This window comes from Hemicordylus capensis, chromosome 11 (genome assembly GCF_027244095.1).
Source record: "Hemicordylus capensis ecotype Gifberg chromosome 11, rHemCap1.1.pri, whole genome shotgun sequence".
Lineage (NCBI taxonomy): Eukaryota > Metazoa > Chordata > Lepidosauria > Squamata > Cordylidae > Hemicordylus > Hemicordylus capensis.
Genome location: NC_069667.1, coordinates 7,341,479 through 7,629,836, shown reverse-complemented (window position 1 = coordinate 7,629,836; position 288,358 = coordinate 7,341,479). Strand labels below are relative to the sequence as shown.

Sequence of the window (288,358 nt, the reverse complement as noted above, 5' to 3'; positions counted from 1 at the left end):
TCATTTGGGTGAATGCAGTCCGACAGGTACCCGGGCCCCAAGCCGAGTAAAGCTTTAAAGGTTTATCCCTGTAAACCAGGTTTCTATCTATCTAGCTATCTATCTCTATCTCTATCTCCATATCCCTCTCTCCCCTCCCTCCCTCTCTCTTTCACTAACTGAATAAAGATTCTGATATAGTTTTGGTTTTGATATGGATGTAACCAAGGCAACAAAAGCACTGTGGTGATTGGGTGGTGGGGATTCCATATGCAGATGAGGAGAGGGGTCTGAGACAGTTGAGGACAGTTAGAGGGTTATGTTCCTGGTGGGAAGCTGTGCTTATGGCAGCTCTGTGTAAAGGAGAGAATTGACAAGTTTGTTTTCAAATGAGAATAAAGCCATGGTGACGGTTTGTCCTGAGCGGCAACGTTACTGTCAAGATCCTGTGACGACAGAGCAATGAGGAACAGCAATAGGGTTTGCAGGGAGGAAACCCCAAAGAGCTTATCTCCCTGCAGACAATGTGTTTTCTCCCCTTGGGTGGGCTGCAAGCAGCTGCAGCTGACAGATGATCAGCACAGTGGCAAACCCACCTACAGAGTCTCCCTTCTAAACAGGGTTAGGAGAGCAAGCATTTATTTGATTGTGTGCCAGCCGCTGCTGACAGACTCAGGGAGGGGGCGTAGTGATGTGCAAACAGGTTTGTTGAACTGGTTCAGTCCAACTGTTTGGGGTCGAACTGAATCACCCCCTGTTCGGTCCAAAACCACCACCACCACCACCACTGGTCGGGGGGTTCACATTTTTAAAAAAATCATCATCATCATCATCATCATCATCATCATCATCATCATCATCGTCATCTGCAAAACATCTGCAAAAAATACAAGCTACCTGTAGCCATAAATTGGTGGGACCATAAAATTGAAAAAGTTGAAGAAAATGAAGATGTAAAAATATTATGGGACTTCCGACTACTAACAGACAAACATCTGCCACACAATACACCAGATATAACTGTAGTCGAGAAGAAAGAAAAACAAGTCAAAATAATCAACATAGCAATACCAGGGGATAGCAGAATATAAGAAAAAGAAATAGAAAAAAAATCACAAAATACAAAGATCTACAAATTGAAATTGAAAGGCTGTGGCAGAAAAAGACCCAAATAATCCCAGTGGTAATTGGCGCCCTGGGTGCAGTTCCAAAAGACCTTGAGGAGCACCTCAACACCATAGGGGCCACAGAAATCACCATCAGCCAATTACAAAAAGCAACTTTACTGGGAACAGCCTATATTCTGCGGTGATATCTATAACCATTGACAATAAAATTCTGGCATCCCAGGTCCTTGGGAAAGACTCGATGTCTGGATAAAACAAACCAGTCAATAACACCTGTCTGACTGTGTAAACAAGAAATAATAATAATATATTTATAACTTATCCCCTCCGGGGGACTTGCTCTACATGGTGGTGGGGAGGAGTCTGCAGGGGTCTCCCCTCCCCCCGCCAGCTTTCTTGCCTCCCAAACCAGCCTGTTCGGCCAGCTCCTCGGCCTTCTGGTGTGGCAGCCATTTTGCAGGCTGCCGCACCTGTGCAATCGGCCTCTGCTTGGCCTGGCATGACCCAGGGGTTCGATGGAGTGCCAGAACGAACTGGCTCTGTCCAGTTTGGGTTTGGTTCAGACTCAAACTGAACCAGGCCACCCGGTTCCGTCCACATCCCAAAGTGGGGGGATCCCCATAATGTACTGCACACTCTAACGATGCATTATTGGAGCTCCGGGGGGCAGGGCAAACCACGATGACCTTCTGAGCTTCCGGCTGGGTGGGCAATCCACCCACTCACCCAAGGAAGGGTGACTGCTCATGCTCAGGTAAGCACTGGCTGTGAGAACGAGTTCAGAGTCTAAGACTGTATTTTAATGGCTCATTCCCAGAGATGACAAAAGCAAGATATTGTACTCATACAATAACAAAAGGGATGAATGTCCCCCCCCCCATTCAGAGCACGTAGGGTGGAGTATAAGACCTTCTTGAGTTTGGCTGGAGAACTGCATTTTGTCACAGGCTCCTTAATGCAGCAGTTATAAACCCTATTAGTTTCATAATCCCTCAAGCACCTCTGAAATTTTGGAAAGTTAATATCTTTCCATTCCTCTCCCTCTGTGACCAATAGTTTATTGAAAAATGTAGCCTTTTGAAAAAGGGAAAGCAGTAATAGTGCCCAAGACCTTCAAAATGGACTTCAGCTGCCTGCTTGTGACACCTGAAAAGGACATGGGCAGTGTGTGTGATGGAGAAAAGAGGAGGGACCAAGGGACAGGTGAGGAGAGATGGACCAGTGGGATGCACAGGAGGGGAAGGAGGGTCCACTCCCATGAGGTTTTTAACCCAAAGTATTGAGAGAATTACATGAAAGTAAAGAAAGGTCACAGATTCCTTTAAAGCCTGTTTCTTTCCCAAACAGGCCAATGTAAGCACATAGGCAAGTCTGACACCATGTGGAGGAGATGAGCTGGAGAAGCTGGAGTTAGCAGGTGGTCTCTGGGCAGGGTTCAGTACAGGAGACCATGCAAACCTAAGGCAAGTTCTCTTGCATGGAAGTGGGAAGGTGACTCCATATTGGAAGCCTCTAGTTATCATGGCATGAAGCGGTGGAGGTTGGCTGACAGACCTGGCAGAAGCTGGTGGAGACTCGAGCTACGGAAGCTGGTGGAGGTCCTCATTTGGAAACTGCTGGATTCTGTCACGAGGCAGAACAATGTGGCTGCTGTTTGCGGATGGAAACTGGTGGAAGTTCCCCTTTGGAAGCACATCAAGAGAAGCTAGTGCAGGGGTAAGAAACATGTGGGTCTCCAGATGTTGCTGAAGAACAGCCTCCATCTTCCCTGGCTGCAATAAAATGCAGCTGGGGATGATGGCAGTTGTAGTTCAGAAAATCAGGAAGAGCCACACGCTGCCTACCATGGAGCTAGTGGATATTTGAGGATGGCAACCATGGAGTACATGTGAATGCGGAAAATGGCTCCTGCCAGCGCTGACTAAAGCCAGAAAAAGGGGCTATTCTTACGATCACAAAAATTGGGCTAGGAAAATTTTTGTGATCATAAGAACCACCGGGCTCGCAGCTAACCCGCTCCTGTAGCCCACCCCTTAGCCCGGGTTTGTGGAGCGAGCGCTCCGCAAACCCAGGCTATCTGCTCATGAGCAGCCACGCCGCGGCTCCGTGCCGTGGCTACTCGCGAGTAGACCCCCGGCCTGGAGGCTTAAAGCAGCATACTGGGGATGCGCAGGGCATACTGGGGCTTCCGGGGGTTGTGCGGCCCCCGAGCTCCCCAGACCCCGCCGGCTCCATGTTGGAGCCGGCCATCATGTGGGCGGCCGATCCGGCTGCCCAGGGCTCCCTGCCTGCCCGTGAGCGGGGAGAGCGGGCTTAGCCCGCTCTTCCCGCTCACGGCTAGGAACCGGGTCTCACTGATTGTGAGGCCCAATCCAAAAACTACCAACTGGTATGCCTTAGGCTGCCCCCTAGATGCACCCTGTTCCTGTCCCAGCTAGCTAAACACCCCAAAATCATTCTGCCCAGCCCTGTCCCTGATAGCTAAATACCCAGTAATGGTTGTGCCCATCCCTCTTCAGGCTAGTTAAATGACCGGTAATCATTGCACCACTGCCCTGTCCAGGCTAGCTAATCGCCCGGTAATCATTGCACCCTGAACCATCCTGCCTAGCCAAATTTCCGGTAATCATGGCGCCCAAGTCCCAACCTGACTAGCTAAATGCCCGGTAATCATTGCGCCCAAGTCCCATCCCAGCTAGCTAAATGCCCAGTAATCATTGAGCCCTGGTCCCATCCTGGCTAGCTAAATGCCCAGTAATAGTTGTGTCCCATCCCTTTCTTTACCAGCTAAATGCCCAGTAATCGTTGCACCCTAGCCCCATCCCAGCTAGCTAAATGCCCGGTAATCATTGCGCTCTGGTCCCATCCTGGCTAGCTAATTGCCTGGTAATAGTTGTGCCCGATCCCTTTCTTGACCAGCTAAATGCCCGGTAATCACTGCGCCCTGGCCCCATCCCAGCTAACTAAACACCTGGTAATCATTGAGCCCCAGTTCCATCCTGGCTGGCTAAATGCCCGGTAGTCGTTGTGCCCCAGTCCTGCCCCAGCTAGATAAACGCCCAGTAACTGTTGCACCCCGGCCCCATCCTAGCTCGCTAAATACCCAGTAATCTTTGCACCTGACCCCGTCCTGGCTAGCTAAATGCCCAATAATCTTTATGCCCTGGTCCCATCCTGGCTAGCTAAAAGCTCAGTAATCATTGCGCCCCGGCCCTCTCTTGAGTAGCTAAGTGCCCAGTAATCGTTGCACCCTGGCCCACTCCCAGCTAGCAAAATGCCTGGTAATCATTGTGCCCCAGTCCCATTCTGGCTAGCTAAATGCCCTGTAATCGTTGCACCATGATTCTGTCCTGGCTAGCTAAATGTCCGGTAAGCATTGCGCCCAATCCCGTCCCAGCTAGATAAATGCCCTTTAATCGTTGCGCCCCGGTCTGGTCCTAGCTAGCTAAATAGTTTCACCCTGGCCCTCTACTGGCTAGGTAAAAGCAAGGTAATTGTTGTAGCCCAGGCCCCTCCCATCCAGCTAAATGTCTGGTTATCGTTGCTCCCCAGCCTTCTCCCGGCTAGGTAAACACTTTGTGATCATTGCACACTTTCCCTGTCCACACTAATTAAGAGCCCAGTAAATTTTGGCCACCCTCTCTTGCCCAGCTAGTTCGTTATTAAGGTTGATTTTCAAAAGATATTAATTTTTTTTTGTATTCCTCCCCCCTATTCTCTAGTGTAATATTTTTGTTTTGTGTTACATTTTTTAATTAGTTATTTTTACTCTTGTGGTGTATGCTGCCCAGAGAACCATTTATTATGGAGTGGGTAACAAATAAAGTTCATTATTATCATCATTTATTTAATGCCCATTGCTCCCCAGCTCTTGCTTCCCTTGTTAAATGCCTAGCAATTGTTGCGCCCCAGGACCTTCTAAAAGATCAGATGTTGATGTTGATGTTGATGATTATGATGATAGTACCAATAGTACCAAAAGAACTTGATAATAGTACCAAAAGAACTTGAACACCATCTCGACACCTTGGGCATCAATAAAATTACAGCACATCACTACAGAAGGCCACACTACTCGGGACAGCACTAATACACAATATCTTTAGTTCTTAAGTTATCCTAGACCCTTGGAAAGGACCCAATAATTAAAGTACTAAATCCAGTCAATGACATCTGGTAGACTGTGTGTAAATAGCATCATCATCATCATCATCATCATCATCATCATCATCATCATCATGCTGTGCAAGATGGAAATGAGCAGCCAGATTCAGGATGGCAGAAAGGGATGTTCTCCAAATGGGAGGACAATGATACAGTAAGGATGGTTCCATGCAAATAAGTGTAAAGTGATGCATGTTGGGACAGATCCCATGTGCACTGATGGAATCTGATCAGTTGGTAACGAACCCCAAAGGAGATCTTGGCGATGAGGTGGGTGACTCAATGAAAACAATGAGCCTAGCATGTGGTAGCTGTGCAGAAGGCGAATACCATGCTCAGAAACACATAATTCCACATAACACTGCTAATACAAGCGTCCCCTCATCTAGATCGGCGGTGCGGCCATGCTCGGGACACTGCACAGTTCTGGTTGCCACATCTCAAAAAGGGAATTGTAGGAAAGGCAGAGAAGACGGCAGCGAGGATGAGCAGAAGGCTAGAGCACCTTCTGGGAGGGAAGGCATTTGAGGTTTTCCAGTCTGGAGGAAGAGACTCCCACTGCCAGGGAGCTCTAACCAGGCCATTGCTGCTGCAGAGTGTGGGCAGAGAAGGGATTGCTTTGCTTTCCCACACACGGCTCCAGAGCCCAGGGCCAGCCCATGAAACCAGCTGGAGGGAGCCAAGGAGGGGCTTCTTCCCACCACACGCTCTGTGGAAGGTGCTAACACAGGCTGTGGAGGTGGCCACACGCTTGGTTGAATTAAAAGAAGAGGAGGTGGAGGATGAGGGCAGGGGCCAGGACCAGCTCCCAGGCGGAGAGCAGGGAGTGAGAGGGCCCTCTCCTGCAGGCCACTTGGGGGAAGGAGAGGGAGCACTGGGATGGGCCTGCCTTGGTCTGACCCAGCTGGGGGCTTGATGGAGCCTCCATGTCCAGAGGCAGCCAGCTGATGGGGTGGCACCTGGCCCCGGACCCTGCCCCTCTGTCCAGAGCAGGCCCAAGTGGTCCTTCAAGGGTCATGGAGTACCCCGACCAGGGGAGAAGGAGGTCATTCATCCAGCCTTCCACTTGCCTGCCTGCCTGCCTACCAGCTGCCCTCCCTCCCCACCAGGTCCTCTCACTCTCCGGGCCTCTCTCCTGCTGCCACTGCCATCTCTTCTGGGTTCAAACTGTGGTGCTGCCAAAGCACTGACCAATCTGTGCCATTGGAAACCAGGAAGCTTCCCCCCCTCCGGAGGAAGCCCCGCTCCACTCCACCTCCAGTGCTCCACTTCTGGCATCAGGGAACCCAGAGAGTCTGCCTTCCAGCAAGCACCACAGCGAGGACCATAGAGCTGTGGGAAGCAGAGGCCAGAATGCCAACTGAAAAACCCTGGTTCCTTCCAAAGGGCCATTGTCTATTTGGAAATTCAATGAATGCCATGGCCTTTTGGAAGGAGGAACTTAGGAAGCTGCCATATACTGAGTCAGACCATTGGTCCATCTAGCACAATATTGCCTACACAGACAGGCAGTGGCTTCTCCAAGGCTGCAGGCAGGAGTCTCTCTCTGCCCTATCTTGGAGATGCTGCCAGGGAGGGGACTTGGAACTTTCGGCATGCAAGCAGACAGTTGCTCTTCCTAGAAGAAGGAAGGGGAATACCTTACAGTGCTCACATGTTTTCCCCCATTCCAATGCAAACCAGAGTGGACCCTGCTTAGCAAAGGAGGCAATTCAAGACCAGCTCTCCTCCCATATTTTATTTAGATATTTATCTCAATTTATATATTTCTACTTATAAATGAATATATTTATATTCATCCCAATGTATATACATCCCAATATTACATTACAATATTCATCCCACTTCTCTGGAACTCCCTTCCCCTTCAGATTCGTTTAGATTTCATTTCTTTTTTAATCCTCGGCACAGCCTGCCACATGCTCCACCATTGTGCGCTGCTTTGGACTTGTTCCGTCAATAAAGATCCTAGCTGTTTCTTCTGTCTGACTGACTCTCCCACTTAGAGGTGTCTATCATTTTTTATCTCAATTTATATATATATTTCTACTTATAAATGAATATATTTATATTCATCCCAATGTATATACATCCCAATATTACATTACAATATTCATCCCACTTCTCTGGAACTCCCTTCCCCTTCAGATTCATTTAGCTCCTTCCTTATTGATTTTTAAATCTCTATTGAAGACTTTTCTTTTTTGCCAGGCTTTTACCCTGTAATTTACCTATTTGAGTTTTTTTCCTTTTTGTTAGTTACTTTAGTTTTTAATTTAGAATGTAATTTTAATGCTGTCTTGTTCTGTATGTTTTTGTACACCGCCCAGAGTTTTCGGAGTGGATGGTATATTAAATGTTTCTAGTAAGTAAGTAAGTAAGTAAGTAAGTAAATATTATTCATGCTTGCTGCCCCGAGACCAGCTCTCCTCTCTGCTGAAAGAGTTCCAGACCTCTTGCAGCAAGAAAAGTAAAGAAAGTTTTGGAAAAGGCAATGCATTGTACAATGAAAAAATGATAGACACCTCTAAGTGGGAGAGTCAGTGAGACAGAAGAAACAGCTAGGATCTTTATTGACGGAACAAGTCCAAAGCAGCACACAACGGTGGAGCATGTGGCAGGCTGTGCCGAGGATTAAAAAAGAAATGAAATACTGTTCTTTTAAGCACAGGGGTTTTATGCTCCTTAATAACATTTGTGATAACATTTTGTAGTTGTTAGAATCCCATTTCTTTCATGAGGTGCTGCTGACTTCTCCAAGACACCCCAGTAAATATATAAATCCATGCCCCTGTTTGAAACCGAATCCAGGTCAATAGATCACACTGGCTCCAGTATCCAGCAGTTTCTGATGCACCGCTTCGAATACAGTTCAGGCGAGACTTTGAACCTCCATGTATAATAAAAAATAATCATCCTTTTCTTCCAAGCAGTAGTCAAGGCTGATGAAAACCGTACTCCTCTCAACGTAGGTGGTGAACCACTGCAACTTGGATCGATATTAATCCAAGACTGGTGTGGGCTCAGGAAATTCAGAGGAGTCCATAGGAAGCAATCAGAAAGCTAGTTTGCAACCCAATTTAAAATTGATTAATTATATGAGTTGATTAATTATATGAGCTGTGTGGTGCAGTTAGGAACATAGGAACATAGGAAGCTGCCATTAGGGATGTGCACCGAATTACTTCATCACCATCCCAAGGGTGGTGAGGGGTCCCTTTAAAAGGAGGCAGCCTCCACTGCCCCACCCTGCCCCATTGTGGCACTGTCCTCCGAAAACCAGCCCTGTGAAACAGCAGCCCGTGTCACTGTTTCCTTTAAACCACCCGCCACAGCAACGGGATGCTTCCCCCAACATCCCTGGTACAGAGTCAGCACACAAATGGTATCAGCACATGTGTCAATGCCATTTGTGGGGCCAGCATCCCATTGCATCCCGCGAGGAATGCAACATTTGGCTTGTTTCGGACCTGATATTGAGATGAGTAACCAAGATTTGAAGTTGGCTTGCCAGACCTCTGCACATCATCTCTGTGGTGCGCAGTATCTCTGAACCCATGCCTCATCACAAACCTCTGGTTTGCTCCAGGTAAGCCTCTCCCTTTGTTATCAGGACCAATGGCTGCAAGGCGGTTGATGTAGAAAAGGCTTGCCACTCAACGGGCTTTGCAAGACAGGTCAAGATAGCATCCGGGGTCTTGCTGGGAGGGCTGGTCAGGGGTCGTACCTCTGGCTTAGCTCAGCTATTTCCAGCAAGCCATGATATGTGATCATCAAGTTATGTGATCATCCCCTGCTAACTGGGCAAAGAGGCACCTTTTACCGTGGTGATTCTCTTTATTGAGCAGGGGGAGAGTAACTGGCCCTATCCACCCACAGCACAGTACTTCCAGTGACTGTTGCTGGTGTCTATCTTATGTTTTGGTTTAGAATGTGAGCCCTTTGGGGACAGGGATCCATCTTATTTATTTCTCTGTGTAAACTGCCCTGAGCCATTTTTGGAAGGGTGGTATAGAAATCGAAATCATCATCATCATCATCATCATCAACATCATCATCATCTGCCACACCAACTGCAGGTTCCCTCCATTAGGGATGTGCACGAACCGGTTTGGTGCTCCTTTTCTGGAGTGCTGTACTGGTTCAGAAGTCCGGCGTTTGAGCCAGTTTGGGGGGGGGGGCTTTAAGGGGCAGGGAGGCGGCCCTTACCTGCTCTGCTGCTGTCCACCCACCAGCACTCTCCCCAAAATTGGTGCTGCAGTGCTGCAGTGTTCCTCCCTGCAGCCCCAGTCAGCATTGTACCAGAAGAGGCCAGCACTGACCAGGGCTGCAAGGAGGTACGCTGCAGCCCCTTGGCACCAATTTTGGGGAAAATGCTGGCGGGGGAAAGCGGCAGGGCAGATAAGGACACCCTCCCTGCCCCTTAAGCCCCACCCCACCCCGCCTCCCAGAAGTGCACAAAACAGTTCGTGCACATACCTACCCTCCATATCTTGGGCTAGGAGAACCTTCTTTGTTATGTGTGAACCTGCCTGTTGCGTTTAGCCTGTCAGCTTCATTTATTTCCTTGTCATGGGAACATAGGAAGCTGCCATATACTGAGTCAGACCATTGGCCTAACTAGCTCAGTATTGTCTTCACAGACTGGCAGCGGCTTCTCCAAGGTTGCAGGCAGGAAACTCTCTCAGCCCTATCTTGGAGAAGCCAGGAAGGGAATTTGGAACCTTCTGTTCTTCCCAGAGTGGCTCCATCCTTTAAGGGGAAGATCTCATAGTGCTCACATGGAGTCTCTCATTCAAATGCAACCAGGGAGGACCCTGCTTTGCTAAGGGTACAAGTCATGCTTGCTATCACAAGACCAGCTCTTCTCCCATTTGTCCCCTCTTACCCCTCACTCTGTGTGGGAAATATGAATCATCTCACATTCTCGCATGAACCCCTGTCATCAGATGGACGTGGCCACTTTCCATTCTACAAGGTCCTCTTAATTGCTTTTTGGTACTCTGAGATATCCACAGGTGTCCTGGATATTCAGAGATATTCAGTGTCCTGGGCAACCATTTGGCATACTGCCCAGCAAAAGAACTTTGCCAGTGTTTATGTTCCTTCCTGTTCTATTCATTTGGGCAGGACTTCCATTTTCTGAAGGAAGTCTTCTTCCCTTTTACAGCTTCTCTGACTTTACTTGTTAGCCATGCTGGTGTCCTCCTGAGCTTGGTGGTACCTTTCCTCTTTCTTGGTATTGATTGATTGATTGATTAAGTGCCGTCAAGTCGGTGTCGACTCTTAGCGACAACCACATAGATAGATTCTCTCCAGGATGATCTGTCTTCAACTTGGCCTTTAAGGTATCTCAGCCTTTTAAAGTCTCTCAACTTGGTCTTTAAGGTCTCTCAGCATTCATTGCTGTCATGATCGAGTCCATGCACCTTGCTGCTGGTCATCCTCTTCTTCTCTTTCCTTCAACTTTTCTCAGCATTATGGACTTCTCAGGGGAGCTGGGTCTTCGCATAATGTGTCCCAAGTATGATAGCCAGCACTAGTGACTGCAAATTCACCACAATATGGCTTCACTTCTTCATTGTTGGCTTTTAAAAATGGTGGGGGGAGATAATAACAAATGTGTCAAACACACCAGTTCTGTGGCTTTGCAAAAGCCTGCTCTAGTAAAGAACCAAGTAGATAAACATTTGTCAGACTCACCGGCTGGCAACCAAAGATTGTCAAGCCTTGTTTTTGGTTACACAGCTTAGGGTACAGACAATGAGGGAAAATAAAAATAGAAGAATGTTTGGCACTTGGAGAAGATTATGTGGTTTGATATTGTCACTACTGAGTCAGAAGTCTTATTGTGAAGGTGACAAAGAAACAGGTGAAAAGAAACAAACAATATGTTTTTCCAAAGCGGCATGACTGATAGCATAGTTAGCACTTCTTAGAAGAAACAAAATGTTCACAAAATGAAGTGGAGTTTGTCTGAGAGAGCTCCTTTGCTTCTGTAACAAAAGGAGCGGAGATTCAGACTATGCCTACACCTTCATCTGAATGAAATGGGAACGAGGAGATGGAATGCTAAGCTGGATGGTACCTTTTCAGAGAGAAGATCGGATCTAGTGGTTGCTAAGCAGGGCCCACCTTGGTTTATATTTGGATGATACTGCATGTGAATGCTGTACAGAGGTGCACATAGGTAATTTTGGAGCCTGGACCTAAAGGCCGTTGGACCGTCACCACTCCAACCTCACTGCAAGTTAAACATAACCCCCTACACACACACACACACACACACACACACACACACACACACACACACTGTGACACATGCAGTATTTTTAACACATGGGGTCTTGAGGGTACAAAGAGCAACTGATCTTACAAGAATGTAAGAGTATAAAACAGGTATATTTATGCAAACATGCATAAACAGATTTGCACAGTGGGGGGAAAATGGGACTATTACTAAATGTAAAGACAACTAAACTAATGACAATAGGTACAACAACCAGCCTCAGAATTGACAATGAAGACAGTGAAGTGGTGGATAGCTTCTGCCTTTAGGATCGACCATCAGCAGTAAAGGACCCAGCAGTCAAGAAATATGCCACAGACTAGCACTTGGTAGGGTCGCAATGAAGGCCTTGGAGAGGATATTTAGATGCCGTGACGTGTCTATACCTACAAAGATTAGAATTGTCCACACAATGGTTTTTCCCGTGACACTCCATGGATGTGAAAGCTGGACTTTGAAAAAGAATAGGAAAAGTATTGACGCTTTTGGACTTTGGTGCTGGAGAAGACTTTTGAGGAGACCATGGACAGCCAGGAAAACAAATAAATGGTTCATAAAACAAATCCAGATTTTTCAATTGGGGCACAAATGACCAGGCTCAAACTATCATATTTTGGACACATTATGCGAAGACCCAGCTCCCTCAAGCAGTCCATAATGCTGGGAAAAGATGAAGGAAAGAGAAGAAGAGGACGACCCGCAGCGAGTTGGATGGACTCGATTACAATAGCAATGAATGCACCACTGAGAAACCTTCAAGGCCAAGTTGAAGACAGATCATCCTGGAGAGAATCGCTCTATGTGGTCGCTAAGAGTCGAGACCGACCTGAGAGCACTTAATCAATCAATATTTATGCAAATATGCATTTGCAGAACATTTCAACGCACAACTTAACAGTCAGTGAGACTGTAGAGAGGCAGGGGAGCTGGCTGTGCAGGCTCCCCTTTTTCTTGAAGGGCAGCCCACACAGCCAACCAGAGAGGGAGAGAGGGAGGAGCTTCCTCCCTCGACTCCATTCCAGTGCTGCATTCGGATGGAACGGAGGCTCCCAGGACTCTTAGTTTGGAGCAGTGAAACTCACTACAAACTGAGGCTTTGAATGGGAGTCTTGTCAGTGCGACATTGAGTCATGCAAGGGATGGGAGCAGAGCTGCCAATTTTCAGACGTAACAGTAAGGAAACCACAGGTCCAGTGTTCCCTCTAACAGGAATTCCCAGATGTTGTGGACTACAACTCCCAGAATCCCCAGCTGCACTGGCTTTGGCTTGGGGATTATGGAAGATGTCGTGAACAACACCTGGGAATCCCTGTTAGAGGGAACACTGTGCAGGTCCCTGAAACTCCAGACCCCTCTTACATGTGAATGTGGCCTCTGAATCTCTGAAGGGCCAAACATATTTTACTGACATCTCTGATTCAGAATGCTGTGAATACAGACCACAGTGACCAAGTGCATTTTTTTCTGGGCAATGTTATTTCCTGCTTCTGGATGCAAAGTGTCAAAAATGCCCCTTGCTTTGTCAAGGCTAATGGGAAAGAAAGATTTTGGCAACATATTTGTTACTCCAATGGGCATGCTGAATCTATGATGAGAATGAATTATACTGTTTTAGTTCACTCAGAAGTATGGATTAGGCTTTGATTTAAACTTAAAGGCACACAAATCCTGTTGTCCAAGGACTTAATAGGACACTGTAATGTTTTCCAGATTGACTTACTGCACTTCTGAATAGATTATCTGAAAGCCCATGATACGGCTTTACAGCAGAAGCAATTTCCCACTAACCTCTATACCTGGGTGCGTCTGTCACTCTTGCTCTGTAGATTCATGCTGGAATCGCTTTTCGGATGAGTGGATTTTAGCATTTCTATGTTAGTTTCCGTGCTATTCTGTTATTGGGCTAGAATTAATTATTCACTTCCACATTCATTCGGGGGTATTTGTACTTTGATAGTGCATGAATTGACTCTTACGGAATCACAATGCATACAACATTTTAACAGTTATTCAAGATGAAGAGCCAAAGGCAGATGTGCAATAATTATGGCACAGGGTGCATTTATCTGGCCATGTTAATTAAGAGCACTGATGACTTTTGGGTCTTAACTTGAACCCTGGGCCCTTTTCCATCAGGTTTCAGGCCCAGTCATGTGATCCAGACTCCTTTAATAACCTTGGATGATTTGCTGGGAGACAAACAGAATATAAGGCAGTTCACCTGGTCGTCTTTAGGGTAGGTCAAGTGGGAGTTGGGCATGCTCTCCATATTTGATTGTGCGTTAGAGAAAAGCAAGATCAGAGGAGGGGAGCTTGCTCATCGGAAGCCCCAGCTGGGTAAGATGAGCACACCCTACCCACATCCCGTCCCCAGGTTCAGAACGAGGTAAGAGGGGAAAGCCTCCTACCCAGCTGGAGCTTGGCAGACAATCAAGCCTGCTTTTATCTAACACACGATCCAATGTTGGGAGCCTGCTCAGCTCCCAAATTAGGGTAGGTGACTTCTTTGACCCTAATGATGACCGTGCGAACTGCCCTTATATATGACATTGTGGATTGCCTAGACAGTAAGGCTTTTCTCATGAGCAGCCTAACCTAGGCAAGGGCAACTCAGCCTGGGTTAGGCTGCTCGTGTACAGCACTGGGATCCACGCAGATCTTGACGCTGCCCACCCACCTAACTCCACTTTTAAGCCCAGCCTTTAGCCAAAGTTGTCACGAGTGCACCGTTAACACCACCTCAAGGATTGTCTGTGTGCCAGCCTCCTTGCTTGCACCTGTCTCACAAGGGTATCCCCCAATACGTCACATGCATAGTGCGGTGCATTGTGGGATATCCAGAGGCTGGGATGCATCATCTAGCCTCCAGAGATCCAAACTGCTTGTTCCCAGAAGCATTCCCCACCCCCACCCCAGAAGCAGATCCACGTTCCCAGAAGCATTTTTTGATTGTCTGGCGGGGAAGGTAAGTTGTATTCTGCCTTCCCGCCCAGTTGTGTGAATGGGCTTTGTGTTTAGTATAACTATCTACGGCAGCATAACAAGATAGGAACTTGATTGGCTGACAGCAATGTAGTGACAGGCAAAAACAGCTTAACCGAAGTCACTGTAAACTCAAATGTCTGCTTCTTCAGCCCTGTGGAGCCAACCAATATCTTTCTAAATAAACAAGGAAAGGAAATATATTTTGTAGATGTTGCACTAAAATCCTATTGTGTTCCAGGCAGGTGAGGACTGCGTAAAATAAAAGTCCCAGCAAGTATCAGGGACAACGTTCAGAACCTTGGATAGCTCCAAGCAGGAGAGGTTGAACTAGATTGTCACATCAGGAATGATGTTGCTCCAGCAAAAGTCTGAAGTTTAATATAGGCTTTTCTAGGTTGCTGACAAGGTAGGGTGGTTTTGTCAGCCCTTTAGACTCCTGCAACTGAAAGGGACTTTGCCTGTAGCCCAATGTCCAAAAGCAGCCATTTCTAGTAGCTTATGGTGAAATTTGCATTCTGAGAAGTAGCTTGCATATATAACCCATGCAACAAAGTTGCATTTCCAGTTTATCTCACTATAATTTTTAGCTTTTTGGAAAATCCAGTTATTCTACACATTGCAATAGGATGATAATGAGCTCCATGGAGAGGCCATGTTATTGACTCAAGATTTCAATGTTTCTAATTTAGGGCATTTCACCCCCAGGCCCAAATACAAAATAAACAAGGAAAAACTGCAGTACCTATTTAGATCAAGTTGCCATGCTGCTCAAGTTACTTTCCTGATCACTAATATTCATTGTCATTTTCTCATTATGAATAATGCTCTGTTTAGCAGCCTTAGCAGACACAAGTATAATCTTTGGGGAATCGTATTGTATTCTCCTAGAGACCTTGAAGTGCATGTCATGTCTATTTGAAGTTTCTGTAGCTCAGAGAAAATAAATATTTATATTTCTACTGGAAATTTCTCTTGGCAACGGAAAGGAACTAATGTGGAAGGCAGCAAAGAAATCAGTGGCAAATGTTAGGAAGCAACTCAAGGCTTGCATTAACGGAATGATTTTTGGTGTCACTTGTATTACATGTACAAGAGCCTACAAAACTCGTCTTTCATATTAAAGGACATAGCCATGCACTTTTAACTCACATAATAAGCATTCACACACACACTGTTGATACAGCCAACAGTTCAGGGCACTATTTCTCTCTATATTTTCCTTTGCATAAGAACTTGTCCCCCCAAACAGTTTAGTAAAGATGGAAACGCTCACTTTAGAGCAGGGCTGCTCAACCAGCCCTCCTGCAGATGTTGGCCTACAACTGCCATAATCCTGGGCAATTGGCCATTGTGGCTGGGGATTATGGGAGTTGTAGTCCAAAAACAGCTGGGGGGCCTAAGTTGAGCAGGCTTGCTTTAGACCATTCCCAAAAAGAAAATTACCAGAAGGATAATAATGTAATTTCCAGGGGTTCAGCAGTTCCATGCATAAGGCAGATATCAGTTTAGGTTGCATGGCACAAATAAGTTTTGAGAGAGAGAGATAGAGAGAGAGAGAGAGGGAGGGAGGGAGGGAGCATGAGCACACAGGTGAGCGCTATAGGTACCTGCTGTTCTATAGCATTACTATATCAGCTATCCAAGCATCTAGGTCAGGGGTTTCCAACCTGTGGCACTCCAGATGTTGCTGAACTACAACTCCCATCATCCCCAGCTACAATTCACTTTGTCTGGGGATTAAGGGAGTTGTAGTTCAGCAACATCTGGAGTACCACCAGTAAGGAATCTCTGACCTACGTGGTTTTTATTCCAGAGGTACGTCCAGTGCAATGAAATGTGATTATCTTGGTCGCTGACCATAGACATGACTTTAAAGATACCAATGATGGCAGTGCCCTTCCAGGGCCAAAGAGCAACTGTGTCAGAAAGGGACGAGGACTCCATGGTCATTGTTGGGCCCTCCCCATGGCTGCAATTTGGGGGGGGGGCAGAAAGGCAAAAACACATTTAAAGTGATGTTGCATTGTGCTCCTCAATGGACTGAAATGTCTTGGAAGCACACATAGGAACATAAACAGTTGCCATATACTGAGTCAGACCATTGGTCAATCTAGCTCAGTATTGTCTACCCAGACTGGCAGCAGCTTCTCCAAGGTTGCAGGCAGGAGTCTCGCTTCGCCCTATCTTGGAGACGATAGGGAGGGACCTTGAAACCTTCTCCATACAAGCATGCAGATGCTCTTCCCAGAGCAGCCCCACCCCCTAAGGGGAATATAAGAACATAGGAAGCTGCCTTCTACCGAGCCAGGCCCTTGGTCTACCTAGCTCAGTGTTGTCTACACAGACTGGTAGTGGCTTCTCCAAGGTTGCAGGCAGGAGTATCTCTCAGCCCTATCTTGGAGATGCTGCCAGGGAAGGAACTTGGAAGCTTCTGCATGCAAGCATGCAGGTGCTCTTCCTAGAGTGGCCCCAACCCTTAAGGGGACTATCTTACTGTGCTCACATGTAGTCACCCATCCAAATGCAAACCAGGGAAGACCCTGCTTAGCAAAGGGGACAATCCATTCTTGCTACCACAGGACCAGCTCTCCTGGCCTAGGAGAACACAAGAGGAAGAAGCACCACACCAACAAATAGGAAGGAAGGAAACAGGAACGATACTGTAGCAGTTTATTCAAGAGTCGATCCTGACGTATTTCAAATTGGTCCTGACATATTTCAGGGGATGGCAACATATAAAATATACCAATGAGGATCATAAGGACTAGTCATAAATAGAACTTTATGAAACTAAACCCTATTTTAAAAATAGATAAAAGCATGCCATTATTATAACCGCATAAAGGAGGAAATTAGTTAAACCTCAAGTACAAAGACAAAAGAGGTTATAACAAGCCTGTCACAAACAGAGTAGCATGAAGGACAGCTGTGGCTACCAATTGGGATATGGAGAGGGAGGAGCTTTGTCTTTCATCTTCGGTTTTGGAGAATCCTCTGCATTCGGATGTCCAGCAGCCGGCTACTAACCTCAGGTAGGAGCAGCAAAATCTACTACAGAGTGTTTAAATTGGAGTTTGGGGAGGGAAAACACAGGTCACTTTTCCCACGGGGCAGAGGTCCCGTGCAAATGGGGTAATTCATGCTTGCTACTGAAGGATCAAGTCTCCAAAGGCACAGCATGCTGAAACAGATGGACCTTTAGTCCACTCCTGCAGGACTCGGAACTCTTCTTATGTCTGTAGTGGAGTGACTCTTTCACTAGCAGAGGTGAAGAGAAATTAGATCAGGTCCTATTTGAGCAGTTTATTTTGAACAATCCGTAGATTATAGACAAACAACCCCCTCCTTGTATTGTTGTTGGTTTTTTTATTAAAAAAATTCAATTGTAGCCTAGATTTCACCTGAAGAGAAAGGCAGAGGAAGTCTCAATACAACCTTGACCACTGGTATCCCACGTATTCTTGCTCCTTCCCTCCACACTGTGAAGGATAAGGAGCTGGGAAAGATTCACTGAATGCAAGAACAAAGGAAAGGGTGGCTAAATTTGTGAGTGGCACTGAGCAGAGTATTGTCAACCAGGGGCGTAGCAAGGTTGGAGTCGGCCCAGGGACAAGATTTTAAAATGGCCCCCCCTCACTGAAGCTCAGCTCATGAAGTAAAGAAATCTTAAATGAGGCTGAATAGTGGTTAAAAAAAAAAAAGCATAGTAAAATTGTGTGTGTGTGTGTGTGTGTGTGTGTGTGATCACAATAGAACATCATCCTAAATTATTTTTTTAAAGGTTTTGTAAATTGTGGATGATACAAGTCATTTAGAGCCAGCGTGGTGTAGTGGTTAGAGTGCCGGACTAGGACCGGGGAGACCCGAGTTCAAATCCCCATTCAACCATGAAACTAGCTGGGTGACTCTGGGCCATTCACTTCTCTCTCAGCCTAACCTACTTCACAGGGTTGTTGTGGAAGAGAAACTCAAGTATGGGCTCCTTGGAGGAAGAGCGGCATATAAATGTAATTATTATTATTATTATTATTATTATTATTATTATTATTATTATTTAATGGTACTAGAGAAAGACATGCTGTTCTGGTAGCTCCAGGTCTTAACACTCCCATCAATTTCGGAGGATGAATACAGCTGAAGGAAGCCTGGGCGGGTGCGTGACTGGGGGAGTCAGTCATGTGCCTTGCCTCCGGGGACCCCCAAGGCTCAGTATACTGACTCAGTATAAGGCCCCCCAGACAACTGTCTCCCCTTGCCCTATCCTAGTTACGCCCCTATTGTCAACCCAAACATGGAATGCAATTCTGTCCAGCCGGCCCACCCTCAAGCCCGGCTTAACCCAAGTGACAAGGAAATGGGAAGCCGGACGGAGCCAGCGGCATCCCTGGGAGGAGTGCAGGTGGCGAGATGGCACCCAATGATGACATCAACAAGGCGACTCAGCTGACAGAGGGGGCGGTTGCCTGACAGGACGAGCAGGGGGTGGGAAAGGCGATGGAAGGGAGGGGGCCGAATTGAGGGGCTTAATAAAGAAAATGGAGGTGGAGACAGGAAGGGGTGGGCTGGGGTCTTCGACTTGCAAAGCTGCCTGAAAATTAGCCCAGCTCGTGATGAGGGGCAGACCAGAAACAAGAGCAGGCTGTAGTCCCTGGGTGAGGAGCCAGCCCATGACATGAACATGCTGAAGGAGAAGGACACGGGTGCCACTAACCCCCTCCCCTTTTCCCTGAGGCTTGGCCAGCTGCTGCAACTGACCCCACCCCCATCCAGGAGTCCCGGATAGGTCCGGTCACACAAGTCATTCACCTTTGCAGTTGCTAAGTATCAGATGGAGGAGAGTTGGTCTGGTGGTAGCAAGCATGAATTGTCCCCTTTGCTATGCAGGGTCTGCCCTGGTTTGCACTTGAATGGGAGACTACATGCATGAACACTGGAAGCTGCTCCCCTTAGGGGATGAGGCTGCTTCGGGAAGAGCACTTGCCTGCTTGCATGCCAAAGGTTCCAAGTTCTCTCCCTGGCAGCATCTCCAAGAAAGGGCTGAGACATTCCTGAATGTAACCTTGGGGAAGCTTCTGCCAGTCTGTGTAGACAATATTAAGATAGATGGACCAAGGGTCTGACTCAGTATAAGGCAGCTTCCAATGTTCCTATGTACCTTAACACCCTTCATCACACTAAAACCAAGGAAGTCATTTCAGCATCCAACACTTCCTCCCACACAATGAAGAGCAGACCTCTACAAACTTCCACAAAATGCTGATCGAGTGCCTCTCCTCTTGTCTCTGCTAACACCTTTAATTAGAGACTCTGAGAGAGTGCAAATTAATGCACAAAAATCATAAGACTACAAGAACTTGAGTGTTTTGCCATTTCACCAAATGTGATACATTCACATTTCTCAAGGCCTTCCAAAAGGTTCTGGGGTCACATAAGAAAGCCAGCCCTGAAATGCCTCCCGCCCTGGAGAGGGAAAGTCTAAATGGGGCAGCAGCCTTCTGGAGTCTGGCACGCCTCTGTCTGCTGCTGCAGAGCTTGTTGGCAATGCTGGCGTGCAGATATCAAGCCATGTGATGGTATGGGAGAGAGGCTGGCTCTCGCATGGGCTTGGTTTCTGAGTGTGCTGCCCCAGGAAGCTGGGAAAGACTCCTGCCTGAAACCTTGGAGAGCTGCTGCCAGTCAGAGTTGACAATGCTGAGCTAGAGGAGCAATGGCCTAACTCAGTGTATGGCAGCTTCCTATGTTCCTATGTTCCTCCCCAGTCCCCTGCTGCTGTCCTTCAGCAATGTCCCAAGCAAATAAAGATTCCTGGTGATGACCTACTTTTCAGTGTTTCCATGTTTTATAAACTTTGCCTCTTCTGCACTTATTGAAGCCGTATTTTGTAATCGTGTCAAATTAGCAGAAATCCCGAGGTGTCGCACTTTGACAATGATATAGCTGTCATGATGGTTCTACTTGTACCTTCTCAGGCATAATTAGAATCAAATATCTTCCTCTCAGCATTTCTCTTGGGCTCGTCCTCACAGACCATTAAGGCATATCAATTAGTAATGATTTTTTTTCATCCCTGTTAGCCAGCGATGCATACATTAAAGGTGATATCAGCCAACAAGAAAATTTAATGTGCACTACTTTAAAATCTCCACTTTGATAAAGAGAATGCAATTGGTCAGGTAACTCATTTGCTAAAACTTTAATATTGCATCTGGTGGTTTTTTTTTTAAGAAATCCATGCAACTGAATACATGACCGGGTCCTGTGAATACTTCCCAGAACTGTTGAAGAATATTAATGGCATAAAGACTCACATGATGCACAAATCACCCAACATACCCAGAAGACTATGCAGTAAGCCAGGAAAAGTAATATTATGCTATCACTTGTGTGGCCCCCTTTACCAGCTAAGAAGTGCAGCTATTCTTAACTGTTGGGACCTAAGGAGAATTCCTTCTCTCCTCTCTTACGTGCTTGCATCAGGAGATAAAGCAGATGCCACAGAAGAACAATATTATTGCACATAGAGGCATAGGAACATAGAAACATAGGAAGCTGCCTTATACTGAGTCAGACCATTGGTCCATCCAGCTCAGCATCATCTGCACAGACTGGCAGCGGCTTCTCCAAGGTTGCAGTCAAGAGTCTCTCTCAACCCTATCTTGGAGATGCCCCCAGGGGGGGAACCTAGAACCTAGACACTCTTCCCAGAGCAGCTCCATCCCCTAAGGGGAATATCTTACAGTGCTCACACATCAAGTTTCCCATTCATATGCAACCAGGGTGGACCCTGCTTAGAAACGGTTACAATTCATGCTTGCTACCACAAGACCAGCTCTCCTCCCTGCATAAGAGAGCAGTTCATGCTGCTTTCTCCCTTGCTTCCCCTTATGCCTGGAACTGCCTCCCAGAATCCACATTATCCATAAGCCTTTAGTACAACCCCTTAGTCCCCTGACCCTGCTGTAACTTAGCCTGTGAAAGTAGAACACATGCATATTGCCCTCACACCCCAGACACAAGGAAGACACAAACACAATTCAGGTTGCGGTAAAAGTTCCACAACTTTATTCATGATCAAATTAGCAAACTGAGTGTGGAATAATCTCCACCTCCCAACAGTGTGGGCCTAATAAAGGCTGGGTTCAGACATCAAAGTCCTTCCCCGTGCCTTGCATGGGTGACAAACCCTGACTCAAGGATAGAAGCAGTGCAACCTGCTTTGTCTCCGTCATTGTCAACCCAAAGGGTCAGGGCAACCTCTAGGGCTTCACCCCCCACAAGCCTTGCCATCTTTAAGGTTTGTGAAGCCCAGAAGCAGGTGTCACGGTGAATCAAAATCCCTGAGCCATGAAGCCTCTGAGGACTGATTGACCCATCTCTGCCTATCTCCAGGAAGGAGGTGGAGCCCAGGAGGATAGGCAGAATTCAAAGGTATTTAAGAGTTCCATCTACCTCTGACTGTGTTGGAGCAACTTGTCCCATTGAGCTGTCCATGGTGCTGTAACCTGCCTTTCCTTTCCTTTCCTTCCATATCTCATGGATTCTTGACCGTGAGATGAGGCAGGACATATGATGGCAGGTTGCCATTAATGGTGCCCCAGTAGTGCTAAAGCAGGACAACCATGGGCCAGTAACATTGCCTGATTGGATCACTTGCTAGAATGAAAAATATTCCTAGAGATGTGAAGGGAAAAAATGGGGGGACGACATTTTTTCCAAGAAAAAAAGGGGGATGTATGTGTCCCCCGCCTTGTTCTTTTTTCTCCCTAGATCTTCACATTCTGTTCCTGCCTGCTCCTCACAGTCCTTCTGTCCCATGCTGTCCTCTGCATGGTTCACCAACACGATCACCCCCTTTCTCCTCTGTCCATTCTTCCTTCCTCCCCATCCACCTTAACTGCTTCCTGCACAACTTCCCACACCCTTGGCAACGGTTGCCTAGCACCCGTTGCCTGGGCTTGCCCTCTGACATCCGTGACAAGTTTCTCTAAACCGTCACTATTGAAGCTCATAATTACTGAGCTGATTCAGAACTCAGCCAAGGGAACTTTGGCCATCACTGATCATTTCAAGGATCATTATTTATGAATCACAATCATCTGGGGCTAGCAGTTTTAGGAGCATCATCAATTCAAGACAGTCTTCTTATTTTCTCTTCCCTGCCTGACTTCAGCTTCTCAGAGCAAGTTGTGTGCTCACTTTCCCCAGATAGCTAAACATAAGGGTGAAGTGCAGTGGCAACAATGAAAAATTTAAAGAGAAATATCAGCTGAACCCTGATTCAGCCTTAGGGCACTAATGCTTCTTTGACTCAACAACCTGAATATTCTTGAGTCTCCTACTCCAGACTTTCCTTATCATGAAATGTTTGGCAGACATTTTGCATGGCATGTCATAGACCCATGGCAGTCAGAAGCATTTTGCAAGGACTACATGTTTAAATCTCTTGGCCTGAAGACAGGTGTTATTTTGCTATTCAGGAATGAACTTGTCACCTTGCTCAGCCGTTGGAATGTTTTGTGTTTCTTCTGTAAGTTGACTGTACTGGGTAGATTTATGAAATCTAAAGATGAAAACATATCTTTAAAACATCCCTTCCTTTGCACATGCGCGCGTGCGCACACACACACACACACAAACCAGAATTTGTCTTTATTTTATTCTAAATGCAAAGCCAGAAGAGATGTCAGATCACTTCTGATTTTTTTAAATGATGAAGAAGACAGGGCAGAAGGGAAGAATTAGATCGGGGCTGAGTGTTTGTTTTACTGATCTGAATTGCTCCCTGGAGATGTTTGCTTTGGAAGGGTGAACATATAGGTACCTATGGTGCATGTAAGTTCCTCCCTGAAGGATAAATTCAGCAGGATAGGTTTCCCTGGGGTGGGTGGGGGCTTCCCTGAGGTGGGGGTGGGGTTGTAATTTTGATCAAGAAAACATCAGGTGAACATAGGGATATCAGAAACTGCCTTATGGAGGCATAGGAAGTCAAATCATTGGTCTACCTAGCTCAGTATTGTCTACACAGACTGGCAGAAGCTTCTCCAACATTTCAGGCAGGAGTTTCTCTCAGCCCTATCCTGGAGATGCCAGAGAGGGAACTTGGAGCCTTTTGCATGCAAACATGCAGGTGCTCTTCCACTGAACTATGCCCCAAGACCTGAGGAGAATATCTTACAGTGCTCACAGATTTAGTCTTCCATTCAAATGCAAGCCAGGGCAGACCCTGCTTAGCAAATTCATGCTTGCTACCACAAGAACAGCTTTCCTGGTCTTGGAAAGAGTTAGTCTTGTTTCTCCAGCACTATGGCACCAATCCAATCTCCCTGTGACCACATTAGCACATAACACAGAACCACGGGTCCAATGGACACGCGGTTACACCCCCACCTCACCTCTGCTCTCCTCAGATTGGAGTGGTGAAACTCACAATAACCTGAGGATTCGAACTGGAGTTTAGAGAGCGAAACCTCAAGTCACTCTCTGCACAGAACTGGAGTTTCGCTGGGGTGTCCTGCATTCGAACATACAGGTTTGGAAACCTCTGGCCCCTTCAACTCTGGTTTTGTGTTACGTGCAATGGGGTGTGTGCCTGTTTTTACCTTTTGAAGAACATGTAGGAGATCCATTCTGAACAAGAGTGCAGATGGGTGACCAAGACTGAAAGTGCAATAGTCTGCATAAAACAGTGGGAAGGAAACCCCAGTCACACAGGAATCAATCCAGCCTGCTTCTCCTTTCCATCTCACACTTTGTAACACACAGTTGGATAACCACCAGTTCAGCATTGATTCATTGTTCATCATGGGCCCAATTTTCTAGTATGATAAGAGGATCAGGTCAAATGTGGGGTCAACTGGATATGAGGAAGGGGTGGGAGAAAAACATCAGCACTAAATTTCCTTGAAATTTCCAGCCCACTTCCAGCTTGGATTCTACTAAAGGCAGGAGAACTTATCACGTTGTAGAAGTGCTTTTAAAAAAATCATGATGCCACTACCAAGAGACTTCAAAAGGTAGGCCTATAGATCACCCCAAATTGGGGAGATTTGCCAGACTTTTCCAAATATGCTCAGGTTCCTCACTAACCACACTAAAAATCTATTAAATTTGCATCTCAACGAAATGAATATTTAGGGCGAGTGTGGGACAGTGTTTCCTTTGTCCAAACATTTACTCCACTGTTGAATTTCTCAGCTCATTTGCTGCATTCTCAGTGGTGAAGCGGTTTTTGCAAGGGAAGGCATGACAATACATCTGCAAAAGACTGAATCTCTGTACAGTCAGAGGGAGGGTGCCAGAATAACAAACTGCTCCTGTTCAAAGCCATCAATTCTGAAGAAGCATCTGGAAGACTTGAAAAGCATAGTCAAATGACCCTCCTCTCCCCCGATGTTCTGACAAGAGCAAAAGAGAAAATAATGTGTGTGGTGGCAATAAGGGAAGGTGGCGTTGGAAAGGAGACAATGAAAGTCATATGCTAGATGATGAGAGGCTGGCAGAGACGCAGACGGAGCCCGGCGGTTAGATTCCAAGTCAGGGACAGCCATGATTGCAATGCTCACAAAGCCAATTCCTCAGATCTGGTTTTCAAAAAAGGAAAAACACTTCTGAGGGACCCTTCCCTGCCCTGAACCATCACCCCTGCCTTCGGGGTTGAATTGGCTTGCTTCAGAATGATCTGAAAGCTCCTCCTCTTCCTCAACCTGCAATGTCAGGAAATCTCAAAGAAGGAGATATACAGCTCATCTATGCATCCTATTTATCATGCAGACATGGCTGAAAATGGCCCCTATCTGCTACCTTCTCCTAAAATTGTGCAATACTCAAAAATGTGCAATACTCATCGCCACCTCTCACCTCTTCACATGGTGCCTAACTCTCTCGCTGGTGTGATGGGACTGGTGTGGATCAGGTCCATGGAATTGGCCTGTACAAGAAGTCAGTCTTGCTTTCTCCTATTTCTTCCAGAGTCTACAGTCCAGAAACCAACACAGAGATGAATTCAGAGGCAAATAAGCTGTTAATATTTATAACTGAATTTAAACAAATCAATACACATGTGCACATTTGTCTGTGTATGTGTATAAAACGCATATACACTAGGTCTGTGTATAAATCACATATACACCAGATATGTTTATAAAATGCACATCTGCACCTTGTATGTGTATAAGACACAGACACATCTGGCCACAGTGACACCAAGTTAGCTGAGGCCTGTAATGTGGAAGTTGGACCTGTTGCCTAGACAACAGGGCAGTGAGTGGCCATAGTCAAGCTGATGGCTGATTCTACAGCACTATATTCACTACCTGGGGGCCACTCTTTATCTTTTGCTGAATACTGTTCTCCATCTCTATGCCTAAATCCAGAGGGTGTTAGCATTAAGCTAAGCAGTCAGTATAGTAAACAAAACAAAATAGCCAATTTTACATACACACACACACACACACACGTACGTAACAGAGTTATTTAATCTTGCAATGGATCCAGTTATAGTTATCAAAGAACACATATAGCAACATTCAGTATCAGGTTAGGCAACTATGAGGAGACAGAAGAGAAGCAAGACACTTGATGTCTCTGTGTATGCATTACATGCAAACATGTAATGTACATGTATGCATTACATGCATACATGTATACATGCATACAGAGGTGTAGCTATAATTGAGCAAATGGGTTCAATGAACCCAGGCCCTCTAGCTCCTGAGGGTCCCCAGCTCCACCTTTCCCTATTTTCTTCATTATCTCCCTCACTCCAAGGGGCCTCCGGGGAGAGGGGTGAACATGGTCCCCCTCTCCCCTAGTTATGCCCCTGCATATTAATCTAGAATTAAGAAATCCAAAAAACTTTGGATTTAAGATGAGAAGCTTTACATTTTTACTTGTGCTCTAAAAAGAATGAAAATTTCAAGTTAAGATGCCATCTTAACTTCCGTGCCATATAAGCCGTAAAGACTTTTAACCGTCTGGTACATGATGAAGGCTTTAGAAATGAGGCACCCATATTTTGCCTTAATCAGGGATGTATTAGGTAGAAATTCATCAGGGGCATCTCTAGGAAGTGATTAGGGAAACTGCACCTGTTAAATGTCCCTCCACAGCCCAAAGTTCAACTGAAAGACCAAGGAAAAATTTGGGTGCATGGAGATCTAAAGCCGTCATCATATACCAGAGCCTATGAGCGTTTGGGGAAAAGATTAAAATTTTGTTAAAAGACACCCACTTGCCCATTTCGTTTGTGGGTTGGGTGGTAGTTACCACTCACCATACCCTACCACACAACACATCTTGGGGTCCCTAGGAGCTACCCATGGGCAACAATGTGATGTTTTGAGTTTCCCCATTGTTCCCTATGGCCAGAACAAGCTGCACTCACAAAGTGCAATGCATTTTGCAACCCTGCCTTGAAAAACACTGCAGACATACACAGTAAAAGGGAATCTGTCCCTCCCAACACAGAACACACATTTCAAACACAGTCCAAAAATGGCCATAAAAGAATAACTGACCCAGAATCCATTGCCAGCCATAGTGCCTGTGCTGCAGTAACATCATTGGCACAAGTTGCTCTCAAACACACAATTATGACTCCTTGTGTTCCTAGCACTGCAACAGCTTCCACAGCAACTCCCTTAGCAGCAAGCACAGCCATAAGCTCAGCTAGAACAACTTCAGCCACATTTTGACTGAGTACACCTTGTAATGCAGATTGCAGAGCAGACCAGAGCAGTGAGTGAAGCACAAGCTAGAATCAAAGCCAGGCATGGAGCTCATCACAGCTATCACCAAGAAATATTACAGAGAGAGAGAGAGAGAGAGAGAGAGAGAGAGAGAGAGAGAGAGAGAGAGAGAGAGTTCTTACACTGTCCATTTCTCACCACAACACTATCTTACCAACAAAACAAACCACGACTCAGAGAAGGAAGGAAGGCACCCAAGTTCTGCCTTTGTCAATCTGAGATCCAGCAAAAACAAATAGTTATAGCAGAAATAGCACTGCATATTATAATCAGTGCTGAGAAAAGAAAACCACAAAATCAAACCTACCTTCCTCCTCTCTTGATGTATTCTCTTCAAGAGAGGTATAAGGGCTCTCTCTGCCTTCCAGTTTCTTTTAATACATTTTGAAATTCCCTCCAAAAGGTTTTTCCCCTTCCCCACTTCCTGCCCCCACCCAATGGGGGCACAATTGCTCACAACAACACTTGATTTTTATGATAACAAGCCAACCAAGAACCAAGGAGATCACAAGCCAATCAGAAGCCAGTTCCAGAAAACCAATCTGCAAGGGGGAAACAGGCATCCAAAATGGTGAAATGGCCCATTTCAAGTCGGAACGTTTTGCCTTCAGAATTTTCCACACATCCCTATCATCATCCTTTAAGAACCTCAGAAATTTTACTGCAATTGTTTTTATTTCATCGAATGCAGGGAGCATTCCAGAATCTGAAATTCAGATGAGGCACTTGGGGAGTGAAACCAAGTGCTGGTGTTCAGATATTCCTTCTAGTTACTAAGATCACAGGAAATTGGTGCTTTAACACGAAAGGGGTGAAGATGAATTCAACCTTGAAAGGCAAGAATAAGGATGCCGTAACATGGAGAAGCCAAAATAAATTTGCTCCGGAAAGCAGAGTAAACCCTAGGAGGCAGATGGAGTATCGAAATTTGGAGTATAGGAATCTAAGCAATCAGAGAGACTGCAATCAAGACTGCTCTTTGAACTTTTCTTTCAAGAGGCGTACAAAAAAGTGCAAGCTGTATCTGATTGGCAAAACCATCAGTAAACAAAGGGTGATTTAACAGCATCCTAAACATTCATTCAGGATTCTTTTGGAGAAGAAGATAAAGCAAAGTGCCATGTGATAATTGCCTTGACAGCAGGAAAAATCAATAATGGATACTGAGTGAATGGACAGAAGAAGAAAGAGATCCAGTTCTGGGTTCACCTGAGGGTTTGAATGGACAAAGGATACTTTTGATGAGCAAGGAAGTCAAGGACTTTCCTTGACCATGAGAGCTGGTCTTGTGGTAGCAAGTATGCATTGTCCCCTTTGCTAAGCAGGGCCTGCCCTGGTTTGCATTTGGATGGGAGACTACATGTGTGAGCACAGTAAAATATTCCCCTAAGGGGATGGGGCTGCTTTGGGAAGAGTACCTGCATGCTTGCATGCAGAAGGTTCCAAGTTTCCTCCCTGGCAGCATCTCCAAGATAGGGCTGAGAGAGACTCCTGCCTGCAACCCTGGAGAAGCCACTGCCAGTCTGTGTAGATAATACTGAGCTAGATGGACTAATGGTCTGAGTCAATATAAGGCAGCTTCCTGTGTTCCTATGTTCTATTTTTGGAGGGAAAGGTTGCTTAATAAGTAGTTTCTCAAAATCAAATACGAATTATTGTGCCTGAACACCCAAAGACTCTGAGAGGCCAGGAGTTGTAAAAGCCATCCTCATGCAGATTGGATGGTATGCTTACTGGAAGTACTAGGTGTTTGGGCAGTTCACACAATCAGAATTCGGGTAGGAGATGCCTACCCGAGATTGGGAGCTGGATGTACTCCTATTTTCTGATCATCTGTGAGTTTAAAACAAAGTCAGAAGCAGGGCGAGTGATTGTAAGCTATGCCCCAGCTGGGTAGGACAGTTTTCCCTCCAGTTTTCCCTATTGTTTCCCGAACAATACTTTCCCAAAGTATTGTTCGAAAGCTGGGGATGAACTATGGGTAGGATGTGCTTTTTTTGCCCAGCTGCGGCGAGATCAAGCTCCATGCCTCCTACTTTGCGCCAATCAAGCTCCATGCCTCCTACCTTGCTTTTAACTCACCGATGAGCAGGAAATGGGAACAGTTCCCAAACTTAGGTAGGACTCATCTCCCTTGACCATGTGAAGGTGCAGATGAGGGCAACCAAGATTATCAGGGGCCTGGAGCACCTTCCTTCTGAGGCAAGGCTACTGCATCTGGGGCTCTATAGTTTGGAAAAGAGGCAACTATGGGGAGGCATGGTCTATAAAATTGTGCATGGAGTGGAGAGAGTGGACAGGGAGAAATTTTTCTCCCTCAAAGCACTAGGAGCAGGGGTCATCTCATGAAACTGAAGGTCAGGAAATTTAGAACTGCCAAACGGAAGTACTTTTTCACACAGCACATAATTAATCTATGGAATTCTCTGCCATGGAATGTGGTGATGGCCACCAGCTTGGATGGCTTTAAAAGGGGCTTAGACAGATTCATGGAGGGCAGGTCTATCAATGGCTACTAGTCTGGTGGCTATGGTCCACCTCTATCCTCAGAGGCATGATGCCTCTCAATACCAGTTGCAGGAGAGCAACAGCAAGAGAGAGGACATTCCTTCACCTCTTGCCTGTGCACTCTCCAGAGGTATCTGGTGGGCCACTGTGTGAAAAAGGATGCTGGACTAGATGGGCCTTGTGCCTGATCCAGCAGGGCTATTCTTGTGTTCTATGTCCTTAAATGCCCTCTTCTTTTCTCATAGGCCATGGTAATACATAACACCGCACGACAGGTTCATGCAAGGTCCTACAGCCTCTCAGGTGTAGGTATAGAACCTACTCCCTCCTTCTGGTGTAGGTTTTGATATGTTCATATTGTACAGTGCATATCTTGCCCTTCTTGCTGCAGGGAACGTGATGTCTGTTGCTCACTTAAGATCTAAGTTACAGATCTTGGGCTTCCTATCAACAAGTAGGGCAAGATATGTCGAGATTGGTGGGTTTGCACAACACAACGAATCTCAGCATACCGGAACCGACATCAGAAGCAGGAGTGGCCCATGCTTCCAGGGACACATTACACAAAGTTGAGGTGCCACATTATGTCTGAGCCCGACCATAATTCTATTTATTTATTTATCATATTTAGATACCACATGATGTGTGTATCTCTGGATGGTGTGCACAGTCCAAAACACAATGAATATAAAGCAGAGGTAAAAACAATTAAAATCATTTCACAGAATAACTACAATGACACAGTTTAAAGCTGGTTTCATTTAAAAGCCTGAGAAAACAGGTGTGCCTTGAGGGTCTTCCTAAAAGCAAGCAGAGATGGAGAAGCTCTTATTTTGACAGGGAGTGATCTTCCATGTTGCTTTTCCAAAGGGGCAATGAACCATTGCAACTGTGAAGGTTCTAACATTTGTTAGAGAATATCACTGAAGGTAAGACTGAAAGGTTTTAATAGGAACATAGGAAGCTGCCATATGTATGTATGAATTCGATTTCTATACCACCCTTCCAAAAATGACTCAGAGTGGTTTACACAGAGAAATAATAAATAAATAAATAAATAAGGTGGATCCCTGTCCCCAAAGGGCTCACAATCTAAAAAGAAGCATAAGACAGACACCAGCAACAGTCACTGGAGGTACTGTGCTGGGGGGTGGATAGGGCCAGTTACTCTCCCCCTGCTAAATAAAAGGAAATCACCACATTAAAAGCTGCCTCTTTGCCAAGTGAGCAGGGGTTTATATCGAGTCAGCTCATTGGTCCATTTATCTCAGTATTGTGCACCCAGACTTGCAGCGGCTTCTCCAACGTTACAGGCAGGAGCCTCTCTAAGCCCTGTCTGGAGATGCTGCTAGGGAGGGAACTTAGAGCCTACTGCATGCAAGCAGGTGGTGCTCTTCCCAGAGTGGCCCCATCCCCTAAGGGGAATATCTTACACTGCTCTCTCATATAGTCTCCCATCCACATGCAAACCACATGCAGACCCTGCTTAGCAAAGGGGACAATCCATGCTTGCTACCACAAGACCAGCCCTCCTCCTAATAGTTAGTTTAACTTGCTTTGACTATTTTTTAAGCATAAAGGCAACATAGTATGTCTGAATAAGCAAAACAAAAGAGCAAACTCAATCTGTTTATTATTTAAGACATGCTGCTTATGCACGCATTATGCGGGTATAGCCTGGATTTATTTCTGGACTACACTTAGCCCCTGGGTTGTTGATACCTATTTCCATGTTAAATAAATGTAGGCCACAAGCTATCCCCAGTCCCAAAGAGAGAGCTGGATCTTATTAGTGTAGGTGTTCACTTGGCTGGTGTCAAGGTATAAACTGTGATGAAACAGGTTTTGAGCATTCCTCAGTTGTGTACACACACTATGATTATTCTGACCCACCAACTTGATATTTTTCACATTAACTGCCATGCTGTCTTCATACCTTTTGGCTTAATGCACCCCATTTTTCATTTTGCAGAGAGCCCTTTATGCTTCCTACCAGTCAAGCTTGACTTTGGGGCTTTCCTGGCAATGCTTCAGTTCTTCAGGGCGCAGCAATCGATTTCCCCAGCGTTAGAACAGACCCAACCCTTCTTTAAGCTACTTCAATAAACTGGTGGTCTGAGAAATTGAGCTATTCCATCCTGCTTCTGCTTCTGCAAAGGCCCTAAAGCTTGACTTCTCATGGCTCTCCTGCTTTTCAGCCACAGCACAAGAGTGTTCATTCCAGAACACAGATTCTGCAAAAAGCGTATTTCACCCTGCACAATTGTTGACACTGCGCAAAATGTGCCCAGCGGCATGTTAGAATAAACTAGGGGTTCCCAACCTGTGGTACTCCAGATGTTGCTGAACTACAATTCCCATCAGCCCCAGCTACAATTTATTATGGCTGAGGATGATGGGAATTGTAGTTCAGCAACATCTGGAGTACCACAGGTTGGGAACCCCTGGAATAAACCATGCCTCCCAGGTGGCTTGGCCACACCCCCTGAGTATTCATACCCTGTTTCTCCTCTCTGTGAAATACTGGAGGATATGCAACCCACTTCTGTCCATTCACTCCATACTAATGGGTTATCATTTTATTGTTACTGAATCAGGGTAAGAATGAGCACACCCTGATTCAGGGTATGAGAGGAGATCTGGTCTTGTGGCAGCAAGCATGACTTGTCCCCTTAGCTAAGCAGGGTCTGCCCTGGTTGCATATGAATGGGAGACTAGAAGTGTGAGCACTGTAAGGTCTTCCCCTTAGTAGGGGATGGGGCCGCTCTGGGAAGAGCAGAAGGTTCCAAGTTCCCTCTGTAGTAGCATCTCCACGATAGGGCTGAGAGAGATTCTTGCCTGCTACCTTGGAGAAGCTGCACCTTGGAGAGAGCTAGATGGACCAGTGGTCTGACTCAGTATATGGCAGTGTCCTCTGTTCCTCTGTTCCTACCATTCAAAGAACGGAGGAAAGGATTTCAGTTTCCCCTCCATCCCTCTAAGGGGATGGGACCATAACTCAATGGCAGAACTTCTGCTTTGTAGGGATGTGTATGAAATGCGATTTGGAAACCAAATCGTGGCATATCCCTTTGAAACAGAGGGATTACACATCCCCAACACAGAGGAGATCAGGTCCACACCTGCTCCTCCTCTGCTCGCTGCCACTTCTGTAATCACAGTGCTCCGTCCAGCTATGGAGGGAGTTGCCCCTGCATGACGCTGGCACACACATGGCCTCTGCACGTGCGCTGCAGCCCTTTGTGTGGTCTGCATGGTGGTCAGCATGCACAGTGTCCATGTGCGTGCTGGTGTTGTGCGGGGGCAGCTGGGAGATGCCCCTCTGGCATGCAAGCTTAGCTGGGGGGCGGGAGCTCTGTGATTACGCAAGTGCTGGCAAGTGGAGGAGGAGCAGGTACAGACCTGCTCTCCTCTGTGTCGAACGGATGTGCTGCAATTTGGTTTACGAATCACGCTTCGTGCACTTCCCTTCTCCTTTGTATGCAGAAGGCTCCAGGTCCAATCTCTGGCAGCTTCTTCAAGTGGGCCGGGGAAAACTCCTGCCTGAAACCTTGGAGAGGTGCTGCCAGTCAGTGTGGACAATAATATAGCCAGCGTGGTGTAGTGGTTAGAGTGCTGGACTAGGACCGGGGAGACCCGAGTTCAAATCCCCATTCAGCCATGAAACTAGCTGGGTGACTCTGGGCCCGTCACTTCTCTCTCAGCCTAATCTACTTCACAGGGTTGTTGTGAAAGAGAAACTCAAGTATGTAGTACACCGCTCTGGGCTCCTTGGAGGAAGAGCGGGATATAAATGTTAAATAATAATAATAATAACAAAAAGTAACTTTACTGGGAACAGCCTATATTTTGCGACGATATCTATAACAGCAACAACATTGACAATAAAATTCAGCCATCCCAGGTCCTTGGGAAGGACTCGATGTCTGGATAAAACAAACCAGTCAATAACACCTGTCTGACTGTGTAAATAAATAAATAATATCAAGCTAGATGGACCAATGGTCTGACTCGGCATAAGGGAGATTCCTATGTTCCTAAGAGTCGTGTTGGGGTAGGCCTCTTTGCTTTGTGAGAATATTGCTGAGGAGTAAAGGTGAGGGCAGGGGACTCTTCTGCCATGGGCCATGATGTGATCACTACTCGGAGTGCCTCTTCTGCTCAGAGTGATGGGGAAGTGCTGTGAGCACTGACAGCCGGGGAGGTTCTTTTTTGGTAGGAGGGTGTCTAGTTAAAGAGGCTGCTCCACGAACCTGGAGAAGAAGCTAGGCTGCTGGGTGGAGAATAGGCCCTAACATCTCAGTCATCATGGCACGTCATGCCGTACCCCTGGTTTGAGGTTTTTTTGGTTATGCTGCTCAATAACAAAATGTTATTATGGCCCATTTTGTGTGAGGGTCCATCAACATCCCAGACCAAAACTGTTTCATTAGTCAGTCCTCCTCCCTCAAAGCACCCTGGGAACTGTAGTTAAGGGAGAGAATCCCTATGAGAACATCCCTAGAATTCTCATCAAACCACAGTTCCCATGATTCTTTGGTTCCCGTGATTCTTTGCCACGGCAGACTGGTAGTTTTAGAACGACTAAAAACCCAAGTATGTACTATATATCTGTCCCCATTGTATTGAAAGGGACCTTATATAATGCCATTTAGATTCCTTTTCTCACAAAGAAAAGTTAAATAGAAGCAAAAGTTGAAGAAGAGGAATTTAATGTTTGTAAAAAGCCTTCAGGAAAATGAAACAATCATTTTTAAAAAGCCCTCAACAAAACAGAATAATCCTCTATGTTGTGTCTTACATGGAACCCAACAGTTTTATATGTTTTGTTCCCCATTAGCACCATCTAAGGGAAGAAGAGGGTAAAATGTTCACAGTCTGTTCATAATAGCAGAATCCTTCCACAAAGCTGCTACTTCATTTTACAACAGATGAAGAACATCATGCTTACAGTTCTGCTCTACCTCATGCAAGGCAAAGGACCTTTGGAATAGAAACTGACAAGAATGGCAACACTGATTTCTCTTCAGATTTATCCTTGCAAGGGAAAAGACCACACACACACACACCAGCCTGATCTGGACATTAAAGTTGTTATCACTACCTACAGAGCTACATGGGTTAAACCTCTTCTTCCCTGGTCATCTGCACCAGCAGGAGCCCTTCTGAGCCAGAAGGACCATCCCTGGGAAGCCCAGATCAGTTATCCGGGTTAAATGTGAGGTAAGAGGAGAAGAAACCTCTTCCTACCTACCTCACTTTCTAGTCCACCTTAAGTAGTGCAGCAGGGAAATGCTTGACTAACAAGCAGAAGGTTGCTGGTTCGAATACCCCACTGGTATGTTTCCCAGACACCTATATCAGGCAGCAGCTAGATAGGAAGATGCTGAAAGGCATCATCTCAGACTGCGTGGGAGGAGGCAATCGTAAACCCCTCCTGTATTCTACCAGAGACAACCACAGGGCTCTGTGGGTGCCAGGAGTCAAAATTGAATCGACGGCACACTTTACGTTTACTTTACCACACTTTCTGGTTGTCTGTGCCGCTGCTGCTTTCAGCACTGCTTCTGGGCAGGCGGCCATACTTTTCATAGAGTTGGAGGGGAAGAGGGGTCAGGCAGCACAGAGCTGCTGCAATGCTGAGAGCAACAGTTCTGCTGCTTGCACGTTGCATTGTGGGATCCTGGAGGACCCAGCACAAGTTTTTCCTCTCCCATCAGATCTCTGGAGCTCACTGCTGCACTGTTCATGAGTGGCAGAGCCCAGAGAAGGATTGTGTGTATGGAAGCAGGAAAATAATATCCTTCCTTCCCTTCTGCTCACCACTGTTTGGTCGTGAGAATGACCTTATTATGTTGTGCATGCATGCAAGTGTCTGTACATATGCATATGTCTTTGTGTGAATGCCTGTACAATATGTTCATCTTAAGCGTCAGCCTCTGATGCTTGCTCATCTTAAGCGTTCATGACCCCTTAAATAAAAATAGAGAGTTAAAGTGTACATATGCATGATGCACATGAGTATATAGGAATAACAGTACATTAATAACTGTACATGTGTGCACTGTACACAGATTGTAAATGCATTAAACAGAATGTGTTAATAGGGTTATCATTGAAAGGCAATAGCTTCCTGCCCTCTATGCATCAATCTTTGCTTAGAATAAAACTGGGCCAGTTAGACCAGTTTGGACCTGGACTGTGGAAGATCCCCCAAAAGGGGTGCCTGTCTGAGTTCAAGCAGAACAGTCCTCAGTTCTAATGAAACCAGTTCGGAACCAGTTTGACAGTTCAATGATGATTCCCCTTTACAAGCAAAGGGGGAACCCTTCATGCCTTTTAAAAACTCCTAAGGGAGTGGTGGTGGTGAGAGGGCATCTTGTCATCGTAGGCAGCAGTGGCACGGCTCCTCCGAACTCCAGATCGGCCCCAGCACCCCAGTGCTGGCCTCTGCGCATGCACAGTTCGAGTGAAATTGACTCATAGGCTGGTGGGCCAGTTTGAATTCAGCTCGAATTCTAAATAAACCACCAGAATTGGTTTTGTGCACACCCCTACTACCCAATCCCAGCACAGCATCCCTCCAGTGGCTGTTGTTGGCTTACACCTTATAATTGTTCTTAGATTGGGCACATCTTCTTAATGTATTATTTGTTTTTCTATGTAAACCACTTTGAGAACTCTTATTGACCAGCAGTCTATAAATATTCATAGTAGTAATAGATTTCCATCAAGGAATGTGGCATTTGTGTTTGACTTCCTTTGTTCAGTGCTCATTAAGTGTTTGTCCTTCCATGATTTCCCCCCCCCCCCCCAAGCAAAGGAGGTCTCCCACTTGCACTTCAGGAGAGATAGAATTCCGCTCCCCGTTGAAATATGTGACTTGATGGGGGGCAGGGTTGTGTCCCTGACCCTTGAGATGGACACAGGAGGTGCCATCTTGACTCCCATGCCAAATGTTGTGGGTCAGCCAGATGGTTTGGGATTGGCTGCATAAGCAGCCAGATCCCAATCACTCACCCTCAGTTGCTTCAGACGGAGAACCCCTCCCTCCCATCCTACTTCAGTGAGGGTTGTCCAGTTGCCTTCTGGGGCCAAGTAGGAATTTTGGGGGTCATGCCTAATTGGCCTTGGTGTGGCCTTTTTTCACCTGCTTCTCACTGAAGTTCATTAAAGGATTGTCATTGCATATTCGGCCACTTTGCCAGTGAGTGCGGGTTGGTATAGGTTGTCTTGATTGGTGTCTGACTGGAGGACCATTTAAGTAGGGATGTGCGAACTGGTTCGGGGGTTCGGGGGTTTGGTTCGATGGTTCGGGGGATTGGGGTCAAACTGAACTCCCCCGAATCTATGCAGACTGGGACTGAACCCCACCACCAGTTTGCAATTTTTTAAAAAATTAATAAAGATAATTTTGTACCTCTAGCCCCATCGGGGGGGGGGGCTTCCTAAAGCCTGTGGGGGGAGGGGGTGTCCACGAAGGTTCCCCCTCCCACCGCCGGCCTCGGTAATCACCACCGTGGCCCGATCTAGAAATTATTTAAATGAAATCTCACATGGTGACATCACACCCCAAATCTCCAGACAAGCTCTCCCAGTGTCTTATGTTAAACAGCATGGCAGCAAGATGGAACCCTATGGGATTCCATAGGCCAATAAACAAACAGTCAAACAATACCCCACACCATGTTTTGGAACCTGTTTTTCAAATAAGGAACTGGCACAAAACAGGGCCCTCCATCTTTCCTCCAGCAGTGCCAACCATTACTCAAAATTTGTTCCTATGAGACATTTGGAATATAGGAAGCTGCCTTCCACTGAGTCAGGCCCTGGTCCATCTAGCTCAGCATTCTCTACACTGACTGGCAGCAGCTTCTCCAAGCTTTCAAGCAGGAGTCTCTCCCAGCCCTACATGAATATACTTCCAGGAAGTGAACCTGGGACTTTCTGCATGCAAAGCAGGTGCTCTTCCACTGAGCTACATGTACCTAAGTCGGTACATTGGAACCTGCCTTATACCGAGTCAGACCATTGGTCCAACTAGCTCAGTATTGTCTACACTGACTGGCAGCAACTCTTCAACATTACAGGCAAGTGTCTCTCCCAGCCCTACCTGGGATTGAACCTGGAACCTTAATCATGCAAGCATGCAGGTGCTCTTCCACTGAGTTATGGCCCAATCCACTAAGAGGACATACTGCCACATGTAGGCTCCCATTCAAATCAAATCAGGGTGGACCCTGCTTAGCAATGGGGGAATTCATGTTGGCTACCACCAGACTAGCCCTCCTCCAAAAGGTCAATCATCATGTGCTCTCTTCCAAAGAGTAAGGGGCAAAGATCCCTTCTGGGCCCGATTGTGTATCTTTGCTGTGGTTTAATTGTTGGCATTGATTAATTAGCCCCCTGGCATTTCCCAGCTGTGCCACCTGTGAGAGGCGGCCGCTGAGTGGCAGAACCGTCACGATGATGCATGCAGTCAGCATTCCACAGGCCTGTGATTCATGGCTCTGTCAGTCGTTTGAGATACAGTGTATGAAAATGCCATATAAATGCAAATCCAAACACAAACACTGAATTCCCCTGTTGGATAGTGATAAGGTGCTCTTCCAGATGACATATTATGATTTAAAAGTGGAAAGTAATATCAGGGGGAAAGGGGGGAAGGGGAGGGAGCACCAACAACAATGACTCTTAAAATGATTTAAGTTTTTTTAAAAAATTGTTTCAGGTGTTTATACCTCTAAGCATTTGCCTCTCAACGTCCGCCTCTTCCGCTTTTGGAGAGGAAGCTGTTGTGATTAATTTAATTAAGTAAGGATAAACTCGGAAATAGAATTGGGAAGTGATACAATCTGCTTTCCACAGAAGAGTGCATTTCTTCGGAGTGCTGTGAAGATTTGTAATTTTTGTCTCCTGGAGCAAAAAAATAGCATATTTGTGTTTCCAGGCTTGTGGCTTCAATGAATCCACATGATTTCGAAATATTATGGATCAGTGGGGAAGGGGGATGGGAAAGGGAAGTGGTGGTGAAAAGCTAGACAAGAAAGGTATTTACACGACCGTGTGGACAGGCAGGCGCGCTGGTGGCAGAAAGGCTGTTACAAACTTACCTTTACCCCAGACGACAGTGGAAAAGTTGCTGGAAGATTGGACTTTACTCCCAGAGAGTCCGCATTGTGCCAAGCAGTGTAGATCTCCGGAGGACGGGATGACACATCCCGGCCTTCGGGAATCCCACAATGCATTGGGTTGCATTGGAGAATTTGGTGCATTGGGGAATTCCCCCGTTAGACAGGCACTCTAGGCATCCATCTCCGTGTCTCTGAGGCTATTCCCACAATCACTGGAAAGAGGGCTTCCAGTGGGTTCCAGTGATTGTGGGAACCACCAGACTCGCAGGTGAGCCCAGTGCTCCCAAGGTGGCTAGCCCACCTAATTCCCCCTGCCCTTAAATGAGGTTAACAGAGCTAGTTCTCCTTTAACCTCATTTTTTTTTTTTTGCTCGTGTTTCTCCGTGGCACATGGCAACACAGAAATAGACTCTCAGGCTCGGAGGTCTGTCCAGCATAGGGGGTTCAGGGGTATCTCCAGCTCTCTCCCCCGATCCCCATACCCCCCACAGGCTCAGTGATGGAGCTAGCAGTCATGTGGGCAGCTGATCTAGCCACCCAGGGCTGCACTTTGATCATCTGAGGGGATCATCTGCGAGGAGACCAGCTAAGCCCGCTCTGCCAACAGACCCAACAGAAGCTCATCTCACGGATCATGACAAGAGCATCATTGTGTGCAACCCAAGGAGACACACGATCCCAGTAGCCGAGATAAGTGAGCATTGACTCCCTTTAACCTCGGCTAAGAGCCAGGCTTAGAAGTAGGGCTTGGCCTGGCAAAAGCACCTATGATCCACACGGATTCCGGTGCTCCACACATAGGAACATAGGAAGCTGCCATATATTGAGTCAGACTATTGGTCTATCTAGTTCAGTATTGTCTTCACAGACTGGCAGAGTCTTCTCCAAGGTTGCAGGCAGGAATCTCTCTCAGCCCTATCTTGAGGACGCCAGGGAAGGAACTTGGAACCTTCTGATGCTCTTTGCAGAGCAGCTCCGTTCCCTCACACTTCTAGTCTCCCATTCATTTGTAACCAGGGTGGAACCAGCTTAGCTAAGAGGACAAGTCATGCTTGCTACCACAAGATCAGCTCTCCTCCCATGATAGTGCCAACAGCCTGGCCCAGGCTAGGCGGCTCGTGATAACAGCCTCCAGATCTTTCACAATCTGTGATGCAGAAAGAATAATCATGTATTTATTTTCAGTTGCTGAATGCATATATACTGCTTCATCAAATGGAAATTCTCAAAGCACTGAACAAAAGGGGGGGATGACCCCCAAACCCAAGAGATCATAAAGACAACTTGAAATCATAATGTCACACAGCAGTTAAAGCCAACAATAGGTCAGCAAAGCGGAACATCAAATCACCTGCAGCAGAAGAAAACAGAAAGATTGGACGGGAGGTCTTTTCATGAGGCAAGGTGAAGCCGATTATTGGGCCTCCAGCCTTGGAGTGGCTCTTTGGGACCAGTTGGACCCTTGAAGGGCTTCTCTCCTCACACTCCGTGCGAAATATACAGGGAAATACAAGGAGAGAGGAGAGGGGGCAGCTGGGATTTTCCCTCCTCCCCAGCCCACTTTCAACATTTGCAGTATTGGGTTTTGAAAGGGGGCTGTCTCCCCTTGCCTCAGGTGCAGAGGTGCTCTTACCCCTGGACTTTGGGGCTGAAGTCCAGGGCCTCCACAGCCCCTGGGTGCCCCAAACCCTGTTTGTTTATTTGTTTGTTTGTTTGTTTTATTTAACATATTTAGTCTGTCCTAGGTGGTGTGGTCTCCCAGCCAAGCATGATGATGCTTAATTTGCAGGGGAGGGGGGCCTTCAAAGGCCTTTAGGCCCAGGCTCCAAAATTACCTAGGTGCACCTCTGCTCAGGTGCTGTATTACTTTGAGCCACCTCTGAGAAAGCCCTGAACTTGCCTTCAAAAGGTTAACAGAGAGTGGGTCGTACACATTTCACAGGGATAGGCAACGTGCAGCTATCCTTATGTTCCTAAACTACAACTCGCATCACCCAGTCATAGGAACAGAGGAAGCTGCCATATGCTGAGTCAGACCATAGGTCCATCTCACTCAGTATTGTCTCCACAGACTGGCAGCGGCTTCTCCAAGCTTGCAAGCAGGAGTCTCTCTCAGCCCGATCTTGGAGATGCTGCCAGGGAGGGAACTTGGAACCTTCTGCTCTTCCCAGAGCGGTGGCTCCATCCCCTGAAGGGAATATCTTACAGGGCTCACGTGTGGTCTCCCATTCATATACAACCAGGGTGGACCCTGCTTAGCTAAGGGGAAAAGTCATGCTTGCTACCACAAGATTTTCCAAATCCTTCTGTGAGCATTCCTAGTGAACTCTTACAAACCCTCTTGAGATTTTTTGAGTATTTTCCAGTAATTTCAGCAAAAATCCAACCATTTAAAAATATATACATCCCTGTGCCGGGCACTCAGTTGCATTAAAACCCAACCGGACCAAACGAAAGGCAATTTTGCAGTTATTAAGTACCTATTGAACTCTCACTCCATATGCAGGGCCAGGAGGTTTCTTCATCATGAAAAGGGTACAATGTAATGATGGTTACTGAGATGAATAATTAGCGGCACATTTGGTAAACAGCACACTCACACCAGCCGCCACCTACGGACCTTCCTCGTCACAGGCTGCTCGCTTGGTACCCCTATTAGTGATGCTTGACTAATAATTGGTCCAGCTGTGAGCTCCGTCCAGAACAGCCCTCCAGAATTCGGGGCCTTTCATTCTTCTGACACACAGCATGTTTGAGAGATGCGGGAAGTTCTGTGTGGATTATCCCCCGCCCAAATTAAAGGCAGCTGGAATCAAAACAAACTGACCTGTCAGGTTTAGTCTCTTTGTGCTAATGCTCTTGCATTTCCCACTCTTTCATTTCTGCCAATTAAAATTATTTCTTTTACAGATTCATAGGCAGAAAATCCCAAGTTCCCCAGCATGTCAGCTTGTGGTTCAATTTTGAGACAGAGGCAATTCCTCAAGAAATCCCCACCTGACACAATCCAATAAGCCTTGTCAAAGTCCAGCTAATCAAAAACTCTGGCCTTAATCACATCAGTTGCTTGGGCTTCCGTCAGACAGATAACCATCTGGGGATTTCATGCTAAATTCAATACAACCCGGCATTCAAATGACCCACATCACAGCTGATTCCTGAACAAAATGCTGTTTTTTCCACCCGTCATTAATGCAACATGGTGCTATAATTTGGTACAATAAGTTTCAAAAAGTGTACATATGTTTTGCAATTTGTTTGGATGCGGATCAATGCCGTGAGCAGAAAAAAAGGATGTGGCAGGAACGTGGGCACAAATTCAAGGGCAGTGCCTAGGGCACGCATTCTCTGTCTTCAAGGTTCCAAAAATTTAACTTTAAAAATCTAAATAGATGGGCAGCTGGTAATGGTCCATTCTCATCCCAGTTCAAAGGATAGATGGACTAGGACTGATTTCAGTCTTTTGGAAAACACCTGCTTCCAAATCCTTTGATTGAGGACAACCAGCACAGATATTGGGGGTGCTTTGTGCTTCCTGGGAGTCCCTAGAGTAGTGCGGGAAACATCTCCCTGACTGGTTGGTCTCTTAACAGTGCTACGTCTTCATGTAGTATTGCCATGGAACCAATCAAATTAAGATAATGCTCTCCTTCCTGACTCACTCTAGGGACTATTGAAGCTCTAGATCAGTGGTTCCCAACCTGGGTTCCTCCAGATGTTGCTGAACTACCATCATACCCAGACACAATAAATTGTAGCTGGTGATGGGAGTTGTAGTTCCACAACATCTGGAGGAACCCAGGTTAGGAACCACGGCTCTAGATACATAGCTGCCTTATACTGAGTCAGACCATTGATCCATCTAGACTGACCAGGAAAGGGATCTTGGGGTTGTGGTGGACAGCTTGTTGAAAGTGTCGACTCAATGTGTGACAGCTGTGAATAAGGCCAATTCTATACTAGGGATCATAAGGAAGGGGACTGAAAACAAAAGTGCTAATTTTATAATGCCCTTATACAAAACTATGGTGCGGCCACACTTGGAGTACTGCGTACCATTCTGGTCACCACATCTAAAGAAGGATATTGTTGACCTGGAAAAGGTGCAGAAGAGGGCAACCAAGATGATCAGGGGCCTAGAGCACCTTTCTTATGAGGCAAGGCTACAACACCTGGGACTTTTTAGTTTAGAAAAAAGACGACTGTGGGGAGACATGAAGGAGGTCTATAAAATCATGCATGGTGTGGAGAAAGTGGATAGAGAGAAATTCTTCTCCCTCTCAGACAACACTAGAACCAGGAGTCATCCCATGAAATTGATTGCCAAGAAATTTAGGAATAACAAACGGAAGTACTTTTTCACACAACACATAATCAACTTGTGGAATTCTCTGCCACAAGATGTGGTGGCAGCCAACAACTTGGATGGCTTTAAGAGGGGTTTGGATAATTTCATGAAGGAGTGGTCTATCAATGGCTACTATTCTGAGGGCTATAGGCCAGCCTCAGAGGCAGGAATTTTTTGCCACCCCATTGCCACCCCGAAGCTTTGGAAGATGCTCTCTGCTGAAATAAGAGCCTCCCCATCTCTGATAGCTTTTAAAAGGGCTGTCAAAACACATTTTTTAATCCAGGCTTTCTCTTAGACACATAGAATATATTGCTGTTTTAAATAGTTTTAATGCTTTAACTTTGTTTGAAATCTGTGTTTTATTATAAACCACACAGAGATGTGAGTTTTGGGTGGTATATGGCAAATAAATAAATATTCCACTGAGAACAAGTGTCCCAAGCGGCCATTAAATGTTATTTTGATTATTTTGAAATAAAGATTCCTCACAAGACAAGGATTGTCTGTTCAACTGCTGGACTCCAAATTTCTTTACAAGTCACGTTTACATGTGCCATACCCATGGCTTGTACCTGCATCCTTAAACTCCAAGATTCCTGGACCAAGTGATTGCACAGGAGCCAATATATGATTCCACACATTACATTTAAGTGTTTAAAAGGCCTAACCAGCCACATCAAGGAATGATGATTCCATCAAGAATGAGGGGTTAAAGTAATTCATTTCCTGAGCATGCGCCAACAGCAGCTGTCAGCCCTGAGCACTTGAGCTGATGAATGCCAGCAGTGCAGGTGCAAAACTGGCACATCTGCTCCTAATCACCTCATTTTGAATTTTGAGCACATTTAGAAGATTGGGCACAGAAGCTCTCCTAGAAATTACCGCTGGGCATCGTAAGCGAGACAAATTCATATTCCGAGACGGTGGTCTTGTTTTCAAAATATGGCAGCATCAGTAAACATGGACTTGCTGTCACAGACATTGTATGTGCCTCAGCTAGTCTTGTGGTAGTAAGCATGAATTTGCTAAGCAGGGTCCACTCTGGTATGCATTTGAATGGGAGGCTACTACATGTAAGATATTCCCTTCAGGGGATGCGGCTACTCAGAGCACCTGCCTGCTTGCATGCAGAAGGTTCCAAGGTCCATCCCTGGCATCTCCAAGATAGGGCTGAGAGAGACTCCTGCCCGCAACCTTAGAGAAGCCACTGCCAGTCTGTGTAGACAACACTGAGTTAGATGGGCCAATGGTCCAACTTGGTATGTGGCAGCTTGCTGTGTTGCTAGAATTATACCCCTTGATTTGGCGTTAGAATATTCATTCTTTCATTTCATTTACTTAGTCCATTTATATACCACCCATTCAAAAAAAGAGAGAGAAAAGCTTAGGGCAGTTTACAATGAAAATAAAATAATTTAAAACGTTAGTATAAAACTCATTAAAAACCATGAAAACCATTTCAGAATTACTCAAAGTCAAGCTGAAAACGTAGGTCTCTATGGCTCTTTTGAAAGACTCCAGGGAGGATAGGCATCTTCTTCCCACAGGAGCAACCTAGGGAGCAGCTGCTGAGAAGGCCTGGTCTTGAGATGTTCCCAGATGTTAGTCCTCCACCACTAACAGAGATCTGGTTAGCAGAGACTAAAGACAGGGCCTTTTGGGCTGTGGCCCCTCCCTGAAGAGCTTCACTATGCTCCCTCTCTCAGTGTTTTAAAAAAACAATTAAAAACGCATCTTTTTAAAGAGGCTTTTTAATGTTGCAGCTGTTGCTCATATCTGGTAGGTTTTTTAGTCTTGAGCTTTTATAATTCTTAGTTTTTAGCCTTTTAAATAATTTAAATTTGAATTTTAAAAGCTAATTTTGATTGTGGTTTTAGCTTGGATTTTTAACTTGTTTTATTTTGTTAATGTTGTTGTTGTTGTTGTTGTTGTTGTTGTTATTTAACATTTATATCCCGCTCTTCCTCCAAGGAGCCCAGAGCGGTGTACTACATACTTAAGTTTCTCCTCACAACAACCCTGTGGAGTAGGTTAGGCTGAGAGAGACGTGACTGGCCTAGAGACACCCAGCTAGTATCATGGCTGAATGGGGATTTGAACTTGGGTCTCCCCGGTCCTAGTGCAGCACTCTAACCACTACACCACACTGGCTCTTTTAGTCTGCTTTTATATGGTAACTAATAACTATATTATAAATGTTGTGAGCCACCCAAAGCAGTAATGTACTGGAGGGGCAGGGTATAACAATTTAAATAAATAATTAAATGGACTGGTGATGGACCTCTCCTGATAACCTTAATGATCATCATATCTAGTTCAAAGGGGTCCAGTTGGGTGAGACCCCGACCTGGTCCCTTAAGTGTGCGGAAGAGGAGTGTGGGTGTGCACTTTTCCTCCCCCACCTGAAAAATGAATTTTCTTTTTTGGACTTTTTCACTGAAAAATGAATTTTTCGATGGGGCCAAAGCTCAGTGGAAGAGCACCTGCATGTTTGTATGCAGAAGGTCCCAGGTTTAATTCCTGGCACCTTGGAGAAGACACTGCCAGTCAGTATTGTAGACCACGGTTTCTTAACCTTGGGCCCCCAGATGTTGTTGGACTACAACTCCCAGAATCCCCAGCCACAAAGGCCATGTCTGGGGATTCTGGGAGTTGTAGTCCAACAACATCTGGGGGCCCAAGGTTAAGAAACCCTGACAATACTACTACTACTACTACTACTACTACTACTACTACTACTACTACTGATAGTTATATACCACTTTTCAACAAAAGTTCCCAAAGTGAGTTACATAGAGAAATAAGAATAAATAAATAAAGATGATTTATCAGGAGTCTCTCTCAGCCCTACCTGGAGATGTGAGGGAGGCAACTTGAGACCTTCTGCGTGCAAGCATGCAGATGCTCTTCCCAGAGTGGCCCCATCCCCTGAGGGGAATATTTTACAGTGTTCACATGTAGTCTCCCATTCAAATACAAACCAGAGCAGACCCTGCTTAACAAAGGGGACAATTCATGCTTGTTCACACAATACCAGTTCTCTCCCATAAAGAAGAATTGATTTCATGTTTATATTAAATTGGGGGAAAATAGACCTTCCTCCAGACTTCATATTAACATCAGAACCCATCATATAGGAAATATAAATTAGAAATAATAAAACTACTTCTCCAAATGTAACTTGGTGAGCAATTAAAAAAGAGATGATCTAAAAATACCCAAAGTGTCTGACTGGACCACTCCGGTGATTTAAATAATGAAAATAACTTGTGTGGAACCTGGACCTTTCAATTTATTCTAATCTCTCAGAAGCACAAGAATATCTCAAAGGCAACTTTCTCTTTCCCTTGGAATAGATTATGACTTAAGCAAAACATTATTATTTGACTTGATTTCTTTGTTAATAGCTTTCATTGCTTACTGTTTTTATTATTATATAATACTCATCAGCTCACTTGCAAGGAAAATAAAATCATCACAATCAGTCTAAGAAGATGAACAATCTGACTTTTTAATTAAAAGATTAACACTAGCCAACTGCACGCACTAAGCTTGCTAAGGCAAAAAAATCTTCTGAATATCTTTCCTAAGAATAGGGGAAGAAAGGATATGCTTAAATTAAGAAGTATCAATCAGAGTGCAGGTCATTCCTATGAAAACAATGGCAGAAATGTGAAATGCATATATATGGTTTGAACATTTCATTCTACCAGTCACACACACACACACACTGTGTTAAATATGATTTCCTTAGTCATATTTTTTATTTAATCATATCATAAGCTATTCTAAGGGGGATTTCTTACAATGCTCACATTTCTAGTCTCCCATTTAAACACAACCAAGGCAGACCCTGCTTAGCTAAGGGGACAAGTCATGCTTGCTACCACAAGACCAGCTCTCCTCTAACCCTACCTGTAGATGTGGCCAGGGAGTGAAACTGGGACAGTCAGCCTGCAAGTCCTATGGTTGACCCGTGTCAACACTGGGAAGCACACTGGGTCATGGAACTGGGGATACCTATATCCCAAAATGTGCCTTGGGTGCATATTCCTATTGTCATGCTTTGCTCAGTAAAAGGGCCCAGACGGGTCAGTTCGGAATGCATTGTTTCTGATCATTCTTTCTTGGGTGTAACAATGGGGATGTGCGTTTTGCAAATAAGGCTGTTTGGGATGGAAATCAGAGTATGTCGGTGTGCGAGAGAATATCTGTGTTGGGACAGGCTCTCCAATAATCCTGTCAATAGTTTCAGGTACACTATGCATGGGTATACTATTCTGTACATTATGGCCATTAGAAAGGATCAGTGCATTTCAGTGGGCATTCCCTCTCATTCCTTTTTGTACATATTTATTATTTTATTTGTTATTTGTTTATTCGATTTATATACCGCCCTTCCAAAACTGGTTCAGGGCAGTTTACATCAAAATAAACACCTAGGAGGACCAGAGTCCTCCACCGATTCATTATTGGTGACAATATGAGGACGGAACAGGAATGTGTGACTAGGGGTGTGCTATCGCCCTTCAGCCCATTCAGATTGATTCGAACAAATCTCCACGCTGTTCAAAAGTTCCAAATGGAATGGATTCCATTTCAATTCAAATTTGAATTTATTCTTGGCGACTTTCGTGCACATCCCTAATGGCATCATTGGGGAAACAATCAAGTAGGATAAATAAGCACATAAGATATAAGAAAAGCCCTGCTGGATCAGGCCAAGGCCCATCCAGTCCAACATCCTGCCCCACACATCAGCCAAGCAGGTGCATCTGGGGAAGCCCATAAGTGGGGGATACCCTCCCTTGGAGTTCCCTAGCATCTGGGGCTCATGCCACCTCTGATCCTGATGCAAGTATATAATCCTGCTAACTGAGCAAAGGGACACCTTTTAAAGTGGCGATTCTCTTCTGTTTAGCAGGAGGAGAGCAACTGGCCCTATCCATCCCCAGCACAGCATCCCTCCAGTGGCTGTTGCTTGTAACTACCTTGTGTTTCTTTTTAGATTGTGAGCCCTTTGGGGACAGGGAGCCATGTTTATGTATTATTCATTTGTCTATGTAAACCGCTTTGAGAACTTGGGTTGAAGAGCGGTATATAAATATCAGTAGTAGTAGTAGCAGTACTACTACTACTCATAGTAGTAGTAGTAGTAGTAGTATAGCCATGATAGAACCTCTTGCCATTTCTTACAATGGGAAGTCCAGTGATGGGGGAGTGAATGAAAAGTTGAAGTATAACTATGATAGTAGTTGTAGCAATAGTAATAGTGGTGGTGGTGGTAGTAGTAACTAGAACAGGGTGCTCAGCTTCAGCCCTCCTGCAAATGTTGTTCTACAATACCCATAATCCCTGGCTATTGACTGCTGTGGCTGGGGATTATGGGAGTTGTAGTCCAAAGACAGCTGGAGGGCAGCCCTGAACTATAGAGATGGGAAGGTCTGAGGGGGAAACTAGAAAAAAAGGTTTTTTTGGGGGGAGGGTAAAACTAGCCCTCCCAAAAAGGAAAATAACTCTTCCCCACCCCCCATTTGTATCCAGACCTTCACATCTCTAGTAGTAATCGCCACCACCAACAACACCAGAAAGTGTCTTTGCCTATAAATATTCCCAGTATATACAATATTACAGAATTTAGATGCCACAGCCATGACCTGTAAGCTTATACAGCTGCTATTATACAGAAATTGCATGAAAAAGGAACTATATAAATCCATTTCCCTGTCTGCAGCCTGCCAAACGTGATCTACTGAACTCCGAAGCCAAAGAAAGATTTTCTGTGCACTTTCCCACATTTGCTTCCCTCTCCCAAAGGCCACACAGTCTTGAATGTGAGATAATCTGTAGATCAATGAGGGCAGATGTAAAACTCTTGCTAAGCCATGTTTTCCCAGCTGGGGGTAAATTCACTTGCCTGTATGTAAAACTTCCTAATTAGAAATGTCAAGTCTCAGAAAAAATAGTGAGAAATTGAGGATGAGCTCGGCAAAAATCAAATCACATTTTAAAAAATGATTAACTCTTCCCAAACTTGGCTTTACCTACTTGAAAAGGCTGGTTTTCGGGCAAGGCAGCGGTGACTATGATATCACGGTCAATCTCAAGTTGAAACCATGGCCAGGTTTCCCCCGGGGTACATATTATGTACCCTGCCTAGCAATAAATATGTTCGGCAGTTTACAAGTAAGATAGCTAGCTAGCTAACTAGTTAGATAGATCATCAGATAGATAGGAAGCTGCTGCATACTGAGGCTATTCACACGTGCAGTGGAAACCGGGCTAAGGGAGCAAACCCCGGTTCCCACTGTGTGTGTGACTATGAACCACTGAGAGCCTCATGGCTCCCGCTGGCAAGCCCACAATTCCCCCCTCCCTTAAATAAGGTTAGCGGAGTGAGTGCTCCATTAACCCCCATTGTTTTAATCCTGTGCCACCACCATGCGGCTTTGCACTTCAGCGACTTATGAGGAGACCCCTGACTGGGAGGCTACAACAAGCCTCCCAGGGTCAGGGGGCTTCCGGGGGCTGACGGAGCCGGTAATTGTGTGGGCAGCCAATCTGGCCACCCAGGGTGAGCTGCCTGTTCATCTGTGGGGAGAGCGGGTCACCTCGGACCGACCCCGCCCTGACGGTTCGGGGTGTTCATGATTTTTTAAAAAATATGCGCACACCTCCAGACCAAACCGAACCAGGTGGGGTCCTAAGGGGTGCCGGACTGAACTGGTCCAGTCAGGTTCGAGTCCAGTCCAGACTCGGGAAATGTTCCTTGCACATCCCTAATGGGGGGAGCTTCACAGGCCAAACTTGCACCAAAACAAAACCCGAGAGCAGAGGGGTTTTCAGAAGGGGCTGCTTCCTTCAATGCCGCACTGAGTGTGATTCGAAGTGACTTTGCTCAACAGTTACCCCGCAGTATGAAGCCATGTGTGAATAACTCACAAGAGCAACACAAGCAAGCCTTTTACCCAGGTTTTTGCTTCCCCGGGGAGAGATTACCCTGAATCAACCTCCAAATCTTGCCACCAGGTAATGGGGTGTAGAAATGTGTTTGTGTGTGGGGGGGGGTTTGGCTCATTGGCCTTTCACTCACATCCATGAAAGAAGGAGAAACATTGAGGTCATTCCTCAATGAGACCCCTGCTAACTGAGGAAAGAGGCACCTTTTAAAAGTGGCGATTCTCTTTATTTAGCAGGGGAAGAGCAACTGGCCCTATCCAACCCCAACACAGCATCCCTCCAGTGGCTGTTGTTGGTGTCTTTCTTATGTTTCTTAGACTGTGAGCCCTTTGGGTAGCACCTACCTCCCCCCCCAAAAAAAATGATTGGCATGGTCCCGGGCTGCGTGGCCGGTGCGCCCACACAACCAGTGCTTTTGCAAGCCACGTGGCATTCTGGAGACCGGGAAAATGCATCTCAGCCTCCAGATATCCCACAATGCACCGCACAACTAGCTCGGCGCTCTAGGCATCCAGCTCTGTGTCTGCTGAGGCTGCCCGCAGACCAAGCATTCACACAACCCTGTACTTAAATGGCTGGGTAAAAATCCTGGGTTACCCGGGAGGGCAGTGCCAGAATCTATCTCAATACATGCTTTTCACATAAGTAGCCCAATCCAAGTAGCTCAAACCTAGGTGGGGCTGCTCATATGAATAACCTCATTCTGTTTCATTGTCACATTACAAATTGTTTTGACATAAAACCACAATGCACAATTCCACTACTGACAACAAAAGCAATCTATATGCACTGATGACCAAACATCTAAATGGCTAATTGCACATAATATTAGGGTTATTATAAACAGACTTAGCCACCGCTCCTCTGCTGTTTGTGAGCAAGTTTTAATCCAAAGCAAGTGGAAACTGATATCAAGACAATTATTTCCATTTGGATTAATTCTGCTCCCTAAAAAGTGGTCATTTATATCAAAGGCCAGTAATGGAATGTGGAAGAGAGTAATTTGAAATGGAAACAGATCAAATCAGAGTCGCAAAGGTGACTTTGGGTGTCGTGAGATTTACATGTGAGGAAATATTGCAAAAGCTTAGTTGATTTTATGTACAGAGGAGTTGATTGATGCCGCTTATCGGAAGTGTTTTACATGACAAAGGGTTCTGGAAATCCAGCTAATTCCATTTAGATCCTCTCATCAGGAAAAATAAGAGATGTTTGTGCAGGTAAAATATGAAGCCAGAAACAATGGTCAGCAGAACTGCTTCTTCCCTAGACTACATTAAATGATCCCAACTGTCTTGGGATGGCTTAGCAGAGGGGTGTCCAGGGCTTTGTGGTCCCTGAGGCAAGGCGCCAAAGGCTACTTTACCCTCTGCCCCGGGGGTGGGGGTCAGCCCCATTTCACAAATGAGCCTGGCAATCTTCATCAGTCTAGATCAGGGGTGCATAATTCAAATGGCCCGGCAGGCCAAAGCCAACTGGGACGTGGTGTGCAGGAACTTCTCGGACCCAATCGTGGGCAGGTGGTAAGAGCAGTGGGAAGATGGCACATGACTGTGGGGATGAGGTTGGCTCCACCCATGGCTCACCCAGGGTTCTGAGCCCCTCTGCTTCTATCAGTGCCTCCTGGGAACAAGGGTGCACATGCGCCCCTGTGTCTCCATCAGTGTGCATGTGCACCCGCATTCTCAGGAAGCTCCCAGCCCCGATGGCAGCAGAGGGGCTTGGGAGCCAGGCTGAGTGGCGGGGCAGGCAGCTGGCGATACACAGCAGTGCCCTTGCCCTAGTAGTGCGCCGCCTCATCACCACTCCTGCCACCCGCCCACCACTGCACCCCAGGCCCCTACTTTCCCCTTTTGGCCCAAGCGGGTAGTGGTGCGGTGGCCCCAGAACACCATGTCTCGGAAGCACTACCCCATGCACCCGCTGGCCTGCTCCACCATGGGCCAAGGAAAACGTGTCTGCGGACCAGATCCGGCCCATGGGCTGTGTGTTGCGCAGCCCTGATCCAGATAGTGCACCACTGTTTTCAGGTCACATGGACCTTCCAGGACACATAGATGTCATGATGAACAAGATTAACATCATGTTTTCCTGATGATGATGATGATGATGATGATGATGATGATAGTGATGGTGCCAAACTCTCTGTTAACCTTCCCTCCCATGTGACTGGCAACAGCTCTCCCCTAAGCTCCTCCCATGGTGTTATGCACTGTGGGGCAGAGCTTCCAGAGAGTCTAGGAAAGGCCATCAGTCAGGATAGGACGAGTCTTCAAGCTTGGCTGCAAAAGCACAGTCTCCCCTGCTCCCTGCTCTGGAAGGATCTTTCCAGAGATGTGCCCAATGGGTTGATGAAGGTGCATTGCACCTTGAAACCTTCAAAGTCTAGACTCTGGGAGATTTTGCACAGCTCTGCCGAAGCTGTGAGGGAAGGATACTTCCCAGGCTAGGAAGAAAAGCAGAGACACGTTTTTGATTTTTGTGCAATGCAAGGCAAAGTTCTCCCTCACTGAAGTTTGGCATGAAAATCAAGAAAATTCAGCTTAACTCTGCTTGGAAAGTTTCTCCAATCCTGACTGAGAGCATGCCTGCACTGTCTGACTCATCCATTCCCTCTCCCATGTGGGAGACACTCATATTATCAACATTCACATCGTTCTGATAACAAGTGTATTGATGCATCCAGCAGATGCTGGGCCTTTTTCAGGTCGGTTGGGTTTTGAAAGACTCTTTCCTCAAGCAGGAAAATGTCAGCATGTGCATGCAATGGAGATGGATGCGGAGTGTTTGGAACCATCTGCTTTTCTGACCATTGGTTTGAGGGAGTGCATAGGTCATCCCTTGCAGGAGCCTCTATTAAATATGGACATTGCACTCCTGGGTCTCAGAGTTGGCACGTAGCCTTCCATAATAGAAACTGGAATTGCAATGCACTATCGCGGGGGGGGGGGGGGGGGGGCTTTCATAATTAGCTGCTTAGCAAGCAGCAGGCATGAATACCACTGTGGGAAGCTGTGTAACAAGCCTTATTTTCAGAATATGGTTCTTGAACCAACGGGTAAAAAACCTCTCCCGAATCTGTTATCAAGAAAATGAGTAGAGATGTGTTTGAAAAGTGATACGGCTCCCGAATCGCAGCACAATCCCTTTAAGATCGAGGGCTTAAATGCGGAGTAGAGCAAGTCCATTCCTGCTCCTCCTTTGCTCGCCACCACTTTCATACTGGCGGCTCTCCCAGCATGCCGTTGGCGCTCTCCCCCAGCAGCCTGCACATGACACTGGCATACACATGGTCTCCGCGCATGCACGGTGGCCATGCATGTGCTGACTTCACGCACGGGCTGTTGCAGGAGAGCGCTGCTGGGGCACGCTCTGAAAACTGGGAAGAGTGCCACCAGTATGGAAGTGGTGGTCGGAACTGCACCTCCACCGCATGGGTGGCTTGCTGAAAGAGGCATCATGGTGCATGCTTGGGCTATGTGCTGTGCCAATGGGGCTGAGTGACAAAGCCTGCAGGTTCTGCATTATGTGTGAATCCGCCCAGATAGTCAAAGGTGAATGGGCACCACACTGCAAACAGGTGTGCAGATTACCCAGAAAGAGGTCGCTCTTTCCTTCAATTCATAATCACAGCACAGCACTCAAATCTCCTTGTTAAAGTTCAGACAATCCCTCTAGACTTAAAGCGTGAGTAGAAATAAGAAAGCAAATGTGCTATATAACTTTTGTTTGTTCCTTCCATGGCGAAATGAACAATCATAGCAAGTCATTTCAAACGAAGACTTCTCAGCACAAAGTGGTGGGGTGAATGGGGGGGGAGAGATCCCTTTCCACTCTTTCTTCTTGAAGCAAAATCTTTTCTGTGCTCCATCAGATGTCTGCTGAAATTAGCTGTGACCTACGGAGGAGCCTCATTATAGTAGGCAAGAGAAAGTGCTGTCATGGCGAAAAGAGAGAGAGAGAGAGAAAGGAAGCTCTCAAATATATTTGAAGGAAGTGGCTGAACTTAAGAGAAAATTGCAGTTTGGGGAGATGTTTCACATTTCTCCCAGCCTGCAGTTCCCACAAATTTTAATTAGGTATCTATCATTCTCATTATCGCTGCTGTAATTACAGAGAGTTATGTACTGGTGGATGGGGCTTGTTGTTGTTTGATGTCTAACTTGGGAGAAACAGAGATGGAAATAAAAAAGGGAGGGGTTCTTTTTCTTCTTTTTAGGAAGTACAGGTATTTGCTAAAGCACCGATTGTTCTAGCCCATTGGAGAGCATTATTACCGGATGTAATCCAGAGAAAGTTAAGCGGGTTAAGTCATAGGTTAAGTCTTTTTGCTAACATGGCTCCAGACGGACTCTGCAGTGTGGTTGTAGTATGAGGTTTATCCCTCTTGTGGCTACTCTTCTTTTTGTGAATATTGACTTCCAGTCCATTCGCAGGAATCCATCTCTCTGCTGTTGCTATTATTCTGTTATCCTCTCTTCATATGCCTGCCTGGGTTGTTTTTTCTTTTAGTACTTGTATCATTTTTGTCATTGGGAATGAAATCTAAAGAATGCACAGGCCAGGAAATGAAAAGCCATGGGCAGGTTTGCATCTGCACTCAGGATCTTTTGAAGACTCTGAGAGATCCCCAGTCAGAATTTGAGACACCCCCTGCCTTTGTTCTCTATGGCTGGCATACTATGCAACATAACACACTTGGTAGACAGTGGGGCTATTCTGATGATCTGCAAAAATTGGACTAGGAGAGCCTAGCCTGATTTTTGCAGGTCGTCAGAACCACTGGGCTTGGCTGCAAGCCCGGTGGTTCTAGAGCGGGTAACCTGCTCAAGAACCCCTGCCCCAAAACCAGGTTTGCAGAATGAGCGCTCTGCAAACCTGGTTTCCAAAATCGTTAGTAGCCACGGCGTGGCTTCGCACCACGGTTACTCATGAGGCGAAAAGCCACCTCCCGACTCCGGGGGTCTCCCTAGTATGCCCTACACCAGGCCTGCACAACTCAAATGACCTGGCGGGCCGAAACCAACCATGACTTGGTTCATGGGGGCCGAGGTCAATTCCTAGGGTGCTGATTATTAGAATAACACTTAATATCAATCAATCAACCAATCAACTGAATTAAAGTGAAATGAATTAAAAATTAATTTAAAATGAATTTAATCAATATTTAACTTTTGATGTTCTGGCAGGCCAAGATTGATTTAAATTAATATGAAATAAGTTGAATTAAAATTCATTCTAATAATATAAATATTATACAATCTGTACAAAATACATAATAAAATGCATTGTTCTTCCTTTCCACCTCTGCCAAATCATCACACAAAACATGGAACACTTTTAAGGGGGAAAAATGAGAACCTCTTCTCATAATTTTGGAAAAGAAGGGAGAAGGGGAAAGAAAGATGGAAAGGATGCAGCAGGAGGCTTGGCGAGAGAATGGAGCAGTCTTGGGGAGAGAGAGAGAGAGAGAGAGAGAGAGAATGGAGCAGTCTTGGTGGGAGAGGGAGAGAGAGAGAGAGAGAGAGAAAGAGAATGGAGCAGTCATGGTGGGGGGGAGAGAGAAAATGGAGCAGTCTTGGTGGGTGAGAGAGAGAGAGAATGGAGCAGTCTTGGTGGGTGAGAGAGAGAGAGAATGGAGCAGTCTTGGTGGGTGAGAGAGAGAGAGAATGGAGCAGTCTTGGTGGGAGAGGGAGAGAGAGAGAGAATGGAGCAGTCTTGGTGGGTGAGAGAGAGAGAGAATGGAGCAGTCTTGGTGGGTGAGAGAGAGAGAGAATGGAGCAGTCTTGGTGTGGGGGAGAGAGAGAGAGAATGGAGCAGTCTTGGTGGGTGAGAGAGAGAGAGAATGGAGCAGTCTTGGTGGGAGGGAGAGAGAGAGAGAGAGAGACTTAAGAGACTTAACTGTGCAGGCGCACCTCACAGTTGGGAAGCAACACCGGGCCAAATGGCAGACCCGAGTGTCGCTCTGGTTTCTGCCTCTGTGCGCCACTGCTGCCATGGGGGATGGTAAGGAAGAACACCCGCACCCCTGCAGCCGTCTCCTTGGCCGTGCTGCGGCTGGAATTTTTTTTGAGGAGGTGTTTTTTAAGCAGCGGGGGAGAAAGAGGAAATAGCCCCAGGGGCCAGGAAAAAAGGCCCCATGGGCCGCATCCGGCCCCCGGGCCGCATGTTGTGCAGGCCTGCCCTACACGCTCGCGCAGGGCATACTGGGGGTTCTGGGGGCCATGTGGCCCCCAAGCTCCCCAGCCCCCACCGGCTCCGGCTCAGAACCGGCAATCGTGTGGGTGGCCAATCTGGCTGCCGGGGCTCTCTTCCCGCTCACCGGCCCAAAACATCATGAGACCCAGTCCAGTGCTTTTTTGGTGACAGTATGCACCGGTTAGAGATGTGCACAAAACAAAATTTTCAAATTTGAATCAAATTTGAATCTGATCTGAAAATAAAATTTGTATTCAAATTAAATTCAAATCAATTCGATCTTGTTTTGGCAGCTTTTTAAACCAACCAGGGAGGCTGAATTGTTTTAAAGTGCCAAACGGCTGTCAAATCGAATTTGGATCCAATTTAAAAAATTTGATTTGAATTCAAATCAAATTTCCATTTTAAGAGATGACTCGATTTGGATTGGAATCCATTGAATCACCCCAATTTGAATCGATTTGCACAACCCTAGCACTGATACTAAGTACAAACACCTTTACCCAGTCGGCCCAGGATCACAGCACTTGGCAGGGATCACAGGGGTCAGAAAATGAAGACAAAACCCTGCCAGGTGCTGTGATCCTGGCTGTGAAATGAGATTTGAAATGTGTGCTGGGAGCTTCCAGAGTTTAGCCATGCACTTTTTGTGTGCAGTGGTCCAAGAGCAGGCTAGCCGATGTTGGGGGCCCCAAAAACCAAGATAAGAGTAAAGGTAAAATAAAGTGTGCCGTCGAGTCAGTGTTGACTCCTGGTGCCCACAGAACCCTGTGGTTGTCTTTGGTAGAATACAGCAGAGTTTTACCATTGCCTCCTCCTGCGCAGTATGATGCCTTTCAGCATCTTCCTATATTGAAGCTGCTGCCCTATATAGGTGTTTCTCATACTCTGGGAAACATAGTCTGGAAAACATACCAGCAGGGATTTGAACCAGCAACCTCTGGCTTGCTAGTCAAGTCATTTTCCCGCTGCAGTGGCTTACTGGCACCTTCCCCCCCACACACACTAAAAAGGCACTGGTGGTGGACCATAACATTTGTGCAGCTGTGCAAGTGCTAAAATTGCACAAGCAGAGTTGCACAGCCACAACATAATGGCAAACTCCATTTGTGCAGCAGTTGCGCTTACACAACAGTTCAAATGTTGCATTCCAGCGTAAGCATAACAGTGCACAGTAGGCCAGCCACAGCATCCCGTGTCAATGGAGTAACCCAAAATACTGAAATAACTCTTTATCCTGGGGTTATCTTGGTTCGTTTTACTGCCTTGAATGAAAAGGATCAATCTGATCGTTTCAAATATGGAATCATACTTTGGATCCCGACCTCCACATTTGGGACCCGGGGCAATTCCTCCTTTGCCCCATGGCCACAAAAAGGACATGCATCTAATGTATGAGGCTGCTCTCACATGCAGGCAAAACTGGGCTAGGGAAGCCCAGCCCGGTTTTACCTGCTGTGAGAACTGCTAGGAGCTAGGTGGCTCCCAGTGGTGGCATGGTGGCAAACCCACAAGGGAGCCCCGGCTGTTAGCCCGGGTTAAGGGCACAAACACACCATTTGACTGGGCTAACTGATCGTGTGCCAGTGCCACATGACTACGCACAGCACCCACAGACTCGCAGCCTCCGAGATACTGTCAAATTACTCCCCATAATGCACTGTGAGCACTCGAGCAGTGCATTATGGGAGTTCCGGTCTCCGGAAGCTTGCCGAACCCCGAACCTCCCTGCTGCTGGCAGAAGCAGGCAATCGTCTAGGTGGGTGATCCACCCACCCAGCAACAAGGAAAGGGTCATCTGCAGGGGCTTCCTCCCTTCGCCCCTTCGAGCCCTTCTCACAGATCATGGGAAAGGGCTCGATGTTTCAATTTAATATATTAAGGCAGTAAGCACAATCCTTCTCTGGAGCTGCCCAGGGGCTCTGGAACACACTCCCTGTTGAAATAAGAGCATCTCCTTCTCTGCTTGTTTTTAGGAAGACCCTCAAGAGGTTCCTTTTTCCCCAGGCTCCTAACTGAAGTTTAGATTTTAATGTTTTACTTACTGGGATGGTTTTTATCTATTTTATGAATGCTAACTGTTTTATATTGTTTCTATTTTTGTTATGTTTTTAACTTTGCTCAACACCTAGAGATGTCTATATCAAGCCGTATAGAAATATCATAGATAGATAGATAGATAGATAGATAGATAGATAGATAGATAGAGTAAAAATAAATACTAAACCATTCTTGGATGTCCCCCCTCCACATGTGTGACCCAGAGTGATCACTCTCCCCCTTCCTCCCCCCCTCCCCCACCCCACCTGCCTTCACTCTACAAGAATTACCACCACCAAGACCAACCTACCTTGGCCAATGCACTGGAGAAGAACTAGCTACAGGGAACTTGTTCCTCCCCTCCCTGCCAGAAACCTCTACTTCAACAGCTAGTTGCCTTGGGCCTGAAAACTGAGGGGAAGGACACTCTCCCACCAGCTGGAGAAGCAAGGGCTGCTGGGAAGATATTTCTAAAATCAGTTGACCTTCATGCCCAGGTCCATCAAGGCCACAGCACAATTAAGGAGCTGTTGACCCAGCAAAGGTTGTCTCCAAACAGCCCTGAGCAGAACTACCATCTCCAAATTCCCACATGTCCCCCACAGCTGTTATACGGAATTCCCAGACTGCCCTGAGTCACTCCCTGCCCACCCACCCCCCACCCCCAAGCTCCTGAGAATTGCTGCACTGCCCAGCCATTCCTGTACCAGTGCTGGGTAGACAGTTACCATCACCACCACCATCGCCACTGCCACTGCACTACCCAGGGCATTCAGCCCATGTTCTCCTAGTGTATGGGAGGCCCTGGGATTTCTGACATCAGCAATCCAAATCTATCAATGCGCACAGTCCTAAATTTAACATTGTAGGCCAATACCTGTATGCATTGAAATCCAAAAGCAGCACAGTTACATCTGCAATATTTTGACACTGGACAAGGTGCTTTACCATTTATATTGCATTCTTTGAAGCTCCTCTCCTGATCGGCGAGAAGAGCTAGCAGGCTATCTGCGGGGAAGGAGGGTTTTACTTACCTTCCCCGCAGACAGTCTTCCTTTGGTCCCTGGGTGGGCAGATCGCCTGCCCAGACATGCAGCAGCTCTTCTGCAACTTACCCACAGTTTGCTCGGCAGCTCCAGGGGTTGGGTGCAGGGAAGCACTGCCGTGTGGTGCCCCACCCCCTGGAGCCCAAATAATGCACAGCGCGAGTGCATGGTGCATTACTGGGACCCCCCTCCCCCTGAGTGTTCCCACGGCAGACACCTGATCGAACAAATGTGGTTAAGGGAGCATGAGGTTAAAATCCCTTAACCTCATTTAGCAAGGAGGCTTCATAGGCAGATTTGCCGCTGTGTGGCCACCGGGATTGAGCCTGATCCCAGTGGTTCACATGAGCATGCAAAACCAGGCTGGGCTCCCTTAGCTCAGTTGTGCACGCTTGTGTGCGTGGTCTCTTTCTTTGTTTTAAACACCTATGCCCCAGCTCTTGGCTATCAAATTATCTCCAAGGGAATTTGCAACAAACAATACAAGCACTGTGTTTCTCCTTAAAACATCCCTAGGAAGCAGCTTTAGACAGAACTAGACCTTGGGTCTACGCCGCTGACTGGCAGTCGCTCTCCAAGGTTACAGGCCGATGAAGGTTTTCCCCAGTCCTATTCTCAAACAGAGGTGCCAGGGAATGAACCTAAGGAGTTTGCAGATGCAAAACATGCCTGCTGCCATCACTGCATTGCTAGAGTTTACTACAGGTCTTGAAGAACAATGCCCTTGGAAATCGACCAGTAACTAAACAAACCCAACTTGTGCCACTACCCCATGCTGGGAACAATTAGGAGTTGCCGAACTCCTAAGGGATGTCATTGTCCGTGGCCTTCAAGCTATCTGGGCTTTGGGGGATAAACACTGGGAAACTAACGTGAGTCATGAACAGTGTGTAGGTCAGCCTTGCAAGTTCAGCAGTGACCCTGGAAAGTCCAGTCTCCATGCTGAAAATCTATTATTGTTTGTTTGTGCAAAATAAAGTCATACTTCCCGGTGATCTACACATACCAAATTTTGCATTCACAATCCCACTACTGACATTAACTGAATGCACTACTTTTTTTACAAGAATATGCTTGGAGGGGCAGGGTTGTAGTTTATTTTGAAGAAATTCTGAATATCATGTTTCCTGATGACCTACAGATACCAATTTTTTCATGAACAGCTCATCCACTTCATTTTGCTGAATGCATTGCTTTTTACACTGGAATATGGTGACATTTAAATTAAAACATTTTGGGTAATTTTTAGTAGAAATTCTGAATTCATCATCATATTTTAGCTGTTATTATTCTCAACAGATATTTAACACTCAATAATCAGATCAATAATTCTAAAACAACATCATGCCCAAGAGAAGCTGAAGATCTTTCTCAGATTCAAACTTACTAGTAGTAATAGTACGTTTTATTACGGTCCTTAGACTAGCTTAACATTTAAAATCAAACTTATTATGATTCACATTTGAATCAATTACCATACATGGTCATTATACAATAAAATGAATAATGTTTGTAGTTGAAATCCTACAAATATCAAACTGATATTTTACTTTCCTTTTGCAAGCACATTAATAAACAAGTTTATTAATAAGCCTACTTTCCTTTCACTGTCTCTACATCTATAAATTTGGTGCAAATCGAGATTCACAAGTTAGATCTCTTGCACCTCAAATATTCATATGTCCGCCATCTTGGATTGGGGTGGCTGTCATCATTGCAAACTGCACCATTGATGTGTCCCTGTGTGTCACTCACTACAGCTGTTCCAAATTTGGTTCAAATTGGTTAGACAGTCCACACGTTAGTGCACTTGCACCTCAAAAGTGTATGCATGTATGGGATCAGGGTGGGTGACATCATCACAAGGTACACCATTCGGGGCATCCCTATGTGTCCATTCAGCTGTAGCAAATTTGGTTCAAATTGGGTGGACTGTCCACAAATTAGTGTACTTGTACCTCAAAAGTTTGCATGTCCACCATCTTGAATTGGGGTGGATGACATCATCACAATCTTTGCCATTGTGGTGTCCCTATGGTCCCTACAGTAGCAGCAAATTTGGTTCAGATCGGTCAAGCGGTTCACTAGTTAGCCCACTTGTGCCTCAAAAGTTTACAAATCCACCACCTTCAATCAGTGTGGAATACATCATCACAAACTATGCTGTTGAGGTGTCCCTGTGTGTCACTCACTACCACTTTACATGATTTGGTTTAAATTGGTTAGGCAGTCCACAAATTAGCCCGCCTGAGCCTCAGATGTTCACATGGCTGCCATCTTGAATTGGAGTGGATGACATCATCACTCACTATGCTATTTGGGCATCCCTATGTGTTCCTGCAGCTGCAGCAAATTTGGTTAAACTTGGTTAAGCTGTTCACAAGCTAGCCCACTTGCTCCTCAAAAGTTTAAGCGTCCACCATTTTGAATCAGGTTAGATGGCATCATCACAAATTGTGCTGTTGAGGTGTCCCTATGTGTCCCTACAACTGTTCCAAATTTGGTTCATATTGGTCCAGGCATTGCGAAGTTGATGGGGGGGACACACGGACACACACACAGAATGTTGGGTGATCTCATAAGCCTACTGGAAGCTAAAAATTCTATGCCATACATTTCATTGCTTGAACTTTGCTAAAAGTGTGATCTATGTGAAAGGACTGTGTTGTAGGGTATTGGATTATTGGTTTGTGATGTTATTATATAAGATAATGATGTCATTCACACAATCAAAAAACGGGACCGGGTCTCACGATCAGCGAGACCCGGTTTCCTTGAGCGGGAAGAGCGGGCTAAGCCCACTCTCCCCGCTCACGAGTGGGCAGGGAACCCTGGGCGGCCAGATCAGCCATCCACACGATGGCCAGCTCCGTGACGGAGCTGGCGGGGGTGGGGGGAGCGAGGGCCACGTGGCCCCTGCAAGCCCCAGTATGCCCTGCGTGAATGTGCAGGGCATACTGGGGAGACCCACGGAGCCGGGAGGCTGCTTTTAAGCCTCCTCCCAGTCTACTCGCGAGACTGGGCTACTCGCGATCGTAAAAAGCAGGTTTGCTGGAGCGCTCGCTCTGCAAACCTGCTTTTTACCAGGGGTTCTCGAGTGGGTTACCCGCTCAAGAACCACCAGGCTCAGCTGCGAGCCTGTGGTTCTTACAGTCAACAAAACTGGGCTAGCCTCTGCTAGCCCGATTTTTGTTGATCGTGAGAATCGCCCCACTGTGTTCTACCTGGGTTTGGGAGATGCATTTGCTCCCAATTTTCAGCTGTGTGGAAGTAAGAGGAGGAAAACCTGGGTAGAAGTGATTGTGAGGAAGCAAGGGAGGAGGAAAAGCTACCGAATTTTCCTTCTACCTTGCTTCCACACAATCAATTCTACTTTCAGCTTTCAGTGTGCTCTCATGCTTTGATTGTCCTGACTTTGGGGCTTGCAGCAGTCACATTAGCAATGGTGTTTTAAAAGTTAGCTTTTTAAGTTTTTAAGTTTTAAGAAGCAAAAAAGCTACGATAGAATCTGATTGATGTTGTCAGAGGAATGGAAATGAAAATTGGCAGGAATATCCTCCAAAGATTACTCCATGAAGAGAGTACAACCATTGTTGCCCTAAGCCTGAACCTAACCCTTTCCTCTGTGCACAAATGACTGCAATTGTACCCAGCAGGGATAGATTTCCGGTCACAACGGCAGGTACAGTGCGGAGTTCAACAATTGTGTAGGGCTGGTGTAGCACCTTAGGTGTAAGAAGATCCCCGGTCAGTCCTTAGATGTTTTGCAGCTCAGGGAGGACCCTAGCTGGACTCACTCTATCACTCTATCCTGTCTAAGTATCACCTCCTTAAAAGGCTCTGTGGGTTTTTTGGGTAGTGATGGTGAGGCTTTGGACAAGATGCCTGACCTTAGGCTCGCTAAGAAGGTCAGCCTCTGCCATAGGGCCATGGGCCACCTGGATTCAAGGTGCGTCGCCCATGGTGCTTTAGCACCTCTGGTGGCATGCCTCTAGTTTCTGCACTGTATGGGGGTGGGGCGCCATTCCCTTCTGCTTATAATTTTAATATAGTTTTGGCCCTTTACTACCATAATCCCGTGCCTCGTGCCTTCATTGGGCCAGGTGCAATAACCTATTAGCCATCTCTAGGAAGTAGGCGTTGCCAAATCCACTAAGAACGTTTGTCCCCTGAGATGGTAGCTATGGCCACCATTTGTGGGCCTGGCCTGTGGGCTATTTGGGTTCATTCAGAAATAAAACACCACCCAGGATCAAATCTCAATATGTTTTCATGCCTGATCTGCACTCAAATGGAAGCCTCCTCAGAAATCCTCCCTTTCTCTGCCTTTTCTCCCTCCCTTTCCACAGCATCATTGACTAAATGCACAATAATATTCATAACCTTTAACTTAACACATCTCACACACAAACCCATTCTTGTTGCCATGGCTGTTCTGTCAGCCTGTCAGCTTGTATCTTACTCTCTCAGTTCACACTTGACAAAAAGAAAGAAAGAGAAATATGTTTTGTTAAGAGAAAACAGAAGAGATTGCTCCGTTTTCTGTTTATCTTCGCAATCTATTCAGACCACCTCTGGAAAACAATGCTGCATATATCAATCACATCTGTGATTGATAGACATGCTAAAGTATGTTTCATCAGCAATATAATGACAAATTCGTTGATAGATCTGTTTCTCTGATTGCATCAGCTGTTTGAACGTTGGTTTGTGCTTCCCACAAATCCCCTTCTGTTTCAAGGTCAGAACTAAAAAAAAAAAAAAAACTGGCATGAAAAGGCATGAGTCTCCAGTCCTTCTAAACTGTATTTATATCTGAACACAGTGCACTCTGGAACTTGGAGCCTCTCCCTGATGAGACTATTATTTTTCAGTATCTTGTTAGTCTTGCTTTGCACATAACCTTCTGAACCATTCAACTTCTGGATAACTTTCTCCTTTAGCCCTTAAAGCTGAACTATCACCCACTGATGATTAGAATTGGAAATTTCAATTAATGTCCCTTTCAGAAAGAAACCCTGTGTGTCAAGCAATAGGAGAAGTGTCCCTATGAATTAGGATGGTTAAATAGTTCATCAGCCAAACATGATGCATGCAGAGAGAAACTGAAATCCTTCTTACTGATAAAATAATTCACCTGAGATTGGATAAAAGCTCCTTTTTATACCGTGACTTCTTAGCTAGTGGATAGTGGCAGTGGCACAAAAGACAGGTTGGAAAACATTATAAACTTTCCATTTAGATCAAATACTACTTTGCAAACTAATGCTAAGGCTGATAATATGCTGGAGTTGTCCTCCTCAACCAAATCAAATCTTGCACTTTTGGAAAGCAGAGAGGTGAAAATATTTCTCACCCTCCACTGTTGTGACATCATTGAGAAAATGAATGAGGAGTGAAAGTGAGAAATCTTTCTCCCTCTCTCACAGTAACAGAACTCAAAGACATCCAATGAAATGGATGGAGCATAACTTCAGGACAGACAAAAGGAAGTATTATATGTACCTAAATAAATGACAATTCTGACTTTAAGGCAATCCACTTCAAGTTAGAGGTTAAATATTGGTTTTATTGTGTTTTAATAATTTGATTTTAATTGTTAATTTGTTTTAATTGTTTTTATCATGCTGTAAACTGCCCTGAGCCATTTTGGAAGGGCAGTATATAAATAAAATAAAATAAAATAAAATAAAATAAAATAAAATAAAATAAAATAAAATAAAATAAAAACAGGTTATAGTTATAAATACAGGCTATACCTGTATTTACCCAAAAGAAACTGAGGCTATTCTCACGATGGAGAGAAACTGGGCTAATTCCCTCCATCGTGAGAACTACCAGGCTCGTGGGCGAGTCCGATGGTTCAACGGCGGCTAGTCCACCTAAGAACAACCCCCCTTAAAATGAGGTTAGAGGAGTTCTCGCTCCGCTAACCTGTTTACTGATTGTGTGCCATCGCCGTGGACACACAAGTAGACCCCCGACTGGGAGGCTACAAAAAACCTCCCAGCCTCAAGGGTCTCCCCAGAATGCCCCACACACTGGAGTGGGGCATCATGGGGCTTCTGGGGGCTGTGTGGCCCCTGATCCCCGCCACCCCTACCTGCTCCATGATGGAATGCGTAGTCATGTGGGCAACTGATCTGGCCACCCAGGGACAGCTCTCTCCCTGCCAAGCCCAGTTAGGCTCCACACGTTGATCGTGAGCAGAGCCTCACTGTGTTCTGCTTGGATTTGGGAGCTGTGTGTGCTCCCAACTTTCGGTTGTGTAGGAAAACCTGGGTAGAAATGATTGTGTGGAAGCAAGGTAGCAGGAAAACCTGGGTAGTTTTTCCTCCTGTTTTGCTTCCACACAATCACCTCTACCCAGGTTTTCCTCCTACGTTGCTTCCACACAACTGAAAATTGGGAGCACATGCAGCTCCCAAACCCAGGTAGCACACAGTTTTTGATTGTGTGAATGACCTCCTGGTCTTGGATCCTAGTAACTACAGTAACTACAATACTTCTTCACACATACAGAACTTCTTTACACATGGTGAAGTGATGGTAGCAAAGCATAGCCTGCACAAAGACAAATTTAAAAATCATTATGGCAACATAAAATTTAAAATAACATAATCAGAAGGAATGATTATGTTAATCATTGTTAATTAGAACGAAAGACTAAACAACAATCAATAAAACCAAATACTTTACTAAGGGACATTAAATATCAGAAGCCCATTTACACAGAGACATGTCTTTAAATCCCATTTAAAAGGACCAAGATCCAAAATTCAGAAGATCTCAGCAGACAGTCTCTCATCTCTTTTCTACTACTGAGAAAGTTGTACAATGGCAGAAAAATATTTTTATGTGAACCTATAGAAACTATTATATCCCCACATGGTAATGTGAAACATCCCCAACCTGGAAAGGGGAAAAAGGCATTTGTGAAGACTCATATACACAACACCTGCTCTGGTTTAGGGAAAACTGTGTCAGTGCTGTGTAGTGGTTAGAGTAATGGAGTGGGGAGATCTCACTTCAAATCCCTACTGAGCCCTGAAGCTCACTGGATGATCTTGACTCAGTTGCTATTTGTCAGGCTAACCTACCTCACAAGATAAGAACATAAGAACAGCCCTGCTGGATCAGGCCCAAGAATGCCCATCTAATCTAGCATCCTGTTTCACACAGTGGCCCACCAGATGCTGCTGGAAGCCTACAGGCAGGAGTTGAGGGCATGCCCTCTCTCCTGCTGTTACTCCCCTACAAATGGGACTCAGAGGCTGCCTCTTTGGGGATTGTTTTGGGAATAAAATAAGGAAGAGGAAGAACCATGTATATTGTCAGGATCTCCCTGGCAGAAGCGGAGCCAGGCCAGTGGTGACCCATGTGTGGCCACGGCCATGGCCTCCTGGCCCCGCCCCCCGCATCTGACATCAGAGGCACTCGGCTAGCCATGCCCCCACGTCTGAAGTCAGATACGGGGGCGTGGTCTCCTTTCCAAATGGGGCCACACTGCCCCGTTTGGAAAGGAGATCGGCCCACAGCAGTGTGGGCAGGGAGAGCCATTCGGGCCACGCTGCCAATGCAGCACGGGCCGATCTCTCTCCTAAATGGGGCCGTGCTGCCCTGCTTGGGAGGGAGAACGATCAGCCTCACTGCATTGGCAGCAGGACCAGGAGTGACTTTCCCTGCCTTTAAGGAAGGGAGACTTGCTCTGGCCATGCTGCCAATGCAGCGCTGGCCAATTTGGGGTCCAAACGGGGCCGCACAGCCCCATTTGAGACCGAAATAACGCACCCCCCATCTGATGTCAGATGTGGGGTGTTGTGTCTGGGTGCTGCGCTTGTGGCCACTGATTGGGCGTGGCCTGGGTTCTTTGAACTTATTTGCCCAATGGTGGCTCCGCCCCTGCTCCCTGGGGAAAGGGGGGATACATGTAAAGACAATGAGGCCATTCTCATGACCAGCCCTACCTGGGTAGGACAGCACAAGGCCAGGTAAGGCTGGTCGCTTGAAGCCCCAAAATCACTCCCGATCCTGCTGCTTCTCCCCTGGGTAGCCTTGATTGGCAATCCAGGCTTAAAGTGAGGTAGGGGGGACAAGTGTAAGCCTCTGCCTCATTCTATGGTTGTGTGGAGCTCCACTCTGCCAGAAGCTTCTCCCGGTTTGCAGGCAGTCATCTTTATCATAAAGCCAGGGGTGGCCAGGCAGCATGGAGCTTTCCCAATGCACCACGCTGCTTGTGTGTTGCATTGTGAAATACCTGGCGGCCCCAACTCGCTTCCCCCTGATCGCCGCTGGGCTTGCTGCTGCTCCACTGGTATGGATGTGTGGGTGGCGGAGCCCAACACTCTGTCATGTGGGAGGGAGCAAGTAGGTTTCTGCCTTCCCTCCAGCTCCTGCCCCCCAACATTTTGGTCATGAGAACAGCCTCATTATTTGTTAATCTTTAAAGTGCGATAGGACTTGTGGCTTTTACTTCATGTCTAGAGACAGGGCCGTTTGGGTTGTGGCCCCTCGACTTTGGAACGCCCTCCCTGGAGAGCTTTGCCTTGTTCCCGCCTTCAGCGTTTTTAAAAAACAAATAAGAACACATCTTTTAAAAGAGGCTTTTAAATGTTTCATCTGCCACTTGTATCTGGTGGGTTCCTTAGTTTGTATAGTGCTCAGGTTTGAGCTTTTAAAATAACTTTTAATTTGAAACTTTTTTAAAAAAAATGTAATTCTAATTGCGGTTTCAGCCTGGTCTTTTAATGTGTTTAACTTAACATGCTTAATTTTATTAGTCTTATTTCACATGGTATCTATTTTATTAATGTTGTGAGCTGCCCCGAGCAGTAGTTTACTGGAGGGACGGGGTATAAATATTTTAAATAAATAATAAATAAATATGTGTGATCTTTACACACTGGGGGATGGGGTGATGGGAGTTGAATTCCAACTACCTCTAAGGACCCAGGTTTGAAAACCCTTTACTTAGACATCTCTGAGATTGACTCTGAGATGCTGGGAGGGTCCTGCATCTTAATAACCTGGGACCATTGCCTGGAATTTAACACCTTCCCCTCTTTTTTTCTATCTGCCATAATGACTCCACTGTAGGATAGATGGATACTTCACAGCACACCGAGCCAATGATATAGGGGACTTGAAAGGATTTTGCATTGTCATATTTCTCGGAAGTAGCTGGAATATTTTCTCCCGGTGTCAGTGAGTTTAACTTTTCAGCGATAACTGAAAATGATGAATGTTAAGCCTTAAAGCATGTGTCAGACACCTCATTGTAGTGACTGACACAAATGAGCTTTTACTACAGACAAAGAATATTGAAGGCCTGGGAAAGGGAGCAGTAAACAACGGTATGCAGAGGAGGGGTGGAGGGAGAGAAATGTGGGCTCTCATGAAAAGAGGGGACTGGATTATGGATTATTAATAGGAATGGATTGTCTGTTGGCTTTATGAAAAGCATAGGGCACATTTATTAGTAGTGGGAAATTGTTGTATTTCACAGAGTTATACTAGAGGAGAATTTTGCCTTCTCACTGTCTGCCTACTGCCTATCCCCTATTAAAAGAGCAAAGAGGCACCTTTTAAAAGTGCTGATTCTCTTTATTTAGCAGGAGGAGAGCAACTGGCCCTCTCCATCCCCAGCACAGCATCCCACCAGTAGCTGTTGCTAGTGTCTATCTTCTGTTTCCTTTTTTAGATTGTGAACCCATTGGGGACAGGGAGCCATTTTATCAATCTATTTATTTGTTTGTTTGTTTGTTTGTTTGTATGCAAACCGTTTTGGGAAATTGGGTTGAAAAGCGGTATATAAATGTTCGTCGTCTTCATCTTCTTTGTCTTCTTTACAGATGAACATGATGAGAGCTACTAAAGAAATGAAGCAAACAGAGGCAGCAGGAAATGATGGAAAAAAGAGAGGCCATTCCTGACACAGCTGAAAACGTTTCCCAGAATGCTAAATAGCTTTGGCTCATCCTTAATAATAAGAATACGTAGTACTTTCAAAAAGCTCTAGATGCTTCACGTGGATTATTTTTAGTAATCCTTACAACGATACATCATTATTATCCCAACATTACAGAAGAGGGTTGTAAGTCTGCAGGAGGCATGAGAAACAAAGAAATCCAATGAAGATTAGCAGACCAGATCCAAAGATCCATGTATCCATTTTGGTTCTGGCATATTGCTATAATAAACTTGATTCAATATTCCCCAAAGAAATCCTAAAAAGATTGCCTGTCTTATAACAATGAATGGTAGTTTTCGTTTCTTAAATTATAATGTATGCAGTAGAAGCAGTCCCCAAAGAATAATTATGTATGGGGATTTTTTAAAGTCTCTAATATAATACAATACCTATGAAGGTGTTATTGTGCTTTTGGGCAGCCATACCTTCTCTCTACCCATTAAACTAACATTCCACTCCTGGGCCACTGCTGTCTGACTTTGGGCCCACCCACACTTACACAAGAGTCAAGGGTTCTCACTTACATTTGTGAAATACTGAAGGTCAGTGTTCCCTGTAATAGGGATTCCCAGACATTGTTGACTACAACTGGGCTTGTGGTAGCAAGCATGAGTTTTTCCCTTTGCTAAGCAAGAACTGCCCTGGTTTCCAGTTGAATGGGAGGCTACATGTGAGCACTGTAAGAGGGGATGGGGCCGCTCTGGGAAGAGCACCTGCATACTTGCAGGAAGAAGGTTCCGAGTTCCCTCCCTGGCATTTCCAAGAGAGGGCTGAGAGAGACTCCTGCCTGCAACCTTGGAGAAACCGCTGCCCGTCTGTGTGTAGACGCTGACCATCTGCTCAACTCTGGCCTGCCTGCAGATGTTGGCTTACAACTCCCACAAACCTTGGCTATTGGACACTGTGGCTGGGGATTATGGGAGTTGTAGTCCAAAAAACAGCTGGAGGGCAAAGTTGAGCAGCTCTGGTACACTCCCTGGAGATAATTGATTTTACCCCTTCTAGAGAACTTACAGGGAAGAACAAAGGATTTTTATGTAACCTAGCTTCTTGCAGATAAGATTGCGAGGCTATTCTCATGATGCGGGGAGAACCGGCCTAAGGGAGCCAAGCCTGGTTTTTCCCCATCTTGAGCCCGTTGCTTCAATGGTGGCTAGCCCGCCAAAGTAGCCCTCCCCTTAAACAAGGTTAGCGGAGTGAGCACTCCACTAACCCTGTTTTCAAGATCGTGACATGCCATGCTGTGGCTCTGTGCCACGGCAAGGTAGACCTCTGACTAGGAAGCTACAACAAGCCTCCTGGCCTCGGGGGTCTCCCCAAAATGCCCCACGAACTCTCACAGGACATCCTGGGTCTTCCGAGGGCCGGATGGCCCCTGATCCCCACCATCTCTACTGGCTCCATGACAGAGCTGGTGATCGTGTGGGTGACCACCCCTGCCGCCCAGAGCTGAGCACCTGCTCACTTTGCTCGTGTGCGGGGAGAGCCGGCTAAGCCCGCTCTGGCCGCAGAGCCAAGTTGTGCTCTACACAAGCATGGTGGGTAGAGCCTCTGTTTTTGTTACTTCTTGTGTTGCCAAATTTTGTGCCTTTGCATACAAGATTTGTCAAGCAATGGCGAAGGCCCCCATCCGATCTCAGTTGAGTAAGGAAATGTCCCTGATTTGGGTAAACTTCCTTTGCCTAAATGTAACTGTGATATCTAACGGACTGTACCAACTGCATTGAACGCTAACTTTGTACTATAATGCTGAAATCTGGTCAAGTACTGTAAAAAAGATATTGCGGCAAGTCTCATGATCAGTGAGGGCATTAGTGGGGAGAGCAGCCTTAGCGCTCTCTACCCACAGACAATCATTTCTGCAGCCCTGGGCAGCCGGATCAGCCACCTGGCAAGGGCTGTGGGGATCAGGGCCACGAGCGCGTGGGGCATCCTGGAGAGACCCCCGAGCCCAGGAGGCTGCTTGCAACCTCCCGGTCAGGGGTCTCCTCGTGTATTGTGGCACGGAGCCGCACCGCGGCAATACACAATCAAATAAATGAGATTAGCGGAGCGCTTGCTCCACTAACCACATTTAAGGGGAGGGCTGCAGAAGCAAGTCACCCGCTTTGGAGAAACTGGGCTCGCCTGCAAGCTCGGTGGTTCTCACTCTCAGCCGAAATCGGGCTAGGCTCCCTTAGCCCAATTTTGGCCGATCATGAGAATCACCTCATTGATTGATTGAGGAGCCCCAGACAGTACTGAGTTGGATAGTCCATCTGCTAAATGGTGCCACAGCTGATGGTTTTTTAAAAAAATATATAGTTCTGATTTTAACTGTTAACTCATTTTAATTGTTTTTATCTTGTTGTAAACCTCCCTGAGCCATTTTGGCAGGGTGGTATATAAATTGAAATAAATAAATAAATAAATAAATAAATAAATAAATAAATAAATAAATAAATAAATAAATAGATGGATCATCTGTCACTTTCCTCCCCCAGAGCATTATACAACAGAAAAAACACTACAAACAGCTTTTGAAAACGAAATGGATTTTGTTGGCAACAATTGATAGCAGCTTAGAGATCCAAAAGTCCATCCTCGTTTTAGCGTATGGTTACCTCGCATCTGTCTCGTGGGTTACCCCACCTCAATTGTATGATACCTGCAACTTCACGGGAGGAGTATAACAAAATACTGTACAAGAGAGATAAAGTAGCTGTCACAAGCCTAGATCTGGATGTAGGTCAGCTGCCAGAGTGGACACCAGAGAGGCTATTCTCATGATGGGGAGAAACTGGGCTAAGGGAGCCCAACCTGGTTTCCCCCCATCGTGAGAACCACTATTCTAACCCGATGGTTCAGCAGCGGCTAGCCCACCAAAGCAGCCCTCCTCAAAAATGAGGTTAGTGGAGCGAGTGCTCTGCTAACTCCGTCTTTCTGATCGTGAGATGCCACACCACGGCGATTCGCAAGTAGAACCCCAACCGGGAGGCTGCAGTAAGCCTCCCGGCATCAGGGTCCCGTCCCCCCCGAATGCCTGTGCACTCATGAGGGGCATGCTGGGACTTCCAGGAGCCAGGTGTCCCCTGATCCTCACCTCCCCTACTGGCTCTGTGACGGAAATGATAGTCATGTGGGCGGCTGATCTGGCAGCCCAGGGCAAGCTCCCTGCTCATCTGTGGGGAGAGCGAGCTAAGCCTGCTCTCCCCACAGAGCTTGGTTAGGACACATGATCTACACACAGATCATGTGTAGATCCTCAGAGTCTTGTACTGAAATAGAAGCTTTGGTGAGGCAGCTTAAACCTGGTAAAGCCCCTGGCAATGATTACATATCTTCAGAAGTAATCAGGAAAAATTTGACATGAGGGGCCCTGATCCTGGCCTCTCTCTCTCTTTTCATAGATATTATTATTTTATTATTATTTCTTGTTTACACAGTCAGACAGGTGTTATTGACTGGTTTGTTTTATCCAGACATTGAGTCCTTCCCAAGGACGTGGGATGCCAGAATTTTATTGTCAGTGTTGTTGCTGTTGTTATAGATATCGTCACAGAATATAAGCTGTTCCCAGTAAAGCTGCTTTTTGTAATTGGCTGATGGTGATTTCTGTGGCCCCTGTGGTGTTGAGGTGCTCTTCAAGGTCTTTTGGAACTGCACCCAGGGCGCCAATTACCACTGGGATTATTTTGGTCTTTTTCTGCCACAGGCTTTCAATTTCAATTTGTAGATCTTTGTATTTGGTGATTTTTTCTATTTCTTTTTCTTCTATTCTGCTATCCCCTGGTATTGCTATGTCGATTATTTTGACTTGTTTTTCTTTCTTCTCGACTACAGTTATAACTGATGTATTGTGTGGCAGATGATTGTCTGTTTGTAGTTGGAAGTCCCATAATATTTTTACATCTTCTTTTTCTACCACTTTTTCAATTTTATGGTCCCACCAATTTTTGGCTACAGGTAGCTTGTATTTTTTGCAGATGTTCCAGTGTATCATCCCTGCTACCTTGTCATGCCTTTGTTTGTAGTCAGTCTGTGCGATCTTTTTACAACAGCTGATTAGGTGGTCCACGGTTTCATCTGCTTGTTTACAAAGGCGGAACTTGCAGTTTGTGGTTGATTTTTCGACTTTTGCTCTTATTGCATTTGTTCTTAGTGCCTGTTCTTGTGCAGCCAGTATTAAACCCTCTATTTCTTTCTTCAAGTTGCCATTCTTAAGCCATTGCCAGATCTTGGTGATGTCTGATTTTCCACTTATATTGTGCAAATATTGACCATGCAGGGGCTTATTTTTCAATTTTTCTGCTTGGTTCTTGACTTGTTCTTTCTTGTAGGCCTGCTTTGTTTCATTGGTGTTGAATAGTTTCACATTATTGACCATTTGAAGTGCATCTTCTTCACTGTCCTTTCTATATTCCTCAAGTCCTCTTTTCTCCTCCTCTACTGTTTGATGGACTTGCAGCATTCCTCTTCTACCTGAGCTGCGAGGGAGGTATAGCCTATCGACATCACTGCGGGGGTGCAGAGCATGATTGATACAATCTAGCGTCTCTAGCTCTGCCTGGGTCCAGTCTATTATTCCTGCAGTGTATCTGATAACAGGTATAGCCCAGGTGTTTATGGCGTCTATGGTGTTCCCGCCATTGAGTTTGGACTTGAGGATTTGTCTAACTCTCCTGATGTATTCACTTCAATTTTTCTTTTAACTTCAGTGTGTGCGATGTTATCAGCCTAGAGAATGCACAGGTATTTGTAATGATTTTTCTCTTCCAGGTTCTTGATGTTGCTTCCATTGGGCAGTTCTATTCCTTCTGTTTTTGTTATTTATTATTATTATTATTATTATTATTATTATTATTATTATTATTATTATTATTTCTTGTTTACACAGTCAGACAGGTGTTATTGACTGGTTTGTTTTATCCAGACATCGAGTCCTTCCCAAGGACCTGGGATGGCTGAATTTTATCATCAATAATGTTCGTTATTATAGATATCGTCGCAGAATATAAGCTGTTCCCAGTAAAGCTGCTTTTTGTAATTGGCTGATCGTGATTTCTGTGGCCCCTATGGTGCTGTGGTGCTCTTCAAGGTCTTTTGGAACTGCACCCAGGGCGCCAATTACCACTGGGATTATTTTGATCTTTTTCTGCCACAGCCTTTCAATTTCAATTTGTAGATCTTTGTATTTGGTGATTTTTCTATTTCTTTTTCTTCTATTCTGCTATCCCCTGGTATTGCTATGTCGATTATCAGCCTGGAGAATGCCCAAGTATTTGTAATGTTTCTCTTTTTGTAATATTTTGTAATGTTCTCTTTTTGTAATTTGTTCTCTTTTTGTAATTTGTAATGTTTTTCTTCCAAGTACTTGATCTTGCTTCCATTGGGCAGTTCTATTCCTTCTGTTTTTCTTATTTTCCCTCTGTTACTTGATGTTTTAGATGTTTGGTATCTGAGGTCTGTTTTGCTTAGTATTTGTGAAAGTGGGGTCAGAGGGATAGTGAGTCTCCTTGGAAAATGCCTCTTCTAATGCTAACCTGTCCAAGTGTCTCGCCATTGATTGTTAACTGTGTACTCCACATGCTCATTGCTTTTTTTAATAAATTCTTATAAATATCTGAATGTTTTTGCTGACACCAGTTGTTTCTAAACATTTTAATATCCATGTGTGAGGCAATGAATCAAAGGCTTTCTTTTCTTGTAGTCAATCCATGCAACACTTAGATTTGTTTTTCTTCTCTTGCAGTTTTCTAAAATCATTGTGTCAATCAGCAGCTGGTCTTTTGTGCCTCTGTTCAACTGGAAGCTGTTTGTTAGTTAATAAGTGTTGCATCACTTCATCTGCTATTATTCCAGTTAATAATTTGAACATGGTTGGCAGGCAGGTGATTGGTCTATAATTACTTGGAACTGCACCTTTTGCTGGGTCTTTCATTATGAGATGTGTTTTCCCAGTTGTTAGACATTGTTCAACATCACTTCCTTGCAAAATGTGATTGAACTGTTTTGATAGTTGTTTATGAAGGTTTGTTAGGTGTTTAAGCCAAAAGCCATGCAGTTCATCGTCGCCTGGCACAGTCCAATTTTCAATTTTCTTTGCTCTTTCACTTATTAATTCTGATGTTATTATTAGGTCTTGCATTTGTTGGTTACATTTTTTGACCTCTTTCATCCAGCCTGCTTTTTTATTATAATCTATTGGATTGTCCCATAATTTCCGCCAGAATTGCACTGTTTCTTCTTTATTTGGTGTTTCTAGGTTTCTTGCAGTTTCTCCTTCTATGCTTTGGTAGAAACGTCTCTGGTTCGACTGGAATTGGAGATTCTGCCTGTGTTGTGTAATTCTGGCTTCATATCTGCTAATCTTCTTTGACACTGCTGTTATTTGCTGCTTTATTATTTCCAGGACTTCTCTAATTTTCCTTGAATCTAGGTGTTATTTTTGGATCAGATACTGTTTGGTGTTTTCATTCTTCAGCTTCTTGTCTTTCATATCTTTCAATTTACTAGCATCTGATCTAAACCTTGAGATTTTATTTTCTAATCTAATCTTCCATTTAGGTGATGTAATACTTTCTTTTTTTACAGGTCCACTGATCTTATATCCCAGCTCTTGTGTTGTTATTGTTGCTGCACTGTACATTAGTTGGTTTGTTTCTTGAAAATTATTGGTTGTTATTTCTGCAAGTGCAGCATTGATATCTTTTAATGCCTGAGCAAGTTGTTTTTTGGCAACTGTTTTTAGAGCTGGAAGTCGAATTCTGGTGGTTGTTTGGTTCATGTGCTCAGTTATTTTTTGCTTTAGTTCTTGTTGCTTTTCTGTTAAATGGCATTTGGGCATTATTATTATTATTATTAGTATTAGTATTATTATTATTACATTTTATATCCCACTCTTCCTCCAAGGAGCCCAGAGCGGTGTACTAGATACTTAAGTTTTTCCACACAACAACCCTGTGAAGTAAGTTAGGCTGAGAGAGAAGTGACTGGCCCAGAGCCACCCAGCTAGCATCATGGCTGAATGGGGATTTGAACTTGGGTCTCCCCGGTCCTAGTCCGGCACTCTAACCCTAAGGACTGGGGAGTGGCAATAATTTTCCCAATCTATAAAAAGGGTAAAAGGAAGCTACCTGAAAACCACCGACTTCTTAGTATAGTGAGCAAGATGTATGCTAGGCACCTATATGAGCATTTACTGGATTGGATGGAGCATTTATTGGTGGAGGAGCAAACTGGCTTCCATGCAGGCCATTCTGTTATGGTCCCTGCTTTAATCCTACAACACCTAGTAGAAAAATATACTTCCAGATCCAACTCTGCTCTATATGCAGGATTTGTTGACTTTAGATCTGCTTTTGACCTGATCCCCAGAGAGAAACTTTGGTGTAAGATCATCAGTAGACCTCTGTTTACATCTTTTGATGTTCAAATTATACAAAACCTCTTGTGTAAGGGTGCATTGCAGCGCTCAGGGACACCTCACCAAGGAAATACCAACATTCAGGGGCATCAGACAGGGATGTATTCTAGCTCTGCTGCAATTTAGCCTTTATATTAACTCTCTTGTCTCCCCTTTAGATAATCTAAACCATCGTCCACCAGAATTAGCAGACAGACATCTTGCTATACTTCTATATGCAGATGGTGCTGTCATTCTCTCACAAACTCCGGTATGTCTAAGAAGAGCTTTGCGCTCTCTTGCTACCTATTGCAAATAACTTTTAGAAATTAATTATAACAAAACGAAGATCCTGATGTTTGCAAAGACACCAAAGATTCAGAACTGGTCACGAAATGGGCACAGGTTAGAACAAGTTAAGTATTTCAAATACCTTGGCATAATATTCCAGTCTTCAAGTAGAAGGGATGCACACAGAGAATGGGAAATTCTGACACACAGAGAATTCGCACACAGAGAATTCGCCAAAGGCAGAATGCATGCAAGAGCGCAAAAGTAACTCAATCTTTCCATTGCTCCAGGGGTGCCCAATTTATCCCTTCTGCAATAAGGCTCTTTTTGGTCAAAATACGGACACAGCTCCTATATGGAGCTCAACTTGGCATGTGCTCTAACTTCTCTACGGTAGAAGCCGTGCAATCTAAGTTCCTGAAGAACATTTTTCAGGTTCCCAGTGTGTGCCCAGTACTGTCCTTCATCTGGAAAGTGGAGACTAGAGCATGGATTAATATCTTCGAATTCTGGCTGAAGCTGGTTTTCCCCCCTGCAGGCCAAGCTCCACTTGTGCTAAAGGATATCTATCACTCCAGGTGGGAAAGAGAACGGGACAAAAGGCTGCATCATCGTTTATTGATTGATTGATTTGTTTGTTTGTCAAATTTCTACGCTGCCCCAAATTTTCACCTCTAGGCAGTTAACAATAACATAAGACAAGTTAAAACATACCCCAAAATCTTAAAACAATTTAGGCAATCTAAAAATTAAAAACAGATTAAAACTTAAAAATTTTAAAAGCAGAGAAAGCTTGGGTGAAGAGGTGGGTTTTCAAGTGCTTTTTAAAAATTGTCAGAGATGGGGAGGATCATATTTCAGGAGGGAGTGCATTTCACAATCTCGGGGCAGCAACCGAGAAGGCCAGATGACCTCAATGGGCGGTGGGGCTCATAATGAAGATCAGTGAGACCCGGGTTCTAAGGGTGAATGGGGAGAGTTCTCCCCGCACAGACAGTCTGCTCTGTACAGACTGTGTGTTGAACAGACACATGACTGCGGGCTCTGTAATGAAGCCGGCAGGTGCTGGGGGGAGTGGGGGCCAATTGGCCCCCTGCGTGAGCACGCAGGGCATGCTGGAGAAACCCCTGGAGCGCGGAGGTGGCTTTTCGCCTCCCCTCCGGGGGTCTACTCAGGAATAGCCATGGTGCAGAGTCACGCCGTGGCTACTCACGGTAAAAAAAAACCCCAGGTTTGCAGAGCGCTCGCTCCACAAACCTGGTTTTAGGGGAAGGGTACTTAGGCGGGTTAACTGCCAGGAGGCCACTGGGCTCGCCTGAGAGTCCGGTGGCTCCCATGATCAGCCAAAACCAGGCTAGGCTCCCTTAGCCCAGTTTTGGCTGATTGTGGGAATAGCCTCATTTTCTTAAATACCCAGGGCCCAAGCCATTTAGGGCTTTATATGTTATAACCAGCACTTTGTATTTTGCCCGGAAACCTATTGGCAGCCAGTGTAGTTCTATCAAGAAAGGAGTAACGTGTTCTCTCCAAGATGACCCAGAGACCAACCAGACACTTGTTGCCCTAACCTCATTTCGAAGGGTGGCTCTTTAGGTGGGTTTGCCACTGTGTTGCCACAGGGATCGGCTCTATCCCAGCAGTTCACATGGATGTGCAAAACCAGACTGGGCTCTCTTAGCCAGGTTTTGCACGTGCATGTGAATAGCCTCACTATGTTCATTAAATCTGCCCAGAGAAGATGAGACGAGCCACCGTCCTCCATCCTCCAGACTCAGCCGTCTGCTTCTTTCCATTTCCAAGCTTCCGTGAGGTACAGCTGTATCTGTCAGGAGGCATTAGCCCATGGCAGCGGCATAAGGCAACTGCAGATACAACTGGATGTGGCACGTAAGAAAATGACAAATCAGTCTGGTGAATGTGAAGAGACAGATTTCGGAAGGAACGCAGGTGCACAAACCAGCCTTTAACCAAAGTTCATTCGAAACCTGGAAGTAAACAATACCCCCCAAAAGCTATTTTCGCCCAAATAGCTTTTTAGAAAACAACCACATTATTTTCCAACCACATATTTTGTTACCGCTTCACACACCAAGCTGAGAAAGCCGACAAACAGTATTTCCTTTCATACTCAAGCTCAAGCGAATGACAGAAAAGAAGCAAGAAAGAGACTGTCCCTGTCATATTAGAAAATAATTCAAAATTATTTGCAACCTCCCTTTTCTGGGTAACTCAACCAGAGGATGAGGAAAACATGCGTATACCAGAACAGAAAAATGTCAGCTGAAATAGGAAAAGATGTACATTGCACTATAAATGACAAGCCAGAGTATACATGACATGAGAGAACTGTGTTCAAATTGCTTGATGATTGCACATTTTGAAGTTTAGAAGCTCATCTAGCCTGGTTGACTCTTTAACCAGGATCATTGTGATTGTGTAAACACAGCTTATATTTTGAGAACTTTCCTTGAAAAGTAGTCTAGGGCTCACCATCTAAAAAGTCTGAATTCCAAAAGGCTCACATTTTAAAAAGAAACATAAGATAGACACCAGCAACAGCCACTGGAGGGATGCTGTGCTGGGGATGGATAGGGCCAGTTGCTCTCCCCCTGCTAAATATAATAGCAATAGCAATAGCACTTACATTTATATACCGCTTTATAGCTGGAGCTCTCTAAGCGGTTTACAATGATTTAGCATATTGCCCCCAACATTCTGGGTACTCAGAGGACCACTATAAGAGGACCACCACTTTAAAAGGTTCTTCTTTACTCAGTTAGGATGGTACTGTTTAATCTGGGAATCCCAGATTAACCTTGGAGAAGCTGCTGCCAGTCTGTGCAAACAATACTGAGCTAAATAGACCCATGGTCTGACTCAGTATGTGGCAGCTTCCTATGTTCCTTTGTTCCATCTGACTAGTTTCAGCACACCAATGACTCTGTTATGATCCTTTTAATTAGGCATGCTAAAGTTTGATCCTAAGACCCTCATTCAAAGCATTGCTAAGATCTGGTCTGCCCCCTAGAAAAATGGGAGAACGTATCTGGAAAAACATAACAAAGGCTTGTAATGTATTTAGATTAAAATGGATATTCTGTCCCCAGAGAGGGTGTGTTTTATTAGGCTAAGTTGCCATTGCAAATCTACAAAGTCTCAAGTTAATCGAGATTTCCCTGACACATCAAACATAAAGCATTCCAGCTGAATGATGATTGGATACTTTTCTTTTTTTCTTTCTTTCTTTTTTTTTTTTTGGTTTTGCCTTTTCTGAAAGGATTCTTTTCAAGTCCTGGGTGCACCACGTCAACCATTCTTAGAGGTTCTCACAGACACTGAGTTATACATTTTGCATTTTATTGTGTGTTGAACATGTATAGCATGTTGGACCCTATACATTAGAGATTCTGATAACTCCACATACCAGGGTCTCCCTCAGCTCAATGGGAGAACATATATTAGCAGGATCAATCCAAACAATCAGGTTAAATAACTAGAGGGAAATACATGCTGAAAGTGTTTCTGAATGTCCGAAGCAACCCTGTGGCTGATATTGCCATGTCTCAAGCAAGAACTTAATGAAATGCAAAGTAGAACAAGGAAAGTGTCCAATTTGGTTAGCAATAGACTTGGGACAGGTGTGCCTCAAAATATTCTCTGAAGATTCTTTTGAGGGGGATATAGGTGGGGAATTCTGAGAATTTCCTGCTGAGCTTTAAATTTTTCTTCAAATATTCATTGGATAATTCTCACACTCCCATTTCTAGAAATGGTATTTTCTGGGATAAGAAATAAGCCCCAAAGAGGGGCTTCTTAGGGGTGTGTGAAGAAAATAGGAAATAGCTAGAGGGGATAGTCATGTACTAAACTGATCTTTACATTTGAACCAATTGAGGTGAAGAGCCTTAGATTTGCTTTTATAATTTATAAAACTTTCTTTGTATATGACCAAAGCATAGCCTTCAAACAAATTGAGATATCTGGTTGCTTTAATTATATTTCTCCACAGCACCAGTACAAAAACTCCTAAGGACTCCTTTTGTCTTGCTAAAAACAGGCATTATAGGTGCTGCTTGGAATAGCCCAGACTTTTCTTCCCTGCTCTTCCAAAAATGTTATTTTGTTCATTAAATAAACTCTATCAACCAAAAAACAAAGTCATCTCTGTTGATTCTCTCTCTCTCTCTCTCTCTCTCCCCTTTAATTGTTGGATTTGGAGAGTAATTCTCCAAAATATTCTCATCCCTTCTAGGTAAGGAATAACTGAATTAATCTGAATTGGAGAATACTGGTTTCCGAGGATAGTTAGCAACCCATATTCCATTTAATGTAAAGAAGCTTCAGTCAGTCACACAGGGCTACTCTGAAGTAAAATAAGTATGTATTTCAGTAACCATCATGCTAATTGACAGATGCATTATTGACTATCAGTGGAGCTTGCTATCAGAATAAATAGATGAGGTTCCAGTAACACACACAGGGCATATCAGTGTGTAAAAAAACCAGAAGAAACTGCTTCATTGTAGGAAAAGTTGAAGATAATTTGCCATGGGCAATGCTGTGTCCATCTGCAGCAGAGCAGACAGGTCCCCTTCCACCAGCCTGGCTGAGACCAATTGTTGTCCTTGCTGTTGTTGTTGTTGTTTACACAGTCAGACAGGTGTTATTGACTGGTTTGTTTTATCCAGACATCGAGTCCTTCCCAAGGACATGGGATGGCTGAATTTTATTATCAGTGTTGTTGCTGTTACTATAGATATCGTCGCAGAATATAGGCTGTTCCCAGTAAAGTTGCTTTTTGTAATTGGCGGATGGTGATTTCTGTGGCCCCTATGGTGTTGAGGTGCTCCTATTATTATTTCTTGTTTACACAGTCAGACAGGTGTTATTGACTAGTTTGTTTTATCCAGACATCGAGTCCTTCCCAAGGACGTGGGATGCCAGAATTTTATTGTCAATTGTTATAGATATCGTCGCAGAATATAGGCTGTTCCCAGTAAAGCTGCTTTTTGTAATTGGCTGATGGTGATTTCTGTGGCCCCTATGGTGTTGAGGTGCTCTTCAAGGTCTTTTGGAACTGCACCCAGGGCGCCAATTACCACTGAGATTATTTGGGTCTTTTTCTGCCACAGCCTTTCAATTTCAATTTGTAGATCTTTGTATTTGATGATTTTTTCTATTTCTTTTTCTTCTATTCTGCGGTCACCTGGTATTGCTATGTCGATTATTTTGACTTGTTTTTCTTTCTTCTCAACTACAGTTATATCTGTTGTTGTTGTTGTTGTTGTTGTTGTTTCAATTTCTATACTGCCCTTCCAAAAATGGCTCAGGGCAGTTTACACAGAGAAATAACAAATAAATAAGATGGATCCCTGTCCCCAAAGGGCTCACAATCTAAAAAGAAACATGAGATACACACCAGGAACAATCACTGGAGGTCCTGTGCTGGGGGTGGATAGGGCCAGTTACTCTCCCCCTGCTAAATAAAGAGTATCACCATATTACAGCGTGCCTCTTTGCCAAGTTAGCAGGGGTCTGCTAACTAGCAGGGGTTCCACCCTCTATCCATGAGATGTCACCAAATTTCTCAAAATCTGAGCTCAGAAAAAAAGTTGAGGGGTTCCACAAATATCACCCCAGAGAAAAATGAAACTTTCCCTTTCGAGAAGAGAGTTGGTCTTTTGGTAGTGAGCATGAATTGTCCCCTTCAGTAAGCAGCATGCCTTACTAAGCATGCCCTGGATTGCATTTTGGTGGGTGACTATAATTTACTGCGGTAAGATATTCCTCTTAAGGGATGGGATCATCCCTTAGCTTAGCTCAGTGGAAGAGTATCTGCTTGGCATGCAGAACATCACAGGTTTACTCCCTGGCAGCATCTCCAGGTAGGGCTGAGAGAGACTCCTGCCTGAAACCTTGGAGAGGCACTGCCTGTCAGAATAGACAGTTCTATACTAGAGTGATCAATGATCTGACTCATTAGATGGCTACTCCTTATGTTCCTATGTTCTTCAAGTTTCCAGATTTCTTTTCTCTCCACTATGTTATGCCTTCCAGGCTTTCAAGCAAGAGTATAGACATTTGGGAAAGAGAAAGGATGGAAGACTGCATTTAATATTTGGGTAAACAAATGCCCAGGTTTACAATTAACAGAAGGAGCAATCCCATCTTTAGGATGAAACTCATTCAGTTTTATTTTATAAAGATATAAATGGGGATGGTACTTTGTAAAAAGAGTGGCAATTGTATTCCGTTTTTGGAAAACGTATGCTATTTTTACTGTGGCATAATCTTGTTGATTTGAAAAGGTTTGCCCCCCAAATATGACATTTAAATTTTAATCAGTTAGCAGAAGCCATAAGAAAAGACTGAGAAACCAAATGACGGAATTTCAGTACATTGCCGTGCTTTGAAAGGTAAAGTGTGCCGTCGAGTTAGTGTTGCCTCCTGGCAACCTCAGAGCCCTGTGGTCATCCTTGGTAGAATACAGGAGGGGTTTACCATTGCCTCCTCCCACACAATATGAGATGATGCCTTTCAGCATCTTCCTATATCGCCGCTGCCCAATATAGGTGTTTCTCATAGTCTAGAAAACATACCAGTGGGGATTCGAACCGGCAACCTCTGGCTTGCTAGTCAAGTCATTTCCCACTGATCCATTAGGTGGCTTCTAGGGATCAATAAATAAAGGGTGAGGGCTGGTGGGGATGGTTTTTGGGGACAGGAAAGGAAATTTTCCATGCCTTGAATTGGCTCTCTGAGTTGTGGAGGCATAAGAATATTTCAGATTCTATAACTTACTGGTTATATTAATAGTGTGCAATTTTGAAATCCAGAAAGTTAGAGAAAACTTAGCAGTAGCAGAACTGTGCTGAAGCCCCTATGTATTTTTAAAGCTACATTTCCAATTCTTTTATTTCTTAGTAAATAACACAACAGCAGCAAACCAAAGGATATGCAACCAAGCAAAGATACGATCCTCCTCATCAATATGGAAAAAGATCCCCCTTCATGTGGATGCAACTCTTAAATTAAGAAGTAGCTTCCCTTTTGTGAAATATATTATTGTGGAGAATTAAATTCTGCCGCTGAAGTTCTCTCTTGCAAAGACTTGTTCAATGCCAGCTGACCCTGAAAAGCACACTGCATCTCTTCAGATTACAGAAATCTCCAAGGGCCATGGGAGTCTCAATATCAGCCCTACTTTAAAGGAATGTGTCATTTTCATGATCTCACTGTCATCTGTAGGAATATATCTATTATGGATCTGTTTTGATCCCACTTGATGGTATATATTAATATTTCTAAAGTCTAGTATATACTGCAACCATGCTACCAAGCTTCACCACATTAGTAGAAGACAAACACCTTACCAGCAGGGAGTAGCAGTGTGGGGTTAACCACAGAGTTGAGGGCAACCACTTTGCCCTGAATAACAGGTAAACTAGGACTCCAAAGCAGCTAGATATGAAATGCTAGACAAATACTGAGGCTCTCCACATGAGCTGTGTGGAGAGCCTTAGAGAACCCCGAGAGATACCTTGGCCCATTCTCCCTGCAAATGAGTGGAGAGCCCACCCTGGCCAGCCAGATCGGCTCCCCACATGACTACCAGCTCCGTCATGGAGCCAGTAGGGGCTACGGGGATTGGGGGCTGCCCTGGACTCCAGAAGATGCCGATGCAGGGAGGCTTGTTGTAGCTTCCTGGTCAGGGGTCTACTCATGAGGAGCCATGGCGCAGAACTGCACCGAAGTGTCTCACAATTGGTAGAACGGGCTTAGCAGAGCACTCACTCCGCTAACCTTGTTTAAGGGGAGGGCTACTTTGGTGGGCTAGCCGCCATTGAATCATCGGGCATACCCATGAGTCTCGTGGTTCTCATGACGAGGGGGAGACCGAGCTGGGCTCCCTCAGCCCAGTTTCCCCCCATTGTGAGAATAGCCTCAATGTATGTAATAATTTAGTGCTAAACCTTGATGTGGGAGAAATCGTCACATTTTGGACTGTTCCAGCTCTGGTCGTGTGGGGTGAGGCTCCTGCCTTACCTCATGCTCCCCCCCACACACACACACAATTTGGTTGTGTGAATTACCTTTTCACTGACTGTATGCCCGGCATGGCATTTGTATGCATATGCTTTAGAGAGAAGACAAATTTCATTCCCCATTCAAAGACTTCCCTTTAGAAACCTGGGAAGATGGGCTCCATAAACCTGAGCAATGTCAGCTCCAAACTGGAGACAAAATAGGGACAGCAATTGACCAGGGATGGGGGATCAGAAAATCCTTATTCTGGATTCCTGGGGAGGGGAGTTCTTTCTTTGGTCTGGTTTTGTCACATTTCTTCTTGCTACCTTTTCACAGCCATGAATTGCTATTCTGCCACTAAGCCACCTGAATAGCCTCTGCGTTGCCAGAGGCACTCCAAAGGGAGGTGCGCTCCTCTGGGAAACAACCTATTCTGTCCCCAACAAAGCCAAACCTGGCCCTAGCCAAAGATGCTCAGCTTCCAGGGTTCCAAAGGAAAGAGAAACACACCTAGAAAATTATCCAAGATGGAAATTGCTCTCTAATAGCTCTTTCAGCTTAATGTGTGCCATCATCATCATTCTGGTAGCGCCTTAAGCAACAGGGCCAGCTTTCTCCTGGCATTCTGTCAAAAGGGACCATATTTCATATGGTTCCCGGGAACAATTTTGTAGATTACTGAAATCAGAGGGGGGCAGAAAGAGTGAAATGGCAACTTGGCCCCAAAAGTAGCAAAGGAAATGTTTTGATTAAGAAAGGGAAAGGGAGAGACACAGGAACCCACAGAATTTCCTTTTCTTCCAGGTAAGAGCACAACTCTCAGGCACATAGAGCTGCTACAATTTGTAGCACTTGCAGAAATGTGTATGTGTGTGTTTATGTATGTGTGTGTGTGTATACACACACACACACACACACTTTAACAGCAAACTCGTCGGAATGGCAAAACAAACCAACAGGTATCCAATAGCTTGAACAAAAGCACAGGGCAGTAAATAACATAACATTGTGTGAGTGTCAGTTTACACTTGTTGTGTCTATAAACACATTAGGACATTTCCATTGTGAATACTTCATGACTCAGAGCACCTCAATAGAAAAGAGGAAAGTAGAAATAGAGGAACTTCTAACATATGGGAAGAGCTGCTCCCTAAGGAAGCAGCGGGGAAAGAAACAATAATAGGAGTAATATTGTACTAATAGTACTAGTGTAATAATCCAGCTAGCACACTATTCCAATTATACCAGTAGTATAATAGTAGTGATAGTAATATTACCTAGGCCTGTGTTTTGCTGAAAATATTGTATCAGGTTTGATCCAATTCCATCAATTAGATAGGTTGGTATCAGGTCTTTTGACCCTTAAAAATATCGTTATCGGTACTGTTATCAGATTTCCGTTCGGGGGAATCCCCTAGAATTGGGAATCCCCACAGAATTTGACCTGTGCTTGGCCAAAAATATTGTATTAGAACTGATCCAATTCAATCCAATAGGTATTGGTACTGGGTCTTTTGGCCCTTAAAAATATCACTATCAGATTTTCAATAGGAAAAACATTTCCAAAGACAAATCCCCATATCAGTACAAATCCCCATAGAGGTCTACTTGGAAAATTTAAAAAATCAGCAAAAGAAAAAGGGAGGGGGAGTCTGGATGGAGGGCTCTGAAATTTGGCAGAAAAATAGTGGAGAACATCAAGACTGTATTTGATTTCAGGGGAATCTTGAAAATCAAATCCTTTGCTTTTTAATTATTTTTTTAAGTAATCAGGAAATTCTACTCACATCTGGGAATTGCAGAAGAAAAGTTCTGTCACATCCAAGAATCACAGGGGAAGTAATGTAACATCCGAGAATCTACCACTTGATTTTCATAATTGGCTAAAGAAATCAATACATGCACAAGCAGGCAGGCAAACAGATGGCAGAAGATGGTAATTTTTGTCTAGCTGTGATTGTGAAGAAATTGTCTTCAGATGTGGACTCCATTTTGCATTTCCACCAACCACCACCATTTTATGCTCCGATACTCCGATAGTGGCTCTGATATTTCCCTCATATTCCTAATATCTGATTTCCTAATTCAAATATTATATAGGCTTCCCTATATTGGATTGGAATTACATTTGGAGCAATATCAACAATATCAGATAAAATCAGATATAAGAACATAAGAGCAGCCCTGCTGGATCAGGCCCAAGGCCTATCTAGTCCAGCATCCTGTTTCACATAGTGGCCCGCCAGATGCCTCTGAGGAGCCCACAGGCAAGAGGTATGTGCATGCCCTCTCTCCTGCTGTTGCTCCCCTGCAACTGGTATTGAAAGGCATTGTGCCTCTGAGGCTGGAGATAGCCCACAGCCACCAGACTAGTAGCCATTGATAGATATATCTGATCCACAGGCCTCCTATTACTATCAATGAGTAATTGTGTTGTTACTATTATTACTAGTATAATCAATAGTATACTAGTCGTATTTTTATAGTCATAGTATTATTAGTATAATAGTAATGTTAGTATTTTAATATTTTAGAAGTAGTATTAGCTATAAACATTTTGATTCAGCTCTAGCAGTGATACAAACTGAAAGTGAGTAGAAAATATTGAACAAGCAGCAACAAAGGAGAGGCATCAGAGTCGAAGCAGGAAGTCCAATGAGAAGAATGTTAGAGCAGTCAATGCAGACAATAATCAGAGAGATTTGGCTTTAAAATAAAAGGTAACCATATCCTGCTCTAGCTGCTGCTCTGTGGGGCAGGAGGGCAATAAGGGCTCAGTTCAGGGTTAGACCCCAATTGCTTTTTGTGGAAATCGAGTTAGCAAGAGAGTAGCAAAGAGTCAGGAAAGAAGAAACATGATGCGTTGCTAACGGGGGTGTGAGGAACTGGTCTGAATAGAACCTGGTTCGATTTGAACTGGCCCAGTTCGACCAGTTCAAGCTTGAAACAGAACACCCCGAAAAAAGAAGGGACCAGTCTGAGTTTGAATCAAATCAGTAAGGTCATCACGGGCAAAGGGGGATTCCCTAACCAAAAATATTTGGTTCTCTAACCAGTCCAGTGACTGTTGCTGGTGTCTACCTTATGTTTCTTTTTAGATTGTGAGCCCTTTGGGGACAGGGCTCCTTCTTATTTATTTATTATTTCTCTGTGTAAACTGCCCTGCGCCATTTTTGGAAGGGTGGTATAGAAATCGAATTAATAATAATAATAATAATAATAATAATAATAATAGGAGCGCACCTAATCTACTGGGATGGCGGTTCCCCGGTGAAGGTGGTAGCTCCCGGAAGTGGCATTGCCAGTTCTGTGCACATTCCTAAATGCTAAAAATATTTATTTCCTTACATTTATATCCTTCTCTTCCTGTGAGAAGTCCAGAGCACCGTTTATCCTCATTACAACTCCATGAGGTAGGTAAGGCTGAGAGAGAAGTGCCGCACCCGGATTCACCCATTGAGTTTCATGGCTGAATGAGGATTTGAACTCAGATCCCCCAGTCCTACACCAATACTTGACCCACTACATGATCCCTACCACACATTAAGGTCATCAAGAGGGGCAGATGCCACCAGCTCGTCTGGCAGCAACTCAGGAGCAGGGCTTCTCTGTAGTCACTCCTGGACTGTGGAACGCACTCCCTATGGATATCCATGGCTTAAGGTCTTGGTCAGGCTTTAAAAACAGCCCTAAAGACACATTTTGTTAGCCTGGCTTTTAGTAATCTTAAAATGCTTTAAATTGTTTTAAGTCATTGTTGCTTTAATAGTTTGTTTTATTGTGTTTTTATTATATTTATGACTGTGAACTGCCTAGAGCCTTCGGAGTCAGGTGGCATATACAATTATTAATAATAATAATAATAATAATAATAATAATAATAATAATAATAATAATCACCATGTAATTGCCATGACTCCACTTTCACAAAACAGGCCTTGGATACCAAACATCTAAAACATAAAGTCAAATAAACCATCTGCTGTACATGGACAATCTGAAGTTGTATGGAAAGTCCCAGTCAGAAATCGAATCACTGCTAAACACTGTCCGTATATACAGTAGTGATATAGCAATGGAGCTTGGACTAGACAAGTGTGCTGCATTAATAATGAAAAGAGGAAAAATAACAAAAACAGAAGGAATAGAACTGCCCAATGGAAGCAAGATCAAGAACCTGGAAGAGAAAAAACATTACAAGTACTTGGGCATTATCCAGGCTGATAACATCGCACACACTAAAGTTAAAAGAAAAATTGGAAGTGAATACATCAGAAGAGTTAGAAAAATCCTAAAGTCCAAACACAATGGCGGGAACACCATACACACCTGGGCGATACCTGTTATCAGATGCACTGCAGGACTAATAGACTGGACTCAGGCAGAGCTAGAGACGCTAGATCGTAAGACCAGGAAAATCATGACCATCAATCATGCTCTGCACACCCACAGTGACGTAGATTGGCTATTCCTCCCTCACAGCTCAGGTGGAAGAGGAATGCTGCAAGTCCATCAAACAGTAGAGGAGGAGAAAAGAGGACTTGAAGAATATATCAAGGACAGTGGAGAAGATGAACTTTAAATGGTCAAGAACAAGAAACTATTCAACACCAATGAAAGAAAGCAGGCCTACAAGAAAGAACAAGTCAAGAACTGAGCAGAAAAATGGAGAAATAAGCCCCTGCATGGTCAATATTTGCACAATATAAGTGGAAAATCAGACATCACCAAGACCTGGCAATGGCTTAAGAATGGCAACTTGAAGAAAGAAACAGAGGGTTTAATACTGGCTGCTCAAGAACAGGCACTAAGAACAAATGCAATAAGAGCCAAAGTCGAAAAATCCACAACAAACAGCAAGTGCCGCCTTTGTAAAGAAGCAGATGAAACCGTGGACCACCTAATCAGCTGTTGTAAAAAGATCGCACAGACTGACTACAAACAAAGGCATGACAAGGTAGCAGGGATGATACACTGGAACATCTGCAAAAAATACAAGCTACCTGTAGCCAAAAATTGGTGGGACCATAAAATTGAAAATGTTGTAGAAAAAGATGCAAAAATATTATGGGACTTCCGACTACTAACAGACAAACATCTGCCACACAATACACCAGATATCACGGTAGTCGAGAAGAAAGAAAAACAAGTCAAAATAATCGACATAGCAATACCAGGTGACCGCAGAATAGAAGAAAAAGAAATAGAAAAAATCACCAAATACAAAGATCTACAAATTGAAATTGAAAGGCTGTGGCAGAAAAAGACCCAAATAATCCCAGTGGTAATTGGCGCCCTGGGTGCAGTTCCAAAAGACCTTGAAGAGCACCTCAACACCATAGGGGCCACAGAAATCACCATCAGCCAATTACAAAAAGCAACTTTAATGGGAACAGCCTATATTCTGTGACGATATCTATAATAATAACAGCAACAACATTGACAATAAAAATTCAGCCATCCCATGTCCTTGGGAAGGACTCAAAGTCTTGATAAAATAAACCAGTCAATAACACCTGACTGACTGTGTAAACAACAACAACAACAACATACCATGCTTGCTTTTGCAGTGTAGTATGAACTGAAACACTATATAAGTCCAGCAAAAGATTCACTGGTTCATAAGAAAAGGTGGAGGGCAGGGGTAGGATATAAAGAGCTGAAAATGGATAGTATGAACAAACATACATCTCTGAAATCTGTACAAACATATACTGGAAAACATATACTCGACACTTATGATGACAAATGCATATCAGATTAATAATGCCAACCTGATATCAGAGAGTCTAAAAATGACTGTCTGTGTGTATATTACACTCCTCTCCCCATGTTATCACACATTGCTGCATATCAAGCCAATCCATTTTGAAGATGTGTGATATGTGAGGAGGAGTGTGAAATACACACAGTTGATTAAAATCTTCATGGAATAACATTCACTATTTGCAGAGATTATTGTTTGTCTATTCAGTTCTCAATAGCCTGTTTTTAAAACTTTCTTATGACCCAGTATACCTCTCCCCCCACCCCACCCCTCCCGCCGCCGCCCGGATGAAGCTCGTATGAATTGGCAAGTGTGGGTTTTGGATTCATACAAGCCTAAGTCCACCAGAGCCCAGCCATGGATACTGTTTTTACCAGAATATGTGAAATAATAACAGAACTTTTGTGCATGCGTTGGATGCCTTCCCCTTGTATAATGACAACCAATCCCCACACATACAGGGCTTAGAGGGGAGGACTGGGGGTGAAAGTGGCCTGACTTCGAGGTAATTGATTTCTAAAAGGGGTCAAACACTTACAGAAGTGGATTCTCTGCTTTTGATTTAATGGCCAAAAATGTGCAAAGATCCGCTTTGCCGAAAAAACCCCTCCTCAGAATTCTAAGCAGGTCTTGAATTGCTTCCGATGGTATTTTTACTCTGGCTCTTGACACTTCTCCCCCCATCCCCTGAACAAGGCATTAACCCAGATAACTTGCCGGTTTTAATTTGGGGAAGCCAGCCTGGTAACGTTACTTGTCAAGCTTTTTGGTGTCAGTCAGTGACAGGATTCTGACTTCCCAGAAATCATTTGTGCAATTAGCCTTGCTTGAAGTTGAATCTCCAGATGAACCCAGGCAACCTCTTCCATCTCTCTTTGCATAAATGCACTGCATTCTCTTTGTGACTGTGTTTATCCCAAGAATAAACAACTGCTTGCACAAATCTTAGATATCACTCTATAATGTCATGCTTCCCTGAAAGTAACTCTGCCAGAATGCCACAGTAGAGAAATGTTTTCAGATTCCCCCCCCTAATAGACCACCACAATAGTCTCCAGTTTTCCAGAATGAAATGCCACCTACACAATACTTAGGCAAACGGCCTTGTTCACACAATTGTTTAAATCTAGGTTTAATCTGGGTTACCAACATTAATGTGATTGTGTGAACCCATGCCAAGGTGGGAATCTTGGCCATGAGCCACCCTGGCATGGGTTCACGCAATAGCTTCAGCATTAACCCACATTAAACCTAGATTCAAAATGAATGTGGGAAGAGGCCTGATGTCTGCATGTATTAAGATGGAATTACTGTGACCTCCTGGTACTGCTACCACTATCACAGAAGGTCTCAGGTATGGCTGGGAGAGACTCCTGCCTGTAACTTTGGCATGCTGCTGCCAGTCAGTGTAGTCAATACTGAGCTGGATGGACCAAGGATCTGACTCAGTTGATGGCAGCTCCCTATGTACATTTGTAACATGAGCATTATATGCATCCATGACAAGAATAAAAACAGGGTAATTTGGAAAGCAAAATGTCCCAAGCCTGAATCACATTGACCAGCATTTAAACCTCTTAATGAGAGCTGCGTGCACTTCTGCATACTTAGCAAAGGTTTTAGCGTGAAACAGCGATACTGATGACACCAGCCTTTGTTTCTCTTGCCTTATTGTTCTCTGCGAAATAAACAACCAGATGTGATCAGCGTGGCAGTGCACTTCCAACGCAAATTAATGTTTGAGGCTCGATTGGCAACTCTGAGATGGAAGCAAATGTGCCGTGTGTTCAGCATTGAATGGCCAAAATTATAAGTGCCTCAATAATAGAAATTTAGCAAGCCTTAATTCTCATTACTTATGCTTCTGGGCACACCACCCTCGGCAGTTACTTATAAAATAATTACTCATTAGAGCCTAGCCTGCCAAACATCCAATGGCTCTGTGTTCCAGAGAGTTCCATCGAACGTTGGGTTCCAACTCATTAGCATTCATTTTTCTTTAGGATATGAATGGGATATGCTCTGAGTCCCCGACAGGTCACCTCTCTGTCGCTTATTAAAGCTCCCTGCTGGCTGTAGCGCAAAACACATTGCTTGTTTTGTTGAAACCCGAGAGCAGAACTCTGTCTGCATCGCGGCAAGCTGTTTCTTGCTATTTGCCACTTTAAACAAGCCACGGCTGATTGGAGCTTCACCCCCAGATTTCTGTTTTCCCTTCTGCAATGGCCAGCCAGTGATGGTGCCACCTTTGCCAGAGAGGAAACGGCCAAGAGTCAGGCTGAAACTGTCCCTGTGGCCATTTCAAATCAAATAAACGCAAATACTTTATTACAGTGGCAGACCAGTACAAGAATGAGGGATACATACAGAAGCCCAGCCATAAAAGGTTGTATTATAGTAGTTAAACATCAGAACAGAACTAAATATTGGGTTCTGAATGAGCTCCTAGTGAATTTTACTGGCTATTAAGCTGAACTTAGCCACATTATAAGATATTTAATTGTTCTGGTCAGCTAAAAGATAATCAAGGTAAAATTGATTAAAATTGATTATTAATTGTTCTGGTCAGCTAAAAGATAATCAAAGTAAAAAAATAATCTGTGCAGCTAATAAAAGGGGTTATGAATTTATGCCATATAGCTCGATAAAATTGGCAATAAAGGAGCACATGTGCTGCCGTTTCGATATCTTCCAAAATGACCATTTCTGTATATCAAATTCCCAATGACATGCAATGGTCCCAACGACAGTCTCAATGACATGCTATGGTGAGGTTTTCTGCCTGCATCCCATCTTGATCCATCTTAGTATGATAAATAAATAAATAACTGCCCTTGGAGTTAGAGCTTAAGAGAGGATGGGGCCATAGCTCGGTGACATAGAGTATCTGCTTTGCATGCAAAACATCCCAGGTTCACTCCCAGGCAGCATCTCTAGGTAGGGCTGGGAGAGACTCCTGCCTGAAACCTTGAAGAAGCCACTGCCAGTCAGTGTAGACAGTACTGATCTAGATGGATCAATGATCTGACTCGGTGTAAGGCAACTTCCTATGTTCCTGTGTTCCTAGATTTGTATGAGAGAAGATGTTCTTGACTTCACAGCTGTTGGGCAATCTCCTTCTGCACCGGCTGAAAAGCCTAACCTGTCAAGAGTTGCTCAATGTAGAGTTCATCACAGCAAATTAGTCCTGGCAGACATATGACAGTTTTATAGCAGCATGGTTGGGACAAGCTTCTTATTGCAATATTCTGAATGAGCAAACAGCCACCTTTGCGGCTTCCTCTCACTTTATTACTCAGTTCCACTGTCACGGCATTGACATCAGCAGAACAGGGATATCAAGTCCAGACAGACTTTGTCTGCCCTCTCCCACTGTGCTCTTCCAGCCGCTCAGCCCGCTCCGCTTTCAGCATGGGCGATCCTGGAGGAATGAGCAGCAGTCAAGCAGCTAATAGGCTTCACCATCTACCTTGCAACCATCTACTGATAATAAATGTTGAAAAATGGCTTATGATTCACAGGAAGGTTCTGTGGACTCCCATGCATCACCGTCTCTATAGCCCTATATCAAAGATGGCCTTGAAATCCTTTTTCAAATTTGCACAGCTAATTAGACGGCATGCACATATCTAAGGAAATCGCTTTCGATTAAGCCTGGATTAGCAAGCTCTCTCTTCCTTGTCTGTGTAACCAACCAGAAATTTGACAATCCAAGCAAGGAAAACCTGTTAATCCTTCCATCTCTGCGTGGCTTGAGATCCACCTTCAAAGAAAGCCATTACTCTAAGCACCAGGCCTTCCGCTACAGATTTTCAAGTGTGTCATTTCTGGACCCATTAAGGCTATCAGGTCTGCATGGTTGCTAAGATACCACGAATCCTGAAGGAAAATAAAAGAGAATGGTAGATGCAAAAAGACAGCCACTGTGATGCTTATCGGAGAGTCTTCTCTGCCGTTCCCTCATTAGCATCACGATTAGGATCATTTTCAAGAGTTCCTGTCCATTTCCATACCAAAATCTAGGATGCCAGTGCAGCAAATTGGCAACAGTGTTTGCAATCCCATGTCGTGAAGAGTAATTGGAGTGGTTGAAGTCTAGATTCATAAATGCGACTGAGGAACCTATTAATACCATGAGAATGTAGCGGGGGTGGGTGGGTTCCCCTGCTAATAAATGGAATCTTTAATTTGGGAATGAAATTATCCTTGTTGAGTTCAGGTGTATTCTGCCGCACCACATGCATTCTTTCCAAAGTGTTTTAAAATTAAATTTGTACTGATCTGGCAAAATTATGTCACAGAAGTAAACCGGCATTCCTACCTGAAGGCACTCCAGCCTGAAACCTTGGAGAGCTGCTGCCAGTTAGTGTAGACAATATTGAGTAAGCTGGACCAAGGGTCTGACACAGTATAAGGCAGCTTCCTATGTTCCCAAAATGTCAATTATTTTATATTGGTGTGTGCTGAATAAGTTCCTAATACTCCTTGTTCCCATCTGGCTGACTCACTGTTTTTCTTGAGAAATGAAAGTTTTACAACTTTGTGATTACTTCTAAAACTTTGGAAACCTCAATATTTTGGGAATAAGATGTTGCATGCCAAGACAAATGCAGAAAGATATAGTGCTGAAATGTTAAGATAGGCTTTTCTTTTCTTTTTAGATTGAGAGTTCATGGTATTATTTTTTAATAATCAACCCCTGGGCACAGTATTTGAAGTCTAGTCTGCTTAGCTTGAGGAGCTCAGTGGCTTTGCCTTTTCTAGCAAAACAGGCATTGTTTTGTCCAGATTCTGCCTGGGGGTCATACAGCAGAACGGGACCAGCCTCCTATATTGGAATCTGTATGAGTGTCAAAAGGAAGACAAGGTAGAGAGACAGGGGGCCTCAGTTCATGCTTCATATGTGCCCTCAGTTCTCCTTGTTCTAAGTTTCTTTGTCAGTATCTTCCTGGACTTTGTTGGCCCTGGACTGCTATGACCCCCAGGCAGGCTTTGGACACTATGGCCACATGCGCAAGTAACGCTGAACTGCGGGTCCAATGGACCTGCAGTTCCACTCCCAACACCCACCTGGCTCCCTGTCTGAATTCGGACAAAATGGAGAACAGGGCACCTGCAGTCAGTGAGACTGTAGAGAGGAGGGGGAACTGGCTGTGAGGGCTTCCCTCTTGCATGAAGGACAGCCTGCACAGTCAATCATGGCCAGAGAGAGGGAGGAGCTTCCTCCCTCAGCTCTTGTCACAGGGAACACAGCCTGTGGTTCTGCATGCGGACGTAACGCAGGCTGCATTTAAACTCAGGTTGCGGCAATGAAACTCATTACAACCCAAGGATTCAAATTGAAGTTTTAAAAAGCAAACATCGGGTTGCTCGCCTCGTAGAACTGGGGTTTTCTGCATTTGGATTGCAGGTTTAGCAACCTCTGGCCCCTTAATCTCTGATTTTGCGTTATGGGCGCATGTGGCCTATAATCTAAGGGTAGGCAACCTTGGTTCTCCAGCTGTTGTTGGCTCTTCAGCTTGTTGTTGAATAACTCCCATAATCCCCAGCCTCAATTTATTGTGGCTGAGAATGATGCAGTTCAAAAACAGCTGGAAAGCCAAGGTGGCTTACCCCTGGGCTACAGCCATTATAATCAACTGGAGAAATCACCATTATAATCAACCAGTTAGAAAGCAGACAATCAACTGGAGAGCCATCTAGGATGAACTACAAGGGTGTGTGAATTGGAATGGGCCGGATCAGAAGAGGTTCCCTTCTTTAGGTGTTAGGGAGGGATCATTGTGCAAGGATCGTGCAAGCATTTGTTTTGCGATTCCTCAGTGGAATCAGAACTGTTGCTCACAATTCTCCGAAATGGAGTTTAACGATGACAGCAAAATGCCACATGCGGATTGTTGCATAGTTTTAAGATTCCAGTCTTGTATGTGATCCCTGATTGGCTGGGATGAGGAGGAGGAATAGTGGGAAGAGCAGCAGCAGCAAAAGAGTGGGGGGCTGTTCTCATGGTGATAAATCACTCTTGTTCAGGAGCTCAGCATGGCACGTACCCATTTTCTGCTTGTGTGAGAGTTAAAAACAGGTCCCTGAGGTGCCACCAGCAGTCATCAACACGGTTCTCATAACCAGCTCTACCCAGGCTAGTGCGTCATGAGGACCACTGGGATGGGTCCCAATACTGGTGCTCCCCAGCCAGGTAGCCAATGGTTTTCTATCCATGCACCCTCCTACCTCACCACCCAGTCGTGTGATGCTCAGGCTGTTGGCAGCCCGAGCGACCATTGAGCTGAGCACAAGGAGCGGCCCGGCAGGAGGAAGTTTCTCAACCCACCACACGACTCACGGAGTGCATCGTGGGCTTCCTGGAGGCCAGGCATTCTTCTCCTCACCTCTCTCTTGCCACATCACTCACCGCCCTGGCACTCGTGTGGGAGTGCAAGTAGCAGAGTCCTGGTCAGGCTCCAGATTGTGGAGGTGGGGGGTGGGGGAGGCAGGTAGGCTCCAGACTTACATAGGAACATAGGAAGCTGCCATATACCAAATCAGACCATTGGTCTATCTAGCTCACGGACTGGCAGCGGCTTCTCCAAGCAGGAATCTCTCCTAGCCCTAACTTGGAGATCCTGGGGAGGGAACTTGGAATCTAGATGTTCTTCTCAGAGTGGCTCCATCTCCTAAGGGGACTCTCTTCCAGTACTCACACATCAAGTCTCCCATTCATATGCAACCAGGGTGGACCCTGCTGAGCTAAGGGGACAAGTCATGCTCGCTACCCACAAGACCAGCTCCCCTCTCCAGACCAGCTCTCCCCCTCACCACCCCAGCCCTCCCCAAGACAGTTAATTTTTGCCAGAAGGCTCCATCTCACCCAGCAGCTGCACCCAGGAATGTAAGACGGTGGAAGGAAACTGCTTAGAGCACAATCTCTGCTGGTGCCTCTAATCGTGTTTCTAGCTCATACACAAGCAGAAAAGGGAAGTGCACACAGATCCCAAATCCGAGTTTCCTGCCATAATTCAGAATGTCGTATGAACCAGCCTGGGGAATGGCTGCAAACATCCATGAAAAAAATATAGGATTGAAGGGACTTGGAGGGAAGCAAAATAACTTCTTTAAAGTTAAACCCAGAGACCCTTCAGTTTGGTCCTGGTCTTACAACTGTCTGCAAAGACAGTTGGGTTGCAGCCCTTGCTACTGGAGATTATTTTGGGGTGGGGGGACCCTTCCCCACACTTCAGAAGTGATGTACAGTATTGCCCATGAGAGGTTCTCCCAACCCTGGAGATTATGAGTCAGTTTTTCAGCTCCGTTTCTCTTAATGCTTCCAGAAAGGAAGAGAAAAGGGTCAGATCGATTCTCATTCTGATAGCATGTCGAGCTCATCTTCCCTCCCTCCACTGCCTTACTTCCACTGGCTGTCCCTTCTGTGTTCCACTGGCAGAAGAACAAGTCTAACTGCTGCATTTGCCGATAACGAGAACCAAGTCTGCTGCTTAACACAGAGTCCATGGAGATAGAACTGACAGAAATTAATGGCCTGGAAACAGTCTAAGAGTACACAGATAGTACGTATTAGCTGCTCTTGTGGTAGCAAGCACAAATTGTCCCCTTTGCTAAGCAGGGTCTGGCTTGGTTTGCATTTGGATGGGAGACTACATCTGTATGCTTGCATGCAGAAGGTCCCAGGTTCCCTGGCAACATCTCCAGGTAGGCCTGGGAGAGACTCCTGCCAGAAACCTTGGAGAGCTGCTGCCAGTCAGTGTAGACAATATGAGTTAGGTGGACCAAAATGGACCAAATGGCCATGGACCAAATGACCATGGAACGCATGAAAATGCATGCATTCCTATGGCCACTGGGGAGAAACCAGTGCATTTCAATGGGTATTTCCTGTCATTCTTTTTAAGATGAAGCTGCAGCTAAGTGGAATAGCTTCTGCTTTTCCTGCAGGAGGTCTCAGATTCACTCCCTGGCAGCATCTCCAGGTAGGCCTGTGTAGACAAGTGTAGAAAATGGTGAGCTAGATGGGCCAATGCTCTGACTCGGTATAAGGCCACTTTCTAGGTTCCTAGAATTATTGTTCTCAGAAGCGCTCTTATCCCTGGTCTTCCAGGTGGGTGTCCAGGGCCTCCACACCCCCGAGGGCCCTCAAAAGAGGAGAGCTGGTCTTGTGGTAGCAAGCATGACTTGTCCCCTTAGCTAAACAGGGTCTGCCCTGGCTGCATTTGAATGGGAGACTTGATGTGTGAGCACTGTAAGATATTCATTCCCCTTAGGGGTTGGAGCCGCTCTGGGAAGAGCAGAAGGTTCCAAGTTCCCTCCCTGGCAGCATCTCCAAGATAGGGCTGAGAGAGACTCCTGCCTGCAACCTTGGAGAAGCTGCTGCCAGTCTGTGAAGACAATACTGAGCTAGATAGACCAATGGTCTGATTCAGTATATGGCAGCTTCCTATGTCCCTATGTTCCTAAATCTTCTTTTGTCTGTCCTGGGCGGTGTGGTCACCATGGAGCCCTGCCAGCCAGTGGTGAGCCGGGCAGCTGAGTGTGACTGTGAACTGTGCTGGGTGGCCAAGCGTGACCTCTGCTATGAAAGACAGAGGGGGGAAAGAAATATGTGAGATAGGAATATGTTAGGTTGCATGTCAAAATGTTTCTGCTAATGCCTATTTGCATAAACACACCTTTTAAATATCAGTCCACTCTTGTGAGTTCAGTTGTTTGTGCCCTCTAGAACCCATGTGTTAAAAATACGGCATGCGTCACAGTGAGGCGCTTCACACGACACGTGCGAAGCGACTGATGGGGTTCTGTGGACAGAGTGGGATTGGCAGCCACTTGTAGCTCCATCACAGTGCCGGCAGGGACTGCAGGGATTGGGGGCTGCACAGCCCCCGGAAGTTGTAGGATGCCCCACGTAAACACGCAGGGCATCCTGGAGAGACCCCTCGAGCCTGAGAGGCTGCTTGCAGCCTCCCGCTTGGGGTTCTACTCATTTGTTGCCACACACCACGGTGACACACGAGCACAAAGACAAAGTTAATGGAGCAATCGCTCTGTTAACCTCATTTAAGGAGAGGGGGATTTAACATTTCTCACTGCTGGGAGCCACACGGCTCCTGTTGCAGCACATGATCGCCCCCCATTTTGGGGCAATCGTGGGAATAGCGTGTGTGTGTGTGTGTGTGTGTGTGTGAACATATGAACCATACACGGAGTCAGACCATTGGTCTAACTAGCTCAATATTGTCTTCACAGACTGGCAGCGGCTTCTCCAAGGTTGCAGGCAGGAATCTCTCTCAGCCCTATCTTGGAGAAGCCAGGGAGGGAACTTGAAACCTTCTGCTCTTCCCAGAGCGGCTCCATCCCCTGAGGGGAATATCTTGCAGTGCTCACACATCAAGTCTCTCATTCAGATGCAACCAGGGTGGACCCTGCTTAGCTATGGGGACAAGTCATGCTTGCTACCACAAGACCAGCTCTCCTCTCCTCTGGGGTGTGTGTGTGTGTGTGTGTGTGTGTGTGTGTGTGTGTGTAGGGGGATGATGCTTAATTTGCAATGGGGTGGGTGGGTTGCAATGTCCTTTAGGTCCAGGCTCCAAAATTACGTAGGTGCATCTCTGATTGTTCTACCTTGCTGTAGGAACCAAATAGTTCATGGACCTTCCATATCTGGTCCTCATTCTCTCTCTGATGGACCATAGTGGTTTTATGTATCCAGCCCATGCTTGCTGGTTTTAAACTCCAGGTTCGGAAGCAAACGCCATTGCAGAAGAGGTGGTATTGTGCTGCAGATAAAGAGTGTGCTCAAAGAATTCATGGTTCAGACCTCACCTTGACAATGAACTTAATATTCCGTCTTCAGCAAACCTTTCATTCTTTAGCCGTAGCCCCAGAATCACAGTACAGTACTTGCCTCTTTTGGAGAGTTGTTGTGAGGATTACACAGGTAATGCATGCAAAACACTTCTGAGCACTTGAACGGTTCCATAGAAATGCTAAGCACTATGATTACTTCAAGCAGCACCTTCTCTTGTGACTTATCTTGAGAACGATACACACTGAGAGACCTAGAAGTGATTTTTTTTTCTGGGGAAAGTTGGGGAGAAAGAAAACAATGCTAAGGGTGAAAGTAGGATGAGACCTAGAAAAATTCCCATGTCTATTATTCTCTTCATGTCAATGTCAGAGCACTGAAGCACTAGAAGCACGGAATGATGGTCCTGGAACAGGTTTCTTTTAATTATTATTTATTTATTTTTAGATTTATGTGCCACTCTACCTCCAAGGGGTCCAGAACAGTGTTCCCTCTAATTTTTTTTCGTGTGTGTGTGCGGAATGAGTTTTGTTCTGGGCAGCAGTATCTGTTGGGAATTCTCTCTGGTAAGAGATACCCTTCTATCACAGCAGAGTGCACAAAGGCAAAACACAGTGGAGTCTGCCCAGGCATGCGTGTTTGCTGAGAGCAAAAGAAACTTGGAGCCAGTTCATCATTTCAAATCAATATGAGCAGTCTTTATTGGAGAACTCCATTCTAGATAGGAAAGTGGAGAGACAGAATCTCTAATCTAGCTAGCTAGATGCAGAGAGATGCTGTCTGCATCTCTGCACACATGGTGCAGAGAGAGAGGTGAGCATGTGTGTGATAGGGAGAAGAGAGGGAGGGAGGGAGGCAGGGAGGGAGGCAGGAAGGAAGTGCCTGAGAGTAGCAATCTACATATCAAAGGGATAGTGTCAGAGCAGTAGAGAGGAGGAATGACCAATGTCTTGACCCCTCTAGCCCTCTGACTCACTAGTCTGTCCCTCTCTGTCATTGAGGCATGAGGCAGCACAGAGTCCTTTACTTCCAACAGTATCAAGGCAGTGTGTGCGCACCATGTGCCTTCAGAGTGGGGCCTTTCTGATTCAACTTGAGTGGGATCTAAAATGAACTGAGAGGACATAAAAAACCATGTTAGTGTGCACACATACACGCACGCCTTAGAGGGAATACTGGCCCAGAGCAGTGTTCATGGTTCTGTTTATCCTCACAACAACCCTGTGAGGTAGTTAAGCTGAGAGATTCGTGACTGGCCCAGAGTCACCCAGTGAGTTTCATAGCTGAATGGGAATTTGAACTCAGGTCTCCCTGGTCCTATCTCTGCACAGCTGATGAGATACAACCCTGGCAGTCCATTTTGCTGTGAGTTGTAGGCTTTTACCAGCATGCAGCTGGTAAAAGACACTTAGTAAGCTACAGCCTTTGACTATAACACAATATAATGTTAGTGTTGGCATGCTTGTTGTTACTGTTCCAGCACTCCTGGGGCACCCGATGGAGTGGGTGACCTTTTCCTGGTTTTGTTGCTATTGCTACTCTCGACTGCCTTTAAATTAACAAAACACGGAGGCCTATAATTAGTAAAAGAGCTTCAGTTCACAATCAGTCTCAGCTCCACAACAATTGCTGTGCATTTATTTGGTGTTGTTCACAGCATGCCAACATAGCCCAGTTAGGCTATCCTGCAGGATAAATGCTGGGCGTGTTTTCCTTTTGATTGATTTTGATTAAGTGCCATCAAGTCGATGTCAACTCTTAGCGACCACATAGATAGATTATCTCCAGGATAATGTCTTCAACTTGGCCTTTCAGATCTCTCAGTGGTGCATCCATTGCTGTCGTAATTGAATCCATCCACCTTGCTGCTGGTCGTCCTCTTCTTCTCTTTCCTTCAACTTCTCCCAGCATTATGGACCTCTCAAGGGAGCTGGGTCTTTGCATAATCTGTCCCAAGAATGATAGTTTCAGCCTGGTCCTTTGTGCCTCAAGTGGAAATTTTGGTTTGATCTGTTCTATTATCCATTGGTTTGTTTTCCTGGCTGTCCATGGTCTCCTCAAAAGTCTTCTCCAGCACCAAAGTTCAAAAGCATCAATACTTTTTCTGTCCTGCTTCTTCAAAGTCCAGCTTTCGCATCTATAGAGTGTCACAGGGAAAACCACTGTCCAAACGATTCTAATCTTTGTAAGTATAGACAGTTCACGGCATCAAAATCTCCTTTCCAAGGCCTTCATTGCAACCCTACCAAGTGCTAGTCTGTGCTTTCCTTTTAGCTCCTCATATTCCAGCCAGGTCTGCCAGGTCGATTGCTGACATCTTTGCTCATCCCAAAATGGTAAGCAATTCGCTTGGCTAGGAGGCTGCAGGATAGGAGGTGCCCCCTGCATTGTAAGAAGAAGCTCCTGGACTGATTTCAAGACATTTCTTTAATGGGTGCTTCTCCTTTCCAAGACAAGAGACCAGTGTAAGACCAAGAGGAAGAGATCTTCATGGTGAAATATCCCAGGAGCCTTATATTACATAGGAACTTAGGAAGCTGCCTTGTAAGGTCAGAACTTTAGTCCATTTAGCCTAATATTGTCTACACAGACTGGCAGCGGCTTCTCCAAGGTGGCAGGCAGGAGTCTCTCTCAGCCCTATCTTGGAGATGCTGCCAGGGAGGGAACTTGGGACCTTCTGCATGCAGGCAGATGCTCTTCCACTGAGCTACAGACCCATCCCCTAAGGGGAATATCTTGCATCAGACCATGCTTGCATGTAGCCACCTAGTCAAATGCAAACCAAGGTGAACCCTGCTTAGCAAAGGCATGTGTACATATGTGACAGTCAGACACTGTAAAGAGTGATAGAAGCAAATTTGACATTCATACATTCATACCCTTCTAAGACATTTGTCATCATATACGCAGAGTATTTATTTATTATTTATTTAGTTAGTTAACATATTTTTATACCACCCAAAACTTACATCTCAGTTAGTTTTACAACCTAGAAGAGAATGTAAAGAAGATATACTTAAAAGTGTCACAACATACACTGGAATAAAGATGATGGGCCTTCTAATATCACCTAACAGGACATAGTCTTTGGCCTAATCTGCCTTCAGAGTTCTGCACCAATCATGTGCATAGCAGACTGGGTGGGATTTAAGGGTGGTGTTGAGGTGCTGAACCCTCCCCATCAGGGGTCTTTCTCTCTTTAGCCTCTTCCTCGGGCGCTTTCTTCAGCTTGGGAATGGGGGAAGGACTTTGGAGGGTGGGTTACGCTGGCCAGAGCACTCCCTGCCACGTTTTAATGTGTTAAATCATGCTCCCTCTGCCATTTTAGATATGATTGGTGCAAACCCATCATGGAAGAGATGTGTAGTTGGACCTAAAACTGAAACGATGGAAAACGTAGTGGAGAGATTAGTTGTTCTTTCCACCAACAGGCAAACAAGCACTTGGGTAACTTGTTTTACTGCATGACAGGAACAGGAAGTTCAGGTATGGTACAGATCTGCCATGAAGAGTTATCCTACAACTAGCTTATTCTCCCCCAGAGATCTGCCAGAATTTCTCTCCTATGCAATTCTGAAAGATACAGAAGCTTTTCAGAATGAGGATCTGGCAAGCCTTTTCCCCTATGGCTCCGTGCCTTCCACCTTTCTTTGTCTATTCCCTTCCTCCCCTGAGCTTAGAACCACTCTTCTCTGCAGGTCTTCTATGAAATCTTGCCCCCAAACCCACTTTCTCCTGGGTCACTCCGTGCCTTCAGATCCATGCTCCACCACTTATAGGCTGACATCCTGACTAAATTACTCAACAGGTGTCCTATTGAAATTTGGTCAATTAGAGGAACCCCTGAGCAGTCTGGTCAGTCTGATATCAGCCATTGTTTCCTCATACGATGATATTTTTCAGCCTCTAGCACCTCCATCTTGTTGCCTCTCACCTCCGCTCACAAAACGGGACAGTTGCAAAGAAGCTATCGCAGCGCTGGTAACTTCCACCAGCAGATCCAATGTTCCTGATCATCGTATGACATCAGATCAGGACAACTACAGGTGAAGATGGCATAGGCTTCGTGGCTGCTCAATCAACCCAGATCTCTTATCGTATTATGATGTAAATTCCCCGCATTCCATGCATAGGTTGTAAATATATGAGGCTGTCCATGTGCACACCCTAACCCAGGATAGGGAAGCCCAGCCTGGGCTAGGCTGCGTGTGAGAACCGCTGAGATTGGGCCTGATCCCAGCAGGGCAGCACTGCCTAGTCCAGTTTTGTAACCTGGCTTACAACACCAGGTTACCCTTAACCCGGACTCTGGATTAAGAGCGAGCCCCTCTGGGTTAAGAGCCAGCCTTTAACCCGGGCTCTGGGATCCTTTGTCACAGACACAGAGACAGATGCCTAGAGTGTCTGTCTCCTGGGAGAATCCCCCAATTCACAATGCATGTCATACAATGCATTGTGGGATATCTGGAGGCCAGGATTACATGTCCCAGCTTCCAGAGCTCCACGATGCGCCATGCAGCATGAATAGAGCGATGCAGCATGAAAAGAGCCAGTGTGGTGCAGTGGTTAGAGTGCTGGATTAGGACCAGGGAGACCTGAGTTCAAATCCCTATTCAGCCATGAGACTTGCTGGGTGACTCTGGGCCAGTCACTTCTCTCTCAGCCTAGCCTACTTCACAGGGTTGTTGTGAGGAGAAACTTAAGTATGTAGCACACCGCTCTGGGCTCCTTGGAGGAAGAGCAGAATATAAATGTAAAATATAATCATCATCATCATCATATAGTATAATATTAATATTATTATTATTATAGTCTGGGAGTATGGTTTGTGCTCCCAGAAACATTGCAGTGCTGTCTAGGGGGGAAGGTGAATTGGACTAGCTGGTCCCCCTCCTTTCCCGTTCATCCCCCGCTGTGAATGGCCCCTATATGTCACATCTATTTATGATGCCTTGCCTATAGGTTTCAGGAAAACAGAAGCCAGAATGTATCTGATCGCTTTCATCTTCTCATTCCAGAACTAGGAAATACCATTTTAGGAGGACTATTACTGCTTCGAATTAAAAAGAGTACTGTGGCACCTTAAAGATTAACAAATTGATTGTTGCATAAGCTTTTTATGGCCTAGAGCCCATTCTGTCAGATGTATGGAATGGTCTCCCATGTTGGTAAGAATTAATCAGTATTTGGCATGATCCTATATATGTTGCCTGTCTTCTCTAAGCGGGGGGGTGTTTGGCCTTCTAAGGGAATTTAGGATTAGTACCATCTGGTTCAGGGAACTGTTGAATTTCGAGTCTCCTCAGCTTTCATAAGTCATCTGCCATGCTGACTCCAAAATCATGAATGACTAGTTATAAACAGCAGATGACAGAGAGCATCTGTGCAGCATCTGTCCTTCTAAATCCATGAATCCGTTTAATACTCCACTTCTTCGTCTTTGATCAGTTTCCTTTTTCCCTTGGAATGGCCTGCATTTCCCTGATCTAAGCTGTGGTTTTTGTGAGGAAGCTTTATGACTTGGTGGTCGTCTCTAGCAATGCAAGTTGTGATCACTTCAGTATGGAAATCTACCAAGGTCGTTCTCACCACCAGCCCTACCTGGGTTGTACTGGGCAAACCCAGGTAGGGCTGGTCATGTGAAGTCCCAAGATGACTCCCGATCCCACTTCTCTTCCTTTGGGTAGCCCTGATCCACTACCCAGGTGAAGGAGGAGGGCACACACACACCTCCTACCTTACGCACCAGTCATGTGGAGCTCTGCCCTGCTGGCAGCTGCTCCCAGACTTCCAGCAGCCATTTTAGTCATAGAGCTGGAGGGAAGGAGAGGCCAGGCAGCATGGACCTTTCCCAAAGCACCGTGCTGCTCATGCAGTGCATTGTGAGATACCTGGTAGCCCTGGTTGCCTTCCGCCCTCCCAATCACCACTGGGCTTGGTGCCACACTGCTTGTGTGGGTGCACAGGTGGCAGAGCTTTGATCAGCTCCTGCCTTCCCCCAGCCCATCCTCTTGTGGTCGTGTGAACAGCCTCATCTTGTAGCAATAACTTCAGTGGTAATGTTTCTGCTATCATCTGCAAAGCCTTGTACAAATGTTTATTCAGGTAGAATGGAGGCACGGAGGGGGGCACCCTTGCTCTGAAATGACTTTGTTAGCCCTCAGGCAGGGTATCACACACCCAAACCTTTCCAGGGGAAAAAAAGATGGAGTGGAGAAAAACACGCCAAAATGCTGCTCTCTTGTTTCTCACCAAAACGTGAGAAAGGGAAGTTGTTGGGATATTTGAGGCCCCCGCAAAGGAATACATTCACCTCAGATTTTTCATGAGTGGACATTTGGCAAAGCCCTGATCATGTGCCTGAAACAAAGGAATAGCTACCAACACCATATCTAGATCTCTCATCATTTAATTCATATAAAACTTCAACTTGGGGATGGGGCTGTTGCTTACTGGAAGAGTGTCTATTTTGCAGGTTCAGTCCCTGGCAGCATCTCCAGGTAGGGTTGGGAAGGACTCCTGTCTGAAATCTTGGAGAGCCACTGCCAGTCCGTGTAGACAATACTGAGCTAGATGGACCAAGGGTCTAATTGGGTAGAAATCAGTTTCCTATGTTCCTACATTTCTATAAGCTCACTCAACCCATGTTGGTCTCCAGTCCCATCTCATTATTGGCTGGGAGATATAATAGATCTTTACAGCTGGTGAAAATTTTGTGGGAGCCCATACTCCTCTCTCACAAGATTTCTGGCCTCACAAGATCACCCCCAGATTCTCCACTCTCTGCTGCTCCCCCTCCAGACCACTGTTCTGTCACATTCAGTTGCTCCATGTAGCTGTAGCCTTCTCCTTCTCCCTCTCATCCCCATCCCCACGTATGCAGCCCTGCGGTCAGGAGTGACCTTCTTCCAGCCGGGATCCATGGGTATCTTCACATGGTCCAACTCAGTATAAGGCAGCTTCCTAGTTCCTTATGTAATATTTATTTACCTTATGGATGCACGAGCCAGCCATTTGGCCAGTTCGGTTGAAATCAGGTTTGGATTTGAGCCGACTCGGGCCGATTCAGCTTCGGGTTCGGCCAAACCGGGCCTTGAGGGCCAGTTCGGAGATACTTGTAAAGGGGCATCCTTGAGGATTTCCCTTCACAAGTAAAGGTGGCATCCCTAATCCCTATCCTAAAGGTGCCGGTTGGGTGGTGAGATAAAGGGGCAGAGACATTGGAGGGGGCAGGGGGCAGAGCTTCCTCCAAGCCCCCCGCTGGCCTCCTGAATACAGTTCAAATCAAGCCATCTCACACATCCCCAATTACCTTCATCCATTTACTGGAGAAAGTATGTAACACAGATCAGGTAAAAGTCTTCAATGAAACTGACAAAGTCTTAATGTTTCCGTCATTATCATCACCAACTCCGTGGTTAGGAGCATCAGTCTGTTGGCAGACAATGGGCTGGGCTCAGGGGACTTCAGGTGCCAACCCACATGAATATGCTGCTTTTCAGATTTGTCCTTGTAAAAGTTTTTGTTCTGGCTGTCAGCCTGATTGATGGATGTCTCACTCGTGATTCTCCCCCAAAATCAATGGGACAAGAGTGTGAATTTACATTTCTGATGTCTCATATGCCACAGCTCTCAAATTGCAATCTGACCTTTTCATATTCCGTATTTGACTGCTTGCCCGTTGATTTTACATGCTTTGGGTTTTCTGCATTTACACCCTGGATGGAATGGTTAACTTTCCAAATATCAGCGACTGGAAAGGTCACCACTGTCAAAGTGAAGCAGGGTCTTGGTGGGGGTTGGTGGCAAGGCCACTGGGGAGCAGAAAACACAGCCTGAATCCTGCTTTGTAACAAAACGGTAGCAAACACGACGAGTGCGAGAAATGCCATATACTCTGATCTGTCTCACAAATGGCACATGTTCGTGGGATCTATTTTCAGCTCTTCTCATTCAGTACTTCAGCCGTACTGGTTTTGCCTAAATTAAAATCTGATTAGATCTGTGCACAACTTAATATATACATGCTTTTTAAAAAGTACAATGAAACATAGGAACAGAGGCAGCTGCCTTCTACCGAGTCAGACCCTTGTTCTACCTAGCTCAGTATTGTCTACACAGACTGGCAGGGGCTTCTTCAAGGTTGCAGGCAGGAGTCTCGCCCGGCCCTATCTTGGAGATGCTGCCAGGGAGGGAACATGGAACCTTCTGCAAGCAAGCAGTCAGGTGCTTCTCCCAGAGTGGCCCCATCCTCAGCATTTAGGTGGGACGCACTGTTGACAGGGAATCTCTAGTTTCCACACTGTGGAGGGTGGAAAGCCAATCCTCCTTCTTCATCTCAGGCTGATAATCAATAAAGTTGTGGCCCCTTTAACTCCATTTAATTGTCCCATGTCTTCATTGGATCTTGGTGCAAAGAGGGGTTCCACTCGCCAGTATCCCAGTATGGCCTAGGCAGGGAAGAGCCACCATATGGGAAAGCAGATGTTTGTGTTTGGCTTCAGCATCTGGATATTCTGGAATTAGCCCATGTTAGTTCTCTGACTTATATCATCACCACCACCACCACCTCACCCCAGATCAGCTAAAATCTGTCGAGGGAGGCACCAGTATAGGTAGGTTGTGAGATCCAGAGAGGTGCAGCAGCAGAGTGGAACATAAAAACATAAGAACAACCCTGCTGGATCAGGCCCAAGGCCTATCTAGTCCAGCATCCTGTTTCACGCAGTGGCCCACCAGATGCCGCTGGAAGCCACAGGCAGGAGTTGAGGGCATGCCCTCTCTCCTGTTGTTACTCTGAGCATACATCAGCTTAGGTCCAGGCTATTTAAGAGAGCACCTCCTTCGCCATAAACCATGCCACCTGTTACGATCTTCTGGAGAGGTCCAGTTATGTTTGCCACCAGCTCATTTGGTGGTGACCCAGGACTAAGCTTTCTCTGTGGCTTCCCTGGGGCTTTGGAATATGATGCCTGACGAAATAAGAGCATCTCCTTCTCTGTTTGTTTTCAAGAAGACCCTCAAGAATCTCCTGATCTCACAGGATTTAAAATATTTTAAATTCTGTGGACTGTCTAGAGATGTACATATCAGGTAGTATATGACTGACACATACATACATACATACATCTGCCTGGGAGGAGTCTCGTACACAATTCTATGGGCGTTCTCATGATCATCACAATGACAGGTAACCATTAGATCCCAGGTTCTTGTGGCTCATGAGCTCCTGTGGAGCATGTGGTGAGAATCCAGAAGTTTTTGCTGATCCCAAATCCATGCTGCGGCAAACAGGCATTTAAGCAGCATAGACAAGAAACGTTCAAATCTAAGATGAATGATTCTGGTGAAATGCCAGGTTGTCAGTGCACTAACCAGGGATCAGCAAAAATCTCTGGTGGGGTGGAACCACCATTGTCCGAAGGGATTCAAATAACCCGGTCCACCAATGAAAAAGGCCACTGAAGCCTGCAGGGGTTTGTGGTTCAGGCTGCAGAAGAGCCCTGAGCGAATTCTCCCCCACCCCCAAACAGGCTCCGAAGAGCCCCAAGAGAGCTCTCCCCCATCTGTTTCAGGCAGCATTTGCTGCCTGGCAGCCTTCATTTCCCTTTCTCTCCCTCCAGAAGCTGCCAGACATAAGGCACTGCCTGAAATGGATGGGGGAGAGCTCACTTGGGCTATCCCGAGCCACGCCCCTGTAAGCATGACATCACATACACGGAACGTCATTTGAGGGGCTGCTGGGAGGGGCTGGACACAGGCAGCCATTTAGCTGGCTCTGTGCCTGATCTCCGGGTTCTCACAACCAACTCTGCAGGAGTGTGGGCACCATTAGAACCTTGGACTTACTGGTTACTCAGCATCATGATCACAAGAAGTAGCCCTGAGGGTAAAAAGTCCCTGTGCTGTTCATCATATAATGTCAGAAGAGAAAATCTGGAATCTGGCAAAAACCATTGCTTAGCAATTGTAGATAACTGTCTTAAGCCGGAAAGCTTACCAACATTGTACAACCCTGCCATTTTCAGGAAGGAGATAATCGGGTTGCGGGTTCCCTCCATCATCAGGGTTTTTCCTTTTGCATTTTTTAAAAGATTCCTCTAATCAACACCTCTGAATTACCTAGTTTCTCTTCCATCTATGGTAATTGACTTTGAATAATATATAACGAATACACGTCCTAACGCATAGAGTAATTGCTTTACGCTGTGTTAAATGCACATTGGAAGAGAAGATAATCCAATAAAATGATTTAAATGATAAAGCCCTGTTTTGCTTAATAGGATTTCCACCCCCACCCCTCAGAGCCACTCAGCACTCATAACAAATTAGAAATCTCTGATGAGAATGGCATTGTTTCGACAGGCTTTTATGCTATTGTTACTAATTGATTCCCATCACGTGTCTAATTAAGAGCATGATAATCTGGCCAAGATATTCCTAGCATCTCTAATTGCTTGCAGGTTTTTAACAATGAAACTTTGGCCATGCGTTCATTAAGTTGGTAAACCTTCTCGGGTATATGGCTTGGCAGTTTTCCAGATTACCAAGAGTCACCTTTAAAGTGTCTTTTCATTGATTACAACAGATGAACATAAAGCCCTGCTGAATCAGGCCCAAGACACATCAAATCCAGCATCCTGCTTCCCACAGTTGTAGTCAGCCACTGATAAAACGGTTATTTTTTGCATTATATATTAAGTAATAATATTTGCTCAGTTTAAGTTAATTCTTTCTCATGACTGATTACACTCTGGGAAAATTTACAATTGTCCACCCACCAAATGAAGAGATGCATTCCAGGAAGAGCCTTCTCACATGATGAAGAAGAGCTGGTCTTGTGGTAGCAAGCCTGAATTGTCCCCTTTGCTAAGCAGGGTCTGCCCTAGTTTGCAATTGGATGGGAGACTGTGAGCACAGTAAGATATTCCATTTAGGGGATGGAGCCTATTTAGGATTCTGCATTCTTGCAGGCAGAAGGTTCCCAGTTCCCTCCCTGGCAGCATCTCCAGGTAAGGCTGAGAGAGACTCCTGCCTGCAACCTTGGAGAAGCCACTGCCAGTCTGTGTAGACAATACTAGCTAGATGGACCAAGGGTCTGGACTCAGTATATTTATTAATTATTATTTATTTAGTACATTTCTATACCTGCCCATACAAAAAAATCCCTGGGCAGTTCACAATCTAAAAATAATTTAAACACACACACACACACACACACACCATGATTAAAAGTATAAGGCAGTATAAATTCTGATATTCCTATGTTCCTATGACAGTTCCAAATTGGAGTTTGGCTATGCATACCTTGCTTTTCCAGGCTACCCAAGAATTCACCACACTTGAAAGAAGGATGCCTCACAGCAGCCTTTTGCAGTGCTTCCTGTGCTATAAACTTAGCAAGCAAATGTGATGCTGAAATCAAATAAAACAACAACAAAAGTGTAATTGTTTTTTTTTCCCCTGATACCCAGAAAAACATTTCCACCTACTAAATTTGTTAATAATGATCCAGGATTCCATTTGTCAAATTAAGTTAGCAGCTAGTCTCCAGTCCTCCTTTTCAGGACCGCGGACAGCGTTTGACAGTAGCTCTTACCTATGCTAATGTTTTAATCAGTCTAATTGCAATTGTCACACAAGACACAGCGATGCAACTGCAGTGGGGAGTCGTAAAGTTCACGCTGGCCTTGTTAGAGTGCATGGCAATCGCCTTCACACTGTTCCTTTAGGAACAGAGCGACTGTGGCACACGCATTTTCTGTTTCCTATTTATCTTCACCTGCTCTCCAATTAAGTCTTGTTAAGCCGTACACCTGCAGTGCCTTTATCGGGAGTGTGCAATTTAGCCCTCTGCTACACCTCCATTATTGCCCTGTTATTTTGCCACTCCCGGATTCATTCCAGCCAACACGAAATTGCTTTCAGGGTTGCTTTGACTTCTTTCCTGAAAGGTGGAGAGGAACGGGGCTACCTCTGGCTCTTCTTAACCTATTAGCTTCACAGTTTTGCTGCTGTCCTTTCTGAATTTCACAGGAGAGGCCCAAAGGAAAGAGGAAGGCAGGAATTCAACATGTATGGCCTTTACAACATATAATGACAGTGGTGGGGAACATAAATCCATTCATTTCTGAATGCCTTGGTGGGTGGTTGTTAAAGGTAGAGGCGCCTGCTAATTAAGCTGACCAACCGAGGTGTGATTGTGTGTGTGTCTATTCTGCCATGAACTATATTGTAAGTTTATCTCTGAATAGCCTTGTGTTATTCAGTAAACAAGGGTGTCTTGGGTCTGGGGGGTGGATTGTGTGTGCGGGGGGCAGGATTATGCAGCTGTAGCTGAGCACATGGAGGTCAGGAGAAGGAACAGCACAGAATCACAGAAAATTACTGATTGGTTGATTGGTTGCTTGAGTGATTGGTATCTGCTTGTCTGTCTGTATTTAGCATATTTGTATAGCACCCAAAACTCACAACTCTGGGTGGTTTACAGTAAGCAGGGGGAGAGCAACTGGCCCTATCCAGCCCCAGTACAACATCTCTCCAGTGGCTGCTGCTGGTGTTTACCTTTTTACTTTTACCTTTTCAGATTGTGAGCCCTTTTGGGTCAGGATCCATCTTATTAATTTATTATTGGTTTTCTCTCTGTAAAGCACTTTTGGAATTTTTGTTGAAAAGGCAGTACATAAAGGTTTGTTTGTTTGTGGGCTGTATAGAAACCAGAAAGATAGATAGATAGATAGATCTATCAGTCACTCAATCAATTAAAAGCCTGGGTGAATAAATGTGTCTTAAGTGGCGCAGTGGGGGAATGCTTGACTAACAAGCAGAAGGTTGCTGGTTTGAATCCCCACTGCTACTATATCGGGCAGCAGCGATATAGGAAGATGCTGAAAGGCATAATCTCATACTGCGTGGGAGGAGGCAATGGCAAACCCCTCCTGTATTCTACCAAAGAAAACCACAGGGCTCTGTGGGTGCCAGGAGTCGACACCGACTCAATGGCACTTGAGTCATAAATAAAATAAATAAAAACTTTATTTTTAACAGCCCTTTAAAGTTGGAAGGCACCTTAGGAAGGCACTTCTCAATGCAGGAAACTGTGACAGCATCCCAGATATGGCAGCTGGAGAGAGGATGCTCATGCCCTACCCAGATTCCATCCCCAGCTTTTTACCTAGGTCAGAGGGGAAGTCACTCTACCCAGATGCACACATGATGATTTTCCCTGCCTCCCACCTTAATGTTTATGGTAAGATATTCCCCTTAGGGGATGTGGCTGCTCTGGGAAGAGCATCTGCATGCTTGCATGTAGAAGGTTCCAAGTTTCCTCCCTGGCATCTCCAGACAGGGCTGGGAGAGACTCCTGCCTGCAATTCAGGAGAAGCCACTGCCAGTCTGGGTAGACAATACTGAGCAAGATGGACCAATGGTCTGACTCAGTATAAGGCAGCTTCTGATTTTCCTATGCAACGCTTCAAGATGACCCAGGAAACAGAGAGCCTCTTGTTCGAATGCTAGGATTTGTATCTAACTCTAAGTAAGTGTGTGTGTGTGTGTGTGTGTGTGTGTGTGTGTGAGAGAGAGAGAGAGAGAGAGAGAGAGAGAGAGAGAGAGAGAGAGAGAGAGAGAGAGAGAGAGAGAGAGAGTTGCATGACTCACTGCAATAGGGGTGTACCAACAGGGTCAAATTTGAACCCGCTTGATGTCAAACATGCCCAGTTTGAGGGTTCAACATTGAGCTGGCCTTGAACCGAACCTGGCCTGTTCAGCTCAATCTCAAGCCAACCACCCCTGACCAGTTCAGGGGGTCTACCATATGTATATGTATATGTATATGTATATGTATATGTATATGTATATGTATATGTATATGTATATGTATATATACACACATATACCTGAAACGTAACGCCTCCGGGGGCACTTCTGCAGCCATAGAGCGGGTCTCCGGAGGTTCCACCTTCCCCCACTGGCATCCCCCCTGGTGTCGTCATATCCCGGTTCTGGTGGTTTCTGGCCTGTTCTGGGCCTCTGTGTAGTTGCAGTGGCCATTTTGGAGGCTGCCACACATGTGCAATGGGCCTCTTTTGCCAGGTCTACACAGAGGCCCAGAACAGGCTGGAAACTGCACAAACCAGGCTGTAATGACATTGGGGGAGGCCAGCAGGGGGAGGGGGAACCTCTGGAGACACCCCACCATGGCTGTGGCAGTGCCCCTGGAGGCACTGAGTTGGGGGGGCTTAAAAAAAATTAAAGGTAGCACCTCTGAATCCAAACCAAACCTGGTGCTTATTCAGGGGTGTTTGGGTGTGCACAAAATCGAACATACCTGGTCCAGTTCGAGTACGGTTCAGACTTGAACCAAACTGGGCATACCAGTTTTGTGCACATCCCTAGAATCTAAGGTTTTTTTCCATTCTCCCTTTACTCCCACTCCAGATCTGTGAAATGTATACTTTCCCAGCAAGATCTTTCACTCCTCACATTTAACTTGGACTCTATTCCTGAAGCTGACTATACAGTGTGCATGATTCTAATGACAGGTAACTCTCTTTCAAGTCTGACTCTTTCAAGCGTTCTTGTCCTAGTGCTGCTAGAGATTTCTACACACACACACACATATCCCCTGGCAAAAGCATCTCTGGAGCACATTGCCATCAGCATCTGCCAGAGACATGAGCGACTATTAGTCAACATGTCTTTAATAATGCAGAAAAGGTCAGCAGCTGACAGAACATGAAACTGGACGCCGAAGGTCTGAGGCTCTTTTTCTTATTGCATCCCTCACTGACACTTTTCTTATTTCTTCTGACGAATGTTGTGTCAGTGATGGAGTTGTGTTTTTCAGGACAAATGGACAGCGGAGTGCTCAGTATTTTCAGACTGGACTCCATCATGGATGCTAATAGGCGCTTCCTCCCCCGCTCCATCTCTGCTCAGGATGTGATCCCTGCAAGGTCCTAGCCCGCTTAATGCTTCTGAGATCAATAGCACAGGCATTAGCATGTGTATCAAAGCAGACCACTTTGGGAAAACCACAGGCACCAGAAATTACTAATTGCTATTCATGTTCATTGTGCTTTAGCTGGAGATATTGGAGCAGTTAACTCTGCAGAGAAGAGTGGGTTTGGGGGTATGTGTGTGTGTGTGTGTGTGTTTACATTTTTGGGACAACTTTAAGAACATAAGAACAGCCTTCCTGGATCAGGCCCAAGACCCATCTAGTCCAGTGTCCTGTTTTACACCCACCAGGTGCCACTGGGAAGCCCCCAGTCAGGAACTGAGGGCATGCTGGTACTCTCCATCAACAGGTATTCAGAGGCATCCTGCCTCTGAATGGTGACCTATAGCCCTCAGGTGGCCTTTAGCCCTCTGACCAGTAGCCGTTATTAGACCTCTCCTCCATGTATTTTATCCAAACCCGTCTTAAAGCCATCCAGGTTGTTGGCTGTCACCACAGCATGTGGCAGAGAATTCCATAAGTTGATTATGGGGCGCTTCTCACAATCAGCAAAAATAGGGCTAGCAGAGCCAAGCCTGGTGGTTCTTCAGCAGCAAACCCGCTCGAGAACCCCTGGTAAAAAGCAGGTTTGCGGAGTGAGCGCTCCAGCAAACCTGCTTTTTACCACCGTGAGTAGCCATGGCGTGGCTTCGCGCCACACCTACTCATGAGTAGACCCCTGGCCGGGAGGCGAGAAGCTGCCTCCCGGCTCGAGGGTCTCCCCAGTATGCCCTGCGCACTCGTGTAGGCCATACTGGGGCTTGTGGGGGCCACGTGGGGGCCAGCCATCATGTGGGCAGCCAATCCGGCCACCCAGGCCTCCCTGCCCACTCGTGAGCGGGGAGAGCAGGCTTAGCCCGCTCTTCCCGCTCACAGGTTAAAACCGGGTCTCACTGATCGTGAGACCCGGTCCTATGTGTTCTGTGAAAAAATGCTACCTTTGGTTGGTCCTAAATTTCCTGGCAATCAATTTCATGGGATGACCCCTGGTTCTAGATCTCTTTCTTTTCCTTTTGCTCATGATCCTGTCCTTATACCAGTGGTCAGCAACTATATAGATCAGCAGGTCATTTGGTTAGAAAAGAGGATGGGTCCAATCCTTTCCTATCTTGGGAGGGGCCCAGAAACCCCCCCACTCTTCATTAGTGTCATCTATGTCACTTCCTTTGAGAATTGCAGGAGGAAAGCACTGGCTATTGGTGATGGGAGGGAGGCCAGCCTCCAGCTATCCCACAATGCACTGTGCAAGCAGCACAGTGCATTGGGAACACTCCATGGTGTCTGGCCACTCCTGCCTCCCACCTCTATGCTCATGATGGCTGCCAGCAGCCCAAGAGCAGCTTCTAGCAGTGCAGGCACACAAATGGGGAGCAAGGTAAGAGCGTGCACTTGTTCTCCTAACTCACCGGGTTGAAAAGCAGGGCTACCCAGGGGAGGAGCGGAAGGACTGGGGACAATCCTAATGCTTCACATGACTGGCCCTACCACCATAGAGCTGGTCATGTGAACGACCTTTATGAGTATTTCCATGAATGTCGATGCTCTGGCACTCTATCAAACGCTTGGAAGACCAAGACCTCTTCAATTATACAACAAAGTGTTTGTGGACTTTCGGACTTTGGGTTATTAATGAAAACCTAACTACTTGAAAAAGACTCTACATTTCGAAACAGCTGTGGTTACTGCTGCAGACTCATATGAGTTTGCTGCTGTTATATATTGTGTGGGTAGTTATCATGTTTGTATATAGATATTTTATCATTCCAGCACTCCTGTCCAGGCAGAGATGCTCTTATCCCTGGACTGCCGGGCCAAAGTCCAGGGCCTCCACAGCCCCTGGGCCCCCCCAAATCCTCTTTAGTCTTTCCTGGGTGGTGTGGTTGCCTGGCCAAGAATGATGATGCATAATTTTCAGGGGAGGGGGGCCTCCAAAAGCCTTTATTTATTTCACTTTATTTTATTTTTATTTATTTGCATTTTATATCCTGCTCTTCCTCCAAGGAGCCCAGAGCGGTGTACTACATACTTAGGTTTATCCTCACAACAACTCTGTGAAGTAGGTTAGGCTGAGAGAGAAGTGACTGGCAAGGATCATGAGGCTGAATGGGGATTTGAACTCGGGTCTCCTTTAGGTCCAGGCTCCCAAATAACCTAGGTGCAACTCTGTGTCCAGGAATAGGCCAGGAATCAAACCAGGGGAGTAAAGCTGCTCTTGTGGAAGCGGGCATGAATTGCCCCTTTGCTAAGCAGGGCCTGCCTTGGTTTGCATTTTGATGGGTGACTATCTGTGAGTGCTGTAAGATATCCCTGGTAGGAGATGCTGAGACAGAGCATCTGCTTTGTATGCAGAAGTTCCCATGTTCACTCCCTGCCAGCACCTCCAGGTAGGGCTGGGAAAGACTCCTGTCTGAAAACCCTGGAGAGCTTCAGCCTATCAGTGTAGACAATCCTGAATGAGATGGACCAATAGTTTGGCTCAGTATAAGGCAGCTTCCTATGTTCTTAATTGTTTCTATAATTGATTATTTAATCCACATATTGTTTGCACCAACATTATAATCCATTTCTTATCGTGTCCATTTTTCTACCAGGACATATATTGCACGTTTCTACCAGGGCATATTACAAATATAATATGTCACACAGGATATATTACATATTTTGCAGGATTTATTACATGTTTTATAGATACTGTTCCTGTGCAGATCGTTGTGTTGTTGTTGTTGTTTGCTTTTGCTGGTGTATTGACATCCAGACTCACACTACACTAGTGCAATGAACGAAGATGGACCCACACAAGAAGGCCTCGTAGCTGAGCAGATGCTCAACACTGCTCAGTCTGCAGCACTCTTGGTCTGCTTGCACAAGCATTTAGGGATGTGCATGAACCAAAAATCATGGTTTGGCAGCGTGGTTCCGGCCTCCGCAGATTTGCATGGCCATGCAAATGGCATCCACGCATACACAGATGGCACACACACAAATGGTGTCCGTGCATCCACAGAGGACAGAACCATGCTGCTGCTGTGCAGGAGGCTTCCTAAGAAGGCATAGTGTGCACTTGGTGCTGCACCAGGGGGGCAAGTCCCCAAGTAAGCTAAGAACCTTACTACCTCTCTCACCGCCCCCACCCAGCTGCCCATTCACTGCCAAACTGGTTCAGTCGAACCGGGCTTGGTTAAGTTCAATCATGGACCGAGCTGCCCCCAGTTCAGTCTGCAATCGAGCTGCCAAACCGTCCCAGTTCGAGGCGAACCGGTTCGGCAGTACACACCCCTACACGCATTGCACTGGTACAATAAGGGGTGGATAGTATTTCATCACTCCCTGCAACTTATATGGACCGGGGAAGAGGTTTCATGGAGGTCACACAATTCACCCTCTTGCACCAGTGTGATACTAGTCTGGAACACCAGCTCTGGATTTATTGTAGCTAGCTGGTTCCACATGTTTCAATGCAGCATGAGGCTGGATGTCAACCACTAAGGTCATTTGCAGGACCAGCCCTACCTGGGTTAACCGTTTTCTACCCAGGTAGCTCTGGTTGTCTGTATGTGTGTGGAGGGGTGTCCTCCCAACCCAGATCAGCTACCCAGGTTACATATGAGGTAGGAGGAGAAAAAAACCCTTCCTACCTCAGTTTCTGGTCATCGGTGCTGCCACCACTTCCAGCACTGCTCCTGGCCATGTGGTCACCATGCTGTTCATAGAGTTGGGGAGAAAGAAGGGCCAGGCGGAGCAGAGCTGCTACAATGCTGAGGACAGCTGCTCTGCTGCTTGCACAGTGCATTGTGGGATCCTAGAGGACCCCGTTTGAGTTTTCCCCCTCCCACTGGAAGTCTAGAGCTTGCTGCGAAACTGCCTATGTGGGCACACGAGCAGCAGAGCCCTGAGGAGGCTTGTGTCATGTGGGGGCAGGAAGGTAGGAGCCTGCCTTCCCTGCTGCTCCCCACATTTGGTCACAAGGATGACCTCAACTAATGCTATGACCACAAAGATCTATATACCACATTTCAATTGAAGTTCTCAGGGCAGTACATAGTATCCAGTTGTAGCCCAAACTTCACACAGATCCAATACACAATTAGGCAGGGAGGTGCACTGAGGGTTGATGGGGGTTGCTACTGGCCCTCGGGCCTTACAACGAAGAACACTGCTCTAGACCTTACATAGAAATACAGGAAGCTGCCATATACTGAGTTAGACCCTTGGTCCATCTAGCTTAGTATTTCATACACAGACTGGCAGCAGCTTCTCCAAGGTTGCAGGCAGGAGTCTTTCCCAGCCCTATCTTGGCGATGCTGCCAGGGAAGGACCTTTTTTTATGCCAGAAAAACGCCTTTTTGCCCCTGCTCTCCCTTTAAATTCATTGAGGCAACTTCTTGTCTATTAATTTCTAAAAGAACCCAAGCTACCATGACCTCTTCAAGAAAGATAGTGCAGCAGTGGAGGCACCTGCATAGAGCAGGGGAGAAAGCTCCTGGCCTCACCTAGAATGCATGAATAAGTGAGAGCCAGTGTGGTGTAGTGGTTAGAGTGCTGGACTAGGACCGGGGAGACCCGAGTTCAAATCCCCATTCAGCCATGAGACTAGCTGGGTGACTCTGGACCAGTCACTTCTCTCTCAGCCTGACCTTCTTCACAGGGTTGTGGTGAGGAGAAATCTAAGTATGTAGTACACCACTCTGGGCTCCTTGGAGGAAGAGTGGGATATAAAATGTAATAATAATAATAATAATAATAATAGGAACAGAGGAAGCTGCTTTCTACCGAGTCAGACCCTTCATCCTTCAAGCTCAGTATTGTCTACACCAGGCCTACTCAACTTTGCCCCACCCAGCTGTTTTTGGACTACAGCTCCCATAATCCCCAGCCACAGTGGCCAATAACCAGGGATTATGGGAGTTGTAGGCCAACATCTGCAGAAGGGCCAAAGTTGAGCAGCCCTGGTCTTCACAGACTGGCAGCAGCTTCTTCAAGGTTGCAGGCAGGAATCCCTCTCAGCCCTATCTTGGAGATACCTGGGAGGGAACTTGGAACTTTCTGCATGCAAGCAGGCAGCTGCTATTCCCAGAGCGAAAAGCACCCCCTGAGGGGTATATCTTACAGTGCCAACGCATGCAGTCCCCCATTCAAATGCAACCAGGGTACACCCTGCTTAGCAAAGGGGACAATTCATGCTTGCTACTACAAGACCAGCTCTCCTCCCATTCTGTGTTGAATCCTTGAACTACTGGATGTCGCCATCTGTATTTAGTCTCTCTGCAGCACTTATTTGACCACAGATTTTCCAAATGATGCAAGCAAATTTGTACTCTGACTAGCCAAATGTAAGGCGGGGGAACCTAATCAAGAAGGACATAATTGTTAAAAAGTGTGTTTTCTGGGGCTCTGGGATGGAAATTGTGCGTTTCCAGCAAGATTAATGATTCGAGGGGGAAATGTCGAGTCACAAATTGGCTTTTAGGGGAAACTTAAACAATCAGCCCATGTTTTCTTCTAACGCGCAACAGCATCAGAGTCAGAGGCGACAAAGAGGTCACCCCAGAAGTTAGTAAAGAAAGAGAACACTACCATCTGTTTCTTGCTTCCCACCTCTGGCCAATCTTTTGAAAATTGATCTACAATAACTGCAGCTAACCAGGGAAGCACTTTTCTGCCATCAAATGGGGTTCAAAAGCCACATAAATAAATATACATGAACTAAACAGAAGCAGCTGGAAAGCTCCCAAAAGGGCCCTTTAACAACCTCCGAAATGAAAAGAGCAGGGCAGATCAAAGGATCATTATTACGATTAAAGGCTTAGACCGAGCCTGCTGTGAAATTTAAGCTACTGAATGTAGAATGCTGTTGTGCACAATGGAATATACAAATGGGAGTATTACAATGAGTGTCAAAAAAAGGACGGCACTGCTGGGGAAATGATCAGGTTAGAACTCTTCCGTAAGCAAATTCGTAAAACAGAAAGGCAAGCTGCCATGTTTGCCAAGTGGCAGAGTTCTTCTGAGAGAGTGCCTTTTCAGATTGCTGGGGGCAAGGTCACCAGAACACATGGTAGAGCCTTTCCTGGAGCATACCATTTCAGATTGTTGGGGTCACCCACAAAATAATTCCTGGAGGGGAACTGGCCTGACTCTCTGTGGGTTTTTTAATTACATCTCCCCACAACCCACACAACCCGCTATATTTCATTTCATTCATTCATTTGATTTATATACCACCCTTCCAAAAGTGGCTCAGGGCAGTTTACATTAAAAACAAAAACACATAATAAAACCATTATATATATATATATATATATATATATATATATATATATATATGATTAAAATTAAAATTTAAACAAGATATCCAAGAAGAAGAGAGGCCTCTAACCTGAAGTCTGAACTGCTACAGCCTCCAAAAGAACTGTGTCCCATGACTTTACTGAATTTTGTAGACTTCTTTGCATTCTCATGTCTGAGGATGCAGAAAAGGGTCCTAATTATATACCAATACAGTATATAAATTAAAGTAGTAAGCAAGTATATTAGGAACATAGGAAGATAGGAGGCTGTCAGTATGGGTAAAACTTGTATCTTTTTCTAAGACAACAGGCTTAGCTTGGGCCAAATTTGTGTCACCTCTCAAAAGCAGAACATGTTTCACTCTTGCTATGTGCTATTTGCATCCTATATACCTTGTACTGAGTCAGGCCATTGGTCCATCAAGTTCAGTATGGTCTACACTGACTGGCAGCAACTCTCCAAGATTTCAGGAAGGAGTCTCTCCTAGCCCTACTTGAAAATGCTTCCAGGAGCGAACCTGGGACCCAAAAAACTGAGTTACAGCCTCATCCCCTCGAGGGCCAAGGTTGTGAAGCCCTGTCTTAAAGGGACTGTCTTGCAGTAAACAGTGCTCACATGTATGTAGCCAGCGTGGTGTAGTGGTTAGAATGCTGGACTAGGACCAGGGAGACCCGAGTTCAAATCCCCATTCAGCCTCATGATCCTTGCTGGGTGACTCTGGGCCAGTCACTTGTCACTTCTCTCTCAGCCTAACCTACTTCACAGTTATTGTGAGGGTTATTGTGAGGAGAAACCTAAGTATGTAGTACACCGCTCTGGGCTCCTTGGAGGAAGAACGGGATATAAAATGTAAAATAATAAATGTTTAAAAAAATTGTATTCACCCATCCAAATTCAAACCTGCTAAGCCTGCTTAGCAAAGGGGACAATTTATGACTGCTACCTCAAGACCAGCTCTCCACATTTATCAATACAATGGCTACTGTATGGGTTACCTAATCAAACACCTCCATAGAGTTCCACTATTTCCCAGCAATATTATTCAAAAGTCTTACATGTTCTCATTTTTTAGGGTTCAAGAGATCGTTTCAGTCTTAAAGAAATCCACGCCCTTGATGTTCAGCTCCTACCTACACTCTGGAGCAGCCTTTTCAAGCCTTTTTAAAAAAACCTTCTGATTGCTGTCAGTCTTTTTGATGGCCTTCCTTTTCCCTGCCTAACAACGAACCAAGCTGACAGCTGTCTGAATTTCCCTGCTCCTTGTTCTGCTGGCTGTTCTCGTGGGAGGCTAGTTCTGGAAGCAAAATTGGGATGTGTTCTACACAAATGGTGCCAAAGATGGGACTCTGTTTCTCTCCCAATGGGAGATGTTAACAGTGTGTTTCTCCCACAACATCTGCATTTCACAGCAGATGTTGCCATCCTATACAATTAAATCAGAACTGAGAGACTTGCATAAGTCACCTCCTAAGACTCTGAAATGTGACGTATTTCCAACATCTCTCAAGAATGCTTTTGTTCTGCTGATGTTCTCAGCAGAGCCACCCAGAGGATTGATGGAGTACCTTCCCCTTATAGGGAAGGTGCTCCAGGACCCTGATCATCTTGGTTGCCCACTTCCAGTTCTACAAGGCACCTTTTCCCATTCTGCAATGTCCTTCTTAACCCAACTTCACATATACACTGATGGGGTCTGAGCTGTCAGTGACTGACCAGGAAAGAGATCTTGGGGTCGTGAAAATGTCAGCTTAGTGCACAGTAACCAGAACTGCACGCAGTACTCCAAGTGTGGCTACACAATAGATTGTATAAGGACATTATAATATTAACATTTTTATTTTCAGTCCCCTTCCTAATGATCCTTATCATTGAATTTGCCTTTTTCACAGCTGCCATGCACTAAGTTGACATTTTCACGACCCCAAGATCTCTTTCCTGGTCAGTCACTGACACTCAGACCCCATCAGTGTATATGTGAAGTTGGCTTTATTTGCCCTAATATGCATCACTTCACACTTGCTTACATTGAACCGCATTTGCCATATTGTCACCCACACCCCCCAGAAAACTCCATTTTCTCCTTGTCCTTCCCTTCCCTTTTCCTTTCTGACTCCACCCTGCACACTCTTTACAGGATCCCCACTGGGACAAACTTCTAAATAACAAAACATGAAATATACTGGAGAGAATACAACAAGCCCCTCTAAAAGGATTCATGCATGTGTTATCCCTGCTAACTGGGCAAAGAGGCACGTGGTGATTCTCTTTATTTAGCAGGGGGAGAGTAACTGGCCCTATCCACCCCCAGCACAGTACCTCTAGTGACTGTTGCTGGTGTGTATCTCATGTTTCTTTTTAGATTGTGAGCCCTTTGGGGACAGGGAGCCATCTTATTTTTTTTGTTATTTCTCTGTGTAAACTGCCCTGAGCCATTTTTGGAAGGGTGGTATAGAAATCGAATGAATGAATGAATGTGTGTACAAAGCTGGGGGTACCGTGTGTGAAAATTGTTCCCAGACCCAGGCCCGAGAAGACACAGAGACAGAGTTTGGGTATAAGGGCCACACTTTATTTAACATAAGAACATGCATGGCGGACTGAGAACCAGGTGATTAATCACCGTAACAAAACAGTGCGGGCACCTAGGCGCGGGCTAGGATCCTACCGTCCTACCCAACACCTAAAAGGGCGACACACCCTGGCTCAGGAAAGAGGCAGGAAAATCCCGCCCCATACCTTAAAAGCCAACCTCCCCTTTTAGAGGGGAGACCTGGACAGCTCCTGGTCTTAACCACCCTGGACCGCGCAGCCCAAAGGTTGGTGAAGTCCTGAAGCAGGTTTCATGGCAATCAATATCTCCCCGTGCCGCACAGGCAACAAAGGAGCGATTGACCAATCCACCTTTAAATGTCCAAGGGTGCACACCGATAATCTAAACCTCCCTTACCCATTAGCCCGCACTGTTCCTGCCATACAGGAAGGTTAGCCCTCACTTGACCTTCCTGTCCCACACCTGCCTAAAAATTCAGCAAGCCCCTTCCGTACATCACGCAAATACAAATCGCATCCCCACTCGGAAAGATGGACCCCATCCGGACGATACAATTCGGGGAACCAAGCAGCCAGATCAAGATGCCGCATGACAGCCCCTTCGGCCGCCGTCACAAGTTTCCCAATTGCAGCCGAAGTCTTCCTGCGCGCCCTTTCCAGGCTTAAACCACAGCGGGCACCTCGCCATACTCTACGCTGTACCCAATTTACCCACAAAACACGCGCCCCAGGCATCCAGTTGCGAAGGATAGCAAAGTCCGAAGAGGCTTGCTGAATTATAGACAGGCCAGTCCGCCAGCCCAAATCATTTCCCCCTAAATGTAAAACTATAACATGGGGCATAGGAAACCTAACTAGATGATCTTTAAGCGTGGGAAGCTACTGGTTCCATAGCATGCCCCGCATCCCTAACCAGTATACCGCAGCCTGCTTCCCCAACCCCAACTGCGACCCCCAGTGTGAGGAGCTGGCCCGTTTGAAGGCCCAAAAGACCAGCGAGTGGCCACATATCAGGACCCGGACAGGAGCCGCCGCCCCGCCAGCACCTGCCAAGAAAAAACATTGAATCAGTGATGGCCGAAGGAAACCGCTGTCAGTGCACATAATGCCTGACCGCCACGGACTTCCAACGCCCTATTCTCTTAACCTCAGCCTCCTGTAAGCCCAAGTGGGAGGCAGTAGTGGCCGCCCCAATACGAAAGGAATGCAGCATTAGCCCATCCAGGGGAACCCCTGCAGTCCCAAGAGCCCACCTGACCACTGACAGGAACTGGTACTGCGTGAGAGGAGTCTGATCCTCATGAGTAAATAAGCAGCCCCCTGTAGCCGGCCCTAAACCCGCGTAGTGCCGCAGGGCTTTAACCGGGCACAGAATTGGGTCCCTGGCGGCAACCAGACGAACAACCTGACCCCTACCCTTCTGGTCTGTTTTAGACCTGCGAAGGAATAAACGAGCCTCGCCTTCAAAAAGGGACAGATCCGAGAACTGTAAACAGCGATCCCTAGGAGAGCCCTTGCTATGGGGCAGCAGCTCCCCAGGCCGGAAGGCACCAAAAAAGGCCACCAGCACCACCGCTTGAAATAGGGACACCTCCCAAGAAGTCACGCAGCACTCCACTGGCGACCCAATGCAACAGCAACCATGTCCAAGGTAAGTGGACGTCTGGAATCACTGGTTCCTGGATCCCCCCTGGCCCAGCCCTTCAGCATGCGCTGAACTCGGGAGTCAGAGGAAAAGTCCTTAACCCCCCGAACCTGCGCTTCAAAAGCCAGCGCGGCTAGATAGCCCCCCAAGGTGGATACCGCACGCCCCGCCCTACGCAGCGGTAACCAGAAATTGCTGTAGGTGTTCGACCGGAATTGGCCAAGCCTCAGCCAGAACTTCCGCCCTCCGAAAAAGCAGAAACACTTCAAGCTTAGCTGAGTAGCTCGCTCTGGTGCTGGGCGCCAGAGACGCCGCTATGGCCTGCTGTGCCTCCACCTGCCAAGTTGCCACAGAAAGGCTGGCATGGGATCTGGGTGCGAGGCGGCCTCGGGCGCTAACTCTCTGAACCTGTTTAACTGAAAACGAGAGAGAGCGTCAGCTATATCATTCCGGACGCCCGGAACACGACAAGACCGGAAGAGGATATTAGCCCGAAGGCACTGGAGGACCAAAACCCTCACTAAACCCATGACCCTTGGGGAATGAGAAGTCTGCATGTTGACAACCTGGACTACAGCCATATTGTCACACCAAAATCTAACAGATGAATTGGCAAACTGATCAGCCCAAATGTGCACGGCAACCACAACCAGGAAAAGCTCTAAAAAAGTCAAATCATGAACAATCTCTTGCCCTAACCAGTCATCCGGCCACCGAGCAGCGCACCAGCAGCCCCTGAAGTAGACGCCGAAACCAACTCCGCCGACAGCGTCCGAGTGGACTTGCAGGTTGGCTTCTAGAAGCAGCTTGCTCCTCCAAAAAGCCACCCCATTAAAACCAAGCAGGAATGATTCCCACACGGCCAGATCATCCCGAACCCCTACAGTAATCCTAGCCCTATGATGAGGGGCCCTCAACCCGACTGTCAGGTCGCATAACCGGCGCAAAAAGGCCCGGCCAAGAGCTACTACCCTACAGGCAAAGTTGAGGTGCCCAGTCACCACCTGGAGCTCCCTAAGGGTAGCCTTACGGGAATGACCCAAGGTCCTGATAAGCTCCAGAAGGTCCCCAAGCTTTGCTTGGGGCAACCAAGAGCATCCTGCACTGGTGTCCAGCTCAATACCCAAAAAGGAGAGCTGTGGGACCGGCCCCTCAGTTTTGTCTGCGGCCAGGGGTACGCCAAGCTCATCTGTTAACTCCACGAATGAACGCAACAAATGTTGGCATTCCCCAGAGTTAGCACGCCCTACAAAAAGGAAATCATCTAAAAAATGAGCTGTGGATAGAAGGCCCGCCCTACGCCTAACTGCCCACTCAAGAAAGGAACTGAAAGCTTCAAAAGCTGCACAAGAAATTGAGCAACCCATAGGTAAGGCCCGGTCAAAGTAATATTGGCCCGCAAAAGCAAAGCCTAGAAGCTCGAAATCATCTGGGTGGACAGGAAGAAGGCAGAAGGCGGACTCTATATCACATTTGGCTAAAAGGGCACCAGGTCCTTTGCTCCTCACCACCCTAACAGCCTCATCAAAAGACGTGTAATGCACTGAACAGAGGATATCAGGGATGCCGTCATTGACAGACGACACCCTAGGGTGAGACAGATGATGAATAAGTCTAAATTCACTGGGCACCTTTTTGGGAACCACCCCCAGCAGTGACACCCGAAGTCCGTGGAAAGGGGGACTATCAAAGGGTCCCAATACCCTACCTGCAGCAACCTCCTTACTAATTTTCCTAAGCACTACCTCCTCCTTCCCAGCCACTGACTTGAGATTGCAAGTACAAAGACGCCCCCTCTGAGCAGAAGACGGAGTCCTAAAACCAAAACGAAAACCATCCAACAAGTAAGCGGCAGCAGCCTGATCGGGGTAATCACAGAGCAGCTGCTCCAAGACTTCTAGCCTTATGGGACTAGGACCCTTTACCCGCAGGGGGTGGGGGAGGGGCACCCCTCTTGTTGTTGCCAGGACGGAACTTTGACCCGGCAGGTCCAAACTTGGCCCTCGGGCAGGAAGAACTCGGGTGCCTGGACCCACAGACACCACAGGCGTGTTTGAAACGACATGGGGACCGTGAGCATTTGCCATTAGTATTGTACTCCCAACAGACCAGCTGGGGTTGAACCCACTGCTGGCCCGCCCCTGACACAGGCGAAGCACCCGATGGTCTGGACAATAAATGCCCACTATCCGAACGGTCACCTTCAACCGGGCAGGCCGGGGACATAATAACAAGCCATAGCTCCTGCAAAGGAGCATCCCAGGGCAAAGTGGGATCCAGCGCCGCTCTCATCCTAAAGCTCTCATCGTAACGGATCCAGGAGGATCCTGCGAAATCCAACACGGCCCTATGAATAATATCCATATACTTCAATAAAGCAGGACCACGTGCTGGCTGTGCCTGTACTATCACTCCCATGTAAATAGTAAAACCCGATAGCCAGTTGTTCCATGTCTTCTCTATAGGTTTCCTCTTGGTAGCTTCATGGTCCTTGCATGACTCCCCTTCTTTGTGCTTAACTTCGGGCTCCCTAAATAGCAATCTAAAAATATCTACATACTCCCCTTTCAGAATCTTCTCCTTAGTAGAGGGAAGTAGATGGTCCCCCAAAGGTAGCCCCATGCCACCATAGGGAGCATGTTGTGTTGAGGGCAAAATCCCCATTGGGTAGTAACCCGGCCGGGCAAGTGCATCAGGCACCATGGGGGGAGTAGTCCCCACAGGTGGAAAAAGACCAGTGTGAGGCCTATTGCCAAGCCAAACCTGCTCAGTCGTACCCTGCATCCCTGCAGTGACCCCCGGGAAGGCCATGGGAAAACCCATGCCCCAAGCATGTGTATACGGGGACCAGGCAGAGGCTGGCCCCCAGCCCCCCATGGCATGCATCGGCCAGGGTACAGAGGGCCACTGGCCACTGCCGCCGGGAGGTGTAGGTGCGGCTGGCTCACCCGCAGGCAATGGTCCAGCAGGGTCCGCAGGCAGCTGAGCCAAAGGTGCAGCAGGAGAAGGCAGTGCCGGCAAAGGCAGCTCCGGAGCCGGATCTTCAGGAGCAGGGAGTGGTCCCGCAGGGGCCGGGCTGGCCGGTGGCAATGCTTTCTCCAGGGCTTCCAACCTGCTAGACAAAGATGTAAGTAATTGGCTCCTAACAGACCCCCTGGTCCGCCGAGGGGCCTTGGGAAGCGGCACCCACCCCCACCTGAAGGACCCGCTCCTGGATCCGATGGCGCGGCCTTGGCTTTCTCCAAGGCCTCCATCCTGTTAAGCAGACTGCGAATCAGAACCATCTCATCATCCTCGGAAGAAGGTGGAGGAGCTGGCCTCTTCGGCTGCCAAATGGGCCGCCCCCTTTCTTCTCTTTAGCTTTCCTAGGCACGGCCTTCTTTAATGCCCCCCAGATCCCTGGGAGTCACCCAACAGGAGAACCTTGAAAGCCAAGCACCAATGCAGGCAATGAACACCCTAAAGGCCCAAAAAGCCCAGTACCTAAAGCAGTAGGGATGCAAACCACAGCCCTCCGCTCGTTAGGTAAACCACCCACGCGGAGAAATGAAGGTAGTCCCCAAAGACCCCCACCCTAAAACGAGAAGGAGAAGGGTGGAAGCCCACCAGGTAATGCTGTTAACACCAGAGCAAAATAGGGGAGACAAGTGGACATCCAGGAGCAAGCACCCGCTACCACCCAGGCACCCCACAAACCCATGGGCCAAGGCCCAGACACAAAAGGTGAAGTCCGAAGCCGGAACGCCACAGGCCTCAATACGCCGCCCGCCTATGTGCCTCCTCAGCGGCCGCCGCAGCGGGAAGATGCCCTGAAGGCCTCTGGACCCCCACGGCGCAAAAAATGCCGACTGCAGCCGCCAGGAACCGCCGCGGCACGAAGACACCCCACCAGAAGCTTGTGGCCCCCGCGGCGTTAAAACGTCGACTGCTTCCTCGCCCGCTCCCGGGCGCAACCCTCTCCAACGAGAGAGAAGGAGCTCAGTACAAGAGCTCCTTCCTCGAAGACGCTTGGAAGCAAACTGACTGTTTCGGCGTGGCTCCGGCATTTGCAGCCAAAGCCACGCCCCCTCCCAGCCGATTCACCAATTGGGCCGCTTCTTAGGCCTCGTGAAATCGGGCTGGGACAAACTCCCTCCCCCAGCACGAGGCGAAGGGGAGGGGGATTCTTGCATCAACTGTCCACCAGTGAGAATACCCACATGAAGCCTGTCCTTGCCCAGTTTATCATGGTTAGGTCAGGGTCTTGATTTGCATTTCAATGAGGCTATTCTCACAACCGCTGGAAAATTTTCCAGTGATCGTGGGAACCACTGGGTCCGCGGGTGAGACTAGCCCATCTAAAACAAGGTTAGCAGAGTGAGGGCTCCGCTAACCCCATTTTCATGATTGTGAGTCACCATGGTGACTCCTGCCAGCAACCTTGGAGAAGCCACTGCCAGACTGTGCAGACAATTCTCAGCTAGATGGACCGAGGGTCTGACTCAGTAGAAGGCAGCTTCCTATGTTCCTATGTACCTCCGACCAGTCAAGTGAAGGTCAGTCAGCCTAATAAATAAACAAACAAGCATCAATCATATTGTGAGCCAATAAATCCAAGATCATAACTATATCCAGGCTTGATTTGGAATGAGAGTATAGGGGACACACACATAAGAATATTTATTTATATTTATTGTTGGATTTATATACCACTTTTCATTAAAATCATCTTAACGCATTTTACAATATAAGAGAAGTCCTGCTGGATCAGACCAAGGCCCATCCAGTCCAGCCTCCTGCCTCAACAGCAGCCAACAAGGTACATCTGGGAAAGCCCAGAAGTAGGAGAAAGAAGGAATCCCCTCTCAGTTGGTGCTCCCTTGGACCTGGTGTTCAGGGGCATCTCACCTCTGGTCCTAACGGAAGTATATAACTACCAAGGCTATTACCCTTGAATTTCTCTAATCAACCCCCTTTTAAAACTTTCTAGATTGGTGGCCATCACTACATCCAGTGGCAGCCAATTCCATAGTTGAAGTGGGGCCTTTTGCTTTTGACAGATAAGTAATTCTTTGAGATGTGGTGGAAGACCTTCCCCTGACTCAGAAGTGGAGCCCAGTTGGAGGAGACCAAGGGTCCATCTGGTCCACCATCCTGGTTGACCACCACAGTGGTCAACCAGAGGAGTAGTCAATAGCCCTCTGCCACTGTGACACCTCAGAGACTGTTCTTTAGCTGTATACTGCTCTAAACATGGAAGAGTCAACACGGCTAATGCCTGGTGATCAAATGATCCTCTATGAATTTGCTGCTTCCCCTTTCAACACCAAACTGACTAGTGGCCCCCACAATGGCATTTCACATTAGGTAGCACCATCCCTACAATTTCATGGCAGATGGTGGCCACCACTGAGAGATCAGGCATGGCCACACATAATGAGGTCATCGCTCAGTGATAGAGCATCTGCTTTGCATGCAGAAGGTCCCAGGTTCAATCCCTGGCAGCATCTCCAAGTAGGGCTGGGAAAGACTCCTGTCTGAATCCTTGGAGAGACACTGCCAGTCAGTATGGACACTTCTGAGCTTGAGGCACCAAGGGTCTGACTCAGTAGAAGGCAGCTTTCCTGTGTTCCCATGAGTTAGAATCCTCTTTTATACTTGGGGATGAGGCCATAGTTCACTGGTAAAGCATCTGCTTGCGTACAAAAGGTCCCACATTCAATCTCCCATATCTACTGAAACCATTGGGAAGTCACTGCCAAGCAGTGTAAGCAGTGCTGAGCTAGATGGACCAAGCGTCTGGCCCAGTATAAGGCAGCTTCCTATGGTCCTAATCAAGAACAATATGCATTCTCTTGTAAAACTAGAATTAAAAATTAAATTAGAAACACATCACTCCTCTGAAGGCAATTGTCATGTTGCTCTCTGTCTCCCCCCCCCCCAAAAAAAACCCGATGAAAACTTGCATTTTCTCAACCAACTTTTTTTCCTTTCAAGCAAAAAATCGTTCTCAAATCTTTCTTGCATTTTTACTCAAAACGCTGTGATTTATTTTTTTTAAAAAAGACTTTTGGAAAGGAAGACTAACAAACCAACCATGTGTAGTTGCCTCTCGAAAAGGAAATGCAACATCTTCTCCACTTACAAACTTCTTAGTCTTGCACGGATGAAGTGGCTCTGCTAAGTGCCTCTTTTAAAAGCCAGAAATCAGATCGAGACACACAGTAGAGGAGCAAGGTTAAATAACATCAAAGCAGAGGCCTGAAAGAAGGTCAATAATTGACCGGGCAGGACCAAGACGATGAATGGGAAACTGTTCGGACCCACAGCACCAGGCAGAAAGTTGTCGACAGAAAAGTATTGATGGCGGCTGAAGTGGCCGAGGGGGAAGAAAAGAAACATTAAAAACAAGCCATGATCAGCTTTACAAAGTGGAATGTAAGAACAAAGCAAGACCAAGTCAAGGCGAAAAATCCTTTTCCATTGGCAAATCCCCAAGCAGTGGAGAGAACAGTGTCAGAACAAAGGGTACAAAATTGCTTCAAGGCACTGAACAAAAAGGGTGGGAGGTATACAGGAGATGTGGAGACCATCAGTGTCTTTTTGCCCTGTTTTGCACTCAGAAAGGGAACTTGCCGGTGGCATGGCCTGCCCAGATTGCTGGATTTAGAACACACTTTCATGTCTTGTATTAATCCATAAGAACATAAGAACAGCCCTGCTGGATCAGGCCCAAGGGCCATCTGGTCCAGCACCCTTATTCACACAGTGGCCCACCAGATGCCTCTTCGAAGCCCAGAAGCAGGAGATAAAGGCATGCCCTCACTCCTGCTGTTGCTCCCCTGCAACTGGTGTTCCGGGGCATCGTGCCTTTGAGCCTGGAGGTAGTCTATAGACATCAAGACTGGTAGTCGTTGATAGCCCTGTCCTCCATTAATTTGTCTAAGCCCCCTTTAAAGCCATCTAAGCTGGTGAACATCGCCATAGGAACATAGGCAGCTGCCATATACTATCTAGCTCAGTATTGTCTTCACAGACTGGCAGCAGCTTCTCCAAGGTTGCAGGCAGGAATCTCTCTCAGCCCTATCTTGGAGACACCAGGAAGGGGAAACTTAGAACCTTCTGCTCTTCCCAGAGCAGCTCCATCCCCTAAGGGCTCACATGTGGTCTCCCATTCAAATGCAACCAGGGCAGGCCCTGCTTAGCTAAAGGGTCAAGTCATGCTTGCTACCACAAGACCAGCTCTCCTCTCCAAAACATTTATCCTTCAAGCCGGAATCCAACCAGTGACCTAAGGATGACTTTTATAGTACTCTACAGTCCTCCGCTCTACTAGCTGAGCTATTGAAGGTATCACATCCCATGGCAGAGAGTTCCACAGATTAATTATGCACTGTGTGGAAAAAAGTACATCCTTTTCTCAGTCCTAAATTTCTTGTCCATCAGTTTCATAGGATGACCCCTGCTAACTGAACAAATAGGCACCTTTTAAAGTGGTGATTCTCTTATATTTAGCAGGGGGAGAGCAACTGGCCCTATCTAACCCCAGAACAACATCCCTTCAGTGGCTGTTGCTGGTATCTGCCTTATGTTTCTTTTTAGAAACCCTGATAAGAGAGAAAGACAACCCCAATAAATAAGTAACTCAGGCAAAAAGGATATATTTTGGACATTCACTCAACAGGAAGAGTTAACAACAATAATCATTGTATGAAAAAGTATGTGAACCCTGCATTCAGTTACTTGAACAGCAATAAATGCAACTAAAACTTTCCTGTAACTGTAGTTCAGTCTCTCACATTGGCTTGGAGGAATATGGGCCAATGCTTCCATCCAAAACTATTTCAGCTAAGTGACATTTGAGGGCTTCCTTGCATGAACAGCGCATTTCAGTAAGGTTGTGGTTGGGACATTTACTTGGCCATTCCAAAACAGAGGAGAGCTGGTCTTGTGGTAGCAAAACTGACTTGTTCCCTTAGCTAAGCAGGGTCTGCCCTGGTTGCATTTGAATGGGAGACCACATGTGAGCACTTTAAGATATTCCCCTTAGGGGATGGAGCCACTCTGGGAAGAGCAGAAGGTTAAGTGTGCACGTGCACCCGGACACTGCCGCCCTGAAGGCTTTTACGGGCAATGAGCACCAGTGGGGGGGAAGCAGGGGGAGGGGTAAGTGCACCCTCCCCCACCCTCTAAGTGGCACCCCCCGGCCTCAGACTTCAAAACCACCACCCCTGTGTTCGAACCTATTTGGAGACCAGTAAAAGGGCTTCCGAACCGGTTCGTGCACATCCCTACTGGGAACCACTGGGCTCACCCTTGAGCCCGGTGGTTCCCATGATCAATAGAAAGCAAGCTAGGCTCCATTAGCCTGCTGCCTACCAATTGTGGGAATAGCTCCATCATGAGGTTCTTACTTTGGAAGGCATTTTTTGGTTTCCACCAAACAAAACATTTTTGATTGAGTCTGAGAAGTTCCATTTTTTATTCCTCTGCCCAGAGAACATTATTCCAGAAGCCTTCTGGATGGCCCACCATTGTAAAATGCCTGTCACCTCTTGAACAGAGGAGAGGGTTCGAATGAGGGTTAGGGAGGGTAGCAATGAACAGTGTTGTACTCTCTTCATGGAGTAATCTTTGGAGGAGATTCCCGCCCATTGTGATTACCATTCCATTCCTCTGACCCTGATAACATTTTATAATGAGTTTTGTGTTTTAGAAACTTTTAACAACTTTTTAAAATTTACTACTGCAAATTTGGCCATCAGGTCAGGACAAGAAAAGCATGGGGGGGGGGGGACACTGAAAGCTGGAAATATTTCAATGCTTTCAGATTTCAGCCTCTAGGGGTGTAGACCCTGTCAAAATTCACAAAGAGCATTTTCTCCCCCAGATGGTAGTGATTCCTCCAGTTGGCTCATGCACAACAAGGGTTGACCATCTTCTGGCCTTCCATGAATCTGTTTCCATGTATCTGCCAACTCCTGTTTCCTTTCTCCAGTATGCTGTACTTATGAAGCATAGAGCTCTATGTTTCCCTGCACTATGAGGAGGTGCGGTTTCTCTTTTATTCAGCTAAAGCAGGCTGACTATGACAAAATTTGAGAACCTCTGATCAAGAGATTATTGGGGGCAAAACTGTGGGATACATCACAGCAGCCCTTGTCAAAGCAAACCCAGTTCATGGTGCAAAGGATCTGCTCGTTATGAGGGTTAATACACGATAGAATGACAAATATCTCTTCTGAAACAAAGCCTGCATTAATAAAAAGGCAGTGACTCACTCTGGCCAGCTAAATGTTCCCATTTTTAAAATGAAATGTTTATCCTGACACGTGGAGAAAGTAATTTCCTATTGTAGACTTTATGCAGAGTATCTATTAAATTAGCTTTCCAAGTATTTGCAGAGCAATAACTCAGGATTGACTCGTAGAAATCTTATAATCCAGGGACGTGACCTAGCACAATGTCATCCTCGTTTTGCCAGCAAGGATTAATTCTGAGTTTTGCTCCTCCATGACAGAGGATACAGTACCTGGCAAAGAATGCCCAGTAAACACATTCTGGTCTTCCTTAATCTCATACAAATACTTTCAGATGACCAGCTCATGGTCTGTCCTCTAAGAGCAGACTAGAATATTATAAGAGATTACCAAGGAAACTGCTGATGAATTAAATAGGAATCTTTCTTCCTCACAGACTGGGTCACATTTTCCCCCTTCTCTCTCTTTGCCTCAACTCAGCTTTGTTATTGCTTCCTCAAAAGCTTCATTTTAGAACTGTTTCAACCGTTGGATTTGAGCAGATCATTTGATTAACACTGAAAGAAGCCGCTTCCTCAGACTGAAATTTAAGTGGTTCTGCTGATGCTGAAGAAACTATAAGTGTCTCTCTACCTCTTCCAGAGCAGCCAAGATGGCCTCTCTGACCACTTAACAGTCAGTCATCGAGCTCTCTACCCAAGGCTGATGCTGAAGAAGAATGTTAAGTAATGTTAGTCCATGTAAGTGGATTAAGTATATATTGTACTCTTGTCAGCTTTATTGAGAATGTTCTAAGGTGCTAAATGACAGACTAAAAAGAGTGACAAAGACTCAGCATTATGTAGTAAAGACTCACCATTACTAGCTTGGATGGCTTTAAAGGAGGCTTCGACGAAGTCATGGAGGATAGGTCTATCAATGTCTACTAGTCTGGTGGCCATAAGCCACCTCCAACCTCAGAGGCAGAGTGCCGCTAAATACCAGTTGCTGGGGAGTAACAGCAGGAGAGAGGGTATGCCTTCACCTCTTGCCTGTGGGCTTCTAGGGAGCATCTGGTGGGCCACTGTGGGAAACAGGATGCTGGACTAGATGAGCCTTGGGCCTGATTCAGCAGGGTTGTCCTTATGCTCTTATTTAAGGTTTGCATTTAAGGCCTTCTGTCGTCCACTTTATCAGTCTGCTTCTCTCCAGAGAGGCAACCTGTCAGCCTCTCCTTCCTGGTGTCTTCTTGGCTCAGACTTCTGACTCAAAAGAGTCAGAGGAGGGATGGGAGGACTCACTTGCTAGTGAGGGCTCAGAGACACAGCAACAGGATTTGGCAGGGAGACCAGACTCTGGAGCTGAGGAATCAAAACAGGTGTCAGACGTGAATCCTGATCAGCATCAGGCTGATCGGGAGGAGGCTGTGATTTCACCTGTCTTGAGAAGACATCTCAAGAGGAAAGCTCAGAGGGAGACACACAGGTGCAGGAGATCACAAGAGAGGAAGCAGAAGTGCTGACTCAGGGAAGCCTGATTGGCTGCTGGATCTCTTGAGCTATATATATTTAACAGTCTGTGAATTGCTCAGATCCTGTTAGCAACTTTTGCTGACCGTGTTCTATTTTGAATTCTTAGCTTTTCCAAGTTCCAGTTTGCCCTTGTTCTGTTCCTTCCTGCTCTGATCTCTTGTTCTATTAATTCTTTGCTCTGGTATCCTTTGTTCTTTTTCATTCCTTGCTCTGTTGTCTTCTTTTCAGTTATTAATCAGTTATTGTTAGAGGGGGATACCTAGTTCAGTTCAGGGAAACTTGATTCATTTACTATTTTCTTTGTGAGCCTTTTTGTTTTCCTTGGTGCAGCTTTGCTGCTACTTTCTGTTAACTCACAGGGGGAGTGCTGAAGGGGGTTATAAATCCTGCTGGGTTAGCCGAGCTAACAGATTTACGACAGTGGGCCAAATAAAGGCAAACTGTGTGCAAGCTATAGAGGACAGATTCTGATCTTATGAGACATCTGAAATCAAGGATCAGAGCTGCTGAATACTACTGCAGAAAGTACATCATTTGCATCCCATATACCATTTATGTAACAAATGTGTACCCGTATACTGAGCTGCCTTCTACCGAGTCACACCGTTGGTCCATCTAGCTCTGTGTTGTCTACTCTGACTGGCAGCAGCTCTCCAGCTGGGCTGGTAACCCCAGGCCCGGTGTTTGGAGGAGCCCCACTGTGCCAGTGAGCAGTGGGAAGCCTCGCAGACCCTAGGGACGGCACTGCTCTCCAGGGTTTCAGGCAGGAGTCTTTCCCAGCCCTACCTGCAGATAGGGATGTGCACAGACTGGTTTGAAGGCCATTTTAGAGGCCTCCAAACAGGTTTGAATGCCGGGGCCAGTTCCAAGTTTGAAGGCCCCAGTCTTGGCACTTTAAGGGCGGGGGAGGGTGCACTTACCCCTCCTGCCGCTTTCCCCGCACCAGCACCGTATTTTTTTAAAAAGCCTTTGGGGCAGCAGCATACCCCCTGTTGCCCTCATTGACTGGAAGTGGTCGGAAGTACTGGGCACACATGCACCCATTGCATGTGCACATGTGTATAGCAGACAAGTGCACGCATGCACAAAAGGGGCACATGTGCGCCCAGTACTTCTGGCCACTTCTAGCCTATGAGGGCAATGAGGTGGCCAGGGGTGGGGGGTACGTTGCCACCCCAAAGGTTTTTGGAATAATACGGTGCCGGCAGGGGGGAAGCGGCGGGGGTGGGGAGTGCACCCTCCCCCCACCCTTAAAGTTCCAAGACCGCTTTCGAACCACCTGGCTGCGGTTCCATGCTCATTCCTACCTGGAGATGCTGCCAGGGATTGAACCGGGGACCTTCTGTATGCACTGCAGATGGGGAGCCAATCATGAGAAGCTTGGCTTTACAGGCAAAGGGGTGGCCATTTGAAATGTCCCCAGCAACAGCCATAGTGGTAGTGGTAAGCACTGTAGTTAATGAGGGAAAAGTTGGGCACCATTCCCTGCAGCATCACTTCCTCTTTGCCGTCCATAATTTGGGTCCTTCATATTGTCTAATTTGTGCCGCATCTGGCAACCAGTTGCCTTCATTAACAAACATTGCTCTTTCATTGTCGTCTGGAGGAAGCATCCTTTTGACAGCATTCAGACAGTAGCGGGTGGTTTCTCCCATTAGTTCAAGATGTCAGCATCTCGCAATGGTTATTTTCTGCTAATGCTTGCCGTTGGGAGAAGATAATGGTACTAGCAGAGACATAATTTCAGTCAAATTCATATTGCTTTTCCATTTGATTTCACTTTTCCATTCTGGCTGGTAACTGCCAACAGCAGGCTGAGACTTTACCTAAATGGAAATGTTTCCACTCAGAGCAAGAATATTACACTGTGCCATTTGTTTAATAGTTCACATACCTGCATAGGAAATGCTGCGACCTAAAGCCAACTTTTCACCACTTCAGTTGTGAAAGTTTTAAGGGGGGAATTTCATGGGATCTGTGCCCACTGAGCTTAAGCATTTGCAGACTTATGCATGGAAGCTCTCTTCACATGAATCAAGTTTTATGTATATGCCACTACCACGAATATTTATATACTGCTATTCAGCCAAAGTTCTCAAAGCGGTTTACATAGTAAAATATTTGCTGGTCGAACAACCGTAACAATAAAGATTTGATTTGACAGAGACAAATAAAGCAAACAGCAAATATTTATATACCACTTTTCAACAAAAGTTTCCAAAGCGATTTATATAGAGAAATAATAAATAGACATATAGATACTTCAAGTATATGTTGATAGAATCTGAGGTGTCGGTGACTGACCAGGAGACAGTTGGGGTCGTGGTGGACAGCTCGTTGAAGGTGTCAACTCAATGTGTGGCAGCTGTGAAAAAGGCCAATTCCACGCTAGGGATCATTAGGAAGGGCACTGAAAATAAAACTGCTAATATTATAATGCAATTATACAAAACTATGGTATGGCCACACCTGGAGTACTGCATACAATTGTGATCACCACATCCAACAAAGGACATTGTAGAACTGGAAAAGGTGCCAAAGAGGGCAACCAAGATGATCAGGGGCCTAGAGCACCTTCCTTATGAGGCAAGGCAACAATACCTGGGGGTATTTAGTTTAGAAAAAAGACGACTGTGGGGAGACATGATAGAGGTCTATAAAAGCATGCATGGTGTGGAGAAAGTGGATAGAGAGGAATTCTTCTCCCTCTCACATCACACTAGAACCAGGGGTCATCCCATGAAATCGATTACCAGGAAATCTAGGATCAACAAATGGAAGAACCTTTTCACACAATGCATAATCAACTTTTGGAATTCTCTGCCACAAGATGTGGTGACAGTGAACAACCTGGATGGCTTTAAGAGGGGTTTGGATAACTTCCTGGAGGAGAGGTCTATCAATGGCTACTAGTCGGAGGGCTACAGGCCACCTCCAGCCTCAAAGGCAGGATGCCTCTGAGTACCAGTTGCTGGGGAGTAACAGCAGGAGAGAGGGCATGTCCTCAACTCACTGTGCAAAACAGGATGCTGGATTAGATGGGCTTCCTTGGGCCTGACCCAGCAGGGCTGTTCTTATGTTCTTATGTTCAGATAGATAGATAGATAGGATGGCTCCCTGTCCCCAAAGGCTCACAATGTAAAAAGAAACACAAGATAGATACCAGCAGCAGTCACTGGAGGTCCTGTGCTGGGGGCCAGTTACTCTCCCCCTGCTAAATAAAGAGAATCACCAAGTTGAAAAAGTGCCTCTTTGCCCAATTAGCAGGGGTAACCCAGTAATAATACATAAATAATGGTCCCCTGTCCCCAAAGGGCTCACAATCTAAAAAGGGAAGAAACATAAGGTAGACACCAGCAACAGCCACTGGAGGGATGCGGATGCTGTGCTGGAGTTGGAGAGGTCCAGTTGCTCTCCCACTGCTAGATATAAGAGAATCGCCACTTTAAAATATGTCTCTTTGCTCAGTTAGCAGGGGGTGAATCTCTCTCTCTCTCTCTCTCTCTCTCTCTCTCTCTCTCTCTCTCTCTCTCTCACACACACACACACACACACACACACACACACACACACACTTGTGTGTGCAGTGCTACCATTACACCTAGCTAGCTAGCTATCATATTTAAATACCTCCTGATATCTGTATCCCCAGGTGGTGTGCATAATTTAACATACAAGTGTAAAAACAGAATTAAAACAATTTAACATTTTACAATTAATTTCTATGAAAAGCATGAGAAAACAGGTTCATCTTCAGGGTCTTTTAAAAAGCAACCAGAGATGGGGAACCAGTACCCTGGGGCAGCCACAGAGAAGGCCTTTTCCATACAAGTCATCATGATACAAGCCAGTGGCATGCATACCCGGACATCCCCAGATGATCTTAACAGGCACCTTTTGACCTTTGTCAAGGGATCCTTTGTCAAGAAAGAATTTGATTTTGATCCTTGTCAAGGGAACATTCAATGCCTGCATTGAATCCAGTAAAACTGCATAATGGCGACCTCTAACATTGGCCGCATTCACACCTAATGCTGAACCGAGGCTCCAAGGGACCTGCGGTTCTACCCCCTCCCTACGCGCTTACCTGTCCCATTTGCACGTATTGCGCAAGACCCGAACTGCAGTCAGGGAGACTGCATAGAGGAGGGGGCACTGTTTTCTGAGCTTCCTCCTTCACATGAAGGGCAGGTGGAACAGCCAATCAGAATGGAGAGAGGGAGGAGCTTCATCTCTCAACTCCATTTTTGGAGAATCCTATGCATTCAGGCATATAGCAGCTGGCTGCTAACATGAGGTAAGAGCAGTGAAACTTACTACAAACCAAGGCTTCATTTGGAATTTGGGAAGAGAAACCTCAGATCACTTTCCCAAAGGGGCAGAGGTTCCATGCATTTGGACATATAAGAAATCCAACCTCTGCCCCACTGAACTCTGGTTTCCTGTTATGTGTGAAGGAAGTTATCCATGGTGCCCGCCAGGAAGTGGCTGCATATTTCACTTCCTGACACCACCAACAGGTGGCAGCAGCAACTGTAAAAAGAAGATTGTTTTTTAAAAAAGAAAAGAAAACTAATGGGAGGGTTCTAATGAACTGGAACCCTCCCAAGAGTCCCATATTCCACAGTGCATGGCCCAAATGGGTCTAAAAGAGATGAGTAGGTGTCCTGAATGAACCAGCTCCCCCCCCCACCCCACCATGCACTCACTCAGGTGGTTATAGTACTGATGGTTTCCTTTTTAAAACCATAAAAATTGTAGTAATGATTTTCCACCACTCCCAATCAGGCACTCAGTCTTTAATCTTCTATCTGACCTCTAAGCTTTGGGAGGCAACTCAGTTTCTCTTATAAAAGCAACCTATCTGTTTACCAGCAGCACAGAGCACACCAGAGCCTTTAAGTACATGCAGGGGGTTTGGATCCTATGGAAAATCAGTGCAATAGATTATGTATATAGCAATATAGATTCATTTGCTTCTTGCTATGTAATTCCTAGGTAGCGCTATCATCCTGCTTGCAATGGGCTATTTGGTCTTTTATTTTATTTTATTTTATTTTTTATTCCATTGATTCCGTTTTGAGTTTGCTAAATAAACACCTTTAAAAGTCTGATGGTGTACCGGGCAATTTCCCCCACAAAAACCAGCTTTTTGGGATCCGATTCCAGCCGAAAGAGGTCCCACTGTTTCTCTCTCTCTCTTTCTCTCCCTTCCCATCAGTTCTGTGCCACGCTTTCTAAGCAGTAATGACAGATTCGCGGCTCTGCTTTTGACACTCAGAATATCTTGGTTGCTAGGAGACCGAAAATCCTAATTCCCTGAGCTTTTGAACATAATGATAATTGCAAAATGTCTCCTTACAAGAAAATGTCTCCTTACATATGCTTTTACAAAAATATAGACAGAGAGGAGGTGAACGCATAGGGGAACACAAAATATTTAGGGAACGGAGGCCTAGTTCTCATTAAGGTGGGAGCAGATCTCTTACCTTAACATAAGAAAAGCTTTGTTGGATCATGCCCGAGGCCTATCTAGACCAGCACCCTGTTTCTCACCATGGCCCACCAGATACCTCTGGAAAGCCAACAGGCAAGAGGTGAAAGCATGCCCCCTCTCCTGCTGTTGCTCCCCTGCAACTGGTATTCAGGGGCATCCTGCTTCTGAGCCTGGAGGTGGCCTATAGCCATCAAGACTAGCAGACACTGATAGACCTGCCCTCCGTGAATGTGTCTAAGCCCCTTTCAAGGCCATCCAGGCTGTTGGCGGTCCAAGCTGTTGTCCACCACCACATCCCATGGCAAAGAATCCCATAGATTAATTATGTGCTGTGTGGAAAAGTACTTCCTTTTGTGGGGTTTTTTGTACAGACTCCTGGATGGGGCTTACAGATTGGAATGTCCCTCCACACAGAAAGCTAGATGTCAAGGAGAAGGCTTCCAGCCGAGTCTTCTCTCGTGCTAGATTTCTCCATGCAGGGATTGGAACAAAACAAAACAAAATGAGGATCACAGAGCTACGTGATTCCTCCCATTCTCAGTTAGAAGTGATATAGCCCAGACACTGTTTGATCACCCCAGAATAAGTCCAGAACAGGACAAAATGCATAGGGGATTCTGAAATGAGAGATTGATATGGAGTCCTAAGCATGCATAGAGTTGATGGTCATGTCAAGGCCAGACTGAAAAGAGATAGAACATCCTGATGAGATTGGATGAAGGACAGATCAATATTGAAGACCTTGAGATCCTCTCCAGAGGCCCTGCTTTGAGTACCCCTGCCAAATGAGGTGAGGTGGGTGACCTTTTTGGTGGTGGCACCCAGTTTATGGAATAACCTCCCCAGTGAGGCTCACTCACCTGGCATCATCACTTTGTTCTTTTAGACCTTTTTGGTCTCATCACTTTGTTCATTTAGAACATTCTGTTCACCCAGGACTTTTGAAATAGGTTGGTTTGTTTTTTAGTTTAAAAAATGTTTTTGTATTTTATTGTGATCTTTTGTTTTGTTTTATATGTTCTAATTGTATGTTTTATTCAGTTGTTTTATTGTTTCACTTTGTGAGCTGCCCAGAGAACAATTTGTTATGGAGTGGCTAACAAAGAAGTGCACACATTCGCACATAACGCTCAGGGAACACATGGCCCATTCAACTCTGGATTGGAACCTAGGAAGCTGCTGTCTATTGAATCAGACCCTTGGTTCATCTAGCTCAGCATTGTCCACACTGACTGGCAGCAGCTCTCCAAGGTTTCAGGCAGGAGTCTTTCCCAGCCCTACCTGGAGTTGCTGCCAGGGATTGAACCTGGGACATTCTGCATGCAAAGCAGATGCTCTGCCACTGAGCTACGGTTTTCCTAGTACAAAAGAAGGACAGAATGAAAAAGCTGGAGGCTGGGCTGCATTGAGGCATGGTTAATTCACTGGTCCTGGGGACAGCACATTGCTGAGGCAGGAAATTGGTTGGACAGTAAAGCTGAAGGAACACTGGAGGAAATCCCAACATAGGAAGCTGCCATAGACAGTCAGGCCATTGGTCCATCTAGCTTAGTATTGTCTACCTGGCAGCGGCTTCTCCAAGGTTGCAGGCAGGAATCTCTCTCAGCCCTATCTTGGAGATGCTGCCAGGGAGGGAACTTGGAACCTTCTGCTCTTCCCAGAGCGGCTCCATCACCTGAGGGGAATATCTTGCAGTGCTCACACATCAAGTCTCCCATTCATGTGCAACCAGGGCAGACCCTGCTTAGCTAAGGAGACAAGTCATGCTTGCTACCACAAGACCAGCTCTCCTCAACAGTCTAACCACAGATTTTTTTTCTGTCCTGGGCCAGGTAAAATAAAGATCGATCAGGCAATGAGCAGGAAAGAACAGATAGGAAAGAAGCCACACACAGCAGCCAGGATAAAGGCAGGCAGGATACAGGTGTAGAGAAACGTCCACAAAGTAACCTGTTAATTAACGTAATCTTAAGGGGGAAAATATTAAGAACAATTGGGTTTTAATGAATCTCACCGTCGCAACAAGGAACGTATCAGTCACTCTAAGCTTTTGCAATTTACTCCACTATGGATTCTCAATTTGTGTTTAATATTTTATTATTTTGATTGTTAATCATTCCTAGTTCACCAGATGCACTTGCAGGCAATCAATCCAAGGTTTTTATGAGAAACATTATACATAACGGAACGTTAAAGCTCTGTGCTTTCATTATAGGATAACCAGTTAACCATCGATCTATGTAGGCCAATCTGACCTTGCAATTACTGGTTTATCTGTACAATACGTTGAAATAGAGTTATTAATTTTACTTACTTAGACTTTTTTTCCCCCTTCCGCTTGGCGGCTCCATGGGGGAGAAAGACGTACAATCCATTAATAACAATTATAAGTTGTACAGGAGGTGCATGAATAACATGCTGTTGAAATTGTGATATTTTGTTCACGGACATAAGCAACTTTAAATACCTCCTCAGTTCCAGGAAACCCATTTCTTTAATCCATTATATCAAAGGCACACCGATAGCTTCTGCTTGCACATGAGAGGAAGGCCACATTCGACAACATTAAAATATAGAGCCAGGATTCTGTGCTCTAATTGCCTCATTTCTTTTGCAGGGAAGAAGCGAGCTCGGGGAAGCATTATAGAAAGTTAGTTGTCTTTCCTATACAATGGCAATCCGTTTCATGTTATGGGCGAGGTACAAAGATGACAGCTCTCGAGAAACAGGAGACTGAGCGGTGATTCATACTTCCATTAGGGGTGTGCACAAAACCGGCTGACCTGGTTCGGTTTGAGTCCGAACCAGACTTGAACCTGACTGGGCCAGTTTGGTTATGGACCCCCTTGAACCCCCCCCCCAGTTCGATTCAGGGGGATTTTTTTTTAATTAACAACTTCCATCCTCTCTCCACAGCCACGGGAGGTCTCCAGAGGTTCTCCCTCACCCCCACCGGCCTCCATTACTGCCAAGATCTTCAGCCCATTCCGGTCCTGCCCTCTGTTGTGGCGGCCATTTTGGAAGCTGCCATGCATGCCCAATTGGCCTTTGCGTGGCCTGGGACATTATCTGCATGTGGGGAGATCTCCTCACAGGAAAGAAGGCAGAAAAGAGGGGGGAAGAAAGAGTAAGTAGTGTAGAGCTACCACTTGCACGCTTGAGAACCAGTATGGTGAAGGTCCAAGTAGACTCCCATGCAGATTCCGGTTCTGAGGCCATTTGGCTGGGCCAGGAGTACTTGTGCCCCAAAACATGTCTGAGGCAATGCATAGGTCATGCTCCCTCCCTGGAGGGGCAGAAACTCAGGTAAAACCATGAAGTTCATAGTTGCATGCACTGATCAGACTTGGGTGTAACTTGCCAGAGAAAAGGTGAGAATGGCTTATGGAAGTATGTATGTAGCTATGCATAGCTGGAGGTCTTAAGGCTTCTCTGGAAATAGAGATGCTACTCCAGATGCAAAGATATATGTTTTTAGATTTTAATGAGCTGCCTCCACTCTGGTCACTTGCCAACTAATTGGGCTGTTAATGGTTGGCTGGGAAATGTCGCTTCTTATCTGAGTGGCAGCTGAGAGTGCTTTCCTGCTCTCTCTCATGGAACGGGAGTATTCTCTTCCCTTAAGTAGCACCTTTTGAATTAGGTCTACTTGCTGGCTGTTTGCCTTCTCTTGAGATAACGAGAGAGAGGTTAGGGGTGACCCTTTGCGGTCTTAGCTATTATGGCTTCAGGGTACATTGCCCCATGCTTTGCTCATGTCAAGGAACCAGCTGTGAGTTTTTGACAAATGTGGGCAAATGAAATGTTCTTCATGAACTGAAGTATTCAGAATGGATACTGTGTTCCCACAGTTCCAACAGAACAGAGAGGTGCACTCTTTGCATTCCCAAATAGTTTTCTAGCAACCCTTCCTTCCTTCCTTCCTTCCTTCCTTCCTTCCTTCCTTCCTTCCTTCCTTCCTTCCTTCCTGCCTTCCTTCTCCCATTCTCAGCTTCCTTCATGACTGCTTGGACATCACTTAGACTAAAGAGGGTCACACCATAGGGTGGTACAACTCTTTGCAGTCATCAGAATACTGATTTTATGAAGGTTCCACCATTGGGTTGCACGAAAATTGCCCAGAAAGAACAATGTCACCCACAAGGCTATCACAGACAAAAGCAATCGTTTCTCCATCCTCCTGCTGCCTATACTTACACACACACATATCCCTGGCATCTTAGTGTATCTTTGTAATGGAATTTAATTGTATAAGCTGCTTTGGGAGCCAATCTTGGGTGAACAAGTAATCAAAATGGAAGGAACTGAATCATTTAGGATGGATGGATGGATTCATGGATTCATGGATGGAATCATGGTTCATGGATTCATTGATGGATGGATGCTAACCCTCCAGCTAGCTGAGCAAAGAGGCACCTTTTCAAAGTGGCAATTCTCTTTACTGAGCAGGGGGAAAGCAACTGGCCCTATCCATCCCCAGCACAGCATCCCTCCAATGGCTGTTGCTGGTATCCACCTTAAATTTATTTTTGAGATCGTGAGCTCTTTGGGGACAGAGAGTCTGTCTATTCATTCATTCATTCATGAACCATTTTGGGAACTTCTTTTGAATAGTGTTGTATAAATATCCATCGCCACCGCATTCGAATGAACGGGCCAACTGAAGTTCTAAACTGAACTGAGCGTGAGAAGGCCCAACTCCTCCAGTTCATCCAGGCAAAGTAAACAGCATGTATTGTGCTCCTTCCTGTCATTTCTTGAAGTGAGTCAGGTGGTGCTTCTGCTAAGGACAGGAGCACATAAGCCCTTCTGCCACTGCCACTCTCCTATCTCGTCTTCTCATTTCGGGAACATTTTCAGAAGCTAAGCCCTTTGCTTCACAATTGAAGCAAGGAGCTCACAGCAAGCACATAAAAAGTGTCATTGCCTGAGACAAAAGTTGAAAAGAGCTGAGCTTTGCTTTGCAAGAACATTGTATAGTATAATCATCAGAGTAAAACTGGAGTCCTATGCACACTTTCTTGAGAGTCAGTCTCATTGAACTCAAGAGGACATACTTCCAGTTAAACATGCATAGGACCAGAGGAGAGCTGGTCTTGTGGTAGCAAGCATGACTTGTCCCCTTAGCTAAGCAGGGTCGGCCCTGGTTGCATTTGAATGGAAGACTAGATGTGTGAACACTGGAAGAGATTCCCATTAGGGGATGGAGCCACTCTGGAAAGAGCATCTAGGCTCCAAGTGCCCTCCCTGGCAGCATTTCCAAGACAGGGCTGAGAGAGATTAGGGATGTGCAAAAAATTTCGGGCACAGAACAATCTGTGCCCGAAACGAACAATTTTGGGTGATTCGTGGCTGAACCGAATCACCCCCGATGTCCCCCGATATTTTTCAGGCACAAGCCGAATCACCCGAATTTCGGGCATGAAAAATTCGGGTGATTCAGTTCACGGTTGATTTTTGGCGATTTTTTAAAGTTTTAGTGACTTTGGGGCAGTTAGGGGGCATAGCATGGGATCTGGGCAAAAGGAGTGGGGTGTGGTGGTAGTGCCTAATGGGTGCAGGCTACCACCCCAATTCAGGGGGATTGGACAAAGGGCTGATTTTTGGTAAATTTCTGAAAATTTCATGTCTCTGGGGCAGATTGGGGCATATTGGGGCAGAAAGTGGGGCCTGGGGAAGAATAGTGGGGTGGGGTGGTAGTGCCTAATGGGTGGAGGCTACCACCCCAATTTCAGGGGGTTTAGACAAAGGGCTGATTTTTTGAGAATTTTTGAATTTTTAGTGACTTTGGGGCAGTTTGGGGGCAGAAAGTGGATCTGCCCCCAAATAGTGGGGTGGGGTGGTAGTGCCTAATGGGTGGAGGCTACCACCCCAATTTCAGGGGGATTGGACAGAGGGCTGATTTTTTGACAATTTTTGAAGTTTGGGTGTCTTTGGGGCAGATTGGGGGCAGAAAGTGGATCTGCCCCAAAGGAGTGGGGTGGGCTGGTAGATAGTGCCTAATGGGTGGAGGCTACCACCCATCCCCAATTTAAGAGTGATTGGGCAGAGGGGTGAATTATGGTGAATTTATTTGTATGAGGTTTGTCTTCATAAGATGAAGTGTGCTAAATTGATTACTTCCTCATATTATTCATAGTAAAGGAAAGTGTGAAAAAGTGAAAGTGGGGTCATGAGAGTTGTTTAATTGAAAAATATCTCATTTGCTATGATAGAATGAGAATTCACACCTCAGAAGTTTTTTCTCATTCTATCATAGCAAATTCTCATTCTATCATAGCAAATGAGATATTTTTCAATTAAACAACTCTCATGACCCCACTTTCACTTTTTCACACTTTCCTTTACTATGAATAATATGAGGAAGTAATCAATTTAGCACACTTCATCTTATGAAGACAAACCTCATACAAATAAATTCACCATAATTCACCCCTCTGCCCAATCACTCTTAAATTGGGGATGGGTGGTAGCCTCCACCCATTAGGCACTATCTACCAGCCCACCCCACTCCTTTGGGGCAGATCCACTTTCTGCCCCCAATCTGCCCCAAAGACACCCAAACTTCAAAAATTGTCAAAAAATCAGCCCTCTGTCCAATCCCCCTGAAATTGGGGTGGTAGCCTCCACCCATTAGGCACTACCACCCCACCCCACTATTTGGGGGCAGATCCACTTTCTGCCCCCAAACTGCCCCAAAGTCACTAAAAATTCAAAAATTCTCAAAAAATCAGCCCTTTGTCTAAACCCCCTGAAATTGGGGTGGTAGCCTCCACCCATTAGGCACTACCACCCCACCCCACTATTCTTCCCCAGGCCCCACTTTCTGCCCCAATATGCCCCAATCTGCCCCAGAGACATGAAATTTTCAGAAATTTACCAAAAATCAGCCCTTTGTCCAATCCCCCTGAATTGGGGTGGTAGCCTGCACCTATTAGGCACTACCGCCCCACCCCACTCCTTTTGCCCAGATCCCATGCTATGCCCCCAAACATCCCCAAAGTCACTAAAACTTTAAAAATTCACCAAAAATCAGGATTTTGCTCAATCCCCCTGAAATTGGGGTGGTAGACTCTACCCATTGGGCACTACCACCCCACCCCAAAATTTTGTCCCTGGGCCCCTTTTTACCCCCTGAATAGATTCAGATTCGGATTCAGATTAAATCCGAATCCGAACCGAATCAAGGGTGATTCGGGTGACCCAGATTCGGGCACAAAACAGAACAGGGGTGATTCGGTTCGGGTCCGAGCCGAATCACCCGAAATCCCGAATTGCATACCCCTAAGAGAGATCCCTGCCTGCAACCTTGGAGAAGCTGCTGCCAGTCTGTGTAGACAGTACTGAGCTAGATGGACCAGTGGTCTGACTCAGTATATGGCAGCTTCCCATGTTCCTATGACCAGGCAATATAGAATGACTTCAGACTCTGGATTTTCTGATCATAATGGCCAGATTGATTAATTACATAGGAACATAGGAAGCTGTTTTATTCTGAGTGGCAGTGGCCCTCCAAGGTTTCAGGCATCAGTCTCTACAAGCCCTACCTGGAGATGCTGCCAGGGACTGAACCTGGGACCTCCTACATGCAAGCATGCAGATGCTCTTCCACTGAGCTATGGCCCCCATCCAATATCTTACAGTGCTCACATGTAAGCTTTCATTCTTCCCATTGAAAATGCAAACCAAGGCATATCCCACTTAGCAAAGGGGACAACTCATGCTCACTGCCACGACCAGCTCTCCTCTCCAATAGCTGTTGCTGGGAGGGGGAGAAGTTGTTCAAATGATTAATTGGCTCCCTCCCAATGAAAAGGACATAATATACAACTACTACTACAACAAAATATTTATATACCACTTTTCAACAAAAGTTTCCAAAGTGGTTTACACAGAGTAATAATTAAATAAATAGATAGATAGATAGATAGATAGATAGATAGATAGATAGATAAATAAATAAGATGGATTCCTGTCCCCAAAGGGCTCACAATCTAAAAAAAATAGGTCAGTTGCAACTGGGGATGATTTGAGTTATTTTATTTATTTATTTATTTATTTATTTATTTATTTATTTGACATAGTTTTCTACCACCCAAAACCTACATCGCTAGGCAGTTTACAACAAAAAATGACAACAGGAAAGTTAAAAAATGAGTTAAAACCAATAAATTATTATTATTATTACATTTATATCCCGCTCTTCCTCCAAGGAGCCCAGAGCGGTGTACTACACACCTGAGTTTCTCTTTCACAACAACCCTGTGAAGTAGGTTAGGCTGAGAGAGAAGTGGCTGGCCCAGAGTCACCCAGCTAGTATCATGGCTGAATGGGGATTTGAACTCGGGTCTCCCCGGTCCTAGTCCAGCACTCTAGCCACTACACCATGCTGGCAACAGACAACAGAGAAATTAAACATTGGTTAAAAGAAATGATGGCAAAAAGTTAAAATATTACAACAATTTAAAACCTTAAAACAATATTTTAAAGCAATGTTAAGACTATTAAAATGGTATTTAATTAAAAGCCCAGGTGAACAGATGTGTCTTTAAAGGTTTTTTTAAAATTGTCTGAGATGAGGAGGCTCTTATTTCAGCAGGAAGCACGTTCCAAAGCTTCAGGGCAGCAGCGGAGAAGGCCCGTCCCCGAGTGGCCACCAGATGAGTTCATGGCAACTGCAGATGGACCTCGCCAGATGATCTCAATGGGCAGTGGGGTTCATGACGAAGAAGACATTCTCTTAAATACCCAGGGCCAAAGCTGTTCAGAGTTGTAATACAACAGATAGCCTCCACTGATATAGAGTGTTAAATCAACTTTGTATTTGCACCACCCTTTGAAGTCATGCACCATGAGATTCAATGAATGTCTTCAGATGGTTCCAAAGCCTAACAGGGAAAGATTGTAAGATGATTCACCAGCGATGCTGAAGAAGAAATATTTCTCAACGAACTACCCTCAATGAACTAGTTGTTGGACCCTGTATCGGTATGAACTGTGTTTGAATGGGTTAGTAACTCCTATCTTTCATTTCTCCCCCACCCCACTTACAGCTTACACTGGTAACATTACTCTGGAGCAGGGGGAGGAGTCAGCTGCTTGATGTTTTTAAAAGTCCAAAATGCCACTAGTTTAGTGCAAGGCTAAGTAGCTCTATGGATTCCAGCCAATGGCTCTTCAAGGAATTTCATAAAACTACTTAAAGCAATTCCTCACTTAAACACCATCTAGAACTAAGTGTCAACAACCCCACCATTAATCGTATCCAATATCAAGGCCCCGGAGTCAATCAGCTCATTCTAAGGAAGGAAAGAGGCAACAAGAGTTTTTCAGTTACGTCAAATACATGGAACAAGGTGGGAAAGGAAGAGAAATTTCAGTGTGACTTCTTTCCAAAGAAAAAGTGGAATCCAGATAGATAGATAGATAGATAGATAGATAGATAGAACCTCTGCTAACTGAGTAAAGAGACACCTTTACCTCTGGGAAGAACATCTAGGTTCCAAGTTCCCTCCCTGGCAGCATCTCCAAGATAGGGCTGAGAGAGAGAGATTCCTGCCTGCAACCTTGGAGAATCCGCTGCCAGTCTGGGTAGACAATACTGAGCTAGATAGACCAATGGTCTGACTCAGTATATGGCCACTTCCTATGTTCCTATGTTTTAAAGTGGTGTCACACATAACATGGAGAGGCAGCCAAGAGCAGCCAGAGCGAGGGAGAAACTTGCAAACAGCAAGACTGCAGTGCTGCATTCAGATGAAACACCGGCACCGCTAAACTGGAAGTCCAGGCAATGAAACTCACTACTAACCGAAGGTAGAAATCAGAGGCTGGGAAGGGAAATTGCAGGCCCATATCTGCAGTTGCCCACATTTGGACGTACAGATATTGAAATGGGAGGCCTCTTCATCTCCGGTTTCATGTTACGTGTGAATGTGGCCTTTGACTTCTCATCATCCTAGGAGCTGCACAAAATTATGCGCTCACGTCAAGTGCCACACACACATATGACTGCTGATCTCAGTGTCTGGCACAATCGGCTGTCCTTGCCTCCGAGGATGGGGTGGCGGGATGCTCCAGGGAGGCGGGGATGGGTGGAACCCTCAACGGCCCACCGATAGGTGAGGGCTGAGCCCCTGAAGCCTGAGACGGGTTGCAGCAGGCAGCAGCTCCAGGCACAAAGAAGGCAGATCAACTGCCAGGAAAGGCCAGGAGGGAGGCCCAAGGGGATGACATCAGCAGTGCGCCTCCTGAGTGGAGGTCAGAGAGGGAGGAGAGGACCCAGGCAGCAGCTACAGGGATTGAGGCACTAATGGGAATAAAAGAGGGCATTGGCCCAATACTGGGGGTGGGAGGTCTGAAGTAGGGGTGTGCATTTCGTTTCGGATACAAAACGTTTTGTGTCCAAAACAGGCCATTCCGGCTGTTTTGTAGATGAAACAAAACACACAATGCTCAAAACAGAAAATTTTGTAGCTGAAACAGAACGCCCCTGTTTTGGATGCAGAACGCCGCCCCTGTTTTGGATGCAGAACGTTTGGTTGTTTCTGCTATTTTGGAACTCCATTTTGTGACAAACCATGAATCCACTCTCATATGCTACCAGAGAATCCACACTCAAAACACCTCAGAAACAACAGAACCCAGTACCTCATGAGTTAGTAACCCATGGGGGTGGTGGGCACCCTTTTCCCCACCACTCACTCTGGGCCACCCCAGTGCCCCCCCCCCAAGTGCAGTTATGGGGCTTCTGAAACCTCCATCATTCCCTATGGGAAAGAACTTTAAAGACCCATTGGGCACAACCACCCCCACCCACTAGTTTTTCCCTGGGCCATTTTTTAAAATCCAAAACATTTCGGATTTGGATTTTGCATTTCAAACAAAGAACAAAATGGGGGTGTTTTAGATTCGGGCCAAAAACAAAACAGGAAAAAACCAAAATGCAAAGTGCAAAGCATGTGAGGAGGCTTATAAGGTGCTGGCAAGGGGTGAGAGAAGGCTCCTGGTGAGTGTCAAAAGCCTCCGGAAAGGGATCGACACAGAGACTGACCAGCCAGGGATGGAGGAGAAACAGGGTGATGCTGAACCGCCCCCCCCATTACCACTCTGAGGCCTAATATTATAAGCCTGGTCAGACCAAGTAAGGGGGACAAGGGGTTGCACAGCTGGACATTCAGACCATACAAATATAGCACTTACAGTGAGTTGCTGATGTAATAAAATGCCCCTTTCCTCACAGAATGACAGACCCTTCTAAGCTCGCTGCCAGCCTTCTATGCCGACAAAGGAAACCTTGGCTGACATCCAGAATATGTTACTCCTGAGTCATCCTACTGAAATTTAGTAGAACTTTATTTTAGAACAAAGGTGGCTAAGGGGAGACAGTATAGATGTTTATGAAATTATGCCTGCTGGGGAGAGTGGATAGAGAGACATTTTTCGTCCCCTCACAACGCTAGAATCAGGAGTCATCCCATGAGACGGATTGCCAGCAAATTCTGGACTGAGAAAAGGAAGTACTTTTTCACACAGCGCATCATTAATCTGTGGGATTCTCTGCCACCGGATGTGGTGATGGCCACCCATTTGGATGACTTTAAGTGGGGCTTAGACAAATTTATGAAGCCCACCATTGGTTGCTAGTCTTGATAGCTATAGGCTACCTCCAGCTTCAGACTCAGAGGCAGGATGCCTCTCGATACACGTTGCAGGGGAGCAGCCACAGGAGAGAGGGCAGGCCTTCATCTCTTGCCTGAGCTGGTCATTTAAATCCTGAACAAGACCGTGCGGCCCCATTCGGGAGCTAAATCAACCCCCCTCCACGCTTCTGACATCAGACGCAGGAGGCATGTCGGTGCTGTGAGCCGCGGCCCCTGAATGGCAGTGGCCCGGGTTCTTTGAACCCGGTCGCCCAGTAGTGACTACACCCCTGGTTCTTAGGTACCAGAAAATAGAGCCCGTCCCTGGCAAACAGATGACAGTAGAGCCTATGTAGCTGAAGCAGTTAAATCCCTCATGGAGATTTCAGCACTCTTTCCATTCACACAAATCTTACAGCTTTGTGTAAAGGTTGGTCCCCTCATGCAAGGTGACCCTTCATTTCCTAGGATTAATCCATCCTTTGAGCTTTCCAGAGGCATCTGATGGGCCACTATGGCAGACTGGATGCTGGACTAGATAGGCCTTGGGCCTGATCCAGCAGGGCTGTTCTTATTGTGTTTTTATGAGTAACTTCTGAGTAGTACAATTGAATAACTTAGTCTGGATGTCAGCCATGGCTTTTACGTCCTTGAGTGAGAAGTCAGGGAATGACAGGGGTGTTAAGTTGCTTCGTGCCAGTCTGCAAGGTTTTCTCATTTTTTGCATCACAATTAATCCTGATAGGTTTATTGTGGTCCATTTTTCCAAGGAATCAATGGGGTCTGGCAGTTGTTACAGTGAGGAGAATTCCTGGGAGACCGCACATTGTCCACTGCTAAGTTCACAGCTGTTCCGCTTAATCCATCGATGGCAGGCTTTTTTTTTTTTTTTTTTAAGGCCTTTATTTACACCTCATTCATCATTCTTAACATTTTCTCAAATCCATGTTGAATACTCCAAGGTGGAGAAATAAACCAAGGCTAAAGTGTCTGCTTTGCTGCCTCAGCGTATAAATTCCCTCCGCTTCCCCCAGAATGGCGCACAGACCGAACCATATTTTCTTACACTTCACATTTACGTTAAACCATTTTCGCCTGACCTAGAAGGTGACACTGCCGGAGATTTAGAGGGACCGTTGTAATTCCACTTCTCCTGGACAGTTTTGTGGGGAGCTGGCTTTGTTTGCTTTTGTTGCTTTCCCAACATAACGGTTTCTACTTTCTAGCATATCTATCCTCGGGGGAAACAAATCCCCAAGAACTACCAGCTCACCAAGATCTCACAGAGAGATCTTGGAATCATCCCTGCCCAGTACTCTTTTGCAAACAAACAAACAAACAAACAAACAAACAAACAAACAAACAAACAAACAACCTCCCCACCAGGGCCAGCCCAAGGATTTCTGGTGCCCCAAAAGCCTGGCTTTAGTGCCCCCTACCCCTTCTCTGCCTCTGCCCACGACTCCTGCCAGCCTGCCACGGCACATTATGTTGCCACACAACGCGACTACATCATTAGAATGTGCCACACCAGGCAGGCTGCCCCTTATAATTATAATTATTATAATTATTTTTACATTTATATCCTGCTCTTCCTCCAAGGAACCCAGAGCAATGTACTACATACTTAAGTTTCTCTTCACAACAACCCTGTGATGTAGGTTAGGCTGAAAGAGAAGTGACTGGCCCAGAGTCACCCAGCAAGTCTCATGGCTGAATGGGGATTTGAACTCGGGTCTCTCCGGTCCTACTCCAGCACTCTAACCACTACACCACACTGACTCCCACTACACCACTAACCACTACACTACATGGCTCCTGCCATGTGGCATGGCAGGCCAGCTTTGCAGCAGGAGCATCAGAGGCAGCCAGCAAGGGGAGCACGTGGGTGGATGGGTGACAGAGATGGGGAGCAACCACTTGCTCACTCACTCACTCACTCACTCACCAGCCTGCCCACTCACCCACTTTCCCACTCACTCAGGAGAGGCTCACTCACCCATGCAGGTGGGGCACCAGCGTGGGGAAAGGGGAAGTGGGCGGGTGGTGGTGACACCCTCCACCCCTGCTGAATGGTCTCATCCTCCTCCTTTTTGCCATGGCCATCAGCAGTGCAGTGCCAGCCATGTGCCCATGCCCCAATGGACTATACTTTCAGCTCATGGGATGGAATGTGACTAAGGGCATTGGTACCCCTCCCGCTTGGCACCCTAGATGACCATCTACTTTGCCTAGTGGACAGTTCAGCCCTGCTCCCCACCACTGCACTAACAAAGGACGCATCCTCCATCTTTTATTATTATTATTTATTCGATTTCTATACCGCCCTTCCAAAAATGGCTCAGGGCGGTTTGCACAGAGAAATAATAAATAAATAAGATGGATCCCTGTCCCCAAAGGGCTCACATTCTAAAACAAAACACAAGATAGACACCAGCAACAGTCACTGGAGGTCCTGTGCTAGGGGTGGATAGGGCCAGTTACTCTCTCCCTGCTAAATAAAGAGAATCACCACAGCAAAAGGTGCCTCTTTGCCCAGTTAGCAGGGGACTTTTTCATTTTAAGAATGAAAACAGGGACATTTTCTCAACGCCCCCTTGTTCTGTGACAAGGATCATGGCCCAAACACCCCCATGATTCCAGCTCACTGGTCACCGTTGTTCTGCCACTAATAAATAAAGTAAAAACTATGTCGCTGTTTTCCAACCAGAACAAATGGAAAATCTCCAAACGCATTGAAAGAGGAAGCCGAGATCTCTTCCGCAGAGTTCTTGGGAATCGATTTAAATTCATAACCAGACACCACCTCATTACCACCATGTAGGATCGCTGAACTGGAGGGGGGCGTAGGGGAGCACATTAAAAATCATGTAAACAAAAGCAGCTACTAATTTAACACGACCAATAATGCATCTGCTATTACACTGTTCCCAATGGGAACGTGTTTATCATTAACTCTCAGCTGGGTGCAGTTATATTTAATTTGGAAAAGATGCTGGAAAGGCAAGACTTGTTGATTGGGGAGATGGAATCTCTGATACCACCAGCATTATTTATCTTCCCATGCACCTGAGAAATCCCACTGTGGCAAATTGGGCTGCATATTGGGGCATAAATAAATGCATTCATTTCTACAGGGTGGATGGTCTAATTTGGGCTGATTATCCGCCTGAAAATAGAGAGCTTTCCTAGTGAGCATAATGATGGGATAGCAGTTGAAATTCTGATGGGCAGCTTAATCCTAGGAAACGATGAAAGGTCGCCCTGCATGACTGCATCGGAGAGGAGGGGGGGTCAGTTTTTCCACTCAATTGTCCACAATATATGGCCCGGGGGTGGGGGAGAGCTTTGTGTGAACTGAAAGAGTGCTGAAGTCTCTGTAAGGATGATGCCCAATGCAGCTACATAGGCTCCAACAGTCTCCATTTACCAGAACAGGCCTTATTTTCTGGTACTTAAGAACATAACACCATAAGAACAGCCCTGCTGGATTAGACCCAAGGCCTATCTAGTCCAACCTCCTGTTTCCCACAGGGGCCCATCAGATGCTTTGAGAAACCCATGAGCAGGAGATGAAGAGCTGGTCTTGTGGTAGCAAACGTGACTTGTCCCCTTAGCTAAGCAGGGTCCACCCTAGTTGCATATGAAAGGGAGACTAGAAGTGTGAGCACTGGAAGAAACTCCCCCTCAGGGGATGAAGCCGCTCTAGGAAGAACAGAAGGTTCCAAGTTCCCTCCCTGGCAGCATCTCCAAGATAGGGCCGAGAGAGATTCCTGCCTGCAACCTTGGAGAAGCTGCTGCCAGTCTGTGAAGACAATACTGAGCTAGATAGACCAATGGTCTGACTCAGTATATGGCAGCTTCCTATGTTCCTATGCTCCCATTCTTGCTGCCCCGCAGCTCGGATTCAAAGGCATTCTGCCCCTGGACCTGGAGGTAGCTTGTGGCCATCAAGACTAGTAGCCATTAGTAGATCTGTCCTCCTTAGATATGTCTAAGCCCCTTTTTAAAGCCATCCAAGGTGGTAGCCAGCCCGGCATCCCCTGGCAGAGAATTCTATAGATTAATTATGCATGGTATTAAAAGAGTACTCCCCTACTTGTGTAAGATTAGTTCCCTATGCACAAAAATTCATTAGAACTTCAAGGCTTTACTCTAACCACCCACTCTCTTCCTCCAGGAGATGTTGAGTCTCAGGGAGAAGGGGGTGATGTATGTATCTCAACTGTATCCATTAGGGCTGTGTCTGGCAGTCATTATTAGGATCTGTATCGATCCAATCCCACCCCAGCAATGATCAAATCGTGCACTGGATGTCGGGGACACACTGGATCCATTGAGTTGATATGCATTTTCAGCCTGAAGCATCGGAGTGGGGCTTAGCTTTCTTGGAGATCTGGCTGTTCGCAAAGAAAAGTGCTTCCCCAAAGGCAGGCATAGCCACGGGATTTCAAATCCCTCCCTCCCTTGTCCCAACTAAGAATGCACCAGGGCAGAAGGCAACAGCGTGATGCATCCTTTTCTTGGTGCTTTACTGGGAGGGGAAATACCCACACCCTGTGTGGCCAGTTCCCCCCAGTAATGCACCAGGAAATGGATGCCACATTATGACATTGCTTCCTCCTGTGGTGTATTTTGGGACAAGACACTATAAGGAAGAGCAGCAATCTGAATCACTACCATTGTGGCTGCCTTCTGCATAGCCGATTTCTTATTATTTTAACATAATTATTTTAACATAGGAGCATGGGAAGCTGCCTTATACTGAATCAGATCATTGGTCCATCTAGCTCAGAACTGTCTAATTGTTGGGCGGCAGGTACATGTAGGAGACTGCATGTATGAGCACTGTAAGATATTCCCTTTAAGGGATGGGTCTGCTCTAGAAAGAGCGCTTGCTTGGAGAAGGTTCTCCATGCAAGAGAACCTTCTCCATGCAGAAGGTTCTACATGGAGAAGAGGAGAGCTGGTCTTGTGGTAGCAAGCATGGCTTGTTCCCTTAGCTAAGCAGGGTCCGCCCTGGTTGCATATGAAAGGAAAATAGAAGTATGAACACTGGAAGATCTTCCCCTTAGGGGATGGAGCCACTCTGGGAAGAGCATCTAGCTTCTATGTTCCCTCCCTGGCAGCATCTCCAACATAGAGATGAGAGAGATTCCTGCCTGCAACCTTGGAGAAGCTGCTGCCAGTCTGAGTAGACAATACTGAGCTAGATGGACCTGTGGTCTGACTCAGTATATGGCAGCTTCCTATGTCCTTATGTTCCTACACAGACCGGCAGCAGCTTTTCCAAGGTTGCAAGCAAAAGTCTCTGTCAGCCCTTTCTGGGAGATGCCAGGGAGTAAACTTGGCCCCTTCTGCTTGCAAAGATGCAAGTGCTCTTCCCATAGCGGCCCTATCCCCTGTGGGGAATATCTTACAGTGCTCACAAGTAGTCTCCCATTCAAATGCAAACCAGGGCAGACCCTGCTTAACAAAGGAGACAACCACTCACCCTCTATGCGTCACATTGCATAGAATCGATTTTCAGTGCCAGCGATCTTTTTCACTTGAATCATTTCTGTTTCTGTGGCTCTCCAAGGTTTCAGGCATGAGTCCCTCCCTGAAGATGTTAGGAACTGAGCTTGGAATCTTCTCCATGCAAAGCAGATGCTCTACCACTGTGCTGCAACCCCAAAGGGATTTTAGCAGTCCCCTGCTAGCCGAACAAAGACCTTTTAAAGCAGTGATTCCTTATATTTAGTCGGAAGAGAGCAACTGACCCTATCCACCACCAGCACAGCATCCCTCCAGTGGCATTCACTGGTGTCTACCTGATGTTTCTTTTTTGATTGTGAGCCCTTTAGGGATTACCTATTTATTTACAGTATGTATTGCTTATTTTCCTGTGTAAACCGCTTTGACAACTTTGGTTGAAGAGCAGTATATAAATATCTGTAATAGTAGTAGATAGAAAAAGTATGGATGCTTTTGAACTTTGGTGGCGGAGAAGACTTTTGCGGAGACCATGGACAGCCAGGAAAACAAACCAATGGATCATAGAACAAATCGATCCAGGATTTTCACTCAAGGCACAAATGACCAGGCTCAAACTATCATACTTTGGACACATTATGCAAAATCCCAGCTCCCCTGAGAAGTCGAGAAGTCCATAATGCTGGGGAAAGTGGAAGGAAAGAGAAGAAGAGGATGACCAGCAGCAAGGTGGATGGAAATTACGATAGCAATTAATGCACCACTGAGAGACGTTAAAGGCCAAGTTGAAGACAGATCATCCTGGAGACAATCTATTTATTTATTTATTTTTATCAAATGTGTACACTGCCCCAAACTTTCATCTCTGGGAGGTTAACAATCTATGTGGTCAGTAAGAGTTGACAACGATTTGACAGCACTTAATCAATCCATCAGTCAATAGTAGTAGATATCTTACAGCAGACAGCACTCACATTTAGTCTCCCATCCAAATGCAAACCAGGATAGACCCTGCTTAGTAGAGGGGACAATTCATGCATGCTACCACAAGACCAGCTTTCCTCCTTGCTTTCAGTTCCATAGCAGAGATGTTATTTTGCCTGGTTCTTCTTCTTCTACTACTACTACAAATATTAATATACCACTCTTCAGCCAAAGTTCTCAAAGTGGTTTATATAGGAACAAACCATAAATAAGATGATTACCTGTCCCCAAAGGGCTCACAATCTTTAAAAAAAGAAGTACAAGAGACAACCAGAAGTATAAGAGACACTGGAGGGATGCTGTGCTGGGCTTGGATAGGACCAGTTGCTCTCCCCTTTTGCTTTCTGTTCACTAGAGATGTGCACAGAACCGGTCTGGCACTCCTTTTCTGGAGCGCCGAACCGGTTCCGTGCACTGGCATCCAAGTCGGTTCCAACATGGAGGTGTTCCCTTAAGAGGCAGGATAGGTGCTACCTACCTGCCAGCCCCCACCCCGCCGCTCCTCCCCCCTGGCGCTCTCTCCAAAAGTGGGTGCGTGGGACAGCAGCATCCCTTTCTACTCCCCATTCTGCATTGCCATGGAAATGGCCGACGAGCGTTCACGTGCGTTTGCGACATGTGTTCGCGTGCATGCCCCCTCTCCTAAGCAGGGTCTGCCCTGGCTTGCATTTGGATAGTTGACTACATGTGAGTACTGTCTACAGGAAGATATCTCCTCCTACTACGAATATTTCTATACTGCTCTTCATTTTGCATTTTGCTTCTTGTTTATTTTGGTGTGCTTGCAATTTCTTGTATCATGTGTTGGTACTTGACATTTTAATACTGTGTTGAGATGCCTAGATGGAAGTGGTTAACAAACAAAGCTGTTTTTAAATTATTATTATTGTTATTTCTTGTTTACACAGTCAGACAGGTGTTATTAACTGGTTTGTTTTCTCCAGACATCGAGTCCTTCCCAAGGACCTAGGATGGCTGAATTTTATTATCAGTATTGTTGCTGTTATTATTATAGATATCGTTGCAGAATATAGGCTGTTCCCAGTAAAGTTGCTTTTTGTAATTGGCTGATGGTGATTTCTGTGGCCCCTATGGTGTTGAGGTGCTCCTCAAGGTGTTTTGGAACTTGAAACAACTTTTGGAACTTCTTCTTCTTCTTGTTGTTGTTGTTATGTTTTCAGCTACATGGTGGCCCACTTTTCCCTTGCAAGATTCTATGCCCAGTGCCCAATCATTGCTCTAACTCTAGCTGAAATGCCCTTTGCCTTTCTCCCCCACCCTTTCGATTCTTTCTGCCAACTTCACCTGAATATTTTGTTCTCTGACCTCTCCATTTTCCAGGCGCAGCCTTTCTAATTTATGAGCTTTCTCCTTCCTCTCCTGTGCAGTTAGCCTTTGGCTATTTCTTGCACAGCCCCCCTCAAAAGCACTTAACTCTAATCTTGTTTACCATTACAGAGAGTTAATTCATAAACCTTTCTTCCCATTAGCATAAATAGCTGTTCAAATTAACACTTTTTTTCCTTTTTTTTTTTTTTTTTTTTTTGCTTTTCCAGCATGTTGTGGCTTTTTTCTTTTCCTTTTCTCTTCATCCGTGTAGACACACATCATAGTTATGGGAAACTGCTGCTTTCAACCTATTTGGAAATGTGGCATTCTGGAAAACTTTCACCAAAAAAACTAGTTGTGAAAACAGTGTGCTGCAAATATCATAGCAAGAGTAGGAACATAGGAAACTGCCATATACTGAGTCAGACCATTGGTCTATCTAGCTTGGTATTGTCTTCACAGACTGGCAGCAGCTTCTCCAAGGTTGCAGGCAGGAATCTCTCTCAGCCCTATCTTGGAGATCCTGCCAGGGAGGGAACTGGGAACCTTCTGCTCTTCCCAGAGCGGCTCCATCCCCTAAGGGATCTTAACAGTGCTCACACTTCTAGTCTCTCATTTATATGCAACCAGGGTAGACCCTGCTTAGCTAAGGGGAAAAGTCATGCTTGCTACCACCAGACCAGCTCTCCTCCCCATCTCTCCTATCCTAGAGTGTATGCATATCACGTATATGTATAATAGCGCAGCAGGGAAATGCTTGACTAACAAGCAGAAGGTTGCTGGTTCAAATCCCCACTGGTATGTTTCCCAGACTATGCGAAACACCTATATTGGGCAGCAGCGATATAGGAAGATGCTGAAAGGCATCATCTCAGATGATGCGGGAGGAGGCAACGGTAAACCCCTCCTGTATTCTACCAAAAGAAAACCACAGGGCTCTGTGGGTGCCCAGAGTCGAAATCGACACGACAGCACACACTACCTTTACAGTAAATACAGATATGGAGGTGAACAAGATTGCAAAAGTCCCCCCCCCCTATGGTAAATGACCTGGATGATTCACAATGAATGTGCACTTATTACAGGGTCTCCTGATAGCTGGGAAATATTCTCCATCTTTTAGAATGAGATACCCAACAGAGCTTGGAAAAGGTGACACCCATGCAGTAGAGAGGAATAAACAGAGATATCAAAATCAACATTTTTAATTGAAAGAGATAGAGAGAAAGAGTGAGAATGGGGGGCGGGGGGAGTGAGGAATGGTTTTCTAGCTGGACTGATCTGGAAAGTTGAGTGCAACTTGAGTGGAATTGGTTCTACCCAGTTGCTCTCTGACAATCTTTTGCAAGCTCTGCTATCCACTGTTAGGGATGTATTTTCCTTCACTGTGCTTTGTTTGTATATTTATACATAAAGCAAATATCACACCGTGAGCATAGTTCTTCAGGTCTCTCTCTTTCACCAGCAACTACATCCAGTAGCGCCACCCCAGGACCTGGGAAAGAGTGCAAAGCAATCAAAACATTTCCCTAGGCCCTTTCCTGTTTGCAGATATGCAGCACTTCTTTGCCACTCCGTATATCTGCTTGCTTTTTAATCCCTTGCTATTCTGGAAGCCAGAGTGGGAAAGCGAGACAGCATCCACCGATATACATTTTTATTTTGGTTCCAATTAAGTTCCAGCAACTGTTCATTAAGGTAAGGTCTGCTACTGCAGAGATCTTCCTCCGGGCAAGGGAAACGTACCAGAGCTGAGACTGTTGTTATTGTGGTTGCTGTTGATTCTGCCTCTCTGCAGATTCTTGATCCAGCTGCCTGCACCTCAGTGTAATGGCCCTCCCACTCCGTTCCCACCATGGTCCATGAGGTCGCCAGAGTATATGTCTCTGGCGGTACACTTCATTAGGAATTCACCACAAAGGTGTCAGGAACATACTGCCTTTAAATAATTGAGCATGTTCTCCAGTGCCTGGCCTGCTATGGGTTGATGCACTAAAGTTCCCAGAACTTTCCTCGGTCACACAGACTAATGACTGTGCGCTCAAGTTTCCAAGGAGCGGGAAATGTTATTTCCACTTCGAAAGTGCCTCTCTCCTCCTTCAGTCTGTCTACCATTACAGCTAGCCAGGCAGCAAGTCACAGAAGGATACACAAGAATAAACCTGTCCTCTCTTACTTTCTCCAAATATCCACTTCAGTGAATTTGAATGGCTGTTGTTTCTCCTTTTTTCTTTTTTTAAAGCTTTTCAATGGGTTGTTAAGCCAGGAAGGAACTGGACAAACACACACACACAAAATCAGCCCGCTCAATTCCAGCCTAGCAAATGCCACAATTTAAAGGCGTATCACGATATTAATTTGATGTCTGGGAAGTTTCACACCACCACCAGGACCTTTTTATCGCCTTTGACTCCTGAATTTCATTATATAGTTGTGGTGCCATCTCCTGAGAGTGGAAGGGCTTAATCCTTTGGCCAAGCTGATGTCATAGACAGAAATGTGCTCTGTTGTTTATGAGTTAAAGAGAAAGGCACAGAAAACAAATCATGGCTCTCAAGAGGAATGTTAAGCCACCTAATGGAGCAGGGGAGAAGCAACCTGCCTAAAGAGCAGGAGAAAGTTGGTTCAAATCCCCACTGGTGTATTTCCCAAAATATGAGAAAATCTTATATCAGGCAGCAGCTATATTGGAAGGTGCTGAAAGGCATCATCTCATATTGCACAGGAGGAGGCAATGGTAAACCCCTCCTGTATTCTACCAAAGAAAACCACAGGGCTCTGTGGGAGCCAGGAGTTGAAACCAACTCAAGGACACAACCTTTCCTTTCCTTCCTTTTCTATATGACAGACAGCCCACTGGAAGAAAATTGTAATATGAATGGACACCTAGTCATATCTTAATTCCTATGGTGGTCCCCCCACCCACCACTGCTAACTAGGAAATGGGACACCTTTTAAGAACATAAGAATAGCCCTGCTGGATCAGGCCCACGGCCCATCTAGTCCAGCATCCTGTTTCGCACAGTGGCCCACCAGATGCCGCTGGAAGCCACAGACAGGAGTTCAGGGCGTGCCCTCTCTCCTGCCATTACTCCCCTGCAACTGGTACTCAGAGGCACCCCGCCCTTGAGGCTGGAGGTGGCCCACAGCCCTCCGAGATTGTTTTTATTGCATTCTGTGGATTTCTAATCTGTTTTTACTTTTTTTATATTGTTTTAAATTTTGTACACCACCTAGAGAGGTACATATCAGGTGGTATAAAAACATGATAAATAAACTAACAAAAAAACTGTCCTTTTTCAGCCCCAGTGGCTGTTGCTGGTGTCTAGTCTACCTTGAGTTTTTTTTTATTAGACTGTCAGCCCCTTTGGGGACAGGGAGCCATTTACTCATGCATCGTGCTGTGCACACTGCATTGAGAACAGGTTTGGTTGAGAAGTGGTATATGAGTATTTCCAATAATAATTAACTAACTCCTTCCTTCCTTCCTTCCTTCCTTCCTTCCTTCCTTCCTTCCTTCCTTCCTTCCTTCATTCTAGGCTACTTAAGCTAGAAGAGGGAATTACCTCTCCCCATTTGTCAGGATAATGAGGGCTCTCAATATGACCCTAATTAGGGTAGGAGAAATGTCCTACCTAAGTTCAGGAGCTGTGTGTGCTCCCATTTTCTGACCGTTTGTGAGTAAAAAGGAAGGTAGAAGGGGGAGGAAGTGATAATCTACTAAGCAGCAGTTGAGATGGAGAGCTTTTTGTCCTACCTTGTTAAAGGGTTGGGTCCAGCGTTCCCGGAAACAGGGATTCCTCAAGTTATTGACTACAGTTTCAAGAATACTTGGCCAAAGGCCATTGCAGCCGGGGATTATGGGAGCTGTAGTCAACAACAGCTGGAAATCCCTGTTACAGGGAACACTGGTTGGATCCGACTTGTTAAAGAGTTGTTAAAGAGCGGTACCCAACTCATGTTAAAGAGTTGGGTACAGCTGCTGGGCAGAATGGAGCCACAACAACAACAACAACAACAACAACAACCCAGCTGTTGCTTAGCAGACGATGACCCCGTTCTCACAACCTCAAGGGCTGGGTTGAGGGGGAGACACACTCCTGCCTCATGTCTCCCAGATGACCCAAACCCCCAGTTGGGTTAACTTACCCAACCCTCCACACGAGTGAGCTGCTGAGAGTTCCAGGACAAAAGGAAACCTGAGCTGGGTCATCTAGTATTCCACAATGCATTGCACGAGCAACAGACAGGCAGCCCTCTGTAATGTAAGAGCTCAACTCTGTCTGGCCCTGCGAGCCCAGAACTCTATTATAAACATGGCCACCAGCAGATGGAGTTGCATTGCTGATTACACAGATGGCCACCAAAGAAGGTAGCAAATCTGGGCTAGCCAAGATCGGTACAACTGGGTCAGGAGGGCTTCTGGTTCCCCAGACAGCCAGGGATCCCTGGTTGAAGCCTTTCCTACTCAGGGACCTCTGGTTTTGTGAACAGCCTAGAACACTTCCTCCCCCTCCTACCTTCCTATTACTCACATCCAATCAGAAAATGAGAGCATACACAGTTACTGAAGTTGGATATGATGTGACTCCTACCCTAATTTGGATCATGTGAAATAGTCTAATAAGTTCTGGGTAGATTGACCAAAACGTATGAGTAGAATCAGTGCATGGAAGAAGAAGTTTCATGTCCACTGTCCCCAGTCTTGTTCCCCCTGTATTGATCAATTCTTCTGTAGTGGATAGAGAGGAGGGTAGAAACATCTGATCCCTACCACAGATGACCAAGAGCCAATAGTCCATGCTGGGGCAGAGCAAGTCATGTGTTGACAGATGCCACAGGACATGATCGATATCCATGCTTCAAGCCCTGCCTGTGTGCTTTTTGGAAGCATCAAACTTGCAAGTCAAATGGGTGTGCACTCTTGATCATTCCCCATAATCCTCTGCAATACTAGGAATCTAGAGTGAATATGCAGACTCTGAAAACAAGGCAATGTGAAATGGGTCGTTGGGGCCAAAAAACAAGGGTTTCTGGGCTTCCCACAAATATCTGTCTGGAAATTATTTGTACTGTTGGAAACAGGATGTAGACTGGATTGCCATTTGATCTGCTCAAGCCCTTTATTGTGATGCTTCTAACTGCCACTAAAAAGGCCCTCTGACATGTCATCATCAAACACACCTCTGAATGATGGATAATGTGAATATGTCTGCAAGCCACCTTGAAGACCTAAATGGTGGAAAGCTGAGATCTAAATCTGTTTGATAAACCCATCAATTCCAATGGGCTCTCCATATTTACACTAGGATCCCTGATTGGCCATTATTAAACTAATTCCATTTTTAATTTCATTTACTTAGCTTTCCAGATAGATTTTTACTTTAGCATCTCCTCCATGATACTGAGTGGGCAATTTTCCGTTTGCATGTTTTTGAATCAAATGACATATAATGCAAAGAGTTGCAATCCTTTTATTTCCAGCTCTAGATGAGTGATGGTTTTATTTATGCTAGGCTTCCTGACTGACCATTATTAAACTAGCTCCATTTTAACGCCATTTATTTAGCTTCCTGGATAGATTTTTAGTTGAGCACATCCTTCATTATATTGAGTGGGCGATTTTCCATTCAGGTGTGATTAAATCAAATCTCACCTAATGCAAAAGAGCAGCAGTCCCTTTATTTCCAGCTCTGAAAGAGGATCATCTATCAGTTATCACAGGCACCTGTGCCTGCAGTGGTCCCCCAACAGGCTGGTTTGCATTTGGGATTATTGTGTATGTGTGTGCATGTGTTTTAAAAGTGATTCTTTGACGCTTGCATCTAAAAACCCCACTGAGTTTTCAAAATCTCACTGAGGCTGAGATTACAGAACATACAATGCAGAACATTAAATAGCTCTCTTTGATCCCACTCCCTAATGGATAGTCCGTAGGTGGAGATTTACAGCCACATACAAAGTTAATATATGGAGTATAAAAATGTTGTGCTGGTTAAACAGAAAGAGCAGGCATTATGCACTGCATGTTAAGATATGCAAAATGTTAAATCCATCAGGAAGAAAGTACCTGCTGCCCATATTTGACGGCAACATGCTTCAATTTCCTTGGTGGTTCCTTTGATCTGGATATAAAAAAGTAGGCTAACTACAGAGAGGGAGTGATTTTTCATTCTTCATAGGGGCTTAATGCCAGCTACACACTTTCCATTTTTGTTAGAGGGGGAAGGTGGGATTATAAAAGAAATCCTGCTTTACAGAATAACACTACAGTCCATTCCCATGAACTACTACACAGAAATAGAGTCAGACTTCTAATGGAACTCGTTTTTCACAGTAGGCCCAAATGTAGGACTGCAACCCGATGGACACTTACTAAAACTGGAAGAAAGTGTGTTTGTACCTAGTGAGCTGTCCATGGTCCTGTTCTGAATCAGTGAGCTCTCTTTGGTCCTGTTTCTCTGCCTGGTTCTCGGCTGATATCTCTGCAAGACACTGGCACCCTACAAACCTATAGGCCCATAGCCAGCCAAAAGGTTTTGGGGGTGCAAAAAGGTAGGGGGCGGCTTATCTGGCCTCCATCAGTCCTAAGTGCAAGAAATATTCAGTTGTTTAAAATGTATTTGTGTGTTAAAAAAAATTAGGAGAGGCACTGAAATGTTTAGAGGAGTCCAGCCCTGCTGTAGCTCCCTCTGACTATCTACCAGAGGATAAGAATGGCCATTCAAGATTGGAGAAGATCTGTTACAAGCACACAGGAACATCGGAAGCTGCCTTATACAGAATCAGACCATTGGTCCACCTAGCTCAGTACTGTCAACACAGACTGATAGTGGTGTTGGCCAAGGTTACAGGCAGGAGACTCTCTCAGTCCTATCTTGAAGATGCTGCCAAGAAGGGATCTTGAGACCTTCTGCATGCAAGCAGGCAGGTGCTCTTCCTGAAGTCTTCCATTTATATGCAACCAGGGTGGACCCTGTTTAGCTAAGAGGACACGTCATGCTTGCTACCACAAGACTTTCCTCCTAGTTTGCTCACAAGGCTGGTAGCATTCTGGAAATGGACTTGTGCGTATGGACTTGAGGATACATCAGTGCATAACAGAAGAGAGCTGGTCTTGGGGTAGCAAGCATGACTTGTCCCCTTAGCTAAGCAGGGTCCACCCTGGTTGCATATGAATGGGAGACTTGAAGTGTGAGCACTGTACGATATTCCCCTTGGGGATGGAGCCACTCTGGGAAGAGCAGAAGGTTTCAAGATCCCTCCCTGGTTTCTCCAAGATAGGGCTGAGAGAGATTCCTTCCTGTAACCCTGGAGGAGTCACTGCCAGTCTGTGAAGACAATACTGAGCGAGATAGACCTATGATCTGACTCAGTATATGGCAGCTTCCTATGTTCCTATGTTCCTAACTGATGTGCACAGAGCAAACAGTAAGTAAAGTGAGCTTGAACACAATTATTCATGCTCTAGTAACCTCCAAATTAGACTACTGCCATGCATTGTGTGTAGGGCTACTCTTGAAGACTACGTGAAACATACAAATGAGTACAAAACAGCTTCTTGACTACTCATTGGGATTAACTGTTGGTAGTATATCCCACTGGTGCTTAAGCAGTTGCATCAATCTCTGGTGACTTTCTGAGCAAAACCGCAGATGTTATTTTCCCAGCCTTTAAAAAAAAAAAACAATTTAAGGCAGGACTGCACACTACAATGCCCATCAGCCCCAGTCACAGTGGCCAATAGTCAGTCTTGATGTGAGTTGTAGTCCAGAATCGGCAGGAGGGCCAAAGATGGGCTGCCCTTGTTTAGGGCAGGGTTTTAATGGGCCTGTTTAAAGGGATTTGTATGGTTTTGGTGTGTTCATTTGATTTGGTGTGTGTGTGTGTGTGTGTGTGTGTGTGTGTGTGTGTGTTTAATGATGGGCAATGTGAAATTGTGAATAGCTATGAAAGAAACTGCACTGAAAACATTTACAATGAAGGGTGGCACAGCACCCAGTCTTTCAACCGCCTTGGGACTGTTTTAATGAAAGGCGGTATATAAATTTAACAATCAATAAAATCAATCAATAAAAACCTCCCAAAGCAAGACATCTCTAAGGGCACAGTTCCAGTGCAGGACTTTAGGGTCTCTCTGCAGCTATGATGCTACAGCCACCTCTCTCCCCTCATGCAGTTGCTCAGAGCTAGCCCTGCCTCCTGGACCAGAGTAACTGTGTCTCTTGGTGATGCTCGTTCAGCACAGAAGAGGACTCTTTACATGGCACAGCAATGCAATGACAAGGGCCTCTTCATAGGAACATAGGAAGCTGCCATATACAAAGTCAGACCTTTAGTCCATCTAGCTCAGTATTGTCTTCACAGACTGGCAGCGGCTTCTCCAAGGTTGCAGGCAGGAGTCTTTCTCAGCCCTATCTTGGGGATGCTGCCAGGGAGGGGACTTTGGACCTTCTGCTCTTCCCAGAGCAGCTCCATTATCCCCTGAGGGGAATATCTTACAGTGCTCACACATCAAGTCTCTCATTCATATGCAACCAGGGTAGACCCTGCTTAACTAAGGGGACAAGTCACGCTTGCTACCACAATAACAGCTCTCCAAAGCAAGAAGAGAGCCGAGAATAGAGGGAGGTCCCTTGATTGCCAGTGGCCTTCTGAGAGAAGAGGAGGGCAGCTGGTCTTGCGGTAGTGAGCCTGGATTGTCCCCTTTGCTATGCAGATTCTGCCCTGGCTTGTATTTAGATGGGTGACTACATGTGAGTGTGTTGGGACATAGCTCAGCAGAAGAGCATTCAGCAATCCCAGGTTCACTCCCTAGCAGAATTTCCAGGTAGGGCTGAGAGAAACTCCTGCCTGAAACCTTGGAGAACCCTTGCTAGTCACTGTAGACAATACTGAGCTAGAACATAAAAACAGACCTGCTGGGTCATCCAGTCCAGCAACCTGTTTCACACAGTGGCCCACCAGATGCCTCTGAGAAGCCCACAAGCAAGAGCTGAGGGCATGCCACCTCTCCTGCTGTTGCTGCCCTGCAATTGATATCCAGAGGCACCTTGCCTCTGAGGCTGGAGCTGGCCTGTAGCCACCAGACTCCTAGCCACTGATAGACCTGATAAGCCATTGTTAGACCTGGTAAGCTAGATGGACCAAGGGTCCTATGCTCTTAGGAAGAAGGCTCACCATTTTTAGCACCAGCAGAGATCTCCATTGAGATTGGGACCCCAATTTCTCCGAAGTAAAATTGCAAAATTAATTAATTTCAGAGTTCCTCTAAGGCAGGGATAGGCAACCTTGCCACTCCAGCTGTTATTGAACTGCAACTCGGATCATCTCTAGCCAGGTTCAACAGCAGCTGGAGCACCAAGGTTGCCTAGCCCTGCTCTAAGGAGAAACTGGAATATGAAGAGGAATTTCAGGGTTTCTCCCAAGGAAATGCAGATGATTTTCTCAGGCAACTTCTCCATCTCCCTGCTTTTCACTGACTGCAAGTGTCCATGAGAGTATTTCTTTTTTGGTTTCTGGTTCTGCCTAGCTTGTCTCACACAGGATGTGTTAAATCAGGGTTTCCTAACCTTGGCCCCCCAGATGTTGTTGGACTACAACTCCCATCATCCTCAGCCACAAAGGCCATGTCTGGGGATGATGGGAGTTGTAGTCCAACAGCATCTGGGGGCCCAAGGTTAAGAAACCCTGTATTAGCTGCTTTTTCAATGTATAAAAATGATCAGTGTGTGCCCATAGAGGTAGGTGTACGTATGTGTCCATGCACATACGCACCTTGAATGAGGAAGTTTGAGAATTCTTGCATTAAAGGGATGAAGTGTCTCTGAACCCCAGACTCCACTACAAAGGCTTCTTTGGGAGCACACAGAGCCCCGGGTCTCTGATATGCTAGGGCAAGGGCATGGATAGACATAAATGGAACAAGAAGCCTTTTTCAAAACAGTCTGAAACATTGCCTGAAGGTAACACAGGGATCCTAATCTGTGTGCAGAAAATATCCCGCGACTCGCTTTTGTGCGCCAGGATGCGAAGTGAATTGTTAAAGGGAATCTGCACTCTCCAGAATGGTAATAAGTCCATAACAAAGAGAGGAGTTAATGACATGCAGTTCTCCCGGGATAGCCGTGGTTATGGCTTCTCGTTGTCCCAGAAATGACTGATGTTCCTCTGATGCAATGAAAAGGCTCACCTGGACATGATCACCAATTAGCAGAGAGTCATCAGATCGAAACCATGGAATGTGGTGATGGCCACCAGCTTGGGTGGCTTTTAAAAGGGACTTAAACAAATTCATGGAGGATGGGTCTATCAATGGCTACCAATCATCTCTCCATCATCAATTCACGGAGGAGAGGGCTATCAATCATCTAGTCCTGCTGACTATAGGCTGCCTGCAGGTGCAGAAGCAGGATGCCTCTGAATACCAGTTGCAGGGGAGCAAGAGCAAGAGAGTGGGTATGCTTTCACCTCTTGCTTGTGGGCTTCCCAGAGGTATCTGGTGGACCACTGTGGGAAACAGGATGCTACACTCCATAAGCCTTTGGTCTGATTCAGCAGGGCTCTTCCCATGTTCTTATTGCAACTAACTACTTCCATCAAAGCAAATGATGGTTCAATCAAGAATATAGTGTCGCTGCTAAGGGTCATACATGACAAGAATTACTCACATTGTAATAGAAACAAGAGTGAACATGCATTTGAGCAGGAATGATGGAGCCAAGCAGGGAGATGGAGATGCATTTGAGCACGTTTACGAACCTGATCAACACAGCACAGACATGGCCAACTCGAATTGGGCATCATTTGTCAATGATAGCCGTCTTCAAAACTGCCCAATTGGATGATGGATAGATTTGGAATCATTTGTTATGAAAACTGCCAAAAGTAGAATGGAGCTGAGACTCAGTGCTACAGCATCGGCTTTGCGTCCAAAAGATCCCATGTTCAATCCCTAATGGCATCTGCAGGTAGGGTTGGGAAAGACCACTATCGAAAACCCTGGGAGAGCCGCTGCCAGTCAGTGTAGACAACACTAAGCTGGATGGACCAAGGGTCTGACACAGTAGAAGGCCATTTCCTGAGTTCCTGGCACAATTTACAAGATTCAGCCACTCCCTTGTGGTGCCACCTAGTGGCACAGAAGGGGAATGGCTTTGATTACCAAGCCAGAGGTTGCTGGTTCGAATCCCCACTGGCATGTTTCCCAGACTATGGGAAATGCCAATATCGGGCAGCAGCAATATAGGAAAATGTTGAAAGGCATCATCTCATACTGCACGGGAGATGGCAATGGTAAACCCCTTCTGTATTCTACCAAAGACAACCACAGGGCTCTGTGGTCGCCAAGTATCAACACTGACTCAACGGCACACTTTACCTTACCTTATGATGTAGTATAGTATAGTATAGTATAGTATAGTATAGTATAGTATAGTATAGTATAGTATAGTATAGTATAGTATAGTATAGTTTGCCCACCCCTGTTGTAGACAATCATGAGCTAGATCAGGGATTCTCAACGTTGGGTCTTCAGATGTTATTGGACGTCAGCTCCCATAATCCCCAGCCCCAGTGGCCTTTGGTTGGGGATTATGGGAGTTGAAGTCCAATAACATCTGAAGACCCAACGTTGAGAATCCCTGAGCTAGATGGACCAAGGATCGGCAGCTTCCTCTGTTCCTAGGAATGGACAGTAAAGTGAGCTTTCCTTATGTGACCTGAACCTTACCAGATGTAATCAGATACAGAACACACTTGCTATTTTTCATTTTTTTATTTCTTGCATCATTCCATCATGACATTGATGTATATATGAAGCCTTGGATGATGGATGGATGAAATGCCCATTCCCCTAAATGAGTCTTCAGCTGTTGTGCAGCTGGTGTTGTGGTCAGCCTTGCCTATGTCTACAGGTTGTGAAATGCCCACCTCTTTGGAAATGTGGCCCGCATCCCCACACACATTCTACTTCAGATTCCAGCTGCCTGCACGGCTGGCGTCAAACTTTGATGAAACCATCCTGCCTGTGGTGTTGAAGAGCAAGGTGTTTAATCAGGAGAGTAAAGATGTAAGAAATAATGTTAACCAGGCCTTTCTGTTACAACGGAGGGAAGGAGCCATGCGTGGATAAAGTGTGTACATAAAGTTTTATAACGGAGCTCTAACTCAAAACCTCTGACATTTATAATACATTTCCATTACTGTGGGCTCTAAATTGCCTATATGTCTTTTACATTAAAAATAAATGGATCCAACAAGGCAGCTAAAAGGCTTGATAGCAAGCAATTCCAGGCAACAGTCTCAACCTGAACAGGTCTATAACGCGGAGTTTAAAGCAGGGAGAGAAGGCAAAGGGGTCTGGGGGAATGAGGTGACACCTCTAACATTTCGCAGCTGGAATTAGGGATGTGGCTGGTTCTCACGCCACGGATTTGCGTGCAATCTCTGCCCTCACTCACCTGTTGCTGAAAATGACACACTGTCTGCTGTATTCCTTGACTAATCACCACACTCAATGACTCCCAAGAAGTCCCACTGACATTTGATGAGGCAAGTTAGTCACGACTAACATAGGAAGCTGCCTTATACTATTGCTCTGCCTAGCTCACGATTGTCTACACTGACTGGCAGCAGCTCTCCAAGGCTTCAGGCACAAGTCTCTCCCAGGCATCGTTTGAACTTGGGACCTTCTGCACGCAACGCAGATGCTCTGCCATGGAGCTACATCCCCATCCTCAAAATAGGAACCTGTCATCCCCTGAGTCAGGCTCTTGGTCCCTCTAGCTCAGTATTGTCTACACTGAGTGGCAGCGGCTTCTCCAAGTTTCAGGCAGGAGTTTTTCCTGGCCCTACTTGAAGATGCTGCCAGAGATTGAATCTGGGCAGTTCGGCATGCAAAGCAGATGTTCTACCCACCCACCCCCAAAATCCTCTTGCCCCATTAGTTTAAGTGGGACTATCCATGAGTCATTTAGTCTGGTTCTACCGATGATTAAATTTGTATACTGCCTTTCATTAAAACAATCTCAGGGAGGTTTACAAATATTTTAAACAGAGGTGCGCTTCCCCCTGAACCTCCGGGCTGAAGTCCAGGGTCTCAACACCCCTTGGGAGCCCCCAAATCCTCTTTTGTCTGCCAGGGGTGGTGTGGTCACTGCGCCAGGTGGCTGAGTGTGACTGGGACCTGTGCCGGGTCTCTAAATCCAAGCATGAGCTCTGCTTTAGAGACAGAGCAGGGAGTGGGGGGAGAAATATGTGGGATGGGAATATGTTAAGTTGTGTGTTGAAGCTTTCTGCTCAGGCCTATTTGCATAAATAGACCTGTTTTATATTCTTACATTCTTGTGAGTTCAGTGGCTGTTTGTGCCCTCAAGAACCGATGTGCCTCTGTGTGTGTGTGTGTGTGTGTGTGTGTGTGTGTGTGTGTGTGTAGGGGGATGTTGCTTAACCTGTAGTGGGCAGCGGGGCTCCAAAGGCCTTTAGGTTCAGGCTCCAAAATTACCTAGGTGCACCTCTGATTTTAAACAATAGAAAGCTGGTCTTGTGGTAGCAAGCATGACTTGTCCCCTTAGCTAAGTGGGGGTCTGCCCTGCTTGCATATGAATGGGAGACTTGATGTGTGAGCACTGGAAGAGATTCCCCTCAGGGGATGGAGCTGCTCTGGGAAGAGCAGAAGGTTTCAAGTTCCCTCCCTGGCAGCATCTCCAAGATAGGACTGAGAGAGACTTCTGCCTGCAACCCTGGAGAAGCTGCTGCCAGTCTGTGCAGACAATACTGAGCTAGATAGACCAATGGTCTGACTCAGTATATGGCAGCTTCCTGTGTTCCTAATATAAGAACGTGAGTCACTTGGACGTAAGCCACTTGCTGGAAAAAGCAGCTGCAGGGGACTATATGGATCAGGACTGAAGAAGGGGAGGCATTAAATTCTCCCGCCACCCTTGCCACAGGGCTGGTGTAGATGAGCTTTTCCCTAGGGCTGATTTGTATCCTCGGGAAAAGTGTTGAATCCTATAGAATTTGCAGGATACAACAACAGAATGCAAAGGAGACAGCTACAGCACCTCACACAAACACAGGGGTTCTCAAATGTGGGTGCCCAGATGTTGTTGGACTACAACATCCATCATCCACAGTCACAATGGCCATAGGATGATGGGAGTTGTAGTCTAACTTGCAGGACCCAAGTCTGAGAACTCCGGAACTGCTTTTGAAGGGGATCACCCAACATTTTCTCCAAAAGGCAAAAAAGGGGGGTTGTCTTGCTCTCTTCCTGATGAGTTCCCATTGTGGGGCTGAACCTTTTTCATTCCAGCTGGTCTTCCTCACTCCAGTGGGTAATAAATCTCATATTACCAGTCTTACAGCTATCCCCAGTGGGGTTTTTACCTGCTGCATTTTCCCCTGTGCTATTAAATGGCATTTCTTTTTAATTATGCATCTATTGTTATGTTTTTATATGTCTTTTGCTGCCATGGGGATGTGTCCGTGGAGATACAGGCTATAGATATTTTGGATGAAGAAAGAAATGCCAGCCAAATAGATAAATCCACCAGATTCAAAAGATGGGCAGTGATTTACCAGGGATACCTACCAGAAATTAGGGACCATCCCCCATAAACAAAGACATTTAGTACATGTAGGTCCATGCTGTCCACAAGGCACCTCTGCTTTGTAAATTAATCAGGTTTTGTCCCCATAACTGACTGGGTACTCTCTCCCACTGTATCCCCAAACCAGTGCAGGCCAGTCATTCACTGGTCATCTGTGCAGGCTGGTCATTCAAAGATAAGGCCAGGGATCCACATGTCTTTGTTGGGGGGCACCAGAGACCTATTTTGACTAGGGTGCCAAAAACCCTAGTGGTGGACCTGGGTGCAGATCAAATCAGGTTTTACTTAGGCTGTTTTTGCAAGTAACGGGAGACTGGAGTAGCAGGAGCCTGAGGTTTACTTACCGTTACATCAGAACATGTGCAACTCCAGTCCCATCTTTTCTGTGGCCCAAGGTTTCACTCTGGAGACTCCAGTTTGCAGTGAGTTTCGCTGCTCAAAACTGGGATTCAGCAGAGCTTCTGCTGCATCTGAATGCAGCACTGGAGTCTGCATTCAGCTGGACTGGAGTTGAGGGAGGAAGTTCTTCCATCTCTTTCTGCATGACTGGTTGTATAGGCTGCCCTTCTAGCAAGAAGGAAGGGATTCGAACCAGGGATTCGAACCAGCAAGCTCTTGCTCCCAAGGCAAGTTACTTCCCCGCTATGCCACTAGGTGGCGCTCTATATTATCTTAGCTGCCTTGATTTCAACGAAATGGCCACAATGAAGTAAAGAAACCAAAAATGTAAACTAGCCTTCCCTTATCAAGCAGACAAAGCAGTTAAGAGCGATTTTTTCATTTGATCCAATTTGTCAACAAAAACAGTCACCAACTTCCATAATTGATTTCCAAATTGAATGAAGAAAGCTTTTAGCTGCTTGATGCATCTCTCTGCTTTGGATTTAATTAATGCTCCAATAAATGTGGACTCAGACAGCACTGAAATAAATGGGGACTCAGACAGGACATGAAGAAATTCTCCCCACCCATGCATTTGCGGAATGAACCACATCCCAGTGCCGAGCAAAGTGTTCTGTTGTGACCAAATCCTGGAGAATGACAGCACTCACCTCCTTTCGATTGGCTCTCCTAAATGCCAGATGTTGCCTCCACAGAGAAGAGATCAGCACACAGCACAGCTGCAGCACCTGGTCTCCAGGATGCTTAATGCATGTTATAAATGACCACGGTCTTTGTCATTAAGAAAATAGCAATTAAAGACAGATTGCACATTGTTTGTTCATGCCCTCCTGGTTATGATAATGGGAGCTGTTAAGTCATATGCCATCTCTAATCACTCTGCCACATCAATTACTCCAGGGCAGGGCTGGGAGAATGGCACACTGCCAGAGGCAGGCAGATAAATAATGGAAGGTAATCTGAAGAACAGACCCTGGCACTTAGGCCAACAGCCTGAGTTCCATTCTAAGGCCTAGCTCCGTGTTCTTCTTTGCTGTGGGCGTGACCTAGTTCCTCGAAGCAGAGCAGAGCGCCGGGGAGTTTTGAAACCTAAAGGGACACTGCCTTGGGAACTTAAAATGAAAAAGTAAAAGCAGGAACCTTGAAAGCAGGCTGGGACTGGTAATGGAGCTTGGAAGAATGCGCTACACTACAGCTGGCTTGCTGTCTTAGGAAAGCAAAGAGGAGGCTCGTAGAAAAGCCCTTTGTAGCCATTCCCATTGACTGCAATGGAGAGGAGAGCTGGTCTTGTGTTAGCAAGCAGGGCTTGTCCCCTTAGCTAAGCAAGGTCTGCCCTGGTTGCATTTGAATGGGAGACCACATGTGAGCACTGTAAGATATTCCCCTCAGGGGATGGAGCCGCTCTGGGAAGAGCATCAGCAGAAGGTTCCAAGTTCCCTCCCTGGCAGCATCTCTGAGATAGGGCTGAGAGAAATTCCTGCCTGCAACCTTGAAGAAGCTGCTGCCAGTCTGGGTAGACAATACTGAACTAGATGGCCCTATGGTCTGACTCAGTATATGGCAGCTTGCTATGCTATGCTATGAGTAGGATAGCAGTTTATGCTACATAGGGACATAGGAAGCTACTTTATACTGAATCAGACCATTGGTCCATTTAGTTTAGTGTTGTCTGCACTGAACGGCAGCTGCTCTCCACAGCTTCAGGCAGGACGCTGCCAGGGATTGAACCTGGGACCTTATGCAGGCAAAGCAGGTGCTCTGCCACTGAGTAGGGGTATGCATTTTGGACTACTTCTATTTTGGCTTCAGCCAAATCTGAAGGCCCCCCCCCGCCCCGCTCCATTCGGGGAGGGTCCGAAATCAACCCTTTCAAAAAAAAAACCCAGTTTTCAGTTTCGGAGCCGACTTGCTCTGAAACTGAATCCGAATTGCAGGCTGCAATCTATTCTGCCCTCCAGCACCACTTCCCCCTGCTTCTGCCCCAGTCCGTTCCCCGTTGCTCTCTGTTCCCTGCCTTGCACCTTCTGTTCTCCTTCGCCTCCCCAGTCTGTCCCCATCCTCCTTCCCTCCGTACCCCCCAGCAGCTCTGTCTCTCCCCGTCGCCGGGTTCCCTCCTTCCCTCCCTGCCATTTTCACCCACCCGCCTTACCGCCTCCATAACCAGCCGTCCGCCTCCTCTGCCCCATCCCCCGTCGTGGCTGCAGCCGTGGCCATGGCCGTGACTGTGCCCGCTGCCACCGCCCACAAAAGTGGAGTCTCTTAGCCAGCAAGCTCCTCCCTACCACTCCAGAAAGAAACTCCCTGCTGCATCCAGCCCGGCTTCCGCCTTGAAGGGCGGGAAATTCAAAGAGACATCAGAAGTAAACTAAAGGGAGATTTCATCACTTGCTGATCGCAAAATGTAGGGGCCAAAAGGGCCAAAACTACAAATCTTTCAGAGCCAAAACGGGGTGTGTGTGTGTTTTGGCTCCAAAACATTTAGGATTGGCCATTGGGCGATGCATTCTGTCCCCAAATCACCCGAAACTGTCAATTTCGGGCACAATCATTTTGGGTACAAATCGTTTTGCACATTGCCCCCTGCCCCTTTTTTTCTTGACACCCGGACAGGGGGCTTAGCAGAGATGGAGGTCTTCTGGCCTTCGCATGGGGAGATGGGAATGATAAGAAACAGAAAGTGGTAAATAAGTGCTTTTTGCATTTGCTTACTACAGGTATTTCCCACTTTAGTTTTCATCGTTTCTTTTTATTAGTCTTCAGCCTCCCATTTTGAGCATCATAATGCATCAGACATTAAAGTGCGTAGTTAACCTGGAGGAACCGATTGCGTCAACAGACTCTCTTAGGTTACCATTACCATTACAGCACGGCATGTGCGTCCCCATAAAGGGAAATGGTCGTGTTGGAAGCTGCTGTGAATTGTAGATTGAGAAAGTAAGCATAATCATGACATCCTTCGAAAGGTTGTAATGAAGATAAATGAAATAAGGATTGGAAAGCACATTAAACAATGGATGCCCAGGAGATATGATCACTATTCCTTTCAATGGGATTTCAATCATGGCCCTTTGTATCGTAGGAATTTTGCTATATGCACATAACATTTAAATGAAACCACCACACACACACACACACACACACACACACTGAGATGGACAGAAACTCTGCGAGAAAAAGCACTTATTGCATCTTTGCACATAAATGTATTTTACTGCTACTTGAATAATGCAAACAATGCAGTCATAAAGAATTCTTTTGGTGTCGTGTTTAGTATTCACAGTGTGCTTGTGTGGTCTAAAAACAATTTAAAATGAACAAAACAACGGTGCTGCTTTTACTGATTCAGATATTGGATTCTCTCTCTCTCCCCACCACCACCCTTTCTTCCTCCTATGAATACACAGCGAGTCAATCTGGCCTATCTTGATGCTTGAATAAGCTCTTTGATTTTTGAATTATTTTGAGATTAACTGAATTTGAAATGTGTGCTGCATGCAAGGCCTGGCTGGCCCAGAAAGATGAGCTTTGTTATTGACAGAGAAAAGTTGCAAAACTACATTTTCCATTATTACTCGCCAATGCTGAACTTGTGTTCCTGCCCGTCAGGTTGCCATTACGGCAAGGAGCGGAGGAGTTGAAAAGTTCAATTTGCTATATTCTCTCCCGACTGGCTTGAACTTCGCAGAGTTAAAAGTGGTTCTCCCAGCACAAAAAGCGACAGCTTTCTTGTACACCCAAGGAAAAGATGACTGCACGTTAGACGAGGCTTCTGAAGTCTGGTCTACCCACCTCGCTGACTGGAAGAGTAGAATTTTGATTCGGTACAGCAGACTGTACCATTTCAGAAGAGGGTAGGAGATACCATTTACACACAGGGCAGGGAGACATACTTTTCAGCTATTTCCAGTCATCAGGCATAGCCCCTGTTTTCTGGTACCCTTCCCTTTATAATCCATGAGCCAGGGACACAAAAATTGGCCATTGGGTACTATTTATTTTGCCACCTAATGGCACAGCAGGGAAGTAATTTGCCTAGGGAGCAAGAGGTTGATGGTTCGAATCCTCGCTGGTATGTTTCCCATACTACAGGAAACACCTATATCGGGCAGCAGCAAAAGAGGAAGATGCTGAAAGGCATCATCTCATACTGCGTGGGAGATGGCAATGGTAAACCCCTCCTGTATTCTACCAAGAAAATCACATGGCTCTGTGGTTGCCAGGAGTCGACACCGACTCGACGGCACAACCTTACGTTACCTTACCTTACAAGTACCACTAGTCTTGTGATAGCGAGCATGACTTGTCCCCTTGGCTAAGCAGGGTCTGCCCTGGTTGCATACGAAAAGGCGACTAGAAGTGTGAGCACTGTAAGAGATGCCCCTCAGGGGATGGAGCCATTCTGGGAAGAGCAAAAGGTTCCAAGTTCCCTCCCTGGCAGCATCTCCAAGATAGGACTGAGAGAGACTCCTGCCTGCAACCTTGGAGAAGCCGCTGCCAGTCTGTATACTGAGCTAGATAGACCAATGGTCTGACTCAGTATATGGCAGCTTCCTATGTTTCCTATGTATTTAGTTATTTATTTCTTACATTTCTATACCACCCCATACAAAAAAGTCCCTGGGCAGTTCACAATCTAAAAACCATTAAAACATTAACACAATTCAAACAATTTAAAAATACAATGACAACTCTAAAAACCGAAGCTTAAAAACTATAAACTAAAAGGCTGACTAAACAGATGTGTTTTCAGGCCCTTCTTTAAAACATTCAGAGAAGGGGAAACTCGAATTTCATTAGGAAGCGTGTCCCAGAGTTCCGGGGTGACTCTAGAAAAGGCCCAGTTTCGAGTTGCCACTGACTGAGCCGGTGGCAACCACAACCGAACCTCCCCAGATGATCTTAATAGGCGGAGGGCCTGATGAAGAAGAAGGTGTTCTCTTAAGTACCTCAGTCTCAAGCCATTTAGGGCTTTATAGGTAATGACCTGCACTTTGTATTTTGCCCAGAAACTTTTTGGCAGCCAGTGTAGTTCTTTCAAAATGGGTGTAGTATGATCTCTTCTGGCAACCCTGGAGACCAAACTGGCTGCTGCATTCTGTACTAACTGCAATTTCTGAATTACATACAAAGGCATCCCTACTTTGAGCGCATTGCAATAGTCAAGTCTGGATGTTACCAGCATATACACCACTGTTTAAAGGTCATTTGTCTCCAGGAATGGACATAGCTAGAGAATCAGCCAAACCTGATAGAAAGCACTCATGGCCACTGCCTCAACCTGAGAAATCAGGGAGAGGTTTGGGTCCAGAAGTACTCCCAGACTATCTCAGGGGACGAATGTTCAGAGTGATTTTGGGAAACATCTACCGTCAGAGATGGAAAATAGGAGATAGCATTGTTACACTTGCAGTGTGTTATAACCTCTTCCTCTATCCCTCCTCACAAACGATTACAGTAAAATTGCAGACATGTTTGCACTGAGCAAAAGGTTAAGGTCAGAATTAGGGTAACAATGAACAAATGGTTTTACTTTCCCTGCAGAGTAATCATTGGAGGACATTCCTACCAATTTTCATTTCTATTCCTCTGACATCAATAACATTTCATAATAGTTTTTGTGCTTTTGAGACTTTTAAAAGCTTTTTAAACACCATTGCATGTTTGACTGCTGCAGGCCTGATGGTCAGGACAAGGAAAGCGTGAGAGCACCTTGGAAGTGGAAAGTTTTGGAATGCTATCATCTGTTTTCCATTTCTAGAGGTGCAGACAGTGACAAAAAGTAACCCTGAGCCTTCATCTCCCTCTGAAGGTATTGACCACCCCAACTGTAATACCGAACCATGAATCCAATGGGTCCACCACGGTCCCGTGAGCCCCCTCCGCTCAGTCTCCTGTCCACATTCGGACAAAGCAGAGAACTTCCTCTGTGCAGTCTCGCTGACTGTGGTGGGGGCGGGGTAATGGCTGCCAGGGCTTCCTTGTTTAATAAAGGATAGCCCCCACAGCCAATAGCAGCTGGAGTGAGGGAGGAGCTTCTTCCCTTAAGGCGGACACTGTGATGCCAACGTCTGGATGTGCTGGTACCACACGACTGGAGTTAACAGCAGCGAATGATAACCCAAGATACAAATTGGAGTCCGGGGAGGGAAACCATTTTGTCGCTAAACTCCGGTTGCCTGCAGTCAGACATACAGCCTCCAAAACTGGAGGTGAAGGGACCGGTTTTGTATTACATGTGAATGCGGCCAGTGTGTAATTAATCTGTGTTATTTTCTGCCACAGGAAGTGGTGACGGCCACCAACTTTTAAATGGGCTTAATTCATGGCAGACAGATCTCTCAATGGCTCCTAGTCTTGATGGCTAGAGGCTACCTCCAGGCTCAGGGGCAGGATGTCTCCAAATACCGGCTGCAGGGGAGCGACAGCAGGAGAGGGGGCATGCCTTCATCTCTTGCCTGTGGGCTTCCCAGGGGCGTCTGGGTGGGCCACTGTGGGAAACAGGGTGCTGGACTAAGTAGACTTTGGGCCTGATCCATCTTATATTTTTATGGCATGGATGCAGCTTGTTTCTTAGACATGCATGCAAATGTAGGCACATAAATATGAAGGCACCATGTAGTGAACAGCCCAGCATGTCACACACTGAGGCTGCTGAACTATTTTCTGAACTGCTGACAACATATTTCAAAACACATACATGTTCCAACTATACCTCGAACACAAAGAGCCACCACCCTCTTGGCTTCAAAATCCCCGGACATGACAACTGAAGAATAAGTGAGCATACGATCCTTCTCTTCTCATGCCACTGCAGTGGCAACCATAATGCTTCCGGATCCACTGCTCTTCCCCAGCCTTGGCCATTTCTCACTGAGCGAAGCTACTCCTAGGCTATCGCGCTCCAGTGCCAGACTGCCTGGCTAGCCTCCATTCCGTTTGCACCCTGTCTCTTATACAAACATAAGCATGGCGGTTTTTCAAAGAAATGGAGTGGGAGAGGCATAATTTAGGCACACACTAAGGCAGTTCACATGATCAAAATTTGGGTAGGAGATAAGGCCTGTCCTTACTACCGGTGCCACCACCACCTCCTCTAAACTCTGGACTGAGTCAGGCACATGTGTGGAGGCCAGAACTGGGCCACGCTGATCTCCAGTCTGAGGTTTAGGGGAGTGGCCACCAGTACCACCAGAGGCAAGGGAGAAGAGGGGTTTATTATTATTATTTTTAAAAAAGATGTCATGTCATCCCCCCACCTTCTCTGCAACCCCATTGCCCCAAAATGGAGCAGGAGGAGGGGGCAAATAACTCAGTTCAAGGAGAATGTGGGCATCCCCCATCCCCTGCCTGGAAACCACATTGCAGTGGACAGCAATATGAACAGCCACCAGCCTACCATGAAGCATTGAACAACCCTTTACTCACAGTTTGAAACTGTTGCACCATTCCGTTGCATCTTGCCACACTTCTACAGGCACAAAGCTCATAATCCAGAAAACACCCTGGAGTTTTCCAAAACTAAGAAGAATATCAGAAGAATTCATTAGTTAGCAGGACGGCAATGCTCAATCTAGGGCAAAGACATGTTCCTAATCTCACATTTCACAAGCACCAAGCAGATATAATTGATATAAATTATATATTTGTCATGTGCCATCGTAGAGAAGAGCAATAAAGCACAATATTTATGAAGAAAGATGGCAATTATCTTATTAAATCAGACAGCTGTAATATTTTAATACGGGTCTCTTCATCCTGCATTATATTCAGCAATGACTGCAAGTGTAAAAGAAAAAGGGGAAAACAGTGGATACTGTTATAATGCTGAGAGACATCCTGGCATGTACCAGGCATGGATTCAGACCTTGAAATACATTTGTATTTCAGAGGGTTGGTCTGAAACGAAGTCAAGAGCCACAAACAAAAAGAAATAGCAATAGAGCAATTTGGGGGGCGTATGGAGGAATTTGGACCAAATCTTCTGGTAGATACAACAAACAGTAGAGGAGTGTTTGGTAATAACATTTCCTTGAAATGCATGGAGAACTTATTGTAAGCCTCTCCAAAATGCATTTGATTCAGCTTGTGCGGAAAAGATCCTACAGGACTGACCTGTCCTCACAATCGGAACTAGGATAGGAGAAGACTCTTACCCTAGTTCAGGAGTGATGAGAATTTGGAGCGGTGTACACATATAATGAATAAATTAAAAAATAAAAGCAAGGTTGGAGGCATGGAGTTTGTTTGTCTGTCAAGTCCCAGCTGGGAACACAACATAAGAACATAAGAACACCCCTGGTGGATCAGGCCCAAGGCCTCTCTAGTCCAGGATCCTGTTTCACACAGTGACAAACCAGATGCCTCTGGGAAGCCCACGGGTAAGAGGTATGTGCATGCCCTCTCTCCCCTTAGCTAAGCAGGGTCTGCCCTGGTTGCATATGAAAGGGAGACTAGCAGTGTGAGCACTATAAGATATTCCCCTCAGGGGATGGAGCTGCTCTGGGAAGAGCATCTAGGTTCCAAGTTCCCTCCCTGGCAGCATCCCCAAGATAGGGCTGAGAGAGATTCCTGCCTGCAACCTTGGAGAAGCCACTGCCAGTCTGTGAAGACAATACTGAGCTAGATAGACCAATGGTCTGACTCAGTATATGGCAGCTTCCTATGTTCCTATGTGCATGTGGGATTTAGAGGTATCTTGCCTCCAAGGATGGAGGTGGCCTATAGCCACCAGACTACTAGCCATTGACAGACCTGTCCTCCATGAATTTATATAAACCTTTCTTAAAGCCATCCAGGCTGTTGCCTGTCACCACACCTTGTGGCAGAGAATTCCATAGGCTACTTATGTGCTGTGTGAAAAAAAAAATACTTCCTTTTGTCTGCCCTACATTTCCTGGCCATCAGTTTCATGGGATGACCCCTGGTTCTAGTGTTGTGAGAGAAGGAGAAACATCTCTCTCTCTCCACTTTTTCTACTCCATGAATAATTGTATAGACCCCGATCATGTCTCCCCATAGTCTACTCTTTTCCAAACTAAGAAGCCGCATATGCTGTAGCCTTCCCTTATAGGGAAGGTGCACAACTGGTGTTTTTGTGAACTCATCCCAGATGTGAGACCTTAGTCTGTGCTATGGAAACAGAGCAGTGGTCCTACTCTTTTGCTCTGCAGACAAAATGGCAACTGTCCTTCTGGAGAGGGCTTGGAGAACCCCTGCAGCTCAATTAAGATTTCATTCCGTTTTACAAATCCCTGCAGAGAGAAGCCGCTAAGGGGCTGCCTCTTTAATTTGGGAGCCTAGAGAGATGCGATGAAGGGAAAGTGTGCTAAAATGGAAATTGGGTTTTTTAAAAAAGCCCTGTGCAGAACTATAATTGGGTTCAACAGTTTAGCACCTTCAGATTCTCCAAGGGAAACAATAGCAGTGTTTATGACGGTCTCAGCCGAGTGCCAGAAACTGCACTTAATGCAGCTATTCTTAGAATAGCGACTTTTTTTTTCTGTTTCAAAATTTAAAATAGTTAAAAAGTGTTTGCTGCAGTATGAGGGACAGGGGAAGGGGGGGGCTTTAATGAAATTTGCAACCTTTGCTCCTGATTCCCCTCAGTGTAAGCTAAATTGTGCCTTCTAAAAACAGTACTAAGAGACCTGAGAACCCGTACTTTTTTATTATTTTATTTATTCAAAGCATTTATACCCCACCCCTCCACTACACAACTGCTCGGAGCAGCTCACAATATTAATAAAAATATACTATGTAAAATAAGACTAATAAAGTTAACTAAATTTACGTCAAACAAGTTAAAAGACCAGGCTAAAACCACATTTAATTTTTTCTTTTTTAAAGTTTCAAATTAAAAGTTATTTTAAAAGCTCAAACCTATCAAAATTAAAGAACCTGCCAGATATAAACAGAGGTGAAACATTTAAAAGCCTCTTTTAAACGATGTGTTTTCAATTGTTTTTTAAAAACCATGAGGGAGGAAGCATGGTGAATCTCTTCAGGGAGGGTGTTCCAAAGCTGAGGGGCCACAACTAGGAATGTGCAAACAGGTTCGAATTCGAACCGGATCAGTTCGAAGGCTTGAGCTCGGACCAGAGAATTTCTATGCCAATGCTGGTCTGAGTTCGAACCAAACAGAGCTTAGTTCTATTGAACCGGTTCGAAGAGGCTCAAAGGCTCGGGCCTCCATTTTAGTCACAAAAACAGCCATTTTGTGACTGTTGTGATTTGCCAGGATCCTGCTTCCCTGATTGGCCCAATGTGTCTGCTCTCTGGTAGGCTCTGCAGTACTGCCAGTCCTGCAAAACTGAAACTCTATTGGTCTTGGGGGAGGGCAAGGGGGGATTCCCAAAGGAGGTAGATTCAAATTCTACTTAAAGCCAGCCTCTGGGCTTGGAATGCACTCTTTGCTGAGGTGAGAGGGAGCCGCTTGCTGCTGTGACACTTTGACTGTGGTGGGTTTGCTGCCTGACCCTGAGTCTTTGATGGTGGTGAGGTCTGGTCAGTGGTCTCTCTGACTGTCCTGCCCTGCCTGTTTTGGCTTCCTGCCCCACCTTTCCAAAGTTATTTTTCCTGGCTGTGTGTAGCTGGCTGTGTGTTTTGGGGTGGCTTCCCCCCCCACACTGCAGTCTCTGAGTTCCTCCTCCTCCTTTAGCCCAGCTAGCCAGTCTAGGGGGCAAGGGCAGCATAGGCCTTTGGCCTGAGGCCTCTTGGGTAGGGATGTGCAAAAAATTGCGGGCACAGATCGATCTGTGCCTGAAACGAGCAATTTCGGGTGATTCGGGTCTGAACTGAATCACCCCCGATGTCCCCCCATATTTTTTTGGGCTGAGACAAATCACCCCTGATTCGGGCCCGAAAAATTCGGGTGATTCGGGCTGACGTCCCTTTGAATTTCCCGCCTTTTTGCCTCCATTGATTTGAATGCAAAAAGGTCTGATGTGATGTCAGCTCGAATTTTGGATACCAGGGGCAAAATAGTGGGGTGGGGTGGTAGTTCCTAATGGATGGAGGCTACCACCCAAATTTCATGGGAATTGGTCAAAGGCCTGATTTTTGAGGAATTTTTGAAGTTTTAGTGTCTTTGGGGCATTTCGGGGGCATAGCGTGGGATCTGGGCAAAAAGAGTGGTGTGTGGTGGTAGTGCCTAATAGGTGGAGGCTACCACCCCAATTTAAGAGTGATTGGGCAGAGGGCTGATTTTTGGAGAATTGTTGAAGTTTATGCATCTTTAAGGTTTTTCCCCATAGAGAAGCATTGAGGTGTCAGCAAATGTATAGCTTCACGCGGGGGACAAAGGGGTGGTCTAGAGCAGTGTGGTGTTGATGGTGGTTCCAGGTAGGGTCAAGGAAGCTACCTGAATTTTTTCAAAGGATTTGGACAGAGGGCTGATTTCTGGGGAATTGTTAAAGTTTATGCGTCTTTAAGGTTTTTCCTCATAGGATATGCATGGAGCTTTCAGCAGCCCCATAAGTGCACTTGGGGGGTGCTGGGGTGGCCCAGAGCGAGTGGTAGTGTAGTGCACATAGGGTACCAACCACCCCCATGGGTTTCTAATCCATGGAGTACAGGGTTCTGTTGTTTCAGAGGTATTCTGAGTGTGGATTCTATGATAGCAAATGAGAGTGGATTCATGGTGTTTCATTGAAAATCTCATTAGCTATCATAGAATCCACACTCAGAATACCTCAGAAACAACAGAACCCTGTACCCCATGGGTTAGAAACCCATGGGGGTGGTTGGCACCCTATGTGCACTACACTACCACTCGCTCTGGGCTACCCCAGCACCCCCCAAGTGCACTTATGGGGCTGCTGAAAGCTCCATGCACACCCTATGAGGAAAAACCTTAAAGACACGTAAACTTTAACAATTCCCCCAAAATCAGCCCTCTGCCCAAATCCATTGAAAAAATTCAGGTAGCTTCCTTGACCCTACCTGGCACTACCACCAACCCCACTCTGCTCTAGGCCACCGCTTTGCCCCCCGCGTGAAGCTATACATTTGCTGACACCTCAATGCTTCTCTATCGGGAAAAACCTTAAACTTTAACAATTCCCCAAAAATCAGCCCTCTGCCCAATCACTCTGAAATTGGGGTGGTAGCCTCCACCCATTAGGAACTACCACCCCACACCACTCTTTTTCCCCAGTTCCCACGCTATGCCCCCGATCTGCCCCAATGACACTAAAACTTCAAAAATTCCCCCAAAATCATCCCTTTGCCCAATCCCCCTGAAATTTGGGTGGTAGCCTCCAACCATTGGGCACTACCACCCCAATCCACTATTTTGCCCCTGGGACCTGTTTCTCATACCCGAATCGATTCAGATTCAGATTCAGATTTAATCCAAATCCGAACCAAATCAGGGGTGATTCGGGTAGCCCAGATTCAGGCACAGAACAGAATGGGGGTGATTCAGTTCAGGTCCCAAACCGAATCACCGAAAACCCTAATTGCACACCCCTACTCTTGGATCCAATTTTTTTTAATCCCTCCAACACTCCCTTCCCTCCCAGCACCCCCTTTTTGCAGACTGTTGTTTCTCCAGCAGCATTTTATTTTATTTTATTTTATTTTATTTTATTTTATTTTATTTTATTTTATTTTATTTTATTTTATTCCGTGTTTTATCTTTTAATTTGTTAGGGTGGGTGAGTAACTTTGCACAGCATTGCACAGTCATCGGGCAAGAAGCATCCTGTTCTTCTGGACCCATGTCTCCTCACCTGCCTCATAGGGGAGATGATGGCCACTGACGACCAACCTTTTCAGGTGGTTGAGAACCCTGGCTTCTGTGGGATTATCCAGACACTCGCACCGGGCTACACGATCCCCTCATGAACCACATTCAACTGGACCGTGGTTCCCTCCCTGTACGTGAGGTGCAGGGAGCTGGTGTCAGCCTTGCTGCATGCAGTGTTGCCTGGCACCAGCATGCATTTCACCAATGATCTCTGGAACAGTGTGAGTGGAATGCAGGCTGCTTTCCTGGCCCTGGCTGCCCACTGGTTGGGACCAGAGAGAGGGGACCTCCAGTACAGCCTCTGGCTCCAGCACATCCCACACCACATTTCAGCCCAGGTGGACCACTTTGCATGTGGAGACCTTGGATGTCAAGCACACCAAGGAGGAGGTGGCAGCTGTACTCAGCCACCAAATTGAGGAGTGGATAGGTGGGTTGCCACACCACTCTTAGGGCTTCAGTGTGACAGACAGTGGCTCCAACGTTACAGCAATGGTTGAGTTAGTGTTGGAGTGTGTGAACATCTCCTGCATGGCACACACGTTCCACCTGGCTGTGAGGGACGCCCTTGGCCTCAAGGAGGTGAAGGCATCCAAGGAACTGGGCCGTCTGCTTCAGGGTGCTGTTGCTGCCATGGCTGTGCTTGTGGAAAAGGCCCACAAGATTGCAGCTCACTTGCACCCGAGTGAGAAGTCCAGGTGATTGCTCCACAAATGGCAGCATGAGCATGGCCTTCCACACCATCTCAACCCCACAGATACCTGGTGGAACTCCACCTTCCTCTTGTTTCGGCGCCTGTTGGAGCAGGAGATGGCCTTAGACAACCTGGCGAGGAATGAGGCCTTGGGCGTGTGCGACCTCTCCAACTGGAAGTGGAAGCTCATGTCCTAGATGGTGTCAGCACTGGAGCCCTTCTGGTATGCAATGAAGACTCTGTGTGCTGATGCCACTCCTCTGACCCAGGCCCTGCCCTTAGCTATTCTCCTGGAAAAGCTAATGGGTGGACTCTGGACCTCATTGACCATGCCAGAGGGCCATGTGCTGGCTGGGTTGCTGAGGACCGGGGTTGTCGACAGGCTGGTTGGTGTGTTGGGTGACAAAAAGTAGTATGTCCCTGTGATCAAGGGAAATGATGTTTGTGTGGAAGACTTTCCCAGGTGGAGGGACCTCCTAGTCAAGAGAGTTAGAGAGGAGGAGGAACGTCAGACCAGAGACCAGGAGGATGGTGATGGTGCACCCCCTGAGCGTGCGCAACCCACACCCAGCAGCAGTGCAGGCTGCCCATCCTCTCCCACCCCATCTTCTTCCCATCTAGTGGTGTGGCATCCCAGGCAGCAGCACCAAATGCAGCAGCCAGTTCCTCCCACTAAATCAGACCAGTGGTTCAAGCAGATGTGACTTGGCGCCCTGCCTGGTTTGTGGGAGGCTCAGCCTACCAGGCCCTCTAGTGCTGCACAATGCGTTGCACTGTACCTGGAGGAGCCTGTGGAGGAAGACCCTGAGATGGGCCACCTGTTGTTCTGGGCAACCCACTGCCAAGTCTGGCCAGACCTGGTGCTGGTTGCTGTGTACCTCCTCTCCTGCCCCCCCCCCAGCATCCAGAGCAAGTGGGTGTTTTCATGTGCTGATGACGTGGTAACACCCTCTCGGTCCCAGTTGGACCCTGGCTTTATAGAGGAGTTGGTGTTCCTCAAGGTGAACCTCCCCCTGCTGGGCTACCCCGAGCTGGAAGTTGAGTTGGGTGAGTGATTGGCTCATGGTTGACCCATGGTGTTGTTCTCCTGCCCGGCAACAGCTTCTGCTCATCCAAACCCTCCCCCCCTCCTTCTTCAGCCATGTCTCTGTGGTGGTTTTTTGTTTGTTTGTTTTCAGCTTGGTGTCTTTTGAGTTGCATCACTGCCTGTTAGATTGTGGCCTGCTTGAGGCACAAAACCAGTGTGGGCGGGTAGGCACCCATGGGTGCCAACTACCACAGGAACCACATGGCAACTCGAGCCATTTCAAAAAGGTTCTATGGTTTAATGGCTCGATCAGGCCCATTATTCCCTATGCAGAGCACCTAGGGGTACAAAACTGGGGTGGGTGTGGTAGGCACCCATGGGTGCCAACAACCACCCAGACCCCAAAGCAATTGGACACTCCTGTGATTTTTAATGTTCTATTTGAAGTTTTTTTTTTTTTTTTTTTAAAAATCCCCATAGGGAATAATGGGGATCTGAAGATGCCCCATCTGCCTCCTCAGGAGTTGCCAGGGCACCAAAATGGGTTCAGGGGCAAGGCACATTGTGCCACAACTCCGCCTGGAAGCCCCGAGCCGGTTGGGTTCATGGTTTTTTAAATATATATATTTTAAAGGTTTTAGCCTGTTTCAAGGCAATGAATAGGAATCCCTCCCCCATTCAGGAAAAGAACAGTGTGTGACCTTAATGGCTGTGAACTCTGTGTGAGTAAGATATTCCCCTTAAGGGATGGGGACACTCTGGGAAGAGCATCTGCGTGCTTGTATGCAGAAGGTTCCAAGTTCCCTCCCTGGCAGCATCTCCAAGAGGCTGAGAGCAGTGTTCCCTCGAATTGTTATCATCAGTGAGCGAGAAGAGTTTTGTCCTGGGTGGCAGCATAATCAATTTGTGCTCTCTCTCTCTCTCTCTCTCTCTCTCTCTCTCTCTCTCTCTCTCACACACACACACACACACACACACACACACAGAGGTTAATGACAAACAATTTTTTTTACCCTTTCCCCCCTGCCGGGCGTGGTCCAGGGCGGAACCTCTTGCCACCTCCTCCCATCCTCTTCTGGCTGCTCCGACTGCAGATCTCGCGAGATCTGCAACCAGAACTGGAGGAGGATGAGCTCCGGCCAGCAGGGGGGATTGGGGAGGCAGTGGCGTTGCGGCAGCCACTCAACCGGGGAGAGAGGGAAAGCACAGCAATGCTTCCTGGCCTGTGCAGGGGAGAATGGGGTGCTGGGCCCACCAGAAACTGTTGTGCAGGAGCCTGCAACCTTGGAGAAGTCACTGCCAGTCTGTGCAGACAATACTGAACTAGATGGACCAATGGTCTGACTCAGTATATGGTAGCTTCCTAGGTTCCTCTTAGCGATTGGTGAACTGCTTTTACATCTGAGAGCCCTTTTCCTAGCCTGGAGTACAGCAGTGTGCAGATGAATTGCTGATCCCCAGGCACAGGAGACTTGTTTGAAGTGGAACCAATTTTAATTAGAAGGAGCTGGAACAAGACATTCCAGTACCGCTCATGGTTATTACTGGGCAAACAGAAATCTATCACTTTGATATGCAGCACCACAAAGCCAATATGGTTTTTAAAATTCAGCATATTCCAGCGGGCTGTCTAGCACAGTCTGGCATTATGGTGCATTTTCATTTTCTTTGTAAAGATCCTAATTTTACACCTAATACAAACAAAGCCACTGATCAGTCAAGTTACTTGAACACAAAAACCATCTCAGGGGTAAAAAGGGAGACATAATTGATCTCACAGATGGGTTGAGGGAGGATCATATCAGCATACCAAGCTGTCAAACATCAACTCAGCTCTCTCGTCCATTGATATCATCTAATCCAGGAGTTCTCAAACTTGGGTCCCCAGATGTTGTTGGACTACAAATCCCCTCATCCCCTACAACATTGTGGCTGATGGGAGTTGTAGTCCAACAACATCTGGGGACCCACATTTGAGGATCCCCCTGGTCATAGGAACATAGGAAGCTGCCATATACTGAGTCAGACCATTGGTCTATCTAGCTCAGTATTGTCTTCACAGACTGGCAGCAGCTTCTCCAAGGTTGCAGGCAGGAGACTCTCTCAGCACTACCTTGGAGATGCTGCCAGGGAGGGAACTTGGAACCTTCTGCTCTTCGCAGAGCAGCTCCATCCCCTGAGTGGAATATCTTACAGTGCTCACATGTGGTCTCCCATTCATGCAACCAGGACAGACCCTGCTTAGCTAAGGGGAGAAGTCACGCTTGCTACCACAAGACCAGCTAGAATGTTATCAGCTTGCTATCAGAAACCACCAGGAATTGAACCTTGGAGGGGTCTTTCCTGTGCACGGGCCCTCCCCTCCTATCTTCCATTCAAATTCTGTTGTTGTTTTTAGGCGGAACTTCTAACCTAAAAAGGGAAATGCAAAGAAAAGCCTGATTGCACTCTCAGAACTGGCACATCCCATCATGCCAGAAGTGTGAGCACTGCAACCATAAATGTTTAACAACTTTTTTGAAATATTTAAATGTTTCAGAACAAGAGTATTTCAAAGGGAGAGGTATTAGTGATGTAATCGTGTGTCATGCTGGATTAAGCGAGGCAGAAACATATCTCAATCCACTGTATGGATGACTTTCCCAGCCTCTCCTTTTTCCATTCCCACCTTCTACAAATACTGAGTTTCAGATTCTACGCACAAAAATTCATAAGACAGAGCAGGCTGTCATATCAGTGTTCTCTTTCACTTTGAATAAATTGGATCTATTATCCCCCCCGTTCCCCCCAGAAAGTGTGTATGTCTTTGTGTGTGTATGTGTATGCACAAATGTGTTTATTTATTTCCTTTGCAAGCTCCACTGATAACCACTGACAAAAAATTCCACAAATATGCTGAAAAGCAGAATATACATTTAATCAATAATGTGGCACATCCCCACTAGGGATGTGCACGGAACCGGTGGAGGAAGTTCAAAGGTGGGGGGGTTGACTTTAAGGTCGGGAGAGGGTGCACTAACCCCTGCCTCCACTCCCGCCCAACAAGCGTTCTATTAGCAAAGGGTCCGTCGGGGCAGAAGCGTATCTCCCCACTGCCCCGTTGTCTTGTCGGACCCTACGTCACCAGAAGTACCCAACGTGCCTGCATGTGTCAACACGTGTGCATAAACGCACCAACGTGCTCAGGCTTGACGGGTACTTCCAGTGACATAGGGTCCAACAAGGCAACGGGGCATCAGGGAGGTACACTGCCACGCCCCGATGGAGGGAGGGGTAAGTGCACTCTTCCCTGACCTTAAAATCACACACACACCTGCCTTCAAACTGGCAGAACTGCCGGTCCTTCAATCCGGTTTGGATGCCCATAAAGGGCCTCCAAACCAGTTCCATGAACATCCCTAATCTCCACACGACCGGCACACAATGGCTCCAAGAGCAGTGAGAGGCTTCCCACACCCTCCAGTGCACCACACAGCCTGGTGCTCTTACCACTCAGCTCTATGAATGCTTGGACTGTAGACAGCCCAAGCATTCATATGACTCGGGAGTAGGGTAGAAGGGCAAACTGCACGCTTCTACAGCCCTGTTAACCCAGGTTCAAAACCCGGGGTACTCAGGTGCCCCACACGACCAGCCCTACCATATGTTAGCCTGGAAATAGTTTTGAGCAATAGCCCCATGATACATGTAGTCCTGCTCTGACAACAATGTGTGGTTTTATTAATACTATTATTGCATATTGATGGCTAGCCACAAGTAGCTACAACATTCTCCCCTTTTAGGATTGTCTCCATCAGTGGGATCATATTGCACCCATTTTGAAAGAGCTACATTGGCTGCTAATTTGTTTCCAGGTCCAATTCAAGGTGCTGGTTTTGACTGTTAAAGCCCTTAATGGTTTGGGCCTTGGATACCCGAGCATAGGTATCCTGCTCTACCACACAGCCTCCTACAGAGGTCACAGCACCTGAATATGCATTATTCTCTTCTTCTTCTTGAATCTCTTTTCCCACTGGTATCACACCTCTTAAATCATCACCCATTGTTATAAACTCTGAAATACCATACATAGAATGCATTGGCAGAACGATGGTATATGTCTGCTAAACCACCAACCAAACTTACCAGTGTGCAAATTCTAACTGCACCAAATGTGATTACCTACATAGGTGTTTATTACAGATGCTTATATGTAAGTCTGTTCCTCCCAGTTCTGGCTGGTCTTTTCAGTGTGGAAGGAAGAATAGAATCTGCCCTTTCAAAAAAAATAATAATTTTCAGAGGTCTAACTTTGTAACTTTGTAACTTTTCAACTTTGTAACTTTTCAACTTTGAAAGCTGAAAACTTCAGCTTTCAGAGGTCTAACTTTGCACAGGCTGATTGTGCAAATACCTCCAAGCAGAACTCACATCTTCTAACTTCCTTTCTTTTATACCTCTTGACAATAGGCTGGGCTGCATTGAATAAATAGGCATGTTGTCATCTTGTTGCTTGTCTGGTTCTTTCCACCGGCCAGGTTCTATTCCACAACTTTCTTGGAGAGAAAAGTCTCCGTTCCATATCCATGTTGCCTCTTTTCTTTTAACTGCCTCTCCAATTCTAGTATCTTCACAGTAGACCTCATTCAGTGGTTGCTTCATTCAGAATTCCATCTGCTAGAGATGTGCACAAAATGAATTTTTCAATCTGTTTAGAATTCAGATTGAATGCCGCAAATTCATTTCAAATTGGAATCTGGTCCGAAAATCTGATTCAAATTCAAATTGCATTTGAATCTATTCAACCCTGTTTTGGTGCCTTTTATAACCAATCCAGGGGCCTGGGTGGTTTTTAAAAGGTGCCAAATGGCTCTTGAATCAAATTTGAATTGGATTTCAAAAATCCAATTTGAATTTAAATCAAATTAGGGGTGATTCCATCCAAATTTGAATCACCCAGATTCGAGTTAAATCAATTAGAATCGATTTGCACATCCCTACCATCTGCCCCTCAGCAGAGACCCAAGAAAGGAGATATTCTAATGGTGCCACTTAGTTACCTCTCTCTCTCTCTCTCTCTCTCTCTCTCTCTCTCTCTCTCTCATTTTTTACACAGACTGAACTGGACAAAGAAAGCTTCCTGCCAGTCTACTGAGAGAAGCTGAAAAAAACAAACAAACCCTAATTCAATCTGGCAATAGTCTTCAACTAAGTAGCAGCTCATAATCACACAAACAAGGGACCATATTCTCACTGAAAGAAGAGACAGCAATTCTGAAGCATGAGCCCATACCGTCCATAGATAATCACATGATTTGTCAATGGGTACTCTTTTGTATTAACCAATCAGTTTTGTTAAGCTGCTGGTGTATAGTGAACTTGCACCTAATTCTGGAAATGTGATGGCCAGCAGTGTATCCTCCAACATTTCAAAGATGGAAATGGAGATATTTGTGTGTCCCTGATCTCGCAGGTTGCTGAAATAGCTTTCCATTGCCACATATTAAATGAGAATGAATGGCCATCAATCCGACTAATGTAACACTTGCATAACAAACTTCATGATCATATCTCAAAAAGGCAATTAGAGAACTGGGAAAGGTACAAAAGAGGGCAACCAAAAGGATCAGACATTGGTCCATCTAGCTCCATTTTGTCTATGCTGACTAGCATCAGCCCTCCAAGGCTGCAGGTGAGAGTCTGTTCTGGCTTTACCTGAAGATGCCAGGAAGAGAACCTGAGACCTTCGCTATGCAAGCAGAAGCTCTGCCATTTGAGATATGACCTCATCCCCTAAGGGGGATATCTTACAGTTGACAGTAGTGCTCACATATCCCCTGCTAACTGAGCAAAGAGGCATCTTTGAAAAGTGGTGGTTCTCTTTATTTAGCAGAGGGAGAGCAACTGACCCTTTCACCCCAGCACAGCATCCCTGCCGTGACTGTTGCTGGAGGCTGTCTTGTGTTTCTTTTTTTAGATTGTGAGCCCTCTGGGGACAGGGAGCCATTTTATTTATTTATTTATTTATATCTGTGTAAACCACTTTGGGAAACTTTAGTTGAAAGCGGTATATAAATATCTGTGGTCTTGTCTTGTCTTGTCTTGTCTTGTCATAGGAACATAGGAAGCTGCCATATACTGAGTCAGACTATAGGTCCATCTCACTCAGTATTGTCTGCACAGACTAGCAGCAGCTTCTCCAAGGTTGCAGGCAGGTATCTCTCTCACCCCTATCTTGGAGATGCCAGGGAAGGAACTTGGAGCCTAGATCCTCTTCCCAGAATGGCTCCATCCCCTAAGGGGAATATCTTACAGCGCTCACACCCATCCAAATGCAAACCAGGGCAAAACCTGCTTAGCAAAAGGGCAATTGATGCTCATTACCACAAGACCAGCTCTCCTCTCCAAGACAAGCTCTTCTCCCGAGTATAATTCAGTATTGTCTACACTGACTGCCAGTTACTCCCCAGGGTTTCAGATGGGTATTTCCCAGCGCTTCCTGGAGATGTCAGGGATTGAACTGGTGACCTTCCGCATGCTAAAGCAGGCACTCTTCCCCTGACCTATGGCCCCATCCCATCTGACTGCTGAGGACATCCTCTGCTCCTAGAGTATCCACTTCTCCCCACACCTCCCCTACCTGTCTTCCCGCTCCACCTGAGAGCCATGCTGCCTGCAGGTTGGACATTCATCAGGTCGAGCTGTGTGTTCCCATGCAGCTCTACCTGATGAATAGCCAGCCTTCAGGCAGCATGGCTCTCAGGTTGGGCAGAGAGGAGCAACCAACCTGCTGGGAAGCGGAGGCAACTGTGCCTCCTTGGGAGCCCCCCTGACTCATTATGGCAATCGCCAACACTGAGAACTGATTGATTAATGAGCAATAGAAATCCCGGTGCTGCAGCCAAAGGTGGCACTTAAGCGATATTGGATATACCTCTCCTTAATCTAATAAGCCCCTGCAACAACCCAGCCCTACAGCATTTCGACATGCCTTGAATGCCGTGCTGATGAAGGGGAAATAAGAGGCATGTGCTTCATAAATTTAGTCCGGCGCTTTATGTGATTCTTCCTCATTTTTAATCTCCGCTAGCTGCTTTCAGAATCACTTTCAGCGCTATAAAAAAAAGGAGGAGTTGCATCTCAGCCCTGCCAGCCCATCAGTCCTGTGATGCTGGGGTGCTGAAATCTATCCGTCAATACACACGCATCAAATTTATTATCATTCAGCATATTTTTATCTATCCACATAAAATTTATTTCAGGATTGCTCACCCAATATGTTTATTTGTTTAGGCATTTATAGATGGGATACTTAGGATGATCTCGCGTGAAGAGGCTGCGGAACTCAGGCACATTAGAGAGACATTATATAGCATCGCTTGGTGCCATTAGTGAAAGGTAGAGATTTATTTGGGTTACGTGTCCAAAACAAGCCAATGCGTAGGCAAAAAGCTCAAGCACCCTTTTCAGCTGGTGGTGTGCCTTCAATTTTGCAGGAGAAAAGCAACTGTCCCAATTCCCAACACCCCCAGTTCAGTCCCAGTACCTCCAGTGGCTAGTCCTGGGGCCTATCTTGTGTCTATTTTTAAATCATGACTTCTTGGGGGAAAGGAAACAATCTTCTCCCCCCTCCCTCTGCCCCGCCGTGTAAACAACTTGATAAATGTTGATTGAGATAAGTGTTCTACTACTGCTATCACCAGGAATATTTCAGTACAGATGGACCTCGATATTCACAGGAGTTCCCTTCTCCAGAATTATCACAGATAGCAAAACTGCATTCCGAGTCCTTAAGGCAATGGGATTGTGGAGGTTAGGTTCCTGGAGGCCTAAAAATTGTGGGGGGAATGGGCAAAAAATGAAAGTAAGTTGCCTTACCATGGCTCCACAGGTCTTCAGCAGTCCAGTAATGTCCCTCAGAAATCCAAATATTTGCATTATTCCACAGCTTTTCACAGTGGAAAAGGTGGGGTTTCTTTTACTAAACAAACCACAAAACGGTTCCTGTGCTCAAAACGGTGGCCAGAAATGACCTCCATGGTCATTTCTGGACACACACACCACTGATATGCAAATTTAACCCTTTCCACCCATTTTTTCTGCATATGCTGAGGTCGGGTTTCAATTCCCCGACTACAGATATGCAGACCTGTGGGTACTGAATCGGCGAATCACCAAGTTTGCCTGTATTGCTTTTCAACACAAGTTCTCAAAGCAGTTCACATCAAAAATAAATAAATATGATGTTCCCTGTCCCCAAAGAGCTCACCATCTTAAAAAAAGGATAAGGTAGACGTCAGCAATAGCCACTGCTAACAGAGAAAAGAGGCACCTTTTAAAGTAATTCTTCTCTTGCATTTAGCAGGGGGAGAGTGACTGGCCCAATCCAACCCCAGCACAATGTCCCTTCAGTGACTGTTGCTAGTGTCTACCTTGTGTTTCTTTTTCCCCAGTGGTGGTTGTTTGTTGGTATTTTGTGTTTCTCTTTAGATTGTGAGCCCCTAGAGGACAGGGAATTCATAGTTGGTCTTTGGGTCATCTAGGAGAGACCATATTACTCCTGACTTGAAGGAACTGCACTGCCTACCGATACATCTCCGGACAAAATACATGGTGCTGGTTATTACCTATAAAGCCCTAAACTGCTTAGACCTTCTTCGCCATGAGCCCCACTGCCTGCTAAGATCATCTGGAGAGGTTCACCTGCGCCTGCCACCAACTCATCTGGTGGCTACTTAGGAACAGGCCTTCTCCATTGCGGCCCCTGGACTTTGGAATGAACTCCCTGTTGAATTAAGAGCCTTCCCATCTCTGGCAACTTTTCAAAAGGCACTGAAGACACATTTATTCACCCAGGCTTTTAATTAGATTTATGGTTTAAAATTTTAAATGTTGGTTTTAAATGTTTTTAATCTTTCAAATGATTTTAATTGTTAATTGATTTAATGTGTTAAATGATTTTAACTGTAAACTGCCCAGAGACACAAGTTTAGGGCAGAATAGAAACATTATAAATAAATAAAAATAAATAAAAATCATCGTCGCTACTGGAGGGGTGCTGTGCTGGGGCTGGTTAGTGCCAGTTCCTCTCTCCCTGCTAAATATAAGAGAAGCACTTTTCAAAAGAAGCACTTTGAAAGGTCTCTCTTTGCTGCATTAGCAGAGGTATGCATACTAATACTGATTTGTCCGTATATATTGTGATTCTGGACAAAATTCTGGAACTTCACAATTCATAGCTGTATTTTCTTAGGTCAGAGCATGGCTCAGAAAATAAAGAGTGGGTCACATCAGAGGGGAAATGACTGGGGTGCTCATTACAAGGGTCAGAATCTAGGGTCAGCTTATAAGATGTGACCATCCTAGCAATTGTTCTCTGTGATATTTGACCTGCGATGACTTTCACTTGGTTGCATGGTGGAACTTTTGCTAGCCTGAAGGACAAGCCCTAATATATAAATGGCCGTTCACTTCAGAGAGAGGGAGCATAAAACCCAGATAGATCTGAAGTGCACTTAATTCTCTTTTCGGTTCACAGAGAGAATTCTTAAGGAGAGGGCAGACAAACCAGACAAGGGAAGTGCTACGTTTTATTAAGTGTTCTGCAAGAGTGAAGCTGCTCATCGGAGATTAGATGCCCTGGGATAATGGTTTATGTTGCAATAGCAAGAGATGGCAGATATACAGTTCCCAGCACAAAATATGGAAGTTCACTAGCATCATCTGCACCTGGAACTGTTTCCACAGCTGGGAGTTGGTCTCCCCTCACAGGAGCCTGTATAAGCATCAGCTACCCTATGAAGAGGAAGAGGGAAGAGGAAGAGAATTAGGCATCAATGCAGGGGGGAAACATTTATTGTTTAAATGATTTGTTATTTGTGTTCATTTTATGTAAGGCACTCTGGGTAGGGGTGTGCACGGATCATTTGGCATGGTTTGGTCCGAATTCAAACCGAATTCAGACTCAACCATGGGTAAGTGAACCAGGTCAGTCGGACTGATCGGCTGGGCTGGTTAGTTCAATGAACTTGCTTGAACCAGTTTGCCGTCAAACTGCTCGGACTGGCCCAATTCATGGCAGTCTGGTCCACAATCAAACTGTTTCTCCACATTCCTAGCTCTGGGAGATTTGTCAGCTGAAAAGCAAGGTAAATAATGAAAATAAATAAGAGACTTCCATTCTTATCTCTGCTAATTGAGCAAGGAAGTAAAGAAGCACCTGTTAAAGTGGCAATTCTCTTCCTTTTCGCAGTGGGGGAGAGCAACTGGCCCTATCCAACCCCAGCACAACATCCCTCCAGTGGTGATGGTTGGTGTCCACCTTGTGTTTCTTTTTAGATTGTGAGCCCTTTGGGGACAGGGGACCATCTCCTTGATTAATTATTTGTTTTTCTATGTAAACTGCTTTGAAAACTTTTGTGGAACACACACACACACACACACACACACACCTGGAGTTTTTTAATTTAGAAAAAAGATGATAACAGGGAGACATAATCAAGGTCTCTAAAATCATGCATGGTGTGGAGAAAGTGGATAGAGACTAATTCTTCTCCCTCTCACCTAACACTAGAACCAGGGGTCATCCTATGAAACTGATTGACAGGAAATTTAGGGCTGACAAACGGAAGTACTTTTTCACACATCATATTATCAACTTGTGGAATCAAATTCTCGGCCACAAGATGTGGTGACAGCCAACAACTTGGATGGCTTTAACAGAGATTGGGATAACGTCATGGAGGGGAGGTCTATCAACAGCAACTAGTCAGAGGGCTATAGGCCACCTCCAGACTCAAAGGCAGGATGCCTCTGAATACCAGTTGCAGGGGAGCAACAGCAGGAGAGAGGGTATGCCCTCACCTCTTGCCTGTGAGCTTCTCAGAGGCATCTGGTGGGCCACTGTGCAAAACAGGATGCTGGACTAGATAGGCCTTGCGTCTGTTCTAGTCAGGGCTGTTCTTATATTCTTATGTTCATCAGTAGTAGTAGTAGTAGTAGTAGTAGTAGTAGCAGCAGCATATACTCATACTCCAAAAGGAAGCTAGAAGATTTCTGTTAAGCCCATGCTTGTACTAATGCCATTTTAAAAACAAAAAAAACCCCATTCACATCAAGCAGCAGCCCTTCTCCAGATGTTGGCCTACTCCCATCATCCTTGGCTATTGGTCATTAGCACAATGGGAGTTGTAGTCCAAAAACAGCTGGTGGGCTACAGTTTGAGAACACTGGCCTAGATCCTAAACAGTTGTTGTATTTCCTGTTGGACCTTGGCTACTTTTTCAGACTCCTCAAGGGTGCTGCTAATTGACAGGGTTACTCATAACCCCTTTTGAAGTATTTCAGTTCAACCAATTTGAGGACCAAAATCCTCCCCTGGGATCTGCATGTGTGGGCACAGTTTGTCTCTGTGCACAAGGGAAGCATTACATTGCAGCCATTCAGACTTTAAATGTTAATGGCTGTGAACCGGGTCTGTGTGGGTGTATCTATATTCAACAATATGATAGTAATCTGTTAAAATCAATGGCTAAAGTGAGATCTATGGCTCAAAAAATTCATTCCTCGATGGGAAATTTACGAACACCACATTTACAGGGTCGGTTTGGTCTTTAAAGGATTGGTCTGAGTATTAACCCTTGTGGAACTATTCATGGCAGTAATAATTTCTGTCAGTGTCAGAATAACCAAAGGACCCCATTTTTTCCAACTGCGAGAAGCTCTCACAATAGGGTCAGGCTGCAATCGCCTCCGCTACCTGGTTCAGGAACTGAATATGGCTCAACAAATCCTAATCAATGCTTCTAAAATTGATATGCAGGAAACATCCGTGCTTTCCTTCTATCCAAATAATTTCATCATACGATAATTCTTAGTAAAACTACAATAGGTTTTCACAATGTGTTATGGGAGCTGGAGCCATTGAGTTCTAAATAATGGTTTCTTCGCTAGACAAGTAAATTGAAATTGATTTGTTTCAGCCTTCTAGAGGGAAGAACACAATGCCTGCTCACGACAACACTATTGACTTGAGCAAAACAGTCCTCAACCTTGCTTTCTCAAGGACCCAGGGCAGAATTTTGAAATCATTCTCCTGCTGTACCAGAACTTTGACTCTGTTTAAATGTCAGCTTACAACCGCGACGCTTATATAAAGGGGAAAGTGGCCATGTGTCAGAAAGTAGATGCTGCAAGTGGATACAGGGCAAAACACAAAGAGAGGTGTTCCCCCCACCACCACCCAAGATGGATGAAATGAAATGGGCTTTTTTGCTAGACTATGAGAAAAATAGATTAAAAGGTCTCGGCTAGATAGAGAGAACGTAGGCTGGTTCTCACAAGTGGGTAGGACAAGCATTCTAGCCAGCTTCAGAAGCTGTGCATGCTCCTGATTTTTGGTTGTGGGCAAATAAAAAACTAGGTTGGAGGAGAGGGAAGTGACCTTGTGGGAGCCGTGTGCTGAGTAGGACAGCTTTTCCTCCTAACTCATTAAACATCTGTGTACAGGTGCTGGGTGGGACCTGAAGTAGGATTTAAATTTGAGGGAGTTGTCTCCCCAGAACAAAATGTCTAGACATGTAGAAACATAGATAGCTGCCATATACTGAGTCAGACCATTGGTCCATCTAGCTCGGTATTGGCTGTGCAGACTGGCAGCGGCTTCTCTAAGGTTGCAGACAGGAATCTCTCTCAGAGCTAACTTGGAGATGCTGCCAGGGAGGGAACTTGGAACCTTCTGAGTGCAAGCATGTAGATGTTCTTCCTAGAGTAGCCCCATCCCCTGAGGGGAATTTCTTACAGTGCTCACATGCAGCCTCCCATTCATATGTAAACCAGGGCAGACCCTGCTTAGCAAAGGTGGCAATTCCTGCTTCCTACCACAAGACCAGCTCTCCTCCTGTACCCTTTCTTTACATGAAAGCCAACATTCTGATTCATCAACAGGAAAATCCAAAAGAGAAATTGAGGGCTCCTCCCAGAAAGAAACACCGGAGAATTTTATCTGATGGTTTATTTCCACATTCCCGGGTGAAACCCAGATTCGGTTGAGTTTTACCGAAACTCAACTTTTACAGTGAGGCTGTTCACACAACTAAAAATTGGGTAAGGCAAGGGACCCACCCAGCTTTGGGAGCTGTGTGAACTCCCAATTTCCGGTTGTGTGGGAGCAAAGAACTAGGTAGGAGGAGGGAGAAGTGATCATGTGGGAGACAGGAGTTGGGTAGAACAGCTATTCCTTCTAACTTGGTCAAATGCTAGGTATGAAAGCTGGGTAGGACAATGCTGCCGTACCCAGTTCCTGTCTGCCTCAAAATCACTTCTCCCTCCTCCTACATAATATTTCGCTCCCACACAACCGAAAATTCGGAGCAGACCAGCTCCTAAACCTGACACTTGCCCTACCCAATTTTCAGTTGTCTGAACAACCTCTATATGGTCAAATTATGGGTCTAACTCAGGGCTGCTCAGCTTTGGCCCTCCTGCAGATATTGGCTTACCATTCCCATAATCCCTGGCTATTGGCCACTGTGGCTGGGGATTATGGGAGTTAAGAACATAAGAACAGCCCTGCTGGATCAGGCGCAAGGCCCATCTAGTCTAGTATCCTGTTTCACACAGTGGCCCACCAGATGCCGCTGGAATCCCACAGAGGCAGGAGTTGAGGGCCTGCCCTCTCTCCTGCTGTTACTCCCCTGCAACTGGTACTCAGAGGCATCCTGCCTTGGAGGCTGGAGGTGGCCTTGAGCCCTCCGAGTTGTAGTTAAAAAAACAGCTGGGGCGGGGGCCTAAGTAGAGCAGACCTGGTCTAACCATATGTTATGGAGGACCTAAGACTGCTACTGACGCATGTCTAAATAAAGTCTAGGGAAAGAACCGCATAGCATGCCTGTAGCTTTTGTATCTGTCATGACTTTATGTCCACATAGGACTGATGTATATAAACATCTGTTTGTAAAGTGTAAGACAAAAGAGAATGGAGGGTAGTCATGATGCCGAAGCTCAGAACAGGAGCGGGAAGCTCATAATGGTGAAATTAAGAGTTGCTGATATTATATATTAGAGTTGTTTTGTGTGCACTGTATTGTTTTGTGGGCACACGCATTGATGTTAATTGATAGTTTTAGGGTCAGAAGAGAAGATATATTCATCAAAGAAACCAAGTGTATGAGCATTTCTGTGAAGATACTGTACATTGAACCACTGGTGTTATCTTAAAACTTATGGTTTAGAAGACCTATTCATTTCCATCAAGAACATGGAGTGTTAGGGGCTTTCTGACTTTTGATGTCATTAAAGTATTTAAGAGAACGTCTTCTTCACTATGAACCACACTGCCCATTGAGATCAGCTGGAGAGGTTCGTCGGTAGTTGCCACCAGCTTGTCTCGTGGCTACTCAGTGATGGGCCTTCTCCATTGCTGCCCCGAGGCTTTGGAACACACTTCCTGCTGAAATAAGAGACTCCCTGTCTCTCATAATTTTAAAAAAGGTAGTCAAGATGCATTTGTTCACCCAGGCTTTTAATGACATATTGTTTTAATTGTGTTTTAAATAGTCTCAACATTTTAAATTTTAATTATTGTAATGTTTTAATCTTTTTATCTGTTGTGTTTACTGTTTTGTTGTAAACCGCCCAGAGACTTGTGTTTTGGGTGGTATACAAGTGCGTTAAATAAATAAATAAATAAATAAATAAATAAATAAATAAATAAAAAAATTAATACAATTAATAAGAACTTATCCACTTGAGAAAGACTTCATATTTTCAAACTGTTATACACCAGGTTCCCATTCTAGACTCATATCAGTTCTCTATTGTTATACATTAGCACTCATCAGACAATATGAGCACTCTGGGTGCTTGCAGGTATAGTGGGAGGAAATCCCACCACCCCTCTGTCAATCACTCGCTCGTGCCAACAATCATGGTTATGGCACCATTCATCTGAAGGGGGTGCACACACACATGATCGTGACAAATCCATGAGTTGCAACTTCTTTGGATCCAGGTCGCAGCTCACAGATTTGCCATGATCACTGATTCACCACGATCACGGATTCACCACGCTCACACTTATAGTGCCTCCCCCTTCAGACAGACAACCCCATAACCATGATCGTCGACGTGAGGGGGTGATTGACAGCGGGGCGGTGGGACCATTGGTGCTGTTCTTATATAGACCTTGTTTGCTTCTGCTGAACTTAAGAGTTTGCCTCTCTTGCAAACTCCTTGCAATCAAGTCCATACTTTAGGTCCAGCTCATCATGAAGTTTCTGGCACCATTGCATCTCCACCACCACATCTGCCTTCCCTCCAATACTTCTGGCACCTGTAGCAACAAAGAGCTCTCACTGGAGGCCTGTTTGCAAAGCATCCATTCCTTTCCCTTCTGAATGCTGAAATGGCAGTATCCCAAGTGCCAGGCAGGGACTCTGGGAAATGTAGTTCTTCAAGGCACCTCATCACTTAGCATGGGCATCATGGGCTCCAGACAATACATGTCCTAGGGTTCCTATTCCTAGTACAGGGCACATGGTTGTGACATTTGGATACCAGTTATGATCTTAGGGAGATCAAAGGGAACAAAAGATAGTCTGGATTTCAAAATGGACTTAGAATATGCTATTTTCATTGGGGGAGGGAGACTGAGCTCATTCCAAATAGAGCTGGGGGAATTTGTCCATCAACCAAAGAGGAATTTACTTAGTGGAATTACAAAGACTCAGATCCAAATGGTAGAACACTTCTTAGGTTTCCAGCTATGTGGTCAATGAAGCTGACCTCTAAAAGGGGGACAAGTCCAGACCTAAGAACAACACGTCTTACAAAAAGATCCCAATACTGATAGTCTATTGAAATGTTTAATCAAAAGAGAGCATAAAAGAGAGCATGTCCTATCCAAGACAAATGAGTTGATTAATACAACAACAGGTTACTCTATCGCAAGACTTGAATGAATGAACAGGACTTTAAACTTGACACAAAATTGAAGCAATGAGGACCCCAATAATAAGCAGGTGCAATGCTTGTGGCAATCTCTTGCTGTAGATGAAAATTCTGGCTTTTTCATTCCTTTAAATGAATCCAATCTTTAAAGAGAATCACATGCTAAATAGATGAAAAGCTTATCAATCAGTAGGGAGCTTCTTTCTGGAGACAGTTCTTATAGATCCAGTCCTATTTCCTTCTGTTGCAGAACATGATTGTTTGACAGTGTAGTAGTAAATAACAGAAAAAATATATTCTGAAGTTACCAAAATATAATATGTCTTTCCCCTCAAAAGCAACCTCTCCTGCTTCAGTCAAGGGCTTTACATTGGTTCCAGGGTTCCCAGCTATGTCCTTCCGGCAAATGTTGTCCTACAACTCCCACCATCCCTGGCTATTGACCATTGTGACTGGGTATGATGGGGTTTGCAGTCCTGGAACAACAGCTAGAATGCCAGAGTTGGAGACCCCTGCATAAAGACCCATTTAGGGCCATCTTGCAAGTACTTTCTGGTAATGACCCATTCTTCCAGGACAAATCAACAAATTGATTTCATCAAGCATCGTCCAGTCTGCTCTTGGACTCCACTCATGAGAATGTCAGGATTATTCTCAACATCATGTACTCCAGAAATGAAGAAGCTCTTATTTTATTAGGAAGCACATTCTCAAGCTCTGGGGAGAGGAGAGCTGGTCTTGTGGTAGCAAGCATGACTTGTCCCCTTAGCTAAGCAGGGTCCACCCTGGTTTTATATGAATGGGAGATTAGAAATGTGAGCACTGCAAGATATTCCCCTCAGGGGATGGAGCCACTCTGGGAAGAGCAGAAGAAGGTTCCAAGTTCCCTCTCTGGCAGCATCTCCAAGTTAGGGCTGAGAGAGATTCCTGCCTGCAACCTTGGAGAAGCCGCTATCAGTCTGTGAAGACAATACTGAACTAGATAGTAGGGATGTGCATAAAACCGGTTCTCCCGGTTCGGTTTGGGTCCGAACCGGGTCCGGACCGGACCGGGGTGGTTCGGTTTTGGTTTTGCCGGACCACCCCCCCCGGTCCAGTTCGGTTTCGAACCGGTTCGGATCCGAACCGAACTGGTTCAGATCACAAAAAGTGGCTGGTTTTGAAGGGGACATTGTGTTCTACCTGCCACCCAAATTTCAAGTCGATTGGACCTTCCTCTGATTTTTTACATTTTTTTAAAAAAAATTAATTTTTGCCCATAACTCACAATGTGGAGCCCTTAGGGGCAAAAAAGCTGGGGTGGGTGGTAGCCACCCATGGGTGTCCTCCACCCCCAAAATCCCAAGGCAATTGGTGGCTCCTAGTATTATTGGTGAATTTTTGAAGAAAATTTTTTTTCCATTGGCTAGAATGGGGGTTTGGGGCTGCCCCAGACCCACCTCTGTGGGGTGGCAGCACCGCCAAAGTGGGTCCGGGGCCATGGCAAAAATGCCCTCAGTCCCTCCCAGCAATCCCTGTAGAGATAGGAGTGATGTTTCTGTTGTTTTTCTGAGGTGTTCTGAGTGTAGATTCTATGATAGCTAATGAGATTTCCAATGAGACACCATGAATCCACTCTCATTTGCTATCACAGAATCCACACTCACTCAGAACACCTCAGAAAAACAACAGAAACATCACTCCTATCTCTACGGGGATTGCTGGGAGGGACTGAGGGCATTTTTGCCATGGCCCCGGACCCACTTTGGCGGTGCTGCCACCCCACAGAGGTGGGTCTGGGGCAGCCCCAAACCCCCATTCTAGCCAATGGAAAAAAAAATTCTTCAAAAATTCACCAATAATACTAGGAGCAACCCAACAATTGCCACCCCATCTTTTTGGCGCCTCTCTCTGGGCGCCCTAACACGTAACACCTAGTCAGTCCATCTTAATGCCTACCTGCTACCACCACTCCTATCCAAGCAAGTAAGAGGAGGACACTCAGAGAGACAACACCCACTCTCTGATCTAACAAAAAGGCCACTGCTGTGCTGCCTGCCAGCACAGCAGCAGCAGCGGAGAAGCACACTAAGCACAAGAGCAGCACACACAGAGAAGAAGCAGGAGGCGGAGCAGCAGACCTGCCGCTCTGCATGATGGGTGATGTGATGCCCAAAGAAACCACCGCCTCACTCAGTGCCTGCCACTGACTAGGCCCGACAGACAGAAGCCAGCCAACCTGCTCTGCTCTGCTCTGATGCTCCCCATGGATGATGCACACACACCCTACATCTGCATCCAAATTACCAGACCAGACCAAGTGCGCAGAGTCAGCACAGGCCAGCAGCCACCAGCCCAGCAACAGCAACAGCTACTACTGCTACCACCACAACCAGTGTTTCCGCTACAATCACATTCCCAGTCCAGTCACGCGCGCCACAGCCTGAGCCTAGCACACAGCCAACAGCTGCTGCCAGCCAGTGCCTGGCAAGCCCAGCCAACATGAGGAGGAGAGAGCTAAGTAGACGGCGCACGCACATCACCAACCCATCACGACGGCGCAACTGCAAGGGGAGAGGGCACAATTACAGGCAGCAGGAGGAGGAGGAGGCGGCGAGGCAATCCTAGCACAGATTTGAAAGTTTAAAATCCACCAGGACATTTTCTAGAATCTAGACTTCTGTTTTTTCTACCACCAGCTGTAGTGTCTAGTTAGTCAGTGTGCTGTGCAGCTGAGCTGAGCTGAGCTGCGCTGCGCTGCGTGTGAGGAAGGATGATTGTGGCTAGTTCTTTAGTTTCAGCAGACTGAGCATTGAGCATGGGCAGTGGCCTTGGGAAGCAACACAATTACACGACACTCACCTGCTGCTGCTGCTGCTGCTGCTGGTTCTAGAAGTTGCCTCTTCTCGTCTTTTCACCTCTTCTTTGTGTGTGTGTGTGTGTGTGTGTGTGTGTGTGTGTGTGTGTGTGCAGTGAGTGCATGCCTTTTGCCTTGCTGGAAAGAAATGCTTCTCTGGTCCACCACCACATATTTGCTCAAGGACACAGAGAGGCCCAAGGCAGGTGGTGGCACCAGTGTGAGTGCATGTGTGCTGGTGGTGTTTGCCACCACAGGTGTTTTGTGTGTGTGTACTGTGTATGTGTGCGCTGCTAGCTAGGAGGGGGGAGGGAGGGAGGCAGGGAGGCAGGGAGGCAGGGGGGAGGAAAGGGGAGGGGGAGAGGGATGTAGAGGGGATTGAAGGGGGGGAGGGTCTGGCTCAGAGTTGCTCAGCCACATATTTGTGCACACACGTGCTCACGTGTGTGCTTCGGTGGGAGAGACCAGACTCTCATCATCTGCCAGACCGGGGTTGGGGGCAGGTGAGGCGGTGGTGGGCTGGAAGGGAGGGAGGATGGAGGGTGGTGAAGAGGAAGGGGGGAGGATGAGAGGGGAGGGATGGAGGGAGGCATGGGGGGGAGGGAGTTGGAGGGGGAGGAAAAAACATGTAGACAGACACACACCACACCACACACAGGAAGCATCCACACACAGAGACAGTGCTAGGCATCCATTCACACAGACAGACAGACAGACAGACACACAACAGGAAGAGACAGACTGAGCCTGCACCACACACACACACATACAGACCCAATTCCCCCCCTGCACAGTTATCAATCAATATGTTGTGTTGGCAGCCAGTTCATTGCTATTCTGATGGTTTTGGGTTTTCTGCCATCAGCCAACATCAACAGTGACCACAATCAAGATGAACATAAGATGATAATAATTCATTCGTTTCATTAGAAAAAATCATCCAATCATTTTCTCCATGTAAACCAAGCCCCCCACACATGATTTCTGGCAACATTTTCAATAAAATCAATTCATTTGGCATTCATCATTTTGTTCTCCCTTTGTCACCTTTTTTTCTTTCTTTTGCATAATTTTGAGGCTTGATTTTAACATGGGGTTTTAAAAGAAAAAATTATTTACATGTTTATTTACATACAATATTTACATATCTACACTGCATTTTTGAACGTATACCCGCCGCTGCCGCTAAGTCTACTACTCCGTGGGCTGTGCTACTTTGGGGGGGTGTGCCGTGCCCACGCCAGGTCCCCAAATGCTGACAGGTGGATAGATAAAGGGCCTGTGCTGGTCAGCATTGGGTTTCTTTTTAGGTGGGCGTGGGCATTGTAAACATCTGGCCAGTCGCAGCACTACAACTACTACTACAACTGCATCTCTGTGTGGGCACACTACACGCTGCGACTGGCTGGCACGGCTCAGCATCTGTCACGTCAGCTCAGCTAGAGGTGGAAGGGGGGAGGGGAGGGATAAGCACAGAGGTCGAGCCAGGCAGGTGACCAACCATGGGGCAACCCACGGTAATCACTCACCCGGCTCAAACTCCAGCTTGGGGTAGCCCAACAGGGGGAGGTTCACCTTAAGGAAGACCAGCTGCTCCACCAGACCAGGGTCCAAGCGGGAGTGAGAGGGTGTCACCACGTCCCCGGCACGTGAAAACACCCGCTCGCTCTGGACACTGGTTGGGGGGCAGGAGAGGAGGCGCACAGCCACCACCGCCAGGTCCGGCCAGACTTGGCGGCGGCTCGCCCAGAACTGTGCGCAGTCCACGCCGTCTCCCTCCACAGGCTCCTCCAAGTACTGCGCAATGCATTGCTCAGCACTGGAGGGGGGCCTGGCAGGTCGAGCCTCCCACATACCAGGCATGGCGCCATAGCAGAACCGCTGAAACCACTGGGCGGATCTCGAGTCGGTAGCAAGTGGCTGCTGCGATGGCGCCGCCTGGGATGCCGCGCTGCTGGACTGGGAAGAGGGAGGGGAAGGGGAAGCTGACGCCGGCTGGCCGCCCATGCTGCTGCTGGGTGCGGGTTGGGCCGCGAGGGCTGCCCCCGCACCACTACCAACACCCTGGTCTCTGCGGGCCCTAGCGGCCTCCTCCTCCCTAACCTTCTCGACAGGATGCCCTTCCACCTGGGCAATTCGTCGGCACTCACGGCATTGCCCTTGAGGGCTGGGTGACAGAGACAAGCGAGGACATACTCCTCCCTGTCTCCCAGCACATCAACGAGCCGCTTGTCAACCCCAGACCTCAGCCTCCCAGCCAGAGCACGACCCTCTGGTGTGGTCAGAGAGATATGGAGTCCACCCATCAGCTTCTCGAGACCAACAGCTGTGGGCAGCGCCTGGCTCAAGGGAGTGGTGTCGCCACACAAGCCCTTCGTGGCAAGCTGGAAGGGCTCGAGTGCCGACACCGCCTCGGACATCTGCTTCCACTCTGCGTTCGAGAAGTCACAGACATCCAAGGACTCGTCCCTCGCCAGGGCGACAAGGGCTCTCTCCTGCTCCAACAGGCGCTGGAACAGGAGGAAGGTGGAGTTCCACCGCGTCTCCACATCCGTAGGGATGAGATGGCGAGGAAGGCCAAGGTCATCCTGCTTCTGGCGAAGCAGTCTCCTGGACTTCTCGCTGCGGTGGAAGTGGGCGGCCAGCTTGCGAGACTTATCCACAAGCGTGGCCGTGGCAGCAACAGCAGCTGGGATGGGGCGGGCCCCCTTCTCCTGGGACGCCTTCAGCTCCTTAAGGCCAAGGGCGTCCCTGACGGTCAGATGGAGCGTGTGTGCCATACACCGTATGTTCACACAGTCCATGACTGTCTCGACAGCGGCGGTAACGTTGGCTCCATTGTCGGTGACAATGAAGCCGCGGGAGAGGTGTGGACACCCGCCAATCCACTCCTCTATCTGGCGGTCGAGTACGGCCGCCACCTCCTCCGCGGTGTGCCTCGTGTCCATCGCCTCCACGTGCAGGACGGCCCACCTGTGCCGTAGTGCAGCGGGAGCCGCGCCGGACCCGGAAGCATCGCCCGCGGAGGTCCCCTCACTCTCCGGTCCCCACCAGTGGGCAGTGAGGGCCAGGAAAGAAGCGTGCATCCCACTGACACTGGTCCAGAGGTCAGTCGTGAAATGCACGCTTGTCCCGGCTGGAGCTGCACGCAGCTCGGCCGACACGAGCTCCCTGCACCGGCGGTACAGGGAGGGGACCACGTTCCGGCTGAACGTGGTCCTTGAGGGGATGACGTATTCAGGAGCCAGGTATTGGAGAATCCGGCGGAAGCCGTTGTTCTCGACCACCTGAAACGGCTGGTCATCGGTGGAAATCATCTCCCCTATGAGGCGGGTGAGGTGATGATGGTCCACGCGAACAATACGCTGGCTGCCCGAGGACTGCGTCCACCGCTGGACGGGCAGTGTAGCCTGCCTGCTGGCTGGCACACTGCCGCTGCCCGCCCTAGTGGCAGATGCACAAGGCGCACTAGCGCTGCCAGCCTGTCCCCTGAGACCTGGGTGGTGACGCTCTAGGTGTCTCCACATAGGCGTCGTACCCAGGTGCGCAGGGTCCCTTCCACTGCTGACAAGCATCCTGCAGTGGACACAGTGGGCGTGGAATGGGTCATCTTGAGGGACCTCAAAATGCACCCATACACCACTGCCCTTGGCCTCCTGCGCCCTGGGCGCCGTCCTAGGCCGTTTCTCGCAGGGTGGCTGCAGTCCTAGGGGGGGGCGCCGCTGCCTGCCCACTGCTGCCACCCAACCCGCCCCTTCCGCCCTCCACAGCGGAGGAAGGGCCCGGCTCAACTGGCATCGGAAAGGCAGGCCTCTCCTCCACCACCTCGCCAGACCGCTCCCCACCAGAGTGTCGGGCTTCACGAGGGGGGGCCCCACTGAGCGGCGAAAGGATAGGGGGAAGGGGCCCCAGAGGGAGGGAGAACCTGGCTGCATCGCTGCCAGCCGCACGGTCCTCACCGCCCTCTACCTGCTCTTCCAACTCCACAGTCTCCTCCACCTCAACAACTGGCGGTACCTCAGCAGCACCTGGTGCCGCCGGCGAGGAGGGACCCGCCACAGCCCTAACGGTGCCTCTGCCTCTGCCGCGATTGGCGGCAGCAGGCGTGGGGAACTGAATCCTGCGCACCAAAGATGGGGCCGGAGCAAAGAATTCTCCAATGGGGAGAACTGGGGTGTCCTCAGGCTCCCCGCGTCCTCTCCCTCCCCGTGCCGCAGGCGCACCCCGCACCTGGCCTCTCCCACCTCTGCCTGCCAGCCTTGAGCGAGCCCTGCCCGCCACACGGCGCTCAGACACGCTGCTAGGTCAGAAGGAGGGAGACTTTAGGAGGAAGGCCAGACAGGGTCAAAAAAATAATTTGGAGGGGCTTAGGGGCAAAAAAAAAAAAGGCAGCTGATTTGAAGACAGCGGGGGAAAGTTTGTTTTCAAAAAAGGAAGCCAATTGGGGGGAAAGGAAGACTTTTTGATATGGGGGGGGAAAGCCAATCGAAGTGAGGGGGAGGGTATCCTTTTAGAATTTGGGAGTCAACCACCAAGCCAATTGGGGAGATGGGTCTGGGAGGGTTTTTTTAAAAAATAGGGGGTTAAAGGGTGGACCCCTGGTGTGGGAGGGTGGCACGGGCAGTTGGGTGGAGTAGTTGTGGTGTGGGTGGCAAGTTTTTAACTTTTTTGGGGGGGGAAGTGGATGGGGGGAGGGCACAGCACCTACCGGGGGTGGGGGAGGGACGCAGTCAATGCTTGGGAACCTGCAGATCAAAGGAGGAAACCCTTATTTAGTGAACTGGAACACAAAGTGTGGGTTCTGGGGGGTGGTTCTCAAGTAATGCTCCTGTGGGGGAAGCATCAAACTCAATGCAGCCTATTTAGTGACTCTAAATTGCACACAACCAAAACCAGAACCCAGTCACACCTACACAGAGGTTGAACCCACCCACTCTGTGACTCTGCCCGCCCAATGCCATGGCAAGCAAGCAGCAGCAAACACTTGATGGCAGCCTCATGGATTGAACATCATGATCATCATCATATGTGTGTATTGGCCCAGCATGTAGTGGCAGCATCAGAGCCCAGGACCTCACTCAGACTGCCCCAGAGGCAAGGAAGCACTCTGGCGTGGCATTGGCCCAGCATGTAGTGGCAGCATCCGATCCCCTGACCCCACTCAGACTGCCCCAGAGGCAAGGAAACACTCTGGCGTGGCATTGGCCCAGCATGTAGTGGCAGCATCCGATCCCCTGACCCCACTCAGACTGCCCCAGAGGCAAGGAAACACTCTGGAAGAAGGCACCTGTTCAAAAACCACCTGCAAGACGCATGCAATGCAACGCAACACACAGCAGCAGCAATTTCTTTATTGGGCATGAAGACACAAGTTGCAACGGTACATCTCCTCTCCCTCCTCCCCACACCCAAATGCATTTCAAGATAGGGGTGTCCCTATTTAAAACCGCCAGCTAGGGAGAGAAAGGGGGCAACAAAAGGTGCACAATTGCACACGCACTAACCCCTCTTCTTCCGGTCCTTCTCCTGCTGCTCACTGCTGGTCACGGATGCGCCGCCGCCAGCCAACCCCCTGGGCTGGGACACAACAGGGCGGCCGCACGAGGCACAGGCAACCGGGGTAGTTCAACGATGGAGGGGCAGAAGTGAGGAGACCACACTATTTATGTGTTGTTGCTCAACTCACCCCCAAGCAGAGACAAATGAAATAAAACAACTTTCAAAAGAAAAAAAACCGATGGCGGGGACCTCCAGGTGAGGTCGGAGGTAGGATACTGTGTGGCTGCAGCTGTGGGAGGAAGAAGAAGTGAAGGGATGAGGAGAGAGAGAGGGGGGGGAAGAAGAGAGGGGGAGCTGTAATGTAGCAGCAGGGAGGGGGATTCGGGTGTGGGAGGAGGACAGCAGCAGCAGCAGTGACGGTCCCAAGAGGGGGAGAGACCAACAGAGGGTGTTTGGGAGGTGGAGTGTGTTTCAGGGGGTCTGGGCTGGGATATGTAGTGGGGAGTCAGGGGGGAAAGAGGGGGAGAGACCAGAGGGTGTTTGGGAGGTGGAGTGTGTTTCAGGGGGTCTGGGGTATGTAGCAGGGAGTCAGGGGGGCAAGAGGGGGAGAGACCAGAGGGTGTTTGGGAGGTGGAGTGTGTTTCAGGGGGTCTGGGGTATGTAGCGGGGAGTCAGGGGGGCAAGAGGGGGAGAGACCAGAGGGTGTTTGGGAGGTGGAGTGTGTTTCAGGGGGTCTGGGGTATGTAGCGGGGAGTCAGGGGGGCAAGAGGGGGAGAGACCAGAGGGTGTTTGGAAGGTGGAGTGTGTTTCAGGGGGTCTGGGGTATGTAGCGGGGAGTCAGGGGGGCAAGAGGGGGAGAGACCAGAGGGTGTTTGGGAGGTGGAGTGTGTTTCAGGGGGTCTGGGGTATGTAGCGGGGAGTCAGGGGGGCAAGAGGGGGAGAGACCAGAGGGTGTTTGGGAGGTGGAGTGTGTTTCAGGGGGTCTGGGGTATGTAGCAGGGAGTCAGGGGGGCAAGAGGGGGAGAGACCAGAGGGTGTTTGGGAGGTGGAGTGTGTTTCAGGGGGTCTGGGGTATGTAGCAGGGAGTTGGGGGGCAAGAGGGGGAGAGACCAGAGGGCAGGGTGTGTTTTGGGGGGATTAGTATGCGTAAAGGGGGATGAATCTGGGTGGGAGGGGGCAGGCAGGGCAGGAGTGGAGGAGGTGGCAGTGGGGGGAGTGGGTTTCTGGAGGGGAGGGGAGGGGGAAGCTGGGAGCAGAGCAGAGGGCCACACAGAGAGGGGAACAATCAATGAATCAATCAAAGCAAACCAAACAATATGAAAAAAAGTCCAAAAAAAAAACAACCTGGGACCAATGGGCAGAAAGTCTGGGGGGGGGAGGAACCAACAACAACCAGCAGGGAGGAATGGGACAGACACACACACACACACACACACACACACACACACACACACAGCAAAACCAGAACCAAAAGAAGCTAATTGATTTCACACAAAAAACCAAAGTAACTAAGACAGGACTCAACAGGCAGCAGCAGCACCAGAGAGGATGGGGAACAACACTCAGTCTGGGTGGGAGGGGGCAGGCAGGGCAGGAGTGGAGGAGGAGGAGGTGGCAGTGGGGGGAGTGGGTTTCTGGAGGGGAGGGAGGGGGAAGCTGGGAGCAGAGGGCCACACAGGGGAACAATCAAATTTGAATCAAAAGAATCTATACACAAAGTAAAAAAAAAAAAAGGAAACCAAAGAGCAGCAAGAAAGTCTCAGGGCGGGGGGGGGGGTAACAACTACCAGGGGGAGGGACTGGGGGAGTGGGTGGGACACACACAGGGAGCAAAACCAAAACCAGAACCTAATTCCACAAAGAAATCCAAAGAATGCAAGACTCAACAGGCAGCAGCACAGGAGGGAAACAATCTTATCTGGGAGGGAGGGAGGGAGGGAGGGGGGAAGCTAGGAGCAGGGCCAGAGGGGAACAGATTAACAATCAAAATCAGAACACAAGGAATCCAATTGCAGCAATAATATAAACTAAATCCTCAGGAACACAACTCAGACAGGCAGCCAGCAATAACAATAGCAGAAGTTATTAATTAAAAACCAAAATCAGCAAATATATAAATTTACACAGAAGCAATAATTGAATGAAACTCAAAAAGTGGAACAAAAGTCAGGCAAGGCACAAAAACAGGAAAGCAATGCAGAAGATGGGGGGGGGGGGGGTTGGGGGGGAGGAGGGCAAGCCAAAACTTTGGGAGATGGGTTGAGAGAGAAAGGGTGAAGAGAACAGAAAACACAACAGGGAAAGTTGGAAAAAGTTGAGGGGAAAGTATTAAAGAGGTTTGGACAGAGACAGACAGAGGGCAGATGGACAAGGTGGCACACAACAACACACAGAGAGAGCAGAGAGACAGACACACACTAATGTGACACACAGTCAGGGACTCACAGCAGACACCAGCAGCAAAAGAGCAAGCAAAGTCTCAGAGATGATCCCACAACTGCAGCCAAGAGAAGTTTCCAGAGAAGAGGCTTGGGTTTATATAGGTTTGAAATTCCCTCCTTTGGGAGCCCCCACCTTTGCACTCCCCCCACGGCCAACAGGGTGCCAGCTCTCAACAGTGCAACAGCCAAGCAGCCTACCAGACCAAAGGACTCATTCTGCCCAATCAAGGATTAATAGCGCAGCCAATACAATGCCTGGAAATAGCATCACAAAATGGATGCAAGGAGGAGCAAAAGTTTCGGGAAGGAGACACAAAATGGAGGACACACTTGCAACTTTAAAGAGACACTCCAGAGACTCAATGGCACTCCCGAACCGGTTCGGGAAACCCGAGTTGGTTCGGTACCGAACCGGCCTGGATTTGGTCCGGCTCGGTCCCAGAAGGGCCCGATTCGGTCCGGGATTGAACCGCCGGATCCGGACCGGTTCGGGACGAACCGGTCCGGATCCGGACCGAACCGCACATCCCTACTAGATAGACCAATGGTCTGACTCAGTATATGGCAGCTTCCTATATTCCTAATCATAGGGAAGGCCTGATCCCAAGTCAGGCCTGATCCCAAGTCAGCACCAAATGAGCCAGTGGCAACTGTAACCAGACCCCCTTAAATTATCTCAATGGCCCAGTTCAGATGTAAGGCAGAACCATGTGTCCAAAAGACCCACGGTTCCACACCACCTCCTCCCACTCTCCTGTCCACATTTGGATGACTTGGAGAGCTGCAGAGAGGTGGGAGAGCTGGCTGTGCAGGCTTCCTTCTTGACAGAAGGAAGACCCTTTCAATAGGGTCTTCAGTAAAAGAGTCATTTCAGGTATTTCATAGTTACATGGGAAACTGTCTTATATCAAGTCAGAACCTTGGTCCATCTAGCTCAGTATTGTCTACACTGACTGGCAGCAGCTCTCCAAGGTTACAGCAGGAGTCTCTCCCAGCTTTCCCTGAAGACGCCAGGGAGTGAACTTGGGATCTTCTGCATACAAACGTGCATGCTCTTCCACTGAACTATGGCCCCATTTCCTAAGAGGAATATCTTACAGTGCTCACATGTAGTCACCCATACAAATGCAAACCATGGCAGATCCTGCTGAGCAAAGGGAACAATTCATTCTCACAGCCACCTAATGGTGCAGGAGGGAATTAACTTGCCGGTTTGAATCCCCTCCTGGTATGTTTCCCAGATTATGAGAAACACCAATATTGTGCAGCAGCGATATAGGAAGAAACTGAAAGACATCATTTCATACAGCATGGGAGATGGCAATGATAAACCCCTCCTGTATTCTACCAAAGAAAACCACAGGGCTCTGTGGTCGCCAGGAGTCGACACCAGGAGTCGACACCGACTCGATGGCACAACTGTACCTTTACCACAAGACCAGCTCTCCTCACCTCCAACAATTTGGCTGAAAGTTTCGCACCAACTCAGGGTGACTGTTTAGAGTCTTGTTACCGTGGTAGTAACTGTGAATGCTAAGAGGCATGATGCACGCTTTGCTGCAAAAAAAAAGAAAGAAAGAAATACATAATGCTAAAAATACCCCGGTGATCTATGCATGTAGCCATCACTTCTGACAAATTCAATTAAGTTAGTCATACATCATTTCCCACAATGTTATTGATAGAGACATCGCAGTATTGAATTTTAATTATTCAGCACGTATCGATCCCACCATAATTTGGCGAGAAGAATTTTCAGTTTGTCAGTCCCAAAAGACAACGGCTATTATCTAATTATATATCACACTGTGTCATTTGACAAAGGGTAGATTTCCTCGCTCCAATCCACTGCTTTTCTAAATTTGTGCACGGGAGAGTCTTACATGTGACATGGGAGGACTGCAAAACGTGGTGAGGAGGATGCCCTTTTCATTTCTGTGAAGCCAAATCTGCTGTAACTTCAGCAGCACTGGGGGAAAGTTCACATTTTACATGATTCACTTGCGGACTGCAGATCAAAGACCTCGCTCCAGAGATCCTTGCAGGCATATTTTTTGGTGTAATAGCGGTGCACACAAAAGGTTCAGTGCCGAATCGGTTTGCCTTGAACCATATGCACGGTTCAGCTGCCCCTTCACAGGAGTCAGGGCCCGCCACCCCTGTACTTGTAAAGGGGAATCATCACTGGACCGGTCAAAAGCACCAGACTGGCCAGTCAGTTTGAATGAATCAGTTCGGCAGCACACAGTTTAGCTCAAGTTTGATTCGGATTCGAACCGAACTGTGATTTTGGGTTCATTTAAACCCCTACTGTGCAATGACCTCCACTTTCTTGGCTGTAAATGTCACAATTATCTGCTAGGAGCTGAAGGACAGAAGGACCATACTGAGACACTTAGTACATATGTGTCCAAGTACATATAGAGATCACAAAGGTGGAGGTATCCTTGGATACCTCGTCCAAACCCCCCACTTGATGCAGAACATCCACATCTAGATCATCCCCAACAGATGGACATCTCTGCTTGAAGACCTCCAGTGAGGGAGAGCACACCACCATCCCTTATGTAATTGGCTGCATTTTCAAAGGCCCATCTAGCTCAATATTGTCTACACTGACTGGCAGCAGCTCTCCAAGGTTTCAGGCAGGACTCTTTACCAGTTCTTGTGCATGCAAAGCAGATGTTCTACTTTGGTTCCATCCCCCAAATACAGTTTTATTACCCAAGATATGAACTTAAGAAGCTGCTGTCTGCACAGCCAGACTGGTCCATCTAGCTCAATATTGTCTGCACTGACTGGCAGCAGCTTCTCCAAGGTTTCAGGTAGGGATCTTTCCCAGGTCCTACCTGGAGATGCTGCCCACCTGGGACCTTCTGCATGCCAAACCAATGCTTTACCACTGAGTTATGGCCCCTTCAACTCCCCCTCCAGCTCCTTTTTCCTCTAGCCAATGCCATGTGAGTGATTCCATGGGTCTGGGGCATGTTATAGGAGGACAGAAACTGAGGGGCAGTTGCAAGGAGAAAGCGGAGGCTTGAGAAGGATGAAACCTACTTAAGTCATCCATCCTGATGCTGCTCTGGAGTGGGACAGTGGCAGCCGGGGGTCACGGATTCTAGTTGCAGATGGAACACGTCGTTCAGCCTGTGACTTGCCGAGTTCATGCTAGGTTATGCTTTATCCTTACCAGATGTTCCTTTGTGTTGTGCTCTCCCTGTAGCTTGTAAATTTCAGCCCATCGGGAAGGTTATCACACACAGGAGCCCAATGTAAAGGAAATCTTCTCTGATCTAGCCTGAATTTGTTCAGAAGTCAACTCTTCCTTCCTCACTACAAAAGGCAGAGGAGCATTTTTTAAAGAGAGAGAAGCACCTGGCTGGTGCTTCCTCCAACAGAGTAGTATAAAGGGCTGCAGTCCTAGACTGCAATGAATGTTACCATGGGAGTCTTTTCCTTCCCCCACACAAGCACTGAACTTTATGGTACAGAAATAAAGATAAAATAAATGATGGGTGACAAAGAGCCTGAAAAGCATGGGCATCAAATCCAAAAGGGGTGGTTAAATATTTAGAGAACGGCGCCTCTCTTCCGCTAACTTTGAAGGTAATCTGATTCTTGTAACCTGACTACTGGGTTGGGGGCAATTTAGGGAACCAGACATGTTTCACTGTAAACAAGGGGCATTCCAGAAAATCTGACTCAGGTGAAATCTGCCACCAGGAATTCACTGAGCACAGGCTGAAATGGCAGTCTTGCGCAGAATATGACCAGTCAAAATGCTATAAAATAGAGGGATTTTGTGCACAAGGTGGTTAAGGATAAATGTACTACAAAATATCCTCATTAAACTCTGATTAATTTGATTCCTTCCAAATCACAATACAGAAGCACGCAGAATTTAACAAAGATCAAAGCTCACAAGTGGGACATCTTCAGCACAATCCTTCTAGACATGTTTACTCAGAAGTAAAGTCTGTATAGATTACGAGCCCTCTTGTTTACTGTATGTTCCCATAGTAACAAATGGAAGATATCTTGGCTGAGTTCAGACAAAATAGGAAACTAGAGGTCCCTTCACCTCCGGTTTCCTAATCTGAATGTCCAAATTCAGGAAAATTGAGTATGCGAGGAAAAGCAACCCACCGTTTCCCTAGTCAACTCCACTCTGAACCTTCAGTCAGAGTGGTGTTTTGCTGCTGCAAACTCCATGTTCTGCAGTTCCAGAACTACATTCAAATGCTGGCATTGCAGTTTGGGCCCAATGTGACAGAGCTGAGGGAGGAAGCTCCTCCCTCACTCTGGCCCGATTGGCTGTATGGGCTGCCCTTCTGTCAAGAAGGAAGCCCACACAGCCAGTTCCCCCACTTCTCTGACTGCGGAGAGGCCCCTCTTCCCAACATCCTAATGCAGACAGGAGGGGGGGAGTGGAACCGCTGGTCCATTAGACCCTTAGTTCCATGCTATGTCTGAACCCGGCCCTAGAGTCTCTGAGCCAGGCCCACAAATCTTGGCTCTTGGGACCATCTCAGGGAACGGATGTTTATAGTGATTTTTGGTAATGTCTACCCACCTGGAGATGGAAAATAGGTGAGAGCCTTGTTGCACTTACAGCTTTTGGTGTCATCACCCTTTCTTTATTCCTAGCCCCAATTGATTGGGGTAAAAGTGCAGCCATTTTGGTACAGAGAAAAGTGTCAGGGTAACAATGAAAAAATCATCATACTCTCATGATAGAGTCATCTTTGGAGGACATTCCTGCCCATTTTCACTTCAATTTCTCTCACAATATTGATAAAATGTTACTATACTTAAATGTGACAGTACTTTTTGTGTTTGTAAAACTTTTTAAGCTTTTAAAATGCCATTTGTGAATTTGGCCACTGCAGGCCCGATGGTCAGGGCAATAAAGATGGTCAGAACACACTGGAAGGTGAAAGTCTGTTAATAAGGTCACCTCTTTGCCACCTCTAGGGGTTTTGACCTTGTCAAAAATCACACACCAACCACCCCAGTTGGCATATATATTAGAGGCAAGGAAAGGGCTTTAGAGTTGAACCCTGCCTAGAAGTCAGGCCCTGTGGTTTGAGACCCAGACCTCCTAAAGCTAAATTGTGGGTCCTTGCTGTGGGTACCCACTGGTGAAGGAAAGACACCTTGGACATGCTCAGGAGGACTCTACCCATTGCTGTATGTGATTTTCAGTGCCCATGTGCCTGGCTCAAATGAACTGATTGTTGCTACCATGAGTAGCAACAATCAATTCACTTTGCAAAGAGTTAAACCTGAAAAGAGTGTTTCCAAGCCCAGCTTGTCAGGTTTCTCTCTTGCAATCCGAATGGGTTTCCAACAACTGCTCACAGGTGTGCTTGAGATCAACATCTAGCTGAAGGCAAAAAAAGAAGAGGGCAATTAAAGACAAGGCCTGTGAAATGTTTGCCTGGCAAAACGCTCTCAGAAAGGTGCCATCAATCAAACCCCCTTATTATCTCTGAATGTGACATCAAATCCATGTAAAGTATAATGCATTTTCTTGTCAGTCAGACACCTGACATTATGTGTCATGTATCTAATTATTCTGCTGAAGGCGGGGGAAACTCCAGCACTTGATCTGCTAGCAGGGTGAGGAGCTGGACCAACCTCCTCAATGCCTGTTCCAAAATTGCAGCTAACAAGACCGTCAGAGCCAGAATAGGCATAATTTCCATCCAATGGAAATGGCATCTTCCTCTGCCCTTCGATTCAGTATCTCATGTCAGTGTTGCCACATCCAAGTAGAAATGTGCATGAAACTGGTTTGCCCAGTTTGGTTCAAGTCCAAACAAGACTCAAACAGAACTGGACATGTTGGGGTTTGGCCCCCCAAACACACACGCCCGCCCCAGCTTGGATCAAATTCAAGCTGGTTTGGGGTTTTAACATATTTTTAAAAAATATTTTTTAAAAAACATTGCCACCTCTGGGGCACACTGCCACAGCCACAGGGAATCTCCAGCAGTTCTCCCTCCACCCACCAGCCTCCCCCAGGTCTCAAAATGGCCCATTTGGGGCCATTTTTGGCCCATTCTAGACCATTTTTGGTCCATTCTGGGCTTCTCTGTACTGGTGGCCATTTTGGAGGCTGCTGTGCATGCGCATCACTGGCCATTTGCATGACCCCAGTCATGCAGATGGCTGGTGTGCATGTGCTGTAGCCTCCAAAATGGCCACTGCAAGGACAAAGAATCCCAGAATAGGCTAAAAATAGCCTGAACATGGTCACTTTGGGACTGGCAGGAGGCTAGTGGGGGAGAGGGAACCACTGGAGACACCCCCCAAGCGCCCCCACCTGGAGGGGGCTCAAAATGGCCCAGAGGTGGTGAATGAGTGTGTGTGTGTGTGTGTGTGTGTGTGTGTGTGTGTGTGTGTGTGTGTGTGTAGTGAGCCCTTGAGCCAGACCAGTTCAACGGTGAACCACCTCGAGGTCACACTGGTTCACACAGCCCTCTCCAAGGAGCCCAGAGTGCCGTACATGGTTATTTTAATACTCACAACAATTCTGTGAGGTAGTTAGGCTGAGAGAGAAGTGACTGGCCCAGAGTCACCCAGTGAGTTTCATGACTGATGGGGATTTGAACTCAGGTCTCTCTGGTCTGAGTATAACACTCTAATCACTAGCATCTTCCACTGAGAGGATGGAGGCCATAACTCAGTGGTAGAATATCAGCTTTGCATGCAGAGGATCCCAGGTTTACTCCCTGGCAGCATCTCTAGGTAGGACTGGGAAAGACTCCTGGATGAAAACTTGGGGGGCTGCTGCCAGGCAGTGTAGACCAGGGGTGGGCAAACGTTGTTGTTGAACTACTCTTGTTGAAGCTGTTGTTGAACTATGATTCCCATCTTCTCCAACCACAATAAATTGTAGCCAGGAATGATGGGAGTTGTAGTTCAACAACAGCCGGAGGGCCACGTTTGCCCAGCCCTGATGTAGATAGTACTGAGCTCAATGGACCAATCATCTGACATGATATCATATAAGGCAGCGTACTATGTACCTATTGACTAGTGTCTGTAATGTTCCTGATGTATGCAACCCTTTCTCCTTCACCATGCCTGTGCCATTTTGTAGGTGGGTGGGGCCAGTGGCAGAGCATCTGCTTTACATGCAGAAGGTCCAAAGTTCAGTCCCTGGCAGCATCTCTAGGTATGGTTGGGAAAGACTCCTGCCTGAGACTGGGAAGCTGCTACCAATCAGAGTAGACAATACTGAGCTAGATGGACCAAGGGACTGACTCAGTATATGCAGAGGTGCTCAGTATACACAGAGGCGCTCTAACCCTCAGACCTTGGGGACCCGGCCTGTGGCCTCCAAGGTCTGGGGGGCTCCAAGGGACCAGGGGGGCCTCCTGCTGTCCCCCCACGCCCGTCCCGCTACCGCCCAGCCACACAGAACTGCCACAAGTTACCTTATTTTTAGCTGCCAATCTGCATGTCTGGGGGGTGAAAGGTAGGGGGTGAGTCCCACCCCATGGTGGTGGAGGTGGTGGGCAGATCAGCCGCTGGGCCTGCCTGTCTGGCCACAGGAGCTATGGAGCACCTCGCAGTTTTCAAGGACCGCTGAGCCAGGCAGGCAGGCCCAGCGGCCATTCTGCCTGCCGCTGCCACCACCACAGGATGGAGGGAGGCCTGCTTGGCTCACCCCCCACCCCCCAGCCGTGCACATTGGCGGCTAAATACAAGGTAACTTTTGGCATTTCAGCGCAGTGTGGGGCAGCAGTGGGGTGGGTGTGAGGTGGTGGCAGGAGGCCACCCAAAAAATGTAGGGGGGCCTCATGGCGGGGGGGGGGCTTCGCAGCAGGGACGGTCCAGGTGCCAATTTTACCTAGGTGCGCGACTAAGCATACGGAGCTTCTTACGTTGCCTAATCTCACACATTAACCTATTCCAGGGGCAGAGAGAGAGAGAGAGACAAATAAATGTATTTATTTCTATTTGTTTGATTAGTTTGGTCTTATATATTCTTACTTTATTATTTTAATCTCCACCTGTTTGACTGAGTTATAGTTTTCACCTGTGTGACTGTTATGTGTTCCTTCTGGACAGTGAATGTGGTGGAGAGGGGGGAGGAGGAGGAGGAGATTGATGCATCCTCACTTCTCCCCCATATGTCTGACAGGGCAACTCAAAGCATGATTCAAACTGGTCCTATGACTAAAATGAGCCCTCTCCCACAAATCCAGTCGCCGTCTTACTGGAATCGATTTCATGAGAGGATAGAAACAAACAGTTCTTTAGATGTTCTGTACAGCAGGTGAAGGAGGCAGCGTTTGAACAGATGAAAGTGGACATGCCTGCCTTTTCTTCTGCTGCATCAAAAGATTTAAAAGTCCCTGTCCAGAAAGAGAAATGCAACCCCTAATCCAAATGCATGCAAATATTTAATATACCTCCTCTGCTTTCCTATTTTCATTTTCATCTCGAGTTGTTGTAGTTCATCGTTCGCAGGGATGCTTCGTACATCAAGAGCTTTGTCAGTAATAAGTAGGAAACTGATTATGGATGGAGTTTGTCTATATTTCTGCTCCCCGGAATTCTTTGCTCTTAAGATCCAGAGTCCCAATGGGCAACACTGTCATTTTTGAATGAAAGGAGGAGTTTCTTTTGGAGCCTGCTTTTCTCTCCAGATGCTCTGTGCACTGTGCTGGCATGAAAAGGGAAAGAAAAACAGGCAGCCCCCTAGGAACACCGGTTCCTGCTGCTGTATGAAGCAAAGGGATGGGAGCCATTAAAAGTCAGGAAGCACCAAAAGGTCTCACAGCCGATTGCACTGAGGAGGACACACACACCACAAGGACTGCTAGCTGGAAGCAAAATGCTTTACTAGTAATGCTGAACTTTTACAAATATGCATTTTGCACATTTGTCAAATGCGCCAGTATTCCAAACAGTGCTATTATCCACCCTCAATACTACTTCTCTAGTTTAGATGCAAAAATGATTTACATTTTGTTAAAAGCTGCAGGCCAGTTAAGAACATAGGAACCCATAAAGCTGCCTTATATGGTGTCAGGTCATTGGTCCATCTAGCTTAATCATGGACCCCTTTCTAATTGGTCAAACTGTTACTCATTTGATTGATCTAACCAGTCAGTCAACTAAATGCTGCAGTTCTAGTTATTAATTATCATAAATGAGCACATTTTTTCTTTTATCTCGTTCCACAGAGCTCAGACCAGTAAACCTGAGGCTATTGCACCTTACCTAATCTAATCTATCTATCTATCTATCTATTATATTTTTTCAACAACCCTATTAAGTAGATTACACTTTGAGTCAAAGTGTAATCATAGGCTGCATTCACACATAACGCAGAACTGCAGGTCCAATGGAATCATGGTTCCCCCCCCCACCCCACGTAACGGAGAGCACTCTCTCTGCAGTGAGCGAGACTGCAGAGAGGAAAGGGAACTGGCTGTGTGGGCTTCCTTCTGGCATGGGCAGCCCACACAGCCAATAACAGCCAGAGAGAGGGAGAAGCTTCCTCCCTCAACTCCAGTTGAAAGGAATGCAACCTCCGGTTACAAATTCAGATGCAACACAGGCTGCCTTTAACCTCAGGATGGGGTAACGAAACACACTATAACCCAAGGGTTCAGATTGGAGTTTCAGAACCTCGGGTCAGTTGCCTGGTGGAACCAGAGTTTCCTGTATTCAGATGTAACGGTAAGAAAACCTCTGCCCCCTGAAATTCCAGTTCCACATTATTTATGTGTGAATGGGGCCATAATGATGTGTCTGGGAAACATTGTTTCCTAGGCATCTGATGTCCATACTAAAGATATCAGGCAACCTGGGGAAAATACATTCCCCAGAGTGCCCGGCCAGTACCTGGGATACTGACATAGTAGCAGTAGTTTCAGAAGCAGCCTGGTCCAAATGTCTTATTCTGGGAGGATATTCTACTAGTTTTCCTCCTAATTCCCAGTCCAATACTAAACCAAGCTGGGAAAAGTTTGCCCATCTTTAATGAATGGTGTCAACAGTGATGATTAGCTAGTGTGGATGCACTCTGTAGCTCCATAAGACAACCTAAGTTAAATCTTTGGTTGTCTGCAGCTGTTGTTAAAGAGAAAAAGCTTGTGGAAATCCCAGCAGAAATTGTGGTGAAGAAAACATGTCTTGAAGCCAGGAAGAAAGAGCAGGATGACGTGAATTTCATAGGAACATAGGAAGCTGCCTCATACCGAGTCAGAGCATTGGTCCGTCTAGCTCAGTATCATCCACACTAACTGTCAGCAGCTTCTACAAGGTTATAGGCAGGAGTCTCTCACAGCCCAATTTTGAGGTGCCAGGACTCGAGGTGCCAGGATTGGGACTCTTCTGTATGCAAGCATGAAGGTGCTCTTCCACAGAGCTGCTGTCCCATCCCCTAAGGGGGGATATTTTACAGCACTCACACGTAGTCATCCACCCAAATGCAGACCAAGGCAGACCCTGCTTAGCAAAGGAGATAACTCATGCTTGCTATCGCAAGACCAGTAGAGGTCTTGTGGTAAGAGGTCCACTCTGAACACTGAACACCTCCTAGAGGCACGACTTCATGTTTTCAAATTGGCCTCTGTAATTATGAAGGTTGGGGTGGGAGAAAAGTACTAGAAATAAGGTTTGATATCCTCAGAAATCCATGGACTTGCTAAATGTCACAGTCTTTGTAGAATCCTACATATATGTAATTACAGCAATCAAAAAGCCCTAAGCAAATAGGAGTTCAGGACTGGAAGACTTCTTGCTAGCCTGTTTACCACTTAATCCCTCGAGGGTCCAGAATATTACGAGTCTCATCACAGTGAAACACATCTTCTCCGAGTTCAAAAAAACAACCCTTGAAGAATCGCCAGAATCTGCTTTTAAGAGAGGGGATGAAGGATCATCCTCCTGAGAAGGCTTCTGATGCCCTCTGCAGGTCAATCTGTGTACCGGCCGAGATCTCCTTAGTCCACACTGTGAGATTGTCCTCAGGGTGCCTGGAAGCACAAGTCAAGGGCTCAACAGTTCAAGGGTTAGTTGAGTGAGCTTTCTGCCAATTAAAGTGAGTTTAGCAGAGAGGCTGTCAGGCTGGTGATGAAGTCCTCTAAATTATTTACTCGCCTTCTGAAAGAAGCACCTAGTGTTTCTTTTCTCTCCCTTCCTTTTCAAGAACCGCTTTGATACTTTTGAGTGACAAATATAAAGGGAAAAGAAACTATTCTTTTAAAAGATCGTGATGCTTCTTTTTAATCCCAGCCTCTTGTCTCCTGTTTCTGACTGGTAAGAGATGCATTGTCTACCTTTCAAGATGTCTATTGTGGCCGAATCAATCTGCTCCTCCTCTGGCAATTCTATTGAAGCGACACGGACACATTTCTGAAGATTAATTGACTGAAATGCAACGAGACTGCAGCGTTCCATTCTGCCCATGATCTTCAGGGCTGCTTTGTGCTGAGAGGTCAGCCCGTCTCTGGCATGGCTTGGAATTCTGGGAAAGAGGATGCACAAAAGCCATTGCAGCCCCTGTTTATGAGACTTTATAATAATGGGGAGACAGGATAAAGAGTGTATCAGAAAGTGTTTTTTGATGGCTTGCCTCTTGGAAAACAAAGACTGTACCTGAAGAAGATCATCTCTTCCATTTGTTCGGAGGGAATAAGATGAATGAATGAATCTTTATTTCGATCACCAACCAGAAGCCAAGCCATAAACAAAAAAAGAAATGCTAACCGATGCATATATACCAATCAACCAAAAGAAGTAACATTGAAATCAGAGTAACATTTGCAATGGATTACTATCCACCCCCATTCATTCTATGAGGTCATCCACATGATCAAAACTACCCGGGTTTGGGAGCTGTATGTGCTCCCAATTTTTGGTTGTGTGGAAGCAAGGTTGGAGGAGAAGCTGGGTAGATATGATTGAGGCACTTCACACAAGCAATGTGAAGTGCCATGAGGGGTTTTGCAGGGAGAATGGGCTTGACTGGCTCTCCCTGCACACGAGCAGTAAGCCTGTCCTGGGCAGCCAAACTGACAGCCCACACGACTACCAGCTCCGTCACAGAGCCAATTGGGATGGCAGGGTTCGAGGGCCTCCCAGCCCCCGGAGGTCCCAGTATGCCCTGCATGAGTTCACAGGGCATTCTGGGGAGCCCCTCGGTGCCAGAAGGCTTGTTGTAGTCTCCCAGTCGGTGGGCTACTCATGAGTCGCCGTGGTGTGGAGCCGCACTGCAATGACACACAATCAGGGAAAGGGGGTTAGCAGATTGTGTGTTCTGCTAACCTCATTTAACGACCAGCCGAAACCAGGCTGGGCTCCCTTAGCCCAGTTTTGGCTGGTCGTGAGAATAGCCTTATTGCATGGAAGCAAGGTAGGAGGAAAAGCTACCTAGGTTCTCCTCCTCCCTTGCTTCCACAAAATCACTTCTACCCAGCTTTTCCTCCTATCTTGCTACTTCAGTATAAGGCAACTTCCTATGTTCCGAATATTCTTAACAATGACAACTTTGGGTCTATTTTCATAGTATGCCTGCAGAGGCTTATTGGAGTGAGGGGAGCAAAGCTCATTCAACATCTGCTCTGCAGACAGGTGGTGAGCCAGCATGGCCTCCGGATCTCACAGGGATCAGCAACATTGGGTGCCCTAAATTATTAACTATGTCCCTTGTATCCTGCAGGAGGATTGTGATTCAGTGTCAACAAGGATCTGCCACCTGTGCAAACTCTCTCTCTGCTAGAATGTGCCACACTCATGCACAAAACCTAATTGCAGTAAATTGCATTAAGCAAAAACAATCAATCAGGGTGACATACGAGAATCCAAAAACGCTTTTCATCTTCCTCCCACACATCCTCTACTTGACTCACTGACACCACAGCAACATAGCAAGTTTGGAAGGTCAGGTCCACAGCCACCTCGCCTTCCCAGGGTCATGTCAATCAACTTTGATATTTCTCAGATCTTTGGACTGCCAGAAAAAGAAATTAGTCTGGGCTCCAATTACATGCCTCCGTAGTTTTTCTTTCCTTTTCACCAAAAGTAGTCCTGGTAGGGTTGTGCAGATCAATTCAAATTTGAATCAATTTGACTCAAATCTGGGTGATTCAAGTGATTCACATTTGATTTGAATCACCCCTTAAAAGGGCCATTAGATTCAAATTTGAATTGAATTTTTGAAATTCAATTCAAATTCTATTCGAGAGCCATTTGTCACCTTTAAAAAATGATTCAGGCCCCCGATTGGCTTTAAAAGGTGCCAAAATAGAGTTGAATCAATTCAAATTTGATTCAAATTCAAATCAAAATTTTGAACCAGATTCAAACTTGATTTGAATTTTAAACAATTTTTCAGAATTCAATTCAAATTTGAAATGAATTGAAAAATTCATTTTGTGCATATCTTAAACTCTGATTCTACATTACATGCAAATGCGGCCCCTCTCTCTACTCCTTATGTTCCTAGGGGTTAATCGGAGTTATGAGTGCTGAGAGTCAATATCTAACAGAGACAGAAGTGTTCCTCACGATCGCGTGAGGAAGCTACCCCCATCTGCGGGGAAGAAGCCCAAAGGCACTTGCAGCCAGGGCTCTGCGCGGGCAGATCAGCAACACAGATGAGCGGCAGCTCTCCTGTCATCTGCCCATGCCTCGCCTGGGAGCTCCGGGGGTCAGGTGAAGGGAAGCACCACTGCATGGTGCCCCCCACCGGAGCCCCAGTAATGCACTGTGCAAGTGCACGGTGCATTTCTGGGAGACCCCTCCCCAAGTGTGCCCGCCACACAATCTGATAACCTGTTCTTTGAGTGCGCTCACACCCAAAACCCAGGTGGTGGTTGTGGGTGGTGGTGGTTGTTATCTACATTTTATATCCTGCTCTTCCTCCAAGGAGCCCAGAGTGGTGTATGACATACTTAGGTTTCTCCTCACAGCAACCCTGTGAAGTAGGTTAGGCTGAGAGAGAGTGATTGGCCCAGAGTCACCCAGCTAGTTTCATGGCTGAATAGGGATGTGAACTCGGGTCTCCCCGGTCCTAGTCCAGCACTCTAGCCACTACACCACGCTAGTGTGCTCCACAAGCAGGCTTGCCGCCAAGCCCGGTTCCTGCTAGCCATGAGTATAGCTTCACAAGGTCAGATTAGTTCTCACCTTGCCAGACCCATTATTACAAAACGGGTCTGGGAGAGACTCCTGCCTGAAACCTTGGAGGGATGCTAACAGTCAGTGTAGACAATACGGAGCTAGGCAGACCAATGGACTGACTCAGTATAAGGCAGCTTCCTATGTTCCTGTGTTCCAGTGGTCCTAACATATCTTCAGAGAAGAAAATGCCTTCTGTCCTTAGCAGAGTGTAAAGGCACATACAGGAGGCCATGGTTTCAATCGCTCTCCTCTGCTATTTCAGGGATGCTGCCAGTCATGGTAGACAATTGTGGGTGAGATGGACGAAGAATCCAAATCAAGATGAGGCAGTTTCATGCGGTCGGTGCAGATCAACTGCCCAGCCTCTCACTCCTCATGACATATAAATACAGTTGCCCATGTTTCCTTTTTCAGGTTTCAAAACAGCTGCACTTGATAATCCAGTGAGATTTTCTCCCTATCTCAATATACCATAACGCCTCTAAGCCCTCTTTTCTGGAGGCTGTGTATTTAAGTAACTGACACATTCAAAGAAACTCATCAGATTTGCTCAGCGCTAAAAATATGCATGTGCTTCTGAGAAAGGGGAGCTTGTTTTTATGAAATAATAATGAATGAGACATTTAAAAGAGGGGGAAAGGCAGCCAGAGTATATTTGTCCAGAAAACCAGCAGAGCGGTTTGAATATCGCCATAGTTTCGTTTCAGCAGCCAAGACCAATGAGCCTTCATTCTGCATTTTAAGATCGGGGGGAAAGGGGGAGAATATGCTTCATCTCTTTCAAGACCATAAAAACAGCAAATCAACCCAAGACTCCAGGGATTAAACAAGAGCACAAAGAATTTTAATTCTTGGCATCTTCTTTTTCCTTTCTTTGAAAAAAAACTGACTAAGGGGAAAATTCAGCGACATTTATTACTGCGTCAGGGAGTGAAGGAAACAGCAAGATCTTGTAAAAGGTGGCATATGGATCATCAAAGGCAAATACAACACAGCACCCATACTAAGTGCCTTGCTGGAAATTGTCCTTCCCCACATCGCAGGCAGAATTTGCAAGAGAGTCATTGACTTTGCTCCAGCAAAATCTCAGTCCCCTCCAAAGGAACACAAATCTGGGAGGTAGATTGGTTCCATTAGCATGGCTGCTTTATTCGTTTTTTTAGAGCAGGTGGGAAAGTGAATGGATACTGTTTGCTTCCGGGTCCAATTCAAAGTGCTGCTTCTTACCTACAAAACCCTTATGGGCTTAGCACCTGTATATCTCCAGGATTGCCTCTCTCGGATGGTTGTATCCCATCCTGTGTACTTATGTGGCCCTCCTTAGTGTCCCAGGCCCTGGTGTAATGTAGGCCATCTCTGTGGCTGCCACTCTTCTTATTTTAGTAGGGGGAGAACAATTGTCCCTCTCCAACCCCAGCCCAGCATGCCTTCAGTGGCTCGTTACCTTAGGGATGAAAGCTGGTCTCGTGGTAGCAAGCAAGAATTGCCCCCTTGATTAAGCAGGGCCCACCCTGGTTTGCACTGGAATGGGAGACTACATGTGTGAGCGCTGTATGATATTCCCCTTAGGGGATGGGGCCACTCTGGGGAGAGCACCTGCATGCTCGCATGCAGAAGGTGCTAAATTCCCTACCTGGCATCTCCAGATTGGGCTGAGAGAGATTCCTGCCTTAACCTGGGAGAAGCATCACTTCTCAGCCTTTTGGCTAAGATCAAGTGTATTATCTTGGAGAAGCTGCTGCCTGTGCGTGTAGATAATACTGAGCTAGATGGACCAATGGTCTGACTCAGTATAAGGCTATGTGCATTCACATGACCCAGAACACTGTGGGTGGGGGCAGGGGAGGGCTGGCAGGGAGGCAGACTTCTCTCTGCTTCCCGGCACATGCAGGGGCGGATTAAGCTTTTTGCCACCCATAGTCAGCCAAGGATTTGCCGCCCAGCTCTTGGGGCGAGGGTGGCCGCAGCAGATGCAGGGAGAGGGGTCGAGGGGGACGTCCCCACTTTTACCTTTTATAAAACCATTGCTGCACAGCAGGATGGGGGCAGTGAGGGCAGTAAGAGCTTCTTCCAGCTCTCCTCCTGCCTCCCAGAGAGGGGTGGCAAAATTTGCCGCTCCTCAGATTTTGCCGCCATAGGCAAGTGCCTACTTTGCCTATCCGTTAATCCACCCCTGCGCACATGATCGATTCTAGTTTTAAGTCTCTACCGCTTGCACGGCACACGAGCCACACCACAGCGAGTGGCAGAGCAGGAAGCTAGAGGTGGAAGTCCTCCAGTATCCATCAATGCATCACACCACTGAGGGATTTCCCTGGAGCCAGGCGTTCTTGCCACCCAGCTCTGTGTGAGCTTGGGCGGCCTGCAGGGGACTGTGACCAGGGACTTCCCACTTCTACCCCAGTAATATTATTATTATTTCTTGATTACACAGTCAGACAGGTGTTGTTGTTGTTATTTATTTACACAGTCAGACAGGTGTTATTGACAGGTTTGTTTTTTCCAGACAATGGGTCATTCCCAAGGACCTAGGATGCCAGAATTTTATTGTAAATGTTGTTGCTGTTGTTATAGATATCGGCGCAGAATATAGGCTGTTCCCAGTAAAGCTGCTCCTTGTAATTGGCTGATGGTGATTTCTGTGGCCCCTATGGTGTTGAGGTGCTCTTCAAGGCCTTTTGGAACTGGACCCAGGGCGCCAATTACCACTGGGATTATTTGGGTCTTTTTCTGCCACAGCCTTTCAATTTCAATTTGCAGATCTTTGTATTTGGTGATTTTTTCTATTTCTTTTTCTTCTGTTCTGCCATCCCCTGGTATTGCTATGTCGATTATTTTGACTTGTTTTTCTTTCTTCTCAACTACAGTTATATCTGGTGTATTGTGTGGCAGATGATTGTCTGTTTGTAGTCGGAAGTCCCATAATATTTTTACATCTTCATTTTCTACAACTTTTTCAATTTTATGGTCCCACCAATTTTTGGCTACAGGTTGCTTGTATTTTTTGCAGATGTTCCAGTGTATCATCCCTGCTACTTTGTCATGCCTTTGTTTGTAGTCAGTCTGTGCGATCTTTTTACAACAGCTGATTAGGTGGTCCACGGTTTCATCTGCTTCTTTACAAAGGCGGCACTTGCTGTTTGTGGTTGATTTTTTGACTTTTGCTCGTATTGCATTTGTTCTTAGTGCCTGTTCTTGTGCAGCCAGTATTAAACCCTCTGTTTCTTTCTTCAAGTTGTCATTCTTAAGCCATTGCCAGGTCTTGGTGATGTCTGATTTTCCACTTATATTGTGCAAATATTGACCATGCAGGGGCTTATTTCTCCATTTTTCTGCTCGGTTCTTGACTTGTTCTTTCTTGTAGGCCTGCTTTGTTTCATTGGTGTTGAATAGTTTCCCATTATTGACCATTTGAAGTGCATCTTCTTCACTGTCCTTTATATATTCTTCAAGGCCTCTTTTCTCCTCTTCTACCATTTGATGGACTTTCAGCATTCCTCTTCCACCTGAGCTGTGAGGGAGGTATAGCCTATCGACATCACTGCGGGGGTGCAGAGCATGATGGATGGTCATGATTTTCCTGGTCTTACGATCTAGCGTCTCTAGCTCTGCCTGGGTCCAGTCTATTATCCCTGCAGTGTATCTGATAAGAGGTATAGCCCAGGTGTTTATGGCTTGTATGGTGTTCCCGCCATTGAGTTTGGACTTGAGGATTTTTCTAACTCTCCTGATGTATTCACTTCCCATTTTTCTTTTAACTTCAGTGTGTGCGATGTTATCAGCCTGGAGAATGCCCAAGTATTTGTAACGTTCTTTCTCTTCCAGGTTCTTGATCTTGCTTCCATTGGGCAGTTCTATTCCTTCTGTTTTTCTTATTTTCCCTCTGTTCATTATTAATGCAGCACACTTGTCCAGTCCAAACTCCATTGCTATATCGCTACTGAATATACGGACAGTGTTTAGCACTGATTCGATTTCTGACTGGGACTTTCCATACAACTTCAGATCGTCCATGTACAGCAGATGGTTGATTTTACTTGATGTTTTAGATGTTTGGTATCCAAGGCCTGTTTTGTTTAGTATTTATGAAAGTGGGGTCATGGCGATTACAAACAACAGAGGGGATAGTGAGTCCCCTTGGAAAATGCCTCTTCTAATGCTAACCTGTGCAAGTGTCTCGCCATTGATTGTTAACTGTGTATTCCACATGCTCATTGCTTTTTTTATAAATATCTGAATGTTTTTGCTGACACCAGTTGTTTCTAAACATTTTAGTATCCATGTGTGAGGCAATGAATCGAAGGCTTTCTTGTAGTCAATCCATGCAACACTTAGATTGGTTTTTCCTCTCTAGCAATTTTCTAAAATCATTTTGTCAATCAGCAGCTGGTCTTTTGTGCCTCTGCTGTTCGGGCAATTTCCTTTCTGTTCAACTGGAAGCTGTTTGTTAGTTAATAAGTGTGGCATCACTTCATCTGCTATTATTCCAGTTAATAATTTGAACATGGTTGACAGACAGGTTATCGGTCTATATTTGGAACTGCACCTTTTGCTGGGTCTTTCATGATGAGATGAGTTTTCCCAGTTGTTAGCCATTGTTCAATATCACCTCCTTGCAAAATGTGATTGAACTGTTTTGATAGTTGTTTATGAAGGCTTGTTAGGTATTAAGCCAAAAGCCATGCAGTTCATCGTCACCTGGAGCAGTCCAATTTTTAATTTTCTTTGCTCTTTCACTTATTAATTCTGATGTTATTATTAGATCTTGCATTTGTTGGTTACATTTTTTGACCTCTTTCATCCAGCCTGCTTTTTTATTATTATCTATTGGATTGTCCCATAATTTTCCCCAGAATTGCACAGTTTCTTCTTTATTTGGTGTTTCTATGTTTCTTGCAGTTTCTCCTTCTATGCTTTGGTAGAAACGTCTCTGATTCGACTGGAATTGGAGATTCTGCCTGTGTTGTGTAGTTCTGGCTTCATATCTGCTAATCTTCTTTGACACTGCTGTTATTTGCTGCTTTATTATTTCCAGGACTTCTCTAATTTTCCTTGAATCTAGGTGGTATTTTTGGATCAGATACTGTTTGGTGTTTTCATTCTTCAGCTTCTTGTCTTTCATATCTTTCAATTTACTAGCATCTGATCTAAGCCTGGAGATTTTATTTTCTAATCTAATCTTCCATTTAGGTGATGTACTGCTTTCTTTTTTGACAGGTCAATTGATCTTATATCCGAGGTCTCGTGTTGTTATTGTTGCTGCACTGTACATTAGTTGGTTTGTTTCTTGCAAATTATTAGTTATTTCTGCAAGTGCAGCATTGATATCTTTTAATACCTGAGCAAGATGTTTTTTGGCAACTCTTTTTAGAGCTGGAAGTCGAACCCTGGTAGTTGTTTGGTTCATGTGCTCAGTTATTTTTTTGCTTTAGTTCTTGTTGCTTTTCTGTTAAATGGCATTTGGGTTTTTGAGGTGAAGGCAAAGGGGAGGTTTCCTGGTTTTGATTTTGAAACAGTTCAGCAACGGTGGCATCCTCGATTTCCGACACCTCCTCCACCTGCGCCTGAGCAACTTCTTCAGTTGGTGGTGATTCTTCTTCCATATCTTGAGCCTGTGTTGCTCATTGCAGTTCTTCCAGCTCAACTCCTGTGAATACTTTATTTCTGATTATGAATCTTCTCTGGTCTGCTAGCCTTTGTTCTGTTATTTCTGTATCAGGATGTTTCTCTTTCCAGATTTGGTACATTATTTTTAAATAACCTTTTCTAGTTGTCAAGGTCTTGACCGGATTGGCTGCATGCTGTCGACATATAGTTTGACGAATGTTGTTTTTCAGCAGTGAGTAGCCGACTGACGACGTGATTTATAGTGCAAGCCATGAGAGCTCCCAGCTGGCAGGGATTTAACGCTTATCAGCCCTCTGCAAGAGGCGTTTGCTTTTCCTAATAGTCTCCAATTGATCCCTGCATCTCGTGACACGCCGCTGTTGGGGGGTCAGCGGGGGTTGGTTGCATAGACTTGTAATAGCACATCATTATTTCCTTGGCATTTTTTGTATATTTTTTCGGTTAAGCGCCGTTTCTTCCAGTAGCCTTGCAGTCTCCAGCCCTGGTTTCTCAACTGAAGATCCTGAGTCCTGTTGCCCACTTGCCACCAGATCTCCAGGGACTCCAGCACCTGGCGTGGTCCTTGTTGACCCGGGCGACGACCGATCCGGTATAGATTTATTAAAGTTACGTCTCACCATATTATTGATGGGAGAGGCACTTTTTGTCTGGATCCTCTGGTGAGACCTGTCCAGTATGGTTGGACCTCTGGCATAGTTCTCACCTTCCTCAGAGCAAGCAAGCCCCACAACCATGCCAAGGTAGTGCCTCACTGGGGCACTATTACTAATATGTATTTCTTGTTTACACAGTCAGACAGGTGTTATTGACTGGTTTGTTTTATCCAGACACTGAGTCCTTCCCAAGGACCTGGGATGGCTGAATTTTATTGTCAGTTGTTATAGATATCATCGCAGAATATAGGCTGTTCCCAGTAAAGCTGCTTTTTGTAATTGTCCCACCAATTTTTGGCTACAGGTAGCTTGTATTTTTTGCAGATGTTCCAGTGTATTATTATGATTATGATTATGATTATGATTATGATGATGATGATGATTATTATTATTATTATTTAACATTTATATCCCACTCTTCCTCCAAGGAGCCCAGAGCGGTGTACTACATACTTGAGTTTCTCCTCACAACAACCCTGTGAAGTAGGTTAGGCTGAGAGAGAAGTGACGGGCCCAGAGTCACCCAGCTAGTTTCATGGCTGAATGGGGATTTGAACTCGGGTCTCCCCGGTCCTAGTCCAGCACTATAACCACTACACCATGCTGGCTATATTATTGTCCACACTGACTGGCAGCACCTCTCCAAGGTTTCAGGCAGGAGTTTTCCCCGGCCCTACTTGAAGAAGCTGCCAGAGATTGGACCTGGTGCCTTCTGCATACAAAGGAGAAGGGAAGTGCACGAAGCGTGATTCGGAAACCAAATTGCAGCACATCCCTTCGACACAGAGGAGAGCAGGTCTGTACCTGCTCCTCCTCCGCTTGCCGGCACTTGCGTAATCACAGAGCTCCCCCCCCCCAGCTAAGCTTGCATGCCAGAGGGGCATCTCCCAGCTGCCCCCGCACAACACCAGCACGCACATGGACACTGTGCATGCTGACCACCATGCAGACCACACAAAGGGCTGCAGCGCACGTGCAGAGGCCATGTGTGTGCCAGCGTCATGCTGGTATTCAATTTCTATACTGCCCTTCCAAAAATGGCTCAGGGCGGTTAGCCCGGGGGAAATTCCTGGGCTAGCCAGCGGGGCAGCACCGGGATTGGCCTCAATCCTGGCGCACCACATGAGCAGCGCTACACTGGTACAGCCGCTTGTGTGAATATCCGCTGTGTGTTTCTTTTTCTGATTAGGATTTTGATTAGGAATCATCATACCTTTTTTTGTGTAAGCCATTGAGAAAGCTTTTGCTGAAAAGTGGTACATAAATTTTCTTAATAATAATATGAGAGAGAGAGAGAGAGAGAGAGAGAGAGAGAGAGAGAGAGAGATCACATGGTTAATGTTTTACTGATCTCCAATTAACTGCAAGCAATATTTATGCATGAAAAACTCTCTATTTCAGTGTTTGTCCTAATGTATGCATTTTTAACCTTTTAAGCCATGTGTGCAGCAGCTGATTGGATATCTAATTAAACCTTCCTGTGGGTTGGTCAGAATGCACTCTGAGCCCCATCTAACAAAGCGGAGGAGGAAAGGACAGTTGTGCAGCTGGAAATCCATCAACATCTTAGTTGGGGAACACAGGATCGTTAAAGTGATAGGAGAAGGGAACAGAGCTGTTTCATCACGAGACCTGGGATGCAGGCAGTTTATCACAGCACGGAATGGAATGGAAGAAATTTATCGGTCCGACCATAGGTGATTGCGAGCCTGACACAGAATCAGGCATCACCATTTTTCAAGTGAGTCATATTTTGTGTTGTCTGAGCAGCAGGGGCAGCAGAGGTAACTCGAAACAAAAATGAAAGGAAATGGGAAGATGTGCCTCGCTCAGAGTTGGAAGCCCAGGGGACATACCAATCATGACAGCAAGGATGATTCTGAGGTTTCCCAGATAGTGAAGTTCTGTCTTGTCCTTGGAGTCCACACCCTCCACCATCGAGAGTTGAGTCAGAAGATTTGGGGGATGAGTCAGAGGGGGAAGCCCCCATGTCTCCAGCTCCCCCAAACCCAAGTCTTCCAGAAGCCTTTCCGCCAGAAGAACTAGGGCACCAGTACCAGCACCAGTACTCCATGTAACAGGGATTCTCAGATGTTGTTGACTACAATTCCCACCATCCCGGGCTGCAATGGCCTTTGGCTGGGGATTATGGGAGCTGTAGTCAATAACATCTGGGAAACCTGGTCACAGACAATACTGACCAGTGCCCCCTCCATGGCCCAAGGACAGAGCTATGCTCTTGCCTTCCAACTCAGTCATAGGAAAATAGGAAGCTGTCTTATGCCAAGTCATATCATTGATCCAATTAGTATTGTCTTCACATTGGTCCATCTAGCTCAGCATTGTCTATACCAGGGATTCTCAACATTGGGTCCCCAGATGTTCTTGGACTTCAACTCCCATAATTCCCAGCCCCAGTGGCCGGTGGTTAGGGATTATGGGAGTTGAAGTCCAATAACATCTGGGGACCCAACGTAGAGAATCCCTGGTCTACACAGACTTGGCAGTGGCTTCTCCAAGGTTGCAAGTAGGAGTCTCTCTCAGCCCTATCTTGGAGATGCCAAGAAGGGAACTTGGAAAGCATGCAGATGATCTCACCTGAGCAGCCCCATCCCCTAAGGCAGGGATCCTCAACATTGGGCCCCCAGATGTTATTGGACTTCAACTCCCATAATCCCCAACCAAAGGTCACTGGGGCTTGGGATTATGGGAGTTGAAGTCCACTAACATCTGGGGGCCCAACATTGAGGATCCCTGCCCTAAGGGGAATATCTTACAGTGCTCACACATGTAGTCCCTATTCAAATGCAAACCAGTGTGGAACCTGCTGAGCAAAAGGGACAGTTTATGCTTGCTACCCATTTGACTCTTTGAACTGATGGAGTTGCAAATGCAAACCATGAAGATTCTGACTCTGCTGGATTTGAAAAAGAAACGCTTAGATCCTGAACATTGTTTCGGAGAGCCAAAAATTTTGGCAGATCTTAGCAGGAGCCCAAACTGATGCAACAGCCAAAATGGCCTTGGAGCACCCAGACAAGCTCTGTCCAGATGTTGCTGAATTTAGATGACTCAGTGGCCACATCCGCACATAACAGGGAACCAAGAATCCAATGGAACCATAGTTCCACCCTCCTCCTCACGTGCTTACCTTATCACATTTGGATGAAATGGACAGGAACCAAACTGCAGTCAGGGAGACTGCATAAAGGAGGGGGGATTGGCTGTGTGGGCTTCCTTCTGGCATGAAGGACAGCCCTGACAGCCAATCATAGCCAGAGAGAGGAAGGAGCTTCCTCCCCCAACTCCAGTTACAGCCAACACAGCCTGTAGTCCAGCATTCGGTGATAATGCTGGTGGCTGTAAACCTCAGGTAGGGGCAGCTCAATTCACTACAACCCTAGATTTCAAATTGAAGTTTGGGAAGGGAAAACTTGGGTCACTTTTCTGATGGGACCAGGGTTCCACGAATTCAGACATAGAAGTTAGTCACTTCCAGTTTCCTTCACTTCTGGTTTCCTGTTATGTGTGAATGCAGCCTCTGTGACAACATAAGGGTACCAGAGGTGTGACCTGCCAGCAGAGTAATCTGGGCTCTGATGAAATAACAGCAGGAGAGCAAGTCCAGGCAATGTTGAAAAATCAATTGTGCCCAGATTTTGCCCTCCACTGAAGTAGGTTTGGGACTTTTTTGTCTTATTTGCCTGTTTGTTTTGCTCTGCTATAGACTACATAGAAATTCAGACCCTGTGAGTCCTTTTTAGAACAATAGTTGATTCACATACACATTTTTTTAAACAAGACATTCCAGTAAGAACTAATCCACCTACTTTCCTTTTGCTGATTTCACAAGTTAGCCCACTTCTGCCTCACACATTCATGCATCTGCCATCTTGAATTGGGGTAGGTGATATCAACACAAACTACACCGTTTAGGTCTCTCAATGGCCATGTTTGGACATCACACCAAACTGGAGGCAACTGTGCCAGAGGTTCAGGTTTGTAGTCACTCGAATGTGGGAACCCACAGTTCTGTCACAAAAGCAACCTGAGGTTTCCGACCCCACACATGAATTGGAACCTTCAGTTCCACAAGAGTTCCACCAACAAAACCTCAGGTCAGAAAGCAGGATTGTGTCAGCCAACAGCTGCAACTGTAAAATTGGAGTTGAGGGTAGGAATCTCCTTCCTCTCTCCTTCTCCAATTAGATGCCGTGGCTTTCTTTCATGGCTAGGAGGAAGCCCATTCAACCAGTTCTTCCCCCCCTTGCAGTCTATCAGACTGCAGATTGGCACCGTCTGGATGAGCAGTGGGGAGATTGGGGGCAAACTGCAGGTCCGTTGGACTCACAGCTTGCCCTTGTGTGCAAAGGCAGCCTATGTGTCACTACAGAACTGAGAAGGTGCCCTATGCGTCACTACAATTATACCAAATTCTTCTGCAGCGCTTAGGTGGTTCACAAATTAGCCCACTTGTGCCTCAATCATTCACACATTTGCCATCTTGAATTGGGGTGGATAACATCACCATGAACTATCCTGTTGAGGTGTCTCTATGTGTCCCTACAACTGTACCAAATTTGGTCCAGGCATTGTGAAGCTGATAGGGAGAGGGAGGGAGGGAGGGAGTGTTAGCTGGGTGATCTCATAAGCTTTCTTTCCTTTTTTAAAGTAGGCTAAAAAATAAGGTATTGACTTTACAGGTTGATTGAACAACTGCCTTATGGCCCCATGTTATCCTTGGAGCATAACAGGAAATAAATATATTGCACCTGTAGCACCTCACTTTAAAAAAGAACCCAAACCAGACTTCTATATAGAAACTACATATTTCAAGCCTTCCATTGTTGAAGAGCACCTTGTGGGGGTCTGCTTGTCCACTGTCCCATGTTGCATTGATGTTTTGCACATGAAAATGGAGACATCCTCTCTTATGTCCTATATTATGCTATAGCATAAACCAATTCTCCCAACTAAGATGACATCACACACACCCATATCTCCTACCATTTGGGGGCATGCCCCTCTCCTGCTGTTTCTCCCCTGCAACTAGTCTTTGGAGACATCCTGCCTCAACATAGAGATAGCCTATAGCCATTGGGACTAGTAGCCATTGGGACTAGTAGCCATTGGGACTAGTAGCCATTGGGACTAGTAGCCAATGGCACATTATTGATAGACCTGTCCTCCATGGACACATCTAAGCCCTGCTTAAAGCCATCAAGTTGGTGGCCATCACAAAATCCCGTGGCAGAGAATTCCATAGATGCACTGCTTGGAAAAGTGCTTCCCCTTGTCGGTCCTAAATTTCTTGGCAATCTGTTACATGGGATGGCCCCATCCACTTTATCCAGCTCTTGTGTCACTTTACCAACCTTTCTATCACTCTCCTTGTCCTGCTGGACAGCTCCCCAGATGGAGACAGAGAATCCAAGCTAATGTTGGCAGAATGGGACCCATATTGACAGTCACAAAAATCATCTAGAATCACCACCGGTTACAACAGCTGTTCACTTCTGTATTCCAAATGGGAGAGAGCAGCAGCAAGACTGATGGTGGATCTCCTGTTGGGTTGCAAGGTGATCCTCCTGCCAAAGTCTCAGAGGAGAAACCACCATTTATCAGGGGGAGGAAGCACTATTAATCTGAGCACAGAGCTCTCAGCCTGATCTATGTCCTTTCAACAGGCTCCATCATTAATGCAAGAAGTCTTTTCAGGGATACTCCCTCAGTGACAGCTTCTCGCCTCCAAACATTTTTATCTCTTCCTCCAAGTCCTTGGAAAGCAGGGTAAAAGAAAGAAGAGGATCTGTTTTCTGAAGTCGTAAAAAGCAATACCCACCCTGAAAGTAATTGCACTTCCTCTCCAATAAAGGCTATTGGGAAAAGAAACTCATGAGTATTTCCCAGGAAAAGGCATACATGCTTTTAGGATATGGAAGAACCAGATGCAGCCAGTAAATGTTCAGGGACCCAAAAGAAAAGTAAATAAATGCACTGGGATTTGTATCAAGCCACTTATGAGAAAAGAGCACAAAAATGTTTTACAGCTAACCAGGATAAATTGATCAGGGATCCAAACCCTTGTAAATCACCGTCGCAGGAGCTGTGCTGACTGCCACAGGGTGAGACCCAATTCCTTTAGGTACCATGGAAAGCTTTTAGAGTCATCAATTATGTTGTTCCATTGATTTGTGCAGAAATTCATTTCTCATATCTCTTAGCCCTAAGGACTCTCATGATGGAGTCATCTTTTAGTGCAATCTGGTCTGCAAATACTTTTCTGCAGTGTGGCTGTTGCCAACGGCACGTTGAGGACTAGACTATGTCAGCTGATCTGTGGGGTCAATCTTCTCTGCTGTGTCTTGCAGTTGGGGCTGGACAGGCAGTAGACGGACTTCCCTCCACTCAGTTCAAAATTGGATCGCAATTATGTGCATTATTGGAGAACACTTGAACAGAAAATTGATTTTTTTTGAGGGTTTTAAACTGACTTGTAATGTTGGCTGCACTTTATCACATCACCTTATTATTTTTAGCAAACCTTCCAATTTTGTAATCTACCTTTTGTCCAGGTCATAGACACTAATCACAACACAGACAGAACTGTGCAGGCAATGGTAAAGGTTTTGTTTCTTCTTCTTTCCCCTGCCAAATCAATGGCTTGGATGAAAAACCGATGTAAAGTCAAAATTTTCATTATACATCCATGCATACTCTGTGTACCTGCAAAGTTTTGAGTTGTACATGAACTTCTCAGGGCAATGATATTCAATTAGCAGGCAACATGGCCCGAATTCTTATTGCAGTACATCTGTGTGAGTCCATGTGGGTCTGGGGGATTGGAAGATTCTATTCATTTATTTTTCACTCACTATCCTTAAGGAGAATAAGCTCATGAGATCTCCCAGCTGTGTGTGTGTGTGTGTGTGTGTGTGTGTGTGTGTGTGTGTGTGTGTGAGAGAGAGAGAGAGAGAGAGAAACCTCAATGGTGTCATTTGTGATGACATCCTCCACCCCAATTCAAGGTAGTGGATGTATGAACGTTTGAAACGTAAGTGGGCTAACTTGTGAAGATGGTAATTATCAATTAATATTATAGTGAAAGGAAAGTAGGCCATTCAGTTCCTACCAGAATGTCTTGTCTTGTTATAATTTCTACAGTGGCTTACATGACATATTTATTCAGCCATTGCTTATGGTTTATCCTGGGAGGACTTTAGGGTTCCATGCAATTTTTTAATTAGCTAATACCAGGCCCTACATTACAAGAAAAGTAGCCAGCTTTTTAATTTCTGCCATCAAAGCACATGGCAAGCTAATACAATCTGTATAATTGAACACTAACCAGAGTCAGTGATACTACTACTACTACAACTATTTATATACCACTCTTTAACAAAATTCTCAAAGCGCTTGACATATAAAAATAAATAATACATACGTAAATAAGATGGTCCCCTGTTTCCAAAGGGCTCACAATCTACAAAGAAACATAGGGTAGACACCAGCAACAGCCACTGGAGGGATGCTGTGCTGGGGTTGGATAGGGCCAGTCGCTCTCCCCCTGCTAAATAAAAGAAGATCACCACTTTAAAAAGTGTCTCTTTGCTCAGTTAGCAGGGGTAGCCTTTGGTCTGATCTAGCAGCACTGTAATGGCTGCTAAATGTAATGATTGCTCTAATATGTTGAACTGTATTCAAGAATGCAGCAGCCAGGCTGGTCTCTGGGGCTGCCTGAAGAGATCATATCACACCCATTTTAAAAGAACTACACTGGCTGTCAGTATGTTTCCGGGATAAATATAAAGTGCTGATTATTACCTATAAAGCCCTGTATGCTGGGAGAACGCCTTCTTCTTCCTTAAAGAGAACGCCTTCTTCTTCATGAACTCCGCTGCCTATTAAGATAATCTGGGGAGGTGTTGTGGTTGCCACCGGCTCGGTTGGTGGAGACTCAAAACCGGGCCTTTTCAAGGATTGCCCCAGGATGATGGAATGCCCTTCCTAATGAAATTAGAGCCTCTCCTTCTCTGGATGTTTTTAAGAAGGACCCAGAGACATACCTGTTCAGTCAGGTTTTTAGTTTAAAGTGTTAAAGTTTTAGGTTTTAGAATTCTTATCTGTAGTTGAAACAGCTTTAATTGTGTTAATGTTGTAATTGTTGTGTTTTTAGATTGTGAACCACCCAGGGACAGGTGTATGGGGCAGTATAGAAATGTGTTCAACAAACAAACAAACACATTTCTTAAGATTTCAGGGTATTTTCCATACTCAGAAGGGATGAATCTTGATGGAGAGTAGGACAAAAACGTGGACAACAATGATTTGGAGGACAAAACAAAGGCAGTTGGCAATTCCAAGACCAAAGTAGTTAGTAGCAGAGGCCTTGAATCTGACCACTTGCTAATCTGAAAGCTCAAAAAGGATTATCCTTCCATGATACTTTGCATCTCAAAGAACTCTTTATCAAGCCCATCATTTATGGAGAAGAGCTGGCCTTGTGGGAAAGGTAAAGTGCGCTGTCGAGTCGGTTTCGACTCCTGGTGCCCACAGAGACCTGTGGTTGTCTTTGGTAGAATACAGGAGGGGTTGACCATTGCCTCCTCCTGCACAATATGAGATGGTGCCTTTCAGCATCTTCCTATATCACTGCAGCCCAATATAGGTGCTTCCCATAGTCTGGGAAACATACCAGCTAGGATTTGAACTGGCAACCTCTGGCTTGATAATCAATTCATTTCCTGTAGAAAGCATGAATTGTCCCCTTTGCTATGCTGGATCCACCCTGGTTTGCATTTGAATGGGAGATTGCATGTGTGAGCACTGTAGGGGATGGAGCAGCTCTGGGTAGAGCATCTGCAGGCTTGCATGCAGAAGGTTCCAAGACTCCTGCCTGTAACTGTGGAAAAGCTGCTGCCAATCTGTGTAGACAATACTGAGTTTGATGGACCAATAGTCTGGCAGTTTCCTATGTTTCTGTGCCACAATTTGCCTACATTGTTTACAACTCTAAACATGCGTTTGGGAGATAAAGCAAGGGGTTGCCTTTGTTAGACAAATTATATTGAATGTGCAACAAGGAAGTTACCCAGAAGATAGCCATAGCCTTTCAGGTAATGAGTCGTGCAGTGAGGAAGATAAGGAACTAACTTTATCTGGTTATTACCTATAAAGTCCTTAACAGCTTGGGTCCAAGGATGGTAAAAAATATATAAAACCCTTAACAGCTTGGGTCCAGAGAGAGTGCCCCCCTTTGTCATGAATCCTCCCGCTGATTAATATCATCTGGGAAGGTCAGGTTATAGCTACCACAGGCTCATTTGGTAGGGACAGGGCCTTCTCTGTGGCTGCTCCAGGGCTCTGGAATGCACTGCCTGTTAGAATCAGGGTTTCTCTATCTCTGGCAGTTTTTAAAAAGAGCCTTAAAACACACCTGTTTTCTCAGGCCTTTAATTAATTTTAATTGGCTTTCTGTCATCAAATTTTTTGAATCATTTTATCCAATTCTATATTTCTTGTACTTTAACTTCTGTACACCAGCTAGGGATGCAAAGGTCAGGCAGTACAGAAATGTGGTGAATAAACATACAATCATCCTTTGGGAAATCTATCTAAACTCCTTGCCACATTCACATCTTGGCAGTGTTTCCACAGAATCTTGTGCAAATCTGAGACCTTTACAGTAAAGAATAGGGCTGGGGAGCTGTCATTAAAGACAACATCTTCTGCATGAAGATAAAACAGTCGATTCTCTAATTGCCATTGACAAAGTTAGTTGACTTAGTGAGACTACGAGGCCTGTATCATGGGACTGATCACAGCAACAGTGCATGGGACCATCTGAGCTTTGCTTTGAGCCGAGGTCTGGGGAGAGGGGTTCATTATCATTTGTAGATATATGGATATTTCCAGGTTAGTCTCGTCTGCAAACTTGTGTCAGGGCAACATCTAATTTTTTTACTGGGAATGGATGGTTTTTAATCCACACTCTCCTATGAGATTCCTATCACTGTGTCCCAGGGCTCAATAGTGTCGAATCAGTTGGGCTGTGGGCAGCTGTACCTGCAGGTGTGAGTCCAGAAACCAGGACTGAAAGTATTAGAAACCAAGCCAGCAAATCTAATTGATATTCAATTAGAAATGCACATGGGCATTGTGAACTAAGAAAATCCTTATTCCCAGTCAGATAACTCTGAACTGCAGCAACATCACTAGGCTGGATCAAGCAGTCTTTTGTACCCAACCAGTTCTGTGATTTGAAGAGAAATAACCAGGGAAAGTGACAATGTGAAAAACCAACATGTTAGAACAGGAGGGCTGAGACAGAAACCAGAAGCCAAGTATATAACAGGGGTCTAGCCAGGTAATCCATCAGGAATGAGAGCAGAGTATAGAGACAGGATCTGGGCATCAGTAGCATGCAGAAGGTCAAAACTCAGTAGCTGTAAAGTCAAAGGGTCAAGACAGAAGCCAGGAATCAAAGCCATGCCAAAAGCCAGAATCAAGGAGTCAAAGCCATGCTGGAAGCCAGGTGTCATGCTGGAAGCCAGGAGTCAGAGCCATGCAGGAAGCCAGGAGTCATGCCAGAAGCTAGGAGTCAAAGCCATGGCGATACCAGATCAGTAGTCAGGAACAAAAAAAAATTGGGAAATAAATGACAGCAAATGCGGGTTCTGAAAATGGACTCCCCATTCATTGCCATTCACCCTATTTGTTCACCAGCCCATTCATATTGGAATGATGGAACCTAAAATGAATGAGGGGGTGTATTGGGCTGCATTTGTTCCAAAAAGATACACACCCCTACAACACAATCATACTTTAAAACAGCTTGGCACAAAGAGAGATTTATACCAAGAGTTGGAATGCTGCCTATAGTTCTAGACACCACACCTTAGAAAGGATATTGTAGAGCTAGAAAAGGTGCAGAAAAGGGCAACCAAAATTATTGGGGGGGTTGGAGCGACTCCCCTATGAGGAACGACTACAGTGTTTGAACCTTTTTCATTTAGAAAGAAGGCAGGGACATGGTAGAGGTGTGCAAAATTATGAACGGTGTGAATTATGAACGGTGTGAATTGAAAACGGTGTGAAGGACAGAGAGAAGTGTTAGTCTCTGATCCATAACACTAGAACTGAGGGTCATCCATTGAAGCTAAATGGTGGGAGTTTCAGGACAGACAAAAGGAATTACTTATTTGCAAAACTTGTAGTTAAACTATGGAATTTGCTGCTACTGGATGTGGTGATGGCCACCAATCCAAATGGCTTTAAAAGGGAATTAGCCAAATTCATGGAGGACAGGGCTATCAATTACTAGCTCTGGATAGCTGTATATTTCCATTAGGATCAGAGGGGGCATGCCCCTGGACCCCAGGTGTGATGGAACACCAACTGGAGAGGTAGTTGCCCTATTTTCTCTGCTTGCGAGTTTCCCTGCATCCACCTGGTTGGCACTGCATGAAGCAAGATGCTGGACTAGATGGACCTTTGGCCTGATCCAGCTGGGCTTTTCTTATGTTCTTAAGAATTCATGATTACATCCATAATTTTAGCTAATTCTGAATTGAGCTTGGGCGGGTTTGCCCATTAAAATACAAGCCAGAATGCTCACAACAAGCATCAGATTGTTCTAGTTCTGTTCTTGAAACTCTGCTGTTATCCAGGAAGAGAGCTGGTCTTGTGGTTGGAAGTATGAATTGTCCCCTTTACTAAGCAGGGTCCACCCTGGTTTGCATTTGGATGGGAGGCTACATGTGTAAGTACTGTACGATATTTCCGTTTTCTGGGAAGAGCATCTGGATGTTGCATGCAGAAGGTTCCAAGTTCCCTCCCTTGCAACATCTCCAAGATAGGGCTGAGAGAAACCCCTGCCTGCAACCTTGGAGAAGCAGCTGCCAGTCTGGGTAGACAAAACTGAGTGAGATGAACCAAAGGTCTGACTCGGTATAAGGCAGCTTCCTATGTTCCTATCCACATTCTTCTGAACACCTTTTAAATCGGTTCTCTCTAAGCCACACCCAAGCCTGAACAGAATCTTTCTAGATGTATCTTTTCCTCTCCAAGTCAGTCAGTACATCAGCAAACTGCTTCTCTCTCAAGCTCCTGATTTAAGGATCATCTAATTTTCTAGGATGCTGCACAAAATAAATTGCTCATCACTTAGAATAACTATAAAGAGCACCTAATAAGACAATGTTGTTTTCTCCAAAATATGAGAGATCGGTCTTGTCTTTACGTTAAAGAAAAATTACTTTCACAGACTCCAAGCCAGCAAACGGAGACAGACAGAAAGGAATCTAATTACCTTACCTGAACCATAAAAACTAAGCATTATGTGCACTAAAATGTAGCGGCATTTTCTAAGCAGAGTTTGATAAAATCGAAGGACAAGAAGCAAGACAGATGGATAAAATCAAGGGTACGACAGATGAAAAGAAATGTAAGTCAGATGAAAAGAAAGGAGGTCATTTACTCTCCTCTTCATCTGAAGGTGTTAACTCAGAAAACAAAGCAAGCAAGAGTTTGCGTTTGTAAATAGAATTCGTCTTCAGAAGCCATCTCCCAGGGACCCTCTTGGTAGTATTAAAGGAATTGCTACCGGAACACTGCTTTGTTTCATGTCATTCAGCAAACCTTGTGTATTCAGCATTGATTCGAGGGTGTACAATGGTTTTGATATTTTATTCTGTTCTAGTTATTTCATTACAAAGCTGGGATTTATTTCACGATAATTCCCTACAGCTCTCGCCAGTCTGCTCGGTCTCCCCCACTCTCCGCTCCCGCAACCCGGCTCCTTTTGAATCTAGCCTGCCAGTACATTTCCTGGTCTAAAATTAAATCTACACTATCTCACATTTCTGTAATCAGATCATTAAAATGCATGGCTAATGTGTAAATCGGAGCTAAACTCATTATCATAATCATACCCCATAATTATTAAACAAGCAGGGGAGAATTTTGGGAATTTGCTGGATATGGGGTCCCAGGATAAAAGTGGCTCTTTTCTTAATTAACATCTGTTTAATAATGACAAGAGCATCCCGGAAAGGCCATTAAAGGACTGAATGGGCAAACTCTCTATACCAACATGTTAAAGGCTCAGGGTAAATAAACTGAGAACCGGGCTGCTACTTCCTGTGCAGTTGCCCCATCCACCCCCTGCATCTGACATCAGACGCAGGGGACATGGTTATATGCAGGAATGGGGCTGCACAAGCCCCACTCATGAGTTGTAAGAATGGGGCCGTGTGGCCCCCGTTCACAAGGCGCTTCAGCCAACACCAGGGGCACACCTAGGTAATTTGGGCACCCAGACCAGAAGGGCTTTAGAGGGGCCCCCTGCCACGAGACCCCCTTTTAAATTTTTTTTAATGCAAACCTTCATTGGGCATCCTGGGGGGCTGCTGTCCTGGGGGGCCTCCAGCCACTCCTTGCCCCACCACCCGCTGCCTGCGCCCGCTGCTTGCAGGCTTGCGACAGCTCAATATTCACACTGCGCAGGCGCTGAAGGCCCAGACGGACGGGCCCACCAGTGACTGTGCCGCCACCAGAGGGGAGGCCGAGGTCTGCTCAGCTCACCCCGCACCCCAGCCCCGGTCACGAAAAGGCTGAAAAAGGGGCAAGGAGTGGCACAGCAGCTAGGGCAGCAGCGGGCATAGGCAGTGGTGGGCGCAAGCAGTGTTGGGGTGACAGGAGGTCCCCCAGGACATCTGGAGGCCCCCCTTCGACTTAGGAGGCTACGGACCGGGGCCCCAAGGTCCGGGGGTAAGCGCACCTCTGGCCAGTGCTGGGTTTCCCGCCTGGCTGGGAGCACGTATCCCGACCTCAGAAGACAGAGAGACACATCCCCAGCCAGCCTGGGAAGCCAGTGCTGGCTGAAGAAGCTTCTCACAAACCGGGCCGGACGTCTCTTGGCCTTTCAAGGCAGGGAAAGGAAACCCCAAAATGGCTGGAGCCCCTTGTGAATGGGGCCCCCCAGTCCTGTTTCTGGGTATGGCCACAGCCCTTGCATCTGATGTCAGGCACAGGGGGTATGGCTAGGGTGGCTAGCGGGCGGTGCAGGGGCGTAGCAAGGTTGGAGTGGGCCCAGAGACAAGATTTTAAAATGGGGCCCCCCCACTCAAAGTCCAGGGCCTCCGCACACCCCAGGCCCCCAAGGATTTAAGTCTGATATTCCAAAATAAGTATGCTGCCTGGAAATACATTTCACTGAATACACACACGCACACGTCACAATATATAGTGATATACATTGAGTACTATACATTTGTTTTACTTTTAATGCCTAGAACACACTAGAAAGATGAATGATTAAAATGGGCCCCTCGCTGCAGATTAGCCAAGGAGACTTTCAACCATGCAGGGTGAGCCTATGTTTGTTTTCTCAGAATTCTGAACAAATTCAGTCAAGTTTGATTCCAGGAGGTTTTTCACAGGAGGCTTTTAAAGCCCTTTAACACACATCTCCTCTGGAAGGGAGGTGCTGCATTCACATGTTGGCCAGATTTACCCTGAAGTCCCTGCAAGTTATTGGGGAGCAGGTCACACACAAGAAAAATAAAATAAAATAAAAGCAGAAGGCATGCTTCACAGTTCTCACTCAGACCTTCTGGGTTGCAAAACAACTTGAACATAAGTGCATTTATAAATGAATGAATAAAATAAATATAATACTGTTTCTTCCAGAAGTTTTTGTAATTTTCTGCCATGAAACAAGCCACTTATAGGACTTTTTAGATAGTTTTTTTTAAGCCAGCAAATTTTCCAAGCTGTTTAAAAATAAATATTCAGAGACTTCTCAGTCCCCCCCCCCATATCAAAGCCCTATGGCAAGCAGATCCCTATATATCCGGGTGGGGGTGGGGGTGGGGAAGGTAACCACAAAAAGGAGTTCACACTCTACCTGGCAGCAGGGGGTCTTCTGCTGCAGAGACCAGTGGTGGCCACTCTGGCTGCCTCCTCCTTCCTGGCTGGCTTGGGCCCTACTGGAGTTCAGGCTTCACAGAGGCCTACACCAGACCTCCGTGGAAGCCCCGCCCACCCGCCGATCAGCTGAGAGGCGGGAGAAAAGGAGCTCTTTGCAGCTTGTCTGCTGCTGGATTGCCGGCCAGGAGAACAAGCTGGAGAGACGGCGAACAGGGCAAGTGGCTGAGGAGCCTTGGGGCTGGGCAGGGGGCAATGGGGAGTCACGTGAGGTGCCTCTGGGGTGCCCCTCCAGGCAGTGGGGCCCCCAGACAACTGTCTCCCCTTGCCCTATCGTTGTTACGCGCCTGGGGCGGTGGGTGGCACCCACGCCGCCACCGGCTTCCTATGCACCTGCTTGGCATAAGACAGCTCACCACCCCCATGTAACTGAGACTGTCATCTCTGGCAGAAGGTTATTGGGGTACCAATAAGAAGATTATTGGGGTACCAGCAAACAGTAAGCATCCCCCTTTCACTGCCATCAGAGCAGCACTTTGGGACTGATCTGCCCCTTGCAGGTTTTGCAAAGGGATCCTCTCCTCACATTCCTTAAAAAGCTTTGGCGGGGGGGGGATCCCAACACGAGAAGGATTGATCTCCCTTCCTCAGCCCCACAACCCCATGCCAATTCAAAGATGTCCAGGTAGTGTTCCCTGTAACAGGGATTCCCAGATGATGTGGACTACCACTCCCATTATCCCCCGCTGCAATGGCCTTTGGCTGGGGATGATGGGATTTGTAGTCAATGCCATCTGGGAATCCCTGCTACAGGAAACACTGGTGTCCAGGTAATAGCTCTTAATAATAAATCATAACTTTTTGTTTAAAAACCCCCCACAGTTGATCCTGATCCCCGATCTATCACATCCCATCTTTTTTTAGTCTTAGCTTGTGTAAACAAACAGAAAGCCATTAGGGGTTTTTGCCGGAGGATAATTGATCTAATAACAAGCTACCTGATGCCTTCTGATGTGGCTTGTTTTCTTTGGAGAGACAAATAAAATCAGCATTAAACATTTATGGTTGCAGGTAGTTTCACCACTGTGGCGCTGTCAAAATCCTCCATCTACTCGGGCTCCATCAGCTTCCGTGTTTCAGGTCTGCTTACATAGGGAAGTAAGGGAGCCATCCAAGAAGCTCCCAAATTAGATTCCTGCCATGATAGACATTACCATTTTGGAGAGCTGAAGCTTATCAGACCGGGGTTGAGCTCCAAATTCCCAGAGCATGCAACCGAGATTTGCGCCAAAATTACACTTCACTATGCATTTATGGGACAGACTGACTGTTTTTATCTCAGACGCGGGAAGAGAGATCGGAGTTTTCGAGAAATGGGAAAAGGGCCATTCATGCCCAGTGAAAGGAGCATCGTCCAGTCGACAGGGGCCGCCTCCTTCTCTCTTTTGTGCTTGGATCTCATGCCAGCCTGGTTTTGATCCTGTTTTTTTAAAAAAAGATGTCAGTACAAACATCAACAAATCAAAGGACTGTCTTGTAAAGAGGAAAAGACGGAGGGCAAAAATGGAATCACAGCTGATAACAAGCAGCTCAGCAACAGGAAAAACAGGCCTACCCCAAACCGAACCGAAAGGAGTTCGCGTGGATACATAAGAAAACTTGAGAACACAAATCCCAGCTGATCCCATTAAGTCTGGAGCTCGTGGTTTCCCATGTGGAGGTATTTCCAGTGCAGAAGTCAGCAAAGAGTAGAGATTAGTGCTCTGTTGAGTTGGGCACCCAGCATACTGCTAGCAAATGCCACATCAATAATGTTGCATAATGCAACCCTTTGTATATTTTTTTTCTTTTGGGGGGGTGCCTTTTAAATCCTCTCATGGTGGCGGGAAGAGCTGGTCTTGTGGTAGCAAGCATGCATTGCTCCCTTTTCTAAGCAGGGTCTGCCCTAGTTAGGAACATATAGGAACATAGGAAGCTGCTTCCTACTGAGTCAGACCATTGGTCCATCTAGCTCAGTACACGGACGGGCGGTGGCTTCTCCAAGGTTGCAGGCAGGAGTCTCTCTCAGCCCTATCTTGGAGATGCCAGTGAGGGTGTGCACAAACCGCAGTTCGAGCACTGGCTGGAATTTGGGGATTCGGAATTCAGGGATTAGGGGATTTGGGGATTTGGGGATTTGGGGATTTAGGGATTCGGAGATTCGGTGCTGTGGGGAGGGGGGCTTTGAGAAAGGGGAAGTCAGGTCCTTACCTGCTCTCCGCCACCCCATGCAGCTTCCTGCTGGGGGCGGGGCTCATCCCAAGTAACCCCATGTGGCGCCAGCATGCACATGGCATCCGCGCTTAGCAAAGGACCTGCTTAGCAAAAGGGACAATTTATGCTTGCTACCACAAGATCAGCTGCATTTGGATGAGAGACCACATGTCAAGGTCTGGCCGACTGCCAGGGAAGATCACGAGACAAAGCGAAGCTGCTGAAACTGGATACGGCTCGGGAAGTTCGTCTTGGCTACACGCTGTAGGCACAAGGGTTGACAAATGTTGCTTTTCAGCAGTGAGTAGAAGGCTGATGACGTGATTTATAGTGCAAGCCGAGAGCTCCCAGCTGGCAGGAATTCAAGGCTTATCAGCCCTCTGCAATAGGCATTTGCTTCTCCTAATAGTCTCCAATTGATCCCTGCGTCTCATGACACGCCGCTGTTGCGGAGTCAGCGGGGGCTGGTTGCATAGCTCTTCTTCAGATTGGTCTTTCACAATTTCTGCTGCCTCAGGTTGTTGTGCCTGTTCTGAATCAGTAGCCACAGCTGTTTCATGAACACTGACAGCCGGGCTCTGCCCCTCAGACACCCCTGCATCGCCTGGAAAGTTGACAGCTTCCCCTTCCTCCTCGCTGTCCGAGATCGAGGGCGTGACACCACATGTGAGTTCCCTACCAGACATCTCCAGATAGAACCCTAGCATGGAATTGGCCTTTTTCACAGCTGACGCTGCCGACGTCTTACACTACTGCACAGTTCCTCACTCCCCCAGTGGCTGGTTTCTCTGGATATCAGCGGGTATGTTCACACTGCCACATAATCCGACGCCAATTCTCATATGCATTAATCAACACAATGAGATCTCCGGGTCTCTGCTCCATGTCTCACCACTATGGGAGGTCTGATAGGTAGGTGGGAACGTGGAGGGATCCTTTTGCCATGGCAGCATCCTGGCTTCTCAGGAGGCTTGATTATTAGACACACACACACACACACACACACACACACCCCTAAGCCTGCCTTTCGGTCATGATTCCAGGAAGCAGTTGACCTGGGTAAGTGCTTGATGGACCCTTCATTTGTTTCTCACTGATCGCTGATGTTGGATTTTACTCTGCTGCTGCTATATTGACTCTGGTGTTTTTATTGATTCTCTGTTTTTAGCCCCCAAAAGGCCAGTTTAGAACAGGGAATGCTGTATATAGATACACTGAACAAGAAAACAGAGAGCTGGATGCCATCCACATGTTGTCGGTTTGTGTTATTTCTTTGCTCTGGTGTTAGTACATTACTAAAAAATAGATCCTAGCCATTTGCTGTAATCAGGGTTTCTGTCTGATGTGAAAATGATGGTCTTTGGTAGAGAAGTTGTTCTCACTGAGCAGGATTCCTTCAAAATCCCCACAGCACAGCAGAGTTGCAGGGGAATAATCTGGCACCATCTTCAAAATCCTAGACTTTGGTGCATAGGAAGCTGCCATATACTGAGTCAGACCATTGGTCCAGCTAACTCATCATTGTCTACACTGGCTGGCAGCATCTCTCCAAGGTTTCAGGCAGGGGTCTCTCCCAATCTTAGAGATGCCAGGAAATTATTAGGGATGTACACGAATTGATTGATTGATTGCATAATTACAAAATAAATAATTAGGGATGCGCACAGATTGAATTTTTCAATTTGATTCAAATTTTGAAAATTCAATTTGAATTCAAATCTAATTGTCTTTTTGAGGGGTGATTTGATTTGAATCCAAGTCAATCAAATCACTTAGTTTTGAGTTGAATCGATTCAAATTTGAATCACTTTGCACATCCTTATAAATAATGAATACTTAAGAACATATAATTCGACACCATCTTCACCATTCTCTGTTTCAGCTTTCATGAAATACACATTTCAAATCTGCATATGATTCCCCTGGAGCTCCACTGCATTGTGGTAAATGGGGTGGTGTGTAGGTGGGGAGATTCTCCAGTGAGGACAACTTTTCTATCAAAGCTTATCCCTCAACAGGAATTCTCACACAAAGCAACTGTTGTTTCTCACATGGTTGACTGTTTGGTTCATCTTTCCGTTATAAAATCTGCAAGGCCTTACAGCCCCACACCATGTTGGTTTTGTCCCTGAGGGCAAACAGCAGCTCCAGGGAGGTGTTCACATCTGAGAAAGGGCACAGTAGTAAAGAATTAACCCCTCTCTAGCAGTGCCGTGAATCGGGGCCCCAGGTTATTGTGCATTTGCCTTTTTAAAATACATTTGATCTGATTCGGAATACATTTAAAATACATTTTCCTGTTATCATGCCTAGTTGTGCCCTAGTTGTGGTATAGTCATATCTGGTATAGTCATCGCCATAGTGATATTTGGTATAGCCATAGCTAAAAAGGTCTCCTGAGGAGGAGGAGATAAAGTTCTAAAGTTATAGCTGATGCTCTGTCTGCCCAGATCTAGATAGCCTGATAACGAATAACCACCGGTTTCCTCCAGTTACTTTAAAGATGCATCCATTTTACTTTATCCATCTTATGCATACTAATTAGGCTGCTTCTCACTGCATTATGCTAATTAATTCAACATCAACATGTTTAACGCATGAATTCATTTAAACGTGATAGCAACAGCAACATATTAATAGCACCAAGAGATTGAACAAGGGAAAAAAAGGGTTTTAATGTACCTATATATATGAGAAGCCACCTAATGGCACAGCGGGGAAGCAACCTGCCTAGAGAGCAGGAGGCTATTGGTTCAAATCCCCGCTGGTGTGTTTCCCAGAATATGGGAAACTCCTATATTGGGCAGCAGTGATATAGGAGGGTGCTGAAAGGCATCATCTCATACTGCATGGGAGATGGTAATGGTCAACCCCTCCTGTAGTCTACCAAAGAAAACCACAGGGCTCTGTTAGCACCACGATTCGACACCAACTCAACAGCACAACCTTTCCTTTCCTATGTATATGAGATGTAATGGTAAAAAGCCTGATGGTCCTGGGTATGTATAAGTAAAAAAGGAAATAATATTGGAGTTGATAGCAGTGTTTGATTCTCTAACCTTTTTTTCCGTTTTAGAAAATAGAACAATTAAAAATAAATCATATATATATATATATATATATATATATATATATATATATATATATATGAGAATGAAATCAAAATTTCATTTATTTGTTCATACATTCATACCCTGGCCACACAATTCCAATGGAATCCACACACATAAGAGCTGAACATTAAAGAACTGTAGTGCATTGCCTACAAGACTGTCTCAGCATGGCCCACACATGTGCAGAATCTCATTTGACCTTCCAAGTCAACAGTGTTCAACAGAGACGGTGTTCAACAGGTTATTTGTCCAAATTCATATTCACAATCAGGTAATGGCAAACTTTGGTGGCATCATGAGGGACAATCAGGCTCTGCTTTCAATCTCCTGTAGCTTAAATTGAGAATATTATGAGCTTATGGACTGGTTTGTGCTTGCACGCTCTGCATTTCTCAGACTGAGAAGTCAAAAAAGCTGTGACTATGTTGGCGTTCAGTGGCTGACTTGAAATTATTTGAACTTTTCAGAATCGGTCTGTAATTCACAGAACAATACCCTAGCTTCTGAGTCCTAACTTGAGCAATCAATTTGTCCAGGTAGCGCTAAGTGAGAAAAACTCACAGAGGTCCCCAAGGGCCAGGCCTGCATCATGGAAATGTGACATTTACAAAAGGAGAAAGAAAGCCTAGATGTGGACAGCATTGGTGGGGGTGGGGGATGCTTGCTTCATGAACACCAAAATTGCCTATCAAGTCATGTACGGTGCAAAGTTTCACACACACAGTAGCAATCTGTATAGAAAGCACATGCTGTCTTGAAAGAGACATCTGGATGATATATTTTTACATTTTGGGGAACCTCAATGGGTTTTAAATTTGCTCCAGAACTGGCCAACCTCTACATGAATTGGTTTCAACAAAGATAAATCACACACAGTAACAATTCATATATGCAGTACACATTCTAGGAGTGCTTCTGGATCCACTGGTATCTCCCTGGTATCTAAGGCTGAGGTGGTAGCCAGAGGGGCTTTCTATCAGCTTTGGCTGATACGCCAGCTGCGCCCATTTCTTGAGATGAACAACCTCAAAACAGTGGTACATACAGGGGCGTAGCAAGGTTGGAGGGGGCCCAGAGACAAGATTTTAAAATGGGCCCCTCGCTGATATACACATACAAACTCATTTCACAATATATAGTGCACTCACACTCACGTCCCCATTATGAATACGGTGAATATCTAGTTCACATTGAATCTGGTTTTTTTACTCTCTGCTCCTGCCAATCTCCAAGAGACTCAACATAATTCATAGGGGGTGCAACATGGGCAGGTGGGGAGTCATGTGATGTGCCTCTGGGGGGCCCCTCGAGGCAGTGGGGCCCCATGATGACTGCCTCCCCTTGCCTAATGGTAGTTACGCCCCTGGGTACATATGTTGGTAACCTCCAGACTTGACTTCTGCAATGTGCTCTATGTGGGGCTGCCTTTGTATGTGTTCCAGAAACTCCCGTTGGTACAGAATGCGGCATCAAGGTTGGTCTCTGGGTCATCTTGGAGAGACCACATCACCCATTTGTTGATAAAACTGCACTGGCTGCCAAAGGTTTTCGGGCAAAATACAAAATGTTTGTTATAACCTATAAAGCCCTAAATGGCTTAGGCCCTTGGTATTTTAGAGAACATCTTCTTCATTATGAGCCCCACCACCCATTGAGGTCATCTGGAGAGGTCCGTCTCCAGATGCTGCCAGCTCAGCTGGTGGCCACACGGGGACAGGCCTTCTTGGTTGCTGCCCCGAGACTGTGGAATGTGCTCCCTACTGAAATATGATCCTCCCCATCTGACTATCTTTTAAAAGCACGTGAAAACCCACCTCTTCACCCAAGCTTTTTCAGCTTCTAAAATGTTGAAGTTTTAAGCTGTTTTGATTTTTAGATTACCTAAATGGTTTGAAGATTTTTGTGTATGTTTTAACTTGCCTTATGTTATTGTTAACTGCCTAGAGACGAAAGTTTGGGGCGGTGTACAAATTTGACAAATGGATGGATGGATGGATGGATGGGTAAGTAAGTAAATAAGTAAGTAAGTAAGTAAGTAAGTAAGTAAGTAAGTAAGTAAACAAATATAGAAAGCACATTTTGGGCATAAGAGATATCTAAGATCAAGACGTCCCTTGTTATTTGCGGGTTCTCCATCGACAGTTTCACGTACTTGCAATCGGGTCATAGGGACCTGGTTTCTTTATCTGTCCGGCAAACAAAGGGCTATTTTCTCCTATCTGTGGTTCCTGAGTGGCCAGCAACAACTTCCAATGTCGTTTCCTGCTGCCATTTTGTAGCACAGAGCTATTATGTGGCTCTTTTCTCCCCCTCCCCCCACTCAAAAAAGGTCAGAAATTGGAGAACTTGGGGGTTGGGGAGGCATCGCTGGATTGCTGGAGAGCTAAGTACCAGGTGCATAGGAAGCTGTGCACAACCCATCACTGTGGCCTCTGGCATCCTAGCCACTCCCCCTGCATTTGATGTCAGATGCAGGTGTGTGGCCATGTGCAGAAACAGAGCGGCTCAGTCCCGTTTGCAAGGTGCTTCAGCCAGCGCCCGATTTCCAGCCTGGCAGGGAGTGCCTTTCCCCGCCTGGAAAGATTCTCACAAACGGCGGAAGCTTCTCACAAATGGAGCCGTGCAGCTTTTGCAGGAGTCGATCCATCAGATCGGACTTCAACTCCAATGATTTACGCCCTGCTCCTCAAAAAGGACAGAGGCAACACTGGATCCCACACAGGAAGGAAAGGAGGTAGGCAATCTCTTGCCAAGCGGCAATCCCTTAGGAGCATAGGAAGCTGCCATATACTGAGTCCGACCATTGGTCTATCTAGCTCAGTATTGTCTTCACAGACTGGCAGCGGCTTCTCCAAGGTTGCAGGCAAGAATCTCGCTCAGCCCTATCTTGGAGATGCTGCCAGGGAGGGAACTTGGAACCTTCTACTCTTCCCAGAGAGGCAGCTCCATCCTCTGAGGGGAATATCTGACAGTGCTCACACTTCTAGTCTCCCATTCATATGCAACCAGGGTGGACCCTACTTAGCTAAGTGGACAAGTCATGCTTGCTAACACAAGACCAGCTCTTCTCTATGAGCAAGTGGGAGCTGCTGCCTATTGAAATGTGCTTCAGGGGCATAACTCCAGCAGGATAGGAGAGCTGGAGAGGAGAGCTGGTCTTGTGGTAGCAAGCATGACTTGTCCGTTTAGCTAAGCAGGGTCTGCCCTGGTTGCATCTGAATGGGAGACTTGCAGTGTGAGCACTTCAAGATATTCCCCTCAGGGGATGAAGCCGCTCTGGGAAGAGCAGAAGGTTTCAAGTTGCCTCCCTGGCTTCTCCAAGATAGGGCTGAGAGAGACTCCTGCCTGCAACCTTGGAGAAGCCGCTGCCAGTCTGTGAAGACAATACTGAGCTAGATAGACCAATGGTCTGACTCAGTATATGGCAGTTTCCTATGTTCCTATGTTCCTAGGATCTTGAGTACAAATGCTGCTTGATTGTACCCCAGGATTGGGTACAGTCTTGGATACAATCTGGTTACTACCTATAAAGCCCTAAACATCTTAGGCCCTGGATATTTAAGAGATCGTCTTTTCTGCCATGAGCCTCACCGCCTGTTAAGATCATCTGGAGAGGTTTGTCTGCGGTTGCCACCAACTCGTTTGGCAGCAACTCGGGAACAGGCCTCCTCCGTTGCTGCCCCTGGGCTTTGGAATGTGCTCCCTGTTGAAATAAGAGCCTCCCCATCTCTGGCAACTTTTAAAAAGGCACTGCAGACACATGTATTCACCCAGGCTTTTAATTAGATTCATGGTTTAGCATTTTTAATGTTGCTTTTAAATGAATTTCATGTTAATGATTTGAATGTTTAAATGATTTTGTTTTGATTTTAATTAGATGTAAACTGTTCTGAGCCATTTTTGGAAGGGCGGTATATAAATCAAATAAATAAAAATAAAAATAAAAATAATCCAAAGTATATGGCGTTCCCATCAATTCCCCCCTCCCCTCCCTGAAGTCGCACAGACACTTTGCACAGAAAGGGACACACATAGACTGAAAGCGGCTAGAAGAGAGAGACAGGCAAGGTGATGCAGTCAGAGCTCAAGGCGGCAGCAAACATTAATCTCCTGTTTCCTGACAGGCACCTGTCTGAAAACCAGAGTGGGCAGGAGGGCAAAAAAGAAACTACGCTAGCGTGGCTCCATTTCATCATATCAGATGCAGGACGCATGTCTAGGGCTCCAGGGGCAGCTTCGAGGGTGTGGCGGCCAAGGTTCTTCGGGCCTGTTGGCTCAACGGTAGCGATGCCCCTGCTGAGCACTGTGCTTATTTCTGCTCCCGGCAACTTTTTGTTGGGATTTTCAGCACACTTCAGCACCACCCAATCCCCATAGGGTTAAGGTCTCTGTATTCACAGTTTTGTTGTCCACGGAAATAGGAACAAAAAGAACCCCCACAAATAAAGAGGGCCTCCCGTATTTCTAAATTTTCAGGACCCTCTATGGGTTTGCTCCAGAATTAGCCAATTCTATGTGAATACGGGAGAGGAGAGCTGGTCTTGTGGTAGCAAGCATGACCTGTCCCCTAGCTAAGCAGGGTCCACCCCAGTTGCATATGAAAGGGAGACTAGAAGTGTGAGCATTGTAAGATATTCCCTTCAGGGGATGGAGCCACTCTGGGAAGAGTAGAAGGCTCCAAGCTCCCTCCCTGGCAGCATCTGCAAGATAGGGCTGAGAGAAATTCCTGCCTGCAACCTCGGAGAAGCCGCTGCCAGTCTGTGTGGACAACACTGAACTAGATAGACCAATGGTCTGACTCAGTATGTGGCAGCTTCCTATGTCCCTATGTAATATGCCACTGAATACCAGATGCAGGAAGGCAATCATAGGAGAGGGGAATGCCCACATTCATGTGGGGAGGAGAGCTGTCCTTGCAGTAGTGAGCATGAATTGCCCCCTTTGTTAAGCAGGGCCTGCCCTGATTTGCATTTGGATGGGTGGCTACATATGAGAACTCTTTGCGGTGAGATATTCCCCATAGGGAATGGGCCCATAGTTCAGTGGTAAAGCATCTGCTTAGCATGCAGAAATTCCCATATTCAATTCCTGGCATCTCCAGGAAAGACTGAGGAAAGCTCTTCTTAGAACTGTAGATAGCCACTGCCAGTCAGTGTAGAAAATAGTAAGCTAGATGGACCAAGGGTCTGACTCTGTAAAAAGCAGCTTCCCATGTTCCTGCTTGTGGGTTTCCTGAGGTATCTGGTTGGCCAATGTGAGACAAGGATACTGGACTAGATACGTCTTGCTCCAGAATTAGAGTTGTCCCAGAATTAGCCAATTCTACATGAATTGGTTAACTCATGAGGTTAACCAATGAAGTACATGGAAGGAAAGGGCACATCATGTACAACAGTTTCCACGTGGCTGTGTGCGACTTGGAAAAGAATGTTCGCCAATGCATTAACTGTAACTGAAGAAAATATTTCAGATAATTAATCTATCCATTCTGTTAAACGCATTGGTGAACCTTTATCTATTTATCTACTACATTTAAAGGTAACAGAACCATAACCCCTGCTAACTGGGCAAAGAGGCACCTTTTAAACATGGTGATTCTCTTTATTTAGCAGGGGGAGAGTAACTGGCCCTATCCACCCCCAGCACGGTACCTCCAGTGACTGTTGCTGGGGTCTATCTTATGTTTCTTTTTAGATTGTGAGCCCTTGGGGACAGGGATCCATCTTATTTATTTGTTATTTCTCTGTGTAAACTGCTTTGGAAACGTTTGTTGAAAAGCGGTATATAAATATTTGTTGTTGTTGTTGTTGATGATGATGATGATGTTGTTGAATAGCAAATGGGTGCTGCCTAAACAGTTCCTTTTCCAACCCAGCAAGGAATTGTATCACCTCCTTCAAAGAGAGTGGGCAGTTGAATTTCGTTTCTCCTTGTCTTCCTGCTCACTAAACAGCTGACTGCCATAATGAATTTATGAGCTGAGAAGCCAAGCCAAAGAAATATAATGGTGGGAGCACTGTTTGTTAAAACATGTATACCCCATTCATGCAGGGAGTCACATTTGGATGTCAAAAGGGGGGCACAGTTGAGAGGAGATGGGTGCTGCCCCTTTCCCTACCTTACCTCCCAATGATCCATCGCATGATATAGATCAGAGCTTCCCAACCTGTGGTACTCCAGATGTTGCTGAACTACAATTCCCATAATCCCCAGTCACAATGTATTATAGCAGAGGGTGGTGGGAGTTGCTGTTCAGCAACATCTGGAACACCACAGGTTGGAAACCCCTGGTTTAGATGATACTGAGCTAAATGGACCAATGGTCTGACTCGGTATAAAGCAGCTTCCGGTGTAAGCGACAGGGATGCCCTTGCAGCTGACATCTTGCACATGCATCTTGCACATAGCATCTTGCACATGCAATGAACAATCAACATACTGTGCCACTCACTAGACAAAGAATCCCACAGCATCTATAGCCATCGCACCTGCACTGTGATTAATCAGATTAATAGAACCGGTTTCATCAGCATGGGCTAATTAATATACTAATATTAGAGAGCCAGTCAAGTGTAGTGGTTAGAGTGCTGGACTAGGTCTGGGGAGACCCGAGTTCAAATCCCCATTCAGCCATGATACTAGCTGGGTGACTATGGACTAGTCACTTCTCTCTCAGCCTAACCTACTTCACAGGGTTGTTGTGAAAAAGAAACTCAAGTATATAGTACACCTCTCTGGGCTCCTTGGAGGAAGAGTGGGATATAAATGTAAAATAATAATAATAATATTTTAAAAATATACTACTCCAGAGATATAGCTGCAATGTAACATGTTCCGGGTTAAGGAAGCCCAGCCTATTTGCATATAAGTTGTTCAAGTTTGCCTGCTTTTGTGCCAGAGCACCTGAGACCAGCATCTGACACTCTATATTGCATTTCTGATTAGGAGTATAATAATTTTGAATGCTCTTGGAAATAAGGAGCAACATCACAGCAACATCCCTCTTTTCTCACTGTTTCAAGAAAGTGAAAGATTGCCACACACTATCCAAGAGACTACCTCCAGTCTGTAATCACTTCCACATTAACTGAGAAGCTGGAAGATTGATGTGGTACTTTAAGGTCAATTGGTTTCTTTTCTCTCTCTTAAAAAAAAATAGCAGTTACTTTAATCAACCTGGTTTGTTTTAAATAAGATGCTGGAAGAGAGATGTGGCTCACCAAACATCTCAGACAAGTCACTTGCTTTTAAAGCTGATTTTGAGAAAATGTTAACAGAACTGGGTGTGCCACGAGAGGTCATTCTCGCTTCCCCTCAGAGTACCTTGAAGGCCCATTACTACTGTAACCACAAACTAATAGATGCACGCCTACATTAGGTGCTGTGCAAGAGTTAATTTAAAAGAGCAAGCTCCGTTTCAGGCTCACAATCTATGCACTACCTTAAAAAATTACAGTCAATTAGGAAGAAAAAAGCAGAGAGCACATTTGATGTTCGAAATCAGAGGTCATCTTAAATTCAGAGTCCCTTTCCTTTTGGGTAAACATAGGTATAACCTGTATTTAATCTTTATTTTTTAAGAGGCTCATCTTAAATTCAGAGTCATCTTGTAATCAGATAAATACCGTATAGTCACCCATCGAAATGCAAACCAGGGCACACCCTGCTTAGAAAAGAGGACAACTGATGTTTACTACCACAAGAACAGCCCAATCCACAGGGAGTTTCTCCCCCTCCTGTCAATCAGCAGTTCACAGCCAATAACATCGGAAGTCTGGGGTTGGGGGTGAGAGAAAAAATTGGAAGACAAGAGTGAGGGTGGGAGGGAGTGAGCAAGCGGAGGTCAGAGCCGACAAAACATTTTTGTCATGAGTCCCATAGAGATGTGCATGAATCGAATTTTCTGATTTGATTCGAATTTTAATTGAAACTGGGCAATTTGATTCGAATTTGAATCAAATTGGCACAAAACAGGCTGATTCAATATTAATTTGAATTGATTCTATTCAATTTCAAATAGATTTAACCTATTTTGGTGCCTTTTTAAAAAAAACAATCAGGGTGCCTGGATGATTTTTAAAAGGTGCCAGAATGTCCCTAAACTGTTGTCAAATTGGTTTAAATCCATTTTAATTTCAATCTGGCCTATTCCATTCAAACCTGAATCAAATGACCCTTTTTACAGGTGATTCGATTTGAATTTGAATCATTCACATCGGCCAGATTTACATCAAATCGATTTGAATTCGAATCGATTCGCACATCCCTAGACTCCCACTTGTGCTAATATAAGGCAAGCCCATGAAAGCAAGCATGGTATGAAAAGTTAATCTGGCTGTTGCTAGTGCAGGCTCTGAATTATAATGCACACTGACAGCACAATCCATTCGCCAGGTTCTGGACAAGCCGCTGCACTGCTGACTGTTTGGGTGTTTTCCCACATATTTCAAGTCTGCTTGGGTGTGCTTGTTTGTGAAGGGCTTCCGTGTGACCTCCGAGGCAGGAGGACATGGTGAGCAAAGAAAGCTGTTAGTAAATCAATCCTAAAGTGATTTATTTCCAAGTGGCAGATACCAAGCAGGCAGCGCATATTTATCATTTGGACAAGGGCTTAATAAAGATAAATTCAAAGTAAGGAACTCGGGAAGCACAAGCTTTGAAAACAGTCAGATGCCAAAACATATTTCTTTGATAATTAGCCAGTATTCATATATAATTTCAAGGGGTGTAGCTCAGTACTGTAAGCTAAATGCTGAATTCCCCAGTGAATGGGGTTTTTGTGTGTGCAAAGAACTGGCAGGAATTTATGGCGCTGCTAAAAATGGCCATTTAAACTTCACAAATGGTAGAGAAGGAATCTACCGTTTCGGTCTTGGATTCCAAAATGATGAACTACGTAGAGCAGAACTTCACAACTCTAGTCCTCCTGCAGACTTTGGACTACAGCTCCCATAATCTCTGACTATTGGTCACTGTGGCCAAGGATGATGGGAGTTGTAGTCCAAAAACAGCTTGGGGGAGGTGAAGCTGTGGAGTCCCAGAAGGAAGAGATGGCAGAAGAAACAGAAGGGTGAAGAAAGATTGCCTATGTAGCACTCATTTTTAAAAGGAGATGGGGGGTATTCCAGAAAATCACAGGCCCATCGCCCTAATTTCTGTTCCAGGTAAATGGGTGTAAATTACTATTAAAGCTTGAGTTACCCGAACATTGAAGAACAAGCCTTGCTGAGCATGGCTTCTGCAAATGCTTGCCTCAAAAACCTGTAGAATCAATTGAGGGTTCAAACAAAAAAGCAGCTTGGATGAATCCAGGACATGTTAAGTACTTGAACTTTTTAAAAGTTTTTTAACTCCTCATTATAGACTCCTAAATAAAGAAGCCCCACCCACAATACATTGCTACTGTTGGAGTGTGGCTCTTTCCATCTGGCAGAAGTGTTGGTTTCCTACAGAATGGGGAGTTAATGCTGTTGTACTGGTCAATGAAAGCAGAAATTCTTCAGTTTTGCTTTTTTCTTCTTTGATTGATTGATTGATTGATTGTTGTCAAGTCAGTATCAACTCTTAGCGACCACATAGATAGATTCTCTCCCGGATGATCCGTCTTCCACTTGGCCTTTCAGTGATGCATTCACTGCTGTCATAATCAAGTCCATCCACCTTGCTGCTGGTCATCCTCTCCTTCTCTTTCCTTCCACTTTTCCCAGTATTATGGACTTCTCAAGGGAGCTGGGTCTTCGCATAATGTGTCCGAAGTATGATAGTTTGAGCCTGGTCATTTGTGCCTCGAGTGGAAATTCTGGATCGATTTGCTCTATGATCCATTTGTTTGTTTTCCTGGCTGTCCGTGGTCTCCTCAAAAGTCTTCTCCAGCACCAAAGTTCAAAAGCATCAACACTTTGTACATGTAAATGGTCCTAACCTTATGCCTTAGCTCTGCACTTAAACTCTTTGCAGTTGCATGATCAAGCTGAAATCAAACCCTTTTTCACAACAACCCTGTGAGGTAGGCTAGGCTGAGAGATAGTGCATAGTCCAAGATAAGATAGTAGGCTTTGTGACTGAGATTTTTTTTCAAGCATTCTGAATTCAGCACCTTTGCCATGGCACCACTCCCATGAGCCACATGTTGTTGTTCCATATCTCATGTAATTGATGTGAAACTCACTGAATGTGTCCCCTTTGCTAAACAGAGTATACCTTGGTTTGCATTTGGATGGGTGACTACATGCAAGTTCTTTAAGATAGACCCCTTAAGGAATGCGGCTTATAGCTCACTGGAAGAGTATCTTGCATGAAGAAAGCCCTAGGTTTACTCCCTGGCATCTCCAGCTAAGACTGAGAAAGACTTCTGCCTGTCACCTTGGAGAGCTGTTGCCAGTCGGTGTTGACAATACTGAGCCAGATGGACCAGTGGTCTGGCTCAGTATAAGGCAGCTTCCGATGTTTCTAAATAAGCACTCCTTTGAGAGTCTGCAAGTCTTCAACTTCTTCCAATGTGGTCCATGCATGGTCAAACATTGTCCTCCAGCGATTGCAGCATGAAATCCAGACACGCAAATCTGAGCTGTTGAGGCTACTCTCACCTTGAGTTACTCAAGTCAGGCGCAGAAACAAAGAGAATGCATTAAGGTTGATCAGGCAAAACCAAATATCTCTTGCCTTTGTATATACAAACGAAGAAGATGAATTGCTTGCTAACACCCCCTCAGGAACACAAAGTCAGTCTTGTCAATATGACAGAAGAGCTAGTGTTGTGGGCTTCAAAGTAACCCTTTAAACACACAGGTTGGTTGTTTTTTTAGCACTTCAGATATATATAGAAAAGAGAGCTGGTCTTGTGGTATCAAGCATGACTTGTCCGTTTAGCTAAGCAAGGCCTGCCCTGGTTGCATCTTAATGGGAGACTTGATGTGTGAGCACTGTAAGATATTCCCCTCAGGGGATGGGGCCGCTCTGGGAAGAGCATCTAGGTTCCAAGTTCCCTCCCTGGCAGCATCTCCAAGATAGGGCTGAGAGGGATTCCTGCCTGCAACCTGGGAGAAGCCGTTGCCAGTCTGTGAAGACAATACTGAGCTAGATGGACCAATGGTCTGACTCAGTATATGACTGCTTCCTATGTTCCTATGGGCTAAGAAAAAGAAAGGGCGATCACAGCTGCAGCAAAAACATTCATGACTGTCAAACATGACCCCACATTTGGTGTTCTCCCCTACACGGAAATGATCTCCCCATATCAGCCCTGAATCACTGTGGGCTGGAATGGCCCACATGCATGGGGCAAGGGTAAAAGCAAGCCTGCCCTCCCCACCCAGCCAGCTTGCCTCACTTCCATCACCCCCAGAACTGTACTGCTCAAATGCAACCTACACACATACATAGGAACAATAGGAAGCTGCTGTCTACTGAGTCAGACCCTTGGTCCACCTAGCTCAGTATTGTCTGCACTGACTGGCAGCAGCTTCTCTTAGGTTCCAGGCAGGAGTCTCTCTCAGCCCTGGAGATGTTGCCAGGGTGCAAACCTGAGAACCTTTGCATGCAAAGCATATACTTTACCACTGAGCTATGTCCCAAAGTGGGATATCTTTGAGTGCTCACATCTTATTATTATTATTAATCTTATTATTATTATTAATTTGTTAGCCACCTGATAACAAATTGTTCTCTGGGCATCTCACAAACTACACACACACAAAAAATCAAATTAAAACACATAACAAAACAAAGTACAATACATAATTATTCATGCATCCAAATACAAACCAAGCTGGTCACTGCTTAGCAAAGGGGACTATTCATTCCTGCTTCTGCAAGACCAGCCACCCTCCCCAAACAAGTTCATCGGCCACAAGTTGTGCAGAAAATCAGCCCTTCCCCAGGTGACTAGCTCGGAGGATACCTCTGCACCTAGCAAAATTTTTCATTTTGCTAAAACTTTTAGCACATTTCCAGATATGACAAGTGATAAAAGGCTTCATCTGTCTGTTGAGTTACAGCATGGGTGGGGGGCGGGGGGGAGAAAAGGCGCAGGAGTGCATTGAGAACTCAAAGGGACAATGCAGCAACGAATCTGATATTTTAATAGCTGAACAAAGAAAAGGGCAATAAAACCACAGTGGGACATCACAGGCTTGCAACAATCTCTCTCAACTGCGCAGGCACGCCTCACAGTTAGAAAGAGACACTGGGCTGAATGGAGAGGCTCAGCGTCGCTCTGGCTGCCACTGCCAGTGGGGGAGAAGGACTGCTGGGATCACACACACACACACACACACACACACACACACCGGCAGCCACCCCTCAATAGCCACCCCTTGGGCACACGGCGGGTGAATTTTTATTTTTTTTTAAAAAAATGGAGGTTCAGTGTGGGGTGGTGGGCTCAGGGTGGCTGCCGGAGGGGCCCCCTCAGCCATTTGGAAGGCCCCCCTGGACTTTGGAGGCCACGGAATGGGACCCCAAGGTCCGGGGGTTAGAGCGCCTCTGCTTGCTCATCCTACCCAGCTGGGGCTTGAGAGATGACCAAGCTCCCCCTGCAAAACCTTGTTTTTATCTAACACATGGTCAAGAACTGGGAGCACATCTAGCTCCCAAATTAGAGTAGGAGGCTTATCCTACCCTAACGTTGATCGTGTGAATGATCCTAATTCTTCTCCTACCTTAATGTCAACCACGTGAATGATCCTAATTCTTCTATGCTAATGTCGATCATGTGAATGATCCTAATTCTTCACCTACCTTAATGCTGATCATGTGAATGATCCTAACTCTTCTCCAACCCTAATGTTGATCATGTGAATGATCCTAATTCTTCTCCTACCCTAATGTTGATCATGTGAATGATCCTAATTCTTCTCCTACCTTAATGTTGATTTTGTGAATGATCCTAATTATTCTCCTACCCTAATGCCGATCAGTAGATGAAATTGACACTAAAGTGGTAGAACCCCAGCTTTCAGTAGCATAGCCCTGTTCCCAACCCCCCATCCACAACTGCTTTCGAGATAGAACATAATCAAGAGAAATTCAATCACAAGGTTCCCATGTAGTGTCTAATGTTATGCACTCCAATGTTCCTGTTTCATCTATGAAAAATTGGAGAGAGGTATGTTAGCATTTGAAGATTGCATATTTACCTACTGTCACTACTACGAATTTGTATACACCTGACCTGTTTTCAACAAAAACTCTCAATGCAGTTTACTTTTTTTAAAAGAAATAATTTAGTTCCCTGACCCAAAAGGGCTCACAATCTTTAAAAAAATCACACACACACACGACACCAGCATCAGTCATGGAAGGGATGTTATGCTGGGGAAGGATAGGGCCAGTTGCTCTCCCCAGCTAAAAGGTGCCTCTTTGCTCAGTGAGCAGGGGGTTTACCCTAATTTACCTGCATTCCCTTGGCATATTTATCTGATTATAACCAAATTGTATTAGGAAATGCTATGTAAGTTAATCTAAAGGCTAAAATAGATCATGACTCACTGTTTGCTATTGCTGTCAAGCATGATCATATATAATACCTGCAATGCAGGAAACAAGAAAGGTAGAAGTGGTGGTATATATTGTTATTTTAAAAAACCCAGTTTACAGAAAGATGTGACATTTCTTATTTAAACAGCTCTGATTGTAATGAATGGTTTTGTTAAGACTGTCACTCATAATCACCTCTCATTAGCCATTTATGGAAAAATGTGAACTAGATGTACCATTTTTCTAAAAATTACACTCTGCACCACAAACATGCAGAATCCTTCATATATAACAAGAACCCTGGAAGGATTGTCATATAAACTCATCCTTGATTTTCAGATGATTGGCCAACGTGATGGGCAGTGCTTAGGGATCTGCCAAGGCTTAAATTAGGGACCCTCTGGGGCTTAGATTAGGAAACCTCCGGGTCTTAGATTAGGAACTCCCCTGTGCTTAGATTAGGGACCCTCCAGGGCTTAAACAAGGGACCCACTGGGGTTTAGATTCGGGACCCTCCGGGACTTAGATTAGGGATCCTCTGGGGCTTAAATTAGTGTCCCTACAGCTGTATGTGTCTCTACAGCTATAGCAAATTTGATTCAAATCAGTTAAGCGATTCACAAGTTAGCCCACTTACAACTCCAAAGTTTACGTGTCCGCCATCTTGTATTGGGGTGGATGGCATCATCACAAACTATGCCGTTGAGGTGTCCCTGTATGTCACTCACTGCAACTGTACCTAATTTGGTTCAAATGGGTTAGACAGTCCACAAATTAGCCTGCTTGCACATTGGATGTTCACGTGGCTGCAATCTTGAATTGGAATATGATATCATCACACACCGCACCATTTGGGCATCCCTATGTGTCCCTACAGCTGTAGCAAATTTGGTTCAAATCGGTTAAGCAGTTCACAAGTTAGCCCACATGTGCCTCCAAAGTTTACGTGTCTGCCATCTTGGATTGGGATGGATGACATCATCACAGACTATGCCATTGAGGTGCCCCTGTGCGTCCCTACAACTGTACCGGATTTGGTTCATAATGGTCCAGGCGTTGGGAGGTTGATGCGGGTGGGGGACACACGGACACACACACAGAATGCTGAGGGATCTCATAAACCTACTGGAAAGTAAGCAAGAAATGTCAAAAACCCATGATACATAAAAACAAGAACTGTCATCAACAGTCAGAGTGAATTCTGCAAAGGAAGAAGTGTGGGAGGGGAGCAAGATGGAGAGGTGGAGAGACAGAAAAACAAGTGCAGAGAAGAAAGAGAAGAGGATTTCTCCAGGTATAAAGAGAGAGAGGTTAACATAAACAGACAGGGAGAAAGATGACATCTAGAACTTACCATTTTGATGGGCCTTCAGCCAGTTAAACAATATTTTTGTGAACTGACTTGCAGTTCTGATTCTCTCCAACAGACTATGATTAATGCGTTTCCACCATGGTAAATGCCAAGGCATTGGGGTGATTTCATATTGCAAGTATCCACAAAGCCAAGAACCACGCCGTGAGTGAGATTACAGAAAGCCTGGAAGAATAACTCCATCCATTTTTAACAACCTCCCTCATGACTGCTTTCCAAAATAAGAATACACACGCTTATTTTAGCAGAGGGAAACACCTGTGCATTCTATACACATTGCTTTTTGCCCAGCCTCTAAATAATCCATAAAGACAAAAAGACAAGGGCACCACTGAAATTGGACATCCACATTCTTCACAGGGGTGTTGCGGTAATGGTAAGCAATTTAAATGCATGTGATTAATCTAAACGCTGAGGCTGCGATCCAGTCTGTGTTTTGCTTGCAGAAAGCCACAAGCACAGCTTGCAAGCAGGGAGTTGGAGTGGGGAAGGATGGGACAAAGATGGCGTCAGCCCCATAGGGAGATTTGTAATCGTTGAAGCTTGTTTTACAGGTGAAACTCGGAAAATTAGAATATCGTGCAAAAGTCCATTAATTTCAGTAATGCAAATTAAAAGGTGAAACTGATATATGAGACAGACGCATTACATGCAAAGCAAGATAAGTCAAGCCTTAATTTGCTATAATTGTGATGATCATGGCGTATAGCTCATGAAAACCCCAAATCCACAATCTCAGAAAATTAGAATATTACATGGAACCAAGAAGACAAGGATTGAAGAATAGAACAATATCGGACCTCTGAAAAGTATACAGTGTACTGTGCTTGACTGGCCAGCAAACTCGCCTGACCTGACCCCATAGAGAATCTATGGGGCACTGCCAAGAGAAGGATGAGAGACATGAGACCAAACAATGCAGAATTGCTGAAGGCCGCTAATGAAGCATCCTGGTCTTCCATAATACCTCATCAGTGCCACAGGCTGATAGCATCCATGCCACGCCGCATTGAGGCAGTAATTGCTGCAAAAGGGGCCCAAACAAAGTACTGAATACATATGCATGCTTATACTTTTCAGAGGTCCGATATTGTTCTATTCTTCAATCCTTGTCTTCTTGGTTCCATGTAATATTCTAATTTTCTGAGATGGTGGATTTGGGGTTTTCATGAGCTGTACTCCATGATCATCACAATTATAACAAATTAAGGCTTGACTTATCTCGCTTTGCATGTAATGCGTCTGTCTCATATATCAGTTTCACCTTTTAATTTGCATTACTGAAATTAATGGACTTTTGCACGGTATTCTAATTTTCCGAGTTTCACCTGTATTATTTGGGATTTAAATAATTACTTAGGAGCTGAGGAGTCAAGCCAAAGAGATGTAATGGTGGCAGTACTGTTTGCATAAACATGTATGCCCTGTTCATATGGGGAGTGAGAGTCTGATTTGAATGCCAAAAGGGGTGCCCGGTTGAGGGGAACTGAGTGCTGCCCCATTCCCCACCCTCCCTCCCAAAAATTCATTGCCCCGCACACTTTTCTTCTATCACACCTTACTTTTAGTATAAGAGCCAAGGTCAAGGAAAAAAGGCCAGGCAACCAATTATAGGAAAGCAGGTCTTGTGGTAGCAAGCATGAATTGTCCCCTGTGCTAAGCAGGGTTTGCTCTGGTTTGCATTTGAATGGGAGACTACATGTGCGAGCATTGGAAGATGTGGCCCTTAGGGGCCACTCTGGGAAGAGCACCTGCCTGCTTGCATGCAGAAGGTTCCCTGCGTCTGACATAAGATGCAGGGTCGGGGCCAGGGGGCCGTGGCAGCCACCACACATGGGCTGGCACCAGCCTCCCTATGCTTCTCATGTTCCGAGGCTCCTGTGAGGCAAAGCAGTGGAGTTTAGCTCCCCTCACCCACACATCCCTTTGGATGTTAGACTCCTACCCAACCTGCAACTAACTAACTAACTAACTAAATTTGTTTGTTTGTTTGTTTAGAACATTTTCTATCCCACCCCTCCAGGACGATACTGCTTGGGGCGGCTCACAACAGAAAACAATAACGGTGAAATAAAATTTAACACGATAAAACAAATACAACACCATGAAGAATAACAGCCCTTAAAACAAACCCAATTAAAAGGAACATGAAAAACCCATCAGGCTGTAGTTAAACACATGAAAAAGCCTCTCTAAATAAGCAAGTTTTAACGTCTTTTATAAAAATCCTGAGAGGGAGAGCACGGCGAAGCCCTTTGGGGTGGGAAGAGCTTTTATCTATGAATAAAGCAGACACTTAAATAAATATGGCAGCCACCTTTACATCTTATTTGCCTCTTTCCAAGTGGAAAGTGCAGAGAGCAGCTGGATAAATGCAGTAGAATGATGTTACTCCCTCTCATAGTCATCCAGGATGAATCCTTTAAAGAGGGATGTTCTGCAGATTGCACACTAGAAGCCATCTTTGGCTTTCTGACCAAAGAGAACAGAGAAACAATTAGTGGACTATTCTTTTACCACTCCAAGGCAGTAGTGCCGTTGCAAATTCAGAAATGCAGGGACCCACTGAGACAACCAGCTAAGCCTTAACCTTGGGCCCACAGATGTTGATGGACTACAACTCCCATCATCCCCAAACATGGCCTTTGTGGCTAAGGATGATGGGAGCTGGAGTCCAACAACATTTGGGGGCCCAAGGTTAAGAAACCCTGCCCTAAGCCACACCCACCCAGTCCATGGCCACAACCACCCCAATGGCCACCCCTCCCAACTTAGATAGATGAAATATAATGGGGTTGTCTGTTACAAGAAGTCAAAGAGACAAGGAGGCTATTCACACGTGGAGCAGAAACTAGGCTAAGGGAGCCCAGCACAGTTTCTCTGCGCCCAACCCTTGGAGTTGCCAGGCAAGCCACAGGCAGCCTGCAGGAGAGCTGCCTCTCGTCTGAGCAGGTGATCCGCCCGTCCAGGGAAAGATAAGAAATCATCTGCGGGGAAGGTTGGGCAAACCCACACACCCTGCACAGACCTCCTTTCGGCGCAAAAGGATGTCTGAAGCGCCTCTGTATTTACCTGAATCCATAACTCCGTTTTTGCCAAGTTCTTTGAGGTTAGAAATCAGGGGCCACCTTAAATTCAGTCCTCTTCAGTAAATAGAAGTATAATCTGTATTTAGCCTCTATTTTTTATAGAGCTCATCTTAAATTCAGAGTCCTCTTGTATTTGGGTAGAGATGGTAGTTTCCTAACCCTTCAGAGCTGGAGGCTGTTGTGGTGATTCTCCCAGAAGAGGAGTCTGGATTGTCAACCACGAAGGGTGCAGGATACTCCTCATAACAGAAGAATGGTAATAATATCAGTTGTAGTCTGCATACAGTTGCAGTCTGCATACAATACAAAGTGAATTGACTACATAGTCAATGATGTAGCAAACTGTTGTAATAGCAAAAGCAGCCTATGATTTCCTTTGAGAAAGCAAAGGGCTTTAAATCCCTGCTGAGACCCTGGAGGGTTTAAAAAAAAAAAAAACCCCTTTTAATTAGATTTGTATTTTTATTTTCCATTTAAATTTTTTATTGTGTGATTTTCTATAGCTTTATATTGTTTTAAACGTTTGGAAGCCACCTTGGGATTTTTTAACGGGAGGCGGTATAAAAATGTAACAATAAATACATAAAAATTAAACAAATGAAATGTACCTCTCTGCAGCACCACGTCACGGCTCAAAGGAAATAAAGGGAAGTTTCATTCTCTACTTTCAAGAAGAGACAAACAGTTTTCTTATGATGGGACAAATTCTTCTGTTGGGTAAATAACCATGTGTGGAAGTTCAAAATTGGCATGGAAGTCCAAGGTGTCGGGATGGAAGCCATATGTCCATCTCAAAATAATGAGATGCAATACAGCCATTATCTCTCTCTGAATACCTGATTATCTTGGCGTTTGGCCATTTCCCAACCATTCTGCAAGACAGCCTGCATTCTAATTTTCTTTTCATTTGTTTAAATGTGCCACCCTCCTATCAGCTAGCTGGTGCCTTTCAAGAGGGTTAAATTGCTATCTCTTCCCACTGATCAGTCCTACAACCGGACCTGTTATCATGTCACTCTGTGAGCTGATCTCTCTAGACAGGCTGTTTCTGGGATGGCACTCTAATGCCAAAAAACAAACAAACAAACAAACAAAACCCAGCTAAGCAGCTCTACAGCCCAATTTCTCCAACAAGATGTTTCGACACACTGAACCCACGCAAGGACCATTTTCTAATTAATTAAGCTGTGTGTCTCTTTTCCTCCCCAGCTACATCTGTATACTGACATCAAATTGTCTGTTAACTCCATCAGAAGTATTTCCTTCCCTGGGACTTCCCAGGGGCTGCCTGAACTCGGACTTCTTTTAAATAAAAGTGGCAGTGTGATGCAAGACACCTACTACTGTCTCTTTCAACATCTCTCCAAGTGCAGGTAGTCCAAATGGCTATTAAAAGGTTACAGTTGTGAAGGCGCCAAGGCTAGGTGACACTCCTTCCAAAAGTGCTAATGGACACCGAGAGACAGACTCTGAGAAACTCCCAGAGACATTTTGACAGCTCTGCTGAGCCGAGACCCCCGAAGGCAGGGAAGTGACTTGAAGAAAAACACCATTTTTCAAGGAGACCCCCCAAAGCACAACAACTGGCCGTTTGCAGAGCAAAATTTGGAACAGGATCAAGCCATATTTGCAGGGATGAAAAGATATGGGAAAGGAAGGAGACTTTTAACCAAAAAAACCCCACTTTTTATTTTGTAAAAAGCAAGCGTAGTTTCAAGATAGCCAGAGGAGGATCTCAAAATCCAGTTGTCTTATGTTCTGCAGATGAGCCCTTGATGAAAAGGAGCTGGCAGAGGGGGAAGCTATTCTTTCCTGCCGTTCTGGCGCTATCAGATCTTGATGGATCAGGTCATCATAACCACAGCAGTCCCTTTGCTTCCCTACTGTTCTTCTCAAAAGTCCGGCAGATACTTGTCAGAGAGAAAACACTCCAACCTAAAATCAATACCAAGCACAAGCTTTTCGTCCTGCCTGCAACTTGTCCAGATGCAAACTGCATACAAGGCAGCTGCTCCTATTCACCAGAGACTGCCTGTATAGGAACAAAGGAACATAGGCAGCTGCCATATCCTGAGTCAGACCCTGGGTCCATCTAGCTCAGTACTGTCTACACAGACCGGCAGCGGCTTCTCCAAGGTTACAGGCAGGAATCTCTCTCAGCCCTATCTTGGAGATGCTGCCACGAGGAAATATGGAACCTTCTGCATGCAAGCACACAGATGCTCTTCCCAGAGTGGTCCCATCCAGGGACATAGCTAGGAGAAAGGGGGCCCGTGTTCATCCCTCTCTCTGGCAGCCGCCCAGAGTGAGGGACATAATGAAGAAAATAGGGAGGGGTGGAGCTGGAGGCCCTCAGGAGCGGGGGGCCCGTGTTCTTTGAACCCTTTCACTCAATTATAGCTACGCCCCTGGTCCCATCCCCAGGGGGAATATCTTACAGTGTTCATGTGTAGTTTCCCATTCAAGTGCAAACTAAGGCAGACTCTGCTTAGCAAAGGGGACAAGTCATGCTTGCTACCACAAGGCCAGCTCTCCTCTGTATTTTCAAGCACACATACCTGATAAATCGCCATCCCTCTTTTGGCTTTTAAAGGATATCCGGTGAGAATGTTAGTGCAATTTGCTGGCGCTATTGTCCTTCAGGGATGCCTGCAGAAGTTGCATTTCTTGCATCTTGTCCCAAATGCGAATGCGCAGACATGCAAGAGTGTTTTTGCTAAGGCCCCACGAAGGACATGGCCTGAAACAGCTTTGGCCTGCAACCTCCTGGCTGCAATCTATTTTAGCTGTTGGTAACGTATCTCTGAAGAGGCCTCTGAATACCAGATGCAGGAACTTAGGCAATGGTAGGAGATGGGGCATGCCCTCATTCATGAGATCTGTCCTTGCAGTAGTGAGCATGAATTGTCCCCCTTGTTAAACAGGGTCTGCCCTGGTTTGCATTTGGATGGGTGACTACATATGCAAACTCTCTGCGGTAAGATATTCCCCAGAGGGAATGGGGACATAGTTCAGTGGTAGAGCATCTGATTTGCATGCAGAAATTTCCACATGCAATTCCAGGTAAGACTGAGAAAAGCTTTTCTTGAAATTGTAGACAGCCGCTGCCAGTCAGTGTAGAAAATAGTAAGATAGATGGACCAAGGATCTGACTCAGTAAAAGGTAGCTTCCGATATTCCTGCTTGTGGGTTTCCCGAGGTATCTGGTTGGCCAATGTGAGACAAGGATACTGGACTAGTTCGGTCTTCATCCAGAAGAGCCTTATGATCTTAATCATAATTTGAGTATTACATGAGACCCAAGCCAATGTTTCCACATGACATGAACCACAACCATTGTTTATGGACAGGCCCTTTTTATTCTAATACTAGGTGGGGGAGAAACCTATCTTCTGATAACTTTGAAATAGAGAAGAATCAATGAAGAAAAATAATAATATGAGTGTTGACAACTTATTGGTGTTATTGGGAATTTTGCGGCAAATTTTGAGAATTTTTAAACTGGAGTTATTGTTAGATGCTGTGTGAGCACTGTAAGATATTCCCCTTAGGGGATGGGGCTGCTCTGGGAAGAGCACCTGCCTGCTTGCATGCAGAAGGTTCCAAGTTCCCTCCCTGGCAGCATCTCCAAGATAGGGCTGAGGGAGGAATCCTGCCTGCAACCTTGGAGAAGCCGCTGCCAGTCTTTGTAGACAATACTGAGCTAGATAGACCAAAGGTCTGACTCAGTATAAAGCAGCTTCCTGAGTCCCTACGCACTCTTCTATTTGAAGGATATGCAAATTATTGATGGGATTTTTAAAGTTTCAAAATGCCACCAATAGAAATATAATCTAATGCACGAGTATCTATATAGACTGTCGGGAGAGGAAACAGGGAAGAAAGATCAGGATAGAAACTATTATTAAGGGTCTCAGCACGTCATTTCTTTTCATACCGAGATTCACACTCTGATATCCGAGGTGCCATAGTTGGAAGAACAGCTGCTGATGGGAATGATTAAAAGACGAGAAATAAAAATGTAGAATCAATAGGAGCTGGAGGGACAGCCAATGGGAGGCCAACATCTGCAGCCATCGAGAGAAGCAAAGGTGGGAAAGGACGTTCGATCCACATATTATTATGGAAATTCCCTCCACCCAGACTTTCTGAAAATGCCACTTTATCATCCTCTTGGCAACAAGAATGAATCCTGCACAAAAGCAGGAGGGCTTTTGACACTGGTATCAAAGCAGGTGCTATTATTCTATTAGGGAGAGATATGCCAAGGAAATTATTCCATTCATTCCTTATTCATGGCAAACAAAAATGGAAATTAGTCTCACGTTTTCATTTCGGAAGGAGCCAAAGCCAGCCACCTCCCAGACTCTGTGTGTGTGTGTGTGTGTGTGTGTGTGTGTGTGTGTGTGTGTGTGTAAAAGGGAGAGAGAGACAGAGAGAGGGAAGGAAGGAAGGAAGGAACAAACAAACAAACAAACAAACAAACTCCAATTTTAATAAGAAAAAATCCTCGGGGTGTATCAAAGACACACATTTATTATAGCATGCACACAGGATCACAGGAACAAAAGGATCTGCCTTATAATGACGCAGACCATTGGTCCATATAGCTCAGTATTGCCTATACTGACAGGCAGCAGCTCTCCAAGGTTTTGCTTGGGAGTCTTTCCCAGCACTACCTGGCGATGCTGGAAATCAAACTTGGGACCTCCTTCATGCTAAGCAAATGTTCTTTGGGAGGAGAGCTGGCCTTGTGGTAGCAAGCATGACTTGTCCCCTTAGCTAAGCAGGGTCTGCCCTGGTTGCATATGAATGGGAGACTTGATGTGTGAGCACTGTGAGAGATTCCCCTCAGGGGATGGAGTTGCTCTGGGAAGAGCCTTTAGGTTTCAAGTTCCCTCCCTGGCAGAATCTCCAAGATAGGGCTGAGAGAGATTCCCGCCTGCAACCTTGGAGAAGCCGCTGCCAGTCTGTGCAGACGACTCTGAGCTAGATGGACCAAGGGTCTGACTCCGTATATGGCAGCTTCCTAGGTTCCTATTTTAATTGTGTGATTTTTATAGTCTTGTTTTAATTTTTCTAGGTGATCCACCTTCGGATTGTTTTTAATTAAAGGCGGCATATAAATTTAACAATAAATAAATAAATAGATAGATAGATAAATACATAGATAAATATCGCAATGAAAAACCCGAATTGTGTGTGAAGTGCTCCCCAACAGACCGCACGAATCTGGCCGATGTGCGAACGCACACCCTCCATTCCAGTGGAGAAGCGAGCGAAAAGGCCCGTATCGGAATGCTCCAGGTAGGGTTGGGAGAGACTCCTGCCTGAAACCTTGGAGAGCCACTACCAGCCAGTGGCAACCAGACCAATGTTCTGACTGGGTGTCCGGCAGCGTCCTATGTCCCTGTGTAAGACTGAGGGGGGATATGAGAGACACCTTCAACTATCTGAAAAGCTCCCATATCGAAGAAGGATTTCTTCTCTGTTACTTGCACCTGAGGGGATGACTTGGATCAATGGGTTGGAACTACAAAGAAGCAGATTTTGGCTAGACATAAGGGGAAATGTCCTAAATGTAAGAGCTGTCTGACGGTGGAGCAGTCTGTCTGGTGCAGCTGTGAGCTCTCCGTCTGTAGAGGTGTTCACAGAGGCGCTCTTACCCCTGGACTTCTGGACCAAAGTCCGGGGCCTCCACATCCCCTAGGTGTCCCCAAATCTTTAGTCTGTCCCGGGGGATGTGGTTGCCATACCACACAGCAGGCCCACACTGCATTGGGTGACCAAGTGTGACTGTGACCAGCGTGACTGTGACTGTGACCTGGCCGAGCATGGTCTCTACTATAGAATCAGAATCAGAATCATTTTATTTACAACTCTACTATAGAGACAGAGGGGGGAAAGAAATATGTGGGATGGGGATATGTTAAGTTGTGTGTTGAAATGTTTCTGCTCATGCATATTTGCATCAATAGACCTGTTTTATATTCTGTCGTTCTTGTGAGTTCAATTGCTCTTTGTGCCCTCAAGAACCTGTGTGTTAAAAATACAGTGAGGTTTGTGGAGAGAGAGGGCTTGACCCTCCCTGGGTGGCCAGATCGGCTGCCCAGATGATTACCGGCTCTGTGACGTTTGCAGCAGTGGGGTTTGGGGGCCTCCTGGCCCCCAGAAGTCCCAGAATGGCCTGCATGAGTGCGCAGGCTAATCTGGAGAGCCGGGAGGCCCATTGTAGCCTCCCCGTTGAGGGTCTACTCATGAGTTGCTGTGGCGCAGAGCTGCACTGTGGCGACACATGATCCTTTGACCTGGTTTTTGGGCGCTCTTACACCCGAAACCTGGGTTAAGTGGTGGGCTCCATAAGCAGGTTTGCCACCAAGCGGCCAGCAGGAGCTACATGGCTCCTGTTGCTTCCCACAATCAGGAGTGTGGGAATAGCTTCTGTATGTGTCACAGTGTGTATGTGGGGGGGGGATGATGCTTAACTTGCTGGGGTAGGGGCTCCAAAGACCTTTAGGTCGAGGCTCCAAAATTACTCAGGTGCACCTCTGGGTGTTCAAACAGAAGCTGGACAGGTGTCTGTCAGGGAGGCTGTAGAAGAAGTCCAAGGACCCTTCCAATTCTACGTTCTAGGAGTGTAGACTTTTGACTCGCACCTCTTCCAAAATCCACACTATTCTGATACTAGCTGGTGAATACAAACCAGTTCTTCTGTATGCAGGTTAGGTGTTGATGTCTCTTAGACTGTCAAGATATTGGACAGCAGAAATTGTTAGCTGCCCAACACGAACAGATGAGGTAATGCTCTCCTGGGGGAAGACCATTCAGGCCCTGTTAGTGCCGACGGTTTTCCGAAGGCTGGAATTCCTTTCTCTGCCTGTCTCTCCCCTCTCACTCTGCCCCAAACACCCATATCTTTAACGATAGCGATACAATACCAAAAGTGAAGTGGCGCTTGGCTTAATTAAGTCAAAACCATGATCCCCATACATATTGATGAGCATCCTAATGAGCATTAATTTTTGATGCTCCCTGTTCACGAGCAGGATAAAGCATGACAAATTTCAGCTTGACTGAATGCCAGAACACGGAGGGGGGGCACGGAAGCAGACGCTGGTGCAGTGGTGAGCCCTCCTCTGGGATCTGAATGTGAGGCGGAGGTTTGGCACTAGCAATGTCAAGCAGGTGAAAATAAATGCCATGGCAGGTTACATGCCCGTGCTCTTTTCTGCCCTGCATCTAGCTGAGAGAAAAGCACCTGTGGGCTGCTAATAATGGGGCTGAATTGCAAACGTTGTGGTGGTGGAGGGAGAAATCTTTGAATGCCAGAATTGGGTGAAAAAATCCACTCTTACAGATGTTCGAGTTAACTGTCACCTCCATTAGCTTCTCTTCCTGGATCCATTAGCAGTGGAAGCCATTTGCCCATGGAGATGGAGTCATTCCTCAGTGGAAGAGCATCTGCCTTGCTTGAAGACGCTTCCAGGTTTAATCCCTGGCAGCATCTCCAGGTAGCCACCTAATGGCGCAGCAGGGAAATGACTTGACTAGCAAGCCAGAGGTTGCCAGTTCGAACCCCCGCTGGTATGTTTCCCAGACTATGGGAAACACCTATATTGGGCAACAGTGATATAGGAAGATGCTGAAAGGCATCATCTCCTACTGAGTGAGAGGAGGCAATGGTCAACCCCTCCTGGAACATAGGAAAGTGCCATATACTGAGACAGACCATTGGTCTATCTAGCTCAGTCTTGCCTTCACAGACTGGCAGCAGCTTCTCCAAGGTTGCAGGCAGGAATCTCTCTCAGTCCTATCTTGGAGATGCTGCCAGGGAGGGAACTTGGAACCTTCTGCTCTTCCCAGAGCGGCTCCATCCCCTGAGGGGAATATCTTCCAGTGCTCACACATTCATATGCAACCAGGGGAGACCCTGCTTAGCTATGGGGAGCACAAGTCATGCTTGCTACCACAAGACCAGCTCTCCTCTCCATCAATCCTGTATTGTACCAAAGACAACCACAGGGCTCTGTGGGCACCAGGAGTCTACACCGACTTAACAGCATGCTTTTATCTGTACTTTACCTTTAGCATCTCCAGGTAGGACTGGGAGAGACTCCCACCTGAAACCTCGGAGAGCTACTGCCAGTCTGAATAAATAGTGAGCTAGAAAATCTCCAAATTTTTCATTTGAAATTCCATTCTTTACTATGACCATTGGAGATGAACTGACATACTCATTTGCATTGCTCCAGCCGAGGGTAGCCCTGTTCTCCTACCCGGCATTTTACCAAGGTAGGACAAACCATGGGCCCGTCCTACCTTAGCAGATGGTCTGGGTGATTGCCAACAGGTATGGATACAAATATGAATGGGACAAATATGTATATACCACTTTTCAACCAAAGTGCCCAAAGTGGTTTACATAGATAGAAATAAATACATTAAATGGTCCCCTGTCCCCAAAGGGCTCACAATCTAAAAGAAAAAAGAAACATAAGATAACCAGCAACAGCCACTGGAGGGATGCTGTGCTGGGGATGGACAAGGCCAGTTGCTCTCCCCCTGCTAAATAAAGAGAATCGCCACTGTAAAAAGGTGCCGCTTTGCTCAGTTAGCCAGTAGAAGGCTTCCTCCTGGCCTGCCGCCATTTTGGGCTGTGAGCCAGGCAAAGGGGTGGCTCCGCTCCTGATGCAAGGCATACTGCAATGAGAGAAGAACTTCCACCTCCTGATCCCAGCTTTGGCCTCTGCTGCACTGCCACCGTGTGGGTGGTCGGTGTGGCGGAGGCAAAGACGGCTGTTGCTTGTTTACTAGGGAAGGCAGGCGAGCTTCTTCCTTCCCTGCAGGCCTCCTAAGTGGCAGCGTGAGGTCATGTGGACGACCTCAACATTTTCTAAGGGGAGACTGGCCCATTTTCTGAATAAGTTTGAAAATATCAAGCAAGCTTCTTTAATTCATTCATTCGATTTCGACTTAATAAGGGGAGTACATCACCAGCATTAATTACTGTATCTCTATACGTATTCGGTGTATAGCAAAACCCTTGCTCCCCTAGTAATGTTCTTGGCCACTCCCTCAGTCCCACAAAGTAGTTGTTCAGGAGGACTCGAGTCACTCCTGGAATCCTGCCTGAACCCTCGGATAAGCTTGATCGGCCGCTTGAAGCCAAATGGTGTCATCCATCCAGGGTGAAAGGGGGAAGCAAAGTTCCCTGACTCTTGACTTCGTAGGCAACTCTCTGGAACTGAATGAAGTGAAAAGGGATTTTGTCATCATCAGGCTAAATTGCAGTCGATAGGTCCATAGAACAAAAACTCCATCACACATATGAAGGCAAATAGAAATTAAGAAGACGCAGAAAAACCATGCTGCTTGTTATGGTCCAAGGTATTTTCTGTTTTCCTCCTCAGGAACAGTTCAATATTTTTTAAAAACAAAACCTGCTGCTTGATTAATTGAGGGCACTTTTTGGTCAATTAAAAGCTCCATCTAATTGATCGATTGATTCAGTGTTGTGGCCTTACTCCTTTCACATTCAGTAATGGAATGAGTAACTAGTTGAGCAAAGAGGCATCTTCTAAAGTGGAGATTCTCTTTTGTTTAGCAGGGGAGAGCAACTGTCCCTATTAAGCCCAGTACAGCATCCCTCCCAGGGGCTTCTGCTGGGGTCGTCCTCTGATCTCTTTTCAAATTGCAATCCCCTTTGGGATAAGGAATCAATTCACCTTGATGCTTCCCTGGCTTGATTGATTGAGCGATTGAGCGATTGGTTAAGTGCCATCAAGTCGGTGTCGACTCTTAGAGACCACATAGATAGATTCTCTCCAGGATGATCTATCTTCAACTTGGCATTTAGGTCTCTCAGTGCTGCATTCATTGCTGTTGTGATAGAGTCCATCCACTTTGCTGCTGGTCATCCTCTCCTTCTCTTGCCTTCAACTTTCCCCAGCATTATGGATTTCTCAAGGGAGCTGCGTCTTCTCATAATGTGTCCACAGTATCATAGTTTGAGCCTGGTCCTTTGTGCCTCAAGTGAAAATTTTGGATTGATTTGTTCTATGATCCATTTGTTTGATTTCCTGGCTGTCCATGGGATCCTCAAAAGTCTTCTCCAGCACCAAGGTTCAAAAGCATCAATACTTTTTCTGTCTTGCTTCTTCAGAATCCAGCTTGCACATCCATAGAGTGTCACAGGGGGGGAAATTACACATGCATGAAGATGCTCTTCCACTAAGCTATAGTCCCATCCCCTAAGGAGAATATCTTAGAGTACTCACATGTCATATCTTACCGTGCTTCCCCATCCAAATATGAACCAAGGCAGACCATGCTCAGCAAGGGGAACAATTTATGCTCGCTACCACAAGACCAGCTCTCCTCCTCAACCAGTGGCCCTCTTCTGGTTAGAAGGGGGAGAATACAAATATGACAAATATTTATATCCCGCTTTTCAACAAAAGTTCCCAAAGCGGTTTACATAGATAGAAATAAATCAATCAAATGGCTACCCTGTCCCCAAAAGGCTCACAATTGAAAAAAGAAACATAGGACAGACACCAGCAACAGCCATTGGAGGGATGCTGTGCTGGGGATGGGTAGGGCCAGTTGCTCTCCCCCTGCTCAATAAAAGAGAATCAAGAAAGAGTCACTTAAAAGGTGCCTCTTTGCTCAGTCAACAGGGGAGAGCAACAATCCCTATTCATCCCATTACAGCATCAATCCCAGGCTGTTGCTAGTGTGTCTCTGGGGTTTCTTTTTCGACTACAAGCCCCATTGGAATTGACCCTATCTTTCTCGTTCCTTTTGCTGTGTGAACTGTTTCCTGAGCTTTTTCCGGTGGAAAAGCAGCATATCAGTATTCTCAATAATCATAATGAGGAGTACATATGTCTGGAGTTTAGGCTCCCTGCCCCTGCTCGCACAAACCAGAATATCCTGCCCCAAGTCTCATGGCGGACGTTTGCTGTGAGCGCAGAAGTGGGCTTTCATGCTATCTTTGCATTTGGGCTTGAAAGCTGCCTGGGTTGTAGAATGCCAGGCACAGAACCTGGAGAGACTGTTTGAATGTTTAACTACTCAGCATCGGCAGCACGTCTTTCCGAGGAGTTGCAGGCAAGCCTGGTTGTTTCCATGTCAACAGAGGCACCACACACACACACACACAATCCAAATGTGCTGCTTCTGACCTGTAAACATTGCAGATCAGCCACAGCTCAGAGAAATAAATATAGACTGATGTGCCAGAGGGACATTGCAGATAAATATGCACAGACACCTGAGCGCTCACGGACACACACACTTCTACATCAGAAAACAACCCTGGATCCAGCCTGCTGCAGATAGCTTTAGGACAAGTAAAAGCACCTTCAGAAATGCAAATAGGGATATTTGACTGTCTTAGACCCCAGACTTGAGAAAAGAATGTCAGAGGATGTCCATTATTAAACCTTTCAGCCATCCTTGGAGAAGCTTACAAAGATCTGGGCACCTGGGAAGGACAGTTTGCTAGAAACCACCTATAGGCCAAGTGGAAAGGAGATTCCACTTTAATAGAACTGAGCGGC

General features: G+C 46.1%; 1 protein-coding gene across 1 annotated transcript; it reads right to left on the bottom strand.

Moving 5' to 3' along the window:
* Positions 1-125,499: 125,499 nt before the first annotated feature.
* LOC128335588 (uncharacterized proline-rich protein-like) lies at positions 125,500-253,581 on the bottom strand. Its single transcript, XM_053274131.1, has 4 exons — positions 253,472-253,581; positions 184,385-184,477; positions 129,214-129,377; positions 125,500-125,666 (listed from the first exon to the last, which is right to left on the bottom strand). Exons 2-4 carry the CDS (start codon positions 184,444-184,446, stop codon positions 125,500-125,502), a joined length of 393 nt encoding a protein of 130 aa, XP_053130106.1. The 5' UTR covers positions 184,447-184,477; positions 253,472-253,581.
* Positions 253,582-288,358: the final 34,777 nt, after the last annotated feature.

What these genes read in the sequence shown, in the direction of transcription:
- LOC128335588 (XM_053274131.1), bottom strand. Translation starts at nt 184,446, where the DNA reads ATGAGCTTTGTGCCTGTAGAAGTGTGGCAAGATGCAACGGAATGGTGC. An exon ending in TGGTGCAACAGTTTCAAACT is followed by an intron (nt 129,378 to 184,384) that starts GTGAGTAAAGGG and finishes TTTGTCTAGCAG; the next exon opens with GTTGGAAGCCCTGGAGAAAG. An exon ending in TGCTGGACCATTGCCTGCGG is followed by an intron (nt 125,667 to 129,213) that starts GTGAGCCAGCCG and finishes TTTTCTTGGCAG; the next exon opens with GTGCTGGCGGGGCGGCGGCT.